At 37.5% G+C, this 288,358-nt stretch overlaps 2 protein-coding genes and 1 pseudogene across 6 annotated transcripts; 1 reads left to right on the top strand and 2 right to left on the bottom strand.

Moving 5' to 3' along the window:
• The first annotated feature begins 128,694 nt into the window (after positions 1-128,694).
• On the top strand, positions 128,695-201,536 carry ALX4 (ALX homeobox 4). Of its 2 annotated transcripts, XR_015746693.1 has the most exons (5): positions 128,716-129,250; positions 174,686-174,996; positions 189,351-189,479; positions 195,246-198,849; positions 199,243-201,536. XR_015746693.1 is itself a non-coding variant. In XM_026664663.2 (4 exons), exons 1-4 carry the CDS (start codon positions 128,776-128,778, stop codon positions 195,567-195,569), a joined length of 1,239 nt encoding a protein of 412 aa, XP_026520448.1. In that variant the 5' UTR covers positions 128,695-128,775; the 3' UTR covers positions 195,570-198,879. The 2 variants fall into 2 exon arrangements, 1 of the variants encoding a protein (XP_026520448.1); XM_026664663.2 differs by lacking the exon at positions 199,243-201,536 and having other exon boundaries at positions 128,695-129,250; positions 195,246-198,879.
• Positions 201,537-218,222: 16,686 nt separating this feature from the next.
• On the bottom strand, positions 218,223-287,621 carry EXT2 (exostosin glycosyltransferase 2). 4 transcript variants are annotated; one of them, XM_087951267.1, is made up of 15 exons: positions 287,500-287,621; positions 283,700-283,880; positions 281,413-281,978; positions 280,890-280,979; positions 276,848-276,964; positions 272,757-272,952; positions 271,522-271,661; positions 266,890-266,983; positions 241,675-241,806; positions 232,585-232,774; positions 227,761-227,927; positions 223,914-224,057; positions 221,987-222,115; positions 220,786-220,868; positions 218,223-218,907 (listed from the first exon to the last, which is right to left on the bottom strand). In XM_087951267.1, the coding sequence occupies exons 2-15, from the start codon at positions 283,754-283,756 to the stop codon at positions 218,769-218,771; spliced, it is 2,244 nt and encodes a 747-aa protein (XP_087807393.1). In that variant the 5' UTR covers positions 283,757-283,880; positions 287,500-287,621; the 3' UTR covers positions 218,223-218,768. The 4 variants fall into 4 exon arrangements, with proteins under 4 accessions (XP_087807393.1, XP_087807394.1, XP_026520449.1 ...); XM_087951268.1 differs by having other exon boundaries at positions 287,505-287,621; XM_026664664.2 differs by lacking the exon at positions 283,700-283,880 and having other exon boundaries at positions 287,505-287,621.
• Positions 247,449-252,236, bottom strand: LOC148133359 (uncharacterized; annotated as a pseudogene).
• Positions 287,622-288,358: the final 737 nt, after the last annotated feature.

Here is a 288,358-nt window from a genome sequence, read left to right as displayed (position 1 = left end):
AAGGCAGTGCATAAAATTCTTTTGTGTTGCTACTTTTTGACTCAGTGCAATCGGAATTTCACAAATGTTCTCACCCAGCATATTAAATAACAGCAGTAATTTAAGAAATCTGATTTTTTTTCATGGTTAGGTGAAACCTCTGCTATCTTTTAAAGTAGCCTTTCCACTCCTTCCATTTCTACTGTCAGTGGTCTATCTGACTGAGAAGGATGACTATGAAGAGGGTTTGGTGGTTCATTTTTAACTCCTTTTCATAACCCACAGAAGGACATAAGCAAGATGTATCATTGATCCTCTGCAGATGAAATTTCACAAGACAAAGGACACTGGGGTGCATAGGAGGAGATAAGACTGTTTTATTAGTTACTGTCATATCTCTCTGTTGGCTTAGCCTAGACAATCTTTGTCTTGCTTTTATTAAAACTCTCAGCTTTTAGTAAAAGAAAAAAGGACTTTACCGTTAAAGCAAAACTAAAGGTGCATAGCAATACTAAAAGGTAAAAGTGGAGGCATGAGTTATAAAATCAGTAAAAATAGAATCTAGTTCTATTCCAGATCCAGTGGAGTCATTACTTGATTCATGAAATTTTTATGAAAGTTTGGTCTTGGGATAGTTCTGTCCATTTGACTACATTTGAATAGCAAGAAGGTAAGTTATAGCATCAGGTTCCTTCCCAATCAGCATGTTTACTCAAACTATTGTAATTAATCAAACTATTACTTATGTAATAGTTTCCTTGTTTTGAATTAGTATGGCATACCATTTCTTTATTCTATATAGCATGTCAGGATTTTATCCCAAATGATAAAATAATATTATTATGACAAAGTGAGTGATTTGTTAGGGAATTCTCAGAGGGTAATATCATTGATAATGTCAGTTGGAGATAATTGTTTAAAAAGTTAGTATGGAGATCCTTCACAGAGATTTCAGTGAGAAAATTGTCAGGACACAATTGTCTCTCCAGTGAGAATGGGGGGATATGTGTGATCTAAAAATAATTTGTGATTCACAGTGTTTCTGGAAAGATGATACGAGGACTTCTCATTACCTATGGCATATATACAATGTCGCTACAAGGCAATTCACTGAAGTTATATGTTGCTGTTTGGAGGCAGTTATAGATATTGGATGTGGTGGCTCAGTGGCTAAAACGCTAAGATTGTTGATCAGAAAAGTCGGCAGTTCGAATACCTAGCATAACCACTTATTGGAGTGTCCCAGCATCTGCCAACCTAGCAGTTCAAAAACATGTAAAAATGCAAGCAGAAAAATAGGGACCACTTTGGTGGGAAGGTAACAGCATTCTGTGAGTCTTCAGCATTTAGTCATGCTGACCACGGAAACGTCTTTGGACAGAGCTGGCTCTTTGGCTTGTAACGGAGATGAGCACTGCCCCAGAATCAATTAGCATGTATGTGTGAGGGGAATCTTTACCTTTACCTATAGATATTTCTATGCTAGATATCCTGTCCCATCAGACGAAGTAGTAAATCTCTGTTCCACATATATGATTAAGTGTGAAGTATACATGAAGTATGAGAGAACCAGTTTGGTATAATCATTAGGGAAATCAAACTAGAAACTAGAAGACTGTGAATTCTAGTCCCACCTTAGGTAGAAAGCCTAAATTGAGTGATCTTGGACTAGTCACTTTCTCTCCACCACCCCAGGGAGGAGACAATGGCAAACCAATCCTGACAATCTTTTTCAAAACAATTGCATGGACTTGTCCAGGCAATCTCCAAGAATCAGACACGATTGAAAGAAGGGGAAAAAATGTTTTTGAATTTCATCAGTATCAAAAGTAACCAATTTCTCCTCCCAAAACTCCTAGAATAGGCCAACCTGCAACCTTTCAAGACTGATATATTAATATATTCAGCAACTAAACAAGTGAGTGAGTAATCGGCAAAGTCTTAAGCTGATTTTGCAAAACCTCAGAACAATTCTACTATATCACACTCCAGTATGTGGTCGATAAATATATATTCCATCAGCACTCTGTTTCCCAATGTTATAATGATCTGGAGCCACTGTTTCAGTTTGTGGGAAGGACACTAAACAAGTACCATTCTATAAACATTATGTCACTCTTCAGAATAAAAATGTATATACATCTTTCATTAATATTTAGAGTTCTGGCATAGCTTTTCTTGTAAATGGTATAGCTTCTTGGTTTTCAGCCAGCAGTGGGGGGTGGAATTGGCTTGAACAACCCACCAGAGCCAGACATGGAAAACAGCTTGGCAGCAGTTATTTGCAAAGATATTCCCTTTCATCAAGACATTTTCAGTATTGTGCTGTAGTCAGGTTTCCACTTTGCTCTACCAAGAGCTTCACCTCCAACACTTGTCTACGAGATTAGTTCTGCTAATTTTTGACAGCTTCCAGTGTCAGGATAGAATGGATCTTTCATGAATTCAGTGGCCAGACCCAAAACCCCATGTGAAAATGATTCAAGATTCAAAAACCCTATGTGAAAATGTTCCAAAAACTCTGATGCTAGATGGGATCATATTTTCCAACAAATCAGAGGGTTTTTTTTGCAAAAGGCTACAAATCTGAGCGTTGAATCTAGCTTTGATTTTCCATTTAACCAATGAAGCCGTTTCAATATAAGTTTGACATGTGGTCACATCATACACAAGTTTATGTGACTGCCTTGTTCTTTCTTTGCATTTCTATATACTTTTATGTTTGGTTTAGGCTTCTCTTTGGTTTTTTCTTTCAATAAGCAGGCTGAACTGCACCATGCTGGTTTGCTTATATCACATTAATTTCAAATGATATAAACAGTTGAAAAGCAATATTGATTTTAAAAAATGTTTTTGAAATAAACAGATTATTTTCAGAGTTTGGTGTTTTGATGTTGCCTTCTACTTGGTATATTTTACAGAAATTGTATATCTGAGAGGATAAAAAATTGATTTAATTTCACAGGAGAAAATAATTTTGTGTTCATAATGTGGATTCCTAATGGTTCCATTCTAGATTGTATTTTCTTCCACAGTACGATTGTGTAAGTTAATTAGTTAAGTTCAGGTTTGATTTCCTCTTCTTTATCTTCTTGATGATAATGGCTGCCTTGTGTTCTTCTTCTTTTTTTTAATAATAAAAATAATTTATTTAACATTTATGCAATTAAAAACAAACAATTACACACACATATGTATACATATATACATTTTACAGCACTTATTGAGCAATGGTTACATTTATTTTTTCTTATCATTGATGCGTTTTAACTTATTATAACAACTCCTTTGTCCTTTTAATGTTTTTAATTCTCTAAACACTTTATAATTAGTCTCACATCTCCCTTATTTTCACTACCTTGTCCAATTATCAGATATTACCTTTTCTTTTAACCAATCATACCAGATGTTCCATACTTTGTAATAATCACTGTCTTGATTATTTTTTAATAATTTGGTCAGACTATCCATCTCAACATACTCATGTATTTTTTTAATTTTCACATCTTCTGGCTGCCTTGTGTTCTTCAAAACTATTTTTATCAGGTTAACTCACTAGATATGAATTCATGCGGGAATGGACAAAAATAAGTAGCTTACACCATGAGGTCATTTTGCTAGTACCATTTCATAAACTTGAATCTCAAGAGAATCATGAGAAAACTCACTCTAGCCTTTCCTGAACTTTCTCTTCAGATGCTCATAAAAGAGCATTTCCCTAACTTAACCTGAAAAACTAATCTGTGAGTCTTAGCTCCACCTTAGCCATAAAATCCATCTGGATGACCTTGGCTTAGTCACTCCCTCTCAGCTCAGCTCTCTTCATAGGATTATTGCTGTGGGGAAAATAGGAGGAAGAACGACTATTAGATATGTTAGCCTCCTTGAGTTATTTATAAAAATAATATAGATGGAATAAAAATAAATAAATAAAATAAAATAAAATACTGTCAGACCTCATTCCCAGACTTCAGTTCGAATTTTGTGTATTAGAGTAATAGTGTTTTCAATGATAACCCAACCATGTACTACACCTGCTTCAAAGTGGAGAAAATCTATAATCTTAATTACCATTGCCTGGAAATTGAGTCATGGCGACTGAACTCAACTTCCAGACAACTCTACCTGGATGACTGAGAATCTTCATCAACTTTAGCATCATTTAACACCACCATTATTTTGAAGCAAGTTCAAGTGATTTATTGTGGGAATGCCCTAAGATACATGGACTTTTATCATATTTTTAACAGAAGAATTTATGATTATGCTCAGTAGTAATGAATACACTGTTCAACATAAATTAGAAATTACTGCCAGGCATATAAAGATGAACAATAAATATAAAGCAGAAACCTTGGCAAATAAAACACCAGATGGTAATGAATGCATTTTGTAGCTTTGCTTTAGTGGGACATGAATGCAGAAAGGATATAGATAACTGTTAGCTGAGATCCCCAGATAACCAGATAGTCTGTGTTAGGGATAACGTTGTTTACCCTAACTGGTTTGGGTAAAAATAATAAATAAGGTATCATGGTTTGTTAGTTAAAGTGTGTGTAACTTTAACTGCAAGAATGTAATTAAGGGTGTGGTTGTAAAAGCACTATATAAGAAGAGAGGCAATTCCAGCTCGCTCTCTCTGGCTGACTGATCCCTAATTACTGTATGGATTGATGACAGCGTTCTTGCTGAAACGGGGAGAGAAGAAGGAGTGTTGTTTTTCTCAACGGTGAGAAAATAAAGATTGGACAGATTTATTGTAAGTGAACTGACATTGGCTATTCAACACGGACTTTGCAAATAGAGTATCCCGACAAGACTTGACTGAAATTGATATATGACTAATGGACCGCTTATTTGACTATGCTATAATTCTTAAATGGAATAAACTATATTTTTGATAGCACAAGCGTATCTGTATTTTTACTGCATGTTAACTAGAAAACTTATCTCACACATTTACCTGTCTTCCTATCTGACTTCGCTGCACGTTCTGTTTAGTTTGTTTTCCTTAACACCGTTGGGGAATCCAGGCTTAACAGTCTGAATTGAGTAGATCATCAGAAATAAACAAATAGTCAAAATAGAACTTACCGTATATACTTCGAGTATAAGTCGACCGAATATAAGCCGAGGCACCTAATTTTACACAAAAAACTGGGAAAACTTATTGACTCGAGTATAAGCCGAGGTGGGAAATGCAGCAGCTACTGGTAAATTTCAAAAATAAAAATAATTAATTTGGGAAACGATCTCACTATCATGAAAGGTTTAATTGATTCACTAACCCAAAAGAAGAAGATGATGATGACAGCGGAGGCAGGAGTCACTCTCTTCCCCTCCCTCGGAGGCCCCCTGAGTCAGGAGTCACTACCGCGGCGCGGCCCCAGTCCCGCCGCCTCGGGAAGGGAAAGGCAAAGCGCTTTTGCCTTTCCCTTCCCGGCTGGGGCTGTTGGGAGTCGCTGCCGCCGGAGGCCGTGACTCCACACCATTTTTTTTTTCAGAGGGAACTGACTCGAGTATAAGCCGAGGGGATTTTTTCAGCACAAAAAATGGGCTGAAAAACTAGGCTTATACTCGAGTATATACAGTATCTTATGCAGAGGAACATATATACGTGTGTGTGTGTGTATACACACACACACACACACACATGTGAGAACACAAACATCTAGTAACATGAATGGTGGCTTTTATTTATAATTATTGTAGACTTACATTCACTTTACATCATGAATACTAAAGATGGTAGTTTTGAAAATTGCATACTTACACAAGTTACCAATTTCTGTATGATGTATTGGTAATAAGAACAGGCAATGGTGATGCATTTGCAGGAAAATCTAAAAGCTTGTAAAATACTACCATAGATCAGAATAGAAAAGAAAGCACAATAAATTATAAAGTGATTGAAATGATGCAGTAAGTGAACCATATATGGTAAAAGCTGCTTATTCTCTAAAGCAATGAATAAAACTCTATACAAATTTGATATAAAGAAAAATATAAGTAATTATTGGGATTTCTGACAATATGTTCCAAACAGTGGCATCTTTATAAAAGAGAGTGTCTCCGAAAAATAATAGTGGACACGACCTCCATGATTGAAGTCACATTCTTTCTTTCTTTTTTTTAATGTGGCACTATCTTGACTTTTCATACACTGGGATATTTATCTTTTCTAGAATGTTTTGGAATCTAGAAAATGTAACAGGAGAAACTATAGCTGATTGCTGTGTGCAGTACACAGTTTCAAGGTAGAGACTAAAGCATTCAATACAAGCACAGATAAAATCAAACAAGTAGCAATGTGGATTTTGGAAATAAAAAAGAAAACACTTTAATCAGGATATGTTTGTTGCAATAGAAGGGAGGGGAGAGAACTATTAAACAAACCATGTAGTTTTCTTGGCTCAGTTAAGTGGCAGCATCTAGCCAACTTTCCTTGGCTGACCTTGAAAAGCTAAATAAGATCAGACCTGGTTAGATCAGACTTGGATGGGAGGCCATCAGGAAACTGTAGGCTAGACTGGGAATACCCTGGAGGAAGCCAATCACATGCTACTCCTTTATTCTTGCTAAGAAAATAACATGGACGTATAATGTAATTCATCTTCAGGAAAGATCCAATATGTTAGAATTCAGGACATTTTCTTAAATATGAATAGGAGATCCAAAGTAAGAGGCGTGCCCAGCATGAATTTTGCCAATGTATTTGATTTACTTGGTATTTCTAAGTCAATGTTAATCCTTAGTATTTCATCTCCATAATATTTCCTTCTTAAATTACAAATCGTTGAGGCTGGTTCATTCAAGCATTAGTGATTTACTCAATAAGTACTCGTGGCTGATATAGATTAAAACCATCCTGATTCAAGATCCACACTTCAATGGCATTCTTACTCTTATCACAACTGTACACATCCTCTTGATTCCAGTTGTACTGTACAATATACCAACATTGTATTTCCAGGACAATTGTATTTTTGGCTCTTACTTTGCCTTTGTTTGAACTCCTAATATTTAGACCCAGGACTTTTCTAATCCCACCTTTAATTTTTGATTTGCCTTTGTTTCAATGGCACAACTAAATGGTTTTTTTGTGAGGGGGCATGGACAGCAGCAAATCAGAATGAACCTTTCTCATTGTAGCCATTTATAATCTTCATTGCCAGAATTAAGATTAATTGGGCTGTCAGCATGAAACCACCAATGTCAATTTCCCCTTTTTACTTTTCCCTGTCAAAATAAATTGAGTAGTCATCACTTAATACTAAGCTTTGAAGGACTTCTACATGGGAAAGTACATGCCACTGAAAGCGATGAATTTGGAAAGCACTATCTCAGCCATGTTATTCCTATGAACTGGAATTTCTTCAGGGATTTGGCAGATTTAGTAGGGATTAAAACTCAAAGCACTGCAGAGGAATGTTATCTACAGAAATGGAGAGGATCTCTATGGAGATTCTCAACCATCTAGGTCATGGTTGTCCCAATGGTGCTTTTTCAAAAGGCAAATGGACATTCGTGGTTTTTTCTTTGAAAACATTTCACTTCTCATCCAAGAATTCAAGAAATGTCATGGACGAGAAGCAAAACATTTTCAGAGAACAAGCCAAGAAAATCCAGAGATCTTTTAGCAAAGCATCTTTGGGACATTATCCAGGGAACAACTTCAGAGCATCTTTTTTTAAAAAAATTATTTCAAGTGCACTGACTTGTACTACATGAAATCTCATGCAGTAAAGCTCTACTTAATGTTATTTATCAAGCCAATGTTTGCGAACTAGAAATGTGTTTATAGTCCACTGTAATCTTGTCCTAACTTTTAAATTCTTTTTAAATTTCATTCATGGAATGACTCCAAATGAACTGCCAGATGGTATTGGTGGATAGATAGATGGCTTCAGAAAAGCTGTGTGGGGAGTTCTTTGATTGATTGCTATTTGCCTAAGCGATTGCCAAGCAGTTCCAGAGTTAAAGATCAGAATGGAAAATTAAACAAAAAATCCAAAATAGAGCATTTCTTTTGCAAAAAAAAACCAAAATGTATGTCCATTCAGTCACTAGGAATTGACCTCAACTTGAGGGAAATTATCTTTTTTTAAATCTATTTTCTTGCCTCTTCCTCTTTTCATTATTTAATTTTTCATACCTTTAAAGGCACTCAGTTCTCTGATAGAGAGAGTCCATGGGGAGGGGGGGGGGGACTAAAAAAATCAAGATGATGGCAATAATCATGCAACTGTAGCCCTGCCTCTTTTTACAAGCATCATGACGCACATAAAATAAGTCATATAGTCTAACCCCATGCCCAAGCAGGAGACCCTACTCCATTTCTGACTTTTAGTTGAGTTCTCTAGCCTTTGCCAGAAAAAAGAACATAGGATAGATAATGCTTTGCAATTTCTCCTTCATTTCTCCTTCCACAACAAAGGATATATTTGCTCTGCTTTTATTCCCATAGCATTGTGTTAATAGGAAAATGCATCTCATAGCAAATGTGAATAGGATATATGAGTTCTGACAGATTGGCTTTTTTGTTTCCCATGGTCAAAGTTCCAACCCAAACCTTGTGATGCACACTCCTCTGTCTCAAAATCCACCCAACAGCACAATCTCTGCCAGTCATCTCTGATGTCTGTGATACAACAATGGGACCAGTCATAGTAATGTGAGCAAGCCACATCTTCCCAGGTTTTTTTGGGGAGAGAGCACCCCTGTCCCTTGAATCCTTAATAATAAGAGTGCTTTCACATGTGCAAAATACTTCTTAAGCATCACAACAATACATCATTTGATTTTTCTGATACTCTTCTAAGATGTAATCTTGCTATTCCGATAAAAAAGAAGGTAGGGTTTAGAGGGAAAGATTGGAGCTTCCCCATCAGAGAGAATTTTCAAGCTAGGATTTCTTGCTTCTCAGCTCAGTTTCCAAGCCACTGCATTGTAACAGTTCTTAATGAATGGAAATGATCAAGGACAACGTAATGAGTTCCAGTACCTGAGAAAAATAGGTAGTTGCCACACTGTATCATGGATATACATGCGTATTCCTTTATATACACGATAGCTAGAGAGGAAAGTAAGCAAATAGAGACAGACAGACAGACGCGATAATTCTATATTACTGTTTTTTAAATAGTAAATTTGAGTTTCCAGCATCAGTGACTAGCCTCATCCTTGAGTCTGAATACAGACTATTGGAGCAGAACAAATTAAGTGATTTATTTATTGAGATTATTTATAAAGTTGTCTGTCAAACAAGGTGATCCTAGGCAAGCATACAGAGCATCCAAAGCAACAGAACACCTTAAAAATGAGTAATTCTGAAAAAAGTAATGTATCACATGCCAGGAGTCAAAACATTATTCCCTTTTGAATCTCCAAAACAGTAACTCAACTAACCAGCACACATCACCTCCCAGTCCAAATGCCTATGGGGACATCCAGATCTTTAACACTTTGCAAAAGAGTCTCAGGGCCATGGCCATGTGGACCTCTTGGAGAGAACATTCCACAGGGCAGGTACAGCAACAGAGAGAACATAACTTCCATGTCCCACAAGGTGACATAATAGATGGAAATGGCTAATTGTGCCAGTTCTGGCAGGACATGAAGAGACAGGCAAATAATCTGGCCCTATGCCCTATGGGTGATAAACAGTATACAAGTAGCCCTTGACTTACAATAATTCATTTAATTGTTCCAAAGGAACTTTTAAAAATGGGACTTATAACCATTTCTCATACATACAACAATTACAGCATCCCTATGGTCACATGGAAATGGGTTCAAATTTATGACTACTTCAGTGTCCCTGGGTCATGTGCTCACCTTTTGCAACCTTTTGACAAGCAAAGTCAATGGGAAGGCCAAATTCACTTAACAACCTTGTGACTACCTTAACGACTGCAGTGATTCAATTAACAACTCTACCAAGAAAGGTCGTAAAATAGGGCAAAAGTCACTTTAAAAATGTCTCACTTAGCAACAGAAATTTTGGGCTCTATTGTGGTCATGAGTCAATGGCTATCTGTACTTGTTTATTCATTTAAAGGAAATATATGGCTGCCCATGACCTTGTGTCTCTTACAAAAATAGTAATAAAGGCATAAAGTTTATTTATTTATTTATTTGATTTGTCCATCGCTTACAAGATAATAGGTATAAGAATAAACATGAGTATGAATACAGGAAATAGGTATAAATAAATGGGGACAATAGGACAGGGACGGTAGGCAGATTATGCACTTATGCCTCTTACAGTCCTCTTAGGAATGGGGTGAGGTCAATAGTAGACAGTTTAAGATTAAAGGAGTGGGGGTTTGAAGATGTAACAACAGTCAGGTAGTGCATTCCAGGCATTGGCCACTCTATTGCTGAAGTCGTACTTTCTGAAATCAAGTTTGGAGCGGTTTACATTGAATTTGTATCTGTTGTGTGCTCTTGTATTGCTGTGGTTGAGGCTGAAGTAGTCATTGACTGGTAGGACATTATAGCAGATAATTTTGTGTACTACACTTAAGTCCAACTGTAGGCGACGTAGTTCTAGGTTGTCCAAGCCCAAAATTTGAAGCCTGGTGGTGTAGGGTATTCTGTTGCGAGCAGAGGAGTGCAGTGCTTTTCTTGTGAAATACTTCTGGACTCGCTCAATTGTATTAATGTCCAATATACAGTGCGGATTCCAGACAGGTGAGCTGTTTGTTACCCTGTGCTAAGATAAATAATTTTGATAAATAAATAAAATAAATAAATTGACATGGTAGAACAGCCAAATATCTTATGGAAGGCTGCCCCACAAATAACCTGGACCCATGCCATTAGGGCTTTAAAGGTAATGATTAGCACCTTGAATTACACTTTAAAAGAAAGAAGTGCAGCTTGTACAGAAGTTATGTAACTGTGGAACACCAGCATACTAGCTAAGGAATTCTGGGAGTTGAAGCCCACATATCCTTAAGTTGCTTTAAGAAAAATACTGCTATCGCCTGAAGATAGCAGGGTTCTTTCATGCAGATCAGTTGCAGCTCTTCTTAATTTGAACAACTTCCGTTAAAGATTTTACCTGGCTATGGAAAACTAATACATAGCAACATATCAGTCCAAGTGCCCACTTTAATAAGATCATATTAAGCAAGTTAAGAGTGCAGAAGAAGGCTATGCAAATTTCCCACAGAAAGGTAGATGGAATTACCTTTCTCATTTGTTGTGTTAACCTCTGCTGTTTGCTTGGAGCAGAGATACAAAGTGGTAAATATCCCTTGTGGGTTAAAAGACGAAGGAGCAAAAAAACCATACAAATGAATGAATAGCTCAGATAGATGCAAAAAATAAATCAAGCCTGCCAAATAAGCGAAGCAGGAAGAAGGCTTTTGGACAATACAGGTAATCCTCAACTTACTGTCATTCCTTTAATTAGTGACCAAAGTTAAAAAGGCACTGAAAAAAAGGGACTTGTGACCGTTTTTCACATGTATGACCGTTGCAGCATCCCCATGGTAAGATGATAAAAATTTGGATGCTTGGTCACTGCTTCATACTTATGACTGTTGCAGTCATGTGATCACCTTTTGTAACCTTGTGACAAGGAAAGTCAATGGGGAAGTCAGATTTACTTAAGAACTGTGTTACTGTTGTGGTTAGCAGTCAGCAGGTGCAGATGGCTGAGGAGAGCGATGACTCTGATGAGGGGCCAGGACCATCAGGGAGTGGACTGCTTGCCTTCAGAGATTGTGGGGGCTGGCAGCAGTGACGAGGAGGTTCCCGAGGAGCCTGTGCCAAGTGCATGTGCACAAAGGATTACTTGGAGGAAAGAACAATTACAGCAGCACAGGCGACTCGGGAGTAAGGCTGCAAGGTAATGGCCCTCCCTCAAGAAGATAAAAGCCAGATTTGAAAAAGTGTTCTTTGCAGAAAGCAAAGAAGCTCTGAAACTCAACTGGTGGACATATTAGTTCGTGTTTGGAGAATTCTGTAAATTAGCTCTTATCTCTGGGCTTTTTGCAGCCTTGACAAACAACCTGGCAAGGCTCTTTCTTGTTGGAGCGGAATTGTTGGAAATCAGCCTTTTAACTGTAAAGGAACAGAATTGTGATTAAACCTTAAAAGGTGGGGGCTGCTGCCTTTGTCTGTGTTTGCTCTCTGGGAACCCGGTTGGGTCAGAACAGTTACTAACTTAACAGCTGCTCTGATTCACTTAACAGCTGTGGTGAGAAAGGTCATAAAATGGGAAAACCTCACTTAAAACTGTGTCAGAAATTATCACAATCTTGGAGCAGTACGGACTAAGTTTTTAAACACAAATATTTCAGGTATGGGCAAAGAGGCAGTTGTACAAGTAACATTCTAGAATCTCTTTGCTGATCTTTATCCATATTAGTAAAGCTTTGCAGCTCCAGTGGCCTAGGGGTGGAGCTCTCACCTCACAAACAGGAGGCTGTGAGTTTGGTTCTAGGTAGAGGCTAATATTTGGAATATAGACTCTCCTGCTCGAGCAGAGGGTTAGACTAGATGACCTCCAAGGTCCCTTCCAACTCTGTTATTCTATGATCATTCCTCACTTTTTAATATCTGATTAATAGCTGATGACTCCTAAAATGTTATTTTAGTATAACCTTGAAGATGCTGTAAATAATGTGTGCCTTTATCACTTTGTCTTCTCTATTGAAACTGAAAAATAATTCATTGTCTCACTGCTATTTTGGTGAAAAGGTGCATACAGAATGAAGAAAGATATGAAGCAGGTCAAAATAAACACAAATAACAAGAACTGAACTTTTACTGCTCTGATGTTAATTCACCTACTTAGAGGAGATATTCTATTCGCACACAGCAAATTTAAAAAATTGCACTGAAATCAATGCAATCTAATTGCTTTATATTTGGTTTAAATATAAAAATCTGTTACATTTTCAAATAAAGGAGAATTCTCCTATGTGGATAAGGAAGGGTGTACTTAATAAATGATACACTGAAGAATAAATATGTCATTTATTAGTTACAGATTCAGCCAATCCAATTTAGAAAAAAATATTTTTGTTAACCATATCCTATTGAAAGAAGAGAAACGGGAATTTAATAAATACCTGAAGATTTTTTTAAAAAAAAAATAAGAATGGATAAAATGGAAATGAAATAGTAAAATGCCGTTTTGAATATATAACAGAGAAGAAACAATTCCAAAAATAAACAATAAATGAGTCTCTACAGAAACAAAAATAAATTGTGGGGATTTTTCACTGTTTTTAACAACTGTGTTTACAGAAGGAGCCATGTCAGTCCAGCCAAAGTTAGCTATGATTAAATACCAGCAAAACTAATAGAACCATTCAATTACAACTATGTAAGTCCCCGTTTGTTAGTGAAATTTACAGCACTATTGTGTAAGTGTCTATTAAGAAGCAAATTTCAGGGAATTCAAATTCTTACTATTAAGAGAGATATGTAAGTCACTATTCTGTTAAGTGTCAAAAGGGTCATATATTCCAAGGGAAAGGTGTGTGTGTTTTTGTGTGTGTGTGTATGTGTGTGTGTGTGATATAATGTCATTTCTGTCATTTTTTTTACAGTGAGATATTTGTTTGTTTATTCATATACAGGTAGTCGGTGGTGTGGTGGCCTAAAGGTGAAGATGCTTACCTCCCACTCGGAAGGTTGAGAGTTCAATCCTAGGCAGCAGCAGACGTTTCTTTATCAGAGTGCAAAGAAAAAAATATCTGCTGCGAACTCCATGTAGGCGTCAGGAAAGGGATCTGTCCAGTAAACGTTCAGCTCCATTCCCAATCCCACTCCATATAAATGGCTTAAGGGGTCATAAAAAGAAGAAAAATGCATATACGGGTAGTTCTTGACTTACAACCACAATAGACCCCCAAATTTCCATTGCTAAGCAAAACATGAAGTGAAGTTTGCCCCATTTTACAACCTTTCCTGCCACAGTTCCTGTTAAGGGAATCGCTGCCGATGTTAAGTTAGTAACCTGGTTGTTAGGTGAATCTGACTTTCCTGTTGACTTTGCATGGCAGAAAGTCACAAAAGTTGATCACAGGACATAAATCCATGTCCATGGCCACCTGTCCAAATTTGGAACATGTGACCATGGGGATGCTGCATCAGTTGTCAGTGTGAAAAATGGTCATCAGTCACTTTTTTCAGTGCCATTGTAACTTTGAACGGTCACTAAACAAATGGTTGAAAGATGAGGATTACCTATACTTATTTACACTCTATGAGTTATTTACCACCTGAAATCTAACAGAATCTAGTTGGGTTTATGCACATGTTTCTTAAGAGAAAGCTTGTAAAAATGTTGTTCTTACTGAATTCCATAATTTCTTCTATAGCCATACCATTGCACCAGCGGATATCAGTAAGTCTAAAATATCTTAGCCATCAAATTCTTTTCTGGATGTAGCTTTTATGACAAGGACCTCAAGGAGGTGGCCTTGAAAAGAAGCGGAGAAAATTAGGAACAGGCAAGAATGTTTGACTCCTTTGGGGATCTAATTTTCATTCCAAGAAACTATTATGACTTTGAAGCAAGACAAGAGCAAGGAGAAGACAAGAGAAAGTAGTCTTCCCCTTGCTCATTCCACTGATATTGCCTCTCCAAAACTTTGAGCAGGAAACAAAAAAAAATGTTGTCATTTGATTCCTCATGGCTACCCACCACCCACTCAGCCGTTTGATTCCCTCTGTATTTCTTCCCCCTCAAGTATAAAGCAGGCTTTTAAAAAAAAAAAAAGCAAAAAAAAAGGAGGAAGAAGAAGAGGGCAATTCCTCTCTTGTTTTAATTGAATTATGCAGCCGCCCTCTGGAGCTGACACCAGGATACACCAGACTTTTGTGCGATATCAGCAGGAATTTCACCAGCTTCCCCTCCCCTCCTAGTCCCAGGGAATGGACTAAGGGTTTCAAAGGAGAAGCCAAAGGAATGAACGAAGGATAGACTTCCGGTTTGAGCTTCTTCAGCAACAGACCAAAACCTTTCTCTGCAAGGCTTCGATCCATGCTCGCCGCTGGAGCACCCCGAGCCGGCTGGTTTCAGGGCTAAGCCACCCCGTAGAGGTGGTGAAGAGGGGGGAGACTGCCAGCAGGGTTGAGGAGAGCCACATCTCTCCTCCCCAGCTGGCCATTACTCCCTTTTCCGAAGGCGGTTGCAGCGGTGGTCAGAAATGGCCACCACAAAGAAGAACTCGACCGGAAAAGAATGTGCAGGAGGAAGATAAGAAGAGAAAGTTTTGGTTGACCGGGTCAAACAGCAAAAGCAACAAATAAGGTACCCTGGAATTTAAACTGTTAAAAAACAATAACATTATTCCCTAAGAAGATTTTTAAGCTGCGAAGGAGAGAGAAAAGGGAAAAGATTTGGTTTTCTCCTTTTCCTATACTGACAGCTAAGAGACTTAAGCAAGAAATTGGGGAAAAATCCACTTTGACATCAATAGGCATTTAACGCTGGAAATAAAAAGTCAAAGGGATAATAAAGATTTCTGGATAATTAAAAGCTTTTGAAAACAGGAAAGGAGAGAGGAAGAATAAAAGGGCAGGATCTGGAAGGGAGGAGACTGCCTGGAATTAAAAAAGAACTTACAGCAAAATCTCAACAAGACTTCCAAAAGATACATTCTAACTGAAATATCGCAACAAAAACCCCAGGAAGAGAAAGTCGAAAAAGAAATAAGAAGATATAACTCGGGACTATCTGGATTACTTGATGATTTCTGGATTCTTGGTTATTGTTTTGAATGACTAAAATCAATCAGGTGGTTGTTTAAAACTTTTTAAAATGGCTCCACTTTTAGAAGAACTGAAAATGGAACTTAAAAAGTACAAAGAAGATGCACAAGAAGGGAGAGGTTCTTTTGGCTTCAGTATTTCAGTTTTTAGAAATGGAGATTTGGAATTATGAGAAACAACAAGAAATGCCTGCAGAACAAGAAGATTGCGACAAAGAAGAAGCCATCTTTAATGAACAAGTAATCTTAGATGGGGGGGGAGGGGAAAGGAAAGGGGAGAAAGAGAATGGAAAGTCTAAGATTGGGAAAAACAACTCCCCCCCAAAAAAAATTAGAGTGAAAAATAAGTATAAAATCAGAAAGCAACAGAAGAGGGAAATGCAGAAGAGAGAATTAGAACTAGAGAGACAAGGGGGTAAAAAGGGGAGGGAGAAGATGGGAGGGAAGAAAGAAAGGAAAAGAAGTTATAAAGGACAGAAGCAAAATATAGAGAAACAGGGTCTATTTAGAGATAATGGGTGAAAACTTAATGGAAAAAGGGATTCTGCAAAGGTACATAAGATAGTATGGTTATATTAGAAGCAGAAATAATTTTAGAAAATATGAAACAATGTATGATTAAAATGTCTGATAAAATAGCTATCGTAATTCAGAGGAATGCTTGTCAATAAATAAATGTAACAAAAGGTATATTTAATGATTTATAAAACATATGTGAAGAGAAATAAGGGAAAAATTAATTATGGAGATTATATGTGTTTTTAAGGAAGTATGATATTTAATTGAAAAGAAGTGTTAAAGATGTTATGGTTTTAATGATTATTAATGATAGAACTGAACTGGAATGGAATGAGGATTTATAATTACATATATTTACAATCTTTCTTTTTTTTTAAAGAATATAGTGTGTATTATAAGAATGTGCCAAGCAGAATTCAATTGGAAGTTATGTATTATGTATTATATTGAAGGTCATAAACTTAAGGTGTATATTGAAGTTTAAATAAGAGTTGAATGGATGTAATTAAGATATAAAGGTATCATACTACAATTAGTAACTACAGGAGAAAATTTGTTTAATGAGAAAAGATAATATGAAATTGAAACAGAACAGACAAAAGTATAAATATAATGATTTGAATTGAGATGAGATAATCAAAATAAAATTGAGAAAATTAAAAGAGGGGGAAAACTATATAGAAAATGTAAAATAGTATAAGATATGGAATAGAATACAAAAAGGAGCATGAAATTGAGTTTTGTGTCTGTATAAAGAAGTTCAACCCAGGACCATGCTATTTTCAAAAAAGATGTTTTATTTGTATTTTGTATGTGTGAAAACCCAAATAAAACTTTATTTTTTAAAAAAAGGAATGAAGGAAGGATAAAAGTAAGCTAATAGGGATGGGAATTATTTTGCAGTGCTTGAGGGGGGGATAAGATGGGGGGAGGAGAAAAAGAAAGTAACTTTCAGAAATTGAAAGCTGACTCCCTCTAGTAGCCCAAGGCGGTGCTCTGACCTGAGGTAGCTGCCCTTTTAGCCAAGGATGCAGACAAAGTTCAGGAGAAGGGAAAGCTGGATAAATAAGAAATATGTCTTTGTGGGGGGGCTGTTCTTACAGCAGCAGGACACGCCTGTCTATTTAAAGTGCACTGATAGAGAACTCTCCAGAGACCTGCACTAGCAAGATTGTTGACTCACACAAACTGTGATGGACAAGCTGGGTCTTGTCCCCTAGAGCAAAAAGCAACATAGTTTGGCCTTCCTCTCACCTTGTGGAATCAGTCACGGGGGAAATGGAACCAGAGCTTTGTCTATGCGGATGTATAGCTGTATATCCCCACAAAAGAAAATCATCTCCCCTCTTTAAATTGCTCTTTGTTTCAATCTCTGCCCTTAAGTTCACAGACACCCACCCACCCATGCCTTATGCATCCTATTCTAATACAATGTGAAGCTCAGAAAAAAAGCATTATTTTGGAGAAAAGAGATGGTCTTGCAAAGAGACTTCCATATTTTAAGGTAAGGCAATCATTTACAGCAGACCTTAAATAAATGGATGTGTGGATTATTAAATCAGGTTTGTTAAAAAAAATGTCAAGCCAAAATCTACATTATTATATTATTATTCCAACTGAGGATCAAGTGGGTATTGACCCAAATGATTCAAATCATTCTCAGAGTCATTTAAGTATCACTATAAAATGTAGATTGTCCCATGTAAGGTATTATTTTGCAATATAAATGGAGTCAAATCCAGTAAGTTTAAGCATTTCTAAATATTTGGCTAATACTGTTGATATTGCACCAAGAGGTCCAGTTATGTTCTGTATAAGTTATTTTTTCCTCCATAATTCTACAACTTCAGTGTATAAATCACAATATATTATTTTCCCTAGTTGTTTTTCAAGGTTCTGCTACGTGAATGAACCATAGTTTCCTATGTCTGGTATATTATATTCTAAATACCTATCAGTTTGAATTTTGAAATACCACAAAATTTTGATCTCATCTTTCAAAACTTTTCCAGGAACATGGCCCAGTGTTTCTTGCAAACAATAAAATTGAATTTTCTTCATAAATTCATGTGGAATTAGTACTAATATTGTGTCACCCAAAAGCCCATTTAAGTCTTCCACATGATCCACATGAGTTATCTATAGTACACTATAGTGCAGACTTTATCAATTTACTATGAGTAATGTTCTAATGACCATGGTCAAGAGTAAAAGATGAATGGACTTATACAGCTGTATCATCTAGATATGAAAATGCTCAAAATAATTGCTAATTATAGCCTGAATATATGCATTACTCTATGCAAAAATGTAGTTCACTTGTTTTTGTCTTTGCGTGTTATAAAGAAAGTATATAGTTTAATTAGTGTGTGAATTGTGCTCAGTCCATGTGCATTTTTTTAATAAGCCATGACTGAAATAATGCTTAGCTTAGTGCAATATGTGAATATAGTCATAGTTTACCTGCTTGGGTGCTGTTTCAAGCAAAGCTTTTCATTAGTTTAGTTACATAGCAGAAAATGCTACAGTAGAGATAACAGGATCGAAACCATTCTATAATATTATTGCTATTATTACTAAATTTTTGAGTGATTACTAAAACTTTTGTCAAAATATCTTTCAACAGGCCAATAAGATACTCGCTGTTAGCTCAATTTTTCAACATGACAATCTAAAAATAAAGCTGTGACTTGTTTAAGGACACAATGAATCTATTACTGAATTGGAATTTTATCTCCAGATACCCAAGAAAGGTTGTCCCAAGGGAATCACTTTTGGCCAAATATATTAAGCCGAAATTGATTCTGATAAATCAGCAAATTCATGGTTATAGTTGTGATTCATAGACCACAAACCATCAAACATCTCAATAAACCATCAATATATCTCTCAGAGAGTTTAGCGAAGTGCATAGTCTAAAAGATCATTTGCTTTGGTCAATTTACAATACTTAAAAATACAGAATAGTGATTAAAATTAGAATTCCTCTTACTAAATCTGTTTATATTAGTACACAGATGAAAGCTGAAACTTTCTGAAGAGATAGTTTTCTCTCCATCTTCTGGCCTCCGAACTCAACATTCAAAGTTATTTTTAAAAAAGGATGCATATCAACCACATCCATTTTAAAACAATCAATAAACTTTGATTTTTCTCAGGGACAATGCATTCTCCTTAGCTAAGTTGTTGGGCAGCAGAGACATGGTATGTTTTTATAACATATAAATCATAAACATATATAAGAAATAAAGAGAAACAAATTTGCAAACCATCCTGTGGTCTCTATAGCTCCTACAGCTTCTTGGATCAAAGAGTATTCTGGGAGAAGACTGATGCAGAGTTTCATGTGGGCCCATCTGGATACCAGTTCTTCTGAAGTGTGTGAAGGAAAATGAGATAGCTTCAGTCATAAATCCATGCCTCTAAACATGACAAGTATGAGTTTTATGTTTCAAGAGTAGAAGGAAAGTATGGGAATATTGCTGCCAAGGTTATATGAATTAAGAAATATAATAACACGTTCCCAACAGATTGGAAACTTTTATGTATTAACTTCCACCGGGTAATTGTAACTATGAAGAATAATCTAGGACTGATAAAACAGTTCCAGGTTACTGTCTTAATAATCCCTCATTATGCATAGAATGTTCTTCATTAAGCACAGCAGGGTATATGGACACAATCGTGAATTATATTTGCACAAGCTAGAAATCCCCAAAGCATGAAGTTGGCCACTTGGGTACTCCAAAAGTTGCTGTCAACATATAATTTTTAATATATTTGTAGGAAAAATACATGGAATGTTAAGTATATATAATTAATATTTCAACAAATAATGTACACATCAATTAAATTAAACCAGATTGACTTCATGTTGTGAAGCTGCATATTTTCTTTATCAAGGTGCATTCACTTTTCCAAGTTCTGGTATGCACTCAAAATTTAAGAAAATTAATCAGCCCAATAAAGTTATAAAAATCTGTGATATAAGCATATTCCAAATATTGTGCAAGGTTTAGATAACTGCATTTGTACAGTACAGGTAGTCTTTGAATTACAACTATTCCTTCATCAACTACTCAAAGTTATATCAGTGTTGAAAAAAAGTATTTATAACTAATCATCACATGATTGTCTTCGCATCATCATGGTCATGTGATCATGATTTTGGCACTTTGGCAACAAGCATGTATTTATAACAGTTGCAGCATCCCTAGGGTCATGTAATCATTATTTACAATCTTCTCAGGGAACTTCCAACAAGCCAAATCAAACAGCACTGCAGTTTTTATATAGGAGATCAAAAAACAACTTTGGGTAATGTACAATTACATTTTTCCAGAGCCAAATGCTGTATTACTACAACAAATACTTTAAGCAATCAAAATGTTGAATATTTAAAGATCATAACCATAAAAATGTTTCAAAACATGCTTGTTCACATCCATTAGCAGATATATTTAGAACCAATGAGTATTTCTTGAAATTTTTATGGGCAATTCTTATAAAGGCTATTTAGTAACTAAATGTCATTGAAATCAATAAAGCAAGTCAATTTCAAAAGGTATCACCTGCAGTTGATAAAAACAGCTAGGCCCAGGAGAACCCCCAACCTGAGATACTGATTCTTATACTATCAGTGTAAGTTACTATTGGTTTCCCTGCATTATTGAAGATATATGGTGCAGGAGATGAGCAGGCTGAATCTGAGGAAAGAGTGAAATACGCCATCAGTCTCAAGTCCTTTCGTGCCTACAAGACATTTAAGTCCAGCCCACCTTGAATTCCATTGATTCTTATCTACTGCCAATTTGCTTTGACCATTAGTAATTCAGATTCTTGTAGAGAGCTTAAGCTTGCAATAAACCTTTATATTCATTTGAACTGCCTGTGTTTCCTGATTTCTTGCACTTGACATAGAGCTTCTACTGCAAGTCATCATTGTTAGATCTTGTCAGTTGTAATTGTATTTAAGTTCAATGTACACTTAAGTAGTGGTCCATTAAAAATAAAGAGAGGAGAAGGAGGAGGAGAAATTTCCAGAAAGAATCCCCCTTTATTTTTCTACCTAAAATATTTTTTGCTGAAATCAAACACAGGAATATAAGCAGACTGTTGGAATACTAAAGAAAACACCATGGGTGATCACTAGGAGAGACTTTCTATGGCTTTTCTTCTTCTTTATTCAGAATAGAATAAAGGCTTTCATCTTCCCTGTCATATTTTTATTTTATTTTATTTTCTCAGTTGTTGATCTTTTTTCCCCTGCTCCTTTTTTTAGTCGTAGGAGGTTAAGGTCAGTCTTCTGTAGAAAAGAAAGCCTGGAATGTTTTGTGAGGATCTGTTTATTTACACATTTAGAAACTGAGACAGGATGGAAACAAGAGTTAGCAAGGGTAATAAAGGGCCCAAGACTCCTTGTTTGGTGCTTGATCTCATGCCTCAGATGCATGAGACTGCATTTAATCTCCAGGGTATATTCCTGAAAATTACTAGCAAGGTACCAAGGATTGGAAAGGCCAAGGGATGTAACCCTTGTATAGGAGTAGATGGTTGGTAGATGATAAACTAATGGAGATAATAATGGAAAAGGGGAGAGCCCTGCAGATAAGCAGAATGAAATAACTACTTCAGGACATATTGTGTACCAGGGAGAATAAGAAATGGCTTTCCATAACCTGGCCTCCACCCTTTCTGAGAATTATAATAAAAACACTTTAAAAGGATTACAATTAAAGCACAAAAACACGCCAAACAAAAATGCACCACTACAAAGAAATAAGACCCAACCTTTTAAAACTAGTGGTGTCTCCTTTTCTAAATCAGCTGCCCAAGAAAGACCACAGCGATTGTAGAATAATGTTTCCTGGATCCATTTCCGAAAAGCTATTTCAGAAGAACATCAAGATCAACATCATCAAAATCTCTTAAGAGGTCCTGTAGATCTAATAGGGACAAAGTTTTCCTCTAACCTGTACCCATCACAGATTGTGTTCTTTTTCTCAGAAAGTCATGTTGGCTAGGGATGAGAGGCAATGAAATCCATCTTAAGTTGGGGAAGATCTTGCTGAAGGGTACAAGAAATCCCATTTGTCGACTAAGACTTCAAAGAAGCTGTTGCAGAGGTCCAACTAAATGAATTAAGGTTGTACAGGTAGTCCTTGACTTTCATCCACAAAATTTCTGTTGCTAAGTAAGACATTTGTTAAGTGAGTTTTTTTCCCATTTTACAACCTTTCTTATTGTTAAGTGAATCATTGCAGTTGTTAAGTTAGTAACAGCCTCAGTTGTTAAGTAAATCTGGTTTCCCCATTGACTTTGCTTATGTCAGAAGGTTGTAAAAGATGATCAAAGGACCCTGGGACACTACAGTCACCATAAATATAAATCAGTTGTCCAGATTCTGAATTTTGATCATGTGACCATGGGGATGCTGCAATGGTCATAAGTGTGAAAAATGTCACTTATTTCAGTGTCGTCGTAACTTCAAATGGTCACTGAATGAACTGTTGTAAGTCCAGTACCTGTGTAGCAATGTAGCTTGGGAAAATGTATTTACTGTTTCAATATATATTAAAATAGTAAAAAGACATGATCCTACTAGGACGCATTTCAGTATCTGAATTTCTGTGAATCTATAAGCAAATAGCTGCTATCCCCAGGCCTACTTTCTTCCTAGGATTTGTTTGGTTTAATTAAGTACTGTTTTCAAAAGCACATTTTAAGTCTATATTCAGTAAATATTCTTCTCAGTTTTTCTTTCTTCATTTGTGCAGCTTGACACTTATTTTCAGAAGAGCATGTTTATTTAATGGATCTGATTTGGTTACCTTGGCAAATAATACTTATAAGCGTGCCAAAGAAAGTAGGTTAGCAGGCCAAGAGGACAAATATTAAGACAAAGGGGAAAAAAAGAATGTTTGACAGACAAAAGTAATTGAAAAATAGAAAAAATAGAAAAACCACCTGATGTACACTGTAAACATTAACAATGCTGGTTTTGTTTACAATCCTCTATTCTGCCTGGATACAATTGCTTAGAGCATTTATTTGTAAGCCCTGGAAAAATCTGAGAAGAATATTTTGGGCAAATCCTTTGGCTGACTTGATGTGATTCACAACAATTGTCTGTCGTTAACCAGAATAACCTTTGGGAAATAAGATTCCTTTCTCAAGGAAAAAGCCATCTTTGCTTGCTTTCTAAATGACTTCAGGTAGAGTCGCAAAGGCCAAATGACCAACCTTGGAATAATCCAGTAGTGGGATTCAAAAATTTTCGCTACCGGTTCTGTGGGCATGGTGTGGCGGGCATGGCAGGGGAAGGATACTGCAAAATCCCTATTCTCTCCCCACTCCTGGGGGAAAGTTACTGCAAAATCCCATTCCCTCCCCACCCCACTAACCTGCTTTCCAGCTCTGTTCTCCTGTGCAGGGCAACAAAAGAAGACCCAGCCAATCAGCTGGGACTCAGGAGGCAGAGAATAGATGGGGGCGGGGCCAGTCAGAGATGATATTTGCCAGTTCTCCGAACTACTCAAAATTTCCGCTACCGGTTCTCCAGAACTAGTCAGAACCTGCTAAATACCACCTCTGGAATAATCTATTTTGCAGTGCTTCTCAGAAAGGTTCATTTAGAGAAGGAAAGAGGAAAATACTTGATTTATTATATTTTTCCTTTCCTCTAGATTCTGAAACTCACTTCGGAGCATGTTAGAGAATCCAATTTGACAACTACAAGTAGCCCGCGACTTATAACTCTTTCAAACTTACAACACTGTTTAGTGACTGTTCAAATTTACAACAGCTCTGGAAAAAAAATGATTGAGGACCATTTTTCACACTTAACAACCACTGCAGCATCCCCACGTGATCAAAGTTCAGATGCTTGGCAACTGACTCATATTTATGACAGTTGCAGTGTCCCAGGGTCATGTCATTCTGTTTTGTGATCGTCTAACAAGTACAGTAAAGTCAACATGGAAGCCAGATTCACTTAAAGTATTAGTACCTTAACTGCAATGACTCACTTAACAACTGTGGGAAGAAAGGTCATAAAATGGGGCAAAACTCATTTACCTCTGTCGCTTAGCAACGAAATTTGCAGTCTTTTTGTTGAAAATTAAGGAAAGAGCGGTGGTGGGGAAATGTTTCTGGAAGTCCATGTTGACTAAAGGTCACCATTAGCCAGCCACATTTCTTTCTTATGGGCAGCCAGTAGAACCAAAACTTCTCAGAAAATGTTGGCTGTCTATAGTCTACCTGTTCTGTGTTTTGTAGAAGTTGCCAGAAGGGATGAAAGAGAATGAGAGAAGTACATGCATGAACACATATCCACAGAGAAAGGCACATAGGAGTGGGCTGTGAGCTAGAAAAAGAAACAACTTTGCTAAGGTCAACGTTCAGATGATGGTATCACATCTTTCTTTCATCCCCACAGTTCACCCAAAGGCCAAGATCCTTGCTTGGATTTACTTTAAGAAGGACTCTTGCTTTATTTGTTCATTCCGAACTGGTATCAGAGCCCGGTGTCTTGGTATTGTGTTTTAATAACATTAGTTTCCCCAGACCAGATACATATGAAGTCACTTATACAAGCTATAAACAGTGAACAGCCATGTGACAGTGAATTTTTGATTCCAAGATAACCTTTGGGAGGGCACATCTAGTGAGACTAAGGCCAGGAGGTTGCTGGCAAATGGAAAATTGTTAATTTTAAGAGGCTGAAACTAAAATATTCCTTATTTAAGGTGTCATTCTCCTTTCCAGCCTTCACAGTAGGTGAAAATCATAACAATTTTCACAGCTTTGTCAGAAAAATATATTTCATATCATTTTCGGAGGAAATCATAATTTTCAATTGGTGAAAATCAGTAATGGGGTCACATTTTGGGAAACGAATATTTAAAAAGGGTTTTAAAAGATTCGGAATTTCAGCAATTGCAGACTTGATAAGTGCTTTACCTCTTTCTGGCAAATATGGCGATAATTATTTCATTGGTAGAGATAAACATTTTGATTACTTTGCTCTTCGTTTTATGCTGCCATTTGCTCATTTTCCTGGATAATCCAGGACTATCCACAATTTTTTTGGGAGAAAATATTGTTTGCCTCCATTACACATTCTTTATGTTTTAAAATAAGTTCAAATTCATAAACCTTAACATTCTCACATTTCACATTTCCTGTTCCTTACTTTGCACAGTAATAGGAACGCCTGCATCATAACTTAGATAATACACACATACACACACACACACACACACACACACACACACACACACATGAATCTTGAAGACCATAAAGAAATTCCAGGTTAAAAATCTCATTGGGACACTTACAAACCACTTTCATAGTGTTGGCAAAGCACTTAAATGTTGTGTCCAGAAAGTCACTAGCAGATAGATAGATAGATAGATAGATAGATAGATAGACAGACAGACAGACAGACAGATAGATGTGTGTGTGTGAGAGAGAGAGATACATATACATATGCATATACATATACATATTACTCTCAGTAACTCCTGTTCCCTATATATTTCTTGGTATGTGATTTTGTTTTTGTTTGTTATGAATTTGCATGTAATCTGATGCAGGAAGTATCTGATTGTTTAGAAACAGGACAAGGATACAATGAGAATAGCCGTAGATTAGTAGTAATTTTATTATGTATCTATAACTAAGTACAGACAAATAAAGCAACAATTGAAACAATATTACAATGAATTATAACAACTTGTATATAAAAAATAAGGAACTTCTGAATTCCTGGGCATATCCATGGCATATAAAAATGTCAATTTTGATATGTTTAGAGTAAAATTTTTGAAATAATTTCTTCAATTAAAAGCTTCATATTAGTTCCAATGTTCTAAGACAAATCAATGATAAGATCTTCAGAAATTTGAGAAACACAACCCTTCAAGATATTTCTCCCACAGTTATCATTTGGTATTATTATTTTGTAAATTTATCTAAACTTCTTCCCTTCCTTTAAAACAGTGGTAGAGGGAGTGGTGTAAAGGTTTTGCTGTTTCAATATTTGGGTGAGCCTGTATGATATTTTATCCCATTCAAGGGTCTCTGATCTCATTAACAGTTGTTTACAAGGCTGTTCTTTGGCTAGATTCCCTGGATTTTATCAACAGCAAGCAGAAATAATGAACAATATCATTTTCCCCTCCTTTTGACTTCATTACACTTCCCTTAGTACATACTTTTTTGGTCATATGTTTTATAAATAGATCTTCAAAAGAATTGACTGAGTTGCTTTACTTCCTCCTGTCTATATTTAGAATATAGACAGATCATAAATGGGATGTATCTTGATTTTTTGTTCTGCCATATTCTTAATTGAATCAGTCACCTTTTTTATGTGTAAAAATTATTTTCATTAATTGCTCCGTAGCAGCAGGAAAACTTATTATCCATGCTTGCCCTATCTGGGTGTTCTCTGTATGAAGACTTCAATTTCCACAATCATTTGCAATGACCATTCTGGGAGCTCAAGTCCATGTGACTGAAGGGCATTCATGTACGGCAAAGATGGATTAACCAATTACTATATATGAACATTTCAGTCCTACTTCTCTCAAGTTTTTGTACCCCAGAGATCAGCTCACGGATGTTTAAAATTTTAATTAATCAAACATGATATAAAAAAAATTCAGAAACGTAATTATTTGAAGATGATGGATAAAACTGGCAACAGCAGCGGTTGTTGTTTTTAGACTGTTGTTATTTGTGGTTATACGTTTATCACAGAGAAATGAAATCATGGATGTTTATTTACAATAATGGAAACCCACAGTAGAACATGGTGCTTGTTAAAGAAGGAATAGCAGGAAGTCTTCCAGACAAAGACAAAAAGCTCATATGACATCAGTCCCAACTGATCACATGACATAGCAACTAGGTGATTCAATTGTGAGCAATGTAGAAAAGACTCTTTGGTAGTCACATTGTGTCCCTCAGTGGAGAAACGTCAGTTCAAGGCAAGGAGTGCTAATTCAGAAACAGAACATTAGTAGTCCCTTGGGCTTAAATGACTTATCTGAGCTTTCATCAAAGGGAATTTGAGTCATGTCCCAACACCCAAAAGCCTTAGCCTCTCCTTGAACAATTAAAGCAAAGAGCCCAAGGCAGAATTGCTTGGATATCCACAATCGTTCCAACAAATAGGGTCTTACGCAAAAAAAAACCTCTACTACAATATATAGAGAGTGCAAGGTGATGGTGATGTAAGAAATCACCATGGCAGCTGTTACATAGCAAAATTAATAATGCCAGTAGGTAATTCTAATTTCTTAACTTGACAATTGTTACCAAGAAATGTGGATTGGTAATTTGCACCATTTTGTGCCTGAAAGGAATACAAGATTTTAGCACAAGATTTTAGCATTATAAAATGAATATTTGTAGTTAGACACATTTCCAGGAAAGACACTGTGGGTAGCATATTAGGCCTGCTATGTTCATCTCAGCCTAACATTAATATGGGGCCTGCTTCTTGCCACTCTTTGGCTTTTTATTTGGGGATTCCTTTTGTTTGTCAATCCCTACATTTTGACCCTGAGCTCTAACTCTAGATCAGAGGTCTCTAAACTTGGCAACTTTAAGACTTGTGGACTTCAACTCCCAGAATGCAGGCTGGAGAATTCTGGGAGTTTAAATCCACAAGTCTTAAAGTTGCCAAATTTGGGGACCCCTGTTCTAGATTGAAAGTTACAGCTGAGGGGTCTACTCAGAATTAATTGCAAGGCTGTCACTGAAAACAGTTGCCTTCTGGATGCAGCTCTCCCTAGTAGCATCGCATCCACCATAAGCTGAGTTGGCAACACTTCTCACAGCCTGTTAAGGCGAGAGTCAATGGACTGTGCTTGCCAAGAGTTCGAAAAATCTGTGTATATCTAGATAAGTGGCAGGAGGCACCAAGTAGCTCTTTCTATTCTTTCATGATGAAATGATGATGAACAGAAATACCAAATGAATGGCTTCCAGAAACAATTGGAAAGTTGCAGCTCTTGTTTCTTTTTGGCATGAGTTTCTCTTTAAAAGAGGGAAGAGGGGGAGATACCAAGGCAGAATTAATTTCAAAGGAAGAAAGCATGTTCAACATATTTTTAAATAACTGACTTGATTTACAAAATAGAGTAATGGGGGCCATGCTCATAAATATACATATATGTATATTGCCTAGAATCCAAAACAGTTCCATCTGGAGGATGGGGTATTGTTTTTGAACAAAGGGCTTCCACTCAAGTCATTAATAGTGTATTTTATTAAAGGAAAATTGGCTTCAAAAGCAGTTGGGGTTTGTGGGAATAAAAATAAAATAGGGATGAAAGTAATTATCCTCTACCCTATTCTTTCCTTCATGTTCATTTCTCTATCCAAGACATAGGCTGCTGTCTATAGTACAGCTTGTCTGTCTTCTGCTTCTTCCATATTTGACTTTTTTCCTCTGACTTCATCTCCCAGAAATTGGCACCAAAGGGAAGATCCAGCCATGTAACATCATGGCTGTCAGGGCAGCCATTATAGAATGTAAAATAAGCAAAGAATCTCTAAATAGAACTTGCAGTATTTTGAAGTGAGATAATACATAGTGCCATTAATACTACAAGTTCAGTTAGAATCCTTCAGCTAATTTAACATTTAGTTGTATGACAGTTAATGAGTGGTATGAAAATGAGACTTTCCAAATTCATATGAAAATAATTATTTTTTTCTACTTTGAAAAATAAAACATTGGAGCAACACAATGACTAAGATTATATTCCTGTATTTGAAGATGTTCCTTTGATTTTCCATGGTTTTCAGTTTGAAGCTACCAAGCAAAATTGCTGTGTTCCAAACGTTAGGAACCATTAGTTAGACAAAGGAGAAAACAGTTGCTTTTGTTTTTATATGAAGAAGCAAATTGGTTCATTGGGTGGTGAATTAACTGCATCATAAACCGCAAATTGGTTTTCTAAATGTCAATCTGAAGCCAGGTAAAATCACACCGATAAAGGAAAAAACGAGGGGATGGATTCTGTAACTTAGGGAGATATCTATCTATCTATCTATCTATCTATCTATCTATCTATCTATCTATCTATCTATCTCTATCTACATATCTACATCTCTCTCTCTCTCTCTCTCTCTCTCTCTCTCTCTCTCTGTGTGTGTGTGTGTGTGTGTGGTATTCAGCTCTATTCCAGTATTTTCCCACGTCATTATAGTTGTGCTTTTAAAGTTGTAGCAACGTTTCGGCAGAATCTCATCTGCCATCATCAGCCTTGTGTATTGTGTTCATCTGTGAGTCAGGCTTTCATGGCTGTTTCTGTTTTAAATTTGGTGCTAGCCTACTGCTGTGTTAGAATGGTTTTTTTTTTTTCTTCATCCTGATTGGTTGGGAGTCTTGGTCTGTGTTTAGTGGTCTTGGAGTTTGCTGTGTTCTGCTTGATTGGTGTTTCTAATATCTTCTGTCTGTTTTGTACCATTATTTTTTTTTGGTCTTGAATGCCTGGCAACATTGTGTTTCCTGTACTGGAGGCTTTTAGTGCGGCTTGGCTGCGAGTAAATGGATGGCTATCATTTATTAAGAAGCTAGGTTTTATCTTGGTGCCTGGCTGGGGTGTGTTTGAGCTGGAGGTATCAGGGGGAGTCTGTTTGTACCCAGATGTTTGCTTGGCTTGTGGTGTGGAGATTTTTTTTTGTTTGAGAGTGCAGGCTTCCAGATAATTGACAGTCTGGTGGAGTCATCTCTTCTATTCATGCTTTCAGGTCTTTTTTCAATCTCTATGGCTTCTCTGATAATTCTGTAGCTGGGGTTTTCTATAGTGGCTAGGGTTTTGGTGCCATTGAAGTCGATGCTATGGCCTGTGGCTTTCATGTGTTGGACTAGTGAGAAAGTGTGTTCCAGCTTTTTTACTGCATTTTTGTGTTCATCCAGGTGAGTATTTATTCTTCTATTGGTCTGTCCGATGTATGTGGCAGGGCATGATGCGCAGGGGACTTCATATATGCCTTGGTTTTCCAGGTCAATTTTATCTTTGAGGTTCCTTAGGATGGCTGCTATTTTTCTGTCTGTTTTAAAGGCAGTCTTGATGTGACACCTTTGTAGTATCTTAGTGATTTTGTCTGTAGTACCTCTTATATAGGGCAGGACAGCTGTTCCAGCTGTTCATCTTCTAGGTCTCCATTATGTTTCAGTGTGTTTTTGTGGATCAGGCCTGTGATTTTGCTTTTGTGGAAGCCGTTGGCTGTCAGGATGCATACTTTAGTCAGGGTGCATAGTTCAGTCTTTATGTGTGTCTTGTCTGCCAGGCATTTGGTTCTGGCAATTAGTGTTTTGGCCACGGAGTTTACCTGTGCTGGTTGGTGGTGGGATTGGGCGTTGAGGTAGCGGTTGGTGTGTGTTTTCTTCTAGTATATGGTGTGTCCTAGTGTGCCATCTGTTTTTTTGTAGATTAGTACATCTAGGAATGGTAGTTGTTTGTTTGTTTCCGTTTCCATGGTGAACTTGATTTTGGGGTGTGTGCTGTTTAGGTGTGTTAGGAAATTGTTTAGGTTTTCTTTTCCATGTGGCCAAATCACAAATGTGTCATCGATGTATCTTAACCATAGTTTGGGTTTGTGGGTGGCATTAGCCAGGGCTCTGGATTCGAATTCTTCTATGAACAGGTTTGCAATGACGGGTGACAGTGGTGATCCCATAGGGGCTCCTTCAATTTGCTTGTATCTTTGTCCTTTGTATATGAAATATGTGTTGGTTAAGCAGTGTTCTATTAGTTCCATAAGGTGTTTAGCTGGTTGGTATTTATTTTTGATGATTTCCAGGGTCTCTTTTATCGGGACTTGAGTGAATAGTGAAACCACGTCGAAGCTTACAAGCAGATCTTCCTGCTCCACATGTAGACCTTTGATCAATTCCAAGAAGTGGTATGAGTTTTGTACATGTGAAGCTGCTGTTTCAGCATGGGGCTGTAGCTGTTTTGCTAAGTGTTTAGCTAGGTTTTGTAGTGGTGCTCCTCTGGAGCTGACTATGGGTCTGAGAGGTATGCCTTCTTTGTGTATTTTTGGGAGGCCGTATAGTTTGGGGCATCTGGAAGATTTTCCTCTTGGGATGATCGTCTGTTGGATCTCTTTGCTCATGTGGCTGGTTATAATTTTCTTCTTGGTTAATTTTTCCAGATATGTGGTTGGGTCCGTGTTTATCAGCTTTGTTTGGGTATTTTCCACATCATTATAGTTGTGCTTTTAAAGTTGTAGCAACGTTTCAGCAGAATCTCATCTGCCATCATCAGGCTTCTGTATTGTGTTCGTCTATATATATATGAATGATATGGAAAAATATAGTTTCATTTGGATTTTTCTGCCTGTGATGGCTGTTGTTGACTATAAATTATTTTGAGATTTATGATCCAGGCAGAATTTTAAATATTTATATATTTTATAACCAATCTGTTCATATGGCTCTTTTTGGGTGCAAGAGAAATCAGCTATGTATAACATGGAAGTTTGACAACTACAAATGCTATAAAGTGCTATCCAGTTTGTATGTGCTGATTGGAAGTTGCCCATGTACAAAAATGTGCTAAAAATTGCTGTAACAGTAAGTAAGCAGAGCCTGTTCTGAGTTGAATGCAAGGGAGGGGAGAGGGAGAAAGAAACAATCCAGATTTTGCTTGTCAAAATAATTTGCTATGGCTTAGCCAAGGTCTTGTTTGAGCTATAATTACTAAAGTTTGCAATCCCATGAGATCATCTTGTTCAGAGAGCAGGTCGCTGTCAAAAAACCTTTTCTATATGTAGGTAACAATTCAAATTTTTCTATGATAAAGGAAAGATGGTTCCACAGAATGATCATGATTCACATTTCACATTTTTATGGCATCTCCAATCTTTCTTTTATTTTGTAAGATGCCCCAAAGACAAGGCACCCTAAATGCTATCAAACCAAGAACAGTCTGAAGGGCTGGTTTTGTGGTAGGACACAATGTTGAGATTATCAACCACACTCAGTTTCAAATGATGTTATGAATTTTCAAAAGTATTCAGAAAATAAGACAGCATCAATATTCAAGTTTGGAAAACTCTGCCTTCAGAAAGCTTACAAACTATATACTATACATCCAGTTCATCCAGCTACAATGCATATACATAACACCTGAGCCAACATTTCCCAAACCTGTTGCTGTCCAGTTATGTTAAGCTAAGCTACTATTCCTATGATCTCCAGTGAGCATTTATTATGATGGAATAGCATACTCAACACAACTGGAGAATTTAGTGGAAGAAAGATAACTTGCATTAACTGTCAGGTTGGTAGATGTATATCCATCATACAGCAAATAGCAAATAAATCAAGCTTTTTTAGGCAACACTTTTGCAAAATATTTGTATGTATTTTGATTAAGAGATGAAATCTGAAAATATGAAATTTAAAGCTGTAATATTTTCAGGACTTTTTCTTGAAACAGATAATTTTGATTGATGAGATTCATCCATAAAATATAGTAATGGCAGGTGTTTTTAAAAAATAAAATATGAAAATTAACAACTAATAGTCATGAAAGTTAAATAATATCTCCAGGAATCTCTATGGATAACGTATTTCTGTACAACAGATACTTATAACCTGTTCAAATTTACTGGTCACACTGCTGGACTTTATAATTCTTTGAACCTATGCTGGTAATGCATTCAAATTAAATATAATGCTAAAGTGGGATTAACAATTTTATTTTGCAACATTTTATATATTTTTCTGGCCTTGATTAGGAAAAACAAGATATTAACATTCACAGAATTCCCATCAATAGTGGAATATCCTAACATGCTCAGATGTTTGTAGAGCATAGTTGGAATCTACGCAAAATGCAAATTTCCAGGTCTGTTGTCCAGATTTCCTGGAGGTTTTTTCCAAGCCACATCCCCTCAAAGGGTCTGTCATGGATTATTAACATCATTTAATCTATCCTTCTGTAACCTTGATGCCACAAAGCAGATGGTGGAATATTAAGGAATAAAACACCTGGTTGAGGGAAGCAAATATCCTATTATTATGTAAAGAAGAACAAGAGTTACATTTATAACTTCACCCAATGGGCTTTTGCTGGAATGTAAACTTACACAATTTAAATGGGATTCATTCAACAGAAAAAGTTCCTCACTGTATTTGCAGTGTAGTGGTTAGAATATTTCACTAGGATTTGAAACATCAGGATTCCATTTCCATTCAGTCAAGAAATTCAGTGCATGATTTTGGGCTCACCCTAACCAATTCCTTGTAAAAAATAAAATAGGGAGAACCAGCACTGAAATGGTTTGGGTGAAATGTGGAATAGAGAATATAATGTGTATCACTTCTTTCCTCCCTGAGTTCTCCCTATCTCTAAGAAAATAGGTAAAACAAGCTAGCAAATCATGAAAATCTCTATGCGGAAGCTAAGCTAAACATTTCATTTTTATTTTATTTTTTTATTTTATTTGGTTTGTCAATTGCTTACAAGATAATAGGTATAAGTAAAAACATAGTTATGAATACATGGATACATATAAGAAAAATAAAAGAAACAATAGGACAAGGACGGTAGGCACATTGGTGCGCTTATGCACACCTCCTACAGACCTCTTAGAAAGGGGGTGAGGTCAATAGTAGAAAGTCTAAGGTTAAAGTTTTTGGGGTTTTAGCCCAAGTTTAAGCTTTCCCCCCAGGAATTATCCCTGTAAACTCAGAGACTTGTCTCATTCTAAAGCAAAATGGGCAAAATGGGAAACCCAAAATGGGTTTTGTCTATCATCATTATGATCAACATTTTATCTTGTCTGTCTGATTTGGGCTTGCGCTATAGGATTTCCACTTGGACCTAATATTAATGCCATAGATAATCAGATTTACTAATGAGAAAAGAAATAAAGTTTAAATACATTAATGTATGTGGAATTATACATTAGAGAGTTAGATTCATTAAACCTGGGGCATAACCCAAAAGGAATAAAAGCCCAGAATGAAATTTTTTATCTTGTTCCTTATCTACAAAATGAGAAAACTGGTCAGTGAGATGATTGGGTTTGGTTGGGTCTTTTGTTTTATTTTTAAAAACTTAGTTGCTATTATATATCTGTTTAAACATCATAATCTGTTTGTATATGTGTTTTTAACATTTATTTTTATTATTTTATTAAAATATGCATCGTTTTGTATTCAGTAATTTTATTTCATTTTTTCCTAATTGTTCCTATTAATTAATAAAGAATTTTACATAATTGGAGACAGCAGGTTCTGACCAGTTCGGGAGAACTGGTAGCAGAAATTCTGAGTAGATCGGAGAACCGGCAAATACCACTTCTAACTGGAGATTTTACAGTATCCTTTCCCTGCCACGCCCATCAAGCCACGCCCACAGAACTGGTAGTAAAAAAAATTGAATCCCACCACTGATTGGAGAGTGGGTGCATGGCAACAATTTTGTATTGCAATAGCTCCAAATCAGGATATCCTTGTTGGAAAAGAACTAGGAATTGATCAGATGGCCTATGGCCAACCTTTCTTAGCATAAGATGTCCATCTATATTTTTATTATTGTAAAAAAAAAACCAGAATAACTTAGGTTTTAAAAAGTTGTACAATTGAAGGAGCAATGTGAATTATGTGTATTGGTTCATGGGGCACCAGCAAAATCTGCTACATTTCTCATGTAGATTATAAGCACTGAAATCTTTTTATATTTGTTGCTGTTGTTGTTGTTACCAATTCTGAAAAAAAATGTATTATCAGCTCTGCTTGGAAAAGCTTGAAATTTCTAGTGAATTCCTATTGTGTATATGTAAAACTGAGAACTTAAAAATCACTGTAAAACAATGCAAAAAAAAAAAACAACCAGTAAAATGAAGGGCAAATTCCAATACTTTTCAGGTCAGTTCAATTCCATTAAATAAGCTTAAATATAAGGGACCCACACCTCTTTCAGCTTCTGATGTAAATAGGATTAATTCTCAGTCTTTGGAGCATGGATTGCTTGCTTGCAAAATTGTGTCTTTTGAGCAAACTTCCACATTTAATTAGTTGCGCATAGAGTAACACTCCACTTATCATTGCACTATATATAAGTGGCAAAATCACTGAGTATTTCCCAAAACAGGAGTAATGCACAAGTGAAGGAATAAAGTGCTAAAGTGTGATGCCCTGTCTAAAAGAAAAATAAGTTATTGGGACATTTCAGATTAGAATAAAAGTGTTCAGGGAAAACTATAATTTAATTAAATGAATGCATGGCACAGAATGGAGAGGGAGTGTTTTCCTCCACTCACAGAACATCAGTATCTGGGGTCATCCAATTAAACTGATGGACATAAGATTTGGAACAGGAAAAATACTCCTGCATACAGCTATTTTAGAAACTGCTGTTACATTGGAATGATATGGCATAGATAATTTTGAAAGAAGCATGAAGGATTTCAGGATATATACCATGACAGCTACAAGGAAGCTCTAGATTAAAAGCTATTCTGCCACTGAATACTAGCTTCTGTGAAAACAATTGCTTTCCTATCTATTCATGTGGCTTCCTTGAGGGATGTGGCTAATGCCGTTGGAAAAAAGAGAAGCTAGTCTAGATGTTCTAACAGAGCAGTTCTTATGTGCAGTACTTTGTGGTCTCTGAGAAATTAGGAAACAGTGAATCTGAAGTTAACCCATAACAGGTTTCTTCAGGTCTATTCATTGTATCCTTTAGGTGATAGGTTTAAAGGGATGTATATTTCTGGATATAAAAGACCACAGTGAGCAGTTTAACTAGTTACCACTCCTAAATGAGTTAAATTTTTCATCCTTGAATACAACAGCAGATGAATATCGTGTGTGTGTGTGTGTTTCTTGTCACATCTTTTTCTTGCCATATTTACTCAAGTTGCTTAAGCTTCACTCACTTAATGTTCCAGACGTTCTATTATGTTTCTCACTGTGATATGTTGTCAACACAAATTCATATTCCATTGCCTCTCCCACATTCAAAAATGCGCAGAGGCACCCTTGTTTGCTAATATTTTATAAAGATCCTTTTTGGATAGTCTTCTACTTTTGCAGAAATATTTCCATCTTTCTTCTCACTACAACATATATTTGGCAGCTTTCTTAGGTTAGCATGACTTTTGTCATTTCTCTCTCTGGCCTTTATATTTACAAGTAACACAATCCATATACATACACAAACAGAATAAATATATTTTATGCTTAGAAAAACATTTAATATATAATATTTATTTATTTTTATCCCATATTTATGGGACCAGAGCTCTGGTGGTGTAGTGGTTAGAATGCATTATTATAGGCTAAATACTCCATAGTCTTGAGTTCGATCCCGACCAAACTTGAAGTTGACTCAGCCATCCATCCTTCTGAGGTTGGTAAAATGAAGATCCAGATTGTTGGGGGCAATATGCTAACATTGTAAACCATTCAGAGAGGGCTATAAAGCACCAACGAGAGGTAGACACTGTAAGTGCTATTGATATACCTAACATTCCTTCCTCCTTCTATTTTTCCACCATAACAATCCTGTGAGATGGGTTAGGTTGAGAGAGATTGGCTGACCCAAAGCACCCAGCCAGCTTTTATGCATAAAAGCTGGCTACAACTCATGGTCTCCTGGTTTAGTGCCTTAACCGCTAAATCAGAGGTATTCAGCAGGTTCTGACCAGTTCTGGAGAACAGGTAGCGGAAATTTTGAGTAGTTCAGAGAACCGGCAAATACCACCTCTGACTGGAGATTTTACAATATCCTTCCCCTGCCACACCCACCAAGTTATGCCCACAGAACCAGTAGTAAAAAAAATTTGAATCCCATCACTGGACTAAATCAAACTGGAGCCCTCTATATATTTATTTGGAAAAAAATGTAAATGTTTTAGAAAATATACAAAACAACAGACTTCCGGTTTGTCGCTTCGCAAGCGGCAGGGATTTGCGAGCTGCGCGATCCTGCCGCGCTAGCCGTTTTTGGGGCTCCGACCCAGCCGGTACGGAGCTAGCTGCCCTGCAGGGGCAGCTGAAGGTAGGGGATCCGGAGAAGGGTTTGGGGTGCTGCAGACCCCTCCTGGCCGGCAGAACCCCCTTTTCCCAGGACGGTGCAGCGGCGGTCCGTAATGGCCGCCACAAAGAAGCTGGCAGCCGGGTAAGAATGCGCAGGAGGAAGTGGAGAAAGTGATTGAGAGGAGAAAGTTTTCTTGGCTCCTAGGACTCTAAGACATATTTAATAAAATTCCTGAAAAGTATGACTTTCTGAATAATACCTGCCAGAAGAGGAAAAAAGCGGCTGCTTGAAGGTGCTGAAAGGATAGCTTTCCCTCTTTTCCTACAGAATAAATAACTGGATATTAAGAAACCTATTTTTTAGGTGGAAATTGGTTTTAAGCGATGAGTGGGAAGAGAGAGGATTAAAAAGAAAATATTTGTATGCTAAGATTTGTTGGAGCAGATGCCTTAAGGATTTGAAGACTAGAATATATTGTAACAAGACTTTAAACAGATTTGGACTTTCTTTCTCTTTGATTGATATCACCCCAGAAGGAGAAAGTGAGAACTCTGCCTTGGTTTGGACTGATTGATAACTTTGGGACTGTTTTATCTTTTTTATTTTCTTTTGAATATTCTGGTTGTTGTAAGAAGAAAGAAGGAGAAAAGAAAGAAAAAGATTTATAATGGCTCTTTCTGTTGAGGAACTAAGAAATGGTGTGGAAGAAGCTTTCCTTTTCTTAGAAATGGCGCTTACTAATTATCAACAAAAATTACAACAGATGAAGACAGCAGAGGAACAAGAAAGAAAGGAAGGAGCCATCTTTAATGAATCTCAGAATTTGATCCAGAAAAAAGGAAGAGAGAAAGAAAAGAAAAGAAGAGAAAAGAAGAAAACTAAAGGATTTAAGGACTTAAGATCTAAAAAACATTTAAGAAAGGGAAAAATAAAGTGCAAAACCAATATGATGATTGTAAACAAAGGGGAAAAGAAATACGACAGAGAAGGGAAGCCGGTAAGGCAGAGGCTAGAAGAAGGGGGGTAGAAAGGTTTGTTGGGAAAAGAAAGAAAGGGAAAAGGTGGAGAAAAGCTACAACGTTTTGAAATTAAATGGAAAAAAGAATTTTTATGGATAATGGATAAAGTATAATTTTTTAAAAAAAAAAAGATTTTTGCAAGGTACATAAGATGAGATGGTAGTATTGCAATGGTTTAAGAGTTGATAAGAGATTAAAATGTTAAAATGTTTAAAAATGATTGGTTTTAAAACTTAATAATAGGAGAGGTTTAGAATATTGTTTTAATTAAAGAGTTTAATAAAATTATGGTATTGATGTTATTATAAAATTTTTATTATAGTATTTCTTTTTAATATTTGGATTTATTCTCTAATTATGCACTTAATTATGTTGGATGTATTAGTTAGATAGAATGTACCAAGCAAAATCTGATTGGGTATTAGATATTATTTTAAAGATTAATTTGATTAACTTAGGGGAGATAGAAAGGCATCATACTCTGATTAATGATTTCAGGAGAAACTGATTTTCTTTTTTTTTCATAAGGGATGAGACAAAGGGATGATAAAAATGGACAAAAGATACAAATATAATGATTTAAACTAAGATGATTAATTAAGGTAGAATTAAGAAGTGTGAAATATGTGGAGAAGTTAATATAGAAGGCTTAGAATGGTAAATAAAATAAGTAATGATATGTAAGATGAGCATGAATATAATTGAAGTCCATGAAGAGAGAGACACCTGGGTCCAAGTTACTTTCCAAAAAGATATTTTTTTATGTTTTGTGTGTTGTGTGTATATGTCTTTTTGGGGGAGAATTGGTAAAAACTTGTAGAAATATAGAATGAGAATAATGGTAACTAAGTCAGAAAGAAACAGATGAAATAATAATAATGATATTGAATAAGAGTAAAGAGAAGTAAAGAGAATTGAATAAGAGGTTTTGGTATATTATATGGAAATGGTTTAAAAACAGAATCATAATTTATCTGACTTGTTAATTTACAAGGGAAAAAGGTTTAAACATGTAATGAATAATGATAATTTGTGTGTTTTAAAAATTAATAAAACTTGTTTTAAAAAAAAAAAAGAAAATATACAAAACTGTGTATTCATGCAAAAAAATGTATTGAATTTATAAGGTGGAATCCTGTACAGAGGTTGCAGTTTTTAAGATTATAAATATCCCTCAAAACAAAATTGACATAAAATTAGCATATCTATAAAAAATGTTGAGCCTCTAGAAAGGGTGCAGAGAAAATAACAAAGATGAGTGGAGGCTAAAATGTATGATGAATGATGGTGGGAATGAGGAATGTGTAATGAAGAGAAAGACCAGGGGTGACATGACAGAAGTCTAACAATATTTGAGAGGCTGTCAAGAGAGGAAGAGGTTGACCTATTCTCCAAAGCACCTGAAAGCAAGACAAGAAGTAATGGATGAAAGGTTAACCAAGTGAGATCCAGGCTAGAATTAAGGAGAAGTGTCCCATTAATAAGAACAATTAATCAGTGGAATGGCTTGCCTCCAGAAATTCTGGGTGCTCCATCACAAGAAGTTTTTAAGAAGAGCATCCATTTGTCCAAAAATGCTGTAGGATCTTCTGGTGAACAAGGGTTTGGACTAGAAGACCCCCTTCCAACTCTGTAATTCTATATTATCCATCTCTACAATACACGAGCATCATCCAATATTTATTTGTACAGGGGTTAAAAAGGATGTGAGCTACTTTAAAAAAATATTGCTAGACAGGAAAGAGGGTTTTCAACTGAACTTGTCCACCACTGTGTGACAGAAGAAGTTATACAGGCCTACTTTTTTGGATGGATGAGCACCTAAATAGGACAAAATCTGCCTAGAGTTTCGAGGACTCAATAATTAGAGAAAAAAGATGAATCAAAGCTATATTATTAGAGACAGAGACAGATTAACAGAGTCAGAAGGGACCTTGTAGGTCATCTAGGCCAACCCCCCCAGCAGACCCTACACCATTTTCGACAGATGGCAGTCCAGTCTCGTCTTGAAAACCTCCAGTGATGGAGCTCCCACAACTTCTGAAGGCAAGCTGTTCCATTGGTTGACTGTTCTCACTGTCAGAAAATTTCTCCTTATTTCCAGATTGAATCTTTCCTTGTTCAGTTTCCATCCAATATTCCTTGTCTGGTCATCAGGTGCTTTGGAAAATATCTTAACCCTTTCCTCTCTGTGGCATCCCTTCAAATATTGGAAGACTGCTATCATGTCTCCCCTCGTCCTTCTCTTCACTAGACTAGCTATGCCCAGTTCCTGCAACTGTTCAACGCATGTTTTAGCCTCCACTCCCCTAATCATCTTGTTCACTATATTCACTAACTCTTAAAATTTAGACAGCAGTTGAAGAGATTTTATAATCTGAAACAAATTATGTAAGTAGAGGAAGCATGCAGGAGAAATGTTGACAGCCAAAACATATGGCCAAGACTGACTTTGGCAAAGACCAAAGATTTCTAGCCTAATATGATGAAGATAATTCAATGCACTGAGGGATGAAAAATGTAGATTGTTCAAATATACTTCTGCTACTTTTTCACTTCTTTGTGGATTTATGCTTTAAGAAAGTCCCTGAATAGATATGACAAGTTGGCTCTGACAAATGATTGTCATAACTGTAAGTCATATTTTGATGTTACTATCCTGAGTGTTCAGTGTAGACCTGAGCATGCTGTTTTCATCAAACTAGTATTAGTAGCAGAAGGTACAGCTCAAATAGAAAAATAGAATATAGACATTTTGACCCTGAATCTGTAATCTCATCCTACTCATCACCAAGCTCGGCACCCAACATGACTTTGTTCTCATGTAGATTGTTTAATTTAAAAACAAATTAAATAGGAATATGAGCCCCATTGGCTTTTTTTTTTTAAATAAAGCCCAAGTTTTGTTTGGAAATGTGGCCATCTGCCCAGGAAACAAAAAAAGACAAAGACAAAGGAAAGTTGAGGTGAGCATTGCTAGCAGAATTGATAGAGGAATGACAATATATCCTGCTCAATGGATTGTTCACATACCCCATCACAGACATTTTCAAAAATGCCAGTAATATGGTTTCAAAATTCCAGATGTGTTCCCCAGACCCAGATATTCATGAGTTCTTGATCTAGATTCATTTTCCTATTTAAATATTTTTCAGAACAGACCCTAAAGCCTGTTTTCACAGCTTGTACCTCTTAGATTTTGATATCTGTTAAACTGGCTTGACTGTGGATTATTCTTAGTAGCAATCTTAACTGGGTGGGAGTCTTACACATATTGCTATGTATGAGATACAACTCACATCCTTTGCTCTTTCCTTCCTTTGCTCATCTAGTGATACTCAGCTTGTACCAAATGCATTTCACATTGCAAAGAAAATACTATCATTAGCTGTGCTTTTTTTGGCCTGCATGTGTGTGGTAAAATGTCTAGTAACATTTGGCAAGACTTCTGCAGGGAGTGAAGTTCCCATGGCTGGATCTAAAGCTCAAATACTTGGAACAAATTAACACCAGCCAAGAAAGTGAGGTTAATTACTGGAACACTTGGAAGATGAAGCGTTTCTAATTGTGGTGTGTGTGTGAGAGAGAGAGGGCTGGAACAGGTGGGGGGGGGAGAGAAAGAGATGTCAAACTTTATTTTCTTTCTCCCTATTGCTTCATTGCTACTAATGCAGGTGATCTCAACCCAGGTTCCCAACCTAGAGAAGTCTTCTCTGTCTGATCACTGCCACCAAAGGTTTTAGATGATATTTCAAAGCTGGGAACTGAAGGCATAAAGCGCCTGCTATCCTTTTGTCGATATTTTCTCATTAGTGGTTTTACATCACTGAAAGGCATCTTCATTGGAGGCCCAATATTCCAGCAACATGCTGCTTCAATCTAGGCAGGCTTTTGAAAAACCAGAATGCATACAATTCAAGAACATAATGCTTGACTTTCCTACTATATTCTCTGGAAATGGAGTCCATAAATCTTGCAGGCTCTGCTCGCACATGCCTTTGGTAACATTTGAATGGCAGAAAATTACTCACTCAACCACACTTATGTTGACCTTTCATACAGAGCTGTATGAAAGAATACAATTTATATCTGGATATGTGTATTACATAGAAATGGAGCCTACACCACTTGGGGTTTATTGAATAAGGCTGGATTTCAAAGCAGTTCCTGTATCCTGTCCTTTGGGGAATGGATACAAATTCGGAATTGGATGAAATTAGATTTGCAAATGTTGACGGAGGAGGAGAAGAATAAAGATAATTTTCAAGTCATAAATATGGTAAGGCTTACTGAATATTCTGGAATATTTTAATGGTTCTGTGAACTTGGAGAACTATACATATTCCAATTCTCACTGAGTATAATCCAAGTTTCTTCTGTATTAATATGCATAGGGTTGTCCTATGGATCCATAATACACATTATGGGCAATATTGCCTAGCTTTATTCTGAACACTTTGAATTAGTAGCAATTGTTGTTTTGTTACTTTTAGAGGATAAATATCCTGCCAAAATATGATTGTGTCTTGTTTATATCACATACAAACACAACCTAGCTCGCTGGTTGTGTTTGTGGAGGAGGAGTCTCAGGGTTGATATCAATGTGCCATTTACTCTATTACACTACTTTTAATATTTCTTATCTCAAGGGAGGTCTTTACAACTGTTTACATACTTATTCTGTCACTAACTGTCTTCCAGGAATAAATTCATACTGGGGGGGAGGAAAAGGTAGGGGAGTTTCCAGAACAAGGTGAATTTTAGTTGAGAGAATAAAATGAAACAATTACTGGATCCTACCACAAAAAGAGAACTGAACAGTTTGTAAATTCATCCATTCTTGGTATGGGACATCTAAGGTAGGTTTTCCCAATTATGTCCCCTTTAAATATAGAGATATTAAATATTGTGAGCACCTCAAGCCTCATCACATAACACAGTGAATGGAGCACTTAAAGACATAACAAGTTACCATGTGATATGAGAGCAAAAACACCAGTACAAACTTTCCATTAATACATATTGTTGTTGTTCAATCACTAAGTCATGTCTGACTGATTGTGACACCATGGATCATAGCATGCCAGGTTCCCCTGTCTTCCACTGTCTCCTGGAGTTTCACAAATTCGTATTTATTGTGCCAATGACACTATCTAATCATCTCATCTCCTGCTGTCCACTTTTCCTTTTGCCTTCAATCTTACCTGGTTTGATTTGGTAGATTTCCATCAGTGACACTAGTACAGATGGTGGTATTGGTAATATTTTATTTCCCATAGGCATTTGTTTCAACAATATTTAAGTCTGACACTCACACATGATACTACACAGTCTCAGGAGCCACATGGAAGCCTGTTTAATCAATATACTTAAGTATAATTTCTCCATCTGATATAAATTGGTCTGGATTAATGTGTGAATTAATGGATGGACAGATGGGCAGATCTATCTGCTCCATTTAGCCATCACATCTGTTCAGCTAAGTATTGTTTTTAGGCTTAATGTGGACAATCAATCAGTGAAAGTCTTGCCTCCAGAAATTGTGGGTGCTCCATCACTGGAGATTTTTAAGATGTTGGACAACCATTGTCTAGAATAGGGTTTCCTCCTCAAGCAGGGGGTTGGACTGAAAGACCACCAAGATCTCTTCCAATCTTATTATTCTATGTTCTAATGAAATTTGCATTGAATCTATATTTTCTCTTTCTTCTTCCTTTTTTACATTTTACTATGCAATTCTCATAGATTTCCAGATGCATTGCATGCAACTTTTACATGGACTGAATTTACAATATTTTAATACATTATAAAATATATGTAGCAGATGTTAAATCAGGGCTATCAAACTCACAGCCTGCGGACCAAATGCATCATGCACTGGCCACGCCCATGCCCAGTTTAATGAAGGGGAAAAGCCACTTTCCATCACCTGACACTGCCATGATGACATGAGTTAAATTGCAATCCCCATTATTTTTAGCCAGCATCATCCTGGGTGTTATTGTTTTGAGACATTACTGCAATTGGAAGGAACCAGACTGAATAATACTGTTATTAGAATTAGAATTAGAATTAGAATTAGAATTCTTTATTGGCCAAGTGTGATTAGACACAAGGAATTTGTCTTGGTGCAAATGCTCTCAGTATACATAAAAGAAAAGATACATTCATCAACAGTCAAGAATCATCAGGTACAACACTTAATAATAGTCATAGGGTACAATAAGCAATCAAATCATACTAGGAAACAGTCAATATAAATCGTAAGGATACAAGCGACAAAGTTACAGTCATACAGTCACAAGTGGGAAGGGATGGCTGATAAGGAGTGATGAGAAGATTAACAGTAATAGTAGCGTACACTATAAATAGTTGGACAGTGTTGAGGGAATTATTTGTTTAGCAGAGTGATGGCACTCAGGGAAAAACTGTTCTTTTGTCTAGTTCTTCTGGTGTGCAGTGCTCTATACTATCGTTTTGAGGGAAGGAGTTGAAACAGTTTATGTCCAGGATGTGAGGGGTCTGTAAATATTTTCACAGCCCTCTTTTTGACTCATGCAGTATACAGGTCCTTGATTGAAGGCAGGTTGGTAGTAATTGTTTTTTCTGCAATCCTAATTATCCTCTGAAGTCTGTGTCTGTCCTGTTGGGTTGCAGAACCAAACCAGACAGTTATAGAGGTGCAGATGACAGACTCAGTAATTCCTCTGTAGAACTGTATCAGAAGCTCCTTGGGCAGTTTGAGCTTTCTGAGTTGGCGCAGAAAGAACATTCTTTGTTGTGCTTTTTTGATGACGTTTTTGATGTTAGGTGTCCATTTTAGGTCATGTGATATAATAGAACTTTGAAATTTGATTTCTAAGTATTGTTGATACTGTATTGTCTAGTATTGTAAGAGGTGGGAGGGTTTCTTCTAAAGTCTACCACCATTTCTATGGTTTTGAGTGTGTTCAGTTCCAGATTGTTCCAGTTACACCACGAGGCAAGTTGTACAACCTCCTGTCTGTATGCAGTTTCGTCATTGTCTCAAATGAGACCAATCACTGTTGTCTCAAATGAGACCAATCTGCAAACTTCAGTATTGTAACAGATGGATCGTTTGAGATGCAGTCATTGGTATATAGGGAGAAGAGAAGTGGAGAAAGCACATAGCCTTGAAGGGGCTGTGCTAATTGTACAGGTATCAGATGTGATTCTGCCTAGCTTCACCTGCTGCTTCCTGTCTGTTAGGAAGCTTATGATCCACTTACAAGTGTGTTCAGGTACCACTAGCTGGTTTAATTTAGTTAGAAGAATGTCTGGAATAATGGTATTGAATGCTGAACTGAAGTCTATAAAGAGGACCCTTGTGTAGGTATTTGGAGATTCAAGGTGTTGTAGAATGTAGTGCAGATCCATATAACAGCATCATCTGTTGATCTATTTGATCGGTATGCAAATTGCATTGGATCTAACAGCAGATCAGTGATGGTTTTCAGGTGGGACAGCACTAGCCTTTGAAAGATTTTCATAACTACAGATGTTAGTGCAACTGGTCTGTAGTCATTCAGTTCCTTGATGGAGGGCTTCTTTGGCACTGGGATAATAGAAGAGCATTTGAAGCAGGAAGGAATATAGCACATCTCTAGTGATTTATTGAAGATTCAGGTGAAGATGGGGGCCAATTGGTCAGCACAGACTTTTAAGCAAGAAGGAGTTATCTTGTCTGGCCCTGGTGCTTTTCCTGGCTTCTGTCTGTGAAATAGATCTTACACTTCTTTTCTGTGGTCACCAGAGTTGTGAACCCAATGGGTTGGGTCAGTTGTAGAAGGCTTGGCTGTTGTTGGTGTGTTTGAGATGGTTGTGGAGATAGGTGGCTGTAGTTTCCTTTCAAACCTGCAGTAAAACACATTTTATTCTATTACCGTATTCCTATATAAATCCCAAACTTTGCTCCATAGACCATTCATGATCTGAAAAGGTAACGCAGGTGGTCCTTAGACAGAAAAGAGAATGGAGTTTTAACATAATCCTATGTACCTCTTATGTATCAAATTTGATGTGTCATTATTTGCAAATGTTTGTGATGAGTGCAATATGTGAGTGAGCATAATATATTATTAGAAATGGCTATATTATTAATACAATTTGATATATACCATTTGATCTCCATCAGACCTAGTCTATGCTAAGCAAGTCTAAAATTGCTTGCTTATGTGATACTCTGAAAAAGGGTTTAATAACACTATAGAGGTCCATTGCTCTAGAATCTACTTTCTATCCCTTTAGAACAGAAATGTCAAACTCAAGACCTGGGGGACAGATCTGGCCTGCAGGATGCTTAGATCTGGCCCATGGGCCCACCCTGCAAACAGTGAAGGACCAGCCTGTGGTGCCTCTGCCAGCAGAAAGGAAGCTTGGGGAGACCCCACGCGGCCCTCCCGAGCTTTGTTTTTGCTGGCAGAGGGCTGCAGGAGGCTGTCACAGCTGAAAACAAAGCCTTGAGTGACATTGAGTCACTCAATGACATTGAAATCAAGTTTGACACCCCTGCTTTAGAATATGGGCAACAGCTTCGACCCCTATATCTCCATAGAAAAAAAATCTTCCTTATACAGAAAGTCTATTCTAGTTCTCATCATTCTATTTTTTAAAAAAACAAATTTAATCAAATATTCTCTGGCTTCTCTAATTATCTTCATGTGAATGTAATTTCCAGCCCAACAGCAGATTCTTTATCAGAATGAGGCATTGGTCCTATTAGACTCTGCTGACAGGATATCCTGGGCCAATGCAAAGGATGTTGCCTGTAGCATGGCTAAATGTTATACTCTAAGCTGTTCATTTTATAACATATGTACGGTGATATCCACATCCCTCATTTGAGTTAAGCATCATTTGGATGGGAAAAATCATGTAATACCAGTAGTAAAAAAAATAAAAGGAATATCAGCAGTTATATAATGATTAAATATGCACCTGACAGTGTGTAAATGCCAATCTGGGCTGTATATCATCTGATGATGGTGATGGTGGAGGAGGAGGAGGAGGAGGAGGAGATGATTGTGGTGAATCCTCTCCATCCCGGGGATCATTGTCATATATTGATTAACCTGTGTTTGGTATTACCCCATTCTCTCTTGCTATCTGGAAAGTCATTTGTAAGCCCAGGGATCATTGTCATATATTGATTAACCTTTGTTTGGTATTACCCCATTCTCTCTTGCTATCTGGAAAGTCATTTGTAAGCCCTTATGGCTGTAGTCACTGGAGTATGATCTTGAGGTCCATCTCCAAATACATCCCATCTGAAGTATGGGGTAGGAAAGGGGTAGAAAGTGGAGAGTATGAATATGTCTGTTTTGTGCAGCCCTCAAACAGTCAGAAAATGTATTTCTGAAGCACACTAAGAAACAATCTCTCATTGAGAAGGGAGCTTGGTTTTATATGAGAAAATGCAGGATACTTTAATGTCTAAGCCACAACGCCCTAATGATGTTTTTACTTAGGATCGTATTTGATGGAGCATTAAATTAAACCAAGCTCCTTTTTATGGCATCCCAAAACTGATGCTTGATATGTCTGTGTCATTCTTCCAAGACTCCATCTTCTTCCAAACCTGTACCAAACTTTGGACATAGGATAACACTATTCAGTCTGACCCATGGATCTCTGGGCCTGCTGATAGGAGAGCCAAACAGTGGCAAGAAACATTAGAAACCTAAGAAAGGATTGCTATTCTAAGCCTAAGAAACAGCACCAATGGAAATACAAAAAAAAAAAAAAAAACAGAAGCACTGAAAACACAAGTGTGACCCAGTGAGTTAGGATTGGGGCCTAACCCAAAACAGAGTTAGAAAAATTGTTCCCTAAAAATTCAAATTGTAACTTTATTAGAAGCCAGTTAGTAGCTTAATGATTCTGCCATTGTTTCCAAAAAATGTAGTTATTTGTTCTCGTCTTTTTAAAACATGTGTTGCCCTTACTTTAAAAAAAAAAAAACATTCTCCTTAGTTCCTTTTCAGTTTCTTCTATATTTGGGTCCTTTCCAGGCTTGCTTGCTTATTCGTTTATTGCATTTATAGATTGCTGCATCTTAAGACTCACAGCGGTTTATGTGACTTAACCAAACATTCTTCAGTCCCTCCTATTTATTATTTATTATCTAATAAATAAATAAAATCTTTCCTTTTGACAGCCACTGCTTCTTCTGCACCCTCCATTCCAGATTTGTACTCTTATCATTTCTCTCTTTCTCTTCTTTTTTTAAAATTAATTTTTATTAAGGTTTTTTTGCAAGGTAAAAACATTTATAGGAAAAGGAAAATAAAGGAAAGTAAAAGAAAAATGATGAGAAGAGAGTAAATAAAAGAAAAAGAAGAGAAATGGAAAGGAGAAAGAAGAGAGAAAGACAAGGTACAACGACATTTGATGTTCTCTACAGCAGTTATAAAGGCATGTGAATTGTATCCTCTTTTTCTAAGATTACATCACAGCTTCCTTTTTTCCATACTCTTTCTTATTGAATTGGGCAACAAAGATTTTGCTTTTTGAACACTTTTGGGTGTATCTTATAAATTTTTGACTGCTCATCACAAAATAGCCTGTAATTTAATTGATCATATGTTGTTTTATGGAAGTCTTCTGTTCTTACACAATAGCAATGTATACTCTTCAGTGCCTATTGGCTATGCTGCACACATGAAAGACACACATAACAACATGAAACTGTTGTTGAAGCACATCCAGTACAACTGACATATCTGTGGACATCTAAAATTCGTGGCTCTGCTGCTTGAAATGAAGCTCAGATATACCAAATACTGCTGTTACATATGTGAATGGGACATCTGTGCAAGAGAATCACATTACATTAAAAGGAAATGGCCACTCTGAAATAATTTGATTCCAGAATAGAAAATTGTGACACATCCTTAACTTGTTGACCCAATAAAGATGTTTTTGTCTCTGCATCACATAAAAGCCACACTGATGAAAAAATTTGTGAAAGCAATGAACAAGGAAGCCGAAGCTTGAAACAGATATTTACAAGAATAACTGATGCCCAGATTAAGGAAGGTATTTTTGTTGGTCTGCAGATCAGATACATCATCAATGACTAGCAATTAGAAAATCTGTTAGTGAGGCCAGAGAAAATTGCCTGGAAAGCATTCAAGGATGTCATTGAGAATTTTCTCACAACTACAGAGCACATTCGGCTGGTTGACAAACTTCTTTCAGCATACAAGGACATGAAGTGTAACATGTCACTGAAGATTCACTTTCTACATTCAAACTTAGACTTCTTTCCCAAAAATCTAAGTGCAGTTTTTACCAGGACGTTGCCACAATAGAAAATCAATATTAGGGCAACTACAATCCATCAGTGCTAGCTGACTATTGTTGGCAAGATGCATCAAAACACTTGACCCTATTGAACTCATGCAGTATGTCAGAAACATTATATGATTAAATACATTATACTCATTAAAAATTAATTTCATATTTCTAAAGATTCCTATGTGATAAGGATGTAGTCATTCTGAAATTATATTTGTGTTCAGTTTGAAGGGGTCTATTATAATCACCAGTGTTTTTCAAGAAGCAACAATTTTGAAAAAAAAAGTTTGTCCAGTATTGTCAAACCCATGAACCACAAGTGCATTTTTTTCCATTTTCAGCAAAAAGTCCAAATTGTGTTTCCAATTGCTAACAAATGTAGTTATTGTCTTTTCTCTAATTAAACAGATCATTTTCACCATTTCACATTCTGTCATCTTCATCAACTGTTCCTTCATTGTAAGTATTTCAAGTCTTTCCATCTTTTCGCATACAATAATCTCACTGTGGTTACCATATAAAAAAATTGTCCATAAATATTTTCTAGTTGTTTAGAAAATATTAGTCCCAGGAAGAAAATATCTGTTTTCAGTTGAATGTTAGCGTTTACAGTTATTTGTATTACTGTAAGTATTTCAATTCAGAAAATTGTTAGCTAATATGGATTGTATTGTCCTAACCTATTATACACAAACCAGCATATCAGCAAAAAGTTCAGATGATGGTCATGATTACTCAAATCATATCAACACCCCTTTTGTCCATGCATCCAACTCACCCATACTTTCAAATGAGCAGGGCTTCTATTACATGTTATGAGTGCCATCTTGATTTTTTTAATCATCCCCCATGAACACCCTTTCATGTAACTTTTTCCACATTTTGCTGTGAATGGATTTGGGTGTTCATAAACTATACCATCCCCTCTCCAAACCACAGCCTTTTAAATTACTCTGATTTGTTTTGCTGTTGCTTTAAAAGAGATTCTTTATCCATTTAAAAAGTTCTTACTACTATTGTTTCTTTGGGTTTTTTAATTTGTTGTGCTTTTTATGTACGTGTTTGTTTTAAATAAATAATTTATTACTTCCCCACAAAATAAATCTTTTTTTAAAAGGTCTGGATTTGTTGCACACATACAGGATTAATTAGTGTGACATTTGGGTGGGGTTGATTGTAGCTGTTAGCACACACAAACATAGTTAGTATATCAAACTCCAAGTCCTTATTTTGTTGATGAGTGGTGGAAACAGCGGTTAATACAGACAAGTGGTCATATAGAAGCAACAATCAAGATTTTGTCAATAATAAATTGATCGTACATACTTAATCAATAAATTCTGCACTAAGTGGCAATTCTGAGTAGTCTTCAGTTGAGTCTCTGGAGTGTTGGATCATCAGCCTGTCAAAAGAATATGAAAGGGAAATGATTGTTGAGAATGTGAATGAATATTTTTGCATCTTCATTACCAAAGTTATATAAAAGATGCCATAAATAAACTAACATTTTCAAAGAATGGATACAAAGAACTGAATGGTGATTAGTTCTACAAAGTACTATTACTTTGAAAAATTGAAAATAAATCATGAGAGTCAAATAGCAATGATGGGGTGGAGGTATTAAGTATTCAGATGTGAGAGTAATAATCTAATAAAAATATGCCATCTTTTTAAAATTGATCTCTATACTAAAAAGAGCAAGGTAACCACTGTAACACATCGTGAAATGAGAAAGATTTGACTTATACAATAGTATTGAAGCAACAAGAGAAACAAGAACTCTGGGAAAGAATCACCCCAAGTTAGAGAAAGTATGACATTCAAGCCAAAGGCATAGATGATGAATGGGACATCCAGCCCAGACTTGAGTGTGCTGCCTGGGCACTGGACATTTCCTTCCAGATGGAGAGTGAACACAGCAGTCTCACCATAATGTCAGGGATGGCTGTCCATGTACAACTGCAAAAAGTTTTTTGGTTTTCTTAAGAATGACGAGAACATCAGAAAAGCAAATGATATCATCCCTCAGTCTCTTGCCATCATTACTTCTGACCCCCTGATAAGGGCTCTTTTGCAAAAACTGAAGAAAGAAAAATATGAAATACCAAGTAGGAAATCAAATTCAAGGATATAGGAGAATTTGGGGGGCGGGGAATGGAGAAAAGAAGAATCCAAAATATTTGTTTGCTTTTTTTCCTTCATGCAAATAATTTAACATTTATCTCCATAATTAGTTTTATTTACAATTGACATAAATATAGTGAAACCTTGTGTTTTACCTGACTGAAGGTCTTTCATTAAAATTTTGCAGGTTAAAGTTGTGAAGTAAGAACCAATTACTATTGAACTGATTTTGGTCAAATTTTACTCTCTAGTTCCTTTGAAATTATTATTTATATATTTGGTGTAGTGAGTATGGAGTCAGGCTAGAAATTGGGAAAGTGTGAGCTCTAGTTCTGCCTTAGATATCATTTAGACTTCTCTGTCACTGCACATGAGAGAACATATGGTGTTGTCATTCTGAGATGGTTGTGTAGCTGTTGCTCTTATACTTCTGTGAATGGTAATGTTCTGGCTAGGGGGCACTCAAAACAAATTGGAAGTAGGATCAACCAATCAGCACGGATCTCCCAACAATGTATAGTTGAGATAGGAGAGTCATGCGGGTCAGCCCACCTACAACCTACAAGTACCCATCAAACCCTTTGCAGTGTACATATGCATTGATGCATATGTGCAGTTTTTAACAAATCTAAATCAAACTTAAGGCACAAAGCTAGCTGGGTGACCTCGGGACAGTCACTCTCATTCAATCCTAGGAAAAAGGCAATGGCAAACCACTTCCAAAATCTTGCCAAGAAAACTACATGGACTTGAAGCAGTCATCAATAGTCAAAAATGATTAGAAGGCACATTGGCAGGGGGGAGTCCAGATATGCCGATATTTACCGAATGTCAATTTTACTATATTCCACAGCTGATACTTGTAAAATACTGATTTTGTTTTAGTACAGATTTCACATTCTAGCATTGGTTAAAGTATAGTGAAACCATATATTATCAGGCTGTAAACATTAATACTTTCCTTTATTTGCTTATTTGTGTGTTTGTTTATTATTTATTAAATTTGTTTGGCACCCATCTCACTGCAAGGTACCTTTTCATGTTCTTCTGATTCACTTATAAAACTGCTCTGAATGCTAAAAGCATTTTTCAGTAAATCTGAATGTGTTTATGAATTGGAAAAGTGTTTCTCCATCATTGCAGGAGAATAATACTAACAAGTCAACAAGTTTCTGGTGGTTTTCTCCATCCAGATTGGATTATCAAGGGTTTTTTTTTCTTATCACCACAGGATGTTGCAATGTAAGAACATTTTATACATAAGAAAAATCAAAATCAGTAAACAGCAGGAATTCAGCTCACCACCTACACCAGGGGTCTTCAAACTTGACAACTTGTGGACTTCAGCTCCCAGAATTCCTCCAGTCATGTTAGCACAGGAATTCTGGGAGTTGAAGTCCACAACTCTTAAACTTGCCAAGTTTAAAGACCCTTGACCTATACCCACACCACCATTCCACCATTAAGTCTGTAGCTAAGAGTTCCTTGTTAGTAACCTCCTAATGCTTTTCCTTTGGCAAGGAAACCAAATGAATTGCTTGCAGTGTTGCCTGTTGGCATTGGTATCTTGAACTTTTGAATTTCTAAATGCTTCGGAAACAAAGAAAGAAGGAAGCAAACCAATAAACAGAACATAAAAGCTGTTTAACGGCTACACAACAAAGCAAAATACAGACATTCATTCAAGGGTTTTCTTTTAATTTTACAAAAATTAAATTAGATTTAACTGGGCCATTGAAGTTCTTTGATAAGTGTAAGAAAGCAACTGTTGTCTATAACCAGCTGAGTGTACATGGGAAGAAAATTCCAGGAAAGAATCAGTTCTGTGTGGACATTCCAAGGCAAAATTATCTTCTTATAAAGAGAAAGGCGTGATGGAAGCGATTTTTTTTTGAAACCTCAATCAGAAAATAAGCAGAGTTGGAGCAAAATGAAAATAAAGTTGTCACAGCAAAATTTATACTGACCCCATTTTCTCAATCACCTCATAGAACCTTATGAAAGGCTACCAATTTATAAATTTTCTTACTCTGCCAGGAGGGTATATATTGTACACAGTAGAGCTATATTTACCAAATGTAGGTTGAACTCAGTGAGAACTGTAGAGTTGTATTTAAATGGCAACAATTGAGTAAAATATATTTAATCAAAACTATAATTGAGGGAACAGGAATAATATTTATTCATGTGATTATTCCTTCATTCAATTTATATATTGTGTTTCCCATTAAGCAGTATATATAGTATTCTCTTGTCCATTTTTCCTTTCTAGAAATTGTCATGTGAGGCGGGCTGAAGAATAGCAAAAAAAAATACAATATTAGTCAGCAAGCTTCCTTCCTAGGCTAAGATTTTAGTCGGGTATTAAAATCTTTGATGCATTTATATTTCTGTGGCTAACCTGAAAATATAACAGCCAATAATCCTTAAAATTCCAAAGGCAATTGAGGATATTTTAAGTTGATTTATTTGGAAAACCAAAGAAGAACAATGTTATGTCAATCAGTTGCTAATTGTTATTCAGGTATGATGAAATTACATATGTGGAAGCTTGCTACCTCTTGATCTCCATCAGACCTAGTCTATGCTAAGCAAGTCTAAAATTGCTTGCTTATGTGATACTCTGAAAAAGGGTTTAATAACTCTATAGAGGTCCATTGCTCTAGAATCTACTTTCTATCCCTTTAGAACAGAAATGTCAAACTCAAGACCTGGGGGACAGATCTGGCCTGCAGGATGCTTAGATCTGGCCCATGGGCCCACCCTGCAAACAGTGAAGGACCAGCCTGTGGTGCCTCTGCCAGCAGAAAGGAAGCTTGGGGAGACCCCACGCGGCCCTCCCGAGCTTTGTTTTTGCTGGCAGAGGGCTGCAGGAGGCTGTCACAGCTGAAAACAAAGCCTTGAGTGACATTGAGTCACTCAATGACATTGAAATCAAGTTTGACACCCCTGCTTTAGAATATGGGCAACAGCTTAACCCCTATATCTCCATAGAAAAAAAATCTTCCTTATACAGAAAGTCTATTCTAGTTCTCGTCATTCTATTTTTTAAAAAAACAAATTTAATCAAATATTCTCTGGCTTCTCTAATTATCTTCATGTGAATGTAATTTCCAGCCCAACAGCAGATTCTTTATCAGAATGAGGCATTGGTCCTATTAGACTCTGCTGACAGGATATCCTGGGCCAATGCAAAGGATGTTGCCTGTAGCATGGCTAAATGTTATACTCTAAGCTGTTCATTTTATAACGTATGTACGGTGATATCCACATCCCTCATTTGAGTTAAGCATCATTTGGATGGGAAAAATCACGTAATACCAGTAGTAAAAAAATAAAAGGAATATCAGCAGTTATATAATGATTAAATATGCACCTGACAGTGTGTAAATGCCAATCTGGGCTGTATATCATCTGATGATGGTGATGGTGGAGGAGGAGGAGGAGGAGGAGGAGATGATTGTGGTGAATCCTCTCCATCCCAGGGATCATTGTCATATATTGATTAACCTGTGTTTGGTATTACCCCATTCTCTCTTGCTATCTGGAAAGTCATTTGTAAGCCCAGGGATCATTGTCATATATTGATTAACCTGTGTTTGGTATTACCCCATTCTCTCTTGCTATCTGGAAAGTCATTTGTAAGCCCTTATGGCTGTAGTCACTGGAGTATGATCTTGAGGTCCATCTCCAAATACATCCCATCTGAAGTATGGGGTAGGAAAGGGGTAGAAAGTGGAGAGTATGAATATGTCTGTTTTGTGCAGCCTCAAACAGTCAGAAAATGTATTTCTGAAGCACACTAAGAAACAATCTCTCATTGAGAAGGGAGCTTGGTTTTATATGAGAAAATGCAGGATACTTTAATGTCTAAGCCACAATGCCCTAATGATGTCTTTACTTAGGATCGTATTTGATGGAGCATTAAATTAAACCAAGCTCCTTTTTATGGCATCCCAAAACTGATGCTTGATATGTCTGTGTCATTCTTCCAAGACTCCATCTTCTTCCAAACCTGTACCAAACTTTGGACATAGGATAACACTATTCAGTCTGACCCATGGATCTCTGGGCCTGCTGATAGGAGAGCCAAACAGTGGCAAGAAACATTAGAAACCTAAGAAAGGATTGTTATTCTAAGCCTAAGAAACAGCACCAATGGAAATACAAAAAAAAAAAAAACAGAAGCACTGAAAACACAAGTGTGACCCAGTGAGTTAGGATTGGGGCCTAACCCAAAATAGAGTTAGAAAAATTGTTCCCTAAAAATTCAAATTGTAACTTTATTAGAAGCCAGTTAGTAGCTTAATGATTCTGCCATTGTTTCCAAAAATGTAGTTATTTGTTCTCGTCTTTTTAAAACATGTGTTGCCCTTACTTTAAAAAAAAAAAAAAACATTCTCCTTAGTTCCTTTTCAGTTTCTTCTATATTTGGGTCCTTTCCAGGCTTGCTTGCTTATTCGTTTATTGCATTTATAGATTGCTGCATCTTAAGACTCACAGCGGTTTATGTGACTTAACCAAACATTCTTCAGTCCCTCCTATTTATTATTTATTATCTAATAAATAAATAAAATCTTTCCTTTGACAGCCACTGCTTCTTCTGCACCCTCCATTCCAGATTTGTACTCTTATCATTTCTCTCTTTCTCTTCTTTTTTAAAATTAATTTTTATTAAGGTTTTTTTGCAAAGTAAAAACATTTATAGGAAAAGGAAAATAAAGGAAAGTAAAAGAAAAATGATGAGAAGAGAGTAAATAAAAGAAAAAGAAGAGAAATGGAAAGGAGAAAGAAGAGAGAAAGACAAGGTACAACGACATTTGATGTTCTCTACAGCAGTTATAAAGGCATGTGAATTGTATCCTCTTTTTCTAAGATTACATCACAGCTTCCTTTTTTCCATACTCTTTCTTATTGAATTGGGCAACAAAGATTTTGCTTTTTGAACACTTTTGGGTGTATCTTATAAATTTTTGACTGCTCATCACAAAATAGCCTGTAATTTAATTGATCATATGTTGTTTTATGGAAGTCTTCTGTTCTTACACAATAGCAATGTATACTCTTCAGTGCCTATTGGCTATGCTGCACACGTGAAAGACACACATAACAACATGAAACTGTTGTTGAAGCACATCCAGTACAACTGACATATCTGTGGACATCTAAAATTCGTGGCTCTGCTGCTTGAAATGAAGCTCAGATACACCAAATACTGCTGTTACATATGTGAATGGGACATCTGTGCAAGAGAATCACATTACATTAAAAGGAAATGGCCACTCTGAAATAATTTGATTCCAGAATAGAAAATTGTGACACATCCTTAACTTGTTGACCCAATAAAGATGTTTTTGTCTCTGCATCACATAAAAGCCACACTGATGAAAAAATTTGTGAAAGCAATGAACAAGGAAGCTGAAGCTTGAAACAGATATTTACAAGAATAACTGATGCCCAGATTAAGGAAGGTATTTTTGTTGGTCTGCAGATCAGATACATCATCAATGACTAGCAATTAGAAAATCTGTTAGTGAGGCCAGAGAAAATTGCCTGGAAAGCATTCAAGGATGTCATTGAGAATTTTCTCACAACTACAGAGCACATTCGGCTGGTTGACAAACTTCTTTCAGCATACAAGGACATGAAGTGTAACATGTCACTGAAGATTCACTTTCTACATTCAAACTTAGACTTCTTTCCCAAAAATCTAAGTGCAGTTTTTACCAGGACGTTGCCACAATAGAAAATCAATATTAGGGCAACTACAATCCATCAGTGCTAGCTGACTATTGTTGGCAAGATGCATCAAAACACTTGACCCTATTGAACTCATGCAGCATGTCAGAAACATTATATGATTAAATACATTATACTCATTAAAAATTAATTTCCTATTTCTAAAGATTCCTATGTGATAAGGATGTAGTCATTCTGAAATTATATTTGTGTTCAGTTTGAAGGGGTCTATTATAATCACCAGTGTTTTTCAAGAAGCAACAATTTTGAAAAAAAAAGTTTGTCCAGTATTGTCAAACCCATGAACCACAAGTGCATTTTTTCCATTTTCAGCAAAAAGTCCAAATTGTGTTTCCAATTGCTAACAAATGTAGTTATTGTCTTTTCTCTAATTAAACAGATCATTTTCACCATTTCACATTCTGTCATCTTCATCAACTGTTCCTTCATTGTAAGTATTTCAAGTCTTTCCATCTTTTCGCATACAATAATCTCACTGTGGTTACCATATAAAAAAATTGTCCATAAATATTTTCTAGTTGTTTAGAAAATATTAGTCCCAGGAAGAAAATATCTGTTTTCAGTTGAATGTTAGCGTTTACAGTTATTTGTATTACTGTAAGTATTTCAATTCAGAAAATTGTTAGCTAATATGGATTGTACTGTCCTAACCTATTATACACAAACCAGCATATCAGCAAAAAGTTCAGATGATGGTCATGATTACTCAATCATATCAACACCCCGTTTGTCCATGCATCCAACTCACCCATACATTCAAATGAGCAGGGCTTCTATTACATGTTATGAGTGCCATCTTGATTTTTTTAATCATCCCCCATGAACACCCTTTCATGTAACTTTTTCCACATTTTGCTGTGAATGGATTTGGGTGTTCATAAACTACACCATCCCCTCTCCAAACCACAGCCTTTTAAATTACTCTGATTTGTTTTGCTGTTGCTTTAAAAGAGATTCTTTATCCATTTAAAAAGTTCTTACTACTATTGTTTCTTTGGGTTTTTTAATTTGTTGTGCTTTTTATGTACGTGTTTGTTTTAAATAAATAATTTATTACTTCCCCACAAAATAAATCTTTTTTTAAAAGGTCTGGATTTGTTGCACACATACAGGATTAATTAGTGTGACATTTGGGTGGGGTTGATTGTAGCTGTTAGCACACACAAACATAGTTAGTATATCAAACTCCAAGTCCTTGTTTTGTTGATGAGTGGTGGAAACAGCGGTTAATACAGACAAGTGGTCATATAGAAGCAACAATCAAGATTTTGTCAATAATAAATTGATCGTACATACTTAATCAATAAATTCTGCACTAAGTGGCAATTCTGAGTAGTCTTCAGTTGAGTCTCTGGAGTGTTGGATCATCAGCCTGTCAAAAGAATATGAAAGGGAAATGATTGTTGAGAATGTGAATGAATATTTTTGCATCTTCATTACCAAAGTTATATAAAAGATGCCATAAATAAACTAACATTTTCAAAGAATGGATACAAAGAACTGAATGGTGATTAGTTCTACAAAGTACTATTACTTTGAAAAATTGAAAATAAATCATGAGAGTCAAATAGCAATGATGGGGTGGAGGTATTAAGTATTCAGATGTGAGAGTAATAATCTAATAAAAATATGCCATCTTTTTTAAAATTGATCTCTATACTAAAAAAGAGCAAGGTAACCACTGTAACGCATCGTGAAATGAGAAAGATTTGACTTATACAATAGTATTGAAGCAACAAGAGAAACAAGAACTCTGGGAAAGAATCACCCCAAGTTAGAGAAAGTATGACATTCAAGCCAAAGGCATAGATGATGAATGGGACATCCAGCCCAGACTTGAGTGTGCTGCCTGGGCACTGGACATTTCCTTCCAGATGGAGAGTGAACACAGCAGTCTCACCATAATGTCAGGGATGGCTGTCCATGTACAACTGCAAAAGGTTTTTTGGTTTTCTTAAGAATGACGAGAACATCAGAAAATCAAATGATATCATCCCTCAGTCTCTTGCCATCATTACTTCTGACCCCCTGATAAGGGCTCTTTTGCAAAAACTGAAGAAAGAAAAATATGAAATACCAAGTAGGAAATCAAATTCAAGGATATAGGAGAATTTGGGGGTGGGGGGGAATGGAGAAAAGAAGAATCCAAAATATTTGTTTGCTTTTTTTCCTTCATGCAAATAATTTAACATTTATCTCCATAATTAGTTTTATTTACAATTGACATAAATATAGTGAAACCTTGTGTTTTACCTGACTGAAGGTCTTTCATTAAAATTTTGCAGGTTAAAGTTGTGAAGTAAGAACCAATTACTATTGAACTGATTTTGGTCAAATTTTACTCTCTAGTTCCTCTGAAATTATTATTTATATATTTGGTGTAGTGAGTATGGAGTCAGGCTAGAAATTGGGAAAGTGTGAGCTCTAGTTCTGCCTTAGATATCATTTAGACTTCTCTGTCACTGCACATGAGAGAACATATGGTGTTTTCATTCTGAGATGGTTGTGTAGCTGTTGCTCTTATACTTCTGTGAATGGTAATGTTCTGGCTAGGGGGCACTCAAAACAAATTGGAAGTAGGATCAACCAATCAGCACGGATCTCCCAACAATGTATAGTTGAGATAGGAGAGTCATGCGGGTCAGCCCACCTACAACCTACAAGTACCCATCAAACCCTTTGCAGTGTACATATGCATTGATGCATATGTGCAGTTTTTAACAAATCTAAATCAAACTTAAGGCACAAAGCTAGCTGGGTGACCTTGGGACAGTCACTCTCATTCAATCCTAGGAAAAAGGCAATGGCAAACCACTTCCAAAATCTTGCCAAGAAAACTACATGGACTTGAAGCAGTCATCAATAGTCAAAAATGATTAGAAGGCACATTGGCAGGGGGGGGGGGGAGTCCAGATATGCCGATATTTACCGAATGTCAATTTTTACTATATTCCACAGCTGATACTTGTAAAATACTGATTTTGTTTTAGTACAGATTTCACATTCTAGCATTGGTTAAAGTATAGTGAAACCATATATTATCAGGCTGTAAACATTAATACTTTCCTTTATTTGCTTATTTGTGTGTTTGTTTATTATTTATTAAATTTGTTTGGCACCCATCTCACTGCAAGGTACCTTTTCATGTTCTTCTGATTCACTTATAAAAACTGCTCTGAATGCTAAAAGCATTTTTTCAGTAAATCTGAATGTGTTTATGAATTGGAAAAGTGTTTCTCCATCATTGCAGGAGAATAATACTAACAAGTCAACAAGTTTCTGGTGGTTTTCTCCATCCAGATTGGATTATCAAGGGTTTTTTTTTCTTATCACCACAGGATGTTGCAATGTAAGAACATTTTATACATAAGAAAAATCAAAATCAGTAAACAGCAGGAATTCAGATCACCACCTACACCAGGGGTCTTCAAACTTGACAACTTGTGGACTTCAGCTCCCAGAATTCCTCCTCCAGTCACGTTAGCACAGGAATTCTGGGAGTTGAAGTCCACAACTCTTAAACTTGCCAAGTTTAAAGACCCTTGACCTATACCCACACCACCATTCCACCATTAAGTCTGTAGCTAAGAGTTCCTTGTTAGTAACCTTCTAATGCTTTTCCTTTGGCAAGGAAACCAAATGAATTGCTTGCAGTGTTGCCTGTTGGCATTGGTATCTTGAACTTTTGAATTTCTAAATGCTTCGGAAACAAAGAAAGAAGGAAGCAAACCAATAAACAGAACATAAAAGCTGTTTAACGGCTATACAACAAAGCAAAATACAGACATTCATTCAAGGATTTTCTTTTAATTTTACACAAATTAAATTAGATTTAACTGGGCCATTGAAGTTCTTTGATAAGTGTAAGAAAGCAACTGTTGTCTATAACCAGCTGAGTGTACATGGGAAGAAAATTCCAGGAAAGAATCAGTTCTGTGTGGACATTCCAAGGCAAAATTATCTTCTTATAAAGAGAAAGGCGTGATGGAAGCGATTTTTTTTTTTTGAAACCTCAATCAGAAAATAAGCAGAGTTGGAGCAAAATGAAAATAAAGTTGTCACAGCAAAATTTATACTGACCCCATTTTCTCAATCACCTCATAGCACCTTATGAAAGGCTACCAATTTATAAATTTTCTTACTCTGCCAGGAGGGTATATATTATACACAGTAGAGCTATATTTACCAAATGTAGGTTGAACTCAGTGAGAACTGTAGAGTTGTATTTAAATGGCAACAATTGAGTAAAATATATTTAATCAAAACTATAATTGAGGGACAGGAATAATATTTATTCATTTGATTATTCCTTCATTCAATTTATATATTGTGTTTCCCATTAAGCAGTATATATAGTATTCTCTTGTCCATTTTTCCTTTTTAGAAATTGTCATGTGAGGCGGGCTGAAGAATAGCAAAAAAAAATACAATATTAGTCAGCAAGCTTCCTTCCTAGGCTAAGATTTTAGTCGGGTATTAAAATCTTTGATGCATTTATATTTCTGTGGCTAACCTGAAAATATAACAGCCAATAATCCTTAAAATTCCAAAGGCAATTGAGGATATTTTAAGTTGATTTAGTTGGAAAACCAAAGAAGAACAATGTTATGTCAATCAGTTGCTAATTGTTATTCAGGTATGAAGTGAAATTACATATGTGGAAGCTTGCTACCTCTTGAGATGCCCTGGGTCCAACAACAATAAGATATCATGCTATTTATTTGTTTGTTTATTTATTTATTTATAAATGGATTTGTAACTGAAATTGATTTGCAAGATTCACCACAATTTACAGCTGCACATTAATATAAAAGTCATATAGTAAAAGCTACATGCCAAAAATTGATTGTGAGAAATCTCTCTGCGAGAGAATATTTTCTAGAAGTTGGATGCAAACAGTACGAGAAAGAATAAAAGAGTTTACAACAGAGAAAAGTATTTTCCAAAAAAAATGCCAAAAGGGGGAGGGAATTGTATTTTAAAACATTTCATTGGGAATTTGTGCCATACAATATGCAAAAATTCTACATATTAGGGAAAGTTGCAAACAAAATGGGTTATGGAGTTTTTAATAGTTTTTTTTTTTTTAAGAAACATGTAAAAGAAACTAATAGACTGGAATATTTCCCTACTGATATAGACATTGAAAGAGGTTGGATTTATTCTGTTTCATGTGTTCTTAGTTGTCAGTACTGTATTCTAAATATCTTTTTTTTTTGACCTGTGTTGTCTGAAGAAGAAATAATGTCTTATGTTCACATCTGTCATTTTGTAGATTCATAAAAATCTCATCAGTACATTAGCCAATTGCTGCAGTTGTATTTAGATTCATTTTATTCATATTTCATTTCCAGACCACCCACCCTCAAGGAGGGGCACTGTATTCTGGTCTGCTTATTCCCTCACCTGAATAAGGGTGATATGCTAGAATGCTAATCACTGCCTTTCTCCATCAATAATTTCTTGATGTTTAATTATAATTCACAAAGAATAAGTGTTAGCTGATGCCATTGATTTGTAAAATCTGACATAATTTTAGGGGGGACAAATACAAGAAAGATTATCTTCCTTTTTAAATTGTTTAAATGTGTTTAGCCCTATGCTTTTCATCTAAGAGGGTACCTAATATAATCTCTATTGGATATGAAATTAAGTGCAGTATGTTAAAAAGAGTTACACAGTCAGTAAAAAGGTCTCTCTTATCACAATGTAAAACAATTCCTGCAATAAAAATGACAAGATGAATAAAATAGTGCGTTTTCAAGATTTCAAATTTCATAAACAGTATGATTTATGAAAGAGTAAGAGCTGTGGTAGTGCAGTGGTTGGAATGCAGTATTGCATGATACTTCTGTTGACTGCCGACTGCCAGGAGTTCAATTCTGAATGGCTCAAGGTTGACTCAGCCTTCCATCTTTCCAAGGCTGATAAACCAGATTGTTGGAAGCAATATGCTGACTCTATAAACTGCTTAGAGAGGTCTATAAAGTACTATGAAGTGATATATAAGTCTAAGTGCTACTACTATTGCTATTTACAAATGATACCTTCAGTTCCTAAAACAGCAGTATGCTCCAAGGTGAACAACTGAAATTATATATGGCTAGAATGCTGAAAGTATCCAACATTGAGGATTTTCAGAATGTGATAACATTCTGAACACTGTTTTGAATTGGACAGCCTCTGCACGATCCCTTCCTCTGCAGATGCCAGAAACATCATTTCTTCGCTCTCTGAAAAATCAAACATATATATGCTTCTCATAAGCTTGCATTAATCGGGAAAACTGAACTTTTGGTTGACTCCAGGTGTCTACCAGTTTAAAGCTAACATAGAAAATGGAAAAAAAAATTACAATACAAGGGCAATTCATCAGGATGCAGCAAAGTGTAATACAAAGGGTTTCAAGAAAGAGTGTCTTTGCCCTGACATATGATTGAACCCTGAACCACTAAATTGGGTGAGTTGGCCCAGGGCAAAAAGTGAAACTTAGCCACTTGGGACCCACATTACTTGGGAAATTAACTAATTAGGAACTTACGGCCGTGACGTCAAAGTAGATTCTAGTTCCACAGCTGGCTTCGCACTAGCTAGGTTAGTAGAGAATCAGAGGGCTAAAAAGGTCAGCCCTTCCATGACAACTGTTCCTTTCCCATTCTTTGTTCTCCTTTGTAGGCTCAGGATACCCACAGAATTCAAACAGACTTGGAGAAAAAAGAATTCATTGGTTGTTGGGGAGTTTTTTCCTCTCTCTCTCTCTTTCTGCAATTCATGACAAGGAAGGACCACTTCCACGCTGTGTAATTGTTAATTATATGAGAGGAAGTTGAAACCATTGGCATCCTCTTAATTCCATGGCAGCATTTCCATATTAAATTATTGGGGTCATTAGTTGTCTATTTGAGACTCTCAAAGGAAGCTGTGCTAAGCTTAAGTTTTATTGGTAACCTGATGACAAAAAGCCATTGATCATCGATATTATCATGTTCTCTCCATGGAATATCGGACATGCACTCCCTAGCGAGTGTGGTTGCAGGAATAGGCCTAGAGATTAGAATGTGCACTTCAGTGTAGAATATTTCTTATTACAGCTCAGGCATTCCAAAATGTGGAAGCATTTTATTACAGTGTCTTGTTACCCATTCGTCTCAATTAATGTCAAAACCCCAATGTAAGATCATTAATGGTAATTACTAGCCATCAGTACATCTGTAGGGTAGATTTCAAACTGGAAAAATGTAATTCTGAAACACTGGAATATAATTTGATGCCACATTCCTATTCCCTAGACCTTATAAAAGGGGCCATTCAATTATAATTTTTAATATGCTCAAAGGAAGACAAGGTTAAATATTTGGAAATACTATGATATTTATTTCATTACCCTTCAGGAGATTCAATGTGGTTGCTTCTGCCATGACCCAGAAGTGGTATTCAGCAGGTTCTGACCAGTTCTAGAGAACCGGTAGCGGAAATTTTGAGTAGTTCAGAGAACCGGCAAATACCACCTCTGACTGGAGATTTTACAGTATCCTTCCCCTGCCACCAAGCCATGCCCACAGAACCAGTAGTAAAAAAAAAAATTGAATCCCACCACTGATGACACTTTCTCCTTTTTCATCCTATGTTTCTAGTTTTTTAGAATGTGACCCTAACTAATTCTGCCTCCTCCGATTGAAGTATTCTTGATTTCAAGTAGTTATTGAAGCCTTATTTAAAAAGAGAAAAGTAGGAAAGGGAGAATCCATTTCTCCCTATTCACACTGACTGACTCCTGTGCAATTAGAGTTCCTGAATTATCAGCATTTCTTTCTAGGTTCAGGTTCTTACTAGGGTATATTAGGCACAGTTGGAGAACCTTCCTCCATAGAATCACATGTACAGGTGAAACTCAAAAAATTAGAATATCGTGCAAAAGTTCATTTATTTCAGTAATGCAACTTAAAAGGTGAACCTAATATATGAGATAGACTCATTACATGCAAAGAAAGATAGTTCAAGCCATGATGTGTCATAATTGAGATGATTATGGCTTACAGATCATGAAAACCCTAAATCCACAATTTCAGAAAATTAGAATATTGTGAACAGGTTCAATATTCTAGGCTCAAAGTGTCCCACTCTAATCAGCTAATTAAGCCATAACACCTGCAAAGGGTTCCTGAGCCTTTAAGTGGTCTCTCAGTCTGGTTCAGTAGGAATCACAATCATGGGAAAGACTGCTGACCTGACAGGTGTGCAGAAAACCATCATTGACACCCTCCATTAGGAGGGAAAGCCTCAAAAGGTAATTGCAAAAGAAGTTGGATGTTCCCAGAGTGCTGTATCAAAGCACATTAATAGAAAGTTATGTGGAAGGGAAAAGTGTGGAAGAAAAAGGTGCACAAGCAGCAGGGATGACCGCAGCCTGGAGAGGATTGTCAGGAAAAGGCCATTCAAAAGTGTTGGGGACTTTCACAAGGAGTGGACTGAGGCTGGAGTCAGTGCATCAAGAGCCACCACACACAGACAGATCCTAGACATGGGCTTCAAATGTCGTATTCATCTTGTCAAGCCACTCCTGAACAACAAACAACGTCAGAAGTGTCTTACCTGGGATAAAAAAAAAACAGAACTGGTCTGTTGCTCAGTGGTCCAAAGTCCTCTTTTCTGATGAGAGCAACTTTTGCATCTCATTTGGAAACCAAGGACCCAGAGTCTGGAGGAAGAATGGAGAGACACACACTGCAAGATGCTTGAAGGCCAGTGTGAAGTTTCCACAGTCTGTGTTGATTTGGGGAGCCATGTCATCTGCTGGTGTTGGTCTAGTGTGCTTCATTAAGTCCAGGGTCAATGCAGCCGTCTACCAGGAGATATTAGAGCACTTCATGCTTCCTTCCATAGACAAGCTTTATGGGGATGCTGAATTCATTTTCCAGCAGGACTTGGCACCTGCCCACACTGCCAAAAGCACAAAAAACTGGTTCAATGACCGTGGGATTACTGTGCTTGATTGGCCAGCAAACTCGCCTGACCTGAACCCCATAGAGAATCTATGGGGCATTGTCAAGAGAAAGATGAGAGACATGAGACCGAACAATGCAGAAGAGCTAAAGGCCGCTATTGAAGCATCCTGGTCTTCCATAACACCTCAGCAGTGCCACGGGCTGATAGCTTCCATGCCACGCCGCATTGAGGCAGTAATTGCTGCAAAAGGGCCCAAACCAAGTACTGAGTACATATGCATGCTTCTACTTTTCAGAGGTCCGATATTGTTCTATTTACAATCCTTGTTGTATTGATTGCATGTAATATTCTAACTTTCTGAGATTGTGCATTTGGGGTTTTCATGAACTGTAAGCCATAATCATCTCAATTATGACAAATCATGGCTTGAACTATCTTGCTTTGCATGTAATGAGTCTATCTCATATATTAGTTTCACCTTTTAAGTTGCATTACTGAAATAAATGAACTTTTGCACAATATTCTAATTTTTCGAGTTTCACCTGCATTGTAGGAAGTCATGGGTTGACTGAAGACACTTTAAAGCTAACATGGAAAACATTTTGCCCATATTATCTCCAGTTCTTCTGCTGCCTTTGTCAAAAGATGACATGAAACATCTATTCCATGCGCATAAACTAAAACTGATGAAAGGCCAACTTTTGTACTATACTTTTTAAAGAAGCATCATCCAAGTCAAAGACACTTACAGTTTTCTCCTTCAGTACATTGCTGCCATTCATATTCCCAGTATTTACTACCTGAAGTAGCCAGTACCTACTGATATTATTGGGTTTGCTCTGCTCCTCTTCATTGGTATCAGATTCATTTAAGAATCTTCCATCACCTGCCTTTTTCTGAATTAACAACACAAGGAACTGAATCAAATATTTTCTACAGGCAAGGCAGCTGTTCCACCACCAAGCCATGACCGCACCTTCTTCTTCCTCTGATCTCACCCACCCCAAAACCCTTTGAAAAATCAAGGATTGGTTAAAAGTAAAGGCCTCCGGAATGACATTTCTAAAACATCATCATCTATTTTTCCCCCTGGAGCTACATAATCCCAAACAATATGTGTAAGACCACTATTAACCTGGGGGAGGAAGGATCTGAAATGCCCTTCATCCAAAAGGAGTTAAAGGTAAACAATTTTTTCAGTACAAAGCTTACCCTACTGCAAAAGAATGAAGATTGCAGGGATGCAAAGTGACTTGCTCTCCCTTTCATCCCATTCCCCTCCAAGCAACTATGTTGAAACAAGGTAACTTGGTGCAGGGGGTAACTTCAGACAAACCATTTTTTAATCCTTTTCTGTTTCTGCTGGGCATTCTTCGGACAGATTTCAAAAGACTGTGTTACTAATGAAAAACACACTGGCTGTTAAAATTAAGTTAACTCCTTTTATATATATATATATATATATTTTAAAAGAGAAAAGATGAAGATGAAGAAGAAAAGGGGGGAAAAGGGAAAGGAAAGACCCTCTTTGATTTCATTGGTATAGATATTAGAACCACATTGTTCATCAAGATATATTTGGCCTTACAAAAATATACAGTAGTTCTTATAAGCACCGAATCAGTGGTTTTATATAGAATCTTTTTCTCCTCATTATTGGGGGAGGAAAACCTGGAGGGATGGCTTAGAAAATATTGTGTTGAAAGATGACTTACAGAATTGTTTTCAATATTCAAATATTTATATAGCATATTTGAAACAAGAATGGAAGAAAAAAAACGGAGCTATTTCTTTTATTTAAATATTTGTATGTGGCCTGCTCCAACAATGCGGCTTTAGGTGGCTTAGTTACAAAATTCACACACAATATTCAAACAACCACATAAAATTCCAACCACATAAAACTTCAAGCACAATATAAACCAAATAACATTCTATGCATTTTTGAGATTTTTTTCAGTTCGCTAGCTTTTGTTGATAGAATTGGACTAAACCATTCCTGTCATACTTATATGTTTACTAGATCAGAAAGCAGTGATGAAAGTGTGTGTGTGTGAGAGAGAGAGAGAGAGAGAGAGAGAGAGAGAACACTATGTGTATGTGATCTCATAATGTGGATACAAGGAGAAAGCTTGGGTTCCGTCACTGTGACACAGCTTTCATCATTTGTCCTCCCTCAACTACCCTCCAGATGACTCCAACAGACTGTTTTGTGATGCATTGTTTTTGTGTTAGCATTAACTAACATCAAAGGAGTTTTATTAATTATGGTATTTGGCTAATATGTTCAAGCAGTGTCCTAGGCCTCTTAAGGATTCCCCCCCTTCATGGTATTTTAATCTGGTATTCTTCAAATAGAATAACAATAAAAGCATAAAAAGAAGGTTTCTCTTCTTTTTCTGCTTCTCTTACCTGCTTCCTTGTTGTCCGAAGAATGTGGAATGTAAATGGGTCTAAAGCTCTCCTGTTGTGATTTCTACAAGTCCTGCTGCTCATAAATTTCTCATGCTCCTTACTTCCTTGCTTCTGTATAACATATGTAGGACATTTTTTATCCAGAAGGCTTGGAACAGTTCTTGCTTTAGTAACTGTGTAATACAGCATAAAGTTTCCGGTGGTCAGAATTCTCATTTTTCTAAAACTGCAAATGCTGCTGCTTACTATTAATCATCATCTGAAATTCATCTGAAATGATTGAAAGAGATTCAGGGGCAATCTTATCATTATTTGTAACCTGAGACTGTTCTTTCTCCTTAAAATGTCTTTGTTATAATCCTCTCTAGGGGTCATTATTAACAACTGTAAAGATTCAATAGATGGTATTGATCACTTGTTTCCAAAATGTGCAGGGGAATCTTTAAAAATCACTTTAAGGTGTTAGTTATACCTTCACAAACAGGATACATGGATAGCTGGATAGCTTTGTAAAGAACTATTTTGGAAATAAAAATCCAACCCAATTCATGATTGTTTTGCATTATGTGTATGTATGTATCTTTTTAGTCCCTGCATGGAGGGCAGTGACTCACATGGTTAGGACCCTGGATTGTCAATCAGCAAGTTTGGCTTTTGAGACCTAAGTGCTGGTGTGTGACAGGGTCAGTTCCCATCATTTGCTCCAGCTACTGCCAAACTAGCAATTCGAAACCATGTAATTGCAAGTAGATAGATAAGTACCACTTCAGTGGGCACTTTAAGGAAAGGAACCCCCAACTGGGCATCCCGGGGAAACAGTGAAGTCACTGGTTAATTCTTTCAACTTTGAACACCTTAGATCAGGAATGTCAAACTCATGGGGTGCTTAGATCTGGCCTATGGAGCCTCCCTAGAAACAGCGAAGGACCAGCATGTGGTGCTTCTGCCAGTGAAAATGGAGCTTGGGAGGGCCACGTGCAGCTCTCCCAAGCTCCATTTTCACTGGCAGAGGGTTGCAGGAGGCAGTTGCAGCTGAAAATGGAGCACAGAGCCTGTTTTCACTGGCAGTGCACTTGGGCCACCATAGGAGCCCCTCGACACAAGTGACATCAAGCTGACCATGCCCACCATGGCCACCCCCATCCCTGAGGTCAAACACAACCCTGATGCAGCCCTCAATGAAATTGAGTTTGACACCCCTGCCTTAGATGCTTCTGATACATATGTGAATGTGTTCTAGTGCAACACTAAGCTTTTGAAAAGCACAAACTTTGTGCAACATCAGCAATGCCCAAGACTGAAGCAAGAAACAATATACAGCAACTGTGATTTATATCGACACACCCACACACAACCACCCCTGCAATGGACTTACAGAAAAAATTGAAACATCAGCTACCATCTAGAGATCTCTGGACTTCAGCCATAAGGGCTGAAGCCATTTTGGCATCATTGCTTGTAATCCAGATCAGGATTACCTGTCAGTCACACCACATTCCTTCCTTTACTTTCCTCTGAGGTTCCACATAATTGCCTTGCTGTTTTCGTGCTTTGGTGATAACACAGAGTAAGCAGTGGCAGAGGCAAATCTCAAGTAGGGAGGGTATCTCATCATTGTTCTCAGCTGAGGAAGCAGTATTCATGTCAGGGGAACACACACGCGCGCACACATCCTGCTGTTGCTGCTGACATCAAAGCCATCCCAACCAGCTGGAATCAATATGCCAGCCTGGGTTTTTACTTATTCATGGTGGAGCATCCTCCCAAAATCATAATTATACAAATCCTAAGTATAATGCAATACCATATCTGTGACATAAAATCAATATATAGCATTATTCCCATCATTATTGAGCAACTTTCAAAATATGTGGCATTTGGGCAAGCACAGAACTAGGTTAAAGGTAATTTAAATCACTTTGAAAAGAAAAAGGAAAGGATTGGTTCTCTGCTTCATCTAAGTGTAGGTCAAGTAAACTCTCTTCCAAATCTCCCAAATATTTACATCCAGAAAATACAAAGCCTGGAGGACAAAACATTTGAGAAAATGAGAAATTTCTTTCCAATCTCAAATAAAATCATTCCATATTTTGCAGCTTGTTGAAACCTGGCTTGTGTGAAGTCTTCTAGTATAGATACAGTGACCATATTATAAAGGACAGTCCTTTATTTCAGAAAGCTATCCTTCAGGTTTATTTTTCAAAAGCTCAATTCTGTCCTTTGTTTTGTCCATATAAGGTTTACAATACAAATGATATCATTTAATGCACAAACTTTCATATTAATGTGAAAAATATGAAAACTGTCTTTTTAAAATAAAGTTCCATAATATTGTTTGTTTTTTATATTTTTATTAGAATATGCACTTTTGTTGCTTCTACTCTTGAATTTTTCTTTGTAAAGCAAGGAAAATATTTTGTGATTTTATGAATCTCCTTTTTTGCCCCTTTTTCAGATTTGTCCTTTATTTTTCCAAAAAGATATGGTCATCACACAGATAGGCACAAAATGAGACTCATGCACATTATATAGTGTACACAGAAACTACACAGTATAATTTGACTCTATCCATATCATTTTAAGAGAACATAATCAACTGCATGCGCTTAAAGCAACAGCCCTTGCATTCTAGCTTGAACTCAATTGATTCATATGCCGTGGATAATTCATGGCACTAATTATATTAAGTACTAATTAGGCTGGGCAACATTTGTGAACATTTCCATGCAGATACTTTTTTTTCAGCATTGAAAATATCAATAAAGGAAATAAACGTAAATCGGGAGGAATCAGTAGTTGAGGATGTCGTAATTCAGCTGTACTGTCAATAACACCAAGTATAATGAGATGGAAAGAGTGTCATTACAGTACCATTGACTTACTATACAGGAAGACTGAGGGAGGGGACAACAGGATCCTGTTGTTGGAATGTTCTGTTCAGAAATAGCTCTATATTTGGAGCTATATATTTTGGAACTGGATCAATCTTGAGAAAGTCACAAATATAAACATATGTACCATACACCATACATAACTGTATGTGCATGGGCAAATATATTACCTACAGTATATATACACATATATATTGGTAAACACAAAACTGCATCCATATGTCCTACAGTTTGTCTGCATCTTGCTAAGCCATTGGCAGTTGAGTTGGGAATTTTGTCAATTTATGCAGGGTAGCTGTTAGGCACCATAGATTCATTAACTGGCTTATAATTGAAGATAAATAGTGGAGTGGAAGATGGTCATATAGATTTCCCACTGTCTAAAAAAATATTTTTTTCCAAAAATAACTTTCCACAGTAATTACACTGGAGATACACTATGGCCTCATAGTTCAGTTTCATTAGTTTATTCATACTGCAATAAATATTGACTTTCCCCTGTGAACACCAGGAGTTTTAATTCAGAAAACGACAAATCCCAGAGAGTTTTTTCAAGAAAACCATAAGTTGTTTCCAAATGAAGCTTTGTTATACAATGGTTCTTTTGCCTCACTCTTAAAAGGAAGCACATAATAAGATCCTACTGTAATACTCTGTGTTTTCCTAGCTTCTTGCTTTTTTTCATTCAAAGATGGAAACCTGGAATATCTACATTTCTTGATCTGGAAGTTTTAACAGCTGCCATCTGGAAGATGCTATGAGGTGGAGAATTAAAAATCACATGGAATTATAAGAGAGATACAACTATAGCTTATTGTAGCTCCATCTTTCCCCAAGTTGGTTGATGATCTTCTAAATTTCATTGTTCTGGATACCTATTTTTATAATTAACCATTCTATTTTTAAGCACCATCTGATTGTTTATGTTTTCATGGGTGCCTCTTGTCTTTGGTCAGTTTGCTCATCAGTGTAGCTAAACTCCTTTTTCATCAGATACATGACTTCTAATTTTCTTGGCTTCAGATTCTGAATGTTAGTCTTGTTCCTATGAATACTATTTTCATCCTTTTGGTTCATGAAGCTATATAACCTCTATATTCACAGAATATAATCAATAGTAATTGATCAAGGCATTCCAGAAATAAATGGAGGCACTCCAATATTCAAACAATCTAAGTATTTTATCAATTAGCAGATACATAGACTTCTCCAATTAATATTTCTAAATGTTAGTTTTATTTCTTTATTCAAAGTGATGATAGATAGTAAGATAAAAAACTATTGACACTAAGGTATCTTTTCTCCTGATCTAGATGTCATGGGCAAACTGCATTAATAAAAATGAGAAATGTTCCCAGGGTTAATTTTCTATTTCAAATTATCCCAATTACAAACTAAAGATAAGGTACTAAACAAGTGGCAAATTCCAATGCCTAATTTTTTATGATCTAATGAAAGACAAAAGATCAAGCTTAAGATTTTACAAGCTTCAAAATTACAGTGTGGATTGGCAGTACCTAATTTCAAATTGTATTACCAAGTTAGTTGTTTAACTTGGATAACACTTTGAATTATATCGTCTTACAGCTGGATTGTTTCTATTGAAGGAACAGGCCTTCCAGATGGTTTGCATAAATACCTTTGGTTTGACATAAATAGAAAAATACAACCTATGGGAGATCATTCTATAATAACCAGCATATTAAAAGTATGGGATAAACACAGAAAAAGAATTAGTCCAAACATATTCCCATGAAAGTGAACATATAAATATATTTGAACAATGGCGATGGAATAACTCATATAGACATCAAGATCTAATTATTAATAAGACAAAGAGGAAATCCTTCAAAATTCTTCCTTCACTGGTTTCACTACCTCCAAATAAACATTGTAATTCTGAAGGAATTACAAAAACAAGGTGGGACGTTCAGAGACCTGGCTGAATTTGAAAAACATAAAAGAAAATTCAGAACATTTGCTGGGCTTATCTACAAGTTCCAGTTGAAATATGATTCTGAGACCAATCAAGGACTGTATGATTAAACGGATGCCAAAATAAACAGAACAATTGACATACAACAATGGGAATATCAGTGGAAGAAAATATTTACAGTGAATATTATACTTACAGAAAATTGATATAAGCTATTTTACTGATGGTATTATTTCTCCAGTATTAATTGGTAAAATTTTTGGAAATGTAATAAGCAGATCCAGTCATTTGTTTTTCATTTTGATAGGAATACTACAAAGCCAATAATTATGAATAATGATTTTATAATAGAATGAAACAAAATTCTAAAGGTTGTATTCTCTTTACAACTTGCTATTTACCCATTAAATATTACTCATGTTCCACAAAGTTTGCCAAACTGGTTTTATATATGATTTCAGGTATGAAGAATACTAATTACAGAATGGCTTTTATAGCAGATTGGCAAGTCTTGTTGCTAGAGAATGTATCAATGTCAAAAATAACTTTATTTTTTTAAAAAAATCTGATATAGAGAAGCACGCGATTAGCGAACCGGTTGTTATACTGGCAGCATCCCACCACTGCCTAGAGTTACAAATATCCAGGTTCAATCAGGCAAATCTTTGAATGAATTGAGGCCAGTCATTCTCCCTCTGACCAATCTAATCTTCATGGTATAAGAAAAATGAGAAGAGGGAACACTATGTACTGTATGCTGCCATCAAGAAAGGCAGAATATAAATCCAACAAATAATATTACATCGTGCTTTCCAACATAATTTTTTTCTTAAGGATTCCCATTTTTAATAATAATAATAATAATAATAATAATAATAATAATAATAATAATAATAATAATAATAATAATAATAATAATAATAATAATAAACTAGAGAAGATAACAAAGACCTACAAATAGAAATAAAACAACTATGGCAAAGGCAAACAAGGGTAGTACCAATAGTAATAGATGCCTTGGGTACAGTCCCAAAACAACTGGATCACCACTTGAACACCATAGGCATTGACAAATTTGCCATTGGTCAATTGCAGATGGCAGCTTCACTTGGAACAGCTTCCATCCTGTGCCTTATCTATAATGTCATCAAACATCCAGATTTGCCTATCCCAGGTCCTTGGTAAGGACTTGATAGGTAGACAAAAATGCCAAACCTAGTCTGAACATCTGTCTGACTGTGCAGTGAAGAAGAAGAAGAATACCAATATTGACATCAATCAACAATAAAGTATACAAGTTAGGAAATATTAAAATATTTCTATGTGTAGATAAGTCTGGCATATTTCAGCATTCAAAATAGAATGTTTGTGTGTATCAAGTATTTATTTATAGATTTAAGCTAGTTTTCAGAACTGATCCACAGAAACCTACCCATAAAGCTGTTTTCAGAGCACTCTTCACTAGTGAATTCTAACTACAATCTGCTATATTCATCAATCTAGGTGTGGTCATCACTGTATATAGGAATGCTGTATGTTTTCTGTAATTTTTAAATCTGAATCATTCATTATTATTCTAGAGAATGCAAGATAGATTTTATATTTGTAGTCAAAAATAGTCAAATCAGATAAATTTCAATAGGTGAAAATTTTAGTCAAATTCTTAATTTTGAAAAAATAAACTTTCCTTTTCTTGTTCTTTTTTATTGTGGTGGCTTACTGTTTTTATGATAATTCTCATTCTGAACAGTGAAATCCCAACAAGAACTAATATTTTTGTGAAGTCAGAATGTATCCTACACAATGCAATTTAAAATACTAAGAATGCAACCACCGGATCTGTAATTTGAAAACTTTATGCCATGCGTAAAGTATCAAATGTAAAGTTATTTCCATTTAAAAAATAATTAATGTCGGTCTATGAATCACTTCATTAAATACGTTACATATGAGAAAAAATATTCTAAAACAAAAGCACATCTTGTTTTAGATGATCAACAGATGAAATATTCACTAAAATAGTTAAAATAGAAGTGTATCACAGAAAAAATTTAAAAGTTTAGAACCAAAACAATAAATCCGGAAGTATTCAAGGCATCTTTTTCAAAGTTGATTCCTGTAATGCTGTCTCTATACGAAGATTATCTTTCCAGTGCAAATTTCATTAGGCATGGTAAGTTCTATAATAAGATGTATGTCTCCTCGTAACACTCCCTTTTAAAAAAATTTCTCTAGAAATTTTTGAAAGAAGAGGCAGTCTTCCTAGAAATAAGAAGAAAATAGTTCCAGTTATTTTCAGAATACTTTTTAACACTCACCTCTTCCTACCATTTCCATCACTAGTAATGGAACTTCAGTTGAAAAATGCATGCAATGCACATATTGCTAGCATAATTGTTAAAGCTTTTTAAAAATAGAAATAGTTTACATTATTATTAACATTCCCACTGCTTATCTAACATCTTTAAACATGCATGCACACATCCAGAAAACAAAAGTATTGAACCATAAGAAAAGTATGGCATAAAGTATGGCATAAAGGTGCAATGCTTTGTAAATCCAATATTCAGGAGATAGGATCAAGTTGACCACCTTTTTAAAGTTCCTTTTTAAAGTCTTGAAGGCTAGTTAGTTGCATGAATAAAGGCTAGAAAATAAACAGCAAAGCTGACAAAACTTGATACAGATAATCCCCACAGAGAAAACAAGCAAGAAAAAATGCTTTAGATAAAGGCATTTTTATTTATTTATTTACTAATGGCACCCGGAGAGAACGATGCTTGGGGAGTGGAATCACAGGAAATAGATCAAGTATGTCAAAGACAGCATAGGGATGTAGAAGTGGGTTGAGGGACATCTAAAGAGTTTTGGTGTGCTCTTTAAACAAAATCCTGAGTAACTTTCTGATGATGGCTGAAAGGATCCAGGAAGAGATAGAATGAAACTCATCTGGGAGCCAGTGGCAACACAAGTGAGTAACAAGGCAATGGGTGGACTATTCTCAACAGCAAAATGCTATTATTCCCAACAGGGTCCAATTTGTACAAGGAAGTCTCTTTGTTGAAAAGTCAAAGTCCATTGTTCAAAGGACAATGTCTGTCTGTGATAAGAATCTTGCACACTAATAAGATATCTGCCCCAGCATACCCTTGATCTTAACTAACAGCTACCATTTTCCTAGGTCATATTGAAATCAGATGGATGGCTACTGGCCCACTGGACATCATTCCTTTTTCCATGTATGGCATTCCACTGTATTTAAAATAATGTATATCAACAGATCTATCTGCTGGCCAGCCCCGCTCAAGTAGGGTTGGCTGGGCTGCATGTGTTGTCTTAGGCTTACCTTGTCTGGCTTTTCTCCAAGCCTAATGCACCTGTTTGGAACATCCTTCAAGAGCTTTTTCTACAGATTCATGAATCTTTCTCTGATATTTTCTTGAATAAGTCCAGTTGGATTTCATCCTGTCCTCAAAGAGTTTGTAGTTTTCCATCTCATATCTTGATTTCTGCCAAAAAAATATGTTGCCACTGAAGTATGGATAGAGACTGCACATATGGGAACTTTTGTAGGTGATGTACTTTCTCTCAGAAATGATTAACATCTTATCTCCATTTCTGTAGTCAGGAAACAAGTCTTTCTATGGGAATTAATAGCATCTTTGAGTTCTATGCTTGTATCTTACCTGTAACAGTTTCATGTGCAAGTTAATTCTCTTTTTCTTCCAAATGTAGCTTTTCTCATTCATTTCAATAGCACCCTCTCCATCTCCAATACCATGCCTAGTTGGAATTAAAAATATTTATTCCAGAGAACTGCCTACCTCCCTTTCTCTGGGCTGCTGGTTCACACCTCTCTTCCATAGGAGGAGTTGTAAGTTAAAGCAACTGGTTCCTTTTAGGTGAGTGCATTGAACCTAGCTCAATCCTACTTGACAGATGTGCCTTGCCATTAATAAAATTAAATAAAATAACATGCATTCACCTAAATGCCCTTGCTTATGCTTTTTTATCTAGCAAAAGATTTTTAAAAAATGAAGAAAGAGAAGATAAAAATGTTTACATAAACTGCATTTACTAGGGCTGTTTCGGAGAAGGTAGTTTGGGGGGAATATAGTAGTGATTCTTCCATTGCACCAATCTTCTCTTCCCCCTGTCCCCAGCTCCCCATAGCAGCAAGATTAAAAGAAGTAAAATGCCATTTCTCCTTTCTACTTATAAAGGAATACAAACAAATGGATTAAGCCCAGCAACTAGAAGTCAATTTGCAAAGGCATGTTATCAGATTACAACACCCAAATAGAAACTGGCACCAAAAATTTAGTCTGTTTAAACCAGCTTTTACTAGAAAACACACAGCAGCATAGAGGATCACAGGTGTTGGGCTTAAACCAAATAAGATACATTCAAAAAGCGTAAACAAAAGAACAATAAGTATGCTCATCCAAAACTGAGGTTACATTTTATAAAAAAATAGTTGTGAAAGGAATTAGGCTTTGAATTCAAAGCCAAAATAAAAGCTAAATTTTAGTATAATTTGGTTACTTACTGATTCCAGAAGTCCCCATTTGATTACTTCTTTCTAGATTCCTGGAAATTTATCATACCATATAAACGGAAGTAGTGCCTACTGTCTCTTGTCTTGTCTTGAGAAAGATTCTAAGACAAAAGTCTCTAGGCATTTTGTATTATTATTATTATTTTGATCCTACAAAGACTACTTTGGACCATTCCCCCCATTTTTTAATATAAAGGTCTTGTCTTTTTTGGAAACACTTTAAAATCTGTCTCTCATGGTAAATTTGGAAGCAATTTTTTAAAAAGAATTGGGGCAGATCTTTATCTTACATTACTGATAGAGAAAATTTCAAAGATATCCAGGAACATATATTTAAAGAAAAAGGGATTTGCCAAAGGATTTGCCAAATAATAACTTTAACCAGTTACTGTTTTAGATCATTTTGCATTCTCTTTAAAAATGATACTATCTCATGAGGCTTGGATGAAAACAGTAAGAGATGTTAAGCTGAGGGAATATATCATTAATTGCTCTTTTTCATTTATTTGAATTATATCAGCTAACATTTAAATATTCTGGCAACATGAAGGAATAGGGTTTCTGAATATAAACAAAGCAGAGATACTGAATACTAAACTTTTAGTACTACCCAGTTTATATGGAGTTTGAATAAATAGAGTCACTCCCAGCAATCAAATGCCTTAAGGGCATCCTGAGATAAAAAGGGATGTGTTCTGATAGAAATAATGGCAGAAAATAATCACATAAGGATATGCATAAAATTGGATGTATATGCTGTTCAATAAAGTGATACATCCATTTTGCCAAAACAGTACTTATAAGTTTAGCATTAAATTAATAGGATCAAGAACCACTCTTATTTTCATTTTTAATGGTCATATTATTGCTATCAAACAAGCTTTTGTTTCGCCTGTATTTCAGGGAATAACACACTCTTCTCTGTGAATGAATAGATCATATAAGGTAGGCTTAAATAGCTCCCATAGAAATTGCAGGTTAGTTTTTATATGAGTAGACTTAATTTTGGATAACATATGAGTATGATGGATTTCCATGGAATCTAAGCCACATGGAATCGAAGACATTATATTATTAATATTCAATCAATTTTAACATAGGTAATATTACAGATAACTTTCAGATATCTGAATTTCAGTTTCCCTACATATAAGTAAATACAATGCTTTTTTAGTGTTTAAAGTGCTAGTTGCATGGCCTTTGAGGCATCTTAAATATTGCACCTAAATTTTGATTTCTGACAGAATTTGAATTCCATTGAAGCAAAGAGAGCCAAAAGTACCCAAGTGAAAAAAACGAAATTTGTTGAAAACAAATATCAGCTGCAAGTTAGACTGTAGAAGTGAGAAACTTCAGAGCTTGAACAATAAGAAAATGCATAGGCCATGCATTAACAATTGTAGGCTTTATTTTAATCCTGACAGAATTACTACTTTCTTTAAAAAAAATTAGCTGATCTATTATGTTCAATTTAAGTTAAACTTTCCCATTTCATTTTCAGTTGAGCTGATTTTTGCAAGATGTCTGGAAAGTAACATTGGGAGATGAAGAATATTCATCAAAGTGGATGAGGAAAGTTGGTGTGTCACCCCCTTCCTAATATCCCATAAGCATAAAGATATGTAACTTTAAATACATGGTTAGTTTTCCAGATCTTCAATCAAATTTTGGAGAACCTGGAATACCAAACTGAACTGGCAGGAAGCTTAGGCATAGAGTGCAAATCAGTTACTTGAAGGTGTTAGTTTCATGTTAAGTAATCACAAACCTGTAACAAAATTGTCTATCTGGGAAACTGTCGAGAAAGGATTGAAAAAGAAATGGCAAAGGATTTTGTGATCACATATTATTAGACCCATAATTCAGGATGGCTATAGTAACTAAAATCTAAAAAAATCTCAATCACATCAAGATCCAATAGGTTTGTTTAGAGACAGATAAACCACAAATAATATCATCAACCTATGTCAGGGCCATGAATGTTCCATATCTGCTACTTCCAAAAAAAGGAAAAAGGAAATCCCCTTCATCATTCTGATTCTTATTGAGGATGTCAGTATGAAAATAAGAATACATGTGAGGCATATCATCCTACAGAATAACTAGCCAACATCTGGCTAAAGAGAAAAATACCGTCAAGCCAGAAGTTGGCCCCATCCATCACTGGACTTTCCTTTATAGAAAAGACCAGGCATGTCAAACTTGCATAGTCACATGATATATCATGATTTTTTTTTCCCTTCGCTAAACCAGGCATGGGCGTGGCCAGTACGTGACACATCCGGCCCATGGGCCACAAGTTTGACAGCCCTGGAAAAGACTATATAACACCATTATGTTTGATTCAGAGAACAACATGCAGGGCAGATAAACTATTGCTTGCTAAACTTCTTCCTTCCCCAGATTTTATTTATTTATGGGACAACGTTGTGTTGGGAGGAGGGTTCTGTGGCATTCTTTCCATTTCTAAGAATGCCTTGCATACCAAAGAAGTACTGTAGAGAATCCAAATGATGGGCTAGTTCCTTGTTTGGAAACATGGCCACCTACCTGGGAAAAAAAAAGATAAACCATGCATGGAGGGGTGGGTGCTAGAGAAGATGGCAAATTTACTGTTTGACATGTTGTTTTTAAGAATGGCCATTTTGGATAGGTATCTCTTCCCCTGGTTTTGCAAGAATACTTGCAGCATCCACTTTAAGTGCATATACATATCTCAATTAAGCCAATAGCTCTTCCAGAGCTTATCTGAGAAGAATATCTCTCCTTGCTCTAGTATATTCCTATTTTTTCTTGACCTTGGTTCTAACTTGAGTCCAAGGCTCTGAATTCTGACTTGCTGTTTAGTTCTGACCTTTGCCTGTTGATTGGCTCCAGTCTTTGGTATAACTTCTCATCTCACACTCTGGACTAGTGATCACATCTCAGACCTCGTAAGGCTTCTTTCTAATTATTTCTACTGCTACAACTAAATTGCATTCACAGGCTTGGATTATTGAATGTTGCCCCGCTTCAGTTTGGGTCAAACTGAAAAACAGAGCCTTGTGTCTATGGCTGGTTTATAAAAATAGAAATAGAATCCCAGGTTGGGAAAGTAGGGTGGGAGTTTTCCCAAAGAAAAACATATTCTGTACAATGCAGCTGTTCTAGAGAGAATCAGTGAAAATATGTTGAGCTTACAAATAGGAGTTAGGATATAACAATTGTGTTTACAATTTTTTCCCCGGAAATGCAAATCATGTTTTGTACTTGAATTTCTCTGATAGATTTGCAAGAGGAAAAAAATTATCTCTCCAAGTGTCAAGAAACTGTTTTTGTTCCCTATTTCCAAATTCAGGTCTGTTTCAATTTGCTAATAATTATTTGTATCTACATGGCACTCAGTAGTTTTTCCAGATTCAAACATTCTATAGAGCCTGTTGGATAATGCATATGACTACAAGCGATACATGGTCTCTCAGAATACCTTCTGAGTCTACTCAAAGAGGCTGTGACATATGGGGAGTAATGGAGCTAATTCTGGGAAAGGTTTTAATCCACTAAATGAATGCACGATTTTCTCACTATCAACTGAGCCTAATAAACTGGCCTTTTACTGCTTTAAGGATGCGTCATTCTTCGAATTGGAACAATTTTTGGCTAGTTGTTATAGTTAAGTAATTTTTAGAAAGCAAAGATGCCTTTTGTTATATATGTATGTGCATGTGAATTATTTCAACTGTTTTATTATAATTTTTATACATAGCTTTCATGTTTTCATGTCTATTTGTACACCACCTTTAGATGGCCAATTTCTAAATTATACACACAAATACATAAATTATACATACATACATACATATATTAGAAATCACGCATCTCCCTCCTAGAGTTGGCTCAGTGTGTGTGTGTGTGTGTGTGTGTGTGTGTGTTTCATCCAGCCTCAATAGAGCTAGCATATTAAATCTCCAAAGAACAAATTAATTAATATGGCATAAAGGTAATCCATTCATGCTTTATATCTCATTTTGAATTTTTGCATACATTTCTTAAGCATAGAATGAACTATTGTCAGTGCTGGTTTCAAAGAAATAGCCCAGGAACAATCACTCCTTTGCCATTTTTGTAGAGTTCAATTTAAGCAAATAATTCTTTGAGGGATACAAATTACGTTCAAATCCAATTTACTGTGGATTTAATTAATGTTAAATGACCACAGAACTCCTCTATCCAATAAAGCATATGAAAATCTCTTTAGCACTAAGTGAAGCCAATATGCTTAATTTTACTGTAATACACCTTAAAGTGAGTAAAAATAAATAAATTGTCATGTACAACTCTTGAAGAGACAGAGAGACTTATAACAACAAGAATGAACCAGGAAAATATATTGATAGATTTCCTAATTAACAGCAAAATTCTCCATTGATTACACTGCACTTTAATGCAGCCTAACTTAAATAAATATGAAATGCATATTTAACAAATGCATTCATCTTGCATGGATCATACTCTATTTGTTCATATATAAAAATACATCTGATAAAAATCATAGTATACCAATTAATAACTCTACATTATATAAAGTAAACAACATGGAACTGTTCAGTGCCAATCCATCGGCTTTGTACACATAAAGCCTCTTAAGTATGGAAAAAGAGATAACCAGCATATTATTAACTATAAAGTGGCATTTAAAATACCACTGAAAGAGGGACTCACAAGGAAGCTAGGAACACCTACCCTAATCTGCAATCACATTTTCTAAAAGTGAAACATTTTTTACATTTTCTTTGTTAAGGAATGCCCCTGAACTAAAATTTTCTTGAAAGGATAAAGAGGAAAGGGCTGGCAAGAATCTTTATTGAGAAGATTATCTTAGCCATTAATAACCTCAGTGTAACAATTCCTTATTAGGGAACCCCAGGCCAGAGCCTGTCATTTTTTACTACTTGCAGTAAACTTTGTGCATCTGCAACAATATTAATAATCAAGAGCCAGGGACCACCACAAATTGTTCGAGCCTTGCAACAATCAAGTGAGCATTTCATTATCCCGAGAAGACCAGAGTCATGATAAATCAGAGATCTTTTCCATACACATTCATCTCCAGAAAAGAGTGCTTTCTCTAAGATGAAAAAAGCATGTTGGAAGGATTGGAAACATAAGAATTTTTTTAAAAAAGAAAAAGTAAAACAGCCACCCTGATATCACAGGCTGAGTTGAGACAGAAACCTGATCTTACATGGAATAGGCAACATTTGGGTCTGTTTTATGTGAATTGCTCCAAGCTGTTTTGGTTAGAATTGTATAGATTTTAAGGTAAAGCATGCCTTATACACAGTCTAAAGTCACATACACTTTTGGAACATAGTACTCCCCAACTTTTCTTGTACCAATGGTAGGGTCCAAAGTTATTCTTCACTGGGTAAGTGTTTTGCCTTTTGAAATGGAACTGAATTAAGCACTTGGTTTATTGTTCAGTTAGTCAACTTTTCAGTACTGTAAACTGTAAGTAATCTCCCTTCCTATTCTCTGATTTCTTTTTTTTAAAGAAAAGAAAAAGCAGTAATAGTTCTGTTTCAGTTGTTTATTTTATTTTTCATGCCATTTCTTTTAATGATAACTTAGATAATAAATATCCATTCCTCCAGGTTGTGTGATCAATGTTCTAAAAAATCCCTGTTCAAAATCATTTGTGTAGCAGAGAGAGAGAGAGAGAGAGAGAGAGAGAGAGACATATACTACATCTATTTGGCTGCTGTTTTGGTTGAAAACTGCTTCAAGAATCGTGCCATAGGAATTATATTAAAATACAGTTCCAAACATTCATGAAATATTCTGAATTTTAAATTCAGGTAATAAAAAATTCTTCTAAAAAATGAATAATCGTTGCTGCTTTTCAAATTGTTTTATTTGAAATGCCTCAGTATAGATATAGTAAATGCAATGAATTTTTAAATGACAGGTTCAAAATTAAAAATACTATACATAGAGGGAAAGCGTAACCAGAAAAAATTGCAAACCAAGACTAACTAGGAGCATATTGAAAGTAAACAATAATATGATATTCATGCGATTTAAGAATATCCAACACTTTGTTTAGCTTATTTGCTTTGAATATTGAGCTAGTTCAGAACTGGCAATAAAAAGATTTGTGGATAAAGACCCACTAAGCCTGAAATTCTATACACATTTACTTGGAAGTAAATTCTATTAAAACACTGTGTATGTGTATGTGTGTATGTGTATTTTATATTATACATAAAATTTAACTATGTATATACACAAGCATTTTTACTTGATATAATCATAACTGATAATATTCTATGAGATTTTCAGATAGACAAATATTTGTGTTCCCTCACACTAATATTTATGTGTAGAAACAGAGAATTTGTATTTTATCATTTTTCAAATGCTTACATGTTCTTCAGTTCAATAATAATTGTCAAATATCTAAAATCTTACTATTTATATATTTGTCATTCATACTTCCCATCACCCTTTTGAATTCACCCTTTCTCCTCCCCTCCTTATATTAAAAGAAATGTTTTTATACTATTCTAATTTTTTTCTGCTTCTCCTCTGGCTTTCTTCCACATTTTTGATGTTTACTTTTCACTGTCTGAAGAACTCTTAATAAACACACAACACAAATAAAACTCTGTAAATAAAATAAGCAAAACTAGATAAGAAATTCTGTTCATTTGTGACTTTAAAATTCCTTGACTATGTTTAAGAACAACTAACTATATTCCAGGCACAAAGGATAACATTTGAAATCATTTGAATAGCAGCACATTTGAAATTGTACTTTTGTTTTTAATTGTAATGTGTATATTGAATATGTATATAAAAGATTAATTTAAGCTTAAATAGAGCAGAAATTGTATCACTTCAAATTCTTCATAATACTTTAAGAATAAAAAGTTATGTTCTTTACACAAAGCTCTGTGTTTTTCTGTATGTATAAAATATAATCTAGGCTGCAATCATAAATACACTAGTTGGAAGAAAATCCCATCACATAGAATGGAACTAATTTTTAAATAGTAATTAGAGAATAGCATGATAAAAAAAAGATTATTAAACTGTTGTTGGTTTCTAAGGGAAAAAGGAAGTTGTATCCTAGCCTAAGTATGGGTTTTCTAATAAACAAAGGAATTTTTTAAAGGTTTTTTTTTTTTTAATTTAAAATTAAACACATTTGCTTTAATGAATATCCAAAATTAGGAGAGCAACTTTGATTCCAGCTTTTCAGTAACTCTAAGAAAATTTACTTTGTGGTTTTTTTTCCTGTGAGATCAAAAGAATCTAATTAACTTTTCTGTAAGGTAAACAAACTTGAAACTTGAAATATCCTCCTGAATTTTCTGGGAAGCAGAGTTGGGCCTCTGTGTGTTATGTCTTTTCCTTTCTTTATATTGCTGACATTTTCCATACTGTGGGGGGGGGGGAGATTATTTTTCAGCATAAAGGTAGAGTTACGTTGAGAGCTGTAGCTATTTTATAGACAACAAAATATTTAAATGAAATTGTTGCAAAACTGCCAAGCTGAAATCATTTGAAAGATTAATAGCGTATTGTTGTGTTAAAATGCTTTCATTTCCTTAAACCCACTTCAAGAAAGAACCTTGCAATAGAGAAAATGGGAAAGTTAGCCAACTTTCAGCTGCAGAGAGTCGGGAAAGGATAAAGGACTTTCCAGTGAACCTCAGGTGCTAAACAGCCTAAGTTGTTTTAAATGAAAAGGGGAAAGCTGATCAATAATTTTATAAATTCCAATAGAAGAGAATTTTATAAACTCTTTTATAAGTATATAAGGAGTCAACCCAACATGATTTGAAGAATCCAGTCTCTTGAATCAAAATCTAATCTCCAATGAACTGAATTTAAGAGTTGCTCCCATCACCATTTGACTTTTGTCCAGTCATTTCATGTCACCTAGTTCCTAGTTTTATGAAGAATTCAATATGTATTCACATTTCATAGGCCATTATAGAAGTTGAACTATGGTTTTGAAAACTTTGAAGAATTTTTCATTTAAGACTTCCACGCTGAAGATTGAGATCATTCATAATTGAACCATTTATAAGAATGAAAGGGAGGTCTGTGTATATTAATTGAGTGGTGTGTGAAAGGTTACAATTTTCATCCAGTCCTAAAAGCAGAAATATGTGTTGCTTGTCTATGCGTGTATCAAACTCCTTATTTACAACTTCAGAAGGGAATTTCAGAATGATGAAAACACATATGTGTGCCAGTAATTTTATTCTACCCTACGTACTTCATACGCTATATGCCCTTGCCAGCCATTTTCTCCTACTAGAATTTCAGATGCATTTTTGGAAAGGCAACCATGCATTTAGAAGTCTGGCCTTGAGTCAGTGAATAGGTAGAATAGCTTCAAAAGGTTATTCAGGATGAGATAGCAGTTGGCTGGGAAATCAGTTAAGCATCCTCTTTCTTCAGTTAAGATCTTGGATTTACTTTGTCTCTTTTTGATGAAAGTTCATAGCTCACTGAAATAGCATGTGTATATAGAAAGCCCAGGCAAATCATCTGGTTTTTCTAGGCAGGGCTGGAAGACTCCAGCTGAAATTCTGATGAGCAATTACCAGTCACTATAAACAAATCAAGCTAGAGAAGGGGGAACAAGTTGACTTGATGCAAGGCAACTTTCTATGTTGCAGGAGTTTTCATTATGGTGGTGGGTTACTTCACAGTAGGCCTAGCTATGATAGGATGCCTACCAATATAGCATTAGGGATAGGATTCAGAAAACTGAACAAAGGATCCTTTTGGTTTGTGATATTAAAGCAGCAACAATCACATCAAATCAACAATCAACTTTGGAAAGTGTAAAGACTTTCAAAGATGGGCAAACAGGATAATTTCAAAAGCTCTGTTTCTTTTATAAGTTGCCTATCACATTTTTATAGTCTACTGTTGTTGATTTTTTAAAGAACAGTATCAGAAGTAGAAAATAGTATCTGAGTGGGAACTAACATTGTCCCTGATATATTACTTGTCTCAACCATGCCTACCATGCAGTCACCAAGGAAATAGATGTCAGCCCTGATCCAATCACCAATTTGACAGATTAAGGATTCAAACAGATAAATGAAATTCCTAATCCCCAGAAGGATCATTTGATTGCATTTTCTAAGTATAAATAATTGCACAAATTAACAAGTGGTAGATTCTGTTGTGAATAATGAGTTCATTATATAAATAGCATTCTCCAAACTTAAAACTTAATAGCCTGAACAAAAACCTTTTCAAAAAATTATTTCATACTTACCTTAGGGCTCCAGTAACTGCAAATTAGTTAAGCCTTACAGCATTGAGGATAAACTGTGAGCCCTAAGACCTGCTCTAACTTTATAATTGCAAACTTCAGCTTCTAAATGCCTCGCAGAATTTTCATGCTTGCAATCTGAGTTTTGCAGGAATCAACCTCATACCCTTAATACACTATTTGAAAGAAAAAAAAAGTGCAATTGATTTTCCACAATATTTCTGTAAGCTGCAAAGAAAAATGCTAAAGAATTATAATAGAATAAAATTGGTTAAAGGCATCCCAAAACGTTGTTCCTGTTGATTATTTTGTCTAAAAGTACACATCAAATATTATAAAAGTATCACCTGCTTTCTGATGGAAAGCAGTTTCCTCTTCACTTTTAGATTGCTTTTCAATTAGAGGTTCCAATCTCATTAACATACTAGAAGACAGCTGTAGAGAGCTACCTAATTGGAGCGGGACATAGTTTTCTTGCAGACCATTAAAATAGCCTGGGTGTGGGCAGCTTGCATTTATTTAATTAAAATGTTTTGCAATCCAGAAAGTGTTTTCTTATTTGTGAGAATGTTGAGTCTCATCACCAGAGTATGTTTGTTTATTAGCCAATATCCATATTTCGGCTGCTCTGATTTCATGAGGCAGCAGACTCTCTTGTTATGTGTGGTTTCTCATTGGAGAAAAGTCTACAAAATATGGTACTGGTCCTTACAAAATATTTTAGGCAATTTCACATGTTGTCACCTATAGCTGAAATCGTGGCCTAGGATACTTGAAAAAAGCAAAAGATTCCCGAAATATTTGTTTTGGTAATAATTTAAACATGAAGGTGATGGACTATTTAGTATTGCCATTATTAATTAAGCTGAAGAATAATCATGCTGGCGCTGAAAGCGATGTATTCCATATTTAACTTCTATGACTGCACTATTTTCAACTTTAATCTCTACATATTAGTGCAATCACCAGCTAACAATCTTCATTGTAACACAAATGATATAAAAATAAATGTAATCTGCGTTTTAGAATATTCTGTTTCTTAAGCTTCTATTTTCAGCAACTTAGAGCCAAAACAGGAGCACAGAAAACACTTGGTAAATTCAATTTCAGCTACGGTGTATGGCTGAGATCCTGTCACTTGTGTATGAAAGCAAGTAAATTCTACTGAAATAAATGGCATTTGCTTCCAAGTAAATGTGGTTAGAAGTGCGGTATTTCCAGATGGCAGATTCTCATGCTCTCAATTTGACATTTGTGCACTAAACCACAAGCATAAGAATCCAGTAAAATAGATACTTGTTGGAGGGGGGGAGACATCTTTTTTTTTTCCTAACTGCAAGCATGTTAACTAACTTTATTGTATGCTTGCTTTATATAGTATTTCTCAAGGTTGGTGGAGCAGGTCAAACATTAGTTTAACTGATACAAAAGGTTATATTTATACTGAGTGTACATCTGCCCCTATTCAAGTCCTCATTCTGGAAGCAGCCTAAAATAAAATGAAATTGCTTCACAGCTAATGGATGTAAAATAACCTTCTCTAAACTTCTCCAGATATGTTGGGACTTAAGTCACAAAGTTCTCATCCAATGCGGCCAGTGGTAAATCTCAGAATGATAAGTCTAGCACATCTGGAAGGTAGAATAATGTGATTTCTGGTAGAACTGTATATTTCTTTTAACATATCTGAGCAGGAAAAGTACACAAAAAGCTGTTTATAGCTTATATTTCACAGCCCTATTTAACAAGAACTCTTTTACTTATAACTTCCAAACTGGGCTTGAGATCCAGTGATTACAATTCTATATTCTAAAAGAATTTTTTCCTTGCAATCCTATGAACAACATTGTGTATTCCATAAGGCTGCCATTCTCCAGATTCCTTCAGGGACTTCTTCACTGTATATAACATTGACAAGGGGATACTTGGAGAAAAGTAGTACTAAAAGTACCAGTTTCCAAAGGAGAAGAGGTAGGAAAGTATCTGCTTTCAAATGCTTTCTTGATATCTTTTGCCATGCCATGCATAAAGCAGTTGAACAGATGTTTTGATTTTGATTTTTTTTAAGGAAAAAAAATCTTAAGTTTCCATGCCACTTTCTTAGAACAAATTTGCTCCACATCACAAAAATTGCTGAGTCAGGAAAAGTCATTTTCATGATGCACAGAAGGCTCTTGGAAAGAAAGTATTTATGTTGCACTGGTTTCGATGAACGGACTTAATTCCATGGTCTGCTGTTTCCTCTTTAAAAATAAAATATAACTTTCATTTATTAAATAGGAAAAGGTGAAAAGATCAGATTTGAGGACTTGAACAGGGATTTAGTCGATGTTATTATGTCATCTATGCAAATGTTGTAGTAATTATTTTAGACAGGTAGAAAGCTACAATGTTTTCTTCAAATTATCCTATTTTGGACATGTTGTGTGGAGACCCAGCTCTGTGGAAAAGGTTCCTCTGTTGGAAAGAAGAGAGAAGAGAGAGAAGAAAAGGACAACCAGCAGCAGAATGGATGGATTTAGTTACATTGGCAATAGATACACCATTGGAAGTTTTGAAAGACCAAGTTTGAGACAGATGATCATGGAGAAAATCTATGTCCATCTAAAAAAAATCTAAAACACAGCAATGACTTGATGGCATGTAATCAAAATATCTTCCTTATTGCAACTCATTAACTACTGCTTAATTATGTATTTGTTATCCAATTAAAGATGCTGCTAATTTTTTCAGGCTGAGAATTAAGGTGGTGCAAGATCAAAAAAAGCTGGGAGGAAGTAGTCACATTTGTTCTGGACAGCAGTCACATTTGTTCTGGATCCCAGAAGGCCACAGTTAATAAGCAAGGAAAGATCAGGAAAGAATGTGGTTTTAACTATGAAATTGTTTGTTTAGGGTTTTTTGTTTACTTGTGCTAGTGCTAAAGAAAAGTATTTTAGTAAACAAAAACATCACTCACTTTTGTACCTAGACAGGAAATCCATGAATGATCATATAAACTGACTGAAAGACCAGTCTAACTTAATGAAAAGAGATTAATTTCTTCCTCTGTTTTTAAATGTTGAGTTTTGAGGTGGCAAATCAAAGGTGGCATTAAAGGGTAAGAGAGTTTAAATATTTATTAGAGTTCATTATATCATTTGGCTGCAAACCTCAGACCTTGGTATATGCTATGAATGAAAAATTTGAAATAGTTAGAAATACTGGGCAGTTTTGAAAGTATTTTAATTTCCATCCTATATGACCCATGCCCTACGTATATTGTACATATACACAATTTATGTATATAAAGCCCACCTAACCTGCTTATCCTATGCTAATCATTTCCTGTCCTATTTTCAGGGAGCAGTTGTGGAAGCATATGAAATTATGTAACCTGCTTTAAAATTCATATATATACATATATACATATATACATATATACATACATACATACATACATACATACATACATACATACATATATATATATATATATATATATATATATATATATATATATATATATATATATATATAAAATGGTTGAGGTTATACATTTCTGATATAGCACAAAAGCAGTGAATAAAACTGCTTATTGAAAGAAATGTAATGAAAGAAACAAGATTGTGGTATAGCTTTTTCAAGTGGAAAGTTGCATTTGGCAAAAAAAAATTTGTACAAGAGGGTACAAAAGAAATATAAAAAAAAGTGAGGGCAGGGATTACTTTAATTAACTAAACTCCTATGATTGCCCCATGTATGAAATAATTTTGCTATCTAAGAATAATAATAATTTCCTATATGCTTTATCAAGGCATACAACAAAATATAACAATTACTTATCAGTCCAATATAATTATCTCAGAATGAAGTAAATTGTTTCATTAAAAACTGTGAAGGTAAAGATTTTCCTGTCTAGTTGTGTCTGATTCTAAAGTGCAGGAACTCATCTCCATTTCTGGGCCAAGGCCGTTTCTTGGCATTGTCCAAAAGATATTTTCCATGGTCATATGACCAGTATGGCTATATGCCAAAGGTGCACAGAACGTTGTTACTTTCCCCACAAAGTGGTACCTATTTATCTACTCACATTGGAATATTTTTGAACTGCTAGATGGGCAGGAGCTGGGGCAAGGAACAGGAGCTTACCCCATTGCACGGCAGTCTGGTCTAAAACCCAGGCTGTCAGCTCTCCAGCTGGCAAGTTCAGCATCTGTAACTGCTGAACCATAGCACCTCCTTAAAAAGGTAGTTGTACACAAAGATCATCCAATTTGAGGGTGGAGTTTGAGAGCTATGTCCATGGCTTTGAGGGCTGACTAGGACCACCCCAGAATGTGTACTCATGAAGGATGGTTTCATATAGAGAAATACAACACTGATGAAGGCTCTTCCAAAGTATGAATTGTCAACTCGTAAAGCATTCCTATGCTTGTTTTCGAGTTGCCATAAGCAAGAGGGGGGCAATCACAAATATGCATTTGGGGTAAATCAGCCTCTGCATTTTTGATAACAATCATATTTTGATGGCCTTAAGAGCCCACTTGTATTTTAATCTAATCTAGAGTTCTGTGTCCTGCAATGGGCAGCCAGGTATTTCTGAAAACCTCGTTAGGAAAACATGAGAAGGACATTCTAATTCTGGACAAAGTTGGCAGCTTATCCTGCATCAATTTGACTAATCCTCTATCAAAGCTATCTGAATCTTCATCACTATATTGTGTAATAAACAAGTTCCACATTGCACACTATAAAGCCTGGATTTATGCACATAGCACAGTTGGCCAATAAATTGTACCAAGTACTGATAAAAGTTATCTTTTTTTATTTATTTTAAACAAAATATTGAAAATAAACATTAAAATATTGAACGTGGTGGACTTTCTTTGACATACATTTCAGTCTTTACATTGTACATTTGAAAAGATCCAAAGAATATATATGTGTGTGTGTGTGTGTTTTCTTAGGTTTTCGCAGGTATTTATATGTATGGTATTCAGCTTTGTTTGGGTATTTTCCCATTATAGTTGTGCTTTTAAATAGCAACGTTTCGGCAGAATCTCATCTGCCATCATCAGGCTTCTGTATGATGTAAATACCCGCGAAAACTTAAGAATACACACACACACACATACACACACATGCACATTTAGTCTTTGTATCATTTTAGGTCTTATCTATTTCACTTTAAATTCTAATTTCAGTTTTATGGACTTCCTTTCATGTCCCTCCATACTTAGAATTTGTTCCGTACTTTATAATATTCTGATTTATCTTGGTCTTTCAATTCTAGAGTCAGACTATCTAATTCAGTGCATTGAAAAATCTTATCTATTATAGCATCATCATTTGGAATTTCTTTTGTCTTCCAAGTTTGGGCAAAAAGTCTTCTTGCTGCTGTAATTACATGTATAGTTAAGTAAATATCTGCTTTGCTTAGGTTTTCCTTTATTATTCCTAATAAAAACGTCTCTGGTGTCCTTTCCCTTCTCTCTCTCCTTCGCAGCTTCAAAATCTTCTTTGGGAACAATGTTGTTAAGTTTAAATTCCAGGGTACCTTATTTGTTGCTTTTGCTGTTTGACCCGGTCAACCAAAACTTTCTCTTCTTATCTTCCTCCTGCACATTCTTTTCCAGTCGAGTTCTTCTTTGTGGTGGCCATTTCTGACCACCGCTACAACCACCTTCGGGAAAGGGAGTAATGGCCAGCTGGGGAGGAGTCTCCCCCTCTTCACCACCTCTACAGGGTGGCTTAGCCCTGAAACCAGCCCGGTCGGGACGCTCCAGCGGCGAGCATGGATCGAAGCCTCGGAGAGACGAGGTTTCGGTCTGTCACCGAAGAAGCTCAAACCGGAAGCAAATATCCCACCACATCTTTAATGCTTTGCCACCCATTATCTTGCAGGTGAGATGATTTGTGCAGTATAACCACAGGGATATCTTCTCCCTCTGAGTTGCTGCCTCAGCTATTTCTCTCCTAGCATCTGCCCTCTCAATTGTCATTACGTTTCTTAAGTTCCTTTCATACTTGCTTCCTCTTGCCTAATGTTTGAAATCAGCTTCTCTCCAGCTTCTCTTTTAACCAAGACAGGACTGTAAAGGAAATCTGAATTCCATTTTTAAAAAAAGAACTAAAAGTTTGAGTACTTTACGCAACTTAAAATTTGCGTAACTCTGAAATGGTGACATTCCCTTCCTTATACTGACCGCTAAGAGACTTAAGCAAGAAACTGGGGGAATCCACTTTGACATTAATAGGCATCTAAGCTGAAAATAAAAGTCAAAGGGATAAATAAAGATTTCTGGACATTTAAAAGTTTTTAAAAGCTGGAAAGGAGAAAAAAAAAAGAATACAAAAGCAGGATCTGGAAAAATGGAGGAGACTGCCTGGAATTAAGGAATGGAACTGTAATTAAAAAGAACTTACAGTGATATTTTAACAAGATTCCTCAAAGATACATTTTAATGGAAACTTGGTAACAAAATAATAGAACCCCAGGAAGAGAAAGTGGGGGGGGGAAAGCAAGTAGAAACAGCCTTGGATTATTTGGATTACTTGGTGATTTTTGGTTTTTGCATCTAGATGACTAAAATTAACTGGGTGGTTGTTTAAAAGTTTTTAAAATGATATCACTCTTAGAAGAACTGAAAACAGAACTTAAAAAATGTAAAGAAGACGCACAAGAAGGGAGAAGTTCTTCTGGCTTCGTGTTTCAATTCTTAGAAATGGAGATCTGGAACTATGGGAATCAACAAGAAACGCTTGCAGAACAAGAAGATTGGGACAAAGAAGAAGCCATCTTTAATGATCAAATAATTTTAAGTGGGGGGGGGAGAAAAGGGGGAAAGAGAGTGAAAGGTTTAAGACTAGAAAAAACAACCAAAAAGAAGAAGAATTTGAAAGATAAGTATAATATTAGAAAGCAACAGAAGAGGGGATTACAGATGAGAGAGTTAGAAGCAGAGAGGCGAGCGGTAAAAAGGGGAGGGAGAAGAAGAGGGGGAAGAAGGCAAGGAAAAGAAGTTGTAAAAGACAGAAACAAGAAATGGAGAAACAGGGAAAAGATATAAGGATTGTAACCATAAGCTTGTTTAGAGATAATGGGTGAAAATTTAATTGCAAAAGGGATTCTGCAAAGGTACATAAGATAGCTTTGTTATATTACAAATAGAAATAACTTTAGAAAATATGATGATGGGTAAAATATTTATTGTAATGCAGTGGGATGTTTGTTAATAAATAAATGAATTAAAATGATTGAGAGGATTAAAAGGGAACATTTTTAATTATTAGTAATGATTTATAAAAATATAAGTGTGAAATATGGAGAAAAAAAAGAATTAACTATGGAAAGTTTATAAGTATTCCCAAGGAAGTATGATATTCAATTGAAAATAAATGTTAAAGATGTTAAGATTTTAATGCATATTAATTGGAATGGAATGTGTTTTATTTACATTTTATATATATATATATATATATATATATATATATATATATATATATATATATATATATATATATATATATATATATATATATATCTTTTAAGAATATAGTGTCTATTTTAAGAATGTACCAAGCAGAATTCGATTGGAAGTTATGTATTATATTGAATGCTATAATCTTAAAGCTATACATTGAAGCTTAAATAAGAGCTTGAATGGATAAAATTAAAGGATACAAAGGTGTCATACTCTAATTGGTAACTACAGGGAAAAATTTGTTTAATAAGAAAAGATAATGTGAAATTGTAACAGGACAGACAAAAGTATAAAGATAATGATTTGAATTGAGATAATCAAAACAAAGTTGGGAAAATTAGAAGAGGGGAAAAATTATGTAGAAAATATAAAATGGTAATAAGATATGGAATAGAATATAAAAATTAGCATGAAATTGAGTTTTGTGTCTGTATGAAGAAGTGACAACCTGGGACCATGCTATTTTCAAAAAAGATGTTTTATTTGTATTTTGTTTTTGTGAAAATCCAAATACAATTTTCAAAAAAAAAACACGTCTCTGGTGTAAAGCTAATTTTTAGTCCCAACATTTCCTCTAACCAAGACGCAATTTTTTTCCAGAACACCTGTGTGTTTTTTGCGGGCTCACCACATAGGGTAAAAAGTACTCCATTCTTTAGAGCATTTCCAACATACAGACAATTGAGTACCATACATGTTTGCTATTCTGGCCAGTGGTAGAAAGTTATCTTTTTATCATTCCTCAATTCATCTTTGTTATCAATACTCCTAAGTGCAAAATAGATTCTTCCCAAATTTGTAAAATAGAGATGTCTTTATATTTCTCTGGACTGCTGTCAGCAGATCATAATCTAGTGATCTAGAATAAACTCAGCACCTTAAACTCAGTGCTCTCCACATAATCAGCCATTTAAATTGCCATGACGCTATCCTCTATCCACAGTATCCAAGATTAAAATAGCCAGTCCACTATTTTAAGATTTGTTCTTTATATAACTCCATAGAAATGGAAGACCTTCATGCCTCAAAAAGGATGTCTTTTTTAGCAAATGTGATTAGCTGAATAGCACCAGAAAAGAAACAATTTGTCCTCTAAAGTAGAGATTGGCAACACACAGTAGGCAGAATATCGGAGACCAGCCAGCCTTTCACTCCTGTCCCCAAGATTCTCCATCTGAGGTAGCCAAGATATAACTGAACCATTTGTGACAATTTAAAATAGAAATGGACTTTTGTTTTCCTGTTTGATTTGTGATTATGAGCCATCAAGCAGTCAACTCTTAGTGAACCCTTAGATCAGGGGCCCCAAACTTGGCAACTTTAAGACTTGTGGACTTCAACTCCCAGAATTCTCCAGACAGTTTTGCTGTGCTGGCTGGAGAATTCTGGGAGTTGAAGTCCACAAGTCTTAAAGTTGCCAAGTTTGGAGCTCTCTGCCTTAGATAGTATCACTGAGTTATTTTAGATTTTAGATTAAATCAAATAAGGCTGATAATTCTGAGAGAAAACTTACTCCCATCTAGTTCATTTCTTTTTTATAAGCCTGATGTATAAAATGTTGTAATGGGCTTTCTGAAGTTACTATGGCCCATCTTAACAAAATACATGTCTAATGCCAAAATCCACTGATTTGGTGGGAACTGAAAGGATTCAGCATATCAGAAAACCACTTCCATATTTATGACTTTGTGTTCACACAGCCTCGTATACTTTCTTCATCGCAGCAGCATAGGGAACGTTCAATGCCCTCCACATTCTTATTGAATCGGTGCTGAAAAAGCTTTTTTTTTCATATAAGGTGAGTCATCTGGAACCTTGAAGTATCAAAATAATTTCAAATACTGACAGAAATTGAATAACAGGGCAATGGTTTCATTATTCAGTCAAGTCTTATTCATTGCATCATAGGCTTTCACTGTTCTGGTAACCATTAGGTGTTGTCTAATTTTTAAGAATGATGTAGTTTCCTATCCATAATGAATAGGTTTGTGTCATGTAAACTGGCCTTTAAGGTGTGAAAAATCAATTTTTTTCTTTGTTCTTTCTACAGTACATTTATTGAATATCTGGTACAATTGTTATCCCTCACCCTCCAAATTATAGGATGATGTGTCTGTATTGTTATTTGGATATATTAGAACAATTGGGCTCCTGAAAAACTCTGCTTTATTAAGGGTTTGTGCTTTATGGAAAGATATTTAAGTATAGTGTTTCTCTGAACATCTCCATCATTTATCTTTTAATTGGTTTCTGCCAATAAATATTTTGTGTCCCCTTTCAGAATTTTCTGCCAAGATTCTTCCAACATGTGAGGTGGCAATCTTACCATATTTATTCAAATATAATTCAATTCTGAGTCAACTATTGTTTATGAAATCAAATACAAACTATGATCTTTCCCTATTCTTGGGTCATGCAAACTTTTCATACTTTCATCCCTGCTAGTTGGATCTCTAGTTCTGTAGAAACTTTAACTCATACATTTCTCCATAACCACATGTTTAGTGTGTGAGTGTTCTGTGCTGTGTACGTACTCACTTATTACCCAGTCAGCTTCTGATGAAAACTCAGGGTGTTTGTTGCAGTTGTAAATCCTTAACTATAGAAACATAAGCATGTTTTAAATGGCAAACTTTCTACTTAGGGAACCAAAACACAAAAGCTTAGTTTTCACAAAATCTACACAAATAAAATATCAGCTCCAAGTGGGATCAGTTTCCAGTTCAAAGTTCAGCCAGGTAATCCATGAAAACCAGTACCTCCTCAGATATATCCTTTTTATTTGGTTCCTATGGTACAGTCTGAGATTTTAGGCCTGTCAAAGTCTTCAGCTTCTGAATATGAAGATCCAATCTGATCCCTAATAGCAGGGGTGGGATACGACAGGGTTAACTACCAGTTCAGAATTTACGAGCTTCCCTGCAGGCTGCGAGCTGCGCGCCTGTAAATTGTCAGCAGCAGCTGCCTGCAGAGAAGCAGCCTTTGAAACAGCCCTCTTTTCTTGCTTTTCTAACTGCAGCTGTGCCTCATTCGGCAGCTGAAGTTGAAAAATCAGGAAATAAAGATCAGGTAAGAGTCCAGGTGGGTGGGTGGGCAAAAACATCAGCAGACATTTACATCTTCAGAGCTACCGGCTCTACAGAGGTAGACAGAACGGTAGAAATCCACCTGTGCCTAATAGCCTATCAAGCAACATCTAGAAGAAATTTCAAATGTTACAACAATCAAGACAACAGCAACCAGGTACATATGAAAAAACCTGAGATAACGAGGAATACAGAGAAACCCAGCTTTAAATGCTTGTTCAGCAACAAAGGTTATTTGACCTTTCTTCCATAGCACTTAACCATGGATAGAAAATCCCACCTTCACCTCATTCTCAGCATATGAGCCTTCAGCCTTAGGTTGATTTTAGCTGTAATATATATATATAGCACTCATGCATCATCACAAAATCTCCAGAACCGTAAAGCCTTGAAATTTGGCACATATATTCCTCTTGGCTTCTAGGTGCTCACTAAGAAAGGATTTTTTTGAAATGACTATCAGAGCATTAGTATTTCCTATATTATTATTAACATGCTCTGATGCTAAGGAGTTCTACTCCCCCTCCCCACCTGAAAAGACATCTTTTCCAAATGCAGAGGAGAGGAGTTTCAGTTTTAATTTCACAGCAGCAACCAGCTTTAGTACAGAACAGTTGAGCCAAGCCATGCCAGGGCTCCTTGCTGTCTCCTTCTTGCTCACACAACAAATACTGTTTCAGTTTCCAAGCAGCCCTCAACTCTCTCACACACTGACAGGATGCTACCCAGATGAATACTGATGCATGCTGGTAGGCAAAGGCAGAATTTTTTTCCATTATTTTCCTCCCCAAAAACTAAGCCTGATACATAGTTTCGTAGCAAAGCACGGGTATCAAGCTAGTGATGTTATATTTCTCTCTTACTTCACATAGTCCAAGGATAGCCTCATAGTCTATAAAACTTGTTTGTCTTTGTTAGCGTTTGCTTTACTGCTGTTCATCTCACTTGAAGTATATTTGGATATCATTCAATAGTGCCAGATCAAAATTGTCATAGTTGCCCCACTTAAGTTATAATATATATTATTTTATTAGATCTATAGCCACTGCCTTTCCTTGTTTTTGGCTTACATATTCAAGGCAACTTACAAGAGGATTTCCATTTTATCCCTAGAAATAGCAGCTTTGTTAGGTAAATTGGGTTGAGAGAAAGAGTGACTAATTCAGAGTAATCTTGTGGCTGAGGCTGGATAAATACCTAGATAAGTATCTCCTCGATCCTGGTCACAGACCTATTTAAATTTCCACAACCAATTCCAAAATCTTTAGATGGAACAGTCACAATTCCAGAATTATGGAATTGATATCAACAATACCTGAAGAGAACCAATTGGAGAAATCTACACAGCTGTAGTGAAAAATAAGATGCTATCCTTACAATCCTTTTTCAAACCTATTTTTGTACCGCCTGCTCATCTTGAAAGAAGTTCCTCATATGTGTTCAAATGGTCAGCTGTTAAACTGATACCAGCCTTTGAAAGAGGCTTGTGGTTACCATTCATGGACTAACACATCAAAAGTTCTAATCTGGTTGTGATGACTTTCTTCAAATGCCAAGTCAAACAGGAATGGTGGGTGTGAATGACCTTGCCTTGACCTGGACATCTATTTAAATATTCACTTGGCAATCCCTAGAGTAGAAAACAAGACAACACAACAATGTCTCTAAGCACTTAAGGGCAAATTGCTTTAGTTGCTTAGTAAGTGAGAAGGAACCAGCCATTCAATTGACTCTCAGACCTGAAGATCAGATTGAACCATATTCTATTGATAAGGCCTTAACTTTTATTGTTAATATCATTCCTGTTCAATTAGAGAGATCAGAACATCAGTCATGATATCTGGTTAAGCAGAGGGGGGAAAGAGCGCCAGTTAGAAGTGGTCAACAATTGATAAATGACGAGGACTTCATAGTGGAATCTGAATCCCCATTGTGGGAGAATCTTGTGTTCATGTGGTGCATAACCAACCACAGATATAATTATTGTGCCCATTAAATGCCTGGAATGCACTACCTGACTCTGTTGTTCCCCAGGAATTCTGGGAGTTGAAGTCCACAAGTCTTAAAGTTGCCAAACCCTCTGCCTTAAACTATCCACTACTGACCTCACCCCATTCCTAAGAGGTCTGTAAGGGGCGTGCATAAGTGCACCTTCGTGCCTACCATCCCTGTCTTATTGTCCCCATTTATACAGATAATAGGTACAGACCTATTTCCTGTATCCATACTCATGTTTATTTTTATACCTATCATCTTGTAAGCAAACTGACCATTCAAATAAATAAATAAATGAGCCAAACTCCTTTTCACAGTATGAATGCAAGCAGCAGATTATTCTCAAAGTACTGGTTGAATAAATTAGTATTATTGTCATTTTAAACTCCCAGACATTTAACTTCTGGTCCCATTTTTCTCTGGGACAGGCATGATGTGAAAAGTAGATGAAATTGGCATGTCACTACTAAACCAAGTGTACCCTTCCCTTATATGTAGCAAACCTGACAGATTTCTCTGAGGGGAGAGCGAACTGGTTAATTGTTGTGATTTCCAATCATTAAGAGTTTCTCCTACATCGTTTTTCTGAATCACCAAGGGAAAGGTTGGCCATGGAATACTCATATTATTAGGAAGCTGGCAAATCTATGGCAAAATGAATAATCACTGCAAAACACTGCTCATTATGCAAACAGTTAATATGTAAGGTTAAGGGATTGGATTCTGGTGAATTTATGGTCTCCCAGCCCACTTTTATACTAATCACAATTGTGTAAATGCAGCCAAAATGATGAGAAAAAACGAATATTCAGATATTATTCTTACATGTAAAATTACAACACCAAATGACAAATGACCTAGCCGCATGGAAGTTTTTTTCTACTAGATTTTCTATATTTAGACAGAATCAATGTAAAAATTAGGTTAGTTTTTTTTTTTTTTGTACCATCTTCAGGAGGCTGAATAGCATTTTATACTTTTTGTTGTTTATAATACAAAGCTATATTTTGTAATACTAACTGAAATTAAATTGGTGTTTTTCTTCCTGTGAAGTTAGTTTATTAGTAAGAAGCTGATTATCCATCAAAGAATTTATGGCAGCAAAGGCCTGGAATCCAAAATATTGTTTTAACATAATCATATTTTTATGTTTTATATGCCCTAGAGAGCAGTGTTTCTTAAAGTGTGGTCAGAAGGTCCCCTCCAGGAGCCCCTCAAGACCCTCTCAGAGATCTGCAGAATTGAAATTATTTACAAGATATTGAAAATATTTGCAAATGTTTAAAATAATATTAACTCATTTCTTATGTGTTAAAAATTGTTTTTTCATGAATCACATTTATGTTATTATCTAATGGGTTTCATATTGTTATTTTTACATGGATCAATAAATAAATATTCTAAGAATATATCAATTTTAATTTTAATACAGAATATATTGATAAATGTTGCCCAGGTAAACAAAGGTTCTTTTGGAGTCCTTCCTAGTTTTTAAAAATCAGAACCTTTAAGAACAAAAAGTTTAAGAAACACTGCCCTAGAATGGTGGACAATCCATAATTTGTGGATCACATATGATGCCCTGTAGTGCATTTGTGATTCCCTAATACCCTGAAATTATATTGCATAATTTAGTTGCATCATTCAATTGCCAAATCAGTGGTTCATTTTCATCTGCATCTTTCTTTTCAAAATAAGGATAAAAAGGAGGTCCCTAAAAATGGAAAAAATATATAATCTTAAATAATCTTTCCCACCTCCAAAAGCCCTGAAATCACATCATTGAAATTTGGCTATTTTGCTCCTGAATGCAATGTTGAACTATTGGGGATGTTTATGAAACTTTGAGGGATAAATTGGGCTCAGTTCCAAATTTGGAATAGGCAGATGTTGTTCTTTGATGGTGTTAAAGATATTGTAGCAGGATGTAAGCGGTTACAAGTAAAGCTGCCTTTTGCAATTGACTGGTGGTGATTTTTGTCAATGCCAATGGTGTTTCAATAGTGTTCCAGATGTTTTGGGATTGCACCCAAGGTGCCTATTCCTGCTGGTACTATCTTCGCTTTCTTTTGCCGTAATTGCTCTACTTCTACTTGCAGGTCTTTGTATTTTGTGATTTTCTTCAGTTACTGCTCTTCTGTTCTGTGCCTGCAGGCACTGTAACAACCATTAGGCAGAGTTTTTTTGTCTTTCTTATAAACAACTGTTAAATTTGAAGTGTTCTATTGCAGATGGGAATTCTAAACTCCTGAGCATTTTAGATTCTTCATTTTTTATTACTTTGCCTATTTTGTGCCCCACCAGTTCTTGCTTGAGGGCAAATGGCATTTCTGCAGATATTCCAAGGTGCCATTGTTGTTACTATATCAAGCTGTTCTTTGTGGTCATCTTCTTACAGCAGCTAACTAGGTGATCCTGTTTTATTGTCCTTTATTGTCTTTTGCTATCTTCTCAATTCTGGGTTTTTATGCATTTGTTCTTAAGACTCAGTCTCATGGAGACAGAATTAACCCCTATCTCTTTCTTCAACTTTTCTGCTCTTAATCTTTGCTGTTGTTATCTACTTTGCCTGCTAATTTTTTTTTAAAATGTATTGGCCATTTAACACTTTGCCTTGTTATGACCTTTTCTAGTCTTCATTTGGTCTTTCTTTACACTGATTTCATCTTTTTGCTATTCAGTAAATATTCTGGTGTACTATCTTCAATGCATCTACCTCACTGGCATGCAAATATTCTTTCAATGCTGTTTGTTTTTCAACTATCTAGTGTACTTTTAAACTATGGTCTTTGGTAAGAAGACTCTGTCAATATTGCTGGATGGATGAAGGGCATAATTCATTGTCATTATTTTTCTGGTCTTCCTATCCTAGACTTTTAATTCTGCTTAAGTCTAGTCCACTATTTCCTCTGTGAATCTAATCAATTATAGGTGTTAATTGCCTTGACGGCATTTCCTCCTCTGAGTTTGGACTTTTAAGATATGCATCATTCTTATGATGTATTGACTTCTAACCTTGTTTTTTACTTAGTATACATTAGCATTTACAGTATATTTATTTCAACTGCACACTTCAAACGTCTTGGGACATCAAAATATACAATTAAAACAGTTATAAACATAATAACAAAAGTTATAACCCCAACTAAACCTGGGAAAGAAACAGGATTTATGAGCTTTTCAGATCTCCAGGAGAATGGCACAATCCATATCTTTGAGTAGATACTATTCCAGAGAGCAGGGGCAGGGATAGAGAAGGCATGCTTCTTTGGGCCCACAAGATGGCAATGTTTAATTGAGAGGCCCAGGAATATACCCACTTCATGAATGTATCAATTGGGCAGAAACAATTTGAGACAGGTGGCCCTGTAGATATGCCCTATGCCATGAAGGGATTGATAGCTGACCATCAGCACCTTGAATGACACCTGGAAGCTGACTGGCAGCCAGTGCAACTCACATAGCAGTGATAACACATGAGCATAACAAGAAGTGCCCATTATTGCTCATACCTGCATTTTGAACCAGCTAAAGCTTCCCAATGGTCTTCAAAGGCAGCCCATGTAGACTGCATTGCCATAGTCCACTCATTAATTGACAGGGCATGCTATTTGATCTACCCGGTAGTTTTATATGGCATATTCAAATTGTCTGGTCTTTACTCAACTGGCAGCAGAGGCCATTCCATCTGTGTTAATACTTCTATTTGTAAGGAGATATGCCTAACATTGAACTTGAGAGCATATTTATATAAGTGGTATGTTTTGCCATTGATCTCTGGGAGTATCAAAAGAAGCAATTATTCTCATAATTGATCCTTCTACTCTTCTACTGTTAGCAGTATTTTGATGGTTCTTCAAAAGAATGGCAGCATTGTGATACAACACGAAGAGGGGTAAAAAACTACTTGTGATTGATATATTACATTAGTACCATGGTGAAGTGTGATTATGTGGTGTACAATATCTTCATCTATAACCCATCTCATGCTGCTTTTGGGGCATTTCCAATGCTACTGCTAATTCTCTTCATATGACATTCATTAAAAAACATGCTGCTGTTAATTCCAGAAAAAGTTACTCTCCAGCCTTTCTCAAGATGCTAGGATCCTCCAGATGGTTTGGCCCCAATTCTTACATTTCCCAGAGCACAATGAAACTGGCTAGGAATTATGGAGCTTCTAGTCCAACACAGCTGGAGGGGCCCTGATAAGGGAAGTTTGTACTAAGCAAAGTAATAGATGAAACCATATAACTGTCTGTTTACAGATGTCTTCTCCTTGTGAGCCAGGAATACCCCGTGGGTCAAAAATAGCCCTGAGGTTTACACGGATTGGTTAAACAAATCATAAAGCTTTTAACCTCATTTGAAACTCAAATCCCCTAATCACAGAGCCGAAAGGTAATGTATTGTTTGCATCTCTGCCATGAGACCCGGACTCTGCATTTTTTATTTATTTTTAGCCAATTACATTTGACATTGTCTGGAGGAATTCTAATATCTGTATATATACACATAGCTCACTGCTGTGGTTGCTGCTGCTTATTTCAACCTGGATCCATATTGTGCTGTGCTTCACTTGGATTGATTAAACTAAAGGCAGTCTTCAGATTAAACTGATTTCCTCCAAATGTAACAGAGCAGTCTATTCAAAACTAAATTGAACTTTCAAAATGCAGCATATTATTAAGAAATTTATACTAAATGTTCAAATGAAGCCTGAAAGTATATGTGTGCTAATAATATTCAGTTTATCTTTGTAGAATTTTTTGTAGTCTGCACTATCTCTATATTTTCCTATCATGGGCTACAGTCCAATAATTCAACAACTGAGTACCAGGTAGAAGAAGGGTGCTGTTAACACTGACCTAAAAATCTCCATTGAAATTTACTTCTGGGTTAAAAAAAAAACACCATTCAATTCTGTTTCTAGTCTCCTGATTTGTTAAACTACTGTTTGAAACTATGGGCACCTTCATATGTAGATTCTATGTGGTGGTTCAGAATCAATTCTAAGCATCCACAGTCCTACCATATTAGCTTTGTTTAAAATTGGAACAGATTTATTTGAGTTATGGTACACTTGATAAAACAGCAAAGCTACTTTTTTCTTCTGAAACTACTATGCTGGCAGAAAATCTTAATAGACAGGAAGGTCTTATCTCCTTTGATAAAGTCCAGGTTTTACTGCAAGCCTGTATTTTAGTAACACTGCAGAATGTTACTCATAAAATTTAATATCAGGTTAGTCAGAAGTTCCTGTCCAAAAGTTCTTGATATGAAGGCTGTCTTCTCTGGAAGAACATAGTCTTTCCAATAAGCTACCTCTCTTGAGGCTATAACCAACTTTAAAAAAAAAAAATTAAGTTTTCACATTTTAAAAATATAAAATAAAACTTTATACATTGTTATCAACATCAAGACATCTTTTGCATCTCCACACATTTTTCAGTATATGTATTTACTTATTCCTTTACCATTACATCTTACTCTTGCTATAAATCAATATCTTTTATCCTTACATATCAATCTTCCCCATGGTATATTTACATATTTACATATTCCCTCATTCTTTTCCTAATTGCCATTTTATTTTATTTTTATTTCTAAACCACTCATACCAGGCATACCAGACCCTATAATAAATTAAATTTTCTCTGTCTTTTATTTTCATCATTAGCCTGTCCATCTCTATACAATCTATTATTTTTTTATAACCATGCCTTACGGTGGAACCCTTTTTTCCTTCCAGAGTTGTGTGTACGAGATCCTTGCAGCTGTTAATATATGTAACATGATATATCTATCTGTTTTATTGCATTTTTTGTGTTATTATACCTAATAAAAAAGTTTCCGGATTAAGTTCAGTTTTCTGATTCGTGATTTCTTCTATCCATTGTCTAATTGTATTCCAAATTTTTTCACTTCCTGGCATGTCCACCAAGTATGAAAATAAGTGCCTTTTTCTTTTCCGCATTTCCAACAATTTGGGTTATAACCAACTTTTAATGGTCTTGAAAACATATGAGTAAAGGACTGTGAGTATGGAAAACTGGATTACAACTTAAAGCAATGAGAAATAACAAAATGACTCAGGGATAAATTCTACTTTAGAATATTTGAGACTTTTGTTTCAGGGTTCTTATGAGTTGTTCTAAGGCTGTTGTACCAAGGTTGTATGGCTTGTTTATTTATCTGTTAAATGTATATGGATGCCCAGCTCAGGTATCTGACTCTAGATGGCTAAGAATAAAAAAGCAAAATAAAAACAATAAACAAAAGTATAACTAACATAAATAGCAGCCAAGCAATCAAGCTGCAACAATACTAACAGTCATTCCAGTTAATGCAACCAAGAAACAGGCTCACCCAAACCATCAGGGCCCCAAGCTTGATGAAGAAAATCCAATCTTTAAGGACTTGTGAAAATCCAGCAGGATCAGGGCAAATCTGGTCTCAGATGGGAAGGATATCTCAGGGGGCAGGCACTACAACAGATCAGGCATTTTTCCCGGATCCTACCAGAGAGCGCTCCTTCATGTTTAGGACTTGCAGCTTGCTTTCCTACTGTATCCAATGGACATAAGGTTCTACCAAAAGTGATGGTCCCATAAATAATCTGGTCACAAGCTATGGTCTTTAAAGGTAACCACGAGCTTTGTATCTGGATGCAGACTGGCAGACACTGCAGTTCATGGAGCAGAGGGGTTTTGGGTGCAATTTGTAACTATTATCTGCTGTGTAGGCACATTTCATCATTCTTGCATAAGAGGTACTTCTTTTGTGCTCCTGCTGCTGTTGATATTATCTATAATATCAGATGCACGTTTCCTGTCAATAAGGACAGAAACTTAAAATACTTTTTCCACAAGTGTTTAGATTAATGCTTATTTTGATGGCTATAAGGTTTGTTCTAGACTTTGTTTAAAACATCAGGCTAATGGCAATTGGAAGGGGTTTTCTTTACTTTACTTTGCTTTTGGAATGTAGCCAACAAAATAAGCATTAATCCAAAATATTGGGCTTTGAATTATTACTTGCAAGGGTACAAGTAAAAAAAAACAGGGGGGGGGGATTATAGCAACATTATTGGGTTGGGGTTTTTTTGTTTTTTGCTGGAAATATATTAATGCACCCAGGTAGGACAAAGAAAGAGAGAGAGAGAGAGAGAGAGAGAGATTAAAATGTGGCATTCTATAAATCAGAGTGACAGTAAGGACACATGCGGCCTTCTATCCAAATGCTTTTACCTGTCATTTCAAACATCAGAGAATTTTGTCTGGATCTTCATTCCATCGTCTAACAAATTTAATCCTTCATCTACAGAAATTCCAGACATCTTAACTATTCTACTGTTGATGGATTGTTTTGTTTTTCCTTCAGTTCATTTGGTTCCATTTTTAGATTAATAAAGGCCATTTTGAAATATGGAAAACCTAAGATTTGAGGATTTCTAAAAGATTTTCTCTTCAGAAAAAAGCTATCAGAGCTTTTTTCCCCCCAGCAAGATAGGCTCTCTGTGGTAGCTGCCTACAGTCTGTAAACTTCCCACTCTTTATTAATTTCTGTTGTTTCTCTATTGACAAGCAACATCAAATTTATTAAAACAAGTTTTGCCTGAGCTAATTTGCTTTCTGAATTAAATTGCCTCCAATGGGCATTTTTATTTATTATCATTATGCTTTATTTCATAAACATTAATTAAACTATTTTACCTCATCTGAGTTTTAACTTAAGCAGTTCTGAGTACCATCTAGTAAAAGACAAAAATTGACTAGATAGCTATGATTCCTAATAATATAATATGCTTTTCTTCTTGCATATATTATTAAGAATCACAGCTGTCTATTCATTGAACTTATTTGTTGACTGATTGCAGCTAATATATCCAAAAGAAATGCAACGTTGTCTGAGAGCTGCTAATTAATAGGAACTTTACAGAGTGTATTCACTGACTAAGAAAGTTAGATACCCTATACTTAAATCCCTTTTATAATTCACTAATAGGATTAATCATACAGTTAAACTTTTACTCTGAAGATTTCTAGGGATAATTAAAGTGCTTTAGATATCACACTATTTGTGTCTTTGAAAGTTTGCACAAACAACCAGGTTGCCCCAAGCCAGCAGTCATTTTGGATAGCAGTACTGTATTAATCGTAGTATCCATTGAATAGCACATATTCTGTAGATAATACTGGAACTACCATTTTGCAAATTTTATACAGTGGGAATTTCATCTGAACTGCAGTAGCTCAAAATAGCAAAAATGTTTTGGGCTACCTCTCCATGACAGCTTGGAAGAAGTAGCAAAAATAGCACATATATACCATAAATTGTGGAGTAACATTATTTCACTTGAAAATGTAACTTTGGGTGTTGTAAATTTATTTACGATAGCCACTTTATTTTTCCTATTATTAATCCCAGTAAAGTTCCAAATCTTGAATTATTATGTGGCATTGGTACTGAACTGAATGGAAATAAGCAAATTGAAACATAAACAAGATAAAATAGAACAATAAAAGAGCTGGTTTTCTCTCAGGCTTTGAGTTAAGTTGGTTGGAGTTCTTTACTAGGCATGATACATGTTTTTAAGTGTTGACCAGATTTGCTATCTTGTTTTATTTTGCATTTAGACTGAGTATTTTTTCCCAGTTGGAAAGATTAGGGAGTGTCATTAGTTCAGCTAGAGTAGTAGCAATCTATTGTAATTAGTTTTTTACTAGAAAACATTTGGAAGGAGTTTGCCAGAAACCTGTATAAACAGAAAGGTGCTCCAACATTACAGACTAGCTGATCAACAACTGTAACATGTCAATAGGTATAATCATGATTCAAGATAAAAATCAAGAATTGACGTGAAGAAAACTAAGTCTTGCTTAAGATGAATCAAGACAGTTTCAACAAAATAAGATTCTATCTAATTCACTTTCAGAATCTTCCTGCAATGCTGCATTCTAAGTACTGCGCCATCGTGGCTCATAAATAAATTTAGCAATGATGAGTAAAAGGACACATTTTCCTGTAAATCTGTAATTGGCTAAAGTATAAGAAGCTGAGAAAAGTAACAAATATAGAAAGGACTCATTTCACATTTCACAGTTCTGAGGGAGACTCCACAGAGAGTTAGAGACCAGATAGCTAACAGCAGGATAATTAGTAAAAGTGGGAATTTATATAGACTTGTCTGGAACAAATCATATTAATAAATTTACTAAACATGTATGGGAATGCATTACTAAAATTAAACAATTTAATAGTTCAAAAGAAAATAAGGAATAAATCCTTTTATTTTCAAAAACAACTGAAGGGATTTACAAAGGCCATTTTCCTCCTACTGAGTTAAAGTGTGGTGTGTCTTGCCTGTATCAGCATGAAATGAAGCCATCACAAAACAAATGCCTGTTTTCATTGCCAAATCTATCCTGCTTCTGTGCCATATTTTACAAAACTGTATAATCCAGATTAGTGGATGCATCAATTATTACAGGTACACCGAATGGTTTCCTCTAATTACATCATTATACTATTCAACAGTTTTGAGATTCTGGACTTTGCCTGGTTTATCTTCCCCTCTTCCACCCATTTTGGGCATCTGACAAGTTTAAAATAATGTGAAATGAAGAAATATATCAGAAAATGTTGCATAATCATAAACATGTGTCTACTATGTTTAAAATTATCTTAGCAACACCAAACAGATTATAATACAGGTCATTTTGAATAGGCACAGGGAATACCAGTGAAGAAACAGACAGAGAGGAGGAATTCAAACTTACCATATTTGTTCAGCTAGGTAGATCCTTACAGAGCTTAATATTTTAACCTGGCTAGCTACTGAGCAATCACCTGTCTTACTCTACATTTGTTGAAAATGATACAGAATATATTTATATACAAAATAATCAACCAAGTTCAGTACCCCTGATTATTTTCATGGTGGACAATGAGGTATAGTGAGGTAATATATATGCCTTGTCACCATTTCAGAGTTACGCAAATTTTAAGTTGCGTAAAGTACTCAAACTTTTATTTCTTTTTTTAAAAATGGAATTCAGATTTCCTTTACAGTCTTGTCTTGGTTAAAAGAGAAGCTGGAGAGAAGCTGATTTCAAACATTAGGCAAGAGGAAGCAAGTATGAAAGGAACTTAAGAAATGTAATGACAATTGAGAGGGCAGATGCTAGGAGAGAAAGAGCTGAGGCAGCAACTCAGAGGGAGAAGATATCCCTGTGGTTATACTGCACAAATCATCTCACCTGCAAGATAATGGGTGGCAAAGCATTAAAGATATATGGTATAAATCAACAGGAATGAAATGAGGCCAAAGCTGGGTAATCAACAGAAAAGTTTGCATTATCAGAGTATTATCTACCATTATTTGTAAACCAAAGATAGCAATTATTAAATATCTATCCAGTATCTTGCAAACTGATTTTATGGGACAGCTAGGAAACATTTAAAATCAAAACATTCAACCTGTTGGAACACTGCTTCTAGTGTCTTAAGCAAACATTTCCATATGCAGGAGCATTTACAACTATGAAACAGCTTAAGATCCATTTTCTTCCACAAAGCTGGTGCATTCATGAACAGATGGGAAAGTCTTAAAATCCTATTATTTCTTTAAATAAACTTTCTCTAAGCCAAAGGGGGAAAGAAGGCCTTCATTCCATGCAATAACAATTTGGGAGTGACAGGCAGAATTCTTTATTAGAACTATAGCAAAGATTTCCCAAATCTCCAGCTGTGCTGCTTTTACAACCGCTGTAACCTCAACCAGTATAATATTATTGGCTGGGGATTATGGGAGCTTACATCCAGGCTGTCTAGAAGTTACCAGATTGGCAAAAGTTCCTATAAAACTTTTCAGGCAAGTATGATTAAAGACCACTGCTTTTTATAGGGCTTTCTTCCCAGTAGATTTGGCCATTTCCCCTTTAGTGACTAACATCACTTTCTAGAGTCACCAGCTGTTACTGAAATAGTATGAAGGTACTCCTTTTTACTGTTTCAGCAGTACAATGGTTGGATATTTCTAGGTGTCATATTATTACCAAAGAATCCAGGATTGCAGATAGAATGTAGAGTTTAAAAAAAAAAAAGAAAGCAATTCTTTCGCAACGAAACCAATCTGATCTGTCCATACAATCATCAGGGATTCAGTGTAGCACAATACCACCATGCACACATTTATTTATTTTACAAATGGTATTCATTTTACAAACAACTCAAAGCAGTAAACATATCCAACACTTGTGCAGGAAACTGCACAAAGAGAATGACTTGCTCAAAATCATCCAGCTAACTTTCATGGGTAAGACGGGACCTGAACTCATGCTCTCCTACTTTCTAGTTTGGTTTCTTAACCACTAGACTAAATTGGTCTATGCAATTACATTGCATTGGCAATGTAATTTGGGTCTTCATTACTGTTCTGTCAAAACAGGGATAATTGGATGATGCAAGAAATGACAATGAAGGACCCCCTGAAACCCCTTTATTGTTTTCTCAGTCTGCTGATTCTGCATTGCTTCTTTCCTGGCCAGGTTTCCTTGTCTATTCCTTCTCCTTGCTTCATTCTACTGCTTAGGAGACCTGGTTTGCAGGTTGCAAACTTGACTCTGATTTTCTTTGAGCAGAGCGTTCACAAGTTTATGCCAGCCAGCCAGGCCTGCTGAATGATTTTGCTTACTAGGCCAGAGAGGGTGTATCTCTTCCACATTGTCTTTCCCAGGAATGGAAAGTCAAGACATCTTTGGCATGTCTTGGTTTATCTGGTTGTAATTATGAGTGCAATCAGGTAAGCAGGAAACTGCATGCTAAAGGTGTCTTGACACATGGGAAGCAAACGTCATCTTTCTACTTAGAACTTCATATTCCCAGGGAAGAATTTTGCTTCCCTATTCCTGGATTTACTCTTCAAAGAGGGCTAATTAACTAACTTGATCAATAATGAAATATCATAATGCTAAAATAAATAGTAAGAATAGTATAAATGGTACAACTAAGGTAGAGATCAGTAAATATAGAAAAATAATCATATAGAAAAGTGTGTCTCTGTGTTTGCACACACACACACACACACACACACACACACACACACACAAATGTAGTCACTGAATCAGTAGTGGGATTCAATTGTTTTTACTACTGGTTCTGTGGGTGTGGCTTGGTAAGCGTGGCAAGGGAAGGATACTGTAAAATCTCCAGTTAGAGGTGGTATTTGCCAGTTCTCTGAACTACTCAAAATTTCCACCACCTCTGCACCAAACTGGTAGTAACACCGGTTGAATCCCACCCCTGTCACGTACTGTTAATTTGCTTAAACCCTGATGTAGCTAATGGACTGAATCAAGCAAATCATGCACAGAATCAAAACCTAGATTATTTTCTGGGGGGGAGAGGGAAGGAGGGAAGGAAGGAAAGAGAATTTTTATGCCTCAAAATATAATTCATACAATTAGAATTTGTATTGTTAAAATGCTAACAACAATGCTTGAAATGTTGTCAGCTTCACCTCCTGCTGTGATGCTTGCCATTTGCTCCTAAAATGATCTGCTACTTTTTACTTGCTTTCTTACTTGCCTGCCCTATTGTTCCTTTTTTATTTCACAATAAAATTTATTCTTAAAAAGTACAGCAAGAATGCCAAGGAAATAGCAATAGCACTTAGACTTATGTACTACTTTCATAGTGCTTTACAGCCCTCTCTAAGCAGTTTACAGAGTGAGCATATTGTCCCAACAATCCGGGCCCACATTTTACCCACCTCAGAAGGAAGGAAGGAAGGCTGAGTGAACTTTGAGTCAGTGAAAATCAAATAGAATTGGCCTGCAATACTGCATTCTAATCACCATTCTATACCTACTTATATAAGATTTGTGTTATTGAGATATACCGTGTTTCTCATATAATAAGGCGGGTCTTATTTTTTTTGAGCCCTGAAAAATGGCTAGGCCATCTTTTCGGGGTGACTTAATTCCCCCACCTTGCATCTTCGGGCGAGCGGCGGCTTGGATGTTGACCTCGGCGTTAGTAGTACTGCCAGTATCGGGGTCAACGCAGGCAGCACCATATCCAGGTGTGCAACAAAAGTACTTCCTAACGGCAAGCCCCCATTCCCCCATTTCGCATGTTTTAATATAGGCCTTAATTTGGGGGAGGGCTTAATTTCATTTCATGCCTATAAAACATGCTGGGACTTCCTATTGGGGGAGGCCGTATTGTTGGAGAAACAGGGTAGAATAGAGGTAGAAATTAGAAAGGGGGGAAATATTATTATGCATATTCCTATATAATATTTTAAAATCAGTAAGTAGGTGAAAGGACTAGAAGTTGAAAGATGATTGTATTATAAACAATGTTATTATAATGATGTATGATTAATGTAATTAAGATTACCAAAATTGTCAATATTATCACTATTATTTGATATCAAAATTAACGATACCTAGATGCCACACTGTTCATGTATTCAATGCTTATATATATTTAAAAATAAAAAATTATAAAACATAAACAAAAATCATTTATCCTTTTCGGATGCTGGGATAATCCAGAAAGTACTGCTCTCTGTGAAAGTTATCCTTTTTACATATTTACTCTAGTTCTATTGGAAGCAAAGAGTAAATATTGCTTTTCAGAGCAGCCTTGATTGTTGATCAATGACAGCTTCAAGGACTGAAGAAAACTATTCCCCACCTCCCAGCAAACAGGGTAAATGAGGCAGACATGTACTGAGAAGTGTTTTAAGGTTTGCCTCCAATTCCTATAGGACCAAATTGTTCTTCTCAAGTATATCAACAAACACCAAAACACACACACACACACACACACACATCATATCATCTATGCTAAGTTCAATTCCTGGTGACTCATCCACAGAGAGCTGTACTGCAAATTCAGCATCTATTACGATTATATTTAACATTTATACACCTTACCAACACAAACCCCAACAGATTTTATTTGTCTATCATGTTTTGGCTGCTCAGAGTCTCCTCAAGCCACAAAATGGACAGCAAATAAATGTTGTAGTAGTAGTAGTAGTTGTTGTTGTTGTTATTATTATTATTATTATTATTATTATTATTATTATTATTATTATTATTATTATTATTATTATTTTCACTGAGCTGGACAGGTTTTACTTCCCAATAACATGCCTTTATTACTAAATCACATCAGTGCTCAACTGTTCTGACAAGGTCAGTACAAAAATAAGTGCTGCTTGACTATGACATTCGCATGGAGGTATGCTCTGCTCATTTCAACTAGACAAAATACTCGAGGCAGCATGCCCGATGTCCAGGCTTGTAGCCATAAGGTAATATTTCTACCATATGAGGAAAACTTAAATCAAGAACAATTGGTTAGAGTAAAAGAATTCTTTCCTAACTTTTCCCTCTTTGGCTCTTTTCTCTCGTCTTTGATTCTCTCTTTTCTTTCATCTTTGATTCTCTACTGGCCACTGATTGGTATGCCCAGACATCATGAGTAGAGTTGGCCTCCTCCCCTTCAAGGCTAAGCCTCTTTTGCACTGGTCTTTTTTGCGGAGGTCAAAGGAGACATTCCTAGGACTGGTCCATGCCTTCAGATGGCAGCAGATGTCACAAATGGAATCAGCTGAAGAATTTGGGAACTGGCAGCAAACCTCAAGAAGATCATGCTCTTACTCTTCATTTTGGACACTCACAGAATGGATTTTCTATTGTCTCCCTGCCATGTCTCCTTAGCCAGCCAATGAAAACTCTACCCTTAATCAGCTTTCATGATCCTCAAGGCTCTGGATTGAGTTTAGATTCTGAACAGAAGCAGTGAGGTGGATTGTCAATGTAGATTTTAAAAGCTTGAAAAGGGGGTTCATTCTGTCCTGACCGGATCAGACTTCTGGAACCAAACCAGTCCTCCCTCTCAGGAACAACAAGAAATGTTGATCTCCTACTATAAGGCAACAGTTGCTGTAATGTGAACTAGTGCATGCAATCCAAATGTAGGAGGAGCATGTGGAAGCATTGCTTTCTTCTAAACAGTTCTCTTCTGTACTTGTTGGCAAAATCCCAACTCCAACAGGAAAAATCAAAGGTCCTTAGCAGATCAATTGTATGCATTGACTCAAAAGTAAGTCACATTGCCTTCACTGGGTCTTACTCCCAGGTAAAAGGATATTGGATTACAGCCTTCAGATATACTTGGGAAACACAAGTGGTTAGCAAATGCCAGGAGCATTTCTGGGGGCAGAGCCTGAAATCAGTGCTGCAGCCTTTTAGTATAAAAGCAGCTTTTATTTCCTGATGACTGGTAGACCCTACCCTAGTTTGTGAACAATAACTCAAGCTCCTTTAAGGTGCTTATTGGTTTTTCAACAAATTGCTTTGTAATAAAAAAGCAAAAACCATAAGCACCCTATTATTTGTGTCCTCACCTTTAGTATTATTGCTTTTTCAAACTTGTCTTTCCTGTGAATGGTGGCATGAATCCCACAGCAGAAACCAAAGATAAAGGAAATTGTTTTCAGCAAAGCTTTACCAGATGATGTTGCCTAGTCTACCTATTAGAAACACATTGTTCATGTCTGTTTTTATATTCACGTAAAGAACTGTTTTTAATGGAGATGTGCTATCCAATGACAGAGTCTTTCATATCCTTATTTAAAAGAGTAGTTGTCCACAAGCTCTTTACCATTTTTTCTCAGAATTAACAATGTGAATATATACATAGAACCAAAGCCAAGTGGGGAAAAAGTATAAATAAATACAACTTTAACTTGGGCTTCCACTGCAACCCAATCATCATTCCTACTCAAACTAGAATTATTACACTTCATTAAATTGGCATTTCATTATTATGCTACTTTTCAAAAGTAAATAAAATCTCCATCAAGTCAAACCTGACTCCTGGATTTCATCTTGTTTCTTGAGCACAGGGCAGAAATGATTAGCCACTGCATTGTTTAAAAATGCTTTTCACTTTTCCAATCTAGTCAAGTATTGTTTGTAAACATCCTTCAGGAAACAGAAATGAAAAATAAGAGCGTAATTCCAGGGAAATTGGTCCCATTGATAATAATGGAAGCTGATCAAGAATGCTGACACCCTTCCGCTGTATTCCTATCTAGTGTCTGTTCACAGCTTCTCAGTGGATTATGCCAGCAGTCACCAGTTTACAACTTGAATCATAACTTGGAAATTACCACATATGATTTTGATATAACTTCACAGATCACTTAGAATCAAACTTTTCAAGCTTCATATTCATCCATCTTAACTTGGATTCTTGTGAGTACAACTAGCTGTTGTGGATATCTCTTCTCTGCTAAGTTCATGTCTAGTATCAAGTGTGTGTAGTTGTAGATAAAGATGTACTTCCCTCACATTAACAACAATGGTAACAACTGGCCAGAAAAGTCTGTTTTTGTTATTATTTGGGGTGGGGGGTGGGGTTAGGGTGTCCTAAGAAGATTTTTTCAGAAATAAAAGTTCAGCTGCTGTAAGAAACCTGAGCTGAGATCTGGAAAATGGTATAAAAAGACAAACTATAATACGGATGTGATATTGTTGAAGTTATTTTTAATGACAGCCAACCTTACCGGACTGGTATAAGAATTTTAAAGCAACCTTCCCCCTCTGATCAATCTTGTAGTATCAAATTTAAATTCTCCTTACTAAGTCTTTATGGACAATGGACATGCTAGCTAGGAATCTGGAGAAGCGATTAGGAATAGGTCATCCACATTTCATTCCCCAATTAGTCACAGAACTCAAATTGGAGCAATCACCATCATTTTGCCCAATTACTTGAATGATATGTGTGAATAATATGAGTGTATTATCTGAGAGGATATAAAGGGACAAAAGAAATACACATGATTGAAATGTATTTGAAATACATTTCAAATATACATAATTGTGATCTTTAAGAAGAATTACATTACATAATGTAATCATGATTTTAAGAATTATATTATATAATGTAAACTTGATCTTTCAGAAGAATTATACGATTGCTAATTTTGTGGGATAAAAACAGCCTATTATTTTTCAACTGAACAAATTTCTGTGCAAGCTGCTTCATAAAGCACTGAAATATGATCCTTTCCTCGCTTTCTGTTTACATCAGCAGAAACCCTAAGCAGCCTCATATTCCTTCTTGATCACATGGCACTGGCCTTATCTCACTCCAGCCCATGTTTAAACAGACTTATACAGATGCTTTCCCTTCTGGGAAAAGGGGCCACTTTTTTTTCCTTTTTAACATGATATGGAACCATAGGGCACAAACTGTAAAACCAGCCTTGAATACCAAGAAGATTCAAGACAACACACATTTGTTTATTTACTGAGGCAAGCAAAAGGCTGTGTTCCTCAAGCCAGTCTCTTCAGCTGCTCATTGTGGGTGGAGATATTGTGAGGATCTAAAACCTGACTTCATTATTGTTATATCAAGCTAGACCTGTTTGGAGGGTGCTAGTAATGCTGCAGTGGAGAAATGAACTTCAGAATTGTGCTGGCATATTGTTCTGAGCCACAAATTATCTAGCTACAAATTATCTAGCCTAATTCCTTATCCCTATGGGTGATATGTATCTTCCTCAGTTTCAGGTTTTCTGCCAGAGGCCTAAGAGTTTGGGGCTTCTACACAATATCCTAGCAGTGCACTGTTCTCTACAGAGAGCTCTGATGTTGTCCATGGGAATCTATTGGAGCCATTCTCCCAGTGTAGGATTCAGAGCCCTAAGCGTTCCTGTCACCACTGGGGCCACTTTAGCCTTTACTGGGATCGCTTTAGTGATATATTTGTGTGTATGCAGGGGTGGGATTATACCAGTTCGCATCTATTCGCTAGAACTGGTTGTTAACGTTCTAAGCAGTTTGGAGAACCGGTTGTTAGAAGAAATTACTGGCCTAATCCTGTAAGGAAGGCAGGAAGGAAACATTCTGGTGTTGCTTACCGAAACTGCCTCTCCATTAACTCTTATTACATTCTTGGCAGGACTAGACTTCCTGTCTCAGGAACTTCTCTGGAGTTTTTTTCCCCTCCTTTGCTGGTACTTTGCTTGTGTGGAGTGACCATTCAAAGTTACAATGGCACTGAAAAAAGTGACCTATGACCATTTTTCACACTTACGACTGTTGCAGCATCCCCTCAGTCATGAGAGGCCAGGCTAGGAGATGCGTGCCTCGATGTGAGTGATATTGAGTTGGCCACACCGAGCCAATAACATGACCATCAAGCCATGCCCACCCAGTCATATGACCACCAAGCCACACCCACCAACTAAGCGGTTGTTAAAAAATTTGAATCCCATAGAACTGGTTGTTAAAAAATTTGAATCCCATCCCTATGTGTATGTGTATAACTATATACTCCAGTGGTGGGATTCAAATATTTTTGCCAACGGTTCAGTGGGCGTGGCTTGGTGGGCATGCTTTGCACGTGTGCACACTTTGCGTGCATGTGTGTGCCAAACATGCACTTTGCGCAGGCACAGAGGCGTTTGCACAGGCACAGAAGTGTTCTAACTCACCTCCTGCAAGCCTGCATGATCCCAGTCGCTTCAGCAGCTGCCGCATGGCACTATTTTGTGCCTCACAAATTCAGCGGATAAAGGTGAGTATTGGAGCCCAGGCAGGCAGTTGGGCCCAATGGCAAAGCAGCGGAGAGAACCGGTTTGGTCTCTGCTGTTCATCACTGCTGCTGGCTCTCCAGAACTGGGACTAACCGGTAGAATACCACCACTGATATACCGCCATACACACAGAGATACACACACACACACACACACTGCAGTAAAGCACAGCCCGCATCTCTCTGAAAACTAAAATTGTGACATAAGCCTCCATGGGAATGTTATTTCTCTGCAGATGTGTAAACAATTTCACAATCAAGAAATATCTGCTATGGAGCGTTATTTGGAAATCAGCCACAGAGAAACTAGAGTTGTAGGCCAAATATGGAGAGGTTGAAAGATACATCATATACCAGAGTCACCTCCACAAGATGGGCAGCCTACAAGTTTGATTAATAAATAATACATCAAATAAATATTCTGGAAGAAGAGAATGGCAAACCACTTCCAAGAAGCCACTTCCACCATGGATGTGTCCATGAAATACTAGGAATGAAGGACACTGACTTGAAAGGTGTACAGACTTATAGGTTTAAGTGATGCTAGTATGCTAATATTTTTTTTTTACACCAAAGTGGGAAATACTGGGATTCAGAGAATCATAAAATCATTTCAGGAATGTTCAATTGACCAGGTTCTTATCTACCCACTACTTTCATTTGCAGCAAGGAAATAGCCATCAACTTCCTAAAGATCACTTTGGGGGGAAAAACAATGGGCAGCTTTCTCCACAGAGGAAATAAAACGATAGCACTTTATATTACTTGAAAAAGCCAGGGCAGAGAAGGTTCTCCTTCATCATCATCATCCTTCTTCCTGCTTTCTCAAACACAAAACAATGATTAAAATGCCTGTTGCCTTTACTTCCAGGCAGGGGCGGGATGCTACCAGCATAACAACCGGTTCAGTGATCGCGCGCTTTGCGCGTGTGCACACCAAATGTGCACTAAAGTACGCCCCTGTGCCTCTCAGCTGATTAGCAGGGCAATCCGTTCTGGCGCGCTGAACAGCTCAGAGGATAAGAAGGACCTAGGAGCATGGGCGGGTGGGATAGGCCCAACTGAAGATCCTCAGAGCAAGTAAGACCGAACCGGTTCTATGACAGCTGCTCTTCGGAGCTACCGGTACACCCAAACCAGTATGAACTGGTAGCATCCCACCTCTGCTTCCAGGGCTACAATGGACATAAATCAATGGCCATCAATCTATAGATGCTACATGAAGCCACATTTGCACATAAATGATATTTGACTCAAGCATGTGAGATGGCTGCTCATTTAACATTGGGGCCAAAGTTAAAATGGTATTCAAGGGAGCGCCCCAAAAACTTGGCATCACAGAACAACTGGCTTTGAGGACATGTTCGGGTAAGAGAGAGATAGAAAAAGGCCAAAAAGGGTCTATCCAGCTGTGAAGTGATTTACCAGCCTTCCAGATTTGAGTTCCTTCCAAATCCCATCAGAGGCAGCCACCAAAAACCATGTTGGATTTTTACTCCCAACTAATCTGGAGACCGCCCAGGATTAGGGAAGGCAGAACAATTAGCATGAAAGGCTATATAGGTCCTCTTCCACCTTACCTCTCGGCTAAGTATCTACGGCTGAATACCTGAACTTCTCTTTTCATGAGTCAAGGAGAACTTTCTCTCTGAAGCCCTCATTTAGATTGAGGCTTCAGGAGCGAGGCTTTCCAATCACAGCTGGGAAGCATAAACATGTTAATTCCATATATCAGTTTCCGCTGGTGTCTTTCAAAAGGGTTGGATCTATAGGACACACACACACACACACACCCATTGTTGGCCCATAGTGGTTGGGTGGGTTAATAAGTGAAAATAGGAGCTGTAACCCACAGTAGCTGATAGTGGGAGAAAGCTGAGATAGATGATCCCCTAGGGCAGGGGTCTCCAACCTTGGCAACTTTAAGACTTGTGGACTTCAACTCCCAGAGTTCCTCAGCCAGCTTTGCTGGCTGAGGAACTCTGGGAGTTGAAGTCCACAAGTCTTAAAGTTGCCAAGGTTGGAGACCCCTGCCCTATGGCACATTTAACTAATCTTGAAGTACCTAACCACTGGGAGGGGGCTTTAATCTGGCACAATATCAGACTCTCCCTTCAGCTGTTTTGAAGACCAATAAAAGAAGACCCTCTATCCAAAGAGACAGCTCCCCTATGACTCCAGACATAGAAACAACAGAACATGCAGTTCTTTAGTGCCTATTCTAGAGGGGCAACCATATTATCTCACCATTATTGCATAAATAGCCTGGGTGCACAGGGCAATTCTGCACCTCCCTGCTGCCCTGCTATCGCATAAAATGTTGCCAGATTATGTTCAGTAGCACTTAGAATCCGTCTGAAGATGACCTCTGCCATAAACCAATTTTAATGAGCACCTAGTCTATTGTTACAAAGTGGTCAGTATTATGATAGACTTAGTTTGCCATGCTCCTCGGTACCCATCTCCTGCTCCTACCCCTCCTTTTAAACGTTTTCGAAAATCTTCTTTGTGTTGTGTTTTTATATTTCTTATAATTTTTACCTGTCATTTTATCTTGTAGTATTTGTTATGCTTTTTGATTCCTTGTATCCTGCCCTCCTTGGGCTGGTCTTTGACGGTAAGAAAGGTTTAATTGATTTGAGATGGAGAAAGAGTGCAAAATCCAATCCTCTTTGTGATTTGAAATGTAGAAATTTAACTTTTTGAGTTGGTGATTGCCATTACCTCCCTGTAGGTATATAAAACTTGTCTCCGTTACTGGTACATCAGCATGGTGGTGATTTGACGGTGCCATGAATCACTACCAAAGAAATTGCCTTAGTCTCATTGAAAAATAAGAGAGTACAGCCACTGTCGAGTCAACAGAGGCATAAGGGAAGTTCTCTTCCCGCTATCCTGTATTTATTTTCCAGTTAAGAGTAAAAGGAAAAACAAAATTCCCCATCGTGGAAGGAGCAGAATCACTAAACGAAGCCCGTGCGGCTCGCAATATGGCTGGCCCGGGCTCTTTCATTCTTTGTCTAGCACCCAACATAGGAAACGCAGCGGTATTTGGGAGAGAAGGGAAGAAAGATGGCGACAGGATGTTTTAGAGAAACCCTGAGGCGCTCCAGCCAGGAGGAGTGGAGTTTCTTTCAGGAGAAGACCAGGAACCGGTCTTCCCAAGAAGGGATTTCATCCTTTGCAAGTCGGTCCTCATCCACCCACCTAACCCCAACCCGAGATAACTCTTTGGCCATCTCCAACCTCGATTTAAAAAAAAAAAAAAGCTGAAAGAAGGGGTACAAGGCAGTCCAGATAACTCCCCTCAAGAGGGAAGTAGCTGGGATTAAAGCCAAGGCAAGCTAGTCAGCAGGTTGAAAAAGGGACCAAGAACTTCCCCAAAGAAGGGAGGGGGGCGACACGAGCTTTAAAGGACTAGTAGCTTTTGACTTTCCATACAGAATGTTCCTAAACACCCATCCTTATCTTACTTCCTTGCGCTCTCCGTTGCAGGGATAAACTTTATCAAGTGCATCTACAGCCCATTCCTTGCCTTTCCTGCGAAGCAAAAATCACACCCGGACTAGATGTTTGCTTATGTACTTTAGGAGTACAGTCCGTCGCATATTCGCTTATTTGTCATTTCGTGCTAACAGGCTAACACTCATTCCGCTTACTCCGGGTTGTATCTGGAAGGGCTTTTGTCAGAGTTAATTTAGAAAACAAATGTCCTGAGACTAGAAGTAGCCTGTCAATAGGGGGGAAAAAAATTTTTTTCTTCCTCCGATATAATTTGCACGCGGTCGTAGTAATCCTCCAAGATGATCTTATTTATATGCATTCTCTGGCTTTTTCTGATCCCCTCCCCTTTGAATGCACATGAGTCCTTCACGGTCTTTTTCCCCCCTATTCAGACACTTGCCTATAATTGAAATGAGGACAATCTAACGTGGATTAATTCAGCAGAACGCACCTAAACTGCGGCGATCAATCCGACCCGTCCACCCAGGTCCCCCTGGCAACCCTGCATGCGCGCGATCCCTGTTCCTTCATTCTTGGACCGCGCAGCCCGGCCTTTCCCTTGGCAGTTTTTGCAACGAAGGTCCCGAATGGAGCAGGATCCGCAATCCCCGCTCTAGTCTGGCGCAATTTCTTGGCGAATGAAGTAGCGTAGTTTTAGGAATTTAAGTGGGTGTTCTAAAGTTCCGACCTCGTCCATTTAAATGGAATAAAGTGCGGGGAAGGAAAATAGACGGTAAAACCATTTACTCCGAGTATGTGTGCAAGAAATTCAGTCCCACGTAGGCGAGGAAGGGGCAGGGCTCCCTCCACTTTACTTCCACCGGCTCAGGGGCTCAGATTGCGAGTGATTTTAGGTCTCTTTCGGTAGAGTTCTTGCTGTGCCCGAAATGCTCCTCAGTACCTGCCCAAATTAAGGAATGGAAGTCTTGGTTGGAATACCCTGGGATAAGTTCAATGGAAACCGGAAGCACTGACTTCTGAGTAGACAGGTAGTGAGCTATAGAGCTGAGGTTTCCCTCACACGCACAACTATTACGTTGACTTTCCCTCTGGTGCGATTTGGTAAACGACGCTTGGAAGGATGGGCAAAACGAGGTTTTCTTTTTCGTTTCAGACCGAATCTCTCTGGTGCTGAAGAATGGACTTCCAAGTCCATGGGCATTATTTAACCAGATAGGTCTTCCGTTTTATTTTAACCCCGTGGAACGAAATGCATCGTTTTATTCCGAAAAAGGAAACACTTGGATGGCAATGTATCTATTTTGGTTCCTATTTGTATGGGCGGTATGGGGAAATAGCGTCGGGTTCAAAACAAGCTTCGGTTTCCAGCGCCTGCGTTTCCGCGAAAGGGAAGTTTCAATTAAACTCAAGGAAATGCGCTCCGAAGCCTTATAACGCGGGGTACAAGCGATTCACCCAGAAGCGCTCGGGGAAGGAGTGTTTCGGGTGCCACAAAGCCGGGGTTTAGGAAAATGCGTGGTCTGTTTCTGCGGAATTTATATTCCGGATTTGGCCATTCTGCTGTGCTCGGGGTAGTCGCGTCTGGACTATAAATAGTCCTTTCCAGCTCTATTCCGAATTATTATTTTAAAAATAAGCCAGTGACAACCGCTGAGATTTTACCTGAATTAACGGTAAGCGGATGTTTGCTGAAAACCGTGACAGGACTAATCAGGACAAGCTTAAAAATACTCCATCTCAACCCAAAAGAAAACAAAATCGACGATTTGGATCCAGGTGGTCGTTTCCAACTTATAAGTATACAATTCTTACTGCTACTTTAAGATTCATTCGCCAAAGTAGTCAAGGTAGTACTGGTTTCCAAGTACCGTATTAGTCCTATTGGGCACTGAGCTACTGATGCTGGGTTTTGGGAATGTCACGGGTTTGGGACCACCTGCTTGCTTAATCTTTCGATCCCTTTCCACGATACCCTCGATGAAAAGAGGGAGAGGGAGGGAGGGAGGGAGAGGGAGAGAGAGTGTGTGTTAAAAGAACTGCACGTCTGGTAAAATCGAGAGGTTTTAATTCTGAATGAATGTGGATAGATAGCAATGCCCGAAAAGTAAACTCATTAAACCGCTGAGAGCAAGTCCCATCTGAAAGAAATGAGAGGCGCCCTAATTCCTGCGCTATCACTTCGGCTTAAGGAGACTTAACAAGCGCACTAAGGATCTCTCCTTCTCACACAAACATCCCCCACATTTTTGGTAATGCTCACAGAGGTGAGACTTGTGCCTGTAGAAGGGGATAGATTTTCTTCTAACTTGCTTTGAACCTCTGAACGAATGGTTTTCGCGCAAAGGACCGAACTACCCTGAATCTGAATAAGAACCTAGATACGCGAATCACTGCAAGGCGTTGTTGTTGTTGTTGTTGTTGTTGATATTGTTGTTGTTGTTGTTGTTGTTGTTGTTTTTAAAGGAATCGGGCTGTTTTTTTCCCCGAACAAGCGGTGGATCCCGAAGCTCAATTAGAAGTTCCATCCTCGGATAACTAGATGAGCATAGCAGCCTGCTGAGTTCCAGTTAAAATGCACGAATCCGACACAGCTGCCTCCCATAAGCTCAGCCCCAGATCTTCCAAGGTGCCTGCTAGACAGCTCTTCTTGCTGGGATATTTGAACAATGGTAGATCTATCGAAATTGCCTTTTAACGTTTAACTTTTTAAAGAGTAACCTGACCATGCTTTTTTTTTAAAAAAAAAGTCTTAATTGTACTTCCAATTAAGAAACTTCATTCCAGTGTCATTTCCTGAAATCTTAATATGCTACTGTAAAAAAACAAAAACACCTTGCTCATTAGATTTAAAGCAGCCAAAAGGAAGTATTGGTGGCCAATCAACTTTAAAAATAAAGAAAAATAAAGAAAAGGCATTACAAATGGGAAGGGAAAGGCTTTACTTGTTATTATTTCGAAGAACTAATATGACTGTTTGTATATTCTGGGAGAGACAGGAAAATGAAAATGGATCGTTGCTACAATCAACATCCCATCGAGGATGTTAGCTCATTTGGGTCTCATCACAAGACCCTGAACGTTATCCTGCAGGCCAAACTATCTCTCCCTTTTCTTTCAATCTCTTAAGTTCCAGACAGGTTAAACCGATTTAGGGCAGATGAAGACCCTTCACACTTTAGATTGAAAGCAGTAACTTCGAGTGTAACCAGCCGTGACACTCACTAGAATGCCATCTTTCCTCAAAAAGGTACGTTCATTTGCCAGGGACTCCTAGCTCCTCTGGTTTTCTTAGGCAAACCTCGTTGCTCTGGCAAAAAGCCACAGTAGGGAAACAGGCCTCCTTCCTCCACACACACCCCTCCGCCCGCTCCTCCCGGACCACAGAACCCATAGAGAAGCATGCTGCGCCACTTAATTTGCTTGCGCCGTTCAAGAGCTCGGATTCCCGCCCTTCCCCGATCCTGAATATAATGTTTATCGACTCCAAACACTGTCCCTAAATCTTAAGACAAGTGTATTTATCAATGCATTTTTAAGAAGTCGATTTTTCCAGTTTATAAACTTTGCCACCTTCGGATGCTCTTGTCCCGTTAAAATAAGCTCACGTCTGGTTTTGGTATTTGAGATAAGGAGAAGTTTGGTGTTGTTAAGAATCCCCTCACTTTCTTACTGTTCTTTCTTAGAGATTTTTTTTCCTTCCGCTCCAGCAAATAATAGTAATAATAATAATAATAACAATAACAACAAATAACAATAACAACAATAACAATAACAACAACAATAACAATAACAATAATAATAATAATAATAATAATAATAATAATAATAATAATAATAATAATAATAATAATAATAATAATAGCAATAGCAATAACAATAACAACAATTGTTGGAAACTAAAGTTCCATTTAAACAAAGCAAAAATCAATTGTCCGGTCAATCGAAAATTTCGCAGTTTTCAGCGGACCTCACAAACTGCTCCTTCTAGTTGGGCTGTACCTAAGAGAGCTTAAACTCCCGCCTAAAAAAGGTGTATCAGAAGCCAAGAGATTTTGAAAAAGCTAGCCCGCCCGAGTCTGCCCTCTTCCAAGTCTACCGCAGCTGCGGAAGTCCCCGCTGCACAGGGAGAGAAGGGGGAAAAAAGCGACTCCCACCCCCAGCCAGACCGACGCCCCCCCCCATACACACACCTCAATTCAAGGTCGCCCAACTTGCCTTTTCTCTGAGGATTTCCCATGGCCTGTCCAGAAGTGGTTTTAGAAAGGCTCGAACGCACCATGGAGCTGATTTGGTTTTTATTAAGCCATACGAGAGAGGGTGAGCGAGAGGCGGGGAGAGGGGGAGGCCCCAAAAAACGAGGAAAGAATTAAAGCAGGTAATAAAGAGACGAAAGCAAGAAAAGCCGCTGAAAGCTTTCTTGGATCAGAAACCCGGACCACAACTTTGCCCAAGAAGGACTTTGGGGGCTGTTTGAAACCTCTTCCCTTCAACATTTGGGGGCAAGACCATCCGACGGGTCTCAACCCAAGAAATAGCCACTCCACTTGCTTGAAGTCCCAGAAACAAAACGTTTCCCTGAGAGGGGAAGGAAGGGGTAATAAATTGGATTACAGGTGCATCCCTCCCAAGAGTTGTTTGTCCAACTGTCCCTGTTTATTAAGGCCTGTGTCCCAATCCGAACCATCAAACTGCCCAGGCCCCGGTCTTGGAGGACACCCCCCCCCTGATGAAACCACCCAGTCAAGTGGATAACGCGAACGCGTTGTTTCCCAATCCAGCCCCAGATGTTCAAACAGGTGCTTAAACTTGAAGGCGAAACAAGTCAATGAGACAGTGAGATCTGTCGCCCGAGATCACCGGGATCTCCGTCGGTTCAGGTGCATTGCCATTGGTTCTGCCATTGGTACGTTTCCGTTTCGAGCCTAGCTAGGCGCTATTGTCCGGTTCTGTTCTGGTTTAACCGGGTCAAATTCCCGAAGCTTCCGAAAGATTGGTTCCCTTCGGTCTGCCTCGAGAGACGGATTGGAATCAACTCCCGGTATCTGATCCCCGCTTCTCTCCCAGAACAGGGCTCGCCAACACTTTTTTTTTTTTTTTTTTTTTTTGCCATCTAGAAAATATTTTTATTTGTTTTTCCACCAAATCTCTTTCCTGGAGGATAGTCTCGACCTCTCCCGCCGCCCTCGTTTTTAAATAACCGGCCTTCTTTTTTTTAAAACCGACCTCGGAGTAAATGATGCTCCCTCCCTGGTGAGGTGAAATAAGTGTAGCAAAGGCCGCGCGAAGAAAGGGTTAAGGGTGCTTTTGACCGAGAAGCCGCGGATCCCGTTTGCTTAATATCTTTATTACTGAAAACACACACACACACACACAGAGAGAGAGAGAGAGAGAGAGAGAGAGAGGCAATGGAAACCAGATGTCGGAATGGAAAAAAGAGAGATTACGGATGGAGAAAATGTAGCGTAAAGGGGCAGCAGGAGTTAAAGCAGGAGAGGAGGAGTGGCGCTATTCCCCCCCGGATCCATTACTGAGGCCTGGAGAAGTGGGTCTCCCCCAAAGTAAACCTCCAAAGCACCTTGGGAAGCGGAGGGGAGAATCCCTTTCCGGCATCCAGGTGGCGGGACAAACGTTTGCTTAAACCACTAGCGGGAAAGAGTTGCCTATTTGGATTAGTGGGAGAGGACAGCAGAGAAGACACCCCCCCGCCTTTAAATTCTAGGAAAGTGCGTCCCTTTATTGACCAAAATTCGATCTAGGCGGGCAATCAACCGGTGAAACTTTTTCTTTTCTCTTGAAAGCTCCTCCAGTTGAATGTATACCTGCTGTTTATCACCCAGGAGCTGGGAAAGAGAGTGATTAAAGCCAGTTAAGGCGGTAGGCTGCCTAACAGAGCTGACCAAATGACCTCGACGTTGACGGTCATTCTTTCCGGTCAGCAAACCCAAAAGAGCTGCCCGGCTAACAGCTCAGAAGAAGGGGGGAAAGAAGGCCGAAGGAATCGGCCCAGGAATGGCCGGAGGAGGAACGCCTCGGAGTCGGCCGGCTCTTCCGCCCCGCGCACCATCTCAACCGGCAGCCACAATTGCATCACCGCCATGCGGCCTCCTGGCTTCTAGATTGTATTGCTTTCTAATGGTTATTTAAAAACAAATAATGCAGAAGCAACAAACAAGAAAGCCTGCCCTTTTTCTCCCTGGCTTCCCCCTTCCCGCCTGCCGTTCTTTGCGCGGATGGATTGGGCAGCGCCGGGCGAGAGAGCCGCTTTCTTGGCTCCAGGGCCCGAGGGGAGGAGGAGGAGGAGGAGGGAAACCTGGGGAAGGAGAGAAGAGGGGCTGAAGGAAGAGCTCCTTCTCTCTCTCCTACCTCCCCTGCTGGTGAGCCCCTTTCCCCTTTTACTGGGGGTGGGTGGGGTGGGACGGATCTGCTCAGCTCCGGAGAACATCTGACTCTGCTTAGTGCTGGCTAGCCCAGCCGTCTGTGTGCGGGTGTGTGGCTGCGTGTGTCGGTGAGTGTGTATGTGTGCATGAGCGTGCGGGGGAGGAAGGGTGGGGGGAATCCAGAGAAAGGCTCTCTGGCGATGCGTGAGGACACTGCTGCCGGGGCCTTTTAATTTTAGGCATGAATGCTGAGAGTTGCGTGCCGTTCTGCGATCCGACGGCTGCTACCATGGATTCCTTCTACAACGCCGCCTCGCAAGGCAGCGTCGACGGCTCCTCGCCTTTTAGGGCATTTCCCGGCAGCAGCGACAAATTCAGCTCCGCTTTCCTGGCCAGCAAAGGACAAAGCTTTGGAGACAGCGGAGGAGGAGGAGGCGGTAGCAGCGGCAGCAGCAACAACAGTCCCAAGCGCCGGAGCCGCTACAGCCAGCCGGAATGCCCGTCTCTGGACGGCAGCGGCGCGCAGCAGCCACAGGCGCTCCCGACCGCCGCCGCCGCTTCCACCACCACCGCCGCCGCCGCCTTTAACAAGTACCACTTGCAGCCCCCGCCGCCGCTCTACGGGCAGCGCGGCTCTTGTAAAAGCCCCCCGAGCAGCAACCTCAAGTTGCAGGACGCCAGCGGCCACAACGGAGCCCTGCAGCTTTCTTGCTTCGGTGAGTCACCGGATCGATCGGGGCCGGGGCTTGATGGGGCAGGAGGTCCTTGCGGGGAAAGCAGCCCCGGCGGGTTGTTTCTATGGACCGCCCTCGGCATTGGCCCTCTGGGCTGGGAATTCCTGGTGCGCCTCTTTTTCTGTGTATCCGTCCTGTTCTCGGGGCCTTAAAATGGGGCGCGGGTGTCTCTCCTTTCTCCCCTTCCTTCTTCGCAAAGCAGAGCGGTGGCAATTCAGGGCTTCCTTCTGGATTCGTAGCTGAAGGGGAAGTCCATGGCCTCCGCGATGGGAAGCAAACGGCCGTTTAGGAAGGAAAGGGTATCGCCAAACCTCAGCCTCCGAAAGGAGATTGTGCCGCCCACTGTCTGGTTGAGCAGGGAGAAGGAGACTTGCAAATGGCCTAATCTAATTCACACGCTGTTGGGTTGAACACCCCGTTCTGGGATGAACAATCCACTACTACGGTATCAACTTGATAGTTTTCCCTGCGATTTAAAACAAAACTAAACTATGATTAAGATATTATTACTTTTATAACATAGCTGTTTCTTATTTTGTACCTGAAGATGCTTCTTGGCTTGGAAGGAATTTCCTGGAATTGGGGAGGAATTTATTTCAAAATTACGTATTCTCTTTCAGAAAGAAAAAGCAGTGAAAGTCTGGAGGGAAATTGGAGGCAGAAAAGACCATCTATTTGCGTGGTTGGTTTCTAATCCCGTGGCAAAGGTTGACTCCTAATTCTGTTTTGCTTCGTTTCTCCTGTCCTGCCCAAATACCCCAAGAAGAGCACAGTAATCACATATTTAGAATCCCCAAACAAAGCTCTCCCCCTTTCCAGATAGACAGCTCAAGTCTTCGGCCTTGAACTTCTGAGCACCACCCGCTAACACGTTTTGTCATTTAATTAGGCGCATGGAATTCATGAATAGCTTATCCTGGATTCGTTCTCAGTATGCGTTACAGAAGTGGTTAAAATGAAAGCAAGTGTTTGCTTAGGCGATTCTTCTGGGAATATTAGCAATAAGGAAAGTGAAAATAAAATTATCTCTCTGTATCTTTCCTCTGCCAGCTCCCTCCCTCCTTGTAAAAACTTCCTTTAATGTCATCCCAACTGTCTTGTCTTTTCAGTCCTGAAAAACGTCTCTGCTTGGACACAAAAACAAACCAGGTTTTAAAAGTTTGTGATTAGCGACCTTAAATAAAAGATTATATATAAAAGTAGTCCTAAAAATACATTTCGAAGCCACATTCTGTTTTCAAGAAAATTATTTAGAATTTGGGAAGCTCTGGATTGCCAGGAGATGTGATTTCATTCCTCCCCATCCATCTCTTCCGTCTAACCTTCTTAAAATTTGCTGATCGCTTTAATGTCCCAGTTATTTCAATAGGTGAAATCTGGCTGGGTCACGACCAATACAAAAAGGAATAACTGGAGTTGCACTTATTTCAGCATCCTGCAAGCTGCTGCTGAGGAGCTTTTATTCTGTACTTATCCTGTAACACTCACCACCACCACTACCACCCAAAAAAACCATTAGCACCTCTTGTCTTTCAAGGGGAATCAGAAGCCCGTATCTTTCGACGTCTTTGTCTTTGCACCAGCCTTTCCTTGCTGCGTTTCTTAGCGAGTTACTGGGGGGGGATCCACCGTTGTCTTTCTCTAATTCACTTTCTCGCTTCCACAAACAGCCCTTTCGATCTATTTAAGATTGGAAATCTGGGTGCGTTTGGACCTAGAGGAAAAACGATGGGGGTTGAGGTTACGTGAATAAGCCATCCGTCACCGGGAGAGCAAAGAGATCCTCCTGTCTACCTTATTTTCTGGCTTCACTCACTGTTAGATCAGGTCCCAGAGTCCAACTGAATTTTCCCTCCTGTTCGCTATGCGAGAAGGATCGTCGGAACACACTTTAAAGTCAGTTGTTCAATTGCGCGGCCAACTAGGTGCCCAGGATCAAGTATAGATTAGGGGGCGAAGGGTTCTCAAATAATCTTATCAACCTTACAACTAAAGAAAATTTATCCGGGTGATCTACGTTGTGTGGGTGCCTTTTTTTCTACAGTGCCTTCCTTTTTCAGAAATGCGTTGACAAAGGACAAACCTAGATTTTCTTTCTGCCCACCTCCAACATGACTAAGAAGCCGAGAAGGCGTTTTCATCCGTTTCACGCACCTTTGCTCACACAACCGCATTGGCAACGGAGACTCGTTTGGTTATTGCCCAATTTGCAGTCCCGTTCAGGTGGCCAGTCTTCAGGGAAATGGAGTTGGAGGTTCATTAAAGTCAAGCTAGGAAGATGGCCCTGGACCCCTCAACCAGTCTCTTTCCAAGGAAGTTTGGATAACTGATTTGTCTGTAGAATATCTTCTTCCTCATTTGCTTCCTTAGGGCAATTGAGCGGTAAGTAGGTTTCTTCCCCAAGTGAGCACATAAAATAGAAATAGAAAAGCGGGGCTAAGCTTGAAATCTCTTGGGGCAGAACCGCTCGGAGAGGGAAGCTCCGGCACCCATACAACGACCCCTTTTTTTATGCCAAGGGAGAAGAAATAAATGGCCCCGATTCCAATCTGCCTTTTAAAAAATATCACCCTAAACAATGGAGCGTTCCCAGGGTTAAGCCCAAAGGGAGCGAGCGACGGGACAGGACAGAGAGGCTTTACGCGCGCTTTTTTTCCCCCCAAGCGGTTCACTCGGTGAGAGGCAAAGCCTGTCAGAGCCCTGAATGGCCTCGGTAAAGGTCGGCAATAGCCAAATATTCACCTGCACCGGAAGATGTCTATTAACCGCCACTTTTCCCTTTGGCTTTTGGGGTGATAAATTGGGGAAACGAGGGGGAAGGAGGGCCTCTCCGAAGGAAATATTCCCGACACCTGGCTTGGATCTGTTCTGAATAACCATTTGCGCGGTTGGACGCCCCTAATAGCTCTGCGCCGCAGAATCAGCTGATTCTAGCCCTTGTGTCTGAATCTTTAAACCAGATGCTTTTGAGGTCCGTGATTGCTACCATTTGATGGAGACGGGAATGGCCACTGAAAATCATTGGTTTCTTCCTCGACCCAATTGTGTTAACATGGAGGAAGCCGTAATCCCTAGCCATGTTTAGAGGAAATCGCAAGGGAATCGTGCTTACTTAATTTCCAAATTAATTAACGTTAATGTTCGGTAGTATTTGTGCTACGTTCACTATAAAACAAAGAAGCCCGAATGATAACCGACCACCTTCCCTTGAGAGAAAAATCCCGATCACCTTCCCTGTGATCTTCGCCTTTGGGACCCGTTAAATGGGGGTGGGGGGTGTAAGATGGCGATCGATTAAATGTTTGCAGGATTTCCAAGCACCTTTCAGTCGGAGGCGCATTTTCAAAGCAGCGCTCCGTAGCGTTGTGTGTGATGTGGCTTGAGCGACAAAGCAAGTTAATGGGAACCTCCTGGATGTGTGGGAACAATGAATCACAATAATAAGGAATATTGTTGAAAGAATAGTTGCCGATTAGCATGAAGCGAAGGTTGGGGAGTGAGGTCTGCCAGTTATGGGCGCATGAAATAAATCGTACTTCCCACCAGAAATAAACCGGCCTCAATAAAGTCAATATTGGAAATGGGACTCTGAATTCAAACCGGAGCAAAGCGTTCGTTTGGGGAAAGAGAGGCAAGAAAAAAGTGGGATAAAGTTCTCGCACGTTCAAAAGCTCAATTAAGTCCTCACATAGGCCGTTTCATCGGCCCTGCGGTGGCAGCTGAAAAGGAAACGGTGCTCCGGTTGCGCTGGTGTCCAATACAGCTCTTTCTCTAGTGAAAACGAACGTTTTTTTCCCCCCAGGACCGAGCGATAGCAATCGCGGACCCAAGTCCGTACTACCGAAGCGGTTCATATGTGTAAGGTCCTGCCAAGCATAAACGGCAAGTAACTCGAACGGGGACGCGAACTCCATGAAAGGCCGACCATCTATCTCCCTATGGAGAAGGCGGCAAGATTTGGGGAGAAAGGAACGGGATGGAAAACCCAGATCTCCTGCGAGAGGAGCCTTTAGGGAGCAGGGAAATGCGGCCCTTACAAGGAAGCGCCTGGAAACTAGTGGGCTTCTCGGTCACTTTCTTTAGCTTTCAAGGCGGTGCCTGTTGAATCGCAAACACCCTTCGCGGCCTGCGGCAGTGGGTACCCATGACAAGCTTTGTTTTCCAATAGGGTTTGTTCGGCAAACCTACCGGCCTTACCGGCCAACCCCTGTTAACATTTCAGCTTTAAAACTATTGGCGTCATTTGGGGATTTTTTTTCTCAGGAATCCATTCCCGCCTTTTTCGTCAAGCGGTGCGGCCTAGCCCGTGCCTTGCCTCCTCCAACTTAGCTCGCCGCCTTTGACTCCAGGGGGGATCGAGGTCAATAAAAAACCTTTCTGACATCTTCCTCGACCCACCTCTCGGCACCCCGGTCGTGAATTTCTTAAGGCCGTCGTCGTCCCTTACATAGCTTTGTACAAGCTCGGATCCCCCAGATGCGGGCGGGCGAGCAAGCAACGCTTCCCACCCTTCGCGATGAATGCCGGGAATGGTAACCGACGCCATTCGGAGACCGCCGCTACAGGCCCCTCTCTGGAAACCGAGGTTATCCCGAGGAACCAGAGCGAAGCTTCCGGAGGCCTCAGAGCCATTTCTGAGGGTACCTACCGGTACCAGCGGCCGAGCTTTGCAGATCGATTTAGGCAGAGAGGCGACAATGTGGAGTCTGGTTTTGGTAGGCATTAATAATCCCATCGCCCCAGTGAGGAATGATAAGGCTGTATATATGCTGGGAAAGGATAGAAAACTAATTAAAGTTTCTTTGAGAGTCTGCTTAAGAAGTGTGTCCCTCTTCTTCCCCACCTCAAAGCCCCCGTTTATCTCCAGCCCTCTGTTTCTCCAGGTCCAAGTTCAGGCTCTCCAGTACTGGAGCAGGACAAGGCAGGGCAGGGTGGGTGGGTTTTGAGTCCATCTTCTCAATGTTGTCACTACAAAAGGGAGAGTTGTTTGAGCTTCCCTCCAGGACAGTTTTACCCTCATAGATTCCAAAAATAACAAAAGATTTTATTATCTGAAAACTAGAGGCCGCTGGCCTAGACAAACCCATTGGCCCATGGTTTGAATAGTTAAGCTGGTCTTCAGTGGGTCTGCTTTATTTCTAGAGTTAAAATATGACTGACAGGCCTCCTTCCAGGGCCAAATGGACCTCTTCGTGCTTTTGCTTTATGTCTCCAAAACCAAGAGGGTCACATCAGTGTAAAAGGATACTAAATTTAGCTATAGCTTAGCTTGATTAGAAAATGAGTGAATCCTGAGATTGGGTAGGAGGAAGAAGAAGGTGATTGAAATCCCTGTATGGCAGATTGACATACCTGTACATATTTGGTACAGATACAATTACACTTTCAAACGGAATTTGTAAAGTGGAACATGTAAGGTATGTTTATTCAGAGTTTCTACATTTGTAACTTGTACTTGATAATAAATGTGCACAATGACATTGAAGGACAGGTCTTTAATTAGGCCTTTATAATTAGGCCATTTCCTCACTAGTTATTTATTGCTTTTTACCAAGCAGTTCAACTTGTTGCAGTGAGGGAAAGCTGATCTTCATGTCTGATGTATCAGTCCAGTGATAGCTCATGCTATAAATCACAAGCAAAGAAAAGGCAACTCTTTTAAGAGGATTGATTGATTCATTCATTCATTGATTGCTACCAGTAGATATGTGTGTATGTTGCTGTACTATACCAAATACAAATGAGTTCCAACATCCAATCAAAACATCCAACTCATCCACCTCTATTAGGTTTCTGTTTGTGAATAGTGAAATGTGCCTGCATAAATGCCTCGGAATATTACTCTCTTTTCTGAGTATGAATTTTAATTTCCTTGTATCAAAAGCTGAATTGTACATCTGCAAACTGAAATCGTAATTAAAGGAAAAATAGAAAATGTAAGAGTAAGCTGAATATTTGGTTAGAAGCTGGTAAAAGGGAGGGAAAACTCCACCATTGTGGTGAAAAGTAGTCTGAATTAATATTTCTTCAACTTGGAACTGAGATAAATGGTATTTCTCCATATTTAAATATATTACCCTCATAAAAATTGTTCTGGAAGGGAAGAGGACATGTGGGCAGACAGGCATCTGTGCGTGCTAGGGTGGGGATGCTCGTTCAAAGCATGAGAGAGGGTGGTGGGTAGAAAGAGAGAGAATGTGCCCTGGGATATTTGCTCATTGGATTAATAGAAGAAAAACTACTTTTCCTGGCATCCAAAAATCTAAAAGTGCCAGGCCTGGCAATTCCTAGTGACTTGCTTTCTTAGAGAATAAGGCTATAAACCAAAGTTGTTGGGAATGGGAAGAGACTGTCTGCACAGAAACCTGAGGAGGATAGCAATTTTCCAAATGACCTTTCAGAGAGTTTGAAAACAACTCAGAACTGAACTGCCCTAGCTGCCATTGAGGGTGGGGGGGGGGGGAGACCTTGCAGGATAAAAATCCTTACTTCCATTTAGTTTCTGGCTGATTGTAATATCTACTGAGCTTCCTTTCCATCAAAGGCCACTTTTTGCCTCTCCAGTTATGGTTTCTCGTTTTTGGACTGTCCCCAAAGCCAGGGAGATTTACTACTGGACTAAATCAGTTTGAAGGGCAACACTTGTGCCCAGGCTTTGTTCTGTTGTTAGAATGCTGGAATAAAATCGTCTTCTGTACTGATTGCATAGAACCAGGCTGGGTTCACATAATATACTAAGTGAAAATGTTCTTGGTACTGTGTATTGTAAGGATATAGCCAGCATAAGTAGTGTCTGATTTACTATGCTATGTGAACTCAGTTCAGTAAATTATGGTTCAATTAAGTGGCTGGCCTGAGGTATAAACCCCCTCACTTCCCAAACATTAAAAAAAAAAAACTTGACTACAAACTGTTGACATAAATAACACATGGATATCCCTCACTACTCATGCATTTGTTTCTTGGGCAGCCTTCTTCCATTGGTCCTCATTTTTAAAAAAAAATCCAGTCTTTGCTGGTGTGAGACTCCTGTAGCAGAATTAGTCTTATGTTCCTGTGACTTGGCCCTGGCATCAGGTGATATTATAAGCTCAGAGAATTAGATAAAGATGGATGGAGCTCCTAATTTATACAGCCTGACTTATAGCTCTAGCAAGCCCACCAATGCACATCAACCTTCCATAATCTAGCAATCAAGCATACTTTCTGTATCACGAAAATATAGTCTTCTAAGCCTGCAGAGAAATATCACTTCCAACAGATGGGATAGAGAAAAAGTCACTGCCTCTTTTAGTTTGGCTATTCTTTATCCATTGAAAAGAATAGAGGGAAGAAGAGCATTTTCAAATCCAGGAGCTTATGATAAAAGACCACAAGTCTATGACCATCAGTCCCCAAAGAAGTTATCAAAATTTCATTTGTTGATAGAACCAGTTACTTGCTGAACCTATAACATACTTTCCCAACATGATGTCCTTCAGATGTGGTTGGCCAATCCCATAATTCCCAGTTAGACTGTAACAACCAAGTGTATATTGGATGGGAATTACAAGAATCCCAATACCTCTGGAAGATGCTAAATTGGGCAAGTAGCTACTTTCTTACTTAAAAGATTTAATTTCTTTTGACAGAACTGTTTTTAGCAATCTCTCTTCTTCCACATACATACATCCTAGAAAATACATCTCTGGATTTGGACCAATTTTTGTTGTTGCTTGATAGAATAACAAAGCACAGTGTGGCAGAAAAGTGGTATTTACATCACATAGAATCACAAAACTCTGGGTTGAATTCTTAGAGAAACTTTATGCAACCTGGTAAATCAGCCAGACTAAAATGTTATGTCCAGATATGCTATCAGAATTAAATGAAACTTGAAATAAAACTTAACTGAATAGTTTCAGGAGTATCAAGTTAGGACTGTGATCTTGAATTAACCTTAGATTACTTTTCAAATGATTATACCTATCTGGAATTACTAATCTCTGTGGAACGACATGGTCTGAAGTGTTCAAATCTGTGCCTCTCATTTTAACCTTACCAAGCTATGTTGTACTAAACAGCAAGAAGAAATTGTAAACAAAACCATTTAATGTATTTTACTGATATTTAAGGCTCACTATAAATTTGTAACATCAAAACTCAACATGCCCCACATGTTATAATAACTCTAATTTTCCTTTTGGTTTCATTCATTCTCAGATTGCTTCCTCACTAGTAAGTGATAGCATTTTATATACCCAGCCATCTCTGTGATATGATAATAATGAAGACAGGCCACTTCCTCATTAGCTAAAAGGTTTATTTCTTGCATTACTATAACAGTAATGAAAACAGACCTTATAACCGTGGTGGGATGGTGCCAGAGTTGCTATAAACGACTAAAATTTGCCAGGCTTTGTTTCATCCTGGCAGGAGCCCGCAGGACCCTATAAGATGCTACAAATCTCCAGTGAGAAAATAGCTGGGGACCATTCCCAGCCATGTAATATAGCAATAATCTGACTGAAGGATACTATAAATTAGTAGTTCAGAAACCGGCCAAGAGGTTATGAGCATTTACGGTGGTCCAGAGGTCAAAAATTCCCTCACTGTCTGGACTTTGAAGACTCTTCTTCCTTCTCAAAAAGAATCAGGCAATGACAAAAACGTTAGTAGTTAAACGTCATTTCACCGAATAGGGATATCCTAGAGTAGCCCAATAGCAGGGACAGTCCAATAGCAATCTTTCCCACCACTGCTAAACCTCCCTCTATGGAGTCCCTTAGGAAGCTGGGCAAGCTCAGTCTATTTTTTTAAGGGGGACGGATTTAGGTGGGTAGAGTAGCCACCGCGGGTATCGATCTCGTCCAGACTGGTTTCCAAGCCCTTTCGGTTGTCCTCCTGCGGGAGAAGCAGCTGCAAGCTGACCCGCCCCACAACTCCCTTGAAAGATCCAGAGTTGGCGGGCGCCCGCCTGGCGAACTGGAGGAGACGGATCCCCCTTTCCGAGTGGAGGGAGAACCGACAGCGGGTCGACCGGGCTCTGAGACTAGCAAGTCAAGATGCTGGGGCGACGGGGGGTTCTGATCCGAATCCTTGCAAAGAGGATGAACCGCATCCATCCAACCAGGTCCTGCACAACTACTTAGCGACGTGCTCAGGCTTGGTTTGAACAAAAACATTACAGCGCCACAAATTGTTGTAAATGCAACAATTGCACTACGACTTTACAGTACGACTCTTTACTATGCCTATTCAGTAATAAAATCTATTATGCTCCTTGAGCTTTACTCCTGGTAAATCCGTTCAGGATTTATATTCTTATCCTTAAACGCGCTGTCCTTTGTTAATTGGGTTATTTATCACATGATTTCACTTCTTGCATTTTCCCCTTTTTATGTCTAATGAAGTAGAATCTAATTCAGAAAAGTGCATGAATAAATATGAGGATTTTTAAAGATTCACAAGACCCTTTCTTTGTCTTTGATCCCCAATCTGTTGCCCTCCAGATGTTTGAACTGCAGTTCCCAGAATTCCTAGGAACATAGTGACTGCTACAGTAAGTTAAGGTCCAGTTATTTGACATCTGCTGGGTTGCAGGGAGGGGAGGAGGAGGTTGGTCTATATATTTACTTGGGAAATCATTGTAATATATTCACTAACATTCCAGCTTCCTAAAATTAACCTCCAAGTATATTTGTATTACATAAGGGAAAGGAAAAAGAAATGGGATTGTTCATAGTCACAGAAATTACTTTCTCATTGGTTTTGCTGCTGGTTAAAATGGTTTTCTCTCTCCTTGACCAAGAAAATTACTTTGAATAAAATGAAAAATGGAGTACCGATATTTCTTTCATCTCTGAGATTTATTTTGTGCCTTTTTGTTCTTGTTAAAAAAAAGTGATTGCCAAATGTGTATTTTGAGAAATTTAAACAGTTGCATACTCTAATCTGCTTCCCAACTTCCCAAATAATTCTTCTGCTTCCCTCAAACCAATTATTCTAGGGCCGGCTGGCTTTTCATCTTTAAAATAACTTTTACCTTCCAGATCATGCTAATGTGTGCTTACCAAATGGTTCACACGTGCTTGGAACTGAGACTGGATGTTCACAGGCAAGTAAAAGGTAATATAATCAAAGTCCATTTCCTCTATGGTGATTTATGGTATCATCTAGCCACCATTATGCTGGTATATCAGTAATGGAGACAGCCTACTGCCACAATTATGGCTAGATGGCTGTATAAATCACTACAAAGGAAATGAAACTGTTGGGGAGACTGTTCTACTAAATCAATTTTTAATGCTTCTCTGTGTTTTGTTTTATTTAATGTTTCACAAGTAAGAAGAAATAAACATATGGAGGAAAACAGATGATGTGAATTTAAAGAATTGTTTTAACAACATAAAAGTTTTGGTGGCTTGTTTGCTAGGATTTGTGGATTGCTTGTTTGTTGCCACGTTCTGAATTATGACTGCTGTTGATCCACTGAAGTGACACTATTTGTGATAACACCTCACTGTCACTATACCTGATAGCACCTCACTGTCACACGAATGTTTGTCCCTGTCTTCCCAATGTTGTGGTGTAACCAGGCTAAGGAAGGCAGAATCAGCATGCCATAAACCTGTGCGAGATATTCACAACAAATTCCTTTGGAATAGACATAACAGCTCAATATACCAACCTGTGGTATTCAGGACACACATACACACACGCCAAAGCAAAGTGCAAGTAATTTCAAGCTGCAATATTTTTATTAGGACAGATTTTTGGAGAATTTTTCCCCAAAAGATGAATTCTAACAGCAAAATAGCTATATCTGTCCCCAACCTGCTCCTCAAGTATATTCATCACCATAGTAAACTGAATCCACCTGCTGCTGGCTGTCCTCTTCTCTTTCCTTCTACTTTCCCCAGCAAGTTCTCAACTGCTTCTTTAGTACTTCTGAACCAGAAATAGATTTGAGGAAAAGGCAGCTGAGTCCCAGGCTAGGAATGGAACGAGATTACCACTCCTAGTAATCAGAAATCATAAACTGGCAGTACCTTTGGAACAGATCCTCTAGAAATTGGGACTTTCAAAGGAGAGGGATCCATCAGGCATTATCTCAACACTGGATGTCATTTTCCCACCTTTTCAAAAAGGAGAAAGCAAAACAAAAAATGATGATTATATAAGTGTAACAATGACACAGATTCACCAAGCCTGGAGATTATCGTGCACAGAAATGGGAAGAGTGGAAAGCAATACATTTATTATTATGTGTTTTTTTTTAACCTGGCTGTTATTGGCTTATAGCTAATTCAAAGCTGTGAACTCACATAATACTCCTTCCTCCCCCTATTTTCCCCACAACAACAACCCTGTGAGGTGGGTTGGGCTGAAAGAGAGTGACTGACCCAAAGTCACATGGCCAGCTTTCATATATTCATATGCAAGCAGACACAACACAAGGTTGGAAGAAGAAAAAGATCATCATCTATTGTTGCCAAACAGAAGTATTTGGAAAAATGACTTTGGTTTCAAAGTAGAAGAACTGAAGGACCAATGTTACTATCTATGACTGAAATAAAACTGTTTTACTCTAATATACCATTTAAAATTCATTCATATGTAAAAGACCTCAGGATGAAGACAGTTCCAATTGGATTTTATATATATTCAAAATGATATCAAAATGTATCTCCATCTCCACAATATGAATACTCCAACATTCCACTTTAAGATCTGTAATTAAAGATTTCCTGTATCTTGGCTTATTAAGTGCTTCTTTGGGGCCCTTTTTTTGTTCCTTACTGGCTGGTCTGATGAAGCGTTTCGGAGATATGGGAAATTTGCGACAGAAATGGCTCAATGGGAGAATCTCAAAGGCTTTGGAATCTTTTACTCTGCCCAGTGCAAGAGGAGATGATGATGACGATGACGATGATGATGATGACGACGAAAACCACCACAACAACAGTGATGATGGTGGTGATGTTGGAACCATTTAGAACATGGCATATACAGAAAAACAGCTTCCCTCCTCCAACTGAATGCAATTCACACGTGCTCTCAGATGTCTCGCACGCAGGACTCTCACACCCATGTGGCTCCGTCTAAGAAAAGAGCGCACAGCCCATATGCCCAGTTCGCCTTCTCCGGCGTTTCCTGGCTCGCTGCCGCTCTCCGCCCTTTGCTGGAGGAGCTCTCCCTTTGGCCCCTGGGTTGATGCCTGCCGGGGGAAAGGCTTCGGAAGCGGCTTTCGCCCCCGCCTTCAAATTGCGCAACCAGAGGTCGCCAGAGCGGCCGTTCAAACGGCTCCAGCGCCATCCCAGAGAGGGAGGGAGGGAGGGAGGGAGACAGACAGACACAGAGGGACAGAGAGGAGGGAAGAAAAAGAGCTGTTTCCGAAGTTGGCCAAAGAAGCCCGGAGCTCGGATAAGTCCTTGCTTGCCTGCAGGCAGCAGCACCACCGAAGGAGTTCTTTCCCGTCTCAACAGGCAGCGGGTCGGCGGGGGTTTTTCGCCCGCAAATCGGGGGCTTGAAAGGTAGGACTTTATCGGACCCCGATCCAAATGAGTTTTTATACTTTGCGAGGAGGCTCGGGGGCGGCGGCTTTTCTCCCCTTTTCCTGGGAAGCAGCGAAATGTCAAACTTGCTTCTACGTAATTCCCCCACCCCTTTCTAAAGAAAGAAGGAAAAAAGGGGGGGTTTCTCGCCGCACCAGGGCTATTCTTTTCCAACGGAATCGCTCTTACGCGACGTCTGAGGCTTTTTTTTACGTTGGAATTTGTTTGATATGCTGTCTCCACGGCCAAAGCATGGGAGAGAGGGAGAGGGGGAAACAGGGGAGGGGAGAAGAAGCGGCAGACAGTTTTCTATTTGTCATAGCAAACCACCCACTCTAAAGCAGATGGAGAGGTGAGAGGCGTCGCCTGGGTGAAAAGTCGGTGGATGCTTCCCAAATGTGCGTCCAGCAAAGGGATGCCCCATGCTCAAAAGGATACATTGAGGCCAAGGAGCACACATGAAAAGTGTGTGGTGTGTGTGTATGTGTGCATGCGTGTGTTATCTGGGCTGTTTTAGTGTGTGCTTCCTTGTGGTTTCATGACTAAAGGAGACTGGAGTGATTCACTGGCTGCCTTTCTGGGTGTCTCTACAAAACAAGTGGTGGATCAATTGAAATCTTTTGGCGCAACTTTCTAACCTCCCAAGTTAATGCACACAGGGCTTAAAGGAAGTTAATATGCAGACTTTGGTTTTTCTCCGAGCCAGCAGACTTGTTCCTTTTTCCACCCAGGGCTATGATGCATTTCCCTCGCAAGATAGAGGTAAGCTTTGCCTGCCAAAACCTCATGTGAAAAGGCCTTTCCAGCCACATCTTTGGTGCCAGCCAAATGAGCCATTCTGCAACCTAAAGGCTAAAAAGGGATCTGAATGGAGTCTGCCTCTTCCTCCCAGCCAGCCCTGGTTAGCATTTTTTTAAAATGTCAAGTCTTTTTGCTCTTGGCATTCAGCTCCAAAATTCCTACTTCCATCCTGTTTCACAGGGCAGATTACTTCACTGTGCCATATTGCAGTGCCAGCCCCATTTCCTCTTGGACAGCCTGATGTTTATGATTCAGGGGCTTACCAGAAAGCCATGAAGATGGCAATGGGGAAATGAGGCCACCTTTCTACATGCCAAACCTTTTTGAAGGCTGATCTGCCTTTCCCAAGGATTTATCATTAGACTTACCCTGGAATCTGCACAGGTAGGGGCCTCAGCTCCCATCATCCACAGCCAGAAAAGGAAAGAGATGATGAAAATCATAATCCTGTGCATCAGAAGGTTTTTTGGGTGTTTTTTTGCATTTTAACTGTATCACCAAACAGAAAATTGGATGAGTTCTCTAGGGAAAAGAAATGAACACTAAACTAGTTATAAAGGTATTTTAGATTTAGGAAAATGAAGGAACCGGCCAATATTTTATGATGGCTTGTCTTTTGGAGGACAGTTTTATCATTCAGGACGTTCGGCATGCCTCCTCTTTTAATGGCAAAATGGCAATTACACCTAGTTCCCACTAATCCAATGGTTGGTAACATGGATGGAGTAGCTATGAACTTTGGCTACTTTGGTTACAGATCCTGGAGTCTTCAAGACGCTGAGCATCTGTCATCCTGTGAAAACCTGTCTGGGCCTCCATAAAAGAAATAGTTTTGGTTTGGTTTATTGCTTAATTGCTTGCAAATGCCTTCTCCGCCTCCAGGAGTGATGGAAGCTGTAATCCAATTCATCTGGAGGGCAACCAACTGGGGAACACTTTCCTGTGACAGCAAACATATTTATTCATTTAATATTCCTCAAGGAGCTCTCTCCTCCAACTTTTCCCCACAACAACAACCTTGTGAGATACGATGGGCTGGATAAGAGAGAGGAAGAGAAACTGTCCCACTGTCAACTAGTAAATGTCCAATGCTAAGGGAGGACAAAACCCTGAATTTCTGTATTCCCAAACCAAAGCCTTAATCACTGCTCCACTCTTCTTCTCATATATGCCACGATTCCATATAATATAAGCCAAAAAGTTAATACAATTGGACAGTGAACCCTCGTCCCTTTTCTGTGCCCAACGGCAGATCATGCCCTTCCAAATGCAGCAAAGGACTGACAGAATCTTAGTGTTCACAACTCAATTAATTTGAATTAGCAATTCTTCCAACCTTTTCCCCTTCCTGATAAATCAACCATGGAACTGTCATGGCCCTGCCTGCTGTTATAATGCTGCCCTAAGCAAGCTATACCAAGCCTGATATAACCTTGATCCATGGTTAGTCATTCATATCACACTAGAAAGTGGGTGAGCAGAGTTTAATATTTTAGCATAGCGCTTTTTACCACTTAGATTATTTCAGTAAAAAGATAATTCGCAGCATAAAACGATCATATTACAAATACAGCTAAGAACCCAACTCTATAGATTGTGGTGGGGTTTTAAATGAAAATTTATATACATATATACCAGTATAATGTGGCTACTCTTTGATCTATTTATCAATCTGGAATAGAGAAACATGTCCCCAAAACATAGCTTCATAATCTCTATTCTAAGATGTACAATTAGTTTATGGGATATTAGACAAAATGAGGAACAAGTGGTTAACACTAGATTTTACTCAAATTGCCTGAATAGTATGACTGTCTGGGTTCACACATCACAGTAAGCCACTGTGGCTTACTTTTAAATTATGGCTTGTTGAACAGGCACAATTGACTAGACCCATAAATCGTAATATGCCATACACCATAATTTGTAAACCATAGTGGCTGGATTTACACAGCGCCCTAAACCAAAACCAAATAGCCCACGTTTTGTGTGACATGTAAACCAAGCTCCTGCAAACCATGTAATGTTGAATGGCTGATAATTCCATCAAATGACTATTTTTATTTATTTATCCATGCTATTTCAGTTTAAATGTCAGTGCTTCTATAGCTGCAGTCTGTATTACCAGGTCTTGTAAATGAATGGTGCTTGCAAACAAATAGTCATTTGATGGTTTACATCAAAGGTGTCATCACAGCAGCGGTGTCATCACAGTGCGTCACATGCTGTATCGGGACTTTTCCCCCCTTTCCTAAACCAGACATGGGCGTGGCCAGCATGTGATGCATCCGGGCCCGTGGGCCAGGAGTTTGCCAGCCCTGGTTTATATGATTTCTGGAAATGGAAGTCTACATGACATCAAATAAAGCCTCTGAATTCCCAGACAATGTGCATAAAGTAACATTTATACCAAGTTTCTTCAAATATTTCTTTAACCTGAAGTTTTTACCTATTTAGCACATACATTAATAAATGGGGGGGGGGGGGTTGAGTTAATGTTGACTCCTAGTGACTGCCTGGAAAACTGCCCTGCATTTTTCTTGACAAGGGCTGAGAGAGAGGACTGGCTCAAAATTATTCAGCTGTCTTCAGGCCAAAGCACAATTAGAATTCACAGTTTCCTGGTTTCTAGCCAGATAGACCAAACATTTACAAGAGGGGAATATATTTAATGGAGCCAGGTACTAACAGAAGGATACTGGAAATATTGCACTCCTGCTCAAAGGTAGGGACCCCTGCTGTTTGTAATCCTTTTAAGAACGGATGGTGTCTTTAACAGAAATATATCCCTGCTGTTTAATTAGAGACTTTTTATTCCATAATATTGGGCATCCAGAATATAGTCATGTCACCATCATTAACATTCAGAACAATGTCTATCAAGCACATTTCTGCATAAATCCTTATCTTTCTTCAGTATAGCTGATCTCAACTTTGATAATCCAGTTTTTCTTATGTCTCTTTGAATTAGGTTAAGATAGCCTTCTGAAAAGCCTATAGGGCTCCATCTCTGTAACATTCCATATCTAGATGAGACAAGCAACTACAGAACTACATCAAGCGCCAGTTTTGAAAGAGCCAACCAACTAATGATTGTGACCACTTTGACTGTGACCTTTTAAAGTAGTCACAATCATTTGTTGGTTGGCTCTTTCAGTAATCCAAAATATCAGGCACTTTGCAGGCATTCTACAAGTACCCTGTGTAAAGTGATGTGGCATTATTATCTTCCCATGACAAATAAGATGGGACTTGCTTGCAGGTAGTTTGAAGATCTTTTGAGGAAATGATAATTTGGCTGGGTCACAACATAAATTATTAAATAGAAGAACATCAAGGAGGCCGATACTTCTGGCTTTTTGACATTTTGTCAAATTTTAGTTTGTTGTTTTGTTGTTGTTGCTAAAAAATAAATGAAGCAAGATCATTTTTAAATATTGCTTTTCAACTGTGCAATTAAATACCATTTAAATTCATGCATGTGGACCGTATTTGATTTAGCAAAAGTATGTGCTTTTAAATAGGAACAATCTGCTTATCCTAAGGTTGAGGTAAACATTATTTCCTAAAGAGTTTGGGAAATCAGATATTACAGATAGACTGCAGTATCTGAGAGCATTGGCAGCTAGGGTGACACAAAAAGGAACAGAGTGACATATAAAGCATCACGGCATTGCAGCTCGTGCCACACCACATACATTGCAGTGTTAAACATATGCTCATTGTGACAAAAACAGTGAGGGTCTGCAGTCATTTCTGCAAATGAAAATAGTAAGTCAAAGACATTAAAGGCATGAGATAAAGAAAAGCACATAGTTTGCCTTAAAATCGCATTTTACAATCCTTGCAAAACACTTCTTTCCACCATATCCACATATCACTTCCTTTTGTTCTTCCAATTTTTTTCTTTTGAGATATTCATCAACTCTGTCCAGCCATAATTTTCTCACTTTTCCACTTCCTCTTGACCTAAATACTTTTCCTTCATGTATTAGTTCTACAACTGAATGCTCCTTCATTTTATCTTTCTGACTAAACCACCTTCCTCTACTTCCTTCATATCAGTCTCAGTTTTGGACTCAATCCATTGTACTCAACATTAATTCAGCACCCATTCATTTTGACTCCATGTATTTTTGTTTTATTACACATTCTTTTAAGATGCCCCCTTTCTTCTCCATTCAACCTTTTACGTGTCTCCTAACAAAACCAATTTTCACTTCCACATAAGAAACTGGGAAAAAGCACCCATTGTATTTGTTACAGACTATATATTTCCCTACTTTCCTTCCAGCACTTTGCATATCATAAAATTTCTCTACTAATTTCCCCATCTTTAGTAAACATTCAATCAAGGTACAAATTAATGAATTTGCTGTATATTGATTGATCTTTGCAGATACCTCTAGTAGGAAGACCGAATATGATACTGTATAGGTGTAGATTCTTGATGGGATCCTCTGGAAGTAAAATGGAAATTGGCCAAAAAAATTGATTAACCAATATATAAATGGTATAAATGGGAAATAACTATCTTTCTGCAAACTGAAATTGGACAAACTGTTATCTTTTTAAATCTTATATGCTATATATTACATGCCCAAACAAAGAGAGCCCCACTTTCCTACTCGCTGAAATTAGTTGGTTCTCAATACAAAGTATTTAATCCCATACCTGGAGATTTTCAACTTCTCACATAGTTATTTCAGACATGATCCCAGGAAGGAACACAGTGATAATCCATACAAAGCTTGGACAACATTCTAGAGTTTTTCCCCCCTTTTAAGCATAGTATAGTGTGGGAGCCATACATAGTAGCCCTACCATTAATTTGGAGAAAGAAAGAAAAAACCTGAAGACTACCCATGCATTGCTCATGTACTTGGCCCCTCTGTAAAATTATTATTTTTTCTCAGAAAAGTATCTGCTTCTTTAAGCTTTTGAGTACATACGTGCTGAAAGAACCTTGAGAATTTCCCAGATGATGTGAGGTGCTGTTACTATCACTATCAAAAGAGAATGTTTAAATCTATTTTTCTCATGAAAGTTCCTTTGCCAGACTATATGTAACCATTATACTATATATCATTATCTAGTGAAGAAGAAGTGATTAAATTGGGCATAAGAACACAACATGCATGATAATAATAATAATGATATTAAATTATCTTACCCACAAAGTAACACATCTCCAAAGAACAGTGTCTTCTCTTCTTCATCCTCCTGCAGAGGACCCTGTATTTTGTATTTTGTATTCATTTATTACTGTTTATTTGACTAAGCTTATATGCTATTCCAGGCATGTCTGACTCAGAGCCACTTACAGTAATAAGATTAAAACTAAAACTAAACATCATAATAAAATAAATGAATGAGTAACGCCCCACACACTGAGGAACAACCACAACAGAATCCATGTGAGGAGAGACCGAAAAGGCTCGCTTAACCCTCAAAGACCTACTGAAATAGCAGCCAAGTGTTAATGGCTTTGGGGAAAGCTAACAGAGTTGGGGTCCATTTAGTATCTGGAGGATGGTACACTGTTCAAGAGAAAGGAGGCAGTCACTGAGAAGGCCTGAGAAGGCAGTGACTCAGGATCCTGACTATGACACTGCCTAAGGGATGGAGACTCAGAATGACCCTTGTCTTCCAACAATACAATACTATGCTATAATAATATACCACAAAAATCTGGACAGCATTTAGCAGAGCACAGGGAGAGAGAAAAACCACTCTTAAATGGCTGAAAACCAAAAACTCAGCATAAGATAAACAACAGAGGAGGAAGAGAGGAGTGGAAAGAAAAGAGGTTTCTTTAAAAAAAATATGTTTCAGTGATTGCAAGCTAGAGTTCACCTCATTCAGTCGATGATGTGTTATTCTCAGTTAGTAACTCTGATGGACATATTTTTTTAGGTAAACACTCATAAATTGGCCTGTAAATCCTCACGACACTTTGCAGTAAAGTCTTCTTTCCCCCTATAATAGAACAGTTATTCTAGGTAATCGCTACATCATGAAATACTTGTTCTGTTTGTTATAATGGCAGCCTGTTAAAATAGGTGGAAGAAAATCTTGCCATTTAACAATCCAATCAAAGGGAAGGTGGGGATTTCTACTTCTGAAGGTTCCCCAAAGAAAACAACATCTTTCTGAATGGCTCAGGGTATGCAGTAACTTCTTTTGGACTATCTCTGAAAACAATCTTCTGAGAAAGTAAGGTCAGAAAAATCCACACCCTAGAAATTAGGCAAATTTTTCTTATTGTCCTTCCAAAGCTTTTGTATGAATTTGACCTTATCACTAGAGAGATTGAGAAGCAGGCAAAAGAGAGAGAAAGAGAATTTTTTTGGTTTAGCAAATGAAGACAGAAACAAAATGGACACTTTCCCTCTAAAGCATTCTTCTAGTTTTGGATTCTGGGGACAGCTTAAGAATGTGTCTCTACCAATGCTGGCAAGCTCCCCCTTCTCATATTTCCTGCTGTGAATTCCAGTATCTTTCATCTATTGGAATCTAAAATGTTTATCTCTTCTTCTTCTTTCTTAATTTCATTCTTTCTAGACCCCTGGAGATAGGCATATCTCAAAACAGTTGGGAAAACGGAAATGGGCAGGGAGGGGGGTTTGACATGTGCCTTTAAAAAAACTTCAAAGCCATTCCATCTATTTCCCTGCATCTCAAATCTTCCACTCACATGTGCACATGTTTATTATTTTTTGGCACCCCAGTCTTCAACACATTCCCCAGGAAATAAGGGAAGCTTCACACAACCTATTTTTTCTTTCTGTATACAAGCAACTCAATGATCTCTCTGTCCATTTATGGTTATACAAAATGTGTGAATCAGGATTAAGGGCACTGGAATGTGGCCATTTCAGCTTCACAGAGGTTAACTCAGCAGGTGGTATAACCCTAATGTCATTAGGCTTTATAGATGCCTGCTATTTCTTCTGCGTTGATTTTATAACACTCTCTTTTGGCCAACAGCAAATCTAACTTTAGAAGGTCTTGATTTTGCTTTAATCAGAGGAACAAGATGTTGCTTTCTCTGTATTTCCATTTTTGAAACTGTTTGAAAGCCCAACAGAAAACTGAATATCAACTGAATCAGGACAATCCTTAGAGTTACAAAAATATACCCCTCAGTTTTAGCAGAAATAAAACCTGAAAGAGATACCAAAGTGGTGGAACAAGGGCTGAATATACTCAGAGGCTACAAAATGCTAACTAATTGAATGAGGATGAAAACAAGAAATAAGTTCTGAAACAGAGCATGGTTGACTGATTAAGAGCCCATCTGTACTGCTTCTTTGCCACAGCAGCAAAGATGATCATTTCTGTTTGCTGAGGACATAGTATCAACCCACAGTATCCTTATCAGTTAATTGCTAAAATTACCTGAAGACAGATTTAATTGTTCACTGTTATGGCAACATAAGACATTCCATACAGACAATCTAGGGTGCTTGGATGACAGGTCAGAGATGGCAAACTGCTTAGCTCCGTAGGTCCAGCTGGTTAGAGACCATTCCTTTCTATTGTGTTGCTGGGGTTTGCTCTACACTGCAATATTGCTTTGGCTGTGAGGCAAACTGGGACTACAGCTTCCACAGCCTCTTTGTGGATTATTTTTCCCCAAAAGATAGGTTGATCCCCCCAAAATGGTCACAACTCTGCTGAGAGCCTGGCAGGCAAGCACCCAACTGCATATACATTATTCCTGTTCTTGAATACCAATTAAATTCATATTATGCTCTAGAGCAGCTATTGGGAGTTGTCTCTATGTGTGAATGATAGTCCAAAGGCCTTCTGTTTCACTGACCATTGATTCAGGTATGAGGAAGATCAAAATTTAGCTTCTGCAGCCAGTCATATTCAAATATCCACGGAGAGAGAGGGAGGGAGGGAGAGACACCTAATATTCAACTACCATTTAGTAAATATTAAATTAATAAGTCAACAGTCCTTTTAACACATTCTGCACATGTGTTGATATTTAAATTTCAGGGGGATTGATTTTACAGCATCATGTTGTACAGTTGTATAGAGTGCACCTCACCATGGTCCCTTTTCAGATGATGTAGTGATTCTTTCCTTGCCTCAGGATGGGAGGAAGCACAGCAAAAATGTTATCTGGATGAAACCCTGCAACAGTGGTTAAGAGTCGAATCTAACATTGACATGCTTTGTTGCAAATCTTGACTTTTTGCACTGTATGTAAAATCGTAATTTATTTAGAAAATACTACCATTCCTTTTAGTTTTACATGTTTGTACTTAGCTATACAAATGAGTTTTTCTCTCATGGTATTAAAATAGTCTTGATGTCTGTTGTTTAACCTAGTGGGGTAGTCATCTATTTCTAGTTATTTTCATTCACTTAGGAAGCTGGGAACATATTTGTTTCAGGATTCAGGTGTCCACCTTGAATATGAATACTGGTTGCTAGGGAACATGAGTGGGGGAATTGCTTCCATATTCTTTGGGCTTCCTTTAATCAGTTGGGTTGCCACTGCAGGAAACATGATGCTGAATGAGGTACATTTTGAGCTGAGTTGCCAGTTTCAGCTGGCATGGGTTATTTATGCTTCATCATGGAAGAAGGAAAGTGACAATCTGAGCTCTTCTGTCACTTAAGTGAGGCAGGTATCACAAATTGTTTTGGGGATTCTTATATGGTTGATCTAACTCTGGTAGAGAAAACCAAGTGTATTAGTTTAGTTAACTCCAAGATGGAATTAAGGGTGCTTATTAAGGTCACTGAAATAGTGAATTCATGATAGTTGGGCTATACCAAAATATGGGTTTATTCTGGTATTGCCAAGGCTCATTGTTACAGGAGTTATATGTGTATGGACACACAAAAGTGTATATACTCATATATGTGTCTATATGCCACGGTCATCATCATTATCATCATCAAAATCCATTTGCAAACAGTCTATGTTTTTCAAGAGCACATTCCTTCTTGCTTTAGAAAAACCATGGAAAAAAATAACACGTTAATTGCAGTCGTAGATGCTTCAGCTCCACTTAGCTTTTTTTTTAAATCAAGGTTTGCTTTTAACTTATTTAGATTTTTAATCATCTTATAGAAAGCACTAAAATGCTTTTCCTGCAGTTGAAAAATTAAAACAATGTAATATGCATTGTGTTCTATTGCTATATACTTTTATCGTACCCTAACATTTACCAGCATACATTTTAAAGGATTTTTTAAAAGGAAATCTTTAGAGGTATCTTGTTATGTCTCCTTAGAAAACTGAACCTCAATGCATTTTTAGTATAAAAATGTTTTTAGTACTTATTTAATTAATCAGACTCAACAAACTTTTGAATTATCTAGTACAACTCTCAAACTTTCTATAGAATGAGAACAGAAGGGATGGGTGGCTTTTGGACTGTTTGAAAATGAGTGTTTGTAGATGACTAACTCCTAGAACTATCATCCAAAAAGCTTCATGCAGTGATGTTTTATTTCTCTCACTAATTGATATTTTGGTATAAAAAAAATGGCAACAGTGGGAAAAGACAAAGACATTTCTGTATGAGGCTGAATGAGTATACAATATAATTCTCTGAGAAAATATGACATTTGTCATATTGATATATTCACACGACAAGTCTCGATAAAGGCTGGTAGATGTTCCTGCTTCAGCATTGGAAAAAAATACTTAAGATGTTATCTGAAAATGCCCATTGGAAAGATTCCTGACTTTATTTCTGAGTATAGTTGAAATTGTTCTTTTCCTAGATTATGAATGTAGAAAAAAAATTGAATGGTTACAATGAGTTGCCTGCTTTTTCAGAATTCTTTGTTAATAACAGTCTAGAATATCACAACAACTCCACATTTATGGAAGCAAACCAGCATAATATATGTCACAGTAGTGAGCACTTTTTTATTTGTTTATATCTCACTTTATTTTCAGTTAGCTGAAAGCGTTGAAAGTGTGATTCTATTTTGCACGACAAATTCTTTTTTAATATAATTGTTATTGAAGAAATTTTTAACAAGAGAAAATATCAATACTAGAAAAGAAACAAAGACAACAAGAAAGAATAGTGATAAAAAAGTAAATAGAATAAAAAATAGAAAAGACAAAAGTTAAAAAAAAAGATTATAAAGAAGCAATTAACAATCTTGTGGACAGTGTTTATAAATACACTTATATTTTATCCTCTCTTTCTAAGGTTACATGATAATTTCCTTTTTTTCCATAAGATACCCTTATAATGTTCAAACCCATAAATCACAAATTCATTTTTCTCTCTTTTTCAGCAAAAAGTTCATAAGGGGATTCCTGTCACTGATAAATACAGTTTGTTGGTCTTTCACCAATCAGTTAATTTTACCACTCTGCTAATTCTGTCATCTTAAGCAACCATTCCTCTGTCGTGGAACTTTCACAGTCTTTCAATTTTTTGTGCATATAGTTGTCTCAAAACAGTAATCATATATATAAATAATCTTCCACTGCTTATTGGCTGACCATTAATTAATCCCAGCAAGAAAAATTCTGGTTTCAGTTGAATGTTTATCTTTAGCATTATTTGTATCATTACATACATTTTAATCCAAAAATTTGTAGCTTTTTTACAAGTCCCCTATGCATTTCCAACATAAATATTTTGCATAAAAATGTCCATAAAGTTGTAGTTTAAATTCCTTTTTTTCCTGGCTGCAATCTCCTTAACTAGCAATGACTTTTGTAACTAAGAATGTTTGTATAGCTAATGCAATATAATGTAGAAAACAGAATATAATATTCCTTATGAATAACAGTCTAGGGTACCACGACTTTACATTTATGGACAAGAACCAGCATAACATATATCATAATAGTGGACACTATTTGTTTGTTTTATATCTCACTTTGTTTTCAGTTAACTCAGCACACATTTCTTTTCTCTCTTCCTATTTATGCTCATTGAGTTAATGCAGGATAGATTAGGCTGAGAAAGAATTATCTGGTCAGAATCAAGCTCTAGTCTAGATGGAACTCCAGTGTCTCTGATTTTAGACCAGCATTCCAACCACTATACCCTGATGACTCTCTAATGCAGGGTTTCAGCAAAGAACCATGTAATTTACAATCGAGGAATGTAAACAATTTTTTTTGATCAATTGATAGTCCTAAAGCAAGAAATTAGGACGTTTGTGGGGGGAAGAAGCAAACAAAAATATTGTTGACAATGCAAGTCAACTCAAGAGCTGTAGAAAGCATGAACTTATTGAAATATTAGCAGTTGTTACAGATTTTGTAACATAGAGATGATACTGATATGATCTCTTGAATGTTTTCTCATCTGAGTCATATATATAGCTAAGTTGGGTCACATTGCTTCTCAAATGTGAAAAAAGAAACTTGCTTGCTAGGAATAAGAGTGAGAGGAAGTCACTAGAATGGTGTATCACCTTCAATTTTCTTAAAAAGCATTGGTGCTGTCATTGCTTCAATGGGCCTTGCAGAGCTCTCTTCTTACTGCAGCCTTGAGTGCCAAAGAGGCCTTACATTTCATGAGTAGCTTGTGGGAGGGGAAATGAGGGTCCTTGCTATCCTTTCCAGGCTGATATAACAACATAGTAGAAACTTAACTGCTTAAATTGGATCTTAAAATCCAAATTAATTCAAAATATACTGTTCTAACTGTTTGAGAGATACTTTTTAAAAAGGCCTTATTTATTATCTGAAGGCAGTAATGTAAATCCCCACTTGTCTCTTGGGATTTTTGTGATATGTCTTTTGTACTTTGCTATGCTTTTTTATTGATTTGCCTTGCAAACTGGCCACATAAAGTTGATGTTTGTTGATCTTGAAAAGCTATGCATGCTTATACCTGGTGGTATATGAGTGAGGAACCACTATCAAAGAACCTAGCTGTGGGCTAGACTATGAAGGAGATTTTACCTTCTGTTTAATTTTATTTAAATCACGTCTGCTTTTCATTTTTCATTTTGAAAAATTGATGTTTGAAAACATTGATGTTTGAAAAGCCGGAAAAATAAATGCAGATTCTTCTCTGCACCTTGCCTATGATGATAGAAATGCACCTCATATCCCACTATTGTAGTATTTGTTGAAATTGATTTGACTTTTAAAGACTTTTTGATTTGTATAAAATCTTATCAAAATATATTATTCAAGAGATCTTTGGATCAATGAAAACTCCTGTTTTGTTCAGTTCACCATCTACTGAAGGACTTTTCTATGACCCAGGTTCTCTTGCTGTGCTCTTCATCAAGCTATCATTTGAGGAAAGCCAAATTTAAAGGGAGAATAGCAGAAAAATACATATTCAAAGCTCACCCAAACATCAAAAATTATCTCAGCAGTGATGTATCCAATACCCTATTTTTCTACTTGGAAGTTGTTTGAAAGAGAATTATAGATTGACTTTAAACAATTGTGGAATATATGAGGAGAATGCCAAGATTTCCTAAATAGTATGAGGTCATTCCTACCCAGAGCCTCATGTTTTTAGGTACTTTTGCCAGTTTCAATTGGCACTAATAGTATGTTACCACTTAATCATATGATCCTGACACTAACCTCTAACCCTATCCAGACCAGAACTGAAATAGTTGTTTGTTATGTCTTCCCAATCTTTATTAAAGTAAGCTTTCGTGCTTAAAATAACAAAGTTACACCACAGCAATGTGCTATGTAAAATCTGTTTTCTTTGCAGCCTCTTTTTGAAGAACAGTAAATATGAGCATACATGGCAGTATGGCTGTGTCCTTTCCCCCTGGTTTCTGGCTGACATTCACATACCATTTCTTTTCTGCCATTAGATCACTCTGAACTTGGTCCAATAGCCTTTCCCTACTTTGTTTGAATGTGTGCATGTTTTCTGCCAGCAGATAACATTGGTAGAGAGAAAAAATAATAATGTCAGAAAGGAAAGGAGAGAAACCAAGGAGAGGCCATATTAAAAATCTGCCAATGAAGACAGACAAATTTGGCACTGACCCAGTCCAGACCTTCCAGAACCAGAATGGAGCTGATGACCTGGACAACAACAATTTATGACAGACAGCAATGTTTGGTTTTTTTTTTTTTTTTGTTTGCAGAAACAAGAATAGATTCGTCCATGTTTTAAATTAATACTGAAGAAATTTCCTAAGATTTCCATCATTGGGCTTGATTCTCTATCACTCCATTGGCTGTAGATTAGGATAAGAGCAATATGAGGCCACGAGCTGCTCTAGCATTTTCTCTCCTTTTTTTTTTTTTTTTGGCTAGTCTTTCAAAACCTCTTTCAAAAATTTAATCTTCTGGAGCTTTCTTCCTTTCCTCAAAGGCAACTCGTTAGTCTTTTCCCAGCCAAAAAGGGAATCATTGGGAACCCTCACAGCATCAATCATATAAATAGGAAAATTGCCTTCTGTGGCATCTTCCATCTCTTCATTTAGCACAACAAATTGAGCATGTCTCAGAATCCATCCTGAAATGTAGGGACTGTCTCAGGTAAAAGGACCTGGTACTTGAAAGTAACTGTGCAGAACTGGCCAGAGGAGATACAATGTTGTGTCTGTGCACCCCATAGTTTCTACAATATACATTTTTAACCACATTGTGTGGATACATTTTATGGCATTCAAGTGAAGATCACCAGAAATTCAATGAAAATAATGGTTAGCTGAAATTCTTGTTTCTTGTTCTCTGCATATCAACTGTATTTCAAACATGTTTACTAGGTGAGTTAAAAATATTAGCCATCCATTTAAGTGAGAAAACAAAATGAAGTTTGCACTGAGATGTTTGGATGTTTTCCCTTTTCTATCTGTGAAATAGTAAATGTATGGCTTAATGTCTTTAGGAAAAAGTAAATCTTCCTAAAAGGGTATTTTCCCAAATAATTACTTAAGCAACTACTGCTATTATAATTTGGTGTATCTGTGTAATGCAGATAACACTTACTTTTAGAAAGAATTACATTTTCACACTAAATGCCTCCTGGTGGCTAGACATGGTAATGATTTAAAGCAATTTCAAAAGTGAACTCAGAATTTGTAGCTACTTACAAGCTTCACACCATAGCCTCTGTTATGAGTATTCATGAAGTAACCAGCAATAGGACTATAAACCCCCTAAAATGTTTTAACCTATGCAAATATGTAGCCCAATATCTAAATAATTTACTTTTTCAAAATATCTCCAAGTATGCTCTTTAGTGTTTTTCTTTCAGAGGTCTTTAAGGATAGATATCATACTAATGACAGACTCAGCCCATGTATAGATCTGTGCTAGAAATATTGGTCTTTTCTTCTAAAATTATGTTTGATTAGGAATGCTTTTAGTAATTTGTTAGTGGCCAAGACAAAAAATGCAGACAGCTATGAATTATACTTACCTAAATACTTATGTTTATCTACTGGCAGGTAAGATCCTAAAATCTCATAACAAGTAGCAAAATTTTCTTCAGCAGTGGTCCAAATACAGTGTCATAATAAGGAAAAATTAAGAATTTAAGATTGATGGTGTACTATATTGATGACATGAAATGTAAATAAATATTGGCAAATTGTAATTATGATTTATTGATTAAAGGACTGAAAGGGTCATACCTGAAGTTTTTTTATATTTTAGTAGCTTATCAAGCCAGTATTTTAGTACTGTAGTTTCAGTATACAAATAATTCATTACAAACTATTCTAAAAATACGAGTTCCAGGTATACTTGTAAAAGAAGAAACAGACATCCTGCAATCTCTGGAACTTAAAATTCCATTTAATGTACTTACTAAGCTTTCATCAGCCTCTGCTGACATCATCAGAGTATTAATTTAATTTAGTTTACTTTATTGTCATTGCACCTCATACAACGAAATCAAACACCATCTTCAGTGCACACCATGACCATTACAGAGATCTTTGCCTTTATATATCATTAATCAATTTAGCCCTTGCACATGTAATAGGCCCTCTCAACTGCCTCCCATTCATAATTATTTCCATTGTTTTTGCTTCCGTCATGTTGGTTAAAAGAGACTTATCTCTTGTTGTTGCTTTCTCCCATTGGGGACCCCAATCTCTGGGCATATGGACTCATCCTATGAAGGCACAGCCAGGCCTGTCCAAATACAGAGAAACTTGGCAGAGCTGCCTCAAGTTATGGCAGACAGGAATAATGAAGAATGAGCCGGGCCAACTACAAGGTCATGAGCAAAGCAACAAATTGCAATAGCTGGCATGTTAACATTACCTCCTAGAGATAAGCATTCCAGGATGGGTCGGGCACAGGAGAAAGCAACAACAAGAGATAAGCCTCCTTTAACCAATATGACAGAAGCAAAAACAACAGAGCTAATTACAGATGGAAGGCAGTTGAGAGGGCCTAGTACGCATGCAAGGCCTAAATTGATTAATAATATATAAAGGCAAAGATCTCTGTAATGGTAGCTTAATATTCTGACAATGTCAGCAGAGGCGGACGAAAGAACATTAAATGTAATTTTAAGTTCACAGGATGTCTGTTTCTTCTTTTACAAATAATTCAGTACACAAATATTCACTTAGTTTAACTATGTAGTATTTTAACATTTTAATCACCATCTTATAATTTAGTGTTTAATTCTTCTTATTTTAGTATTCTATTAGTTTTATTTATAGTTTTCCTTAGTTTACATATTCTTGTTATCTAAAGTTTCTAAATCCTGTTAAGAAACTGTCCATAATTGTGACCAGTGACCATAATAAAGATGTTTGCTTGTTTATAAAACCTCTTTGTTTCCAATGTTTGAATTTAAAGGCGTGAAATAAAAAGTTTCTCCTTTCACTGGCAAATAAATCTTCCTGAAAAATCACTTCCTTTCTACTCTCCTCCTTTTCTTCTTAAAACATATTTCCAAAGGAGTCTAAAACATGATTGCACAGTAGCTAATTAAAGTTTCTAAACCATGCTAGTCACTTCTAATTCCAATTTAGAGATACTGAATGTAAATCTCATTCAGTATCTAATGCCTTTGATGAAGATGAAATACATATAAAATCTAAACTGATTCAGATTAAAGCAAACCAACCAAGGCCATTTCATAACTCCAGGAAAGTAAATTTCGTCTGTGGCCACTTAGCAATTCAGGTGCATTCAGGTTCAGAAATGAGCAGTTTCAATAGTGCTTGGTTGCTAGAAAGTCTGCTATTTCTAGTTTCTTATAAAAAATCTGATGGTATTTCCTTTAGACCATCACAGTATGTGAATTTGGTCATCCTAGCCCTTCTCCCAAGTATTCTGACATAATGCATTCCTACAGAGTTCAAGCCACCATAACTTCCCTTTTAAAAGCAAAACATTCCCTTATTTATTATCTGAAAGTACTGCTTAATACCCATTCTCATCTTGGTACGTAATACGTCCAGACCATTGTCTGATCACATTGAAATGCTGTCTTTGATCTGCTTGCTGATTATTTAAGATTGGTTTCTTTTTTCTCGAGCATCTTTCTGATTCGTCATTTTCTTGCTATTTTGTTCTGCCTTTTTCCTCTGGATACATTTGAGAAAGGTGTCAGGGAAAATTTATTCTATGGGGAATCTGTAGATTGTGGCTTTTGGAATTTTCCGAGGAATTTCCTTAAAACTGATTGCCTATTTTGTTGTGGGTTGTTGCTGCCATACTTTATTTTTACCTCATTTTTTTTAAAAAAATAGTTTCTTATCTCATTTAGTTTTGGGGAGGGTTTTTAAAACACTTGTTTACTTGTGTTTGGATGAACAGACACTGATACCCATGACTGGAATTTTCATAGCTCAGCAAGTTTATATGTGTCTCTTTAGTCCATATTCCATCTGATCATAACCCATACATATTTTCCTGTCAATTCTCTGTGTTTCTGTACATACTTGTAAGTACAAAAAGTACTCAGCTGATAAATACAGCAGTAGCTTTCATTGCATGTTATATAAATCAGTATATGAATTAGAGTACAATATCTGAAGTAAAGATTGAATAGTCCTAAGAGACAAATAATTATGTTGATTCCAAATCAATCCTAGTTTTTAACTCTGATTATAAAGCCAGTAATTACTTAGTACTCTTTTAATAGTATTAAAATATGTGGATACCTTACCTTATACCACATCAACAGAGTATATTACATTCTTAGCATCTCCAAAACATTTTGCCAAAATCTCCTTTTTAATATTTCTTACTAATTTTGTTGATGATTTTACATGATCATTTGTTCTACTTTAAAGAAAAGTCATTTTATTAATTCATTGATTTTCCAAAAACCTTTACATCAGTTTATTAGTCATTTTAACATTGTGACAGTCACAGGTTCAAATCTTATGACTTCTGGAATTTGTCCAAACTATTTCCACCATTGAAAATAGAAATGATATTAATCAAGTTATCTTAGATTAAATATAATTATTGAATTACAATATATTTACATTTAATCTAAGATAATTTGATTAATTTTTTAGTCCTGGCTCTACCTATTTTTTGATCCCTGCCTCTACTGCTGTTTTGCACATTTCTAGCACTCTCATACTCCTTATCCAGATTAATTTTTGCATAATTTCATAATATTTCATTCCTCCAAAATCCTGCTTTATCATTTATAGTTTTTATGTACAATGAGAGCTTATGCACTGAAGACAAATTCCTTATGTGTCCAATCACACTTGGCCAATAAAGAATTCTATTCTATTCTATTCTATTCTATTCTATTCTATTCTATTCTATTCTATTCAATATTCAATATATTTTCCTATTGTGTACACTTTGCTGTACATTTTCCACTTTGACATTATTCTTCTAGAAAGAATGCCTTGGATAGTATTTGCAATTTATAATTTTTCTCTGTTTTATAAGGATTTTCTAAACCATGTTTTGATAGATATAAAACCAATCTTTCCATCTGACTAATGTCTCAGCTAAACGTGTCTTCATTATTATGCATTTTACTGACTTGTGGCCTAATTCTTCTCTTATTATTTTGTTATAAATATATAGAAGGAACATTTTCCTTCTTACAGTGGCATGGCTGTTCTGCTGACTTCTACCTATCTAGCTATTGCATTTATATTCTGCTTTTTAATAAGAAATTCAAGGTAATGTGCATATCATTTCTTCCTTCTATTTGTTGTCATACAGTAATAACCTTGTAAGTTACACTGGGACAACAGAGAGAATGACTGGCCTAAACTCAATCAGTGAATTTCTCTGCCTAATTGGGGGTTAGAGTCTGGATTTTTCCAACTTCATTATCTTTACTTCATTCTCTATGTTTATTCGTGTCAGAAGCATCACAATTAAAATAATTTTCTATGTTAAAACATTGAAGCACTAGTCTAAGAGAAGGATAATTTCTGGGGGTTGTGGAGTTTCTTCACCTCCTGAACAAGGGTGGTGGGTTTTGGGTTGTTGTTGTTTTTTTGTTTTTTGTTTGCCATTACCTTAATTCTAAATACATCCTATAGATTTCTGAATCACTTATTTGTCCTAGTTCAGGGCCCAAAACATATCATAGGTTAAACATTCCTATTTATTTCTCCTTGAAAGTAGATTCTGGGTTTCCAATCATTTTAGTGCTCAAAAATGTCTGCCTCTGGTTTTATTATTGTAGCAGATGATGTAAGTGAGCAGGGGTGATTCTGTTGACTCCATTCAGCATCTATTTTAAATTACTTTTTAATTTTCACCTGTCCACCCAGTAATTTTTACATTGTTGATGCGTTATCGTCAGATGGATCATCAGGGAGTGTGTGTAATTATGTGTGTGTGCTTGAAAAAATAACTAAAACCTGAAAACAAATCAGGGATCAGAGAGGGAGGGAAGGAGGGGAGGGAGGGAAGGAAGGAAAGAAGGAAGGAAGGAAAGAAGGAAGGAAGGAAGGAAGGAAGGAAGGAGAAGGAAGGAAGGAAGGAAGGAAGGAAGGAAGGAAGGAAGGAAGGAAGGAAGGAAGGAAAGAAGGACGGAAGGAAGGACGTGCAAGTGCACAGACACAGACATTTGTGATTCAAGAAGAGGACATAAAAGCATAGAACTGAAGTGGGAAATTTAGGCACAAGTTCAGGATTCCAGACATACCTGACATATTGCTGTTTTCAGCCTCTTTTTGAGCATGTCCACTGAAGGAGAGTTTACCATTTCCTTGCAATTCATGCCTCTGCTGAATAGTTGTTGCTATTAGGAAGTTTTTCATAGCATTGAACTAGAATTTTTTTTTTCCTTAACTTGAGGCTGTTACTGCTTGAGCTGCTGGGGATTTTCTCCTGTGTGACATTCTACCAGGTCAGCCTGGCTAGGAGATCTCAAATAGAGATCTAAGGTTGAGTCTTAGACTGTATGCATAGTTGTATTGATGAGTTTGGGACAAAGGGATAAAGGGAAGGTTTTTTTATTTGCCACTGATGACACATTGGGTGGAATAGATTATGAAGTTGAAGTCCACAAGTCATAAAGGGTTCATGGTTTCCCACCTCTGATGTAGAAGATTTAATCTAGATTCCTCCGTGCTGTGGACAATTGAGGTTAATGGCCTAAATGTTCCCATCAAGTTTATAATTCTATGATATCTTATGCCACACCTTTATTTAATAAAGCTTTGTTTCCATCCCCCAGATCATCCTTGTTGACTTTCTCTGCATCTCTTTAAGTTTCAGTGGATTTTTTTTCTAAAATGTGGCATATGCTGAACTACATATTTTCTATTACAAGGGTTCTTCCTATGGGTTTATAAATACCCTATATATGTCCCTTATCACTCACTAAATAGGAACCATTGTGTGATAAGGCTAAGTGGCATAGCTTGATTTCAACTTTCATTGACATTGGCTGGGTGTGTAATGTAAATTAGGAAGGGAGAACTTCTTGGTGACCAGGAAACATATTTCATTTTCATGCTTCATTTTGGGAGTGCAGAAAAAGTAGGAGTGGATGGGCAGCCTAAAATCATGAATACGGAGTCCACTGGGTGAATTGGGTGGCCAATAAATTGGGGTGGGGCAGAAAAAAAGAAAAAAAGGAAGAAAGAGAGAGAGAGAAAAAGAGAGGAAGAAAGAAAGACTATTTTTTTTATTTCCCTAGGAAGAAATTCTTTTTTTTTTTTCCCTTAAAAAAACCTACATTAGGATTTACGCATTTTTATTTATTTTTCAGTTGCAAAGGTTAGAATTTGCATTGATATTTTCAGCATTTGTGCTATTGCTCTTGACGTTATGTTCAGATGGATCATCTGGGAATGTATGTATTTTGAGCCATAAATTAGAAAGATTGGGTGGGAAGGCAGAAGAAATGGAATTGGAGGGCTGCATGAGGCCCCGGGGCTTAGTTTTTAAACTATCTTTGGTCTGGACTATCTGTACGATTTTTGCAGTTTTTATTATGTAAATTCTAAAGGATATGCTCTTGTATAAGATCCACATCTGCCAGCCACATTTCATGGATGCTCCTCATATCCTGTAAATATTGTTATATTCGCAGCTTCTAAATTCTCTGCCTCTCTCTTCACATTCTGTGGTTCAAATGTACACTGCATATAATGAAAAATGAATGATTTTCTGATGTCCATATCATAGCCTTGCCTGCTCTTATTAATGATGCTAGGAATAATGGTTGTTGTTTTTTTTACTGTCCTTTGCTTAGGAAGGTTTCTCTCTTCATTTTTCTTAACTTCACATTATTTGGAATGTAAGTGGATTAAACTTGTTTCTCTTTTGGGGTTGAGACAATTTTTTTTTCTATGATAGGAATTCTTACACTTTGCTATGTTTCTTATTTTCAAAGAGTTTTATTAAAAATTATGAATAGAAAGAATAAATATGAATACAAACTACAAAAATACATGAAGGAAGGAAAAAAGATATAAAAGAAAGAAAAAGAAGAAGGAACTTCCATATTCATCCCAGCAAATAAGAATGATTTTACTGGAGAATCACCCTCTGAAAACTCATATCCCAACTATACATATCATAACTCATATCCTAACTAAGAAACAAAATCCTATAACTCAGCATTTGTTCTTTGTCAGCATAAGTCTGGTAAGGGAACCAGATATAACTAAGTTTCAATTTTAACCTTGATTGAATCAGTCAACATTGTATTCCTTTCCTGAATTTTTAAGAATCTTAATTTTTAACCTCTTCAAAAATTAATTTCTATTCATTTTTTTAAGCCAATAATTCTTCAAAACATTAACAGAACTCATCACAGCACATCCAATAAATAAACTTTTTACCCTTTTTTAATCACTTCTGAAGTTCTTCAAGATCTTAACAGAGCTTATTTTGCAGATCGAGTAAGAAAAAGTTATCCAAATCCCTTTTCTGGTTTAAAATTGTACAGCTTCTTTATGGAATGAGACATCCATCAGTCTCATTTGCGTATCTACTGCATCTTTCTCCATATTGTTTGACCATTTTAAATCTCCTTTCAAATTAGTTTCAGAATTGTCCATTTTAACTTGTTCTTCTTCTGTAATTTCATTAAGACATGTTGTTTCTATCATATATAGGAATTTTGCAGACCAGTATTTATTAAGAAATTTTTGCCCCATTCTTTAATACTTTAAGGAAAAGTATGTATTATCCTCTAGCTCCCTCTAGTGTCAAACCTTTAAGTCTCGTTATCTTGTTTCTTTTTTAAAAAAATAATCCAAACTATCTCCATTTCCCACGGGGATAATTCTTCTAATTAATTCATAACTATAATTCCAAACAACATGGATTCTTAATCCATTGTTAACTTTCCAAAATCCATATTCTAAGCATTCTCTTACTCTGTTAAAAAAATAATATTTTCCCAAAGCTTTTAAAATCATCCTTAAGACATCTTTCTCAAGAAGGCAATTCACTCAATGAATACAGTAGAATCTTGCTGATCCAAAGGTCTTAATCTTAAAGTGATTAATAAATAAGGTTCACTCAAGCTGTAGATCCTTAAATAGTTGCATTACAGATGCAAGCTAATGGAATCTTTGATTCCCACTGCTCAACTCATAATTGTAAACTGACAGTTATCATAATATGCACATAAGGAGTAGATATTCAGGGTCATGTTTCTTTCTGTCCAGATGCAGCTTTCATTGTCTCAAGACCATAACAACATGGTGACTCACCATGGTGTTCACTTGAAGACTACTTTGCAGTGTTTTGAATCTTCTTTTGTTGCCTCTCCCAAAAGTGTGGTTTCAAAAGGCAACTGGACTTTGTTTTTTCTTGAAAATGTTTCACTTTTCATCCAAGAAGCTTCTTTAGAGTAGAAGAAATTTCTTGGATGAGAAGTGAAACATCTTCAAGAAAAAACAAAGTCCAGTTGCCTTTTGAAAAAGCACCTTTGGGATAACCATGATCTGGATGACTGAGAATCTCCATAGCCATTTTGTTGCCTCTCTTTTTGCTAAAAGTACATTTTTGGTGAGAGATATAGCAACCAATCCCCTCCCTTGTTTGTGACTTGTTGTTTATGTATCGATCTAGTTCATTTCTTGGAGTTTTACTTTGGGAGATGAAATAAAGAGATGATTACGAGAAAATGGTCTGATAAGAGACAGCATAGCCTGCAGCTGCATAGTGGGTGCAGCAAGAGATTCATAAGGGACCCTGCCTTAGTTATCAGGCTATAAAAGTGGTGCTGGGAGAACTGTACTTTCAGACTTGCAAAGATTCTGTTAATGTAGCTGTTATGAAACAAACAAATGTTAAATGTAAGTTACTTACCAAGCACATCTAAATTATATTAAAGTAACCAAAATATCTTTACAATCCCAAAGACATGTCACAACTTTTGAGCACCCCTAATGTTTGGAAACTGAAAGCTGAAAAATGTGACATGCCCTACAAGTGTACAATAAAGTAGAAGTAATTTAACTGGTCATGTTTCCTGTCTGATCTGCCTGGTAAGGCTGACATTTATTCTCTTCATTCTTGTGCAGTGTTTTGTTTTCAGATCAGTTTGGAATATCTGCAAATGTATTTGAAGTAAAATAGAGTGGAAATCTTTTCAGGTAAATCCCCAAATTTCCATCTCATGTGTGTCTTACAGGTTTACTCCCCTTTATGAAGATGAGGTTCTTTTAGTCTACTCAAGCAAGAAACTAGAGTGCTTCAATCTCCAAAATGTATGATGTGTTTGCAAAGCCAGGTCAAGTATACATGAATATCTTCACTAACATTCCATGGGCAAGGCCTCAATACATAGGAATTGGAGTGTTTTCATAATCAAGTAGTATGGAAATACAAAATTATACATGCAATTATGTTGAAACTATAAGATGCCTATATTCTTCTGGTGGTAGCCAAATAGTTGCTTAAATATATTTATTAATATTTAAATGGCTCAACTTTTTCCACAGACACAGACATTAATTAATGTTAGAGCCTCATGAAGTCTTGTCACGATTTCTACAGTCTTGTATGGGATCTGGCAAACAAAAACAAAAAATCAGCCGCCTTTAATTTTCTGTAAAATAGAAATAAATTCTGACAAGTCATTTAGTACCATTTTGAGGAATACCTGATACCCTGGTTCTAAAAAGGCAGTAACTCAGTTTTCAGCTGTAATCCTTGTTTTAGAGCCTGTAGAGAATGCATAGTTTATAATGTAGATCATCTTGCCTTCTGTCAGGGATATGTTTGTTTGTTGTATATTATTCACCATGTTACAGCAGAGATATAGGTAGCCAGTCAGTAATATTTCCTACATGTTGATGTTATTATTAATTGCCAAGCTGATATCACCTTGACATATGTGCCATAAATAATATATTTTGTTTATAATACTTTTATTTCTAATATTTATATTGTTTCTAATATTATTTATTTACTGTATATAAGTCAGTTTGATATAGTGATTAGTGGTTAGAAACCAGGAAACTGAATTCCAGTCCTGCCTTAGGCATAAAAGCCAGCTGGGTTACTTTGGGCCAGTCATTCTCTCTCAGCCCAACCCACCTCACAAGGTTGTTTTTAGAAAAAAATATGAGGAAAAAGTAGTATTAGGTATGTCCATACCTTGAGTTTTTTTATAAAGATGAAAAGGTGAGATATTAATAAAATAAAATAAGGCAAGGCAAAGCAAGGAAAGGAAAGGGGAAAATAAAAAATGACATCTAATGGCCAATCCATCATTGACAATCCAATGGTCAAATGGCCATTAATTATAGCTGCCATTATTATTATTATTACTATACTTTACCTTTTACTCCTTTCCTTCTTTCCTTTCCTTTCTATTCCATTTAATTTACTCCTGGTAGCCTAATTTTATCCCAAAGTATGTATGTACATATGCATATATAATTGTCTACTTATAAACCAGGAATCAACTTGGTGAGGCTAGATGTTAAAAGAATAGCAACACTTAACTTCCCTTGACTTTCTCTGCCTTGCCTTGTAGCCTCTTTTATTATTTATACCACTCCTTTTCAATTTTAAATGCTGCATTTATTTCTAAAATCTCCAGGAGTTACCCATCTCATTTTGGATGCATTGTCCTTGTCAGGGAAAATATGAAGTGATTTTCTGTTGTTGATACAGCTATTTTGTATCAATGAACAACTAGTATTAATGGCAAATTTGCATATATGTTGAAAGTTTTATTAGCCTTCTAAGGAACTCTAGAAGCTTACACTTTCCAGATACTCACATATGCTATAACATGCATTCATAGAGCCCTTCTCCAGGTGATTTTTCTTAATCTCAAAAGAACGTATATAATATAATATAATTACGCATCTTCTTTGAATTCCACAACAGGTTTTAATTTTCTTTTTCACCTATATTCAGAAAGAATATAGTTTTTGAAATGGACTTAAAATTGTTTCTTTCAATTGTTGGAAATAATAATAATAATCACTGCAACCCTTACTTGAAAGCAAAAAAAAAAAAAATGGACATGTTGAAAATCAGCATCTTTCTTTTGGCCCAATTTTCAAAATTGACTTGCATTTTCCCCCTTTAAAAAAAAAAAATTTCATCTGAAACAGTTTAGAAACCGCAGTTGATCCAAAAAAAAATAGCTACAAGATTACTAACTTGGAATGAATGCCCTCACCTAATTAGGTCTGTGACTTCTTTGACAGATGCACTAGGACCTAGTTCCCAGGTATAACGTAAAATACAAATGTAACTTTTCAAGATCTAAACTACTTTGGAACAAGGGATCCGAAAGATAGCCTTTTGTCATATCTGTATGTCTGTTCACGCTGCAGTCTTAAAGGCATTCACCTCATTGCGCCCATCAAATGAAGTGAGGCAGAAAAATCACTGTCAAGGAGAGAACATTTTACGCAATAATATCCCATTGTAATGGAACATGTATCTCTAAAAGTCTTGGAGGGAACCCCCTCTCTGGGACCTTCCTTTCTTTTGATTTCTTTCTCTTCTTTTAAATAACTCATATAGCTTGGGCCTCTCAGTTGTAAAAAATATGCCTATAAATTCCATTTGTTGTTGTGTTGATAAAAGTTGTGATGTACTTTAATTGCTTTTCATTGTATTCAAGGCACATTCCTCCTGAGAATATTGCAATATGGGATTGCGTTCAACTGTCTTAAATAAATTCATATGTTTTATGTGTTAGCCATAAGCAAAATTTTTATCATATAATATGCAATTTTTTCAGAACTTAGTGTGATGGACAGGAAAACTTTCCTTCTCCTTATAGTTTTCATATACAAAAAAGGCTGCATTTCGTTCAAGGGAGAATGTTTTCTCTCTTTCTTTCCCTTGGCAAAGGAAGATTCTCAGAGGGCGAATGTTGGATAGTCACTGAGGTATTTAGATTTAGCTCTGTGTTATACGTGGTGTTCTCCCAGATGAAGTTTATATTGTGCAATTGCTTTACCTCAAAATTTGGCAACGAGTAATTTAGATGTTGTTTATTTCCTATTTTTGCTTCTTCCATTTTTAGGGTTTTCTCAAAACTGTTTTCAAAACAGAAACAAGAAAAAAATTGAGATCATCCCTTAATCTGACATCTAGCTCAGGCTTTAAAATAATGCATTGGATTTTTACTGTTTCCTTCCAAGTTAAATGTCAAAACTCAGCAAGTCGCAGTTTTTTAGTTTCTAATTCTATATTTAAGGCACCAGCAGATGGCCACATTAAAATGATATCCATCACTCCTTTAGCCAGGAGAAAAATGTGCCAACATAAAAGTTCCTGCCTTGATTGCTGCCCACTAATTACCACAACAGTCATGTTGCTGATATGGTTATCCTTACTGCTTTCCCCCCCTCTTTTTAGCTTTAAGTCAGTGTTCACTCATGGCAACTGCTTAAACTAGTGCCTGCAGTTTTTATGGAAGTGATTTGCCATTGCCTTCTTCCTAGTGCTGAGAAAGAGTGACAGCCCGAAGTCACCCAGCTGTCTTTGTGCCTAAGGTGTGATTAGAACTTACAGTCTTATGGTGTCTAGTCTGGTGCTTTAACCACTACATCAAATGGCTGTTTTACTTTACTGATTTATTTTTATTGTTTTAATGCCTGCAAAATAATGAGTGGAGGCCCCTAGCTTCCTTTCCCTTTCTACCAAAACTGCTGATTGTCAGGAAAACTACTGTTTGCCAAGTCATGTTTATCCAGGTCCAGGGGCGAAAATGCTCCATGCTTATAATTACTCACTTGGATTAGTTCTCAGAAAGCACTAGCTGAAGATGGGGTGTCCATTGGATATAATAAAAATAGGGAGGGAAGTGGCCATAATTGAAGATCTGCCTGATTTTTTTGGGTGGCCATTGTGGCCACCATCTTGATTTTTTTTAAGTCACATCTGCAGACACCTCTGGAATAAAAAGGAGAAATCTTACTTTAAGAATGCACTTTCTGTTGATGGCATCTGGTTGTTTCACTCAAGGGCTGGGAATAAGAAAGAAGCAATACTGTAGGGATCAAACACAGAATATGATTTGTCTTTGGCACCAAAAAGCCTTTACCAGCCTTCTCTTTTGCATACATTGGCATTATGTGTGAGATTCCTGTGACTATTCTGTTTATCAGAACAATAACATTGCTGTCTTCCTGATCCATATGCATTCTGTTCACCCCCCTTCCCTCCCTAGGAGTAGGTCTACAATCTACGGGCATTTGAAACTCCCATTTCAAGCCTATTGAACTTATTTTCTCTGTTCCTCTTCCACAAATTTAAAAAAAACACACCAGGATGAGGAGGGAAGAAGCAATCTAAGATGGAGCAATGTGTATGATTTCAAGTATTCCTCCCAAAAGCCATCCTGAGTTGCGCACTACCAATGTAATTGCAACAATTCCAAGCTATCACTCAGCAGGATATATACCAGGGGACTATGTTTTCCTGCTTCTATTAATCCTGATAGTGCCAAGCAACGGGTCTTCGTCTTCAAAGAAGCCTTATAGAATGCTTTCCCAGAACATCTGTCCAACTGGAAATAAATCTTCACCCTTGTGGCCTGCAGCACTGATGGAAGGGCTTCGGGGAAATCTCATTTCTCCACGGGAATCTGCTTGGTATTCTTGGTCTTCCTTTTCTTTTACTGTTTGCTAATGTGAAATTGACCCACAATGTCCAGCCTGTGCATTGCCCTCTGCTGGATGATGGGTGATCAGGAGGTGCCCAGTTATGCTGTCTGTTGCCATGAAAACCATGGCGAAATTTGGGAACATTGGACAAAGTGGCCACCAAGAAGCCTCTACTTTGTGCCTAGCAGATTGGTAGATGTAGATGGACAACAGCACTAGAAGCCAACCTGGCTGGCTGGAAACATGTTTTCAATGTGTCCCCATGCCCCAGAGTGATAGTCTTTGGATAGTATTGGCATGCAATATGTAAAGTGCAGATGACCTGCATATGGACTTTTTAAAGTATCCGCAGCTGCTTCTTTGGAAGCAGGATTGTACCTGGTATACACATGGTGAAATAAAGGCAAATATGTACAAGTGCATATTTTATATGTGACTTACAAAACTAGGCTGCCCAATTGTTTTATTTATTAAGCACCTTGTCAATTTGTTTTAAATTAAAAATAGGGTTTTTTTTAGAAAGCAAATACATGGACACACAATGCAAATAATTCTGAAATATGCTATATTGTATAAGAAAATCTTATCTGCAGGCCCTGTTGTGGTGTGTGTGTGTGTGTGTGTTTGTGTGTGTCAGTCAGTGCATGTGAGTCTATCGTCTGCAGACAATCGAGAGATGTACTTGCTGAAAGCTCTTGGCTCACGTTCTCTCCAATTATTCCCCTCCCCTTTGGGCTCTGCACACATGCCATTATTCTCCCTCTGAGACAATTCTTTCCTAGACTTCCATGGTGCGCTTTCTCCTCTCCTGGCAACAGCAAAGGAGGAAAAAGACAAAAAGCTCTGTGGAAAAAAAAAAGTTGGCAGATGGCAGGCAACCCCCCTCTCCAGCCATTGTTCTTTTCAGCCTCTGCTGCCAACTGTAGGAGAAAAGGCATGTGGCTTCACAGTCAGATGGAGTCTTCTGTAAATGCTCTTGTACAATTAATGGCTTTGAAGGCATTACAAATTAAGAAGGGCCATAAACAGGGGAATGAATTTGGACAATGTCAATGTAATGGTTGCCAGATTGGGACTTTATAGAGTCACTGGGGAATAAATCTCACCCCCCCCCTCAAAAAAAAAAACCTCCAGCTGAAGCTTAAGTACAAAAGTATGCTTTATAGGGAGTGCCACACAGTCATTGAATAGGCTTGCATCCTATTGTATGCAGGAGTAGCCTTCAATCTGTTGGAGCAACAATGCCTTCAAGCCCAGGGATCATCTATCGCTTTTTTCATTTATTTTCGTATGATTTTCATGAGCACTCAATGCATTGGTGGGAGAAGTGGGATCACGACCGTAACTCCACTTTTTAGTTACAGGAATAGTCAATTTGTACAAATATTTTGATCAGTAAATAAACAAGCATGCTCCGTGCTTACATCAGCATCTGCAGCAATGTTTATAGCCAGAAAGCATTCTCTGCATCATCTGGAATCCTGGAAAAACAGAGCTACTATTCCACTGCATACATAATTACATATATTTATTTTACTTGGAATGTGTGTATTTCCACATCACCATGAGCATGTGAGCTTTACATTCCCTTCCCCCTCCCGGAAGATTCCACATTGCAGGTAACTCTCCCCCACCTGCCCAAACTCCTGCCAAAACAAAATGTCTATTATTTATTTGTACTCTGCCTTTATTACTTTTACAAATAACTCCAGGCGGCATATCCAACACACTTCCTTCCTCCTATTTTTCCCATAACAACAACAAATCTGTGTGGTAGATTGGGTGGAAAAGAGTAACTGGCTCAAAGTCACCCAGCTGGCTTACATAGCTAAGGAGGGACTTGAACTCACTACCTTCAAGCTTGGTGAACTGGACCAAGCTGGATCTCATGGACCAGTCTTCCATGCCCAATAGTCTGTGGAATGTGAACAGGGGGGAAATGGCGCTTATTTTATTTTAAAAAAAAATTAATAACCCTGAAGCTAGTCCAAAATTTAAGTCAGGGGCGTCAAAATGGATACATCACGCACAAGCGCTGCCCACCCCAGCTCCGGAAAGGCAAAAAACATCACGATACGTCGCAATACATCATGTGACATGATCAAGTTTGACACCTGTGATCTAAGTCATTATTATGATTTATTTAATACCAAACTAAGTCATTTATTTAATACCAAACTGGTAATTGGTGAAGTTTGAATTAAGAATTGCCCATTCTTAAACTAAGAATGGACATCTCTTTCAGTTTTGATTTTGTGTAGATCATCATTTCCGCATCCCGAAGGAGTAACAGATTAACAGAGTTGGAGGGGACCTTGTAGCTCATCTAAGCTCATCGCCTTGCCATTTTAAAAATTATTTTTTTTATTACTGTATATACATTTTTCCTAACAAATATATCTTTGTGTGCCATTTAATCAACACTTTTGTACTTAATTTTTAAATTTTTCAATAGTAGATAAGTTCTTGGTTGAGCAATTGCATCAGAAAACGGAGAACCATGCAGACTTAAAAGTGCAGGTGATACTTTGTCCTGAAACTGCAATTAAGTAATTGATTCGTTTCCGATTCTTATTTTATCACTGCACTGCATCAGAAATTGCACAATGTGTATAACTCTGGTTCAGAGGTGGGGTTCAATTTTTTTAACAACTGCTTCTGTGGACATGGCTTAGTTGATGGGCGTGGCTTTGTGGTAATGTGATTGGCTGGGCGTGGCCAACTCAACATCACTCACATCGAGGCACGCATCTCCTCACCTGGCGTCTCGTGACTGTAGCGATGCTGCAATAGTCATAAGTGTGAAAAATGGTCATAAGTCACTTTTTTCAGTGCCATTGTAACTTTGAATGGTCACTCCATACAAGCAAAGTACCAGCAAAGGAGGGGAGAATAAACTCCAGAGAAGTTCCAGAGACAGGAAGTCTAGTCCTTCCAGGAATAAGGGTTAATGGAGAGGCAGTTTCTGTAAGCAACACCAGAATGTTTCCTTCCTGCCTTCCTTACAGGATTAGACCAGTAATTTCTTCTAACAACCGGTTCTCTGAATGTTAACAACCGGTTCTAGCAAATAGGTGCGAACCTGTAGAATCCCACCCCTGCTCTGGTTCTAAGAACAACATATTGAGAAACCAATGTGTTACCAGATAGAAGCGCAATCATGTATAAAAAATACTTCGTTGTTATTATTCTTTCACAAACCCCTTCATTGGCATATACTGCGTGGCAGGTTTTAATTGGGACGAATAAGATTTAAAACTTCACTTATTGCCAAATATCCAGGATCCACTCTCTACTGAACCAATGTGAAACAGTTCACAGTTTGTCAAACAGAAGCATAAGATGACAGATTCTTTGCAAGTTGAATGTTATACGTTCTGGAACTGATAACAAAAGCAAAAGCAGCAAGAAGCAAGTCATAATGATTGATGGCTAACAATCCAAAGAGTTAGAGGAAGCAGGGAGACAAGCTCTCGGTCTCATGTTGATTTCCCATCTGTTCCCCCCCCTGCAGACCTTCCCCCTTCTTTAAGAAAATAAAGTTAAAAAGGACCAATAGGTTAAAATTAAAATAAGGCTGTAAATATGCCTATTTAGAATTTATTTTCACCCAACTGAACAAGACATTAGATGAAATGTGTTTAAGGTGGAGCATTAGTAGAAATTATAATGTTCTTGTCGGAGAGTGTTTGTCCACCCATGGCAAAGTCAGAACGAGACTTTGAGTTCCTTTTCTGATTAACCAATTTTATTAAAAGAATTTAACTTTCATTCAACATCAGATAAAGTTGCCTCTGATGAACTGAGTCACAGCTTATAAAACGTATGCCAGTGTTTTTCAAATTTGGTAAGTAAGATGTGTAGACTCCAACTCCCAGAACTCCCTAGCCAGCAAAGGTGCTCCCAGACTCCTTCTTATTTGACTCTCTGTATGTCCTTTTCTTTCTAGAGTGTTTTGGAAATTCCTCCCCCTTAAAGCCATGTGTGGAGCAGTGATCCCAAATCTGACATTCACCAGTAATTTTAGGACTCCGGAGAATTCCTAAAATTCTCAGCCAGCATCACCAAAAGTCATGCAGGAATTGTGAGAATTGCAGGTTTAGAGGATACTAAATTGGGGAAGGTGGGGTGAAGTAGCAACAATTATCCTGCTGTCCAATGTCCTTGTTAATAAATAAAAAAAAGGCAATAGCCTAATAGCCTAACAAATTATACAGACCTTTGTCATATTTGTACATTTTGAAGTAGCCTACTTCGGCAAAGGAAATCGCAGCAGAATTAGCACAACAAATCTTTGCCAGAGTGGACCTAAAGTTGATCTTCTTTAAGTAACTAAACTTAAAGTTAAATTAAAATATTCCATTTATTTTATGGGCCTCAAGCTGTATCCTTCATCTTTTTCTTTTACTCTAAGCCAAATGGTTTTATATTTTTTATTTCTTAATATTCCATCCTCCTGGCATATCTCCTTAAATCCACCTCTTTTCCTTGTATCTTCTTTCTTCAAGAACATGCATCCAACTCAGTAATTTGTTTATCCATGGATTTATGGGGATTTTTTTTTCTCTCTCTCTCTCTCTCTCTCTCTGTGTCCTTCCCTTTTCCCTATCCCCACTTCCTACTAATTTCCTAGCTAAAGAAAGTTCACTGGGAGAGACTGAACTACAGCCAGGATCTGATTCTGCTGGAATGGATAGTAGTTATCTCAGCGTGAAAGAGACCAGTGCGAAGACGTCCCAAGAGAGGGCAAGTAATGATCTTCCCAGTCCAATGGACAAGACTGATTCGGAGAGCAACAAGGGCAAGAAGAGGCGTAATCGCACCACCTTCACCAGTTACCAGTTGGAAGAGCTGGAAAAGGTCTTTCAGAAGACCCATTATCCAGATGTCTATGCCAGAGAGCAATTAGCTATGAGGACAGATCTCACTGAAGCCCGAGTACAGGTAAGGGCAGAAACTATAGGTCATGGGAGCAAGAAAATTGGCAAGTCCACAATGCAGCCATGTATACAATAGTAAGCAATATTCTTAAACTGGGATAAATGTACACTGTTCTACAATACACGCTGTAGAATAATAAGGCAATGAAAATAGGTAGTCCATTGTATTGAAAACCTTCAAGGAGTCTTTTGAAATGGAAAGCTTAAATTTCTTTCCTGGTGCAAAGGGGCAGTGAAAGCTGTTCGATATCTGGGTACAAATTTGATAAGAACTGAATTTGATTTTTTAAAAGCTGAAAAATTTCTTGGTGTTTTGTATACATCTATATATATATATATAAGCAAAATACCACTCACGCATCATCACAAAATCCCCAGAACCGTAAAGCCTACAAACTTGAAATTTGGCACGTACGTTCCTTTTGGCTACTAGGTGCTCACTAAGAAAAGATTTTTTGAAATGACCATCAGAGCATTAGTATTTCATATATTATTATTAACATGCTCTGATGCTAAAGAGTTTTATTCCCCCTCCCCACCTGAAAAGAAATCTGTTCCAAATGCAAAACACAAACAAAGGAGAGGAGTTTCAGTTTCAGTTTCACAGCAGCAACCAGCTTTAGTACAGAACAGTTGAACTAAGCCACACCCAGGCTCCTTGCTGCCTCCTTCTTGCTCACACAGCAAATACTGCTTCAGTTCCCAAACAGCCCTCAACTCTTTCACACATTGACAGGACGCTAGCCAGATGAATACCGACGGATGCTGGTAGGCAGAGGCACAATTTCCCCCCCTTATTTTCCTCTCCAAAAACTAAGCCCAACAGGCTTCTGTATTGTGTTCGTCAGACACAACACAATACAGAAGCCTGATGATGGCAGATGAGATTCTGCCGAAACGTTGCTACAACTTTAAAAGCACAACTACAATGACGTGGGAAAATACCCGAACAAAGCTGAATGCCATACATACACACACACACACACACACACACACACACACACATTGAATGCATAATTCAAGGAGGCAGGTTTCTGTGTTCTACCTCTAGCATTCAACAATGGCAGACATTATATACAACTCTTGGTACACTCATTATTAAAAATCCTTCAGAGAAGCTCAGTGCTGCAGCAGATACTTTGAAAGTATAAATAGTCCTTGGTCATTCAAAGCTACAATGGTGCTGAATGAGGAGACGTATGGATGGTCCTCAAATTTATAGTCATCACAGCATCCCTGCAGTCCACAGGATCATGATTTCAGACACTTGGCAACCAACTTTCAGTTACAATGATCACAGCATCCTGCAGTCACACAATTACCATTTTCAATCCTCTGTAAAGCAAAGTCAATGGGGAAGCCAGCAGGAGGTCACAGATGGGCAATCATGTGACTTCTTGCCTGGCAAGAGCAACAACTGTCATCATAAGTAGATACAGTCATGTGACATCACACTTTACAACTAAATTTCTTAGTAACAGCGTTCCCAGTCCCAGTTTAAGTTGTTTATTCTCAGCATCTCTGGTGAGAGTTGCTTTGAGCGGTCATTAAATGAATGGTTATTAGTCAAGTATGACAATATAGCAATGCATAAGATAAATAAATAAATAAATAAATAAGATGCAATAATAATTTATGTAAAAACAATAAAACGCTAACCCAATCATTCTAACATTTACCAGGAAAGCTTCCTTTCAACCAATTACCAGAATGTCATCAGGTTGGGTATCAACCTAAGTGCAAGCTGGAAGCAACTTCATAAATAAAAGCCTCTCCCAAAAAGTCCTTTTGCAGGCTTTAGGTCTTCACGCAACATAAGAATTGGAAAACCAATGCTAACCTTTCCCAGGAGAATTTATTAGACATATTGACTCTGGTTGGAGATACTTAGGATCCAAACCAAACCTTTACAGGTTAACATCAGTATTTTCAGTCGTATCCGGAGATCTCGTGGAAGCCAATGAAGGCCTGTAGCAAAGATCTTACATCAGTGTGGTGGCTTTCACTCAATAAATGGGTTGCTGTTCTTGTACCAACTGCTGTTTGTCAGGCAGCACTGAGCAGCACACTGCAGTAGTCTAACTGGGTGGAGATGAAGACTTGAGCTACCTTAGCCAACATCTGGATAGACAACTGCATAGAAGTGCTTTTTAACAATTAGTCCTGTTTGTAAGCCACTTCTTTCTCTCTTGCTTCCTTCTATTGTGTAGAGCAGTGGCCCCCAACCTTTTGGGCACCAGGGACTGGTTCTGTGGAGAGAGGTTTTTCCACAGACCGGAAGGGGACATGGTTTCGTGTGCTGCCTACATCCTGCGGATGGGACTTCGCTTGTTTGCACAGGCCAGTTTCTGGCATGCCATGGACCGGTGTCGGTCCACGGATTGGGCCCCTGGTGTAGAGAGCCAAGAAACCTTTGTTCATCCTGGAGTCCTCTCTCATTAATGAAAATCTTTTCTAGCGATGACCCTGCCCTGCAGAAGGTTTTTAAAAGCAAGGTGAAATGTCAAACTTTGCTGAAGCAAAATCCTTGCTGAAGAAGAAAGAGGAGGAGGGCAAAATAAATGTCAAGCAAAAAAGTAATATGTCTTGATCTCCTTTTTCCCATAAAACCTTGGAGGCTAGTGGAAGGAGTGGAAAGGCTGAACTAAGCCTGCAGGAAATTAAACATGAAATGAAAATAAGCTAAAGCCATTCGGCTCTCTTATCCCAAGCTCAAATTTCCCATTCCAAGCCACTGATAAAATGGTGTCCAGTTTCAATGATTAAAGATGAATTCTGGCTCTTTTCCTGTACTCAAACAAGAGAACAACAAAGCTCTTGCCCTCTAAAGGAAAGGGAAGGATAAACTGGATGAAAAGCAGGGCTATGGAACTGTTTGAAAGAGTCAGATGAGGCAAGAAACAGCGATGATGAGAAAGAGCCTGATGTGTGGGTGTGGGAATGTTTTTGTGTGAGTGACAACCCACTTGGAGTATGTTAGGGAAGAACCACAAGTTAAGAGTCAGAAAGTAAAACAGAACTATATATATATGTTGATATTCCTGTATTAAATACGGTTCTTTTTTTTTTCTTTTCTTTTTTTACCAAAAATGATACCACCGATGTACAAAGGGAAAGTTCTAACAAGCTTGAAATTCATTTTTCAATGAAACTTTTAGGAACAGATGTTTGTTCCTTTTATAGCCCAGGCAAAGTTTATCAGGGCCATAAAGATTTTTTTTTAAAAAAAACAAACCTTTACTAAAAACTAAATTAAAAAGTGGGAAGAACAGAGCAAAAAGAATCTAGCCTGTCAAGTGATCTTCTTGGATTAATCTTATTGGGTTGTTTTCTTTTCCCCCCCTCTGCTGGGGGAAAACAGCATATTCCAGTGTTTTTCAATCTTCGCAACTTTAAGTTCTCTGGACTTCAACTCCCAAAATTCCCCAGCTAGCAGGCTTGGTAATGGTTCGTGGTTCTCTTACTTAAAGCATAAATTGTTTATAATTGTGGTAGCAGTAACAATAGTAGAAACATCATACCTTCCAAGTTATGGAAATTCTATAGCAATCTAATTAAACGGTGTTTTCTACCACATGAAGTACTGTCAACTTTTTTTGTAAATAATTCTTCCATTTATCTAAATCAAAGAGAAAAAGTGGCCAATTTAAAGTGGGTGGCAATAACTTAGTCAACTTGGATTGATCTCAAAAAGGGAGAGGATAATAGGAAATCAAGACTCAAATTCAACTTGAAAGAAACGTTGTTATTAAAAGGGGGGGGGTGTTCATACACCTGATGAAAGATTTTCTGCCAGAACCAATTTTCCTCCACAAATTTGGGAAATGGCATGTGGAAAATATTAAGGTTTCCCCCACTATTAGGTACCAGGGCTAATTAATTCCACTCTCTCTAAGACTGTTGATGAGAGCAACCAAGACATAATATGATGTCACATAAAGTCCATATTATGGGGGGGAAGTAAATATTGGTGATCTGTTCTAAGTAGCAGTTGTAATTGTCATAATATATAGGTCTTTCCATAATATAGTATACAGTTATATTCAATGGTAATGCCCATCTTCTTGCTATTTTAGATACAGTACCTTCATTAGCATTGTGAGACTTTTTGATGCATATGGAAAATGGCTTCCTTTCTTTCTCATGTGGGAGGGGGAAGAGTTTAGAAAGAAAGTGTCCTAAAACAAAGTAAGGGGGTATTCTTTGATGGCTGAACACATCAGTGCTCGGGAGGACAAAAATCACACCAGACAGGATAATGCCACAAAGTGGAAAGGACTAGCGGAGAATTACCCCTTCCTATTTTTTTTGCTGTTGGGATGGAAATTCCACTGCTTTTAAAAACTGTGTTCAACCTTTTTAAGGTCATATAGCGGCTTTTATTTTTGCTGAATTAGTGCAAGGGCTGAATTCCAAAAGTCCAGCCATAAACTTCTTGCAATCACAGAAAAAATGTAGGTGCTATATGAAGCCATTCCTTGGAAGGTTGCTCCTTTACTCCTCCTTAAACTACATATATAAAGAGCTGTAGTGGCATGGTGGTGGTATCAATGGTGGGATTCAGCTGGTTCAAACTGGTTTGGGTGAACCGGTTATTAAATTACCACCACCATCCCGTTATCAAAATGGATCCTGGGCGTTGCACTGGATTTCTCTATTGCAGCGCAGCGCTCAGGATCCACTTTGATAGTGGGGGGAGATTTAACAATTAGTTTGCCCAGGGTCAGGTTGGCTGTTGCAGGAGGCTCATTCCGCAAATGCAGCAGAGCTGGAAGACAGGGGTGGGCCATGCCTCCCACGACAGCCAACCTGACCCTGGGTGAACCAGTTGTTAAATAATTTGAATCCCACCACTGGTTAGAATGCAATATTGCAGGCTAATTCTGCCAACTGCCAGCAATTCGATTCTCACCGACTCAAGGTTGACTCAGCCTTCCATCTTTCCAAGGTCAGTAAAATGAGGACCCAGATTGTTGGGAGTAATATGCTGATTCTGTAAACCACTTAGAAAGGGCTGAAAAGCACTGTGAAGTGGCATATAAGTCTAAGTGTTCTTGCTATATTTATAACCATTTGGACTAACATTTTAAACTGTGTCTGAGAATAGCCTGAAAACCAGAACAATAAATTAATAACCCTGGAGTATAAACTGAAGATCCTAAATGAAACTTTTAAACTCAGTCTTTGTCACTCTCTCTCTCTGTTTTTCTCAATGTATGCCCAGATGTTTGTGAGTGTGTATATATAGTGGCTTGGCCTCTATAATTTGTATAAATCAAATTTTCATCCTTACGATAAAGAATCTGAATTATTTTCGCAAAGAGAAATGTGCCTATGAATAGATAATATGCAAAGGAGTCAACAAGATCTGGGCTACAACAATGTTGTTTGCACATATCAGTCAAGGCTCTGTTGAGAGTTAACCATAGGCTTTTGTTGAAGTAACCCAGAAGTAAGCTGTGGTCGATAGTAGTGAATTATCATTTTGCAAGGATTCACAAAAAATACTCAGGATTTTCCAATCATGTACATCATGGGACTAAATTGAGGATTTGGCTTGGATACAGTTTTGGGATTCAGAAAATAACTTATTCAAATTAAGTTCCACTCCAGGTGAAATTTGGTGAGCTTTGTCACTAACAATACAGGGTTAGTTAAAAGAGGATGTACAGTATGTGGTTTTGTTGGTGGTGGTTTCAGGATTTTGTTTCTTAATTTTAGCCACAAACTTCCCTGGAACTAAAGCAACCCCTTCCAATGAACTATGTCATGCTTTCACAACTTTACAAAACAGGGTTTTTCTAAAGACTTCATCTCTATTGCTTCACTTTATGTTTCACCCCATTCATTGATACTGAAGGAAAGGAAAGGGAAGATAAAGATGAAGGTGTTGAGGAGGGGATGATATAACCACAACCAGGAATGAAAAAGGTAGTTCATGATAGCCTCCCAACTTGGGGCAAGGGGTGACTTCAGGAATGGCCATCACATGATTAATGGACTCCTTTACATCTTATGAAGGTTGAGTGAATTACCACATGGAGTGGATGGCTTAGTCAGTAATGTCATCTGAACACAACATTCTGTGATTAAAAAACAGAGCTGTCAATCATAAAGTTCCATTACAGTCTCTTCCAGCTTTCCTCACTGTAGCAATTTGCAGCACATAGAAACTGAAGCTAAAAGTAGCATTGTTTGGGACTGGCTCTGTTTGTTTGCTTGCTCTTGTTCTACAGACACAGCATCTGCCTTTCTGCAGTGTTACAAAGCACTGAATCATAGATTAAAAAGTTGTGGTGATTTCCCCTTTGGTTTTAATGCCTCTGGAAAGATGATGAAACAATACCCTTAGCATATATAAGTATGCGTGAAATAAGCATCACGGCTGATCCAACTTGTGGATAGCTTTTCTATTTGTTTTTCATTAATGCCATGAACCTCCCACTTATCTAAGGCAGCGGCCCTCAACCTTTGGGGCACCAGGGACCATTTCCACGGAGAAAGGTTTTTCCGTGGACTGAAGATTGTGTGATTTTGTGTGCTGCCTGCATCCCGCAGATGGGGCCTTACTTGTTTGCGTGGTCCAATTTCTGGCATGTCGCAGAGCTGTGCCAGTCCAAGGACTGGGTCTTGGGGACCCCTGTTCTAAGGAAAATATGTCTGCTGATCATTGACACTTCTGTGGGTGAAGCAAATGAAAGTTTTGCCTTCGTCCATCTTGGCATCATGAATATAAAAGGAAAAGCATTTGATGTTTTCATTGCACATTCCAATAAGTACTGCTTTTGATGGAATCAAATGATGTTTTTGCACAGATAGTCCTCGACCTACAATCACAGTTGGGACCAAAATTTATGTTGCTAAGGGAGGTGGCTGTAAAGTGAGTCGCAATTTTACAACCGTTTTTTTTTTAGCCATGGTTGTTAAGCGAATTGCTACAATTATTAAGTGAATCTTTACGGTTGTTAAGCAAATTCAGCTTCCCCCATTGCTTGTTGGGAGCCTGCTGGGAAGTTAGCAAATGGCAATCCCATGACCTCAAGATGCTGCCTCTGTCATAAATTCATGCTGGTTATCAATTGCCCAATAGAACAAGAAGCAATGGGTGGAAACTAATCAAGGGGAGAAGCAACTTAGAGCTAAGGACAAATTTCCTGACAGAACAATTAATCAGTGGAACTACTTGCCTCCAGAAGTTGTATGTAAACGCTCCAATACTGGAAGTTTTTAAGAAGAGATTGAATAACCATTTGTCTGAACTGGTGTAGGGTTTCCTGCCTAAGCAAGGGGTTGGACTAGAACAGTGGTCGCCAACCGGTGGGCCGGGGACTACTGGTGGTGCACGAGAAAATTTTGGTGATCCACAGAGAAATATCCCCCCCAAAAAAACACTCCCCCGAAAGCAAATTAATCTAGGCTGCGTGGGAACACAAGGCTGTGTGGGCATCCACAAGGCCTGCCCACCCGCTGCCCCCACCCTTCGGCCGAGCGCAAACCTTACCTTGAGTAGAGCCATGTGGGCTGGAACTGGAAGGTAAGACCAATGGGGGGGAGGGAAATCCACCCCGAGGTGGCTTGCTGACGTTGGTGGGTAAGTCGGTCCCATATTCCAGAACTGCAGTAGTCACAAGACTGGCCCTTTGGTCATCCCAGAGCAGCTCCACCAGTCCATGGCAGGCCAGTGCACCCGGGTAGAGGAGCAGTTGCTCTGGAATGACCAAAGGGCCAGTCCTGTGACTACTGCAGCTCTGGAATATGGGACCGATTTTCCCACCAACGTCAGCAAGCCACGATCAGTCAAAATTCATATTAGTGGTCTGTGGGATTTAAAATTATGAGTTTGGTGGTCCCTGAGGTCCAAAAGGTTGGTGACTCCTAGACTAGAAGAACTCCAAGGTCCCTTCCAACTCTGTTGTTCTATTCTATACTCTCTCTATATATATTTTTTGTGATGCTGCAGTAGTCATTAAGTGTGAGGACCTGTTGTAAGTCCCATTTTTCTGGGCCATTGTAACTTTGAATGGTTGCGAAATGAATGGTTATAAGCCAAGGATCTCCTGTACTTGGATTACAATCTGATTTCATCAGGATTAAAACATTATATAGGTGGTGAATATCTATAGCTTGGGTGTAGGATGATAGTGAAGGTTTGTTCTCTTAAGCTTGTGGGTTGGTTTCTGAATGTTTCATTACCAGGCTGGGTAACATCTTAACAGCGGAGTTTAGGGGAGCTCCTGAACTCCGCTGAAGATGTAACCTAGCCTGGTAATGAAATGTTCAGAAACCAACTCAAAAGCTTGGAGAACGAACCTTCACCCTCCCATTATAAAAGGTAAAAATGCCCTAACTTTGAGCTCAAGTCCCAGTAATTAAATCAATATGCTATTTTCTTGGCAGCAGTATGAAGGTGATTTGCTATTGTCTTTTTCTGGGAATGCTCTCTGATTTCCAATCTAGACTACAATCTGGTATTTTCTGGACATTTAGCATCCAAGCACAGACTTGGCCCACAGCGCTGAAGAGCTTCCAACCTACCTTCTGAGACAAAGCATTACAACTAGTTATCAAAGGCTGCAGGAAAAAAAAGAGAACTTTGGATTAGATTTCTCTCTCTCTCTTTTTTATTGTATTTCATAAATACTTGGCAATCAATATCGCTTTTCTGGAAATTTTAGTAAAAAAATTGAGAAGTATATACTAGTATAGGCTTTCACAACTGACATCAATGAAGCAGTGATGAATGGCCATGGTCTAATTTTCTAAACCCTGGCTACTGAGCCCGAAAGCTCATCCCTGCTTAATTGAGAAGTATGTTTGTTGAAATGAAACAAAGGAAGAGATGAGGAATTGATGTGGTGTGGACACTAATATCAAACCCAAGTCTAACCCTTTTTAGATCTCTGGACCAAACTTCAATAACTTTATTTGAAAATTCCAGGACACCCAAATACAGCCTGGACAAAACACACACACACACAAACACACATCACCACACACACCCACACACACCCTTTAAATGTATCTCAAAATCAACTGGGCTTATCTTTGAAAATTCTAATGCATATGAAAATTGTAGCACATATGAAAATTTAATTGTGCATTGCCCAGACTTTGCTCTGTGACATGAACTGTCTCCAAATCTGATAGAAAATAAAGAAAATAAAATAAATTGGTAATCCTAATGGTAAACACTTAGGAGGGTGGGAGGATCTGTCCGACAAAAAGACAGAAAACCAATTATTTTTCTAGTTGTGGGGCAGTTACATAAGTTCACGTTCTTGAACACGATTGCCTTTATTAGATTCCTCTTCTTTGGAGGTTCATTTAGATTACTTCCTTACAATACAATGGGTTAAATCAGCCATGCTGTATCAGGGGCTCTCCTTTTCACTCTCCAGAACAGAGGCATCTGCTCCACAGACTTGCTCTCAACGCGGCACTGTATTTCCTCAAATACCTGATCATTCTGAAATGGAAAATTAAGTCTGGGTTCCCCCCTCAGATCAACCTACTGAGAGGTCCAAGGTCAGCTTCATTCCTCTGAAAAGTTCAACCTGTAAATATGAAAGCGGCTTTGATATTTGGGTTTTTACACATATTGCCGGCACAAGCCTTCCCATCAAAAGTTGCTGTTAAGGTTTCTCCTCGCCTTTTGGCCATGCCTGGATAGCCTAGAACAATTCTGCCGCACACGTCATGCATATTCAGGAGGACCTTCGGGAATGGTTTACGCTGACAGGGAGAAATGTGTTTGCCATCTATGGAGATGGGCACATCTGCAGAGCATATGTTCTGCTTCCCACTGAGAGCACCCTCTCTACCTGTTACCCACTCCTTTTCACATCAGTCAGGGTCAGCATCCTGGACTCTGCATCTGCAGATCAAAGGTACACGGGCTTGGCCAAGCCTGCAAGTGGCTGCCAGCTGGACTGTTTACAGGAGGGGTCAGTGTCAATCTGTAGTGAAGGCAAGGCAGACTAGCTATGGCAATAGATACTTTCAGCCCTATTGCTTAGGCTGTTCCCCTCCCCCCCGCATAAATGTGTGTTCCTGCGTCATCATCATTGATGTAGCCCACTCTCCCCTCCCACCAGCATACTCCCCGTTTGATCTTGTAGTCTCTTGGAGTTCCTGTCTTACTGGTAGGGGATCATCATTTCTGGTATAGAGTACAGGCCCCGGCAAGGCCAAAATAATTGTCATAACTCAAAACGCTACAGCTGGCAGACAGTCGTTACAAACGCAGTCCTAGCAAATGAGTGATGCCGCTTGGATAAGTAACAAACCATCTCATTTCCCCGCCTTGGGAGGCCACCGAGATGCTCCTTGCCAACTTCAAGCAAGCAGAAGGAAATCTCTTCTCCCAGATCAAAGTGAGACACCAGCAGTCTAAAAGGGAAGCCAGACTCTAAAAATAGGAGAAGGGATGACAGAAAAGGGAATTGCTATTCTCTCCTATTATCAGTTCTAAAAGGGGACCAGGGCAAGAAGAACATGCAAAACGGCAAAATAAGCATAATAGGAAAATAATACATGGCAACATGTCCCAAAGGTGCCTTTTTCAAGAGGCAACTGGACTTTCTGGTTTTTCTTTGAAGATGTTTCGCTTCTGATCCAAGAAGCTTCTTCAGCTCTGACTGGATGGTGGGGAAGAGCTGAAGAAGCTTCTTGGACGAGAAGCAAAACGTCTTCAAAGAAAAACCAGAAAGTCCAGTTGCCTCTTGAAAAAGCACCTTTGGGACAACCGTTGACCTGGATGACTGAGAATCTCCATCATGGGGATATTTATTCATCTCTTGAGTTTAATTAAGGGAACTAATGAGGAACAAAGACATGTAAAGCAGACTAGGACTTAGAAATTTCACTTGTACAAAGAAATGCTCAGATTATTTGTTTATTAAGATTTATTATAATTATTGTCTTTTAAGTTATTATCGTTAGATTAAACCAGGAGCCTCCAAACTTGACATCTTTAAGACTTTGGACTTCATCTCCCAGAATTCTCCAGCCAGCATTACTTTTAAAAATAAGAATTCTAATAGTATTTTAAGCACTGTATCATCCAGACTGAAATTAATATTTTTAATAGCTGAATTGCAGCAAAGGTTGAAAATTATGACAATTGATTGGAGTCCTGATTCAACTCTTATTTTAGATTATTTTTTGATTATTGATAATTTAGCTTTATTGTAATCATAAAATATTGACAAAATCAGTGTTTCTAGGCTTACAATCTTAAAACTGAAAAACATTTAACCATATTGGGAGCAGATATGGGAGCACATATAGAGATAGATCTGATAGAATTAACTGTAGATTTTGTACTATGACATTGATGATAGCCACCAATTTATATAGTTTGAAAAAGCTATTTACTATTGCCTAAATCATAGGCAAAATTATGTTAATTGTCAGCTGAAGAGCAACAATAAGTGAGGAAAGTTATTTTCTTGTTCATATGATGAATGTCTTAAATGTATCTTATATGTAAAATAGAACTCTAGCTTAAATAGGTCTTATCCAGCTCTCAACAGTAAATCACATATATGATACTTTAAAAGTGAGCTATAGTGTACAACTATTCAACTTTTGGGGGATGCACTGTTGTTCTGTTGGAGAGAAAATATTATTTGTTTTAATCTGGCAATTTGCATTCTGATTCCTGTTTGGGTTTAGGTTTTTTTTTTCTCCTGCATGAAATATTTAATAGCAGTATTGTTACTATTAATTTTCTTTATCATGTGTCTGTATGTGCAGGAGAAATGAGAGATAAAAAAAATAGTGCTGTAACACATTACAGCCAACATAAAAACCACAATATAAATGACACAATATAAATGGCTTTGAAAGGGAGGATATGATATGATGGCACCAGCTGGTGGAAGGTGGGAACTGCATGTTACAAGGAGATGGCAAAAGAACATTTTAGATAACATCAACAAATTCAATTCTCCAAAACAAGGTGAATTGTAATTTAAAGTACTGAAGAAAGGAGCAGAGATGATTGTAGAACTGCCAACTGTACACATTAAGAAATTCTGGAGAATGGCTAGATCTCAGAAGACTGGAGGAAAGGAAAGGTTGAATCTGTCTTCAAAAACTGGATTCTGTGAAGTACAGCTCTTTTAACTTGATGTCTATATTGCACAAAGTCCTCAAGCAGACAATGAAACAATATATTTATAAGCATTTGGATTATGCAACAGTTCACATTCAGCATGGGTTTGTCACAAACAAGCTAGGCCAGATTAGTTTTAATTTCTTTTTTGACAGAGCTGTTAGCATAATGGATCAGGGGAATGTCACGGACATAATATATTCAGACTTCAGCAAAGCAATGAACAAAGTATTTCATGATGTGGTACCAGTCATTACCTATCTAAAGCATTATCGTACTGAGGAGGGAATGGATTTGTTCTCTGTTGCTCCGGAGGACAGAACCTGAACAAATGTGTGTTGAAACAACTGGAAAATAGATTCGGGCTTGATATTAGAAGGAATTTCTTGATGGTTCAAACTATCAATCAGTGAGGGGGAAATTGCCTCATGAAGTGAGGCAATCCATTTCATTCGTCTGAAATGCTTCGAAGGATCCTATGCTGAGCAAAGGATATGATTAGATGACCTTTGAGATAGCTTCTACTTCTAGAATTCAGGAGCAGCATTTTTCCTTCAAATTATTATTATATGGATAATCTACAATTAAATGAATTGTTTCCCTTCTATATTCTATCTTCGCTTTTGCTGTTTTCAAGAGTTTTCCTTAATTGACGTACTTCAGCGAAGATTCTTGGCTTTTTTAATGTAACCATTCAGACCATGCTTTTTTCCCCTACCACATCAGTAGAAGTCCTCTATCCTTTCCGCTCTTGGCAAACGTCGCCAATCAATATGACTTTTGGGTGCAACACCTATCCATTTGGATTTTAAGTTGTTATTATTATTATTATATCTGTTCACAACAATGTGAAATCACAGCTGCCAGTTCTTTAGCTGGTGTGGGTTTCATATGCATCAAGTTCTTCCCAAGAACCTAGAACCGTGTTGGCGAACCTATGCCACGTGTGCCGGAAGTGGCATGCATCGCCATTTCCCCCGGCATGCGAGAGGTCGCCCGTAAGAGCCTCACTGCGCATGCGTGCGTGCACTGCCGCCTGATAGCTGATTGTTGGGTATCTGGCACACATGCACAGAGGGCGGAGGGGGTTGCGTGGGAGACATGTGCACATGCACAAGGGACGTGCTGTGTGTGAGGGATTGCACAAGCATGCGCAGGGGGTGTGGGGAGGCCAGCACGCATTGTCTTCTGGGTGCAGGCATGTGAGCGCACGCAAGCAAGTGCACAACTATCAGCATGGGAACCGAAAATGGTTAGCCACCACTGACCTAGAATGTCATAATGTGTCAGTTTAATATATATGTGGATTCCAGTAGTGTGGTCTTTGCGATTGACACTTGGAAATTTTGTCAATGAGCAGATTTTCTACAAGGTTGCCAAGATTTTTTGGCATGGCATCCAGTGTGCTGATACTACTGGGTTCAAGATGGTCGCTCTATGCCATTCTATAATCTTTCCATTTCAATTTTCAGATCTTGATACTCTGTGATCTTCAATTTTTTATCTTCAATTCTACTATCCCTTAGCATTGCCGTATCAATTATCTATTCAACCACAATTACATCTGGTACATTGTGAGCCAAGACTTTATCAACCTGTTTTCAGAAATCCTACAATATTTTAACCTATTCATTCTTTTCTATTTCTTCAAGTCTATGTTCCCACTAATTTTTCAATATTGATGCATGATCATTTTCACAGATGTTCCAGTGAATCATTTTGACAACTGTGTTATGTTGTTGTTTTGATCTTGCATGAGTTGATCTACTATTTCTTCTGCTTCTTTATACAATCTGCTCTAAAAATCATTTGTTGATTTTTCAGTTCTGGCTTTCAGTCTCACAGTTACTAGCCTGATGCTTGAATCACTGCACCAAACTGGGTCTCTTCAAATTATTAACTAGCTAAACAAAATATTTAAGGAGGTGGTTCAGATGCACTTCTCTTCAAATAGTTAAAGTAGCCTCATCATTGGAAGACTTGAAACTACAGCTTGCTGTTACAATTCACAGCTTATCCCCATATGCCGAGACAGCAATTTTGCTTTACTTTCTGGAAAGGATGGTTGCTTGAACACTTCAAAAAGAGGTGCTTGATTTGTGCTTATATGCATTGTAAAGCACCCCTATTAAATATTCGACACAATTGTACTGTTTAAACCTTCTGAATGAACTGTCTATAGAAAAATGCCACCTATTACTTCTTCTCTGATGTGGATTTCTTGGTGCTGATCTCCTCAGGTTTGGTTTCAGAACCGAAGAGCAAAATGGAGAAAACGAGAGCGATTTGGTCAAATGCAACAGGTTCGCACACATTTCTCCACTGCCTATGAGTTGCCTTTGCTAACTCGAGCAGAAAACTATGCCCAGGTAAGTGCTGTTCATCAACACACCTGTCGTGAACCTCTTGACAGTTTTATCAGAGGTTCTGTCATAAATCAAATGAAATTTTGCTAGGTGAAATGAAAGTTTAAGGTTCAAGCAATGAACATTTTAGCCTTTTCCATTTTAACAGTAATTTGTTTATTTATTATTTATTACATTTGTTTGCCACACATCTTACCACAAGGACAGTACTCTACAGTATGGAGAAGTGCTGAAGTGATTTTGAGAATATGTAAACCATTTGGAGCCTCGGCCAATTGATTGGTTGATTATGAGCCAACAAGCTGGTGTCAGCTATCATATAGATGGATTTTTCCTCATAATAACCTAGTCCTTCAGACCTTCCAGCAATGCACCCATTGCACCCACTGCAACTGAGTCCATCCATCCTGCTGTTGGTTATCCTCTTCTTTCCTTTCATTTTCCCATCAGTTGAACTTGTTTCAAACAACTAAGCATTGTCATAATATGTCCAAAATAATTTCAGCCTGGTCTTTTGTGCCTTGAGTGATTGCAGCCATTGTGGCATAGTGGTTAGAATGCAGAATTGTAGGTTATCTCCGCTGACTGTCGAGCAGTTTGACCCTGACTGGCTGAAGGTTGACTCAGACTTCCATCCTTCTGAGGTCACAAAACGAAGACCTGGATTGTTCGGGGCAATATGCTGGCTCTGTAAACCGCTTAGTGAGTGCCCTAAAGCACTATGAAGAAGTATATAAGTCTAAATGCTATTCTCAGCTGTTTCGCCGAATTCCAGGCAGGACGGGAAACAAAGGTCTCAAGGTAATGATCAAATGAGTCTTTATTCGTCCATACAATATTCCGGATTCAGGTAACAACGAGTAACCAAAAGCAATTAAAGTCAGCTCTGGCGCACCTCGCAGCCAGAGCTGTATTTATACACCAGTTAACAACTTAATGAGTTTATCCACCATCCGGTGAGTGCTACTGCATCATATCCGGTCACCATGTAACACCCTATGCATCGTGCTTTTATCCATTAATTATTTACCCCTATTTACTATACTTGTACAAATATCATATTCCATCATTGTATTTACGCCTATGAAGTGACCCTCCACCCCTCTCAAGATCATTAGTTTAACAGGCAGCATCCTAATCACTTTGTCTACAACCTCCCGCAGGCTGTAAAAGCTCAGCGTGTGACGTCAGCAAGGCTCATTATCTCCGTGAAACAGTCGAAGCCCCAGGTTGGGTGGTTAACAGCACTTCCCCCCTCGATAGCATAGTCTGACGTGGCACAATGCATGGTGTCATGGCTCCAGCATGCCCTGGAGACATGACAGCTATTGCTATAACACTTAGTCGATTTGTTTGATGATCCATTTGTTTGTTTTCTTGTCTGCCTAAATGCATAACTTTGACAGAATTCAATCATATGATCTGATTTATCTTGCCAGGTTACCATTAGTCCACCTTGATGAATTATTTAAGCAAAGAAAGAAAGGCAAACTGTACTAAATAATTATGACATGAAAATATGTCATAGTGCAGGGTCCCCAACCGCCGGTCCGCGGACCGGTACCGATCCGCGGAACAAGTCTTACCGGGCCGCTGGTTGCTGGCGCCGCCATCTTTTTGGTAAAGTGCTTCGGTGAGCTTTTCGGGTAGAAAGCTCACGGGCACTTTCATCAAAAAGATGGCGGCGCTCAGCGCCGTGAGCTTTTCGGGTGAAAGCCATTTCTACCGAAAAAGCTCACCGGAAGCTCACCGGAAATACTTTTTCATCAAAAAAGATGGCGGCGCCAAGCGCTTCGGTGAGCTTTTCCGGGTAGAAAGCCATTTCTGCCCGAAAAAGCTCACGGAAGCCTGGCGCCGCCATCTTTTTGAAAAAAAGTGCTTCGGTGAGGTCACCGAGAAGCACTTTTTCGTCAAAAAGATGGCGGCGCCCAGCTGATGCCGGTACCGGGCGCGGCGTCAAAAGGTTGGGGATCACTGTCATAGTGTACGGTATCTACAAGCTCCATACACTTTCCATTTTCTGGCTGCCCATATTGTATCCCAATTTTGTGGAAGGTAGGATGATGAGTCTTTCTTAGAAGCTTACCACAGACTCCTTAATGGCAATGTCCATAATATGGCATAAATCCTTCAGTAGCAATCCTTCTGCTATGTGCGGCCTGGAACATTCACTGGAATGTTTAGCAATGCCAGAAGGCAGATAAATTAACTTTAATACTTTCTGCATACAGATTTCAAACTTCTTAAAAGTAGTACAGACCTGTCAGTTTAGCAATCTTTGACTTCAAAAGAATTGTTTATGGCACATCATTATACATGAAAGACTTTTAGTTCTCAGCCAGGTAATTTTGGGTAACTTTTCCCCTCTTCTGTCTCCGTCATATCCTGGTTTCAGCTAATACTTAAGCTGCTTACATAGGACAGGATGTGAATTTCTATAAATAAAATAAAATTAGTTAATTAGACAACAGAGAGCTGGAGTTCCATTATTTTTTTTTCTTCACCATGATTCTAACTAAGATTGTGTCCAAATTATAATAATAATTTCTCAAAAAAAAAAAAAAGCTAGTTTCTGTGCAAATTTCACAAATGCTTTCTTTCAATTTTCAGTTTAAACTCACAAATATGTATAATAGCCTGCACAATGTCCCTCCCAACCTCCAAGCCAAAAGAATCTTAAATCTCTTCCATAAGCTCTCAAGGTCATCATATCCTATGTCTATCTATAATCTACCCATTCAAAGTCCGTTAGGTGAGATGGACTGTGAAAAAATGTAATAAATAGAATAAATCAATAAAATATAATGGCCCCTCTTGTTTTGAGGCAGCAGCTCAGTAGTTCCCACCGCCCCTACTTATCTTCCACCACAAAGTCTCTCACCAGGTGCCTCCTCCTAACTTTGGTTTATGACAAAGGAAGATCTTTTTGGTAATAAAATGGTAAAATTTTTAGTAGAGTTTGAGTTTGGGTGGAGGTTGAGGAAGTGGCCATCCCTTCCTTGGGAAACAAGCCAATTTCAGAAGAGAGAAATGAAATCAGGCTTTATTGTAAAAAAAAAAAGAGTTTAAAATATAAAATCTCTCCTTTAACTTTAAATACTCACAAGGCACACATTCAATAGCAAAGGAGATGAAGTACAGCACTATTCAGATATAGGAAAACAGCAGGCTGATATGAAAATGAAAAACCGCAAAAGTGTACCGCATGCAGCAGATAATAAGAAACTACTGGTCTACTATAAATAGGATTTCTCTGTCCAAAATCTCAGCAAAGAGATTGGAAGATTCCATTCACTTATTTATTTCCGAATGTGTATGGCTGCCTAATTCTATGACAACTCTGGGTGGCATGAACTATTAAAACATCTTGAAATAATAAAGAACAGAAAGAAGAGACAAATGCCCAGGAAGAGTAAAACAAACACACCCCTCAATTAAAAACATACCACAAGGGGCATATTATTGTTTCTGTTGTTGTTTTCATCATCATCATTACAAGAAAGGTTGTTAAGGTTTTTTTTAATAGATCTTCTGGAATATACCTGAAGTATAATTCAGAACAGAATCCCTTACTTTGTACAGAAGCATAAAAGCAGAGAATACTGGTTTAGTCTAAGAACAATCAAACAGAAATGAAAGACATATCACATTTCTCTAGTCATTTATCCATTTCTTCCTACCGTAGTAGGCTTTCTGAAGTGAAAGTATCCTGTAACCTTCCTATATTTCTCTTTTTCCTGAAAATTCCAGACTTTGACCTATGTTCTCCCAGCCTCCATTCCCATCTTCTCCTTCAGTTTCCTTCACAGGAAACCTTTGTCTTTTAACATATTCACATTTTCTATGCTTGGAATTAGAGAGAATCTGGGGTATCTTTCTTTTTTCTACTTGAAAAAAAAGTATTCTTATGAAAGTATGTACTTTGTGTCTGAGAAAAGGACGACCATGTGACTTTGGAACACAGTGATGGTCATAAATGCAAGGACTGGTCGCATAGCTGGTTTTTACACTATCATAACTTTGGACAGTCACGAAATAAGGCAGTCTGAAAGTGAGGACTATTTCACACAAGACCTTTCCAACCAAGATATGTCATTGACAGATCCACATTTGGTCATTTACATATTTCTGAACAAATGGAAAATCCCAACAACCCATTTACCTTTGCATGGGTGTATCTAATAGTAGCATTTCCATAGCAACCCACTGTAGCACTTGTCCTGCTACCTAAGGCAGCTTTTTCCACAGTGAACTTTGTTGTTACCCAAACTGCACACTTGCATTTGGGTAAGCATAGTGTTTGCTCATCTGGTTGGTGATGTTGCATCCCAAACTACAATCAGGTTTGTTTGGCTAAGCGTCTTTATTAGGATTAAATTTCCCCATGATAGCCATAACACTTAGACTGGTATACCACTTTATAGCACTTTACAGCACTCTCTGAATGGTTTACAAAATGTCAGCATATTTTCCCCAACAATCTGGGTCCTCATTTTACTCACCTCGGAAGGATGGAATGTTGAGTCAACCTTGAGCCTGTCAGGATCAAACTCCAGGTTGTGGGCAGAGTCAGACTGCAATATTGAACCACTGAACCACCACAGCAATTCTATCCACCCGTTTCCTCTAAGTTCATCCATCTCTTATACCTTTAGCACCAAAAATATATATACTTATATGCTTCTTTTATTCATCATCACAATCATTTTAGCCATTGTCTATCCACTGCAGGATGAAGGCCTCTTCCTAACCTAGATGGTTCTGAGCTTTCTTTTTCCAGTTGGGCCCGCTATACTTACCATATTTTTTAGATTATAAAACACTCTGGACTATAAGACGCACATTAGCTTTAGAGAAGGAAAACAAGGGGGGCGGGGAATCTGCTTTGCCTCCTTGCAGCAAACAGCAAACAGCCTGGTCAGCTTCAGCACAGCCTGATTTAGCATGAGCAGCTGATTGACGGTCGGATTGGTCTGCCAAAATACTGCCCATCAACTGTTCCAGGCTGCAGGGATAGCCACCGCTCATTGCCGCCACCCATTGCCGCCACCTATTGCTGCCTCTGTGCACCCCATTTATGGCTTCCGCGCACCCGTTTTCGACCTCCACACATCCTGTTCCCAGCCCATTCTAGGTGGCGGGGATTGCCACCACCTATCGCCACCACTAGTCAGCACCATTTGGCGGTGATAGGTGGCAGCAGTGATGCCTGAAAATGGAATGCGTGGAGGCCCAAAATGGGGCATGCGGAGGTGGTGATGGGCAGCAGCAGTGATGGGTGGCAATGGCGGCAATGGGTGGCAGCAATCCCCGCAACCTGGAACAGCTGATGGGCGGTATTCCGGGAGCCCGATCCAACTGCCATTCAGTTGCTTGTGCTAAATCAGGCTGTGCTGAAGCTGACCAGGCTGTTTGCTGTTTGATACAAGGAGGCAAATTGCTGGGAGGCAGAGGTCAAAGGGTGGGGGCCGGCGGGTGGGTGAGGCTTTAGCAACATTCGCTCAATAAGACACACAGAGATTTCCACCCACTTTTTCCACCCACATCTTATAGACCAAAAAATACAGTAGTTCTTTTATTATACAGGGTTGGCTTGACTTGGAAGAGATGTATTACAGTAAATGTACGATCTGTCCACTCCTTTAGAAAAGTCTTGCTCTTGATTTTTGCAGCATGGAATGAGCCAAGGTGAACTAATTTTCTTCTCCTTTTCTTTTCTTTCTTCTCTTCCTTCCTTCCCTCCCTCACTCCCCCCTCCCTGCGTTTCAGATACAGAATCCTTCCTGGATCGGCAACAACGGTGCCGCCTCCCCTGTGCCTGCCTGCGTAGTGCCCTGTGACTCGGTGCCTTCCTGCATGTCTCCCCATGCTCATCCCCACACCACCGGAGGAGTCTCTGAATTCCTGAGCGTCTCGGGTCCTGGCAGCCACGTGGGGCAGACGCACATGGGCAGCCTCTTTGGCGGCGCTGGCATCAGCCCCAGCATCAATGGCTATGAGTTGAACGGCGAGCCGGACCGCAAGTCTTCCAGCATTGCAGCCCTGCGGATGAAAGCCAAGGAGCACAGTGCCGCCATATCGTGGGCAACATGACAGGGCTGCTGCTTTTGCCCTCGAGAAACGGACATCTCAAGCAGGACAGATGACCCAAACCCTCCGCTCTTGGACTGGGGGCAGTGTGCGCCCTCCTCAGAGGTCTGAATGCAGCACTTTTCGCTTCCTTAGAGAGAATGGCATGGTGCCGATTGCCGTTTTTGGAGTGTTTTAAGCATGTAGGCCTTTTTTTAATCCCCTTTCCCAGGAACAGGAATGTGGAAGTCAAGAGGGGATATTTCTCCTGCATCAGACAAACTTGAGTTTTCAATTCCCCTTGTGCTGTTGTTCTCCTGATTGCAAGTTTGCCGTTGTTCTTGCTCTATCTAGCATGAAAGCTGCCTCCCACCAAGGCTTCCATCATGCAATCGTTGGCCTTTTTCCACAGAATTATTGGGGTGGGGTGAGGATTCCAAAGTGTGCTGTCTTTCTTTTTAAATAGTCCTGTATTTTCCCATGACATCCTCCCTCCCTTCTTCCTTCCCCCCTCTCCTGCTCACATTTTTGGCTACAGAAAGTCTATTAAAGTGGAGGTGGGTGGGGGAGAAATAGCTACACAGGGTTCCTTGATTGGTAGCATTAGGAGCCCTCCATCTGGAAGTTCATCTGATTTCTCTCTCTCTCTCTCTCTCTCCCTCCCTCCCTCCCTCTGTGTGTGTGTGTGTGTGTGTGTGTGTGTGTGTGTGTGTGTGTGTTAAACAAACAAGAAAACAAAGGCCAACCCACAATTTCTGGCTAATTGCTCCCATGTGAGCTCTTTTGAAACCCTCATATTTTAATGGAACAGAAGGGGTTTATATATGATCTCTAGCACCAAAAGGCATGTGGTTGCTATCACTATAGATGGCTGGTGCCAAAGTCTGAGGAGACGGGGTGCATTTTCATTGGGATATCCTATAACAAAGTTGCCATACTGCAACAGGAAATTTGTCCACACCTTATCTTCCACGTGAATTGTGTGAGTTGCTGAGTTGCTTTATGTCATTTTTTTCCTGTCGTTTCCCTCCCTTCAACCTCCTGCAATGCAATAATGCATAGCCAAGGGATGCAATAATGAAGACACGAGTCAACTGCGGGTTCAATGAAAGGCATGCTAAGAATATACTGCCCCTCAACAGAAATTGGGGGGGGACATTGAGCTTGTCAACTGGAAAGCTAACAGCCTGGGTTCAGTGTGCTACACGATGGGGTGAGCTCCCTTTATTTTCCCCAGTTCTTGCCCACTCAGCCGTTTGAAAGCATGAAAATGCAAGCAGACAAATAGGTACCATTTTGGCAGGAAGATAACAGCATTCTGTGCACTTCAGTGAATAGACATGCTGCCATAGGACCACAGAGGTGTCTTCCGGCAATGCTGGCTCACTTGTCTAAGAAACAGAGATGAGCACTGTTCCCTAAAGTCGGTCAGGGGAAACCTTTACCTTTAAACAGAAATTACAAAAAGAGACGTACTTCTCCACAGGGCAACTTTGCAATCATAACCCCATGAACTGATTCTGACAACAAGCCAAGGACTCTTAGGCTGATGTAAACCAAATCAACCTTTTTTATATGCTACCAAGCGTTTTGGAACACTATGACTTTGGTAGCCCGTCCCCACCACACCAATGCATTTCTTGCAACGCCAGTATAACCAGTTGTGAGAATTTAATTAATTAATTATCCATGGTTGGGTATCCATTGCCTGATGTTTGGTTTCAATGTCGAACGAAACAGGGAGAAAATCTGTGGGCAATAAAGGAAAACGTCTCCCTAATTTCCCACCATCGGCCTGCTCTTGCAGCAAGCTCAGTTCTGAAAGAAGACCAGTTTACAGGATTTTCACTTTTAGGTTGATATTTAACATACAAACTTTGGAATAATATCTAAAGAGTTGGGTGGTGCGGAAGAAATTGTATGCCCACTGCCATGAGAAATAACCCACTTCAATTATTGCCTTTCTGCTGTCACTATCAAGTTGTTTGTTTTTTTCCAACTCCAGTTCCTCCCCACTCAGTGGAGGTAACTCAAAGGCCTATCTTGAAGAAATAAAGCAAGAGTGGAGGCGGTTTCCCTCTTTGTTGGAAATTCTTTTTCTTCCAGCCCAAAGCGAAGTAGCAGACACAGGCCTGCCTCATGTTGTTCCCATTCATCAGGATAATCACATTTTCCCAATTTCCATATGTTTGCCCTCTTTTAAAAAAAAAAAGGATCAAAGAGATTTAGGTCCAGCCAGCTAAGATTCGGTTCAAAAAGCTGAAACGGTGCTTGGGTTTTTGCAGTTTCTCCAACAGGCATTCACATCCACTAGAGGAGAGAGACTTAATATTCAAAATTGTCCAACTGGCTTTTAAGGAGTGTTTGTTGGGTTAGTAACTACTGGGCTTTTTTCCTTTTTTCTGGCCAGCGGTTGCTTGGCAGGCTTTGCCATTGAGATAGTGTAGATTTTAATGGGCTTCAGAGGAAAAGCAAGACTTTCACCATCCTTAAGGCACGAGCCTCCAACCACCAGGAAGTCTGACCTGCGGATAACCATGCTATTCATGAACGTGCCCCTATAAAGCATCCTGGAAAGGGAAGCCTGCCGCTGGGGATGCATATAAAGAAACAGCCATAACACACCAAGTACACAGAAGTCCAGGATGAGTCTGTGGCAAATCTGAAAGAGGGGCAAGAGAGAGGATGAATTCATTTTATAGGAATGGGGTACAAAAAGCAGTGGTATACTTGACAGTTAGGGAGGCATCTCCTCCTCCTCTCATGTGCATTGTTAATCCCAGAACATTTCTTAGGAGCCCCAGTATTTCTGACCAGCTGTGGGAATAAGACGTCTTGCCCATAGCATGCAGAGTAAAAAGGCCTAAACTTTTATTCCTTTAGAGACCAGGTGCATTTTTCAAGTCAAAAGCCACAGTTAAAAAATATTTTTTTAAAAAAGCAAATTAGTCAATATTTTGAAGTTCCGTTGGATTCAGTGGGAATTCAAAGCATCATTAAACTTGTTGCCCTGTGGGGTAAGTATGAAGAAAATTTTGTAAGTTATCAATAGGAGTGCTACCTTCAGAAAGGCATTTGAGGTGGTCAAAAAATGAAAGAGCAACTGTTAATTACGTGTTGTGCTGTGTTTAAAGACTGTCCTCTCAAAAAAAAACAAAAAACCCACCATTCTTTTTTTTTTTTAATCTATAAAATCAACATTGAACCATCCCGAGCAGTCATTACTTTCCATGACTGGAGATCAATGAGCCATCAAATGATTTTAAGGCTATCCATGAGAATTAGATCTTGAACTCTCATGAAAGTGATGATGACATGATTGCATAACACAGGGGTCCCCAACCACCAGTCCACGGACCGGTCCTGGTCCGTGGAACAAGTCCTACCGGGCCGCTGGTTTGCTGGCGCCGCCATCTTGATGAAAAAGTGCTTCCGGTGAGCTTTTCCGGTAGAAAGCTCACCGGAAGCACTTTTTCATCAAAAAGATGGCGCCAGCGCCGGTGAGCTTTCCGGGTAGAAAGCCATTTCTACCCGGAAAAGCTCATCGAGCAGACGCCGCCATCTTTTGATGAAAAAGTGCTTCCGTGAGGTCACCGGAAGCACTTTTTCATCAAAAAAGATGGTGGCGCCCAGCTAATGCCGGTACCGGGCCACGCCATAAAAAAGGTTGGGGATACAGGGCCGCGGCATAAGAAAGGTTGGGGATCACTGGCATAACAGACATGATCCATGCCTAATCATGTTTGTGTGTTCCTGAGTGTGCATTCCTAGGAAAACACATTTGTGTGCATGCTGACTCCAGGTATGTTTATTTTATCATAGCTAGGTTTGCCATGTTTGGGGTGAATCGTAACGGAGATGCTAGCTCTATCCAAATTTCTTTGTTTTCAGCTGGTAAAAAGAACTGGAAGTAGAATCGTGCTGCTACTTGTGTCAGCAGCCCTTAAAACAGCCATTGCAGCTTTTCAAAGCTTTAAAGCAGGCAAGAATAGTTTGGTTTTTTTTTTTACTATCTGTTCATCTCATGTCAATGTTACTTCCCCAAACGACTTTGAATGTGAGCAATTCAAGTGTACATCAACAACAAATACTTCAAAAGGTATTTCAGGATCTGTGTGATGTTCAACCCAATATGGTACCGTATGCATCAATTCCTTGAAAAACCAATGATGGAATAGCCCATTATATTAATTCTCCACCTTCCTCTCATTAACAGGCAGAATTAGGAGTCTTTTTGCCCTTCATCCACAACACTGGCCAACAGTGAAAGATGGACAAAGAAATATTTTTATACAGAATACCGATTGTGAGCACCAGAGGCTTTCTGAATGCCCAACAGTAGCAGCTGGTTTTCAATTGTCAAACTATAGGCCAGGAGGTTGAGTAGAGGGAGCAGTCAATAACAAATTTCCTTGGGGGGGGGGGGGATGAGAAAAGGTGGGCCTATCTTACCTTCTATTCCACTGGTAAATAAATTGCTGGTAAAGGCAATGCAGCATAGTTTAAATCAGCGGTGTTCAACCTTGCCAACTGTAAGACATGTGGACTCCAACTTCCAGAATTGTCCACAGTTGCTATGGGTTGTTGCCAGTTTGAACCGGCTCGCCAGTACCGGTATGTACAACTAGCAGCTGGGCCCGCCCACCTGCCCCCGCGTTATCCTGTCCTATCCTGTCTCAATGTTTTTGCTCACTCGCCCCAGCCACGTAGCCCAGCTGCTTTCCGCACCTCGCCTTCTCTACTCACCTGCTGCGCGAAGCGTGGGGAATCCCCCATGTTTTTGCAGCTGCGCGAAGGGGGCGTGCGTGCGTGCACTCACATTTTCGGTTCTGCACTAAGCGAACCAATTGTTACAGTATGTGCAGCCCATCTCTGGTTCTCCAGCTGGCATGGCCTAGTCAGCTGGGGAATTCTAGGAGTTGAAATCCACAAAAGTGGCCAAGGTTGGACACCCTTGGACACCCTTGGGCTAAATGAAGGGGTTAGGGTTTCTTTTTTCCTTTTTATTTTTTACAGGGCATTCTTGTATCTCTCTCTTTTTTCCCCCCTTCACTCATTTAATAGTTTGGCCTTGTCTCAAATCATACCCCAAGGTTTGCAAAATTGCAAAGCATTTTGAAAACAAACAACAGTGAAAAAAGGTAGTTTCCTGGAAAGCGGTTTGAAAAAATAATCAACAAGACACAGCTGCTGAGAACTTTGTTTATTTTGCTGCTTTGACTGACACAGGAAAAAAACAAACATTTGGAGGGTTTTATAAAAATAAAAAAAATCAGCCGAAACGGAAACCTAGATGAAAGCTTTTTCACTGCTTTCAGCTTCATGGCCGGCATTTCAGGGAAGTCAAGGTGACTTTTTATTCTGCCCCAACTCTTATTAACAAATTGTGGGTGATCTACTATCCAGTCCTCCTTCTGCATAAATAGATAGTGCTAGGACCTTTGTACTACTGATCTTGAAGGGCAGTTTTCAATGTGTAATAATATATCTGTTTTGGGGTGTGCGGTGACTGAAAAGGAGAATGGGAGAGAGGAAAAACCATAAGAAAACAACCTCAGTCAATTGCATTGTTGTAAAATATTGTAACCTTGTATAAGTGCAACTTTCTTTCCCCTTTAGCTTTATGGCCTGAGGCAGAATATATGAAAATATACGTTCAAAAATGTTGACAAGTAAAGCAATGGATTGAGAGGAAAGCCTACAAAATTGCAGTGTGAGGTTGTGCCATACAATTTTATTGCCTATACAGATATGTACTGCAAATTCATTACATTGTAATATTAAAAAAAAAAAAGAACATTGCTTTGTACCTTGTCTTTCTTGCTTGCTCTTTTTTTTTACTTTAATTTTTGGGGGAAATAAATCATTGCATGTATCATCTTTTCCCATCCTGCAGCTGAGGGTGTTAGTGTGATATTTTTTTTTAGTAGTGCTGCAAACAAAAATTAAAACAGAGAAAAATTGCTGGTGAAGAATGAACAAACATCTAGAGCGCAGACAGAGGAGAGACACATAAATATTATTATTGTTGTCATTCCTAGTTGCAATAAACTGTCTCTTTTCTGCTCTGAACTGAAATCTGTCTATTTTGTGCCTGACTCATGGCAAATGAAATGCGATCAGAGGGGGGCCTCCAAAAGCTCATGTTAATTGAAGTTGGCAAAAAATACTAACAGTGCCCTTTTGAACTGCTGACACAGAGCAGAATGGATTAAACAAGGCTAGATTAACAACAGGTGGTAGCTCCCAGACCCACTGCCTCTACAGAGTCTTAGCAACCAAGAAGCAATGATGAGAACATCCTACAGCAGCCAATATGTGGCTGAAAATTAGACTGCTGGTAAATTGAGGGACGATCTGATCACAAAACTATTTTTTCCAAGTTATGGCATAGGATATGGAGGTGGCATTGCTGTTCACAAATCAGTATACCAAAATAGATGTATCCTTGGAAACAGGTCCAGGTTGGTTTACTTATTCATTTTTACAAGCCAAACCTGGCTTTAGTGACTAAAAACAAGATAGGTGTTTATTCTCAGGACTCTTCTTTGAAACATTATACAGCTAATCACTTTTGACAATTGTTTTCCATTAGGTTCTCATCCCGAAGTCATCATTGGGCCATACGTGCCCCTGCTGTTGAGGCTACTGGTCTGGCTTTGGATAGGGAATAACTTAAAGCAGGGGTCTTCAAACTTGATAGCTTTAAGACTTGTGGACTTCAACTCCCAGAATTCCTCCCCCAGTCATGTTAGTTCAGGAATTCTGGGAGTTGAAGTCCACAAGTCTTAAACTTGCCAAGTTTGAAGACCCTTGACTTAAAGCATCTTGATTACCTTGGATCCTGAATGCAACATGGAGACACATCTTTCAACCTTAGCCAGTTGGATGAAAGGTTGTTGCCATGTGGGGTGAGTTGATCTGCCTGTTTAATTTGGGTCAGAGAGCTATTCCTTTCCCTGCCTACCAATCATACATTAATCAATAAACAAAGATGATTGACTGGAAGACTGCCTCTTTCTGGCTCATACCTGGATAAATTGAGACACTTAATTGAGCTATTAATGGGTCTGTGCATTGGACGGAAAAGAAACAACTGTTCATGAATGCCTCATATTAGCATAACACAAAGCTTAGCTTTTGACCTTTGAGTCTCATCCTTTATTTATTGAATTCTGCATTACTATTTTTATAAACAACTCAAAGTGAACATACGTATATTTGTTCCTCCTCTGATTTTGTCCATTTTTGAAGTGGGTTCAGCTGAGAGAGTAAGTCACCCAGCCACAGCTTTCTTACCTAAGGCAGGTCTAGAACTCAAAGTTTCCTGTTTTCTAACTTGGTATTTTCACTCCCAGACAAAACTTTGTCTAGGCATTAGAAGCTTAAATAGGATTGAAATTGATTAGGATCTGAATGGAAAACTTTTGCAGAGTACAGGGAAATTGATTGGATTGGAAAGCTTTTTTAAAAAGAACTTTTTAGGAGAAGGTGATATGCTATGCATAAACATATATATATTGCCTTCTCCTAAAGTGTTTAGGAGAGATCAGTGTTAAACTGTTAGGAGCTCATGTGTATTTGCCAGCAATCAAAAGAAGAGAATGACTAGAATGTTAACTGAACCAGTGCTTATCATGCATTTCCATGTTCCACATTACCAGCATTGCTGAAATAGTATACTGTAATACTTAAGAACTTCATTTAATGTAGACAAAATTACCAGACTGAAATCTGGCAGAAACTTTAAAACAAACAAACAAAAAACCCTTGACGTTTTTTCTTGAGTAGTTTTCCCCTGAATGTTTAAAAAAAAAATCACTGTGCTACTTCAGAGCGCTAGTAAAGGGAAGTATAGAAACAACTAGACTGCATGCTAAATGAAAAGAAACATTTTTAAAGAAAAAAAATAAATGCATGTATCTGCATTTTGATATTTAAATCTTTTAAGATAACTAAATGTACGTGTACATATCTGTATTTTCAGAGAGTGGGGGAGAGAGAGTGAAGGAGGGAGGGAGAGAGAGAGAGAGGGAGGGAGAGAGAGAGGTTTAAATCTATGCAAATAGATTATTTATTTATTTGATTTGTCAATCGCTTACAAGATAACAGGTATAAGTATACACATAGTTATGAATACATGAAATGGATACATATAAGAAAAATAAAAATAAACAATAGGACAGGGACGGTAGTCACATTGGTGCCCCCTACAGACCTCTTAGGAAAGGGGTGAGGTCAATAGTAGATATATTATATGCACAAATGCATAGAGAAAAGAGCATACACTTTCCTGGAAAAGAAGAAAAGCAGCAGAAGAATTGTCCAGGGATAGCCAGAGATCCAGAGAGAATTCCTTGCAAGCTTTTGCCAATGTACCTCCATCTGGACAGGATTTTCTTAAACCAGCTCAGAATCAAGCTGGCATGAGGTCAGAATAGCATCAGCCTAACTGGCAAGCACAGATATGCCTAGTCCAGGGGTCGCCAAACTTTTGGACCTCGGGGACCACCAAACTCATAATTTTAAATCCCGCAGACCACTAATATGAATTTTGACTGACGGTGGCTGCAGGAAAAAAGTCTGCAGGAAAATTTCCCACCCCGTTTTCCTACCGATTGATCGTTCCTTATTTGGGATCGCAGGATACCGTCTCCAGCTCCGTTCTCAAGGGGGGCAGAGAGAGAGACTTTTGGCTTCATGCAAGGAAAGCAGCAGAAGCAGCAGAAGTCTTTCTTTCTCTCCCCCAAACTGTGCCAGAAATGAGTCTTTGTGAGACTTGTCACACTGCAGGGTCCCAAAGACTCATTTCTGGTGGAGTTTGGGGGAGAGAAAGAAAGATTTTTGCTGCTTTCCTTGCATGCAACCAAAAGCAGAAGAAAGAAGCTAAAAGAAGCAGCCTGGTGGCCAGGCCAAGCATGTGGGGTGAGTGGGGCAAGTTCCCCCCTCCGCCCTTTGCCCCCTCCCCTCACTACCTTGTGTTGTTTGTGATGCAAGCCTTGTGTTCCCGCGGGCCATGTGGGCGGTGCAGCCTTGTGTTCCCGTGCAGCCTGAATTAATTGTTTTGAGGGTGACATTTCTCTGCAGACCACCCAAATTTTCTCGCAGACAGCCAGTGGTCCCCGGCCTAGAGAATACACTCCTCCAAAGAGGGAAAAATTTTGAGCATGGGACAACTGTGGGGAATTTCATCAGTTAATTCAATTGTAGGACCAAGACTAGTGGTATTAAGGGAAGCTTTGTCTTGGAGCTCACCATCAGATTCTAGAAAAGGGTAGGCATTTTGAGGCCAAATTGATTGAGATTTTTATATAGGAACAGAGTGTCAAGGGAAGCAAACATCTGCCAGTGAGAGAAGGTAGCCCCTCAACTTATTCAGGATCATGTAACAGTTTTTAAAAACACATTTTCATCACCCCTTGCCCCCATATGGAAGCTGCCTAAGATTTCTCAAACTATTTGAGCTTAAACAGTGGTATAATAGTCCACTATACTCACTAATGACCAGATCCAGAGGTGCCACTTTGACAGGAGCAAACCCCTCACATTTTTTAATGCCAAGCCAAGACCAGGGGTGGGATTCTACCAGTTCGCACCTATTCTCTAGAATCGGTTAACATTCTAAGCAGTTCGGAGAACCGGTTGTTAGAAGAAATTACTGGCCTAGTCCTGTAAGGAAGGCAGGAAGGAAACATTCTGGTGTTGCTTACAGAAACTGCCTCTTCGTTAACCCTTATTACATTCTTGGCAGGACTAAACTTCCTGTTTCAGGAATGTCTCTGGAGTTTTTTCCCCCTCTTTTGCTGGTACTTTGCTTGTGTGGAGTGACCATTCAAAGTTACAATGGCACTGAAAAAAGTGACTTTTGACCATTTTTCACACTTACGACTGTTGTAGCATCCCCATAGTCATGAGAGGCCAGGCGAGGAGATGCGTGCCTCGATGTGAGAGATATTGAGTTGGCCACACCCAGCCAATAACATGACCACCAAGCCACGCCCACTATCTAAGCCACGCCCACAGAACCGGTTGTTAAAAATTTGAATCTCACCCCTGGCCAAGACCTCTGATTCCTCAAACTCTTAAAAATAGACATAAGAGGGCAGGGGAGGGAATCGATGTAGGCTGCATTGGCCAGGAGTATGGGGCTACTTTTCCAACTATATGGTTACTTTTTACAGCCAAAAAGGATATAGGAATGTCATCTGAATCTCCTACAGGCCTCTATGTACTTATAGGGGAAGTTAGCAGCAAAAGCTGGAATGGAATGGAACGGAATAGAATAGAAATAGAACAGTTGGAAGGGACCTTGCAGGTCTTCTAGTCCACCCCTCTAATCAAACAGGAGACATTACACCATTCCAGACAATGAGCAAATAGACCAGGGAACCCTGACTCAAAATCCAATAGATGTTGCCCTTCAGTGTGTTATTTTTTATTTATTTATTTGATTTGTCAATTGTTTACAAGATAATAAGTACAAGTGTATACATAGTTGTGAATATATGAAATGGGTACATATAAGAAAAATAAAAGAATAAGAGAAACAATAGGACAGGGACGGTAGGCACGTTGGTGCGCTTATGCACGCCCCTACAGACCTCTTAGGAAAGGGGTGAGGTCAATAGTAGACAGTCTAAGGTTAAAGTTTTTGGGGTTTGGGGAAGAGACTAAAGAGTCGGGTAGAGTATTCCAGACATTGACCACTCTATTGCTGAAGTCGTATTTCCTGCAATCAAGTTTGGTGCGGTTTACTTTGAGTTTGTATCTGTTGTGTGCTCTTGTGTTGTTATGGTTAAAGCTGAAGTATTCATTGACAGGTAGGACATTGCAATGTATGATTTTATATACCATGCTTAAGTCGGACCGAAGACGGCGTAATTCGAGGTTTTCTAGTTTTAGAATTTCGAGTCTGGTGGCGTAAGGTATTCTATAACGGGTAGAAGAGTGGAGAACTCTTCTTGTGAAATACTTCTGGACTTTCTCAATTGTGTTAATATCACATACGTGATAAGGATTCCAGACTGATGAACTGTATTCGAGTATTGGTCTAGCAAATGTTTTGTATGCTCTGGTTAGTAGTGAGATATTACCAGAGAAAAAGCAACGTAGGATTAGGTTAACAACTCTTAATGCCTTTTTGGCTATGTAGTTGCAGTGAGCTCTAGCACTTAGATCATTAGAGGTGAGTATTCCCAGGTCCTTTACAGAGCTTGGGTCATCAACAAGATCTTGACTATTCAGTTTGTATTTTATTTTCTGATTTTTTTACCAATATGTAAGACAGAGCATTTATTTGTTGAGATTTGGAGTTGCCATATGTTAGACCATTCAGATACATAGTCTAGATCTTTTGAAGGGTAGTAGTATTGTCTGTGGTATTGAACAGCTTTACATCATCAGCGAAGAGAACGCAATTGCTCTTGATATGATCACAAAGGTCGTTTATGTAGATTATGAAGAGAGTTGGTCCTAGAACACTGCCTTGGGGAACACCACTATTGACAGGTACTGGATTTGATAGGCGTTCCCCAATTTTGACCATTTGTTGTCTGTTTGACAGGAATGCTTCTATCCAGTTATTCAGTTGTCCAGAGATACCATAAGATTTTATTTTTAGGAGTAGTTTGTCGTGTACCACTGAATCAAAGGCTTTGCAGAAGTCTATGTAGATTGCGTCTATTGCTTTGCCCTGGTCGAGTTGAGTAGTCCATATGTTTTTGCAGTGTAAGAGTTGCAGATTACAGGATAGTTTTTTTCTGAAACCAAATTGTTTATTGGAGAGTAGGTTGTTTGTCTCTAAATGGAGGATGATGGATTGGTTAATAATTGATTCCATGACTTTACAGGTGACGCAGCATAAGGAGATTGGTCTGTAATTTTCAACTAGGCTTGGGTCTCCTTTTTGAAGATGGGAATGACTGTGGCTTGTAACCATAGGTTGGGCAAGGAGCTGGTTCTGAAAGATCTTTCAAAGATTATGCTTAGAGGTTTGGCTATGGCAGCGGATAGTTTTCTTAAGAAGTAGGCACATATTCCATCCGGTCCAATAGATAGAGATGGTTTTAGGTTGCGAGTGCTTTTTCAACATTGTCTACTGTAAAATCGATATGTATTAGATCATTATTGTTGTCTGTGGTACGGCTAGGAAACATTGGGCATGATCCATTACTGTTTACAAACACTGAGCCGAAGAATGTGTAAAGATGTTGGCTTTAATGGTGTCGTCGCTGCAGTCTTTACCATCAGGTCCTATCAAGGGAGGGATGGACCTTGAGTCTTTTAGTTTGTTGTTTACAAAATTGTAAAAAGCACGGGTGGAATTGGTGCTTAGAAGGTTTTCCTCTTGTTTAATGTGGTAATTGGTGCATTCGGTCTTTATCTGGTGGCATAAATTTTTATATCGGTTTTTGAAATTAGCAACGTGACCAGATTTGTTTTTCCGCCAGAGTGATCTCTTTTTGGATTGAAGTTTCCTTATTGATATGGGTAATCTGCTTTTTGTTTTTTTATTGGAGTTGTTGTTGGAACATATAGTTTGATGACTCTTTTGACTTCAAGTAAAAATATGTTGTAATGATCTTCAACAGTATTGCATCCAGTGAATAGAGATTGCCAATCGAGGGATGAGAGATCGTTATCTATAAGATCATAATTGCCTTTTTGAAGTTACAACTAGGGATGACATCGTTGTGGTGATTTTTGCGTGAGCGTATGTTGAGGCAAAAGTCAATCATATTGTGATCACTACTGGAAAAGGGTTCTTTGGTTTGTATTCGTAAATTAAATTCAAACTATTGCAGAAGATGAGATCGAGGCAGTTGTTCAGTCTAGTGTTGTTGGTTACTAGTTGTTCAAGACCTAGATTTGTAATAGCATTGAAGAAGGTTGTGTGTATGATTTCAGTTGTACAATTATTTAGGGTCCAGTCAATATGAGGTAGATTGAAATCTCCAAGAAAGATAAAAGGGTATGGGCAGGATGTAGCCCATGTTAGTAGTGTATTTAGCTTGTTTATATGTTCGATGTCATAATCAGGTGCTCTGTAACATAGTAAGAATCGAATTGTGATATTTAAGGATAGTTCACAGATGATGGTTTCAGGAAGGGCAAGCTCCTGGGTAACTTGGATATTTTTTAGATGTAAGGATTTTTTATAGAATATAGCAACACCACCTCCTCGACGATTTTCACGATCTGATCGGTAAACATGATAGTCTCTTACTGTGGTAATGGAGTCGGGAGAGATGCATTGAGCCATGTTTCACAGACAAATATAATGTCAAGTTAGCCATATTTAAGAGGATGAGAAATTCAGGTATTTTATTCACGAGGCTTCTTGCATTGAGTAGTTTGCATTTAAGTCCGGCAGCAGTTGGGATTGAGGTAGTTGGGGGCGTGCCTAGTCTTTTGTAACCTAACTCCACTTAGGCATGGTGTTAAATTTCATTATGGAAAAGTAGTATTTGATATGCACATCCAGGGAGGGGATAGTTTTTGTGGTTAAAAGAAAAATGATTTTTTTAGAAACAAAGCACAACTATAATGTTATTTATATGAGAGCAGCAAATTTCTTTTTAAAAAGACTGTGGGTAGGTGTTGCATTTAATCTAAGAAAATAAGAGGCTCATACCCTCATTTCCCATTTACAACTGGGCTTCAATCCTATGTATACCTGTAGCTACTTAAGGCTTATTCTAGTTTCCTTTTTAATAGAACAAAATATTGATTCTGGAAAAGTTCATTTTTTTTACTCCTTTGGAATTTGTGGTAGTCTTTGCTGCCAATTGTTCCATTTTTTTCTGTCGCCTCCATGAAAAACTTTACGACTTTTTTTTTAATGTTCCTTACAAATCATTCATTTTTGTAGCCAGTCGGATTGTAATAATCAACCCACCTTGAAGTTGCATTGGTCTGTGCTGGAAATACCGAGTGAATGTATTCATGAATATATTCTCAGAATGTCTAGGAGTACCACATCTGCTATATTGATATTGAAGGCATCCTCTTCCCCCTCCCTCCTAAGGGATAACTTTGCCGCCTTTCACAAAATCATCTTTGTCCATTTGTGTGAACAGAAAGGCCTCTCAATAGAAATGATTGTCTATGTAATGAATGAAAATCACAATTTAGAGCTTGCCTCGTTTCCTACTTCCCAAAGATTCTTAAGATTAAATAAAAGTATTAGCCCACAGATGCCACCAACCTCTCCAATCTTACAGTACCCAGTAAAAACTCTTGTTTCACAGGCAATGAAGGAGTTAAACTTTCCTTCTTACTCCAAGCAAACTGACAATCAAGGCAAATGAGGATAAAGTCAAGGACACTCAGAGAGGAATTATTGGAACCAACTCCGGAAAATGAAGTTGGCAAAGAGGGGCCTCTCTCCATTCACTATCCTTTTTCAGAAATCCTGTGGAGATTTCTGCTGGGAATACCTATCAGAGCGGTGCTGTGTTTCCTCCAGTGGATTATGCCTCAGCCACTCGCCATCACTGCTCCATTTCAGCTAATTGTCTCATATGTTGCTATTTGTTATCCTCTTAATGAGAAACACAACTTTCCTGCAAAACCACCAATGCAAGGACCTGGCAGGCCGCAGAATCCTGAAGATCAGCAGATGCAGGCCTGTAAAACAGCAGTTTGTTCCGAACTGAAATTACACAGAGAAGGCACGTGATTCCAAACAGCTTCAAACTCAAGTTAGCTTGAAAACAACCATACCCACCTCAATATGTATAAAGAATAGAAACAGACTTAGCACTGCTATCTAGGGCTTAAGGCAAAAATTGGTTGCTATGAAGAACTGCCATCTTGGTTCAGATGTTTCCTGTGGTGTTGGGTGGCACTTAGACTCACATGTTTTTCATTCCATTCTTAGGCCTAATTCAAAGCTTCAGCCATTGATAAACAGAATATTTATATATAATTAAAACTCTTTTGACGTCATGACTTTTAACTGAGTGAAGCAGTGCATCATAGGACAAGAGTTTTTGAACCCAAGTACCTCAGATAGGCTAACTTACAGAATATGTCCAAAATACAGGATTTAGGATTCCTGACGGAATGAAATTTGGGGAAGTTGTAGTTGCTTCAGTGCTGCTGCTGTCATGTAATCTTCTTTTTCAATGTTCCATGACAGTTTCCCAGCCAGTTTTGCAATCCCTTGCTCCTGCCTCCACCCAGCTTACCTGCCTGCTGAGGAGGAAGGGAGGGAGGTTAATTTGCAATGCTGTCTGCAATTCCCACAAGGAAACTCAATGGGGAAATTGGCAAAAGTTTCCACTGTTTTTTTGCCCTGGTCATTCTCTTTCTCTATAATCATTGTAGTGATTCCCTTTGAGGGAGGAATAACTCCTTTCTCTCTCTCTCCCATATTTTTGTTGTTTTTCTCTCCTTGGTCCCTTGGAAAATTATGTGATTCTTATAATTTAACCAGTTGCAAACTAATATATTTTCCCAGTGCTCAGCTGCATTTTTTCCCAATAAGATGTGGCCAAGAGAACAAGGGAACTGTTTGAAAAATATATTCTATAATAAAATACATTATAGAATACATTAAAATTTTCTCTCTTGAATGTATCTATTTTATGAAATTAACATGAATTTTAATTCTCTAGCCAATTTGGAACTTTGAACCAAATTCAGATAAGTTAGTAAAATGGACTGGAAGAGACCCTGATGCTTAGGGGGAGGATTGAAAGCAATAAAAGAAAAAGTGGCTAGAATTGATGACAAATACATGCACTTACAAGAACTCAAGAAAGCAGTGGTTCAGAAAACAATTCTTCTGAAATTATGTGCATTGGGCTATGAAGAATCAGAAACAATCAAACAACAAACTGATTATGTCTCACTAATTTCAGTAGTCATAGTTCTGGTATTTTGAGAACTTCAAAAGAAACTAAGTAAGTTAAATATGATTATTTCACTATGAGATTTGCAATCTTCTAACATTTCCAATCAGGGTAAGTAAAGTAATATTGTAGTACATTCCCTGACACTGATTACTTCAGGCCATGCTTTGTCCATCTTTTCCATTTTAAAAAAAGCAAAGTTACTTGTCTGTTGTGAGTACAGTGCAATGATTAATCACATCAGATAAGGACAATCCACCTAAACCCTCCATAGCAATTCAGCCAGACTTTAGCACAAGATCAAAGTCGGAATCAATCAGTCTGCATTGACTTGCAACTTTGGGCTCAGGTTTCTGCTCAAGATCAAACATCCAGTCCATTAACAGGACCAGCACTCCATTTTGAGTCCAAGAGGCAGCTCCTTAAGAGTGAAAATCTACATGTGAGGAGCCCAGCATACAAGAATGATTTAGCAACCAGACCAGTTTTAATGAATATGATAGCAGTTGATATAAAGCCCTGTGCTAGGACAAGTTCTATGCTAGAACTGCAAGATGCAGGGTCTACTCATAAGTGTATTTATGTGGAAAGAAAGACAGCCACTGGGATTAATACAGCCAATTTACCTGATGAATACAAAGTTAGGAAAGAACTAAGTTTGTACACGTGTTGTAAGAGACACGTCTCTTACATGTAGAGAAGGGCACCAGTTACTGATCCCATAAATTATCTGTAACTGAAGCAAAGTAAGCTTCCCAGTTTAAGACATATTTTTTTTCCTTTTAGAAAATAATTTATCATAATATGGTAGCAACTGAGAACATATAATGCCAGGGCTGCATGAAATAAAACCACATCTATTTGTAATATGACTGGTGGTTGGTCTAAGGCAGTATCCTGGTGATGTAGCCTAGTTGATTTGCCTTCTAATTTGAAGCCATGCATCAACTGTAACTGCCAAAATTGAAAAGGTGAAAACGTGATTTGGAGATTGGGACCATCGCAAGGAATGCTGCCCATAGGTGACCAGTTATGGATACCCTTGTATGGACTTGGGCCATGAAGACAAGCTGGAGCCATTGCTCATGTATCATCCTGAGCTTTTGGATGGAATATTGACTGGTGTTGAAATTCCTGAGAGTTCTGGTCTTAGGGGATATCAACATCCACATTCCAGGGGAATCGACATGTCACAGTATAGTGAGTTCATGACTCCTGTTACCATTCATGGGCTTTTAAGTTAATAGTACAAAACGCATACCTTTGATCTTGTCCTTACACTGGAAGTGATTCTGATATGAAAGACAAACATCTATTCTTTGTTGTCGGTCTTCCTTGTTAGGCTGCACATCACATATGTCCTGCCCCCTGCAGGTGGAATTGGACCTTTAGATTGTTCTACCCAGATCCTATGGGAGCCAGATGGGACCTAGAGGGGGATATATCCTAATAAATTGGCACACAGTTGAATTGTGTCTTGATTCCCTTAGTAGAGAGACAACCAAAACACTGAATTAGAGTGCTTTTGTAAGGCCTTTGCTCCTAGCTTACCAGTGTGCTGGTAAACGATTGGAAGAAAAGCCTTTATTGGTGAAAAGGTTTGACCATTTTAATAAATGTTACTAAACCAGTGTTAAGTATGGGCCTAACCTGATGGTGGTACCGGTGGGAGAACAGAGTGCCTGTTTTGTGCCTATTGTGCCTGCAGATTCCCATCTAGCAATCCTGCTCAGAATTAGCTGGACCATTTTGGAAACAAATGGACAAGACAAAGTATCTGCTGGCATACTAGATTTGTGGATTTCTTTATGTGTCAAGTTGTTCCCAGAATCCACCATGGTGAGCAAGATAATTGTAAAATTATCGCCCAAGCGCGGATGGGATTCTCTGTGATGCGAACATCACCACTGGTGTGTTCCATTCATATTCTTTCAATTGCTGAATCCAGGAGATTGTCAATGCTTCTTTGAGAGGGGATAATGCTGCCTGCCTTGAAGGAGATTGCACTACATCCTCTTTTGGACCCAGCCTTTTGCGAGAGCTTCTGTCCAATCTTCCCTTTTAATTTATCTTATGGCATTTGGAGGACATTCGACTTTCAATGGTCTCCGGGCAAGAGAATTGCAACACACTTGAACAAAACAAATAACAACAACAATAATAATAATAATAAATACCCATCATGTGCCCCCATTCAGTTTAGGCCAAAGGAGAATGTATTGTATCCATATTCACTTCTTTATGAAAATCCATGTGGATGCTACTCCTGGTCCATAGCCCATGACTGTCCATAGCCCATGATTATCAAAAGAAGTGGGCTGAGGATTATTAGCAAATCCTGTTGAGATGATTGAACTAGGCAGGCAGTTCATGTTTTGTGAGGCAATTCCTAATGTAACCTGACACTATGCAGTGTAGGTTTAAAAGTAACCAGTATCATTTTGAATTGGTTCCAGCAGTTCACTGGTACAGCAGTTTCAAAATAGGTATTTTTCTGCACTAGCTGGTTGTTCCACCTCTTTGTCGTGTTCTACCTCTGTGTAGTTGCTACCACTTGCTGTAGTTTCTGAGTTATCTTCAACACCAATACAACGTACAGTATGTGGCAATTTTATATCAGTTTGCTCTTCTATATCATTTCACTTTATAAAACCAAGAATTTTGCTTTATACAATGCCCCCAATTGTATGATTAGGCAGTTAACAAATGTAGTAACGAAATAAGTAAACAGAATTGACTACCGTATGCTTTTACAAATATTATTTTTCAAAAAAAAAACAAGCGCACACAAACATTGAGAATATGGTCCCTGGATAACCTGTATTACAGTGGGGGGAGGGGACAACCACAGTATAGAAACAAATATGAAATACTTATGTACAGTTCATTTGAAAGTGGAACATTCACTGAACTTTCTTACATCTGCAAATATACAAATGTGTATTCAGTTAATATTTCTGGAATCCAGGTGGACAGAGGTAGATATTTAGACCGCCTCATTATTTTCTCATGACACAGATGCAAACTGAGTATATGTTTAACAAAGAGCTATAACCAGCAACAGCTCTTAGACAAGTATACAAACGTACACATTATATTCACATTTTATACATATTTAAAATATCATAGATGTACATGGTAAAAAAGCAGTGTGTTCTTCTGCTCATATGTTATTGCCTACAATTCTTACACCTTTGCCATTCACTGTGTGACAGAAGTTAGAATTCAAAATACTTAAAACTGCGTTGTGATCCTTTTTTCCCCCTTGGCATATACCTTTAAAAGTGTCTTATGCAAGTTCCAGAGAAGAAACGGGGAACTGAAGAATCTGACTGCAGCAGAATCACACCCAGGGGTGGGATGCTACCAGTTTGGCTCGGTTCTATAGAACCAGTAGCTCCATAGAGCAGCTGACACCGAACTGGTTCGCTGCAATGACCTTCTGGTCGTCTGTTTGGCCCACCTGCCCTTCCAGACTCTTGGCTGTCCTTTATTTCCTGCTTTTTCAACCTCAGCTGCTTTGCGTGGCACAGCTGAGGTTGAAAAAGCAGGAAAGACGAAGTTGTACAAATGCTGCGCATCCGTGTGCAGTGCTTGTCAGCTGTTTGGGCAGCACAGCTGATGATTTTTCACAACTGCTTCACACGCGCGCGCAGCAAAATGCACTCTCACTGAACCAGTTGTAACACCGGTTGAATCCCACCCCTGATCAACCACCAGCAAATAGACCGGCTTTTTGTCATTTCTTTCTGGACAAGGAAAGGGCTTGAGATTGCCCACAAGTGCTCCAGATATTTGTTCCTTGTGAGGAATTTGCAAGACAGTCTCTGGCAGGTTTAGAGCTCTGGGAGACAAGGCAATGCTATCTATTGTTGCTCAATCCGTGGTTGGTGTCTTTATGGACATAGGCTTTGCATACTTTCTTTTCTAAACACTTTCAGGAATTGCTTTTCAGGTAGTAAAGTTTTGACAACATTGGATGAGCTTCCTTTGATTCTTAATGAAAGAATTTTTATGTAGTCCTCAACTTACAACCACAATTGAGCCCAACATTTCTGTTGCTAAGCAAAACAGAAATATGAATTTTGTTAAATGAATTTTGCTCCAATTTCTTGCCACCGTTCTTAAGTGAATCACTGCAGTTGTTAAGTTAATAACCCGGTTGTTAAGTGAATCTGGCTGTCCTATTGACTTTGCTTGTAAGAAGATCACACAAAAAGTGATAAAATGACCCTGGGACACTGCAATCGTCATAAATATGAACCAGTTTCCAAGCTTCCAAATTTTGATCACATAACAACTGGGACTTTTTCAGTGCTGTCGTAACTTTGAACAGCCACAAAATGAATTATTGTAAGTCAAGGACTACCTGCACAAATTTAATGATTTTTTTAAAAAATTCTTTTTTTGCAATAAACACCAAAAAGGTGATTATATCTTTTATTTTGGAAAGTTACACATTGACTAAATATACGGATGGATTTTAAATAAAATTTTGGAATTAATTATAAGAAAACAAAAATAATTTGTTTTGAAAACCCTTTAAAAACTAGGATAGGATGAGACTTTGAAGGTTGGACAGTAAAGGGAAGCAGAAGGAACTAAATATTACAAGGGGGAAGAACACTTAAATTTGACTAATTCAGAATGAAGCAAAATATTTTAACACTACACATATTCAAATATATTTTTGAAGTATATGGATCATTAATTTTAAGAGTGTCTGTCTCTATTGTGCTTTAAAAGTGTCTTCTACAAAATGGAAATTGGTAACTAAGAATAATTACCAACTGGAATTTGCTTCAAATGTTGCTGTTCCACTTATATTCCCGAAAGTAGAAACTGCAGATACAACTGAATGCCCAATTAGTATCCTCAAAGAAATATATAAACCACCACGGTAAAAAGGTCAGGTAAAAGGAAAATTTGGGGTAATACTATACTAGCATGATTATCCTGCTGAAAACGAAGAGCAATCAACAAGAGAAGGCACACTGATTCTCAGAAACCGAACATTTCCAAGTTGTAGAAATAATCTGCACAACTAATTGTATGGAAAATTGTTCCTGCTAACATTGAAGAAAAAAGTTTTGGCAAGAAATAGGTAAAACAAAATCACCTGTGCAGCCCTGAGCACACAGAAACAACAGGGGACAAGAGTCAAGGGCAATCTGAGCTTCAGCTTCAAACACTGGAAGCAATTAATAGAATCAGATTTAAAATAAGAATCATCCATACTGGAGAACAGGAGAGATATTTAAGGAACTCTTACCTGCATTCTTAAGAAGGAAATGGAAAGATGTTTACAACCATCAAGATTACCTGGAATGTAAATTATACATGCCGAGATAGTTGAGCTTAATTCTTAATATCATTCATAACATTTCACAGCAGGGTAAAAACCTCCTTTACACATCGAATTAGTTACTGAATAATGAGGACAAGCAAAACAAACCAGCTTTGCCTTGGCTGCCCTAAAGAAGCCTCCTCCCACGGCAGAAGCAACTTAATTGAAGAATTTGCGTAAGGATTTTAGATGATGGAGGAATAAAAGTCAGAGATGACTTCTACTCAGAAGAGAGGCAAAATTAGGCCTCCTCCGAAGAGCACTCAAACATATACTGTAGAAGAAAAGTCCTGACATTCCAATCAATACCACAGTTTATGTAATGCCAAATTTAAAATAATAAATGTAACTTAGGTCCAGTATTTTAACAGTTGAGACAATTTGCTTTATATTTTCCCTGAGCATTTGAATCAGAAATACTGGGTCTGCCACCCCCAAATTTTGTATTCTATCTGTATTATCATGGCAGTAAGAATATTTCACCAGGATGCTCTAGATCCTGGTAGTGCAGTACTTCTTGCATTTTGAGATTTTTCTATAATTTATATTTAAAAATCTATATACTTTCCCCTCTTTCAGACTTAAGTGACAGGGTGAAGAAATTTCCTACCTGTCAGCAGAATCTGCATCTAAGGACTAAAAATTACAGATTCAGTAGTCACTAAAAACTCAAAACAGGTCTTGCAGAAATATGTTAACATTCTACGCTGCACCGAAGTGGAGTATCACAGTGCTGATGTAAAGAAAACTGGTCCCCAGTGCAGATATATGTCTTCTATCTTAGATTAGTGGATGTTTTTATTAAGATTTAAACAACAGAGAAATAGTTATTCTTAATCTTCCCTGTTAATAGTTTTTCAGTTAAACAATTTTCAGCCCGGGGAAGGAAGATTTAAAACTTCTTCATGCGGGGCTCTTATGATTTCATATTGATAGTAAAGTTGCTTTTATTTTGTGACACAGACTTTTGAAATATAAAGATATCACTCTCTCTCATTCCCTGGTGCATGTTCTTTATGTTACTTCAGCATCAATTGCTTACATGATGGATATTCATTATCTTGTGATAATGTGTTATATACATCAGGATGTAAATTCTTTCACAAGATGATAGATTGCTTTCTATGAATCATTCATCTATTGCACAATTACATAATCCAAATTGTCATGCATAGCTCCCTTCAAAAAATAAATGTTAGCAATGAACCCAGTATTTTTTTAATCAAGAGCACCAAAGTATAAAAGGCATTTTTATATATTCCTAATTTAGTGATTGGTCAACTGAAAACCATCCTATTATGGTAAGGAAAGCAGGCTGAAATATCAAAATAGGCTAAGAGTGGAAGAGTCAATTCAGTATACTAAAAATGTAGTCTAATCTGAAGGTACTATTCAATCTTCTGTTCAGGAAAAATAATGGAAAACATGAAATGTGTTAGTTTACTAATAACTAGATACCTTAATAAAAAAAATTAAACTGCTGCTTTATTCAACTTCATTCATCTTGTAACGTTAAAAATGAACCCAACATCAATACACATTTTCTTTTTTAACCAAGTAAAAAAGGCTGCCAATTCTAGGACAGATATAAGGTATTTGAAAAGATGCTAAAGCAGGCCTTGTATACCAGCCAAAGAGGGCATCTGGGCAGCAAATCTAAAAAGCAGTCTGAAAATGGACCAACAGGAGATGTGATAACTAGCAGCCCTTAGAGAAGAAGTTTTTATTTTTTTGCTTTGTGATCAAAAACTTTGCATTGTGTATATTCCTATGCATGCAATCCTTATAGAGCAAACAAACATTTCAGTCGACCAATGCAGCAATTCACCTCCCACTGTTTCTTTCTGCATTGAGTTTTACGCTCTGTTGAAAAGCTTTTCTGGAACAAAGCGTTAATTTTTGTGACCTCTCTCTGTAACACTCCCTGGCATGGTTCTTTCAGTCCCGAAGATTTTTCCTAGCATCAGCTGCTGCCTGGGGTGCTGGATTCCAATTTCCAACTTCACTCATGGCTGTTCTTCACAAGCTTCCGATGTTAGGAAAGCTCTTCAGCTTTTCAGGAAAGTCGTCTTTGTACAAGACTGGATCCGCCCGGTGCTCCACCACTTTCAGAGGCATGGTCCCAAAGACAGAGGCAAACTTGTTAATACATTCGGACCTAAGGGGAGGGGAAAAATAAATGAAATGCTGATAAACAGATTGCCCCACTGTATGTTTATTTAACAACCTGTTGTTGCAGCTCCCCCTTTCATGTTCTCCCCAATTATTTAATATTTAATTAAACAGGAGCAAAGCAAACGTGAAACAAATACGACATGGTTTCCTGTTAAGGCATTGCAAATGCAATAAAGGTAGCACCTAAAACATTAATGTATTATGATGCTTTCCTGCTGTTAGGAGACAGGACAAAGATCCTCTCATGCTAGAAAGATATGAATCTCTATGACTCATGTATATAATCAAGGCAAAGAGATAAAAGAGATGCTATCATGTATGCAGAGTGTATGCAGAGTGGTCAAAGTTTCATGAGCCCTTCTCCAGCAGAATTCCAGACATTCTTAAAGTAGTGCGCATGCTGCAGACTACCGTGGATTCATTGCCAAAATATCATTTAAACAGTCTCTGCCAGGTCAAATTTGGCACTATACAGGGCTTGCAAAAATAAGCCTGCAGGTAACAAAAGACATACAAAAATACTTCTTTGGCTTTTTAGTTTGTTGAAAACAACTACTGGAATTTACTTCCTTTATGTTATCTACACTAATGCCTGTGCTTGAAAGCTTAAGTTACAACATTTCTTTAGGAGCTAAAACCCAAAATTTAGTTTATTTTCATTGTCCAAATTCAATGACATGAGTTTTTTTTTTAATTTAAAAAATGCTAGCGTCCACATTTTTTAAAAGCACATTGGATTCTCTTTCACCATACTCATCATCTCACTTCTGTCTATAAGGCTAGTGGGTGACTGAAATAAGAAAACACATATATATTAGAGGATGTAACACATTTCAGCTGTAAGTCTGAATAACACATTTCAGTGACTAAGAAATAATATGGCAAAAGGTATATAATTGTCCACTTTAGTAAACATATTTAGCTGCAAAAGACGTCCCAAATATCTTTAACTAGTTGATGCTTTCAAACCTAAAATTGATATCCAAGGCCAAACATAAGGCTGCACATGATGTCCAATGAGGTCCTCAAGAACTTCTCTCAGAATTGTTTACAGAATTGTGCTTTTTAATCATGCAAACAAGGGAAACAAGTTAGTTAATTTATTCATGAAATTTATAGCTGAAGAAACTATATTTATTGTATCTCATTAGTGGAAAACAAATTTAGATTTTTTTTCTTAGTTTTCCAATGCTTGAAACCTAGTTGGATCACCACTTAGAAGTCAAGAACCCTAAAAGGAGTGTGTTCCAGCCTTGCGCTTCATGCATATCAGGCTTTTCCAGCATACTTAAATAATCAATGTCAAGCAAAGGCAGTTTTAAGATGAAGTACCTAGTTACTGCAATTCAATAACCAAAAGGTGAGGCAATTGCATTAACATCTATTTTCCACTTTAATTTTTTTAGTGATATATAGTAAATAGCCTTTTGTAGTGTGAAAACTGTTACTGTTACAAGATGACTGAAAATTACCCTTCATATTTATCCTTGTTTATGACAACGCTTGTCAATTAAGGCTTGCTGAAACTACCCCAAAAATCTTAAACCAAAAATTGATTTCAAAATTTTTTAACCCTGTTTCAAAAAGCAGTAATATCCAAACTGAGAAATCATAAACTATATGCAGTTATTATTTTAGGAATACAGGAATTCATATATTTTATCTGAAATATTATTCAGATAATATGATATGTAGTATACATTTATACATTATACATTTTATCAGTTCTCTCACTCCAGTAAGGTTTTTCTGTATAGACAAATGGATTTAGCTGAAATTTGGACACAACCATCTAATCTTTTAGAGGATATGACAGTACATTAAGTGCTAAAAATGAGAAATAACAGGATGAGACACTTACCTTTCTACCATGTGTGTCTGATCTAAGGATAACCCATCGATGGCTGTGCATTCTGGACATTTGAATTTCTTTCTGGGTGTCACCTATATAAAGACAGTATAACTACAGACTTAACAATCAGAAATTAATCTCTCTACAAAAATGCAATTTTTGAAATGCAATCTATGTGTCAAAGTGAAAATCAATTTCTTGAATATGGAGGGGAAAAATATCTATGCCACTTACTTTCATCTGGCTTAGCTGATTGCAAAGCTCAAAGTAGCCCAATTTTTTTAAAAAAAAATATTCTTGGAGGGGTTTTGCCTGCTGTAAGTGGAAAGTAGCAGTGATGACAACTTCTTAATTCCTGTTTAATGACTGTTTTCTCACTGCCAAGGTTCCTGTATAAACACTATTTGTTCTTATAGCCATAAAAGTGATGAAATATAGCTTCCCATACTTCACTATAACCTGAACCCAACAGATACACTTTGCTCATTTAATAGCTGATTGTCAAACTCTGAGAAGCTCTCCCAACTGTACAACTTAGCAGTATGCTAGCACAGTTTGGATCTCTCACAACAAACATACATGCTTTATCTTTTAAGGCTTTTCTCAGAAACATAACCATTGGTTTGGGCAAAAGTTGAAGGTCAGGCAGGAAAACAGACCTTGCTAACTGAAGGAATGCCTGGAGACCTCTAAATCTCCTTCCAAGTTGTCACATTTCAAAATGAAGTGAAAGTGAAGTTCTAGGCCAACATTTATTGAAGCATATCAAAAAATTCATTCAGGGATAAAAGTTCATATAAAAACCGATCTTAATGTTCACTGCAATTAATGTTTTTGCAGTGAACAGTCTAATAAATCAGATTTTGCAGCTGAAGTAGACTGGGATGGATTGTTCCTTCCCATCCCCACCTCTCTTAAATTGTGTTTATTTTTTATAAAGAAATTGGCTTAATTTTCTGCAATTACTAAGGATACTGAGTTCTGCAACTATCTGGCCAGAATGGTCACAAGCTATAGAGTATATTCATAAGCAAAAAAAAAAAAAGTACGGATGTGGAGTGTTTTTACAAATAGATGGGATCATCTTCAAAATGGATGAGAAAAGAGGCATAGAGCACTAATAAGCTATGTTGAAACTGTATATAATAATTAAATCTATGACTCTGCTGCTACATGATAGACCCCGAGGAACAATTGAATAAAAACTCACCTTAATAACCGCTTTCCCAGTTACATTGGCTACTAGAAAATTCATGGCAATGTCTTCACAATTCATATGCGCATCCACCCAGTTTTTGATGTCCCCAGGCATTTTATATGTGTATAAGTAATTAAAATACTAAAGAATAAGAAAAATAGCACAGAAAGGAAATGTTTAGTTTTTATATGAACGGCATTGAGGCCCTAATAAAACTTTATGTGAAATGAGTATCTAATGTGCTAGTTTATCTAAAACATATTTTAATGTGCCCTATTAGGTGCACTTCTATAGTTCTATAGAGTGGTAAAGTAACATCACTGAGGTATGTAATACCAAAGAACCAAGCCAAATGAGGATGATGTTATGAGGATGATGTTAAGAAAACAGCTAGACAAGAATTCCAAAGACACAGATCCCTTTTACCAAAATCAGACAATGTGAATAAGTACTGCATGGGGCAGGCAGATCCATGTGGGAATAGAAGGTCTTTAACAGCACAAACCTTTTAAAACATTTTGTTAAAACATTTCATATAATTTTCATTTTTAAGTATAACTTGGTTTTTTTTAATTACTATATCATGCTCCCATTTAGTAATTACTCCCATTTAGTAATTTAGAAAAGATACCATCAAATGCATCAATTTATTGCTAAAAAATGAATAATACTTCCTTTCAACAAATGACTACAAATAGCTCTTAAAAATTCTTTCTGAGAATTGTTAATAGGAAAGAGATCCCCCTCCAGCCCATAATATTAGCTCCATTTGAAGCAGTGAATTTGAGCTACTTTGAATGTAGCTTCCCATATGCTACCTCTCAAGTGAATTTTAAAATTTTCAATAGTATTTCTAACAACATGATGTATAAGGCATCTTTCTGTCATTCAAAAATAAGAAATGCCATCATGGGTAGATATAATAATCTATGCCTTAGCTGTAATACCCATAACAATAACCCATAATTCTTGAATTTAATTCTATACTATGATAATTTCTTCAAACATCAAAACCAACACATACATTTTAAGCGTTAAAGTTGACTTTAAAAAGACACCTCTGCTTCTACATCCAGATCAGCTCATAATCATTAAAAAATATAGGTAGTCCTTGTTTAGCAACTGCCCCATTTAGTGACTGTCCAATTATGACAGTAATGAAAAAAATTATAGTCAGTCCTTGCATTTACAACCTTCACAGGTCTGTAAAAGAAGGAAAGCTGAAGTAAAATAATAAGCACAGAAATAGTTTTACCTAGCAATTGCTTTGTTAATGAGGAGATGACCAGGCTGAATCTGAGGGAGGAGTCAAGTGCATCATCAGTTTGGAGTTCCTTTGTCACCACAAGAGAACTAAGTCCAGAATCAATTCCATTCCATCAATTCCAATTGGAATTCCACTGATTCTTATCTACCACCAATTTGCCTTGACCAGTAGTAGTTCAGATTCTTGTAGAAAGATAGCATGGAATAAAATTATACTAATTTGAACAACCCTGGTTCCTGATTTCTTGTGCCAGACAGTTAGCGTTCCCAATTATGCTCCCTAAATGATACTATCTGCAGAAGTGAGAACCAAGAAAACTACAGAATTTGAGATGCGGAAAAATGTTCAAGTATTTCATCAAAACACAATTACTGATCTTTATATATCGTATGTCCATATATCATGATTATAATCCAAGAACATATAAAGATCAATGACATAAATCCTTATTTTCCCACTTTGGAATATACGGTTCCTTTTCCCTTGACTAATATGTCTCAACTTCAGCAACTTTAAGATGTATGGATATCAACTCCCAGAATTATCCAGCTACAATTCTCGGGTTGGAGTCCATATATCTTAAAGTTGTTGAGGGTAGAAATAATACCCTAGTCAATACTGAGCAAGTTCATAATTTCAGCTTCCCATCTGTTTTTGGAATCAGCTCTTTACCTTGTGATAAAAGGCTGCTCCTGTTAGCACCATTGAGACTTCATTGGTCCATTCTGATTCATACTTCCATTTACTTGTTTCATGGTCCCACAAATGCAGGCGGCCAGGATATCCAACTAATCTGTCAGGGAATTCTCTCCACACCTGCAGAATACAGTAAGTGAATTAATTTATTTCAGTAGCACAAAAACATTGCAAGAAAAGTTAAAATTGAACATATATGTTAGAGGGTGTTGTAGCAGCAAGCAAGATATGAATGAACGTACTGCCAATGTGGTACTTTCTCTACCATATACCCACCCATCTGATTTATACTGTTTTTGGAGAAGGCATCTTAGGAATGACTTTTCATAGAGCAATGATCCACAAGCTCTTGTTTTTGAATCTTCTACTCTTGTACAAAAGGCAAACGTGTCTCCTGTCAACTCATAAAACATTTCGTATACACGTTTTATAGTTGTCAACATCTCCACAACGGTGGTAATTTATTTATTTACTTATTTATTTGATAAATTTATATAGCTGCCCATCTCATAAATGTGATTCTGGCCAGTGGACAAAGTTAGAAAAAAAATAACAATAAAACAACAAATATAAAAATACAACAAAAAGCATTAAAAACCTTTACAACATTAAAAGTACAGGTAGTCCTTAACTTACAACAGTTCGTTTATAGTGACCATTCGACATTACAACGGCACTGAAAAAAGTGACTTATGACCATTGCAATATCCCCATGGTCATGTAATTTACATTCATATGCTTAACAACTGTCTCATATTTATGACGGTTGCCGTGTCCCAGGGTCATGTGACCATCTTTTTTGACCTTCTGACAGCAAAGTCAATGGGAAAGTCAGATTCGCTTAATAATCAGATTACTAATTTAACATCTATGGTGATTCACTTAACAAAGAAAAGTGTAAAATGGGACAAAACTCACTTAAAAATTTTCTCACTTAGCAACAAAAAAATTCTGGTCTCAATTGTGGTCGTAAGTTGAGGACTACCTGTAGTAAAACCATTAAAACTAGAAAGCTTAATTCCCAAAACAGATCAGAATGCAACTAGTTCAGCAGAAGCAGTTTTAAGCAGGGAAGGAAGGGGAGAGGTAAAGAAAAGCCAAATCTGCCATCAGTCGCTATGGAACAGTTGGGAAAGGAGTATCATTTAAGGGATTGCAGGGATTTTTCATCCACTAGATCCAAGGGCATCTCTGACTCAGCTCTGACTGCCTTGCACTAGTCCTTATTATAAGCAACTGATCTAACCTAGGAATTATTGGGGCTTTGACGATTATGATTATGTGCCATCAAATCAATATCAACTCTTAGCAACCACATGAATGAGTTTCTCTAGGATAAACTTGAGGCCATTCGGTGGTCGTAATTCCTTTCACTAACTGGTAGAAGGCATCTCTTTCCTATCCTAACTTCTAGCTGACAGTCTGGGAGTTGGGATTGCTTTCTTGGCAGTATACAGAGGCAGGTAACTTGTTTTTCAAAGCATTTAGCTAGCATGTCTAACACTGTGAAAGAAAAATGGACATAGGTTCTTCAAAAACACCAATTATTGAAATTACATTTTGGGACAAATCGAAGACCCATAAATTGATATATTGCTTTCAGGGAAGAAGTCATTTCAATTCCCAGTTTTACACAGGATTTTTTAAAAAAAAAATTAAAAAAGTAATTTCCAGATTTCAAACCGCAAAAATCTGGTTGAGAGCAATACTGGACTCATTTTATTTAAAAATTGTAAGTATTTCAATATATGCTTCATTTTTTTTTTTGCACATTTGCTTTTACCTTCTTGCGAAGTAAAACAAAAATTGCTGGTGATTGGAAGAAATGTTGCATAGTTCTAACTGCTTAAGAGCCCAATGCATTATCTTCTATCAACACAACTCTGAGAAGTGTCTTTTTCCTTCACGCAAAACTTCCACTTAAAATCACAGAGCTATAAATATGCTTCTGCATCTTTAAACAAAACAGCCTATAAAGCCTGTGTTGCTCTTGTTTCAGTAGTTTTGCACTATGCAATAAATTATTAGGAATCCTAATAGTTCACTCTTAACAAGTAAAAAATGTCTGACACTTTGAGTGTTACTTTAATTTTTATGGCTGAAAGTGTACAGAGATCAAAGCACCCCTTCTTTTCTTCTTTTTTTTTTTTATAAGTAAGCTTGATCAATAGAGCCAGACATGACTGTGCTGATACAAAGTTCAACCACATGTTTAAAAATAGGATCTAGAGAATAAGGAAGGGAAGAACTTTGCCAATATCCAATTCTAAATATTTTTCCTGAATGAAGAAAAAAAAAACCAAAAGAAATCCTCCTTGTAACATTATAGGCTGCTACTGTTCTTACAGATTTCCTTTGCAAAATACTAAGAAATGCAGTAGACACTTTCATGGTGAAATATATAAACAGATAAATAAATTACTATAGGCTGAGGACAAGTTAAACATCTGGCAGCCAGCTCAGACCTGTCAAACAGGTCAAAGACACTCTGATCTGAGAAAGATTGATCTGCAGTCACTGATTTGTAGGTTGAAAGTAGAAAATACATTTATACATGTTTCCCTTTATACTTTTCTAGAGGGGACACTTTATCCCTACCATCGAAAAAACATTTTCTGTTATATTGGCATTTGATATTTTTAATTTGGAGAATTCACATTACTGGATTTTTGTATCAGTCCAGATTTGTTTTATAAAGTTATTTAAAATGCCTTCTGTATATTATTACCTTAGAGAGCAAAACTATATATGAACTGGAATTCATTATTTTCAGAAACAGTTCCTGTAAGATGCACCATTCAAACAGAAGAAGCTGAATCCAAGGGGCACCAAGTTCATGTAAGGATTATCCAGACTGTTAGGCATTTGCACAATCTAAACATCTGGACAACACACTTCAGACAATATAGGCAAAAAGGTCCTGGAAGTTCAAGTGCAAGGCTTGGAGTTGCAGTTCATTGATTCAGTTGATGAATTACTGTAATACCTTGGAAGGGTAATTTAGCATTCTCAATATAAGCCTATTAGTACAGTCTCTTAATGTACAAGAGGCTTGTTTGTTGAAATATCTTATTCCTTTTTAAAATGAATTATTATTTAGATAGCTAGTTAGCTAGCTAGTGTTTGTGTGGGTGGGAGAGAAATAGTGTGCAAGAGAAAGATAGAGCTTGATGAAATATAGGCAAACAAAGGCAACCTAAACATAGAATACAATGTGCATACAATAAGGATATGAACATAAGAAATGTAGAGAAAAATTCCTTATTATTATAGGTTGCTTTGATCTACAACCATTCATTCAATGGCCAATCAAAGTTATGGAAGAACTTAACAAAGGCACTTATGACTGGTCCCCAAAGTTACGACCATTCTAGTGTCCTATAGTCACGTGATCAAAATTCAGGCACTTAGTAGCTTGCCCATACTTAGGATTACAGGAGCACATCAGTTCTCCCCACCTGCCTATCTTCCCCTCCTTTCATGCCCTTTGGGCCCACTCACCTCTACTGCCTCTGGACTCTTAACTGACCATGTCATCTTCTTGCTCTTACTGCTAAATAAGCATGCCCAGCCTGGCCCTTTGCTGGCCACACAAGCCTGCCTACCCTAAACTGTGCACTGTGGTTTCCTTGAGAAACCTGCATGGTTTCATGTAGCCAGCAGCAGCCTTGCCAAGGACTAAGTCGAGCATGCCTCATCACTAGCAAGTGCAAGAAGACATTGAAGGTTAGCTGAGGTGGTGCAGTGCAGGATGGCAGGGCTCTCCAAGTGCAGAATTTAGTTCTATGAAATTTATACCACATAAAATTAGCAGCTTTCTTACCTCATAGCCAAACTGCAGCTCATCTGAGGTCAACATGATGATATCATCATCAATAGCTAATACAGCCTCTGTTTCAATCTCAGCATAGGGGAAGAATCGATTACTCAATTTGTTTTCTGTGGTTCGTACAACTGTTAATGGAACTCGAATTTTAGGCCAAACAGTTTCTGCAAAATAAAAATCAGAAGTAGTTTCTTTGCATTCCTATGTTTAGCTGTAGTCATTAGCATAACTCTCTCCAAATCAAGTCCTTTTATTCAATGCTGGTACTGGGGAGTGACTAGAACCAGGGCTACCATGTCTGGGTTGCAAAAATCTGGACAATTATTAGATGGCAGCAAAAAGATTGTTGTACCCATATACATCATGAGTTCTATAGTCAGGGTATCCTCATCAGAAGACCCGAGCAGCATTTGAACTGAAGTTTCTAGATAGTCATAAATTGAGTCCTACACAGAGTAAGATGAAATTCATAAAAAAATGAAATTTCAACATATGAAAAGAAGTTCTGATTTCACTATGGCATCACACTTAGGGTACATATGACCACACAATTCTTTGGTAATGTGGCAGGCTATCAATAGATGATGAATGAAGCTATTCTAGAAATCTCTCTTTCCAAAACATATACTTCAAGAATGAAGGACATTTTCTTATTCAATTCGAGTTCTGTACTATCTCAATCATATCTGTTCAGTGGGTATGAGAGAATGGGGAGCAGCAAGAAAACGTGCCACACAAATTGATGACTGCTTGCATAACACTATTTTATAGACTAAAATATTCAACACAAATCAACAAAAGGTGCATCCTATACTGGGTTAATACTGATTTATGTAACATGGAGACCCTATCCCAAATAAGCTTTTTTCCTTTTTTCACATTTGGATATGAAAATCTGAATGCCACTCTAAGTAACGACTACAACTAGCTTTATATAAAGCTGGCAGAGGTCACAGCTTACCATTATATGAACATACATGTATAGGACAATCTAAGCTCCATCATGAAAGAAATGCTGGCAAAGACAGCATGGTAGAATATCCACCCTTGCTGCTAGGAAAATTATGGTTCTATAACTTACATAGAGTGCCCTTAATGAGCATATAATGTTCTACACACTTCTGATGTTGGCATCCAAACATAATACCGGAGACAGCTTCCTTAGGAAAACTGTATCATTTTCCAAACCACACTAAAACTATGTAAAGAAAGTTTACCTTGGAAGAATTTGGAGGACTTTTTGGCTTGGTAACAAAAAAAGTAAAAAGTACATAGTGAAAAGGTTTGGAAATATCATTTCAGTTGCTTACTCCACCTACTTTTGTAGGTGGCCCCTACAAAATTGCTTTAAATTTTTTTTTAGTACTGTCAGTGAGTCCAATTTTTAAAGTTTCTTTAAATTTAAAATATTTCTATAGCTGTCCATCATATATGTCAAACTTTGGGTAGCTCCCAATCAACAACTAAAACAGCATCAGTAACAATAACATAATACATACATCTATAAAATAGCCTAATACCTACATCTATTTATTATTTAATTATTAAATTTATATGCTACCTGTCTCCCCTACAAAATTGACTCCAAATTATGAAAAGAACCAGTTTGGTCTAGTGGTTAAGGCACCAGGCTAGGAAGTAGAAGATCATGAGTCCTAGTCCTGCCTTAACATGAAAGTTGGCGGGGTGTCTCTGGGCCAGTCACTCTATCAGCCCAACTCGCCTCACAGGGTTGATGTTGTGGGGAAAATAGGAGAAGAAATATGTGTTGGATATGTTTGCTGCCTTGAATTATTTGTAAAAATAATATTGAACGGATACAAATAACCAAAATAAAAAGTGCTACCAAAGTTATACTGCCAACATCTTCCCTAAATCCTCTCATCCACCTCATTCTATGCCAGTGCTTGGGGGTGGGGGGATCTTAAATGCTTTCTGGATGGCTAGGATGGTAGTGGACTGCCAAACTTCAAGGTAAAGGGTATTCCACAAGGTTGCCACAGTAAAGACCCCTTCTTAGATCCCAATGAGAGTAACATACAAAGTTTTGTGTAGGGAATGTAAATTTACTACCATTAATATTATTTTCAATAGCAACTTCCCTATTTGCTATATAAAGGAATATCAATCAGAATGGGGAACTATAGTTCTACAACCATTTTTTTAGTAAATGTTCAAGGACAGCGAAAAAAGTCACGTATGATCATTTTTAACAGTTATGATTGTTTTAGCATCCCTGTGGTCACGTGATCAAAATTCAGATGCTTGGCAACTGGCATGTATTTATGATAGTTGCAATATCTGGGGTTATATAATCACCTTTTGAGAACTTCAAAATCAATGGAGAAGCCAGATTCACTTAACAACATGTTACTAACTTAACTGCAGCGATTCACTTAACAACTGGGGCAAGAAAGATATTAAAATGGGACAAAACTCACTTAACAACTGTCTTGCTTAGCAATGGAAAATTTGGCTCAATTGTGATCATAAGTTGGTGATTACCTATACTGCCAACACTGTATCAGAAAATTATAAATTAGGAAGCAGGCACAGAGGCAATTAAGTTTACCCCCTGCAATATTTCCAAATTGACATGCAAATACCACACTGGAAGGAAGTATACCCCTTGGAAAGGCCTGACTGAATGCATCATTCTCTGGGTCATTCTCTGGGATTTCGTACAATCAGTACAGGCAAAGATTAACTTCTATCAGCTTTGCCTATATGTAGAAAAAGCAAAACTAATCATAATTATTTGTGTATTTATTAAAGTCAGTTTAGATTTACATGGTAGTGTCTGTAAACATGACTCAGAAGCTCTGTCTGATACCAAATGCAGCTGCCTATTTCTTGTGTATCCAAGTAGTAACATAAAATCTATTCTGTACTGGTAACGTGAGATGGTAGTACATTTTCTGGATTGCACTTAAGCATTTTGGTGATTATATTTAAAGATTCAGTTTCGAATCAGGTTGTCTGAAAAACTACTTACACTTATATGAAATTGCTTGAGTTCTGAGAAGCCCAGGATTATATGCCTTCTTACAAGGCTATATAACAGGCATTGTTGCTACTAATGCAATAGCCAACTGCAATTTATTGTAGGCCATAAATTACCTTTGATATCTGCTTATAGGTCCTATGTATGCATAGCAAAAATACAACAACAGAATAGAATCCAGATCTGATTTGCTCCAAATCAGGAATATGCTCCTTATATAGCAATAGCCAGGATATCCTGCTTTGATACTCAACCAGGTTAACAGTCCCAGCTTTACTATTACCAATTAAAAGAAAATGGCCATAAAGTGCAGATACTACCGTAGGGAAATAAACAAGACCTTATCGTTGACAGCAGTGTGCATTACTAACTTCAAACTCATTCCTTGTCCTAATCCATCAGAAACTTCCTGGCTTTAATAGGCTATAAATGGTAGAGGCTTTGAAGTCCAAGGATTAAGAGCTACAAGAGACAGACCCAATGAAAGCCTTAGTGAAGTCAACTTCTGCTGTCCTACCAAAAAGCTAGGTGGAATGAACTGCAAGCATTTGAATTAAAACAAATTAAATTAAACCCTTCAACGGCAGACCAACAGATTCCACAAGCTATCCAAGTGTTAAAAATACACAGATGAAGGGTGAAGGGTGAAGGATGATAGCTGGCAGTCACATAAAAAAGTTATTAAAATATATACCTATAGATAACCAAATCTCTGTGAAGAAGCAAATCTATGGCTTTCAAAGCCATTACTTCTCACATCAAAAAATTCAGATTTTTCATCAGCAGCTAACTAATGGCTATTCTAAGAATTATTGTAATGGGCAATATTTTCAACAAAGCAAATAGCAAAATCTTATTTTAAACAATCATATGTAGTTATTGTGGACACATTGCAAGTTCAGCTACTTAAATATAAACACATAGCAGTACAGAAGCCATGGCAAGAAGCCCCTAAAATGCTTCCAACTTCCCAACCTATGTTTGGGTTTTTTTTTAAATCATTTTCACCTATCAGTGATACAGAAACAGCCATTTATATGTTGTTTATTTATTTTTAAAAAGGTCTTTATAACTGTCATGTAGTATACAAAGAGGATATAAAAAAGAAATCAGCAACATAGCAAATAACTGTTAAAATGGAAGGAATACAAATAGCAAACCACCACAAAGCTATTCTACAAGGCTTTAAAAACAAACTGCTAGAAGCTAGACACATAAAAACATTTTAGCCTGGTGCCTAAAACAAATCAATGTTGGTGTCTGGAAAATATTTGTCAAGAAAACATTCCCCCTTACAAAATAGCAACTAAAAAGTATGGTAAACCCAAGAGGGCGGCAGGTGCTTTAGAAAAGGTCAAAATTCTCAGAAAATAGGCAGGTTTTTATCTGTTTATAGAGCTGTCCAGTAAGCATGGCTTGGAAAAATGTTCCAGTGACAGAGAACACTATCTGATAGGTATTCAACTCAATTCACAAGAAAGTCTTCTGACTAAGTCAATTAGCAAGTAAAACTGAGACGGCAACAATCATTTGTTCCTTAGAAGCTTTAAAAATAAGCACTCATGATACAAACGAAGATCATGAGTGGCCCAATGAAACTGGTTATTCTAAGCAGTTAACAAATAGTAGTTCCAATTCCCATCATAAAAACAAGGGCAGCCATTTTTGTCTTGCTGTGAATACTCACACACTCCTGTTCAATCTATTTCTATTTCTAGAAACATTCCCATTTTCAATTCAAATGCATATATTCAGAATTTGGCCCACTACTACTAAAATTAAAAATGTTCTCCCAAACTTTTCAGTATCGGACTTACCTTCTGGTGGAACTTTATTCTGATTGTTCCAAACAACTAACAATTTGGAAAGACTTGGAACCTTTGAAACTTCAGTGATCACTCGAAAGAGACTTTCAACACGATCGTATGTCAAGACGATAGCAGTGAAGCCTTGTGACTGGGGTGGGATCAATGGGAGAAACAGTGGATTGCTTACACTGCTCCATTTCTGGAAAATGAAAAACAGAAAATCAAAATGAAGTCAGATTAATTATAATAGAAAAAAAAATTAAAATGGTGACACAAAGCAGATAATTTTAATGATATCTTAACTGATCCAAACAACAAACCAAAGAAATCAAAGAAACATGTCATAGCTATTGCTATGACAGGCAGGAAACCATTCAACATTACTTTTTATATATTTTAGTTCATGAGCAAACCATAAGTATTTTTAAATAAGCTGGAAATTGCTGAAAGATTAGTGGAAGACACCCTGGAAGGTTTTAAAGTTTAGCTACTTTGGATGGCTTCTGTCCAACATCTCTCTTCTAAAATGGCTGCTATATTAACTATGCTCTGTATATTAACTAAAACTAGGTCAATAAAAAGCTGAATGCCACAATTTTGGAAGAACATGAAATAAAGAGAAGCAATTTCATAAACCTGGCAGCAAGTAGGCACAAAGAAAAGGGGAAAACCTTCTTTGTCCTATATAGAAGAAAAAACATTAACAAAATTATACCTGTTTCATTGTTCTAAATATTAACTACTTAAGAAATAAAAGAACACAAGAAGATGCATAAAAGTTCATACTTATTTAGTGTCCTTTGGCTTCATCAAGAATAACCTCTACTTTAAAGGTTAATTTTTTGGTGCTGCCAATATAATTAAACACAGGATACAGACGCCATTAGCACAATGCAATTACCAAAGAAGACATTTATAAATACCTTTCCATTCCTAGTTACTATATGGCATGATGAAAGACAAAAGTAATACCATAAGTACAGAAAAAGCATCTATATATTAATGGGGATCATTGAATCTGGACTCAATAAAAACATTAGGAAAATTGTGGCTGCCCAAAAAGATTTTTCACTTTTTAAAAAGTCACAATTATCCAAAATACTATAACATATATATCTGAAAGATCTGGGCAAATAAATTTCTTTGCTTAACATATGAGTTCTTAAATTTCAGTTCTATGTTAAAAACCCTCAAAGTACAGGGGATTACACTCCAAAGTTTGTGACAATGTGGAGATAAAGAATACATACAAACTGTATTGTTAGAAAATTGCAGTAACTTGATCACTATAGTGCTATCTGCCTTAAGACCAATAGACACGGGTGATATAATATACTTTAAAAATCTTCATATTTCCTCTGATTACCTTTTTCCCTCTATAATACTGTATACAGGAAGGCAATCCCTCTTTTTTAAATTCAGTAGAATCTGAAAAGGGACATGCAATGTATTTTGCTGAATATGAATAAAAATGTCAAGAAGATGTCTCCCAGTAGGTCTTTACTGGTAACTGCATCTATGCTATTTTTTTTTCCAGCAGCACTATTGGATTAGGGTTTCAATTGCTCAGTCTAACCAGAAGCTCTATAATTACCCAGTGGTGCTTCATCCAAAAAAATAATCAGAGCAGACAGTACTTTGCTTCTTAGTTCAGGCAAGGATAGAGATGCTGCTACTACCTTCAGAGGCATAAATGTACATTAAGAGATGTGAGGAAATAGCTTTGACCAAATATAGTAAAACAATTTGCTTTAGAAGATAAATGACTAGACCCTCATTTTAAATGCTGGTACGTGATCCATATGATTGCAGCTGTGTACAGAAGTCCATGGTTTATCCATAGAAGAGGATGAACTGAGCATTCCAGGGCTGGATTATCCATTTTCCAGAAGTGTATCTTCCCAAACAGGAAGTGGTTTGTGATGTTCTGGACATATGATTAAGGATTAAGAAGAATAACTTAAAAGTAAGGCTTGTTTGATGCAAGAAGATCAGTCTACAAATTCCTTGAGAATTGTTGGTGAATTCTTGGTGAATAGTTTTAAATAGAACTTAGCCACTCATCAGCTTTATAGTAATCAATTTTTGCATAAGCAAGCTTGAACTGCTGACCTTTGAAGCCTCTTCAGACTCTATAATTCTCTATTCTTCTTTTCCTCATAAAATCTACTGTTAATTAAACATGCCAAGAGCGATTAAAAGAGATCAGCAAAAGCTAATGCTACAGTAGAAACCTAGCTTCCAGATGCTCTGGATTATGAATTACATCATATCTGATCACTGGCCTTGATGGCTACAGTTTCGGAGAACTGTAATCCAAAACATCTGGAGATCTCAGATTGCAAAAATGCACCCAAAAAAACAACAAAAACAACATAATAGAACTCTGATCTAGTACTTCACACTGATAAAAATAATAATGCAGCCATACTATCACCTCAAAAGCTTCCTTAAATAGACCCACTGTTTAAGAAGCAGAATGAACTCAAAATACACTGCAGCAGAATGAACTCAAAATACACTGACCCACCCAAGTTAACAGTTGCTTGAATTGGATCATTTTCATAAGGAAACACGAAGAAATAACAGAAGCCAATTTTTAAGGCAACTCTGCAAGCCTTGCAAAAGATACAGCTGCTTTAACTATTTGAAGAGAGAGCAGCACTTTTTTGCAGGAATGCTCACTGAAAAATACATTTTGCACAGCCCTTGATGGGTTGTGGTATCATCTAGTTATAAAAAAATGTAAAAACCCTACAGTAATGGGGTGTGTGTGTGTGTGTGTGTGTGTGTGTGTTAAAGAATATGTTCAACTTTGTGACACCCAAGAGTGAACTCCTCAAAAATCAAGTTCTTTTATTTGAGAATAACATTTCAAAAGAGCATTTAGGCACGGCAGAAGCATCATTAAGAGCCAACCCCCTGCTGCCTGCCTGAAAAGTGTGTCTACAGTCTGGGACCTCTTGACCTCTCCTTCTGCAGGAAATTGAGCAAATTCAAACTTCCATGATTTACTTGGGTCTTTTAAACTTCTGTTGAAGAAAGGCAAACAATGCAGGTGATTATCTCAACAGAAGCCTAATTAAATCACTATTACAGAAACAGGGCATGAAATTGATGGTGACATAAGGATAGTCCTTTGCAGAAATGCAAATGTGACAGCTACCATTTGTTTCGAGGATATCCATTCCTTGAAGTGATCCAATTGAATGTTCATCTAACTTTCCCACTAAAGCAAATGGTGTTCATGATGTAATCATCCATCACTTTCTTTGACAAAGTGCTGACATTCAGCTATGGCTGTGGCAATCCTATCCCATTCCCCCTTTGCCACCATCAGCTGGCTGATATTCATTACACGAGCCACAGTAACTGAAGACTGATAGACCTCTTATTGTGAATCAGTTTTGTGCATGAGGCATAACAAGTTGCAAGTGTCAACTCTGCAAAAATGATCTCACATTCCTGGCTGTTTGATAATATCCCCTTTCTGCCAACAGCAAAAGAAGCCAAAGCTCTAGAATCAGAATGTGAGGCTGGGAATTGGGGGTGGGGGTGTTTAAAAGAAAAAGGTACAGCTTCACAAGAAACAACCTATGTCACATTTCCATAAATTTGCCATTTACCAATAATTTAGTTTGTTTAAGACCTGATGACAGCTTATCTTTTAACTGCAGGCAGAATGAATCTATTTAAACACCAGTAAGGGAATTAGTACTATTTCCTTTCTTAAAAATAAAACATTGGAGCTGATTCAAGGGAAAGAGAAAAGCATATCAACAAGAAAAAAGAAAACAAGAATCATGTAAGGACTATAATGTGGCATATAACAAGCTAATTTCTTCTGAAAATATCAATGTAATCTTTCTGATATAAACAGCTTAACCATAATAGTTGAAGTATTTAAGTTTACCACAATGATGAATAGTGATACTAATGTGGAAATTGCCAGATACCTAAGAGAAATATCACAGGTAAAATAGACCCTTATACAAAAGAAAAAGACCCATAAGAGATTATTACTGGCCATCTTCATCTTAAAAGTCATCATTTTAACTATCAGCTTAAGTCCTTGGGTTTCAATTGCAATTGGGACTGGATCACTGCATCACTAAGTGATGTGATTGTAAAGCATGATATCAAATCCTGGCAAACCCAGTTGCCATCGTAACCCCAGAACCTTGCAGGTTGTTAGGTGGGAAGAAGTGGGAGTTCCAGATAAGGAGAGGGGGTTGAGGGGGTACCACAGCAGGCGCTACAGAATGCGGTTGCGTGCATACTGTGGAGTGCGGGAACTGATTTTGCTTGTGGAAAGCCAGCAGGGAAGGTCATCAATAGTGATCATGTAAGTATGAGCTGGTTGCCAAGTGCCTGAGTCACAATCATATAACCATAGAGTGCTGGAAGAGCTGGTCTTAATTCAGCACCATTGTAACTTTCTGCATGTATTTCATGTATCAAAGTCACATCTCTGATGTGAAAGCACTGCAAGTCCCAAATTCTGAACCAGAATTCTTGAAAGATGGGAATTCTTGAAGTTGCAATCCTATCACATCTGAAGATCATTGAGTTAGGGGAGGTTGGTGTCAAAGGAATGTAAAATCTGGACCAGCTAGCAGAGATGAAGCGGGGTGGGGGGATGAATGTACCAGAAAATGAAGAAAAGACAAGAGAGGTATATGAAGAGAAATAAGAGGCACAGGAAAAAATTAAAAGAAACGAAAGGTTAAAAGACAGCCAGTTTGTTGTAGTGTTTAAGGCACCAGAATAGAAACTGCATGACTGTGAGTTCTAGTCCCACATTAGGCATCAAGCCATCTGGCTGATATTGGGTAAGTCACTCTGTCATCCTAGGAAGAAGATAATGGCAAACTCCTTCCAAAAATCCTGTCAAGAAAATTGCAGGGATTAGTCCAGGCGGTTGCCAGGAGTCAACACTGACTTCAAGGAACATTCAGTACACATTTTAAAAAGGTTAAAAATAGGAACAGTGGAACAAAGTCAGGAGTCTTAGTTAGATTTGCCCATGCAGTTACAGCCAATTTTTATGCTATATATTGCAAAATAGTTTCCTACAATCCAGTAGACATTTCACTAGCAATCTACAGAGTCTACACGTGATTAGAATTTTAAGGGGAAAAAAAGACAAAAATCGTATGCTAGAGTTAAGTGACCAATAATAAAATTTTAATTTGTACATGATGATTACAAATGTTTTTCTTTCACTGGATGCTTCAAGTAAACATTTATCATGGTTCTTATCTACAACTGATCGGCAAGATTAATTGACTTCAATTCTTCTGTTTGCTAATATCTAAAGTTTACGATTTTAGAAAACAATTGATCCAATTGTCACATATTCTAATAAGCTCTAAAGCATAACCTATCACTAAAACATAATTTGAGTTTAGCAAGTATTATACACTGATACATAAATTTTAAAAGATCTAAAAAACTTCTGAAAAAATAATGTAACTGCATCCAAACTGCACAAAAGTCACCTTTCACTTTCACTTTCAACACATATTGGCAAATTACAATGCCACCGAATGAATGGTGGGTATTTTTATTATTTTTCATTTAATCATGCCCGGTTCTCAGAGAGTGCCAGGATAAGTTTCTGAAGCTTTCTTGCAAGTTTTTTCAAAAGTGATTTGCCATTGCCACCTTCCTAGGGCTGAGAGAAAATGACTGGCGCAGGATCAGGCAGCTGGCCTTGTGCCCAAGGGAAGATTAGAACTCGTAGTCTCCTTATTTATAGTTGCCTTAACCTTATAGATGCCTTAACCACTATACTAGTTCTCAAGTAACATAAGTACAGCCCTCTTAATTTTTTTTCTATACTAGCTCTATACCCATGCTTTGCTACGAAACTATGTGATCAGGCTTAGTTTGGGGGGAGGAAAATGAAGGGGGGGGGGAATTGTGCCTCTGCCTACCAGCAACCATCAGTATCTATCTGGCTAGTGTCCTAACAGATAACAGATAATCAGAGTTGGAAGGGACCTTGTAGGTCATCTAGTCCAACCCCCCACCCAAGTGGGAGACCCTACACCATTTCTGACAAATGGCAGTCCAATCTCTTCTTGAAAGTCTCAAGTGATAGCACTCCCACAACTTCTGGCAAGCTGTTCCATTGGTTGATTCACTGTCAGAAAGTTTCTCCTTATTTCCAGGTTAAATCTCTCCTTGTTCAGTTTCCATCCATTATTCCTTGTTTGGCCTACAGGCGCTTTAGAAAATAGCTTGGCCCCTTCCTCTCTGTGGCAGCCCCTCAAATATTGGAAGACTGCTATCATGTCTCCCCTGGTCCTTCTCTTTACTAGACTAGCCAAGCCCAGTTCCTGTAACCGTTCTTAATATATTTTAGTCTCCAGTCCCCTAATCATCCAGGTTGCTCTTCTCTGTACTTTTTCTAGAGTCTTAACATCTTTTTTATAATATGGTGAACAAAACTGGATGCAGTACTCTAGGCGTGGTCTTACTAAGGTTTAATAGAATGGTATTAGTACCTCACTTGATCTTGATTGTATCCCTCTGTTAATGCAATTTAGGACTGCATTAGCTTTTTTGGCTGCTGCTACACACTGCGAGCTCATATTTAGCTGGTTGTCCACTAAGACTCCAAGATCCCTCTCACAGTTACTGCTATTGAGCCTGGTTTCACCCAGACTATATGTGTACTTTTGGTTTTTCTTGCCTAAGTGTAGGACTTTACTTTTTTCTACACTGAATTTCATTTTGTTAGATGGCCCAGTGTTCTAGTCTGTCAAGATCCATCTGGATCTTGAGCCTATCTTCTTGGGTGTTAACTATTCCTACCAGCTTAGTATCATCTCCAAATTTGGTAAGTTCCCCTTCTATTCCCTCATCTAAGTCATTAATGAAGATATTGAAGAGTACTGGGCCTAAGACAGAACCTTATGGCATCCCACTGCTTACTTCCCTCCATGTAGACTTAGATCCATTAAGGACTACTCGTTGAGTATGGTTTGTCAGCCAGTTGCGAATCCATCTAGAGGTGGTGCTATATATTCCATTTTTTTTCTAGCTTACTAAGAAGTAGTAGTGCTTTCCTGACTTCGTCTTTGCAGATTCTGGCTATCTGCTGATATTCTTCCTTAGTTGTATGTTCTTCTTTCCATTTTTTGTACTTGTCCTTTTTTCTTTCAATTTGCCATGCTGGTTTCTTCTTGGATTTCTTGTTTTTCTTTCTCAGTGGTATTGTGCTGGTCTGGGCTTCTATGATCGTACTTTTTAGAGTTTCCCAAGATTCTTGAGTTGTTTTTCCCTTTAGGATTTTCATCCATGGAATCTTTCCCAAGTTGTCTCTGAGTTTATTAAAATCAGCTCTTTTAAAATCCAAAACTCTGGTGTCATTATGTTCTATTACTTGTTTTTGTGTTATGTTGAATTCTAGTATGATGTGGTCACTCTCACCCAAGGTTCCTGCAGTTTCAACTCCCTCTATCACTTCTTCTCTGTTTGTAAGAATTAAGTCCAGTATGGCTGTCCCTCTAGTTCCATCCTCTACTTTTTGGACAACAAAGTTGTCAGCTAGGTTGGTTAGGAACTTATTTGGTTTCTCACTTAGTACAGAATAAGTTTTCCAGTTGATATCAGGATAATTGAAGTCCCCCATTACTATTGTTGTGTGTTTCCTGCATATGTTTGTTAGTTGGTTGCATTGTAATCTTACAACGCAGGATCCAGGATACCACAACAAAAGAACTCGCAAGCCCATCACACAACCCATTACCCAAGCCGTTAAAACACGAGAGGCTAATGGAAAAAAGATCACTACAAAACAAACGACCCAGGAGATTACAGCACAAGATCCAGGATATCTCCACAACAAAACTCACAAGGCCATCAGACAGCCCATTATACCAACATCAACTCCATCAACCAATCAAGAGGCAGCAGCACAGCCAACCAGCCTAGCACACCAGCCCCCACCACCAGTATTTATAGAGAGACGGCAGCTCCGATCACACACTGCTTGCACTGGCACGAAGTCGAAAGCACCAGCCTGAGGATGGCGAGTGGGACCTCGCCGAAACGTCGCCAAGATACTCTTAATCTTACACGGGAAAAGACCCGAACACACCTAGACCTACATACCTGTACCCGTGAAAATCTACGAAAACATATATAGATTTATACACACTTAGAGAAAGAGAGAGAGAGACAGAGAGAGAGAAAGAGACAGAGAATAAAAATACACTAACATTAATCCTACCATTTTAATACTGGTGAAAACCCTAACTATCTCTTGCAAAGGAACAATGGGATGCAACATTTTTATTTAAAATATATTCTGTGTTTCATGGTCTCATTACCTCACTGTAATTCTTTCTCGTTCTACCTTAACTGCTTGGTATATGAAAAGATTTTTCAGATGAAGGCTTGGAAGAGCAATTTTTGAAGGGAAAAAAGGTACCTAGAAGCTAGATAATATCTGTTAAGTTAGCTGGTTCTAACTTCATATTGAAAATGAGACATTGTATTTTGCAGACCAACTATGGAATAGCAGTAGAATTATCAATGGTTGAGAAATGACAATGGATTTGAATTGTAGATCAACAGACTATAAAAGCAGATTATATAAATATAGCTTTGCCATCCCATTTTCAATATTACTTATTTAAAATGCTTGAACTCAAAAAGATTTCCTGACCTCCGTTTTAGAAGCCCATCTCCAAATATACTGTTCAGATTTTTTTTTAGAGTACTATAGTTTGCTTGTTTGAAAAATTTGTAAAAAAAAAAGAAAGTTGATTTCCTACTGATGACAATACATACTGTACAGTAGGCATGTATTTCTAGACAAACCAAATTAACTTTCAGGAATCTAATCTTCTGTCATGCCTCTATACAATAACAACTACAACAACAAAAACAGAATTAAAATTTTAAATCAGAGAAAAGGGGAGCAAGATAATACACTAACCTTTAGGAAATTAAAGCTCAATTCAAGATTAATACACAGTTTTAATGCTGAAAGTCATAATATAAAAAACAAAATACTTATTCTAGAAGCTTTTGTTATAGAGAGGTTCAGCATATTAAATTTAGTAAATAAATAATCTCACTTACAATTTCTGGAGGATCATTCCATTCTTCATATGATGTGGCAGCATATGGATAGATCCGGTCATTGATAATCTTAAGAGTTGCCATAGCAATAGCTTTCATTGATTGAAAGTAAGCTTCCCAGAACCACCTTGCCTGCAAAGAATAATTAATATTATTTCACACTGGTTGTTTCCCAGACAGCAAATTTTAATCATCTGTATATGGCTGCCATGCATATACCTTATTAATATTTCCATGTTTTATCCTAAACTACTGTTATTAAGAAGCTGAATTTGTTTGAAATCAAACTAGATTTGGTCACAATAGTTCTGCTGTATTAAAGATAAAAAGGTAAACAATCTAAAATCTGGATTATCATTCAATTAATTAATTTTTACATGTCTATACTGCCTAATTCATAATTCAAGATGCAATAACAACTTATAATCAACATATTAACACATTATAAAGGCAACCATATACCATGTCCGTTTCAAAAATGCATCAGAATAAGTTCAGAAACGTAAATTGTAGGTATAACATATTTTTATTTTAGATGTAAGGTATGAAGCACCATAAGCAGATTATTTATTGATCCTTATTGCTAAGGTTTGAGAAACACCATTGTCAAGATTCTTTTGGATTAATCTCTTCCATCTTGTCTTATATTATAAGGGGATTGGTTTATTCTTCGTCTCTTATATATACAGGTAGTCCTCATTTACTGTCTGAAATTGAGACTGGCAACACCACTGCTAATTGACATGGTCTTAACATGTGTCCAACTTACACCACCATGTCAGTTTCAGTTGGGGGTCATTAAGCAAATCTCTCATGGTGATTAAGCATGATGTCATATGTCCACTTGTAACTGGCTTTGCTTCTGGAAGCCATCTATGCAGGTCAGAAATGGCAATCACATAACTATTGGACACTGCAAATATCATAAAGGCATGCCAGTTACCAAGCGCAAGAATTCTGACCGCATGACTGTGGGGACATTGTGATTACTCGCCAACTTTGAGGGATGGTTATATGCCTCCTTTTCAGCACTGCTGCAACTTTGAATGGTCACTGAAAAAGTGATTGATACAACAAGTGGTTTTATTACAAAACTCTCAGAAGCATGTTATAATGCTTACAAATTACAAGGGGAGGGTAAAACCTCTGGATGCCATCTTTAATTCAACTATGAGAGTATCTCGGGGTATCTAAACTTTTTCTTACATAGCTGAGATCAATATTAGTTTAAGATATCCATGGATATGGACAAACTGCATGGAATGGTCAACTGTCTTCTGGAACTGTCACAATCTGACTTATAACTTATAAGTCATGCTTTATATAAAACCAGAAACTTCCTTGTTTAAAGAAGTGATTCTAAAAATAGTGAAATTATATTATGGTATCTCTTGAGACTCTATTTAATCCTAAAGTTTTTCCATAGTTACTTAAAAGCCGGATGCTATTTGTATACTAATGACAATTTGCCACAAATGACAAATTAGTCTGTTTTGTATAAGTTCACCCTCTCCTAGGAAAAGCAGACAAACAGTTCCGGACTGCTTCTGAACTCGAATCTCTTCGTGTTTTCCAAATTAAAGCAAGAGGCACAGCATATTTAGCTTGGCTGATATTAATGGAATCATTTCTTAAGCGCCAAATAGTTTCCCAGGTACTTTTGTGGAGATGTTAAACAGTTCTGGAAACAGGATGGCAGCCTAAATATTAGATGTCAGCCACTGCTTTCAGATTCTAATAAAGCAGGAGCTGTTAATGAATATTCGGCCCACTGAAGTTTGATATGAGGTGTCCTTGGTGTTCTTTGAGCTTGCTTGTTTTTTTGCAGACGTTTCATTACCCTAACTAGGTAACATTTCAACCCTGAGCTACAAATATTTTCCTTTATTGATGAAGTTTGCTTTTTCATACTATAGTGACATAAACAATAAACTGTATGTAAATATTAGACACTGATCAAGTATTCTAAGAGGCTATACAAACCTGTAGGCTGTCAGAGCAAAAAGCTTCTTACTGAAAGAAGCATCAGCAGAAACCTTTCTACTTAATGTGACATTTATTGAGGCAAATTATTACATTCTTTAACTATATGCAAACTCTATTACAAGAATTGCATTTCAGAATAAAGAGCATCAGGTTATACCACAGTATATCTCCAAAATACGCGAAGACTCCATATTGCACCAATGACAGATGTTCAAGTTAGCATGCAAAAATCAACAAATATTAAAGTTGCAAAAACTAGCAAGATTAATAGAAACATATTAAATACATAGAAGCTATGTTTAGTCTGGAAACATCTTTGATTTTCATTTAATCACTTACAACTTCTAACTGGGAAAAAAATAAAATGTTAAGAGAAAAGAAGACGATGGCCTTGGGCAGTAAAAGTTAACTGTCTAAGCTAAATGTCAGGCGCCACAGTGTTGTAACATTTTGCCCCATTGCAACAGTCAAGTGTTCCCAGAGTGACACACTTCACACAGTTTATGAGGCCTTGAAGTATTGCTATTTTCATGTTGACAGACATTATTTTGAAAGCTTTGCTTTTGAAAATAAGTTACAGAGTACTCATATATATTTTATGACCTTTAGCTCAGTTAGTTCTAGCAGAATTACACTTCATCCAATTTTTTTTTGTTTGTTTGTTTTGCTTTTAATTTAAGTTTCAGGTCTTGCAAAGAACATTGCTTCATATTTTTCTAGCCATGAAATTATCTACTTTCCTTCTGCCATTAACAGCACTCTAGTACCTGATTTTTAAACAATCTAAACATTATAAAATACATTCTCAAACTTGAATTAAGTGCGCTATAAGTCTTCTAGATTAATATTTTTGGATGGCTTTTTAGTTTGTCTATGCAGGTTATAGGAATCAATTAAATATTTAAATTGACTACTTTGAAGTCATTACATCAGATACATTATGAAAGATAAAGCTCTCTTTTATTGTCTGTAAATATAAATACAAAGAAGAGCCCAACACGACAAAGATATATCAAAAAGAAAAAAAATAATTCTCAGCTTAGAAACCAACCAAATATACTACTTCTGTAAAGAATTTAACACAACTATACTTCTCAACACACTTTTACTCAAACCACTGTTGTTTGACCCTTTGCTTTTAAAATTTAATACTGAGCTAGATTAACAGAAAATATACATTGTATATATTGGGCTCAGTTCCTGTGATGACCTGGGGCGTGACACAAAAATAACAAAGTCACAAAAGTAGAATAAATTCCCTTTAATGCCTCCAACTTGTCCAATTATCTTCGGCTGAATAACAAACTCTTCAAAACACAGTCTACAAGGGCAGAAATGAAATCAGAACCCGAAGTAAAGATAGTTAGAAATAAAAAAAACCAACACAAACCACACTGAAGTAATTAACACAGCAGGCCAGGATGATAAATTGCAGACTTTCAAAGGATAATGTAGGCCAAAACTCAGATAAGCCTCGACCAAGATGATGCACGCTTTGCTTCCAGCAAGGAGCTGTGTGCAAATGCCCCACTTATATCCTGTTCTCCCAGCTGCAAGTAATGAAAGGGATCACGGCCTTCTCTCTCGTAAGCCACGTTGCTCCCTTCTCCGTTCCTCCCTGCGTGCCTTAGGATGAAGAGGGGATGGCCCTGGGTCTTCCTCTGAATGCCCAGCTGGATTGTGCCCTTCCCCTGTTTCTTCCACAGCCACTGGAGCCACACTCCCACTCCCTGTCAGCTGCTCAATCTCCCCCTCAGAATCAGACTCCAACAAGGGCATGACAGGTTCCAAGTCTTTTTATTTAAATATTTTTATTTTAAAAAACCAAAATGGCAGCCCCCTAAATAAATTATTTTTAAAAACTTTTACCAGTCTTTTTTTTTTTTTACATGATTCTAATGGAAAAGAAAAGATTTCTATTCTTTAAGATAAGATTCCTATTCTTAAGGCCTTTCCATTTTAAGTATATTAAATAGTACTGTTGCCAATATTTGGCAACTTTACATACCAAACGTCCTCTAAGAATTCATTATTGCAATGTATTTAATCTAGATCATCTGATCTTAAAATTAATTGGATGTAGAAAACAAAATCTATTATTTTCATTTCTTTTTCAGTTTCAAATTTACAAAGATCACAAAGTTCTTAGTTCAAAATAATTGCATGACCTTTCTAATATTTGTCATCCGGGACCACTTTCTATGGCTTTTCCATGGATTGCTGAAATATGACTCCCAGTGGTGACATTAAGAAGGAAAAATAAAATGCTTTATTACATTAATTTCACTAAAAATCAACTGTTTTCTCCTTTTTGCATTTTTATTCAAATGGAATAAAACATTAAGTAGGCTTTATATATCAACCACTTGTATTTGTTTTGCATACAGTAAATACTGATCCATATATTTATGTAAGTACATACAGTCATTTGCAAATTTAAAATGAAAAACAAACAAACCCCAAGCATGTACACCTGAAAAATAAAAGTTCTTCTGGATATATCATCTTTCTTCTGAGGGATTTCCTGGTGATAATATAAAGGGTCAATCTTCTCCTTGCCTAATGCTTGTGCTTTCCTACTCATATAAACTCTACATATTATAGAAGTAGAAAATATTGGGGAGTATTGAATGCATGCTTTTGTTTTGTTTCATTTCGTTTGTTTGTTTTATTGTTTTGTATTTTATCCTGTATAAAACAACTGATGATGATGATGATAGAATGACTGTGGCAAAGGCAAGCAAGAGTAGTACCAATAGTAATAGGCACCTTGGGTGCAATCCCAAAACAACTGGAGCACCACTTGAACACCATTGGCATTGACAAATTTGCCATCACTCAATTGTAGAAGGTGGCTTTACTTGGAACAGCGTCCATACTGTGATGATATCTGAAACACTGTCAACATCCAGATTTGCTAGGTCCTTGGTAAGGACTTGATAGGTGGACAGAGATGCCAAACCCAGTCTGTACATCTGGCTAACTGTGCAATTATCTCTTTTATTCATTAAACATGAAATTCAAGTCAACTGAACATTTAAAAATGTATCACAAATATCACTGACTGGCATGAATGGTTGCTACAGGTTGCTGCCAGCATTCTAGTTATCAACCAAGTATATTCTTAAGATGTATGATGTTCCGAATAGCGCAGTTTTTTACAGTTCCACTGGTGTTATTGCAGGAAGCTGCAATTTCTTGGTGTATTTTCTAAAATTCTTGGACATGGTACCAAATGTCCCGATGACAATGGGTATCACTGTTACATGTTTCATTCATAATTACATAGTTTCGATGGCCAGGTCGAGATATTTCATGATTTTTTTCCAGTTCTTTTTCTTCCACTCTGGCGTCTCCTCGTACAGTGATATCAATAAATTGTACGTTTCGGTTTTTGACAACTGTGATATCTGGCGTGTTGTGTTCTAAATGACGATCTGTCTGTATTCAAAAGTCCCACAAGAACTTTTCATTTTCAACAACTTTTTCCACTTTATGTTCCCATGACTTTTCAGATACAGGTAAGCCATATTTTTTACATAATGCCCAGTGGATTAGTTTAGCAACTGGGTCATGTCTAGCTTTGTAATCAGTTTGCGTGATTTTGCTGCACTCACGTATTAAATGTGAAACAGTTTCAACTTTGTCATTGCAAAGTCTGCAGTTTGGATGGTCAGTGGTTTATTGTTGTTGTTGTTAATCTTTGGTGAGATTCACAGCCTTTGAGGCTGGTTAGTAGCTCAACAGCTCGAGTCCTAACCAAGGACCTAGGAGCTGTTAAGGTAGCATCAGAGGTTATAAGCTGTTCCAAGTAGGGTGGGGTTTTTTACAGAATCACAGTATTCAATTTTGATAAATTCAGAATTTCCAAATAGTGAGGTAGGTATTGCTCCAAGGGCTCCAATTACAATTAGGATAACACAAAATTTCTTTTTCCAAAGTCTCTCAACTTCAATTTGTAAGTCCTGGTACTGTGTGATTTTTTTCTTGCTGCTTGTCTTCAATTCGTGCATCACCAGGTATTGCAATGTCAATGAACCAACCCTTTTTCTTTTCAACTATTGTTATGTCAGGTGTGTTGTGGGCCAAGTGCCTGTCAGTCTGAATTCTGAAGTCCCACAAGATCTTGATTTTTTCATTCTCCAGAGCCTTCTCAACCTGATGTTCCCAGTAGTTGCTACTATACTCAGATCCAAACTTTTGGCACAGTTTCCGGTGAATGATTTTAGCAACTCGGTAATGGCATTCTAGATAGTCAGTTTGTGAATTTTTGCTGCACCCACTGATTAAATGCTCAACTGTTTCATCATTCTCATTACAGAGGTGGCATTTGCTGTTGGTGGTGACATGCTGAATCTTTGCCTTCATGCAACTTGTGGCTAAGCCTTGTTTCCTGAGCAGCCAAAATAAAGCGTTTAGATTCTTTTTTCAGTATTCCTGATTTTAGCCAGTTCCAAGTAAGCTTTTGGTCAGCTTTGCCTTCAATACTTTTCAGGTATTGGCCATGCATAGCTTTGCTTTTCCAATTTTCAGTTTGCTTCTCAATTACTTCTTTTTTGTATTCAGCTTTTGACTTGGTTGTCTTCAAAAGGCCTCCTTTATGTACTTCCTTAATCATTGGCTCTTCACTTTTCTGGATGTAGTCATTCAAGCTGTGTCTTTCTTCTTCTACAGTCTGCTTTACTTGTAGGAGACCTCGACCACCCTCTGCTCTTGGTAAATATAATTGATCAACATCACTTTTAGGGTGCAAGGCATGATTCATAGTCATAAGCTTCCTTGCTTTTCTGTCCAAATCGTCCAGCTCCATCTGGGTCCAGTCAATTATTCCTGCAGAGTATCGAATCACAGGTATAGCCCAGGGATTTATTGCTTTTATGATGTTTCCACAACTCAATTTGGACTTTAAAATCTTGTGAATTCTTTGATTGTACTTGGCTGAAGTTGATTCCTTGACTTTATTATGCATTAAACCAGAGGCTTCAAAAATCCCTAAGTACTTGTAGCCTTCTTCTGGTTTCATTGCCTTTATCATTTCTTCATTTTCAAGTTCTATTCCATCATCTTCTATGACCTTGCCTGCTTTGATTGCCATTGTTGCACATTTGTCAATTCCAAAGTGCATGCCAATGTCCTGGTTAAATTCTTTCGTGCTTTCAGTTAGTGAATTCAGTTCACTTTTTGTTTTACCAAACAGCTTCAAATCATCCATGTACAACAAATGCGAAATTTTCAATCCTTTCTTTGCAAGTTCATATCCACAGTTCACCTTCTTTAAAATGGTTGTCAGTGCTAGCATTGACAGAATAAATAGTAGGGATGAAAGGGAGTCGCCCTGGAAAGTGCTTTAATTTCAACTTCACCATTCTTCTCCATTAGCCATAAGCTTTGTTTTCCAGAGGTTCATTTCCATGAATTTCCGAATGTTGCTGCTGATACCAAAGATTTCCAGGCATTGCTTAAGCCAGCTGTGGGGGACTGAATCAAACACTTTCTTGTAGTCTATCCAAGCTATGAACAGGTTGATTCGCCTTTTTTTTTTTTGAATTCTTCAGAATTAGCTTGTCAATCAGCAGCTGGTCTTTTGTTCCTCTTGAGTTTTTGCAACACCGTTTCTGTTCCACTGGGAGCAGATCTTTCCTTTTCAATTAACCATAAATTTGATTTGCAATTATGCCAGTAAGAAGCTTATAGCTTGTTGGCAAGCAGGTAATTGGTTGGTAATTTCCTGGATCATTTCCTTTGTCTTTCTCTTTCTGAATTAAAAAAGTTTTTCCAGTTGTTAGCCATTCATCATTTTCAGGTGTTTCTATTACTACTACTACTATTATTATTATTATTATTATTATTATTATTATTATTATTATTATTATTATTATTATTATTGCTATTGCTATTGCTATTATTATTATTGCTATTATTATTATTGCTATTGTTGCTATTGTTACTTATTAAAGGAAATATTGAAGCGTTTGTTAGAAATTAATCTCATTTGTTTAATTACTTAATGCCCTTTGGCTCAAACACCAAGGCAAAAAAAGTTGATGGACTCCAAAATAATTGCTGCATTTTCATTTTTCTCATTCTTAACCAAGGTATAAAATACAGGGCCAGGAGGTTAAATAAGCTCTTTTGCTGATATGGCTTGTTATCATTGAAATGTACTGATTTACCTTGGGCACTGTGAGTTTTTGGTTGTAGCTGTGGTTTTAATCCTTGCATGCCACCCAGGTTGTGGCATCATTGTGGCATCATGACTCATTGTCATGATGGGTGGCCTTTATGAATCATTGAAATAAAGAAATAAATCAGCCTTGATTCTTGTTTAGTAGCCACATAGACAAACCTTATTCAGATTATTTATACTGGAACTACAGGTAATCAATCCTCACTTACTGACATCTTGTTTGATGGCCATTAAAACTTCCAATGACATGGAAAATAGAAACTTATAACCTGTCCTCAGTCATTTCAACAACCCATTGTCATAAAACAAGGATCAAGTATTTTTCAGGCCTTCAGAACCAACTAATGAACTAAATAAACAAATTCCCTGACTGAAAGATCTTACAAACAAAATTCCCACCATCCAGTCAGAGCTGAAAAAGCTTCTTGGATGAGAAGCAAAACATCTTCATAGAAAAACAAAAAAGTTCCAGTTGCCTCTTAAAAAAGCACCTTTGGGACATGGAATTCCATGCACTTACCTGAGAACAATAGTGTTCAAGGACAACTGAACAGGACAATATGGACCACAACATTCAGAAATCAGGAAGCCAATAAATAATCCAATCCCCCTCCAAATTCTAGAACTTATTTCTACCAACCACAAATTACATTAGTTATCTCACAAAGCCATATAGTATATTCACATTGCTCAAAATTACTGCAAATATAATTATGGATGAGGAGGCAATAATCAGTATTGCCCACAACTGCGCAGTCTATCTATTACAATATGTTTGCCAACTGAATAAAAAAGTAAAAAGGGTTCAGTTTCATTTTTTGACAGGTGATGGACAGCTCCTGAAATAGAAAGCAATAGGTTTCTAGTCTCGAGGGTATCACTTTCAAATATATCAATGTTCTAAGGGTGGATCAGTTTTCTCTACTGTAGCCATCCTGCTGAGAGGTGAAGTCCCAAGAAAAATATAGGAATCCGGCAGCAAGGCTTTGAGGTGGCAGGAACCAAGGGAGGTTCAAAGACAAGACTGGTCAGTGGGTAGCACCTCCAAGCACCATAGAGGTTAGAGGTTAGTAAAGCAGGAGCCACTGTCCAATAAAACTGTGTTTAGAAAACCTACTTGGCAGATAAATTGAGGATCTGCTTACACCTTTCCCAGCTTTCTTAGCTGCATACTGATGCTTCACACTGTGATTTAGTACAATGTCCCTAGCTAGCATCTACCTTAGTTACAAGCTGCCTGACTCTAGATATGGGCAGTTTAAATGTGGCTGGAAACTTTTAATCAGTTTCCAACATCAAAAATAAATAAATAAGCACCCACTGTCACAAAATTGATTTATCACTAAACTAACAAAATAGAAGATTTCCCATGGGGAAAGAGACAAAGCAAATTCACTGGCTCTAATACATGTAGACCTCAGTGTCCTTCCTACTTCTGACAATCTCTTATGCTGGTGATTGTTTGAGCTGTTCTCTATTCTAGTATTCTCTATTTATACTTTACAAATTGCTTAGCTTCAAGGGCCTATAAAACAGTTCCATCATCTATTGTCATCTTTATGAGAATTATATTTTTAAAACTAGATGTTTGGTTTTTTTTAGAAAAGAATAAAATTTATATTTATTTATGTATCATTTTTAAAAATTGATTTATAACCCATATTCTGAGTGTTGATCATGGTAGTGCAGGAACATTTCACATCCTCAATAATGCTTTTGCATATTTCATGAAATAGGATTAGGTCCAATTTCTGCTAATTCTAAATTTCAAATCTGAAGGTCTCCAAATCTATCTCAAAGGGAAACCATGTTGATTTGGTTCACAGAAACCACAGGAAGATTAATACTTAATTTTCTCTCCTTCATACTAAACCTATCCAGCACTTTCAACACTTCCCATAATTGTTTTTAATCGTTCATTATTATCTGCACTACTCTTTTCTATAGATTTATTTATTTATCTATTTACTTACTTGTTTTTCACCATTTCTGAACCACCCAGCTCCTTCAGAAAGGGACTTTGATACAATGAAATATTAAAATATAAAAACATCATATAAATGTTAAAAATTTAAAATTTAGAAGGTGGCAAGGATGATTAAACCCTATTAAAAATAATTAAAAAGGCAAAGGGAGGGTTCTCAGGGCACCGACCAGCCCCATGGCTGGCTGCATGGATCCCCACGCAAGGCCCACCCCATCCAAGACCAAAGATGATAAAACTCCTGGATACAGGGGGGCCGACCCACTTCAGCTGACCTGGGGTCAGCTGATATCTGTTGTTCCCCATCCAGTGCACAGCCTCCAGGCACCATGAAACAGCATCACTCACTTTACCCACGATGGAGTTATGTAACTGGATATCATCAACATACTGCTGATACCTCATCCTGTGGTGATGGATGATCTCATCCAGCGGTTTCATGCAGATGTTAAAAAGGAGCAGAGAGAGAGAGAGAGAGAGCCCTGTGGAGCTTATCTTTAACCACTTATCTTATCCTTGTCCATGTAATAGCTTGATATCAGAATTGAACAAAGAATTGCCGATGTGACCTAAACAAGACAAAGCAGAATGCTCTATCTCCTTTCTAGAAGACAAATAGATCTTTTAAAAAGGCATCCAAATGAATGTCTAAGATTCTACAATTCTACTTAATTTTCCTAGTAAGTAGGCAGCTATCAGAACTATCTTCTAATATCCTCCTTCTTGCTGCCTGATTCAAAGATCTTTTAGAATGGGGGAAATGGCTTCTGCTTCATATATTTGATAATCTGGAAAAAAAAAAAGTCAAGCCCTGACATTAATGAAGAAAGGATTCTAGAAAGGCAGCCTAGAAAGGATTGTGAGATTAGATGTTCAAGTCACACAAACTAAAATATTACAAATGGCAGATGGATAAAAGTGCTTTTCAGTGTAATAAGAATTCCCCAGAGAGAAACAGGTTTTTCTCAGGAAAAAAGATGGATTGTTAAAAGTCAAATATAGTAATTAAAAACCATTTATGGACCTAGAATTTGCTCATAATGATTTTTTTCAACCATATTTTTAGAATCATGGATCAATTACATTGTAGTTTGAGGTAAATCCTGTTATTACATACAGGATAAAGAAAAGGCTGGTATGCAGCCACATTAGACAGTTTTCCTTTCAGACTTCAGTCTGATTTGCTCACAATCTACCTAGTACATTTTTTCCCCTTGAGTTAAAAACAAGAGATTTCTCATGCCTGCGCATATTGCCTGGAGCCAGTAATAGATTATATAGCTGTCAGCAAACTGATAAGAGCCAAAATTACTCCACAGAGTCCTCTTTAAAGAAGAGCCAAAAGCAGCACATTAAATTAAAAGGGGGAAGGGTCACAGAAACCAGTCACTCATGCTGTTAATGTGGCATTAAAACAAATACATATATTATGTACTCCAGCAAATGTCTGACTTGACCTGGAGATTGAAGCCCACTTGGAGGTCAGAGTTGAAGCATTTGGAAAAGTAAAAATTCTCCTTTTTTGTCCAGTTGTTTTTTTTTCTGAATGAAAAAGCTAGAAAAGCACTAACTTCATTCTCCTTTTTGGTATTAAAATGAGAGTGGCATTGACAACAATAATAATATCAGCAAAGATGGAGAAGGGGGAAGATGAAATTGTTTGCCCATTAAAGCCCAGCGCTTGTTTTGCTCATTGCACGGTAATATGATAAGATGGCTACCAGAAAATAAGATTCAACTGCTACTATTCAAAAATGAACCCAAGCCCCCCCCCAAAAAATATCAAATAAACGTTATTAAATGGCATGGAATGCTATCAAAACAGTTCTTCACATTGTGGGCAAAAGCCATGTTAGTCTCTGATGGCAAATCAGGATCTGGTAGTACCTTTTCCGCCTAAACAATTTTATTAAAAAGCACAAGCTTATGTGAGCTACGGCAGGGGTCCCCAACCACCGGGCCGCGGACCGGTCCCAGTCCGTGGATCACTTTGCACCGGGCCGCAAAGAAAATAAAAATAAAATAAAAATGGCGGCTTTCTTCGCCTTCGGTGAATGCTGCTGGGATCAGGGATCAAGGACACAAATGAAAGAAGGGGAGGGAGGAAGCAACCAAAGCCTGTCCTACTCTCTGGCTCAGTGGCTTGGTTTCCTCCCGCCTCGTTCCTCTCTCAGTCGCTCTCTCGCTCCTCCACCAGCCCAGGAAGAAACTGCTTCAAAGAAGCCGGCAGGGTGGCTTTTCCTGTCGGCGCAGCTCCCACGAGCGCCCGTTCACCCCCACCCCGCTGCCAATCAATCCAGGTTCAATCCAGTGCTCCGTTCTGCCTGCCTGCCTGCCTTCGTTTGTTTGGAGCAGCTTCGGCTGAGAATAATAACTATTGCCTCTTTTACTCAGCCGAAGCTGCTCCGAAACCACCAGAAACGAAGGCAGGCAGGCAGAACGGAGCACTGGATTGAACCATGGGTGGCGGGGTGGGGGTGAACGGGCGCTTCAGAAGATCTGCGCCGACAGGAAAAGCCACCCTGCCGGCTTCTTTGAAGCAGTTTCTTCCTGGGCTGGTGGAGGAGCGAGAGAGCGACTGAGAGAGGAACAAGGCAGACACCTGAGGGATGAGGCTGAGGGAGGGAGGGAGACACCTGAGGGATGGGGCTGAGGAAGGCAGGGCCGAGAGGCGGGGCTTCTCAGCCGTCCTGCAGGGACTTGTCCTGAGCCGCGGAGACAGCCGTGGGCGCCATCGCCCAGCGCTCAGTTTTGAAGGCGCTCCTCAGCCCGGCGCAGTTCCTGAATCTGCAGCTGAAACCCTCCGTTTTAAATGTCCCAATAGAAGAGAATATCTGTTGCTCAGGGTTGCAATGAGGAGGCATTGGCGCTCCCTGAACTTGGTGGTTTGCTGGCAGATGTTTTATTACCCGACTAGGTAACAACATCAGATGTTACCTAGTCAGGTAATGAAACGTCTGCAAGCAAACCACCAAACTCGGACTCCCCCCGCCCCCCGGTCCTTGAAAAAGTGTTTCTGCGTGAAACTGGTCCCTGGCACAAAAAAGGTTGGGGACCACTGAGCTACGGCTCACTTCATTAGATGCTTGATGAAACAATCATCTGCTTGAGCCTGTCAGCAACTCTGAACAGATAAGAGTACTGTGGGATGCACATAGGGGAAAAGTCCTTCTGTATTCCACACCATTGTGTCCTTATCCCAGCTGAACAAATGAAAACCAAGATGTTAACAAATATCAGCAACTTAGATGGAAGGTAAATACATTTTCATTTATTTCAATTTAAATCTAATATCTGCTCTATTTCCAGATTAAATATCACCAAAAACCTATCAAAAACAACACAGGTGGCCATATTTCAGTATTGCAGAATACATTATGCCCATAAAATAGATACTGATGAAAAATAATGACTCAGGTAAGAAAAGATACAACCTAGAAATCAAGAAGCACTTCTGATTCTGTCTTCAGATCTAATTTTATACTGAGGCAGTCTTTTGTATCATTTCTGTTATTAGGCATTTGGGAACCAGAAATCACTACCAAACTACTGCAAATTGCCCGGAGATCTAGCGTTATTACTTGAACTAGCTTCTGCCCATCCTGATCTACAGATACACTACCCCCAAAACGCTTCTGCCTCCCCAATAATTATAATTCAAAATAATAAAATTTAATGTGTCTAAAGACTAACATCCCTCTTTACGTTCCTTGAATCTTAATCACTTCATGCTATATATCTGTAGGAGCCTCTTATCAGCTCCTCCTTTCTGCAGCTGTTCTCTAATATTTTCACGCATGGTAACTTTTTCATGTTATCTTTCTCTCCACGTATAGGACGTCTCAGACTCTATTCTCTGCTCACTGTTGATGAATGAATTCGTCAAGTCTCATGATTCCCTGAACCACCCACACAGAAACTACACTAGTTTTCTTTCAGTGATGCTGCTTTGGTTTTACTATTATTTTTTTCCCACCAGTCAGCCTGTAATTCACGTCTGTTGTTTCTCTCTTTGAAATGATAAAACAATACATTTCTATTCTTTTGGCAAAGCTTTTAACCCATTTCCTATTACCTCTTACTTTATGGCATTCTTTTTTTCCCCCCTCTTATGTTCTGCTGTTACATTTTGGTATCCTCTAAATTCTTTCTCAAAATGCACCCTTTTCAAGAAAACATCAACTAAAACTCAATGTTTCCTATTCTCTGATGGGAATTCTATCTATACTAAAACTTACCCTTGGAACAGACCTTTGTTTTGTCATACTGGATTCATACAACCTTGTGTTCAGACACTATTGTGCATTCTGACAATGTGCTGGTGCCACCAGACTCTTCAGCCATCCAACATTTTAAAAAATTGAATGAATGAAATATCATAGGAAACTAACATGCCTCAAAATAAAGCCACAGCCTTCAACACTATAATTATGTGCAAGAATTTCTTTAGACTCCACTGGGCTATAGAGAGCCATTTTTGGGTACCAGCACGCCTACTACATGATTCACTTTGTGAACAGAGAAGTATCCCATAGCAAAAAAATGTTCTGATTATATCCAGTTCATGCTTTCAAAATCCCAAATCTGCTCCTTGTCCAAAAAAGTTATCTACCTGTCTTACATCTATAAAGCACAACACATACCAATAATATTATATAAATAAAAATGGATAACATGCACCCTGGAATGGGTGGGGGCTTAATTAGGACTTATTTTGGATATAAGTCCTATATTGGGTGCACATGTAAAAATGAAGCTAGGACTTACTTTCGAGGTAGGTTGTATTTTCAGGGAAACACAGTAAAATAAATGTGAAAAGGAATATGTAAGAAGCATCCAACAGAAGGATAATTCTTCAAAAACAAAGTGGGATCAAATTTGATATGGAAGGAAGAAAACAGGCAAAAGCAGGATTACATGTTTTCCTAACTAGCTGTCCTTGGTTGCTATTTTAAGAAGGAAAAAACATTAGAATTGAAAATCAAATAAAAATTGTATTAAGATTTTATTTTGACAGCATATACCTGCTGTCTTCATCTTTTATTTTTACAAAGGTCAAACAATGATTGTGGGATAATTAAGCATAGCGTTATAGGACTTCTTCAGGCATAAATGAGAGTTTAGTTTTCAGGCTCCATGTGGATTTAACATAACGGAGGGCAAGATGGAGAAGAATGTTTACTAAGGGGCTTTTGTAGAAATCAGACTGGCTACAGCGTTCTTAACAGACATGGGGTGGTCTTGAAATATCCATCCAGCATGCTTTAACTTTCTTAAATTCAATTGGCTCTTGCTTCTTCCAAGCAGCAAGTCTGCTGGGGCTATATAAAGCCAGAAGAAGCCTCTGGTTTCTGTAAAACTAAAAGAAGGAGCTTTGTTTAAGAGGATGGGGGGAAGAAGAAGGACATTTACACTCTTCAAGCACACATGGTCACCATATTTTTATTCTTTTAAAAGCATAAATGCATGGATTAGGCCTGAACACAAATTAGATTGCAGAATTAGTGGTTGGATATCAAGTAGATTTAGATCAAGTAGATTAGTAATTAAATTTCCAGGTAGATTTGTATGGCTAACTATGAAAATCTGAAATTATAGGACTTGCTTACGATCTCAGTGCAAATCAGAGATAAAGGAAAAGGAAAAGAGAATCACATTCTAACTCTTATTATCAAACCACAAAACACCACAGCTTCTCACCTCTGGTTTATAGATCTCAAGGTGCTTTTTTGGCTGCTCTCAAAATTGAGGTCACATTGAATAAAGTTTGCTTCTAAAATACTCAAGTCTACCCATGAGAAAATTCTGCATACAAATCTTAATAGCAATGATTAGTTCCAATCCAGTATGGAATGCATTTTTCCTCAGCAGCAGAAACTCATATACCTATCCAAAAACATTTGCCAGGAATTTTTGTTGGGGATTTATGTTGTTTTTTCATTAAAGGGTTTTGTTTAAGAGACACAACCATTTAAAATATACAAAACGAACAGTTTTAACAAAATAGCACAGTTTAGAAATTATTTCAACAATAGAAAAATATATTTTAATATATGAACTATAGAAACTTAATGTAGTAGTCATCAAATAGGCAAGAAAATGCTTAAATTATATTCTAACTCAATGCAAATAACTCATTTCTAATTTCAGACTTTTCTCAGGCATTTTATAGCTACAAACAGCTGCTTTTAATCTATGTTACTCTACATGGTTGCAGTACAAATATTACAAACATGTACATACATATGTTTGCACATATTTAGTACATCACTGTATGTGAATCATCAAATACTATTTTCTAACAGAATATCAAATTGGTTTTAGATTATGACACTTCAAACACAAAGGGATGCATTACATTTAACTTTCCCAAATCATAGAGTATGTAACACGAGCATATAAATAGTACCATGAACAGTATTATTACAGCATTATTACAGCAACAAACAGACAGACTGATTGAATCTGTAAGTTCAACGGAGCACAATGAAAAAATGAGATTAAATATATAAAGAAACAAACTAGTAACAAACAGCATCAACCTTAGAATTGACAATGAAGATACTGACATGTCAGATGGCTTATGCTTTTTAGGATCAACCAACAAGGTTAAAGGAGCCAGTAATCAAAAAAATATGCCGAAGGCTTTAGAAAAAAATATTTAGATGCTGAGATGTCCCTGTATATACAAGAATCAGAATTATGCAAGCAATGGTTTTCCCTGCAGCCGCCTATAGAAATGAAATTTAGACTTTAAATCAGTATAAAAAGAAATATTGATATTTAACAACTTCAGTGTTCAAAACTTACAAAGTATTAAGTATAGTGATTCACTAGATCGTCTCCCATAAAGCTCACTGCCTGTTCAAATTAATTATTATGGTTGATTGCATAGTCAGCCAGATGTTTATTATTAATATTATGATTCATCACAGAGTCAGAAATTTAGACTGAATCTGGAATTTCTGTCTACTTATCAAGTCCTTCCCAAAGATCTGGGATTGGCAGATGTCGTTTGATGGTGTTTAAGCGTATCGCCTCAGGATGCAAACTGTTCCAAGCAAAGCTGCCTTTTGCAATTGACTGGTGATTTTGTCAATACCGAAAGCGTTCAAGTAGTGCTCTAGTTGTTTTGAGATTGCACCCAACGTACCTATTACTATTGGTATCATCTTTCCTTTCTTTTGCTATAGTCATAATACTCTTATTTGCAGGTTTTTGTAATTTTTCCCCACAACAATAATGTGAGGTAAGATCGGTCTGAGAAAAAATGACTGGCTCAAGGCCATTCAGCCAACTTTCATGCCTATAGCCCTACCACTTTACATATAAATATTTTATAGAGTTAGGATTAAAGTCTTTGTATACTGTAAATCTTTGTATGTTGAACCTGTAGTTATAAAAAGCAGAACATGAAAATATAAATAAGTTATAATGTGCATGAATTTCATGCCCATACATGCAGTCTTTTGCCAACCTTTAACTGAGGAGCAAAACAAAGCAATCTCTGGAGTCAACTATGCTTAGCTGTGGTTTCCTACTTTATTTGGCTTCTTGCACAAATCGAGGAGTAAAGCAGAAGCAAGGGACTGAAAATAATTACATAAACTTGTGAAAATAATTGTGTTCTAACCAAGAAACTATCTGCTTGCAGCCAATCACAAATGAAAATAATGTCATAGATAAAACATTAAATATTACATTACAGTAAAGGAGCCAGAAAACTCTGAAATAATGAATAATAGAGTTGGGAGGGACTTTGGAAGTCTTCTAATCCAACTCTCTGCTCACGCAGGAAACCCTAGACCATTTCAGACAAATGGTTGTCCAATCTCTTCTTAAAAACCTCCATTGATGATGGAGGAAATTTGTTTCACTGATTAATTGTTCTAACTGTAAGGATTTTTTCCTTAGTTCTAGGTTGATTCTTTTCTTAATTAGTTTCCATCCATTGTTGCAAAGGATGAAATTTTGATACAATTCAAAAACTGTTCAGCCACATATAATGTTTCTTTTGATCTGGACGCTAAGCACATTATATTAGTCTTAAACATCGTTCAGAAAGGGGATACAAGTATAGTAGACATCAAATGACATAGTAGATAAATGATATAGAAGAAAATATTCTGAAAGTACAGAAAGAATAATTTTCTCTAAGGGTTCTCATCCCATCATAGTATCTTTGCTTTTACCAACCCCAAATATCAGGCTTAAGATTTGAATTGTCTCAACTCAGCTCCTAAAGCTTTATAGCCTATTATTTTGTTTAACTATGGATGCTTCCACAACAGCAAGGAATTATAACTCTTCTAAGACAAGCATGAAAGGGAAGAGCAGAATCCAGCAAGGATCTGCAGTCAATAAGCTAAAAAACTATAACACTTCCTTTCTTATCCTCACCTCATACACTTCATATTAAATAGAAAACAAGTATGTTTTTAACCTCTGTGTCAAGGGCCATCTTTAACCAATCATTTAGTTCCATAGCAAAAGAAAAAATGAACAGCTGCTGAGCAGGTGGTAGAAGTTTTCACACATCTTCAGACAAATTAAGAATCTGCATTCACGGACTATTTCTCCATTCAATATCTATGCTGGACATAGTTTTTCTGAATATGTATTTCTTAACAAATATCAAATAAATGTATGTCACTTCTAAGATTCCATAGATGCCTTAATATAAAATCTTATTAATAAATAAGACTGATCATAAATGAAATGTGTGTATTTTGTGCATGGCATGTTTAGCAAACCCAAAGTATGCTACTGTTATATAAAATATAGAATATATTGTTATGCATTATCGAATGAGAATACTTATTCTAGGAAAAATACAATACATTCTATCTATCTAAGAAATGCAATACTTTTAGCAGGTATGGGATTCAATATGCCGTGCCCCTTCCGATATTGGGTTGTTTTTTTAACGTACTTTCTATTTTTTCACAGTAAGACAATCAAATGAAAAATATATCTAATATTGGGAGTCCAAATGTAAATAGATTCAATTACAGTAAAACTTTCAGTTAATGGATCATTCAGGGGAAGGGAATATCAGTTAAATCCAAAACCTGTTAAATATGAATTTAAGTAATTTGTGTCATCTTAGCCAATTGCATAACTCTGTCGCTGACATAAAAGGTGTCAGTTGTGTCAGTTACTATCCAAATAAAAAGGAACCATTGAGAAGATGTCTGTCTCGGACTTATTGGGTGGAGTGGACGTTTGCTGGAACGCTGACAAAGGGTTTTGCTTTGAATAAACATTCAATAATAGATAGATAAACCCTTGATTTAACAGATTCTAGTTAGTTAAGTAACAGTGGAGTGATATTGTATCTGAAATCTGTTAAATCAAATTTCAGTAAACCCACTACTGCATATTATTAACACAATATGGGGATTTGTTTTTTTTAAAAAATTAATACTGGAAGGAGATTTTGAACTAGATTAAAAATTATTAGTAATAATCTGAGAATATCCATAAATACAAATATTGGTAGTTATTGCAGAATTTAGAGAAAATCCCCATACAGTGATTTCTAGGTAAATTAGACAACATTAAAAACAATTTCATGAGTTTTTTGTTAGACTAAAATTAGTCACATTATGAGGGGTATTTGTTTTTTAAAAAGAATGAATATCAAGTCAACTGACACTGACTATACTCAACTCTAGAATTTATCCTAATAATTAAATATTTTCAGAAGCAAATTATTAGCACATATTTAGAAAATAAATAAATAAATAAGGTTCTCATAAGACTAAATAGGATTAAATAATTATGCTGACTAATAATTCATTTTTAAAATACCACATAATGAAACTATAAATATTATATACCAAAATACAAGTAAAAGAGATATTATATTTAAGTTATTGAAAAGGATGTAAAAATCACTGATATTTTAAAAAATCTAGCATTAATTTTAGAAGGACAATATTTAATCTTTAAATATTTAAACCCACATATATAAATACGATTTTAAGAATATACCCTTATTTACAGCTTAAACTAGTAAATATATCCTGCAATGTAAAATGAAGCTAAAGATTTAATTGAACAATACAGCACTCAAGAATATTTGTACTCCTAGAATGCTGCAAAAAAAAAAGCAGCAGACTGATTCAAAGATCAACATTTGTAATTTTGCACCCATTAGTATACAAATAAAGAAATTATGTTGTTAAATCCTAACAGCTTTGAACAAAAGTTTCAGACTGAAAGAAGAGTTTGGCAGAAGAACAAATTACATGTGGATGGTAAGGAATCTCATTGTTATAAAGAGTGCTCAAAAAATAGACTCACACAGGTCTGGAATAGCCTATGTTGGAATTGACAGGGTGGGGGTTGATTAGATGAACCATTGGAGCCCTTCCAATTCTACAATTCTGTGATTTCAGAACACTGACAGATGTGGCTCTAATTTCATTCCTACATTTTTGCCAGATGTTGCATCCTCAATAGACTAAAAGAAAAGAAACAGGGAAGGGAAGTATCTATAAACATAATTACAAATTTAAGGATATGTATTTACAGTTCCATGCATTACTCTAGCAGGGTATGTATAATATGTAATAGTATAATAATAAAGTAGAGTGCTAAATAATATGGATACCTGATCACATTAAGATAAACTCAACTTTCCTATTTTCAATAGTACTCAGAAGTTAACCATTTCTAGCACAATTGAAGCGTTTAACTAACCCATCCCCAAATAGAGAGTCTAGCAAAGACTATGAAAATCATAATGAATCAAGGGAGCAGAGACCTCTTCTGGCTATTTGTCATATTGGCAAAAATTCATAGCAAAACAAAAACCTCAGTGGGATCTCTCTCACAGACTTAAATAACCTAATTACCTCATAAATTATCCAAGTCCACATTAGTTTCCAGGACTGCCTCATGTCAAGTGACTTGAGTAGGAAAACTATTACCTCCTCATAAATTTGGCCCTCACATTACAGTATGACTTTTCCTGATATTTATGCTTGATTTCATATACTTCAATATTCTCCTTGTAACCTTGATTACATTCCCTAGGCACATTTATTTTTATAATGAATAGGACTGATAGATTGATTATTCATTAAAGTTCTTTAAAACAAGTTCCAGGTTTTGTTTTTCCAAAGAAATTTTGAAAATTCAACTGATCTGCAGTCCAAAACAGAAGGTTCACATTTTAAAACTAATGCTGGATTATCATTCTAAAAAGAAACAAACTTGTTTTAAAGTACCAACAGACGTTATCTCTGAACTTTGAATATTAGTTTTCCTAAATCACATGCATTTATCATTATTGGTGGTGCAGTGGTTAGAATGCAATTTTGCAGTATTGCAAGCTAACTCTGCCCACTGCCAGAAGTTTGATCCTGACCAGTTCAAGATTGACTCGGCCTTCCTTCTGAGTTCTGTAAAATGAGGACCCAGGTTGTTTGGGCAATATGCTGACATTGCTGACACCGCTTAGAGAGGGCTGTACAGCACTATAAGTTTAAGTGCGATTGTTATTCACCCAATTTTCCTTTTATATGTACATATTTAAATAACTACAGACTTAAGAGTTCTCTTCCTCTTTTATCATTTAACACTTAGCATTGACAATAACTGTCATAAGAACATGTCTGCATAAGTTCAAGTTACAACTGAATAAAATTTCAGTTTGAAAACAGATCTCATTCTTAACCTGGGACCACTTGCACATTAAAATGCTGGCTTCCATTTGTAATGCAGAATATGGGTGCCTATCACCTCCTAAAATGCATCTGTGAATTGTTATAAAGAGTATGTCATTTATTTGTTTGTTTGCTTGTTTAGTCTTTTATTCATTCATTTACCATGCTAACAAAGCTACATCTGTTTTACATAATCTATAAATGAAGGATGTAAAATAATCTTCAGCATTGACAAGATTTAAATTGCTTAATATACAGACCAACATTTATTTATTTAGGTGTCTGTGCTATCATTCTTTCCCAGAGGAGTCCATAGTTATGGAGTTATGGAGAGAAAGTTTGGTATAGTGGTTAAGGTCCTGGCCTAGAAACCAGGAGACTTGGAATCATAGTCCTGCTTTAGGTATTAAAGTCAGCTGGATGACCTTGGGCCAGTCATTCTCTCTCAGCCCAACCCACGTAATAGGTTTGTTGTTGTAAAGAAAATATGAGGCAGGAACATTAGGTATGTTTGCCCCCTTGAATTATCTTTTTTAAAGGATAAAAATATAATAATAATTTACAGGAGGGGAGCAGTGTGAAGTAATGTGACCAACGTCTCAAAGTAAAGTTTGACTCCTCATAACTTTATGAGTATATCCAGGTAGTTTTCTTGACCATAATATGGAAAAGAATTCCTATTGTTTTCTTTCTACATGTTAGCTTTACATTTTCCAGGTAACCTACAGCCCGGATATTTTTAGAAGTTTGAGCACTAACCGGATCCCCAATATGTTTTGCTCATAGTTCAAACAGGCAAGTCAGTACAAAAACAAAGAAACAAAGTCCATTAAAAATCACCATAATTATCAAGCTAAACATAATCAAATTAAACAGTATTGTCATAGATTAGAATATTATTTTGTAATGTTCTCTGACCTGGACAAATGGGGTAACTTGCATAGATGTGACAAAAATAAAATTAGAGAAGAAAGGCCTATGTATGCCATTTTCAATGCCTGGATGAAAGGCAGCAAATACACTGCTCAAAAAAATAAAGGGAACACTTAAACAACACAATGTAACTCCAAGTCAATCACACTTCTGTGAAATCAAACTGTCCACTTAGGTAGCAACACGGATTGGCAATCAATTTCACATGCTGTTGTGCAAATGGAATAGACAAGAGGTGGAAACCATAGGCAGTTAGCAAGACATCCCCAATAAAGGAGTGGTTCTGCAGGTGGTGACCACAGACCACTTCTCAGGTCCTATGCTTTCTGGCTGATGGCTTGGTCACTTCTGAATGTTGGCAGTGCTTTCACTCTAGTGGTAGCATGAGACGGAGTCTACAACCCACACAAGTGGCTCAGGTAGTGCAGCTCATCCAGGATGGCACATCAATGCGAGCTGTGGCAAGAAGGTTTGCTGTGTCTGTCAGCGTAGTGTCCAGAGCATGGAGGCGCTACCAGGAGACAGGCCAGTACATCAGGAGATGTGGAGGAGGCTGTAGGAGGGCAACAACCCAGCATCAGGACCGCTACCTCCGCCTTTGTGCAAGGAGGGACAGGAGGAGATCTGCCAGAGCCCTGCAAAATGACCTCCAGTGGGCCACAAATGTGCGCGTGGCTGCTCAAACGGTCAGAAACAGACTCCATGAGGGTGGTATGAGGGCCCGACATCCACGGGTGGGGGTTGTGCTGACAGCCCAACACCGTGCAGGACGTTTGGCATTTGCCAGAGAACACCAAGATTGGCAAATTTGCCACTGGCGCCCTGTGCTCTTCACAGATGAAAGCAGGTTCACACTGAGCACATGTGACAGACGTGACAGGGTCTGGAGACGCTGTGGAGAACATTCTGCTGCCTGCAACATCCTTCAGCATGACCGGTTTGGCAGTGGGTCAGTAATGGTGTGGGGTGGCATTTCTTTAGGGGGACGCACAGCCCTCCATGTGCTCGCCAGAGGTAGCCTGACTGCCATTAGATACCAAGATGAGATCCTCAGACCCCTTGTGAGACCATATGCTGGTGCGGTTGGCCCTGGGTTCCTCCTAATGCAAGACAATGCTAGACCTCATGTGGCTGAAATGTTCCTGCAAGACGAAGGCATTGATGCTATGGACTGGCCCGCCCGTTCCCCAGACCTGAATCCAATTGAGCATGTGGAGGCCACACACTACTGAGCCTCTTTTTGACTTGTTTTAAGGACATTACATCAAAGTTGGATCAGCCTGTAGTGTTTTTTTCTACTTTAATTTTGAATGTAACTCCAAATCCAGACCTCCTGTGATGACTCGTCGTCTCTCAAAATAACGCAAAACCCAAAACATATATTAAAGTCCGGTAAGGCCTCCAACTTAACTTCACTGTTTTATTAGGCACAGTTTAAAGTCACAAAAGTAAATAATGAGGCTAACAGAAAACCAAAACAAACCGCATTGATGAGAGTTCTCAAGCAAGCTGAGATAACTAATCATAAACTCCAGGCAAATAACCAAGAAAAGTCCATGGGAAGAACGCCAACAAAGATAAACCTCTTTCAAGGTAAACACTAATTGACTCCAGCAATTCTACCTATGTAGCTGAAAAACTTATATACATAGCTCCCACCTGCAAGCCACGAGGAGGATCATGGTAATCTCCTCTTGAGTAGACCTCACTTTTCCCTGATCCTCTCCTCCCTGCGTGACCTGGGATGGATAGGGGATGGGCCTGGATCCTCCTCTGACTGCTCAGCCGGATTCTGCCCTTCCCCAGTCTCCTCCACCACCTCTGGAGCCACACTCCCACTCCCTGTTGGCTGTTCCTCCTCTTCTTCAGAGTCAGACTCCACCAGGGGCATGACACCTCCGTGGGTTGCTAAATTTGATTTCCATTGATAATTTTTGTGTGATTTTGTTGTCAGCACATTCAACTATGTAATGAACAAAGTATTTTATAAGAATATTTCATTCATTCAGATCTAGGATGTCTTATTTTTGTGTTCCCTTTATTTTTTTGAGCAGTGTACATTCAATGAATAAATTAAATAAACATATAAATACATATTAATTGAGAATCCTAACTTTAATGAAAGTGTGAAAATCATTCAGAACTCCCATAAGCAAATAATCAAATGTCTTTTTTATTCATTCTAATTCATTTACCATTTCATATCATTCATTTCATTTTACAAAAGTAGTATAGAATATTATGTTTGTGTAATCTCAGTGTACCTATACTGCATAATTTACCAGTAGGGAATGCTGTGCACCTCCTTTGAAGAAACCGCTAACATTTAGAAACGTGCAAAATATTGTAACATTTACCCTATATCCAACATATATGCACACATTAGACTCACAGCAAAACAATGATTTATATGACACCTATTTCTGCACATTAATGAAAATTAATTGTACCTGTCTCTGCATCTCTTCAATCTGTCGCTGGGGTATGCTCTGTAGGATATGGTACAGCTCGGGCATCTTCTCTTCAGGTATCACCACAGAAGCTCTAAATGTAGAAATAGGAAAAGAAAAAGAGGAAATACTTTGAAAACCTAAGCCATCCCAAGGTCATAATTAATGTCAGAGAAGTTAAGAATGGTCTAGATCCAGACATGGTCTCTTCTGAATGAATTAAATGAATGAATGAATTCTGAATTAAAGCAAACGACTTTAAGATGGGTGAAATTCATTCACCTTCCAGAATTCCCTAAGCCATCATAAAGTTGCTTGAGAAACACTGATTTATAGCAGGATTTAGTAGAGTTGCAGCAGATAGAACAAAAGGAGCCTTAGTTTCAACTTTAAATTGGCAAAATCTACCTTCTTTCATTTATTGAAATGACTTGAATCAAATTCCTCCACAGAAGTGTTTGTACTGAAGGGAGAAATTCAAGATTTAATAGAAGATCCATGTAGTTAATTAACTAATAGAAATGGGGAAAATTACTTTTTATAGAGACTCAAAGACTCAAAGGCCCACCCCAAAAAAAATGAAAAAATGGGAAAGTATAAAAAAAAGCTCTAAAAAACTTGAGATTTTTTAATATAAAAATGACATATTTCCTAGTACCTTTTAAAAATAATACATACAATTATTAAAATATGAAAGAATTTTGTCTATGCTTAAAAATGCAATGTATCGATAATATCTGATAGCGAAGCTTGCCTCAATAAGGACAAAGCAGTTTTCAAAAGTGCATAAATACAATGATCCTCATGATGACAGTACTTCAAATTTAGAAAATGAGTGATTTGACAATATTATGGTAAAACATACATTCTGTCAGTGTTCCCTCAACATTAGTGTGGATGTGCAATGTATTCTATGAATGTCCCAAAGGTGCTTTTTCAGAAGGCAACTAGACTTTCTTGTATTTTTCATTGAAGACATTTTGCTTCTCATCCAAAAAGCCTCTTCAACTCTGGCAGGATAGAGTGGAATGGAAGGATTTATATTCCTTGCAAATAGCTGGTCTTTTGCATCCTTTTAGAGCAGGAGTTCCCAAACGTGGCAACTTTAAGACTTGTGGACTTCAACTCCCAGAATTCTCCAGCCAGCTATACTGTGCTGGAGAATTCTGGGAGTTGAAGTCCACAAGTCTTAAAAAGTTGCTAAGTTTGGGGACCTCTGTTTTAGAGGCTCGTTGAAGCACTTGGAGGTTTATCTGTCTCCTCAAGGTCACCTGAGTAGTGCTCCTGATTCCTGTAGTCTGCAATTTATTTTTCCTCTGGAAATCCATTCCTACTCCCACATCCTATCAGATTTGAAGAAGCATCTTGGATGAGAAGCAAAACATCTTCAAAGAAAAAACAAAGACCAGTTGCCTCCAAAAAAAGCACCTTGGGGACAACCATGACCTGGATGACTGAGAATCTCTACAGACTATTCTATGGATGGGATAGCTGTTTCAGGGGGTTTGTATCTGAGCTAAAACTTGCATGTTTAATCTGAATGTGGAACAAAGCTAGACTCTTTTTTTTCAGACATCAGCAGACATGGTTATTCTGAGGTGAAGTGCTTTTGGTAGGAGCAGATAAAAGCCAAGGACTTCAGCAGCAATAGCAACTCAGGTGAGAAATGAATGTGAGGTCACTGGGAAGAGGAGGAACACAGTGAGAGCTGCTGACAGGAGGTGATAAGGGAGGGGTGGCATGTACATACAATAAAATCATTATTATTTTATGGAGTCAGCAGAGCAAGGCTGGCACATGTCATCCTTGCAAATTTCATGCTGGCTGAAACCCATAATTTGGATTTTGCTTCTGAACCAGAGCTGTTCCAGAAGTTTGGCAGAACATCTGGTACAGAGTGTATTTGTTTTGAATATCAAAACATTTTCTATTTCATGCACACCCCTAATGTTTTTGTACCTGTTTAATATAACAAAGGAGAAAGCCTAGAATACAACATTTTCTTTGTTCGACTACAATGTTGATGAATATTAGTTTTCAGTATCTGGATGGTATAATGGAGAAATCCAAAAATATAACTTCCTTTCTTCTACTTTACTATTCATTATTTCTTCTGTTTAACATTAGGTTTTGCTTTCATGCATCTCTGAACTACAGAAAAATGAACTCCCAGGAATTCCCTGGCATTTTTGAATTTAGCTTGGGCTAAGATGCTTAGTTTCCCAACTGAAACCATGGTTGAGTCTGTCCACATGTTCTAAGATATTCATGGATTTTTCTGCTAATCTGCTGAATATTTGTTCTACATAGTAGCTGTTACAGTCCTTGCACTGTATGTTGTACTGTAGATAACTCCTATTTTTGTTCTTGAGCTACTTGACCCTTTGGTTTACTTAAAATCTTTTGAAGGGTTTTAGTTGGTTTATGTTGTACGGTGATGTTGTTTGATTGTAATAGTCTGTTGGCTGTTTCTGTGATTCTTTTTTAATGTATGGTAATCTATTCCTTTTCATAGCTTGTGTTGGTTATGCTATAGTGGGTTGAGCAATCTGTGGTCTAAATGAAGTCCGCAACTTCATCAAAAAGTGCCTGACCGCTCAAACAGTCAACCCAGTACAGTTGAATATTCTTGTATGTCTTGGAAATAAGACAAATAAACTCAATCTATATATATATTTTTTTTTTTTTTTAAAACAAGTTTTATTAAAAGTTTCAACAACAAACAAATCATTACATATTAAATCTTTCCCTGTCTTTCTACAATAATTTCCCCAATATTCTCATAAAACACAAACAAACACAAACAAACATAAAAAAAATCTTTTAGTAAAGTACCTTGGCCCCAGTTACCTCTCTTTGCATGGGCTAAAATAATAGCACATATCACTCTTCACATTTCTATCTTATTTAATCCATCTTAATTAAATCATTAAATTTGTATCTTTTGCCCATTCATTTATCCCTCTATCTCTTCTTATAATAAAAAAATTTCTCCTGAAATCACTAATCAGAGTATGATGCCTTTCTATCCTCCCCTAAGTTAGTAAAATTAACATTCAGCATAACAAATACCCAATTTGGTTCTGCTTGGTACATTCTATCCACCAAAAATGTTTAAATACATTGTATCCTCCTTTCCTTCGATATTTTATTACATTTTAAAAATCAATCATTATTAAAAACTTCAACATTTTAATTTCTTATTAAATCTTAAACCATTCTAATTTACTATTTCAAATATAAATGTTACAATACCATCTTCTGTACCTTAGCAGAATCTTTCTTACAGAAAATTATATTTCATCCTTTGTCTCTAAAAAAAATCCCTCTTCTCCCATCCAATTTTAAAGCTTTGAGGCTTTTCTCCGCCTTTCCCTTTCTTTTCTTCCCCCACCAAATCTTCCTACCCCCTTCTTCTTCTTCTAACCTCTGCCTTGCTGGGATCCCTTCTCTGTTGTGTTCCTTTTTCTCTTGTTTGTTATCATTATATTTACTTTGCATCATATTTTCTCTTTCTCAAATGTTTTTTAGATCTTAAGTCCTTCATTTTCCTTGCTCTCTTCCTTCCTTCTTCCTTAGATAAGTTTTGGGATTCAATGAAGATGGCGTCTTCGTCTCTTCCTTGTTGTTCTTCTTCCGTTTCCATCTGTTCCATTGTCTGTTGGTAATTGACCAGCGCCATTTCTAGAAATAGAAAAGCTTTTTCCATGCCATCTTTGCAGGCTGCTTTTGTTTGCTCATATTCATCCCTCAGGTCTTCAAAAAGGAAAGCCATTATAAATAAATCTTTTCTTTTCTTTATTCCTCTTTCTTCTTACACCAACCAAATATTCCGAGAGAAAGGCAAAAACAATCCCAAAATCCACAATCCTCAATAAATCCAAGCAAGCCAAAATTCCCCTTCCTCTTCCAGGGGTGGTATCAAACAAATAAAAAAAAAAGAATCCAAGTCTATATTTTAAAGCCTTATTAAGATTGTATTTCTGTCCTCAAGTCTTCAAGGCATCTCCTCCAACAAGATCCAAATTTATATATTTTCTTTATCCTCTCCCTTCCGGCTTAATTCCGTCGGGAGGGAGAGTAAACTTTCCTTCAGCACCTCAAAATAGCCGCTTTTTTTCTCTTGTGGAAGAAATCATCAGAAAACCATCTTTTCCAGGAATTAAATTAGATAAATCTCAAAGCCCTGGGTCAACCAAGAAGAACTTTCACTTTCAATAACTTTCTCTTCTTCCTCCTGCGCATACTTGCCCGGCTGTCAACTTCTTTGTGGCGGCCATTGCGGACCGCCGCTGCACCGCCCTGGTAACAGGGGGTTCTGCCGGCCAGGAGGGGGTCTGCAACACCCCAAACCCTTCCTCCGGATCCCCTTACCTTCAGCTACCCCTGCAGGGCAGCCTTGCTCCGCACCCGTCCGGGTCGGAGCCCCAAAACGGCTAGCGCGGCAGGGATCGCGCAGCCGAATCCCTACCGCCGCGGCCGACAAAACCGGAAACTCCCCCAATCTATATATTTTTTGATATTTTTCTCAGACTCATGCAGTTTCCAAATAAGCCACTCAGCGATAATAACAGAATGTACCACTTCTAGTCCAGAATCTCAAGCAACAAAGTGATAAATGTATGTATGTACCTCTTCCAGTCCAAAACTTCAGAGAAAGGAAGAACATAAGAATCCGCTATGACAACAGGGATGCAACCAGCCTGAAGAACATCACTCAAAACCGCTTGTCCTAAACGTGCTCCTCGCAGAACAATACAGAATATGGCTTCCTGTGGACAAAGAGCCAGAAAATAGTCATAATTGTTTTTCTAGTATCTTATTAAATTAAAACAAATGCCTCATTTATTCACCATCTTATGTTTAGGAAACTGGATTTCATGGTTATACAATATGTATCAAATATATACAGGGTTTTCCTTCTTCATATTAATTATAAAGGTTAATTACAACTTTGAAATACTAAACTAATACCCCAACCATTTTTTCCAGAATTATTTCAGTCTTTTCATTTGTCTCTTAGAATACTCCTATTTCACCAAAAAAAAAGAGCCCCATACCTACAGTATGTGGCAAACATGCATATCAGTTTCCTGTATTAAACATACTGTACTTAAAAAGGTTAATAAGATGCCTCTAAATGTGCATTTTTAAACACATAAGTGAGCCAGGGCTGCAATGTTGAAAACATAAGAACGACAGTTTGGTGTAGAGGTTAAGAATCAGGCTATAAACCAGGAGACTGTGATTTCTAGTCTCATTCTGGGCATAAAGCCAGCTGGATAACCTTAGGCCATTCACTTCTCTCAGCCCTAGGAAGAAGGCAATGGCAAATCCCAAGCAGTCTCTGGGGTCAAAAACTACACTGAACATACCACAAACACTGGATTACGTTACTCAGAGCCAGACCTTTCGTAAAAAAATACATTCTGCTCATAACTCAGTGAAATTTTTTATGGAAGTTCAGGATCTGACTTAAAACAATTGACTGCTTTTTTGGAGTTGGGAGAAGTTGAAATTTCAGTAATCTTTCCTTTTCTTTCAAAATTCTGCTCCAGAAGATAGCTGGAATCCCTCAGAAGAATATAAAAAGTGATGCAAAGACTAGGTTGGAAGGATCCTGTCAATTCCATATTCTGCCAGACTCCTCAATTAGCTCTCAAAAACTTCTGCTCACCCATAAAACTTTCACACTCCTAGAAGGGTAGCAATGCACCAAACTAATCATGTATAAACAGTGAAAGGTTGTATAATAAATCTAATGCTTCAGATATTTATCTACAGAAACCCTGATATTTTTTAAAATAAATCGTATCAGCACTCTCTTGTAACCAACAAGAAATGATAGGAGCAAAATGCAGCATTACCTGAAGGACCTGAGGGTAATCAAACATCAGGTTTTTATGGCAACGTTTTCGAATAAAAGGAATTCCCTCTGAAAGATTGGTACACTTGTCCAAGATTAGCACAGATTCTGTATTCTCTGCTTGAAGAGCCTCCAGTTCCGAACGGTATTCAGGATGAAGAGCAATTTGGGAGGAGAGGAGAAAATATCTACGAAGACTGAAGAACACACAACGGTTGGAACAAGTTTAGCAGTGTATTCTCTTTATGCTGCCAAAGACTTGGGCATGGTGGCAGCACACTAGTTAGAATGCAGTATTGCAAGTTAATTCTGCTGCCTGCCAATTGCCAACAGTTTTGGCAGTTCGAATCCTACCAGCCTCAAGGATGACTCAGCCTTCCATCCTTCTGAGGTCAGTAAAAGAGGACTCAGATTGTTAGGGGGAAATATGCTGATTCTGTAAATCACTTAGAGAAGGCTGGCACTGTGAAGCAGTATATAAGTCCAAGTGCTATTGCTATTACTACACAAACACATTCTTAAATATTTGTTCTTTCTTTGGTTTTTGGTGTACTAACAATATGATAATTGGGAAAATTATGTATCAACCCAATTGGGAAGACATTATTAAAGAAGTTGAATAAGCAAAATGCAGTAGGTAGTGCAGTAAAAAAAAAGTTGATCTCCATACTTGAACACAATGTGAGTCATTAACATCAATGAATGATGAATAAGTATGGTGGGACTGCAGGCAAACTATCTCACCCTCTGAATTTACTGGTGTAATTCTCAATTGATTCAATTAAACTTATTTTTAAGGACGCACTGAAACACAATCTACGGTTACACCATTATTTGAAAACCATAGCTATATTCAAATAAACAGAATTGTCCAATAAATATGATAAAGATTGTATTCAGCAGTGGTTTTGAAAGGACTAACATAACTTACATCATATTAGCTCCGGCTTATTACATTTTCTTTTAAACTCTTATTATTTTTGGTTAGATGCCAACTTGTAAATATTATATGGGCAATAGAAGATGGAAGTTATCTTCCTGGTTATAGCTGAACTATCCAAATTTTATTCAGCAATACTACTATTCCAAAAACTAATAACTAACTTTTAATCAGGTTAATAACATTTTTAACAAAAAATGTAGGTGGCAAATGCGATCTATAAATATAATTTCAAATGTATCATTACCATTAAAATTGAATACATACTAATTCAGACATAGATGGAATTACTAATATTTAACCAATATCAGGAAGTTACAAATACAGTAAAATTAAATTCCAATTTTACTATAGCTTTAGAAGCAATGTAATTTAATTTGCAGAACATTGCCACATGACAATACTATCAGCAGTCACATGTTTGTCTTATAAAGTGGTTTAAATTGTTGTCAGTTTTGGGATCATACCATTCTGATGGCATCTTGATTCATCTTGAGAAACTAGCTCAGATTGAAATGATTTTTAAATTTCATAAACAAACCAACACACTAGCATATTCCCAAAAGACCACAGGTCAGCCTAGAAAACACGTCTATTTTTCCCTCCAGGCATATGAAACTGATTTAATTTAAGGCAGATCAGTTTTCTATATAACAGTGAATTGTCTATTTTTATAAGATACGCTCCCCCCCCCCCCTCAAAAAAGTGTCTCTGCATCTTATACAGCGAATATGGGCCCATTTTTGGCCTCCCAAAACCTCCGTGCATCCCGTTTTTGCCCTCCCTGGCGTCCAGAAACACTCTGCAGGCCAAAAACACGCCTGCTTTATAACATGGAAGTGGAAATTATTTAAAATATATTTTAACCAACCTTCTGTTAAATTTGTAAAGACAAAGAAGATAGAGAATTTGGGATGATAGATAAGAGCATGTTCAAGATGAACAGTTTAGATATAAATGTAAAGGTCAACTGAATGTGATACAAAAATGAGCAGGAAGCATTCTTAACATTTCTAGAATTTGAAAAAGAAGTTTCTGGTTCTAAGTATACCTTCTAAAGACTAAAACCTAACAATGCAGGCAGATCATAAAATAAGTGAGGAAATAAACAAGAGCAGGACAATTGTTTATAACACAAGATATAATCAATTGTATTTTAAAAAAGAAAATGGCAGATTTTTCAAATCTATATGAAATAGTAATGAGGGGAACTTTAGGATATTAATGTCTATTGGAAAATAAATTCCCATGTTTGGTGCTTTAAATTCCTGAGTTGTCTTACTAATAATTTATTCTTCAAAGAACAGAAGAATGAATGAGAAAATGAGCTTTCCTTGATACCAACCTATAGGAAAAACTTAGTCAATGGAGTGAAAATAACAGGAATAGTACTGAAAAGTGATCACGTAATACTAGAGCTACTGATTTTAAAAGAAAGTAAAGCCATATATAGTCAAAATATTTTTTTAAAAAATGGATTTTAATAAACCATAGTAAGTAGGATTGGACTGAAGCAGGAGTTAGCATGTTTTCTTTCTGCTTCTCTGATTATTATTTTTTCTAGAGCTAACAAGAAAAGTTCTTAAAAAGAAGATATGAAAATGTAGTTACAAATAATCCAACTGGATGGGGGAAGAAAACACCAAAACAAATTGGTGAGGATGCTCCAATACTATAATGAAGATCTAAAAAACATACAAAGACGTAGTCAGGAAATGGAAAGAGGAACAATTCTCTAAGGGAAAAAAACACAGAGTTTGGAACTGAAAGTAGTCAGAAATGTTAATATTCAGAATGACCCAAGACCCAAGATTCAAGACTTGGCGAAGTATGTTAAAAATAAGGGCTTCCTCAGTTATGTCAATTAATAGATTTATCAGAATAACAGAGCTGGAAGAGACATTGGATGTTTTCTAATCCACCCCTCTGTTGAAACAGGAGATACATTCCAGACAAATAAGCTGTCCAGTCTCTTCTCAAAAGCCTCCAGTGATGGACCCACAACTTCTGTCAAGCCTCTCGGAGCACGTCGGCGTATTTCCCTCTCTATGTATGAAAGAGCTCGCCTCGCTCAGAGCGTTTGGCGAAGCACACGAGTTTCGCAGTCGGAGAGGGAGGCAGCAGCGAAAAGGACGCGGCGGCAACGGCAGGATGCTGCAAGTCAGGACCTTGCATTGAAGCAGCCCGGGGGGCACATAGCCACCTCCCTCCAGCCCACCTTGAGGATTTGCCTTTTGTTGTTGGTATACTTGGCTTCAGGCGCTCCTGTGGCCGCCTTCCCTTTGCCTTGAAGGTAAGTGAATTATTTTAAAAACCTCCGCTCATCCCGCCAGGGCCGCGGCAGAGCCGTACGGGCTGGGCAGAACCAGGAAACACCCGCGGCTTGCTTTCCCGGCTCTGCTCAGCTCGCACGGCCCTGATAGGATGAGCGGAGGTTTTTAAAATAATTCACTTTACCATCGAAGGCAAAGGGAAGGCGCCACAGGAGCGCCTGAGCTGCGTCTCCTCAGGGCTCCGGTTGCAGGGAGGAGCCCTGACTGGCTGCACGTGGCTGTGCCAAACGCCGCGGCGTTGCTGTAACGCTACGGCAGCAAGGGAGAAGGGAAATTAACGGTGCGGAAGGTCTCCCGATATGAAGTGCTCCACCAACGCAGGCAGCACCATATCCGGGCATGCAACAAAGTACTTCCTAACGGCAAGCCCCTCCCGCCATTCACCCCCCGCCATTCCCCCCCCATTTCGCATGTTTAATATGGGCCTTAATTTGGGGGGAGGGGCTTAATTTGATTTTATGCCAATAAATCATGCTGGGGCTTCCTATTGGTGGAGGCCGTATTGTTGGAGAAACACGGTATATATTATCCTGGAAAATTCATGGAAAATGAATGAAGGGCAAATAGTGTTCCCACTTTCAAAACAAAGGAGGGTAGGGAATCCAGAACTTACACAGTCAGTCATTATGGCATAATATTTAAGAAGTCTGGAATATATTGAATATTTCAGCTCTCCAGTTCTGAACGAATGGAATGAATGAATCTTCAATGAATCTTCTGAATGAATAATCAATATTAAGAGAATTTTACCAAATTCTGACTTGGCTGGCTGAATTTCTTAGCACTGTAAGCAAAATCACAATTAACATCTCAGCTTACCCTTGTCCTTTATTTAGCAGTTGTACTTCTGCAGATAGAGGACTATAAACTGGAACACTGACATCATATCCTTGCCGGTAGGTCCATGTAGAAAAGCCACCTCCTGCCAACAGAGCTCTGAGGATGACAGAAAAAAAAATTCTACATTCACATGTTTTTCATGTGCATTCATTCAAAGGATTTAGATAATCAGTGAGGTAAGATAAAGTATACAGCTGAAACATACTGAATGAAAGACAGTAAATATACAACAAAAGACCATATATCTAAACCTTAAGCCAGAGATTCAGGTATCAGTTTAACTGAACATTTTTTTATTTCTTTCAACTTCTATGAATAGTAGTTAAATGAAAAGCTGTATATTGGTAATTTAATACAGATAGTCCTCGACTTACAACAGTTTAATGACCGTTCAAAGTTACGTCATTGAAAAAAGTGACTTACAGTTTTTCACACTTATAACCATTGCAGCTTCTCCATGATCACATCATCAGTATTGGGACACTTGACAATTGACTCATATTTATGATAATTGTAGTGTCCTGGGGTCATGTGATCACCGTTTCCGACCTTCTGACAAGCAAAGTCACTGGGGAAACCAGATTCACTTAAGAACTGTGTTACTAACTTAACAACTGTAGTGATTCACTTAGCAGCTGTGGCAAGAAAGGTTGTAAAATGGGACAAAGCCCACTTAACAACTGTCTCACTTAGCAACATAAATTTTGGGATCAATTGTGGTAATAAGTCGAGGACTATATGTAAACGAGCATGAAAAGACAGCAAATTTCCAATTTGCAAATATTTTAATTGTCCCTTTCAAGAAAGAAGATAACATGACCCCTTGCAACATCAAATTCCACCCTGCAGATACATCCAGAATTGAAACATATGCTAAATTAATGAAATAGAATTTAGTAAGTAGAGAGTCTTTAATTGAATTATTTTTCATTATCCATTGTTTTTTAAATTATCTTTTCTATTACAAAAAAGATTCTAAAGCAAATGGGCTAATATTCATATGAATAGTGCCTAAGAATTGAACCAGAAGAGGATTTCACTTTCTTTGTCTTAAATTCAGGATACTAAACAGAAAATGGTAAATAAAGAATCCCCCAAAATTTATATGAAATCTGGCTGCCTTCACCATCTGTTAAAATAGAACATTATCGCCATATTTTCTTAACAGGATAACTTATGTCAGGGAAGGAAGGGAGAATAAATCTACTAGTTCTTTTTGATATTTTAGCAGCTTTCAATATAAAATATTATAAAATAAAATAGGAGGAGGGGTTGTTCACCACCTTGGGGTTGCTTGTAAAAATAATAAAGGTGGGATACAATCAATCAAATAAATAAAAATATTAGTGGTTCCAGGATACTACTTCTGAGTACATGTTGAAGTGCAATACTCTCCCTCCTACACATTTGGACAGATCCAGAAAAGGCTACTTTGGAATGATCGTTTCTCCCCACCATGTTACAAGGTACCATATGTTTCACACATCAACATTCCCATTTATCTTAGGGAGGGTGGACTATTATGTGTTCATTTCTTCCCTTTAGATCAGCATTTCCCAACTTCAGCAATTTTAAGATGTGTGAACTTCAACTGTCAGAATTCTCCGCTAACATGCTCTAGATAGTTCAAGCAATGTATACAGTGAACCAGTAAAACGGCAAGATTACAGAAACAAGGGTGAAAGATTTATATAATCTGAAGAGAAACCAGAGTATTATATGAACATCAATGTATGGAAACATAATTTATGAAGATTTGTAAAAACATAATAAAAAGAAAAAAGAAACAAGGAAGACTAATTAACTGACACTAAATACAGACAAGATGGAAATAATAGGGATGTTAAATGCAGACAAAATATCAACAGTCTGGATAATTCATTGGTCTGAGTAAGTGAAATGTGGGCTAATATCTTTCACATGTGCTCCTCCAATATTCTGAAAAGTTAGGGCTTTACAGGAGTTGAAATCCAAAATATATGGAGGGCACCCAGGTTGCCAATTTTATTACTATCCCCACTCTCAGAATCAGAAATATTGTCTGAGACTATCCTTGGATCACTCCTGGCTCGAAGTATTTTTATAGCTTAGACTGAGCCAATAAGTATGAATTTATAGGACACAGGTAATCTTGCAATAATTACTCATCCTTTGGCAATCTCTAATTTGGCTTATTAAAATGTGTTTTACATATATGTGTGGCTACTATAAATTAATCTTTTGGAAGCTTCAGTCACTCCACACAAGGCAATTATATTGTTAACGGGAATTCATTGGTAGGATCTAATTATGATTGTTTTATTACAACCATTGACGATTAATTTTTTACTGCAATTAGCTTTAGAAATTCTAAGCATCTTACACAGTTCATAAATCTAGTTGCCACAATGTAGCATTCTCACACAGATTTAAAATGTATACAAATTCATGAAGATTTATAAATGTGAGGTTTTATTTGAGGCATGGCTATAAATCTCAATTCTTCAGACATTCAATCCCGCATTCAGAAAATTTCTTGTAACAGACATTTCTCAAACCCAACATGGTTAGGTATTTGCGTCACTGCTAGCAAGACAGAAGACATATTGGGGGGGGGGGATCAACCTACTGCACTACAGTATACCAAAATCCTGCCTTACATGTACCTAAGTCTGTTCTAAAACTGAAATACTATTTTTTATAGATAAATGGTAATTTGGATGTTTTGTTCATACTCTGGATAGTAGGAGATACTTGCTCAATGTTTATATAACAATTCCATCTAGACTGCTAACTGTTGGTTTCTACCTCACCAGCTTCAGCTCTTATATGGTATTTTAAAAGATGGTTTAAAATTTCACAATTTGAAAAAGATTTACAATTTGTTAGTTGTGGGTGACACCAAATGTAACATTTCTTCTGAGAGAACCAACAAGGGTAAACTATCCCCCCCCCCCCGCACCTTACCAACTAATATGTATCCTCAACATTTGTTAAAAAAGAAACCACAAATCTTTGGACTAGATCCAGAGAGTATACTTGGGATGAAGGAGAGGACAGTTGTGCTTTAATGTAGTTATTTATATAAATTTTGTGACTGCCATTCAGCATTCATAGTCCAAAAGTAGAAGACAAACAATATGCATGGTCATTGTCCCCTGATCACAAACATGCTAGAAAGGTTTGGCTACCTATACTTGAAAACAAATAAACACATCACAAAAACTTTTGGCCTTCATTTGTTTATTAATATATTTGTTTTTAGGAGGGTTGGAGTGGGGCTTTGAGAAGAAACATTTAAAGTCCTTAAGACTGCAAAACAATAATACATGACTGCCCTCTGCAGGCTAGCCATGGTCCTATACATAGGATTTGATTTTTTTTATTAAGTTTTTTTTCCAGTTTTTACATTTAAGTTAATTACTAGAAACATATGTTGCGTTGATCAGTTTTTTGGCAAAAAAAATTAAGGTTCTACTTCTAACACCTATTTACATTAACAATACACCTATTGTAATTATTCATACTAGTGCACATATAATTTTAATAGAAACAACGCAAGTAGTACATTCCCCTTGAAATACATTTTGATATACATACTAGAATTTAAAAGCAATGTACTTCACTTAAATCAACTTCACTTTTAACTGAGAACAGCACTCAGTCACATATTATGTATATAAATATAATGACATACTAAGGATAGCTAGACACATCCCCATGACTAATATCTAGGGGGCTTTAGGTTTTGAAAGTTTTTACTTTTCATCTTCAATAAGAACATGCCTTTGGAACATCAGTAAATTGGAACAAATACTTTAAATCCAGGTACAGCAATATTTTTAGAAAGCAGCAGAAATACAGAGATTGTTTTTCATCTAGAAACAGTGAAGGAGGGAAAAAAAATCAAGCAGAAAATTAATCTCATTTATGAAATATCCCAAGCCAAGCATATACATGAAGTCTTCCACTTCTTTACCTAACTTTCTATAAGTCACCTAACCACTTAAAAAAAAAGACATAAACAGTGAAAATTACCTACCTGTCCCTTGGAACATCTAACGCTGTGTTATAGTCAGGTGGCCCTCCAGGCAGCATATTGAACAAGAGATGATTGGTGCCTCGATCCCAACTAAGATGATAAAGGAAATGAAAGAAAAATCTGAGCACCACACAGAACAGGGACTTGAATTTTGGACATAAAACAAAAACCAAAGCATAAAACAAAACAGCTAATTAAAATTAAAATATCCCAGCTATCTTTATTTGTCTGATTTCTACAGCAACTAATAATTAGTCTGTTCGCAATCTTATACAAAACTATTAAGAAAGCATAAGAATCCAATTGAATTTATTTCTAGTGTATGAATGCAGGATCTCAGCTTTAATTATTAATATTTGGGAGAAAAAGACACTCAGTAATTAAGACTGAAAAATTCACTGTGATTCAACATCAAAACCTAACACAATATTTATATCCTGGCTGTCACATTTTCTCATAATCCCTCTTCTTGAATTCCTATTTTAGTTTTGGAAGTTACTGTAAGATTTCTGGAGGGAGGTACCGGGACAATTGGGCCAAAGCCTGAGCTGCTTCCTTGATGCGCAGTGTGTTCTGGTTGAGAACATCAATGGATGGTACAAATAGACAAGCACGATTGATGTCATCTGTGTAGAAGTCACTATCCGAAATAGCAGTTAATAGTTCATTGTATTCCTTGGAAATAGTGTGACTGACTGGCATGTTGTATTCATCCACATACTTCTTTAGGGAATAAATATAGACTTTGATCTTATTCTTTGGATTGAAGCCACAGCGATAAACATCAAAGCATGTGTGCATCCTGCAGCTAAGATCTCCCCGTTCTGGAATGGCACTGTCTGCAGGAATCTTGATTATAGGCACATCATGAATGCTGCGTTTCTCAAGGGTCCATTCATTTGAGGATTCAATGGAGTGAGGCCAGAACTGGAACATGCCAGTGGCAATTAACCCCAGTAGCACAACAGAAAATAGAGCAATGTAGTAGATGCGATGTTTGGTCTTCATTCTTGGGATGAGGGCTGGACCCCGAGTGTTGTATTTGACTGACGCACACATAATGAAAAAAAACCACCTTTCCACAAGCTTCTGTAGAACAGAACACATATGAAGAAAGAAAGGGAATATTTTATTATTAAGCTAGTAAAACATATTTGCAGATAAAATAAAGATTACATAGATGTTTCCATTCTCCTCTCCAATTTCTGCTTTCTTTTTTTAAAAAGCACTTCTGATTTCGCTTTATATAACTATTTTTCTGGAACTCTGCCTCACATAATATCAACTATGAAAACAGACAACAAAGCAAACAGGATATGCAACAACATGGAACTTACTGAATATATCCCCTAATAAAATATGCATCCCAAATTCAGATGACAATCTACTACTGTTTAGTTCTGTTTAGTCCCGTATTATACTGGGCATATGAGGTTCCTATCTATAGGTTTAGGATTTTTTGCTAAAGCAGACCAAAAAATAAGCCATTTTCTACCCTAAATAGGGAAACATAAATTATCAACAGAATACATGCTAACTTAAGACCATTTCAAGTAATACACATGTATTTCAATGTGCAGTATTTAATGGCAAGATGGGCAGCATATAGATTTTAATAAATATTTCCTCAAAAACCCTTGAAACTACCTCCTTAGAGTTAAAACAATACCACAAGAGTCATATTGTGGCATCTTTAAGCTTACGAGCTTCTGTGGGTTCTCTATAGATACAGTATATAGAGTGTAGTCCTATAGCACAACAAACTATATACCATCAAAAATTGTAGAATAATTATTTTAAACATATTATAAATGGAGGGTCACGGCTAATATATAGCAATCTTGTCAAAGCTACATTGCAAATGTATGTCCAAGCTAAAGTTTGAGTCAACAACGATCTGCTTAAATGTATAATTTCAACATACATTATTCATACAGTTATAGTGAACTAAAAATAGTTTTGTACTATAAAAGCTATTTCAGTTAAATTTAATTGAAACAGAAGATAGCTTCCCAAATGACCAGGATGATTTATTATTTTACATTTGTTACAAAATTTGTATTCCTCTTATTCAGAGACTCTACACAGCTCATAAATTATCAGTTTATAATCTAAAACAATATGTTAATACAAGGATAAATCTGTTATTTTCCCCCGAAGGAATAGTTCTAAGACTGGGAATCATCTAGCTTTCTTATTCACTTTGATTGGAGACTGGGTGAAAGCTATACAACACAACCAAGGACATGATTTTTTTTTTAATAGGAAAGGGTATACCATTGCTTTTTTCAAGGAAGTGGGAACTAGTCCTTCATTCAAAGAATTATCGCTCAAATCCATCCAGATAACCTCTTCTCTGTGTGAAAGAACAGCCAAGTGGCATATAGATTGACATGTGGTACTTGATTTACGATGACAATTGAGCCCTAAATTTCTGTTGCTAAGCAAGGCAGTTGTTAAGTTTTTTCCCCATTTTGCAACCTTTTTTTTGCCAGAGTTGTTAAGTGAATCATGTGGTCATTAAATTGAATTTGGTTTCCCCCATTGACTTTGCTTGTCAGAAACATCTGGGAAGGTTACAAATGGTGATCATGTGATCTCAGGACAGTACAACTATCAAAAATATATGCCACTTGCCAGAATCCAAATTTGATCACGTGACCATAGGGATGTTTAATGATAATAAATGTGAAAAATGATCAAGTCAATTTTTTCAGTGCCATTATAACTTTGAACAGCAACTGAATGAATGGTTAAAAGTCAAGGACTACTTGTAGATCACAGGAGGTGGAGCTCATACTGCAGAGTACCTTATTCACATTCTCAGACTTCACAATTATTGCATCCGAAACAGTCCTAGGCTGCATTAACAGAGAGGTAAAATCAGGATCACATGAAGTGTTAATACCACTTTATAGTGCCTTGGTAAGCCCACGCTTGGAATATTGCATCCAGTTTTGGTCAACACTATATAAAAATGGTGTTGAGTCTCTAGAAAGAGTGCAGAGAAAAGCAACAATGATTGATTAGAAGACTGGAAGTTAAAACATATGAAGAATGGTTACAGGAATTGGGTATGTCTAATTTGATGAAAAGAAGGACTTGGGGTGACATGATAGCAATGTTCCAATATTTAATAGCTACCACAAAGAAGAGAGTGTCAACCTATTTTCCAAAGCACTTGAAGCACAAGAAGTAATGGAAGGAAACTAATCAAGGAGAGAAGCAACTTAGAATTAAGGAGAAATTTCCTGACAGTTAGAATAATTAATCAATGGAAAAAAATTGCCTCCAGAAATTGTATATGTTCCAACCCTGGAGGTTTTTAAGATTTGGACAACTGTTTGTCTGAAAAGGGTTCCCTGTTTGAGCAGGAGATTTGACTAGAAGACCCTTCCGACTCTGTTATTCTGTAAGCCTACAGGTAGCATACTGTACATGTTGTGGAGTTACTATGGCTGTTGGGTGAAACTCAATTTACAGAGATGAAAAGGGAAGATTTAAGGAATTTGCACACAGCGCAGTATACCACTAAACAACTGGATATAAAATTGGAAAGGATAAGGACATTTGGAAAAGTTTTAGCCACTTAAATTTTAGCCATTTAAATTAAGAAAAACAAATTGTTTTAGTTTTAGGTAAGAAATAGAGTCCCAACTTATAAATATTTTTTGGGCTTCATTTATGTGAAAACTGTTTTTTCCAAGTATAAGTTGTACACATGTTGAATTTATCTGTTTAAAGCAGAATATCAATATAATTAAGTAATATTTTCCCAAAGTATATATAAGTAAAAGTTTGACTTGTGATTCTCATTTGAATTGTAAAAGTGGTTACAGAAATATTATATTATACAAATCTTTCCAATATGATGCATGAAAATGTATACTTAAAAACAGGTACTAGATGACAAAGTGACTTTCAAATACAAAATGGCAATGCAGAAGAACTGGATGAGTATATCATATGGGGAAAATTTTGTATAATATATTCAGGGGCTGAAACAGATGTCTTCTTTAAATAATTCAAGTAATAAAATTAACTCACAAACCATTACATTTTCCCAGCTATATTTCTATTTATGTCATTTAAAATTTCAATAATGGTTTGCAATAAAATGAAAGCTTAGGATTTTTTTTTCACTTTGAGAGTCTTGCCATTTTTTAAAATTAGGAAATATTCATGCTTTGAATTAAGACTTTCTAATTATACTCAATTAAATATGCTGTAATTACTTGTGGTAAACTCTATTCTCTTCCCAAGAATTTTCATTTTACCACACATTGGGGAAAAGAAGAACTATTTAGATTGTTCCAGCAACCATCACATTTTTATTGCAGACACAGACCAAAACTATGTGTAATCGCCCCCAAAAGACAATGAAAATAAAATTTAAATAAGATTTATGTAAAATCGTATACATAAATGAGAAATATGTTCTAAGAAAAGCCTAAAAGACATTTGCTACTCAGCTTCCGAGAAAAGATGATTTCAAACTTTGTTAAAAGTGTTTTTTCTAAAAATGTGTTAAATGATCATAATATGCATCCATTAATAAGGGGCTCCATAAATAACTAGTACATTTTTATCTATTTCTTTCAAAAAAATAAACAATTCCATGATACATTCGGAAATTTCTAAACCACCCATAACTTCAACATATCCAAAGTAAAACGACTGAATATAGTTGCTTGTGCTAATAAATAATTTTAAATCATATTTTAGCTACCTTATGCCTTTTAAAAACATTTTTGCAGTCTGTTATCAAATGAATTATAAAACAGAATCATGTTGGTTAATATGGTACAGAATTTCTCCCAAAAAACTCCTTGATCTTGTCAATATTTTCTTCATGAAGACATATACTGCCTACTGACAATATACTGCCACTATAAATCTTAACGTATTAATGAAACTAACCTCCCATTCTCTCATTCACATGGTAGAATAGCAGGTTTCATATTAAGATCAGATATTCGAGACATTTTAATTTGCTAAGGAATATTTTCTTCCACCAAGTATACTGTCATGACACTACTTAATCATCTATATATTATTTGATAGAAGAAAAGGTTTTTCTTCTACAGCAGTAAATTCACAAATGAGTACTAATCCATATATAGATGATTGCATAGTTCCACAGCAGTAGAATTCTGCATCAACCAAATTATAGTGATTATCAACCACACTATAGTATTGTGAAAGAATTTTAGTGTTGTTAAAACTGTTACACAAATTTCAATATCAGCAAAGTGGAGAAATCGACTGAAACTTGATCAGTGACTGCTTCTGCAATTTCCAGTACCAAATATACTTAGAATGAAGGATTTGCATATCATGCTTCACTATAAGTCACTGTTTTTCAATCTCCACAACTTTCAAGAGGTGTGGACTTCAATTCCCAGAATTCCCCAATTAGCTATGCTGGCTGAAGAATTCTGGGAGATGAAGTCCACCTGTCCTAAATTTGCAAAGTTGAGTAACACTGCTAGAAGTAATTTAGCCATTGTCTACCAAATTAACTCAATGTTCTGGTTCATAGACTTCATTATAACTAGTCACCCAGAATTGGTTCACAGAACATGTTAGGATAATGCAAGCACAGAAACATTCAAGGATTTCAGATCTTAATCTGGAAATTTAAGATGAAAGTTGTAGGAACCATGTATGGGAGGAGTGGAACAATTGGGATTTGTTAGTACAAGCACATTTGGCAGAAACTTACATACTCAAGACTTCACCTTCAAATCCTCAACACTAAGTTATTTAAATTCAATAGCTGGATTCACACAACAAGCCACTAGCTGTAAACTTTCAATGACAAGGGCTAAACTGCACCAAGCACAATACTATAAAATTTAGCATGCTGTATTAGCCAGGCCACCACTTTAAGACAGGGGTCTTCAAACTTGAGAGCTTTAAGGCTTGTGGACTTCAATTCCCAGAATCCCTCCTCCAGTCATGTTAGCTCAGGAATTCTGGGAGTTGAAGTCCACAAGTCTTAAACTTGCCAAGTTTGAAGACCCTTGCCTTAAACCACAATATGGTCAGGTTTTGCTTAGCATGTTAAACAAAGCCATTAATTTGTTGACAATATTTATCAGTGGCATATTGCACAAATAAAGCTAATTTTTTTTAAAAAAGGCAACTGACACACAAATTCTGGCTGGCTTTATTCATCTTTATTAGTTTTTTTCTACCTTCTTGCTCAAGCTCAAACTCTTCAAATGGAGTTCTTATACTCTTTGCTAATCAACCGTTGCCGGGGTTTTGTAGCTTTGGTTTATTATAGGATTGGAGGCTTCACTACCCAGAAGGTGCATTTCTGAACTGATTTTTATCCTTTTGGACAGAGAAGCAAGAAGTAGTGGCTGGAGGAAGGAAACGGCGAGATGGGTGAAGGCAGGGCAGAGATCAAGTATTTTAAAACAGCCATTCTGTCACAAGGACATCGTGCAGGGCGGTTTCGGGGTCTGGGAGGAGAAGTGGGAGCCTTTCACCTCTCGCTGCCCATGGGGTACCTGACGCCCCGCTCTTGCCTACCCCAGACCTCTCTCCCAACCTCTGAGAAAACCGGGTTGGGAGCACCCTCCGCAAAAGCCAGGCCCACCTCACCTGCGGACCTTCCGCCCGACGGAGGCTCGGCGGAGGGGACCGCGATGGTCAGACGTTCCCCGCGACCCCTCCGTCTTCGCCTGCCGCGGCCAACATTTCCTGCTTCCGGTTGAGCATGACGTTATTTCCTGTGCGCATTCAGTTCCCAGTGAGCGGCTGCGTCTCGAGCCCTGGAAGTCGGCTAGCCTCTTTTTAAGTTCTCGACCAGGCGTCTCCCACCTTGGCAACGTTAAGACTTGTGGACTTCAACTCCCAGAATTCCTCAGCCAGGCTTTGCTTTGCTGGCTGAGGAATTCTGGGAGTTGAAGTCCACAAGTCTTAAAGTTGCCAAGGTGGGAGACCCCTGGTCTAGACTTGCAAGGGGTGGAGAGGGAAATGTTACCGGAGCTCCTGATCAGAGACTTTTCCCGCCCTTGCAACTACCCAGCCATGAGCCCTCAGAGGTCGCTACTGAAAGAGGGCAAGCGCTAGATTTGGGGGATGTGTGTGTGTTTACACAAGCAGTTGTCTTTAATAGTCCCGGTATTTGGAATATTTGCCGCAGAAAGTACAATTGCACTTCGTTTGTAGAGATTCTCTGTCATTCAGGTCATGGTTGTCCCAAGGTGCTTTTTCTGGAGGCAACTGGACTTTCGTCTTGTTGTTTGTTTTTCCTTTGAAGACGTTTCGCTTCTCATCCAAGAAGCTGCTTCAGTTCTGACAGGATAGTGGGGAATGGAAGGATTAGGACAACCATGACCTGGATGACTGAGAAATCTCTACATACTTTTGCTATACAATTTGGGATTGAACACTTCGAATAGGAATGGCTTTCCAGAGGAAAAATAAATTGCAGACTACAGGAATCAGGAGCA

This window comes from Notechis scutatus, chromosome 1 (genome assembly GCF_049901735.1).
Source record: "Notechis scutatus isolate UNSWTSFEM ecotype Mainland chromosome 1, rNotScu1.2, whole genome shotgun sequence".
Taxonomy (NCBI): Eukaryota; Metazoa; Chordata; class Lepidosauria; order Squamata; family Elapidae; genus Notechis; species Notechis scutatus.
Note: the sequence above shows the minus strand (reverse complement) of the source record. Positions and strands in the feature narration are given on the sequence as shown.

What these genes read in the sequence shown, in the direction of transcription:
- ALX4 (XM_026664663.2), top strand. Translation starts at nt 128,776, where the DNA reads ATGAATGCTGAGAGTTGCGTGCCGTTCTGCGATCCGACGGCTGCTACC. An exon ending in TCACTGAAGCCCGAGTACAG is followed by an intron (nt 174,997 to 189,350) that starts GTAAGGGCAGAA and finishes TGATCTCCTCAG; the next exon opens with GTTTGGTTTCAGAACCGAAG. An exon ending in GAGCAGAAAACTATGCCCAG is followed by an intron (nt 189,480 to 195,245) that starts GTAAGTGCTGTT and finishes CCTGCGTTTCAG; the next exon opens with ATACAGAATCCTTCCTGGAT.
- EXT2 (XM_087951267.1), bottom strand. Translation starts at nt 283,756, where the DNA reads ATGCAGCCTAGGACTGTTTCGGATGCAATAATTGTGAAGTCTGAGAAT. An exon ending in TTGAAGAGATGCAGAGACAG is followed by an intron (nt 241,807 to 266,889) that starts GTACAATTAATT and finishes TATTCTTTGCAG; the next exon opens with GCAAGGTGGTTCTGGGAAGC. An exon ending in GAGCAGCCTTTTATCACAAG is followed by an intron (nt 222,116 to 223,913) that starts GTAAAGAGCTGA and finishes CTTATTCTTTAG; the next exon opens with TATTTTAATTACTTATACAC.